The sequence below is a fragment of the Myotis daubentonii genome, chromosome 10 (genome assembly GCF_963259705.1).
Source record: "Myotis daubentonii chromosome 10, mMyoDau2.1, whole genome shotgun sequence".
NCBI lineage: Eukaryota > Metazoa > Chordata > Mammalia > Chiroptera > Vespertilionidae > Myotis > Myotis daubentonii.
The window spans coordinates 3,562,047-3,850,404 of NC_081849.1; the positions used below are offsets into that span (position 1 = coordinate 3,562,047).

General features: G+C 48.2%; 2 protein-coding genes and 1 pseudogene across 13 annotated transcripts; 1 reads left to right on the forward strand and 2 right to left on the reverse strand.

Annotated features, from left to right (window-relative positions):
* The first annotated feature begins 43,310 nt into the window (after positions 1–43,310).
* LMBR1 (limb development membrane protein 1) lies at positions 43,311–172,407 on the forward strand. Of its 12 annotated transcripts, XM_059711349.1 has the most exons (17): positions 43,327–43,585; positions 57,495–57,567; positions 60,270–60,309; positions 69,265–69,404; positions 92,503–92,606; positions 114,547–114,673; positions 115,080–115,148; positions 116,675–116,739; positions 121,576–121,648; positions 134,040–134,120; positions 139,048–139,124; positions 139,763–139,840; positions 145,369–145,442; positions 145,676–145,766; positions 147,386–147,452; positions 167,576–167,737; positions 169,846–172,407. In XM_059711349.1, the coding sequence occupies exons 1-17, from the start codon at positions 43,520–43,522 to the stop codon at positions 169,929–169,931; spliced, it is 1,473 nt and encodes a 490-aa protein (XP_059567332.1). In that variant the 5' UTR covers positions 43,327–43,519; the 3' UTR covers positions 169,932–172,407. The 12 variants fall into 12 exon arrangements, with proteins under 12 accessions (XP_059567339.1, XP_059567343.1, XP_059567334.1 ...); XM_059711351.1 differs by lacking the exon at positions 167,576–167,737 and having other exon boundaries at positions 43,325–43,585; XM_059711350.1 differs by lacking the exon at positions 139,763–139,840.
* A 7,164-nt stretch (positions 172,408–179,571) lies between these two features.
* Positions 179,572–204,726, reverse strand: RNF32 (ring finger protein 32). Its single transcript, XM_059656080.1, has 8 exons — positions 204,712–204,726; positions 203,851–204,115; positions 202,578–202,720; positions 200,092–200,124; positions 199,469–199,593; positions 199,211–199,319; positions 180,388–180,555; positions 179,572–179,787 (listed from the first exon to the last, which is right to left on the reverse strand). The coding sequence occupies exons 1-8, from the start codon at positions 204,724–204,726 to the stop codon at positions 179,572–179,574; spliced, it is 1,074 nt and encodes a 357-aa protein (XP_059512063.1).
* On the reverse strand, positions 183,958–186,103 carry LOC132211254 (protein disulfide-isomerase A3-like; annotated as a pseudogene).
* Positions 204,727–288,358: the final 83,632 nt, after the last annotated feature.

Sequence of the window (288,358 nt, forward strand, 5' to 3'; positions counted from 1 at the left end):
TATTTCCCCTTCAATTTTGAATGATAGCCTTGCTGGATAGAGTATTCTTGGATTCAGTCCTTTGCATCACTTTGTAAATTTCCGTCCATTCTTTTCTGGCCTGATGTGTTTCTGTTGAGAAATCATTTGATAATCTAATGGGAGATCCCTTGTATGTAACTTTCCGTCTCTCTCTTGCAGCCTGTAAGATTCTCTCTTTGTCCTGAACATTTGCCATGGTAATTATGATGTGTCTTGGTGTGGGTCTTTTCGGGTTCACCTTGTTTGGGACTCTCTGTGCTTGTGTGACTTTTTCCTTCCCCACCTCAGGGAAGTTTTCTGATAACATTTCTTCAAATAGGTTTTCTAACCCTTGTTCCTCTTTCTGTTGTTATGGCACCCCTATTATTCGTAAGTTGTTTCATTTCATGGCGTCCCATAGCTCCCTTAGGCTCTCCTCCTGTCTTTTAATTTTTTTCTCCAATTGCAGTTCAGTTTGGGTGTGTTTTGTTTCCCTGTCTTCTAATTCACTATTTTGGTCCTCTACTTCTCCTAGTCTATTGTTGAAACTTTCAATGGTGTTTCTTATTGCAGCTATATCACTCTTCATTTCTTCTTGGTTCGTACATAATTTATTGACTTTTTTCATCTGTTTCTTCTTGCTTCTTGCATAAGTTGTTGATTTTTTCCTCCATCCGGTTTATGCATTCTAGGACCCTTAATCTGAATTCTTCCTTCTGCTCACTGTGGGGTTTTCTTGTTGCTCTCTTTCTAAATCTTTGAGTTGTAGAGTTAGATGATTTACTACCATTTTTTCTTGTTTTTTGAGATAGGCCTGTAGAGCTATAAACTTCCCTCTCAGGACTGCTTTCATTGTGTCCCATAGGTTTTGGATTGTTGTGTTTTCATTGTCATTAGTTTCCAGGATGTTTTTAATTTCTTCTTTGATCTCATTGGTAACCCAGTCAATATTTAAGAGCATGCTATTCAGCTTCCAGGTGTTTGAGTATTTTGGGTTGTTTTTATTGTAGTTTATTTCTAGTATTATGCCATCATGGTCTGCGAAGATGCTTTTTATGATTTCAATCTTCTTGAATTTGGGGAGACTTTGCTTGTGACCCAATATGTGGTCTATTTTTGAAGATGTCCCATGAGCACCTGAGAAGAACGTATATTCCCTGGCTTTGGGGTGAAGTGTTCTGAAGATGTCTATTAAGTCCTAAATGATCTAGTGAGTCATTTAGGATTGCTGTATCTTTGCTGATTGTTTGTCTATAGGACTTATCCAGTGCTGTCAATGGTGTATTAAAGTCCCCTACTATGATTGTATTGTTGTCGATCTCTCCTTTGATATCTTCCAGGAGTTTTTTTATGAATTTGGGTGCTCCTGCATTGGGTGCATATATGTTTACCAGGGTTATATCTTCTTGTTGTATTGATCCCTTTAGTATTATGAAGTGGCCTTCCTTATCTCTTGTTAAGGCCTTCACTTTGAGGTCTATTTTGTCCGATATAAGTATTGCTACTCCAGCTTTCTTTTCCTTTCCATTTGCCTGAAAGATATTTTTCCATCCTTTCACTTTCAGTCTGTGTGAGTCCCTTCTAATGAGGTGGGTTTCTTGTAGACAGCAGATGTATGGGTCATGTTTTTTTATCCATTCAGCCACTTGATGTCTTTTGGTTGGAGCATTTAGTCCATTTACGTTTAAAGTTATTATTGAAAGGTACTTGTTTGTAGCCATTTCTTTTTGTGTGTGTGTGTGGCTGTTTTCTTTCTGAGCTTTTTATTTCTTCTTTTTATACCAGTCCCTTTAGCATTCCTTGCATTGCTGGCTTGGTGGTGATAAACTCCCTTAGCCTTTTTTTGTCTGTGAAGCTTCTTATTTCCCCTTCAAGTTTGAATGATAGCTTTGCTGGATAGAGTATTCTTGGATTCAGTCCTTTGCTTTGCATCACTTTGTAAATTTCCGTCCATTCTTTTCTGGCCTGATGTGTTTCTGTTGAGAAATCATTTGATAATCTAATGGGAGATCCCTTGTATGTGACTTTCCGTCTCTCTCTTGCGGCCTGTAAGATTTTCTCTTTGTCCTGAACATTTGCCATGGTAATTATGATGTGTCTTGGTGTGGGTCTTTTTGGGTTCACCTTTGTATGGGACTCTCTGGCCTTGCGTGACTTTTTTCTTCCCCACCTCAGGGAAGTTTTCTGATATTATTTCTTTGAATAGGTTTTCTAATCCTTTTTCATCTTTCTGTTGTTCTGGTACCCCTATTATTCGTATGTTTTTTCGTTTCATGTTGTCCCAAAGCTCCCTTAGGCTCTCCTCCTGTCTTTTAATTTTTTTCTCCAATTGCAGTACATTTTGGGTGTGTTTTGCTTCCTTGTCTTCTAATTCACTAATTCGGTCCTCCGCTTCTCCTAGCCTACTGTTGATACTTTCAATGGTGTTTTTTATTGCAGCTATATCACTCTTCATTTCTTCTTGGGTCTTACTTAAGTTGTTGATTTTTTCATCTGTTTCTTCTTGCTTCTTGCAGAGGTTGTCGATTTTTCCCTCCATCCGGTTTATGCACTCTAGGACCCTTATTCTGAATTCTTTTTCTGTCATGTTGCATGCCTCTGTATTACTTAGCTGCTTTTCTGGAGAGTCCTCCTTCTCTTTCCTTTGGGGGTTTCTTTGTCTACCCATGTTTGATCTCACTGACATATCTAGACGTTGAGTCGTTCAGTGGCTGCTCCCTGGGTGGCAGTGACTCCTTGGTCTGTGGTTGCTCTTCGGGCAGTTGCGGTAGCAGCTGCTCTTCAACTGGCAGCAGCTCCTCTGGTGGGTGCTGTTCACAGCTGTGGTGGCTCTTCTGGCTGGTGGGGGGCGGTTTCACGTACAGCTGCTGTTCCTTAGCAGAGGGTGTGGTGCTCAGTAGGCTGCTATTGCTCGGATCTGCTGCGTTGATTTAAGGGCACAAAATACAACACAACAAGGCACCACGTACCAGGCACTAAACACAAATATATTCACAATATTAATAACCCCAAATAAAGGTGACCACCTGAATTAAGAGAATTAGGGGATAAGGAAGAAGGAAGAGATAAAGATAAAAGAGAAAAAAGAAAAGAAAAGTAGGGATCAAAAAAGGGAGTGCAAAAATGAAATTGGGAAAAAGAAGGGGGGGAAATAAAAGCGAGAAAAGAAAAGAAAAAAAAGAGCGAAAAAAGAGAATGAAGTGGAAGAGGGGAAGAGACTTTTTATATGAGGAGAATACTCCTATAGAACCGCCACTAATCCCAGCAAATTCCAGCAACAGCTCCCTGTAGATGGATGCAAACTAGAAACAACCAATAATATAACGATGAAAATAGAATGGAGAACACTAATCCCAAAATAAAATAAAGAGAAAATAAAATGGCACTTTAAAAGATGGTAAAATGGTAACAGTAATAATGCTGGTTAAAAATAAGAAGGTAGTAATTAAAAGGGTAAAATCAGGAAAAAGAAGATGGAAAAAGAAGAAAAAAAAGGAGAAAAAAAAAGAAAAAAGAAAAAAAATTGGTTTCTTAGTTAAAAGGTGAAAAAAGAAAAAAAAATTGCAGTAGTGAAGGTCCTTCAGTTCTTCTATTCTTCAGTCTGGCTCGCCTTTAGTCCTGCCAGGTATTCAGGAGAGTGTTGAGTTTCCCTGTGAGACACTGTTCCTCTGTGTTGTAAACCACAGTCCTTATTTCAAAGCAGGCCTTATTTGTTTCTCAGACTGCCTTATTTTGTGTTTAGCAAAGAGTCAGTTTGTGGCTCAGCCTCTGGGTGGCAGTGTTCTGGGGTTGGCCTCTGAGGCTATACGGCATTGAAAATCCTTCTATAGGCCAGACCCTGTTAACTCCCAGGGACTAATCAGATTATTTTAATCCTTGATCTTGTTCAGGGTTGAATCTGGGTGTGGCTGTGCTCCTTGCCTGGGGGCTGGGGGGAGGAGTCTCACTCTCCGGAGAGTATGGCTGCCCCAGTCCTGGGCTAAGGGGTGTCTCAGCACTCAACACTCAATTCGCTGCCACCTCTCCTGGCCCCCCTTCTCTCCTCAGTCTCTCCCCAGATTCCACTCCTCCGCACCCTCTCCCTCTCTTCAGCACAGGTGAGTGTCTGTATCCGAAATGTCCCATGAACAGGATTCGGTGAGAACAAACAAACAAATGCCGGCCGCGGAAACGGGGAAGGCTTAGGTTCTGTAAGCTCCTCTCTTACTGGCACTGCATGGTCAGGTCAGCTCTTCAGGCTGCCCCCTTTAGGCTCAGTCCTCCGTGGTCACAGAACCCAGTTCTCAAATCCCCTGGCAGCGCCAGGAATCCCGCAGATCTCCTTTCCCCCGTCAGGGGCTGTGCCTGTCCCAGGGGACGTGGCTGTCTGCCATGTGGTCTCCCTCTGACCCTCTGGGCTCAGAGGTCTGGCAAACTTTCCTGCCCAAATCCCTGTTTTTTTTTTACCTTTCCAGGGGAGTTCTGCCCTTCCCGGCTGCAAACTGTCTCACCAGCTGAGCAATTTCGCTAATTCGGGGTGGGTGTTACTAGTTTCAGCTGCTCACTCCATTTGCTCCGGGACACAACCTGGGACGCGTCTGCCTATATCGCCGCCATCTTCTTTCTCCCCTTAATCTGAATTCTTTTTCTGTCATGCTGCATGCCTCTGTTTCTCTCAGCTGCTTTTCTGGCGAGTCTTCCTTTTCTTTCCTTTGGGGGTTTCTTTGTCTACCCATGTTTGATCTCACCGACATATCTAGATGTTGAGTCGTTCAGGGGCTGCTCCTTGGGTGGCAGTGGCTCCTCGGGCTGTGGTTGCTCCTCTGGCGGTTGTTGTAGCAGCTGCTCCTCAGTTGGCAGGAGCTCCTGTGGTGGGTGCTGTTCACCGCTGTGGTGGCTCCTCTGGCTGGTGCGGGGAGGCTTCACACACAGCTGCTATTCCTCAGACAGAGGATGTGCTGATCACAAGGCTGCTGTTCCTTGGATGGGGGTGGGCTACACACGCAGCTGCTACTCCTTGAACTGGGGCGGACTGCTCACGTGGCTGCTGTTCCTTGGATGGGGGCTGGCTGCACGCTGCTGTTGTTCCTCTGATGTGGTGGGCTGCTTGTGGGGCTACTGCTCCTAGGACCGGCTACTGCTCATTGGACAGGTCCAGGCTGTTGTGGTTCTGCTCCTCGGACCGGTGCATGCTGCGTAGAGCTGCCACTCCTCGGATGTGTGTGGTCTGCTCGTGTGGTTGCTGTTCCTCAGACTGGGGTGGGCTGCCGCTGCTCCTCGAATGGGGCTGGGCCGCTCGCAGAACTGCTGCTCCTCGGATGGGGGCAGGCTGCTCACACAGCTGCTGTTCCTCGGATTGGGCAGGCTGCTCGTGTGGCTGTTGCTGCTTGGGCAAGGGCAAGATGCTTGTGCAGCTGCTGCTCCTTGGACTAGTGCAGGGTGCGGGCTGTGCACAGCTGCTGCTTCTCGGATGGGGGCGGGCTGCCTCTCCTCGGAGGTAGGAAGACTGCTCATGCGGCTGCTGCTCCTCGGACAGGTCGGACTGCTTGTGTGGTTGCTGCTCTTCAGACATGGAAGCGGGCTGCTCACACAGCTGCTGCTCCTTGGACAGGGGCAGGCCACATGAGGCTGCTGCTCTTAGGCTCGAGGCAGGCTGCTCCTCTCATGCTCCTTTATTTGTATTTATAAAAGAGTCAATTTGTGGTTCAACCCCTGGGTGGCAGTGTTTCTGGATTGACCTCCGTGTCTATAGGTCCTCTCTATCTAGTGTTCAGATTTTTTTTTCCCTGTGGCACTTAATACTGGTTTGGGGGAATGAGCTGCCCCAGAGCTGGTTCTCTGATGATTATTCCCCGCTCTGATCCTCAGGTTCTACAAAAACAACTTTCCCCTGCAGTTTCTTAGAGTGTCCTCAATTGGGTGATCCTATGTATTGGGCTCAGTAATCAAAAGCAAGGACTTAAAGAGGAGAGAGAGAGAGAGAGAGAGAGAGAGAGAGAGAGAGAGAGAGAGAGAGAGAGGAGCCAGAGTAAGTGCGCGAACCCCGGCTCTGCAGGGCAAGTCTGTGCGGTCTTGTTTCCCCTTGGGTCTAAGCAGCCGGCACACTGTTAACATTTTTAGGCTGCCCTTTTGCACCCAGTTAGGTTGCTTTTTAGAGTTCCCTTCTGTTAGCAGCCCTGCAGATCCCCTTCCACATTCGCGGATCACGCCAGCCCCAGCAGCCAGGGATTTTTCTGGGCCCAGACTTCCCTGGATCCTCCAGCTCCCGCGTTTCTCTGTCCTGCCCGGACCACAGACCTCACCTTATCCCAGACGAAATCTGGCCTTTCCGTGCGGGGGTGCAGAGCTCCTCCGAATCCGCGTGCTGGGCCGCTTGGGGACCGGTGTTCCTGGGTTCGCAGCTGTTCGCTGGGCGTTGTTGTTGTAGATTCCTGGGATTTTCAGGCTTCCGACAACATTCACTCTCCCCTTCAAGATGGCCCAGTCTCAGCGACAGAGCCGGTTCCTCCAGGAGTGATCCCAGCAGCAGTGAGGCTGCCCCGTCAGGGGAGCCCTGGCCTGGTTCACAGGTCCGGCTCAGATGTGGGCTTGTCTCAATGTCAGCGCTCTCTTTAAAGTTTCTTAGTCTCATTTTCCCCCTTTTTCTGGCACCCTGCCCCTGTTTTACGAATGCAGTTTCCTTGGATCTCCAAGGATATTATTTAGAGTCTTGTTTGAAGTTCTGTTCTGTTTCCTGTAATATGTCAGATCACTTGATTGTTTCTATTTTGGAAAAAAAAAGTTTCTTATAAGTTCAGAAGCATTGTATGTGTTTATGTAATTGGAAAGTGGGTTCGGAAAATGAAAATGGAAAAAAATGCAGCAATGAAAAAATCACATCCTCCTCACCTGGAGATTAGCACTGTTACTATCTACATGCACATCTTTGCAGAATGCACATATATGCACACGTATGACATAGGTATGTCAGTGTGTTTGCAAACACTGTATATATATTTTTAAAATACATTTTATTGATTTTTTACAGAGGGGAAGGGAAAGGGATAGAGAGTTTGAAACATCGATGAGAGAGAAACATCGATCAGCTGCCTCCTGCACACCCCCTACTGGGGATGTGCCCACAACCAAGGTACATGCCCTTGACCGGAATTGAACCTGGGACCCTTCAGTCCACAGGCCGATGCTCTATCCACTGAGCCAAACCGGTTAGGGCCACACTGTATATTTTTAAACAATATAGGATTGTAAGTACCTACGGCTTCTTGGTCCCCTGTTTCTTGTTTCTCCTGCTCTTTCTCCTTCATATTTCTGGTTTCCCAGAAATGCCTGCTTGTTCTTTGTGGACCTTCAAGCTAAGAAGGAGGCAATGCCCTGGCTGGTGTTTCTCAGTGGTTGGAGCATTGGCCCTCGGACCGAAGGGTCATGGGTTAGATTCCCAGTCAAGGGCACGTACCTTGGTTGTGGGTTTGCTCCCCACCCCAGGAGGCAACCAATTGATCTCTCTCTCTCTCTCTCTCTCTCTCTCTCTCTCTCTCTCTCTCTCTCCTCTCCCTCTTCTCTCCCTTACACTCTGTCTGAAAAATAATGGAAAAATATCCTCGGGTGAGGATTAAAAATAAACTTAAAAAGAAGGAGGCAATGGCTCATTGAGCGTGGTCCTTGTATTTCCTGCCAAAGCTCATCCATGTTGGGTTGTACTTTATTTTTTATTTTTATTTTTAAAATATTTTATTGATTTTTCTAGAGAGAGAGGAAGGGAGAGGGGGAGAGAAAGAAAGAGGAACATCATTGTGAGAGCAGAACACGGATCGGGGGCCTCCTGCACGGCCCCACCTGGGGCTTGAGCCCCCAAACCGGGGCAGCTGCCCAGACTGGGAATCGAACCTGCAACCCCACATGCATGGGATGACGTCCAACCAACTGAGCTACATTTGCACTTTAGGATGAGCAGGAGGGGGGCCCATGGGCTTACATGAGACAAGCTTTGCACTAGGAATTATCTGGATCAGAGAAATGGCACCCACAGACACAGGCCTGCAGTCAGGCCCACTTCTCTGAGGGCCTGTGACCTGCTCTCATAGGCCCGCATGCACTGCCAGTAAGGAACCAGCTGTGTGCGGCCAGGGAGCCGTGGGTGGCTTACTCTCGGGGCATCAGCCAGCAGGCAGTCGCTCCTCTGAGAGCCCTGGATGCTAGGATGCAGAGCAGATAACCTTACTGTATGTTCACTTTTCATAAAACATTGATCACTCATTCCATTTTATAACATGTAGACACCCTCATTCTTTTCTTTTTAAACCAGTTATTTTATTTATTTGGTTAGTTTTATTAATCCACACCCGAGAATATTTTTTCCATTGATTTTTAGAGAGAGTGGAAGGGATGACTGGAGAGGGAGAGAGAGAGAAACATTGATGAGAGAGACACATCGATTGGTTGCCACACACACACACACACACACACACACATAGACCCATACACACACACTCACCGGGGCCAGGTATGCGCCCTCGACCGGGAATCAAACCAGTGACTCTTCAGTGCATAGGCTGACGCTCTACCCACCCCATTGGCCAAACCCTCTCTTCACCGTCCCCCCTTTTTTTCTGGAGCAAGTTGTTGATGATAAGGTTGTTCCAAGTGTTTTGCACAGTCCCCCCCCCCCCCCCCAAGGAGCATGGAGGTGGTTTCTGTGAGTCGCTTCCTGACTTCCTCCTGCTGGCAGCCGCCCGCCTCCTTCAGCTGATTATGAACACCAGGCCCATCCCTGAGGTCGGCGCCGCCCGCGGTTAATATCTCCACGCCCTACGATATAAACCTGTCAGGGGAAGTCATGCGCTGGTTTATGGCAAGGCCTTTTTGAGCCATAGGTTAATATATTAATGACGACTGTGGCTGCTACCCCACATTAAACAACGGCTGTGAATGATGGGGAGACAAACACCCGAGTCCCCGGCAGGGCGCGAGATTGATGGGGATGGATTACTCTGCCAAGAGAACGCAAAAATATTACAACCTTTTATTCCCCTGCAGCGTGGACGGGTGTGTATTCATTTCTACGTTATTACAAAAAACCCTGCTTGCAAAGATTCTGAGCTAAAAACACACTAAATCATCATGTTAATTACATCGAAACGGCACACTGAGACTCTGTGGCTAATCTAGTTTAAACTTGGTCTCTTCAGCTCATCCAATATTTTATTTCTATCCAGGTCATATTAGTCAACTGGGCACGAGCAGCTGCATTTATTTATCTTATTAGTTTATTTTGGCCAAGTAGTAAATTATGATAGAATTATAATAATTCCTCCCTTTGTATACATCTCACAATCCCATATGCACTTGACCTTTGAAGATGTGGTGGAAACACGATATAAATATAGCCATGCCCAGCGCCGGCCACTTTCCCAGGAGGTAAGCGGCTCAGAACATTCTGGCCTCTCTTTTCTCCGAACCACTCCCACGCAGTGTATTCTCCGTGGCATCACCTCTATGTGCATATAGATACGGAGAGTCGTCTATAGTAGGACGATGCACGTTAAAGCTAAAAAACAAAACAAAAACAGAAAACCCCAAGAGGGCGGGCGGATGGGCTCCCACTGTCCTGAATCACCGACTCCTGCCTCCCTCCCGCGCATCCCCCGCGGTCCGCACCGGGTGAGGCCCAGCTGCGGGATGTGAGCAGCTGGGTCAAGGGCGAGCCTCCCCCAAACCCCCCCCCACCCCCTCACCCCGCCGGTCAGAGTCATCAATTCGGACATTTGTCACCGTGCGGGCTCCGGCCCTGAGCTTCACGGGTCCAGGGACCCCACCTGAGCAGCAGACCTCGAGCAAACCCTCTGGCGCAGGTCGCAGTAGCCACGTGCAGGGCGCGGACCACACTGTGGGTGTGTCCATGCCCAGGTGGCCCCGTGGCGACGGCGACCGGGAGGAAGCTTCGATGCCATCAGGTCAGGGGCTGCCGAGAGTAAGGGCTTTCGGGAAGGGACACGATGCCAAGCAGGGTGGTGTGCCACGTAGGGCAGCGTAGCCTCCAGCCCCGGGTGCCCAGGCCCACTCCGCAGCCTCCCTGCCGGTCCCGCGAGGGGACAGTGCGGTGGGCGCAGGGGGCCTGCGGGCGGCCCGGCAGCTCACCCCAAGCTTCACTCTCATCACTTGGCCCCGCATTCAGTTAGTTTGGAGTTGCCTTTCTGGAAGATCCCCCCATCTCCCCCTCCCGGCCTCGGCGACCCAACCGGAGGATCCACACGCAGGTGCAGACACAGCGCAGCCGCACAACTCCCCCCCCCCCCCCCCCCCCCCCCCCCGCAGCGCGAACGGAAGCAGGGAGGCACCTGGCCTCCAGCCTTCCCCGAGGAGCCGCTGTCTGCTCCTCTCCTCCCGTCAGCTGTGCACAGATTGCACTGTTGACTAGTAGCTCTGAAATCCCATGGCCCTGGTTCCCCAGCCCACAAAGAAGCTCTCGCTCTAACAGCCGCCGTTACGAGGCGGGTAGACATGTCCTAATTCGCCATTATCGGTAAGACTTTTAACTAGCGCGACCTCAGAGCTGTGCCATCTCGGGCCGCGCAGTGAATCGCAGAGGAATCACAGAAGAAATGCCCTGTATTGAAAAACGACAGACAGATGCTCCTTTCATTCCCTAACGCTTTATCGTGGAAAACTTTACAATGTGCAAAAGTACAGACGACCGTATAATTAACCCCATGTGCCCACCGCTCAGCTCAGAAATAGAACCCACCTTCGCTCATCCCTCCCAAACCTTCATCGCTCCCACCAGATTAGTTTGAGCAAAAATCTCTGACATCCTATTTTTTTACCCTGGAAATAGTTCAGTCTCTTACACAGAGATATTTTGACAAAAATTTTTGTTGTGGTATAATACACATAATGTCAATTCACCATTTAAATAAAAGTTATTATTTATTTATTTTTGTTAATCCTCACCCAAGGATATTTTTTCTTTTTCTAAAAATATATTTTTATTGATTTCAGAGATTAAGGGAAAGGAAGAGAGAGATAGAAACATCAGTGATGAGAATCATTGATCTGCTGCCTCTTGCACATCCCCCATTGGGGATCCAGCCCTCAACCAGGGCATGTGCCCTGACTGGGAATTGAACTGTGACCTCTTGGTTCATAGGTCGACACTCAGCCACTGAGCCACGCTGGCCCGCTGGAGGATATTTTTTCCCATTGATTTTTAGAGAGGGTGGAAGGGAGGGAGAGAAAGGGGGAGAGAGAGAAACATCAAGGTGAGAGAGACACACTGATTGGTTGCCTGCCATACCTGACCCAACCAGGGCCAAGGATTGAACCTGCAACCCAGGTATGTGACCTTGACAGGGAATCAAACCCAAGACCCTTCTGTGAGTGGGCTGGTGCTCTAACCGCTGAGCACACTGGACAGGGCGCCATTTTAATAGTTTGTAAGTGTCCAGTTCGGTGGCATTAAGTACATTCACACTATTGGGCAACCATCACCACCATCATCTCCAGCACTTTCTCATCTTCCCAGACTGAAGCTCCATCCCATTGAACACCCGCCCCCATCCCGTGCAGGTCTCTGGAGCTTCCCATGATGGGCCCCCTGGCACTGGTCCTCTTGTGTCTGGCTCATTTCACTTACAATAGTGCCTCCAGGTTTACAGAGACATAAGGCTCAAGACTGGCTGAAATCGTGCAGCAGCTCTTCCAGAGTCATCTCTCCTTTCAGAAGGAGCAGGACAAAGAGCCAGAGGCCGGGGGAGTGTCCCTTTTGGTCGCCTGAGGCAGGAGGGACCTGCTCTCACTGGAGGTTCAGAGCAGCTCAGGATGAGAGCACTTGATGGAGAAGAGGGGAGGGTGCTGGGGACACCTGGAGGGTTCTCAGTTATGGCTGCTGGTCCCCGGCAGCGGAGGGCAAGGCCTGGTCCCCTCCCTGCCTGTGACAGCGGGACCTGACGTTCGAGAAGCCGGCACCCTCCTGCTCCTGGTTCCGCTCCCAAAGCTCGATGCTCCGGCTGCCGTGACCTCCTCCACGCGGCAGGGGCCCAGTCCCAGGCCCTGGGAGCAGGGGCCAGACAGACCGCCCAGGTGAGGGGTCAGGGGCACGGGACCTGCTGGAGTGAGACAGCGCCCCCTGTGAGGGCCCCTAACCTGTCACATCAGGGGACACAGGGAGCCCGGCCTGGGGTGGCCACTTGCAGGGGCGGAAACGCAGGACTTGAGACCGCTCAGCCTCGCAGGGTTCACAGGCTGCCTCCAGGGGAAGAGCGCCCCTGCACTGGCCGTAATTGGGGGTCACCCCAACACAAGACCCCGAGCTCCTACACGGGGCAGGGCTGTGGCTGTCACAGCCGGGCTCCCCTCGCAGGGCTTCGGCTCTGTGGGGTGGTCGGCTGGTCTTGTCTGTGTCCAGCCTGCCACTCACTGCAGGGGCCGCTTCGCGGTTGTCAGCTGAGCAGAGAACCCCTTCCAGACGGGCTGAGCCGCCCTGCTCCAGCCACTGGCGTTGTGGTCAGCCCCGTGTCCCCTGCGAGGCGCCAGCGGGGCTGGGCCTGCGGGCTCCGTGCTGGGCGCTGCTGGTGAGCTCCTCAGCTCCTGGGCGGCGCCGAGGGTGGGGAGGCATGGCTGGCGGACTACTGCGCGACACTAGAGAGAAAGACAGAGGCTGTAGAAGTCTCTTCACCCCCAAACAGGCCAGGGTCACCCTCCTCAGGATGCAAGGAAGGACAGCGGTGTGGTGTCCCCACGGTGTCCGAGGGCAAGCCCCGCCCTCTGCTGGCTTGCGGTCACTAACCGACGGGCGGATGTCGCTTTGATTCTGTAACTGCATCAGGGAAGAGCGGCACGGGGATGGCTGCGGTGGGCGCCCGCCGGGCTCATGGCCGTGTCCCTCCCCTGCCGTCCTCCTCTCGCGTGCGCCTTCGGGAGCAGAGCGCAGCTCTCCGCCAGGCCGCGGTGGCACCTCAGAGATCGGTTCCTGCCCCTGCCTCTTGGCCGGACCTGGTTAGCCAGGAATGCAACCTCCGTCGTTGCTAATCTGGCTTTTTCTTACCCTCGTTTTGGGAAGAGAGACCTAGTTGAACAAGCGCAGCTGGCCACGGTGGCCTGCGCCGTCCCCTGCCCTGCGCCCGGAGTCACCCTCCGTCCCGCTGCCGGCCTCGCACCTCGCACAGCCGCACCCACTGCTGCTTCCGAGACTGGGGGAGGTGGGAGGCCTCACCGTGTTAGCCGTGCGCTCATCTACTTGCGTACCGGCGCCGGCGCTCTTCCCATCCCCAGCCCGCCATGTGTATTGTCACAGCCTAAGAGGTTTAACCGAACTTGAATTTCATTAGAGGAGAACATCGGTGATTTCGGATAAAGCTTATCCCTCCTAATGTTGAAAATTAATTTGATTTGTTCCCACTTGGATTTCTAGTGCTTCTGAAGCAAATCTTCCAGAAAACAAACTGTGTGCTTTCTTTTCTTTCCTTTTTTGTTGTTAATCCTCGCGCGAGGATATTTTTCTATTGATTTTTAGGGACAGTGGAAGAGAGAGGAAAAGATAGAAACATCAGTGAGAGAGAAACACATGGATTGGTTGCTAAGCCAGGCAGACATCGCTGCAGGAAGAATCAGGTGTACACCCCAGTGCTCCCGGCTTCCAGCTGCCTGTGAAGAGAGGCTGACGACTCAGCTCAGGTGTTGGAGTTGATTACCAAGATGAACTGTGGAATCCAATTCCCTGAGCTCTTCAAGGTCACACACACTCACACACACATACTCACACCCCCCACACACACACTCACACTCTCACACACACACACTCACACACACCCACACGCACACACACACATTCACACACACTCTCACACACACTCACACACCCACACACACACTCTCACACATGCACACACATTCACACACACACACACTTACACCCTCAGACACACACACACACACTCTCACACATGCATGCACACACAGTCTCACACACACACACACACACTCAGTCTCACACACACTCTTACACACACACACTCTCACACACCCACACACACTTTCACACACGCACATACACACACACTCACACTCACACACACTCTCACAAACTCTCACACACACATACACACACTCTCACACACACTCTTACACTCACACACTCACCCACACACACACTCACACACGCACACACTCACACACACAGTCTAACACACTCTTACACTCACTCTCACACACCCACACTCACACAGTCTCACACGCACACACTCACACACACACTCACACACTTTCACACACGCACACACACTCACACATTCACACACATACACATGCTCACACACACTCTCTTACACACTCACACCCACACACCCACACTCACAGTCACACACATTCTCTTACACACACTCACACACACACCCTCACACACGCACACACACACACAGTCTAACACACACTCTCTTACACTCACACACTCACGCACACGCACACACACTCACACATTCACACACATTCTCACACACACTCTCTTACACACACTCACACATTCACGCACACTATCACACTCTCACACACACTCTTACACACACACATTCTCACACTCTTACACACACTCACACAGACTCACACATTTTCTCACACACACACACTCACATGCATACACTCTCTCCCACTCTTACATACACACACACACACACACACACACACACACACACCTGAAGGCAGAAGGCTGGGTAAGGTTTCAGCCTTTAATTTTTATTTTTTAAAATGTTTTTATTGACTTTAGAGAGAGAGGAAGGGAGAGGGAGGGAGAGAGAGCAACATCAATGTGAGAGAAACATCAGTTGGCTGCCTCCTGCACGCCCCGCCCTCATCATGGATCCAGCCCGAAACTGGTGGGAATCAAACTGGTGGATGGCCTTTTGGTGCACAGGACAACACAATGCTCAGCCAACTGAGCCACACCAGCCATGGACCAGCCTTTCACTTTGAAAACAGCCCAGTGAAGAAATCAAAATGCATATTTTAGTGATAAAGTTATAGGACAGTGTGGGGAAGCATGGGACTTGGTTGGAAGGTCTGTGAGGAGGAGTCTCTGAAAGGCCGGGGCCTCTGGGGGACCTTGCCAAAGGCGGCAGCCCCTGCCTTGACTTTTCCAAGCAAGTTCAATCCCCTAGTGTTTTACTGGAATCTCTATGTTTAGTCTTAAAGACCTGACCTTGAAGAAGCATATACTTTCTCAAGGATGCTCACCCTGCTGATTGTGTCCATAGGCTAATTTTAGTTCAAGCTGTTGTGACAATAAAAGCCTAAGGAGGCAGGCAAATGGGGCTGTTTGGTTCCTATAGCCAAGCAGTCCCTTGGCCCTCTCTTTCACAGAAACGTGTGTCAGAGTCATCCATTCATCCATCGTTCAGAGTCTGCCGGTAAGTCCCGGCAGGACAGGTATTGAAGAGAAGAGCAACTATCCTGTCACTGTAGACAGTGTAGACCAGCCGTGGGCAAACTACGGCCCGCGGGCAGGATCCGGCCCGTTTGAAATGAATAAAACTAAAAAAAAAAAAGACCGTACTCTTTTATGTAATGATGTTTACTTTGAATTTATATTAGTTCACACAAACACTCCATCCATGCTTTTGTTCCGGCCCTCCAGTCCAGTTTAAGAACCCACTGTGGCCCTTGAGTCAAAAAGTTTGCCCAACCTGGTGTAGACAGTGGGTATCATTAGCCATACACTCCATTCTCAATTCAGGCAGGATTGTTATTTGCCTATATTGCAACTACAGCTCTATAGTTTCAGACTATACTGTAATAAAATATAGTATAATCCAATCCAATTAATACAATATAATGTAATGTAATGTCGTATAGCATGTACTACACTGCAATGTAATACAGATGGGCAACACAGTGCAACACAACTCTAGACACCCTAACTGCCTAAGATTCTGGAAGCCACACAATGTTACATCATCTCCTGTCACACCACCTGCTCTCTGCCCCTCCCAGCTCCTTTCTTTCCTTTTTAAAATAGATATATTTTAAATTTATCATCTTTATTGTTGAAAGTAGTACAATGTCCCTCTCTCCCCTGCTGACCCCCCAGGTGAACCCCGCACAGTGGGCAGGTCTAGGGCAGGGGCTCCCAGAACAGCCACGGCGGTCAGACTCTGGGGTCATGGTTGATGCCACCGGCACAGTCTTTACACTGGAAAAATGGAAACAGCCACAAAACCAGCCTTAGGCTGGGCCATGGAACTGCACAGTCTGGACAATGAAAAAAATAGTGTTAGGGCTTCCTCAGAAAAACGACCACAAACATGTTTTTCAAATAGGCAGTTTTCACTGTGGCACGACGAGCAGTGATCAAAACAGCCCGCAAGCATAGAAACACCGACACTCCAGAGCACAGACGGTGCTGTGGGAGCGTGAGCATTCACAGGCTGTGGGACTGTTGTCCCCACACTCCCTGACGTCACCCCCACACACTGCCTCTGCCTGTGGCGCCTGCACTGTGCGCGCAGGGCCGCCAGGGGGCCTCATGCGGAAGAGGCCAGGCCGGGCATGCTGGGGGTTGGGGGAGAGCCCTGGCCGCTGGAAACCGGAAGAACACCTGAAACCCCCTCTTCACTGAAGGGCCATAAATCAAGACACAATCCTGAATCCACACGCAGTCCTTTTGTGCAATGAGTTGATATCAAATATATTACTGAAGAGACACTTAATTATCTTAAAATCTACCACAGTTAGTAATATATCGGAGCTCTTAAATTATAATTTAATTTTACAACAGTAAAAAAATAGACACTTTTACTGTTTATGTCCCCCCCCCTTTGAGCTTCACCTTTTATCCTCACACATACAAAGAAAAAGTAGGACTGTTATACACTTACATCCCACGCAGCTCCAACATTTCCTAAACATATAAAAAGCGATTTTGATGAGCTAGAGAAAGGGAGTGTTCTCATTTTTTTTTTTTTTTTTTTTTTTTTAGTGAGACCAGCAGTCACAGGGCTAATTCCGGATTGGCAGGGACCGTTTCTGCAGGCCGTCTCCCTCTGATGAGGCGTTCTGTGGAGGGGGCGGGGAGCTGCTAGGCCTGGGGGTCTCCAGCTGCATATTGGAGTTTTTATTCAGTCTGCTCAGAGGGGCACGGTGCACATCCATGTTTGCCTCTGTCTCCGTCGCTATAACAATAGCTACAACTCTGTCTGCCTCCACTACACCGTAGCCACCGCTCTTTCTCCTGAGATGGCTCTGCAGAGCTCGGGACTTGGAGCAGAGACCTGAGCGTGGGACTGCCTCTACCAGCCAGGGTGCTCTGCCATGTACTGGCTGTGCGACCCTGGCGTGTCATGTAACCGCATTCTATTTCAGTTTGCTCACTTGTTAAAAAGGGTGATAACCCTAGTTTACCTGGCTGGGTATTGTGAACTTGAATGGGTAACCTGTGCTTTGTGGGCTATGAAATACCACGTAAAGGCCAAACATTATGAGTGATAAAAATTTTAGGTCCAGTAATAAATTAGGATCCAGTCCCATCTTGAGGGCCCTGCTCAGCGAATGGCTGTTAATTATGCTTTGCTTTTTGGGAGAGTCTGCGGGCGCGGGCGCGGGTGCGGGCGCGGGCCGGTGGTGGACACTGCTGATTACGCCCCCTCGCCCTCTCTAGCGCCCTCAGTGGTTCCATTAAGACATTGCCGTCCAATCCGGGCGCGGTCCGTGATGCAGGCAACATTAGGTGGAAAGGTAAGTAGGATCAATAGCATCCCCTGGTCCCAGTGAGTCAGCACCCCGACTCCCGGTGGACTCCTGGGTTCCAAACGGGGACTGAGGCAGAGGCTGCGCTCTGCCCGCTTCGCCGCCCAGGGAGTCACCGCGTTTCACGGGCCACTGCTGCCCCCTAGCGGCCCGGGCGCACCGCGCAGCCGCGCCTCCGCCGTTCCCGCGGAGGAAGCCGGCTTCTCGCAGAGCCAGCTGGCAGGGGAGCCGGCCCGCCTGGGTCCTGGAGGGAGGTCCCACCTCCGGCTGACGCTGTCCCGCTGCAGACCCGGCGCCCTGCGGACAAACCTTAAGCCAGTAGAGCGTTCTCTGCAGGCTGCGTTTCCCAGACGCGTGCCTGTGCGGCCCCTGTCCTGAGTGCATGCATGGCTGGGGGCGCTTGACTTGACGATCTCTTGCCCGGGGAACAAATACGGCATTTTCCTGCGTCCACAAGCCTTTCTGAAGCCCGGTGCTGTGCTGAGAAGTGTCGGGGCGCACCCCTGCCCCGGAGAACTGAGACTAGGACAGGAGTCACCACCCAGAGGTAAACAGTGACGGCAAGGATCCTACTGAGCCAGGCTGTTGTTCGAATTTCTATTTGTCTTGACATTTTACAGTCATAGGAACCTTCCAGAAGGCAGACTCTCTGGAGATGAGCTAGAATGCTAGATCCTGGAGGGTGGAGTCCCGGTTCTGTGCCCCCAGGTCACAGTCCCCACACCTGCTGTGCCTCAGTAGAGCCCGTGGGGTGAAGGTCTGTCACATTTCTGGGGTGGCTCTTCTGTCCCAGTGAGCTTTCCTAACAAATCCCCAGTGTGAAGTCACAGATCAAAATGGGCATCTCAACAGCACCTCACAGCTTGTCTTAAACGCCCTCCATCTCTATTGCTGAGAGTATTACAGATGCCCCTTTCTCCCAGGCCTTCACCATGCTGTTGTCTGTCCATGGGGTATGCATATCCTATATAATAAAAGGCTAATATGGAAATCAACCGAATGGCAGAGCCACGGGTCGCTATGATGTGCATTGACCACCAGGGGGCATATGCTCAACACAGGAGCTTTCCCCTGGTGGTCACTGCGCTCCCACAGGGGAGTGCCGCCCAGCCAGAAGCCGGGCTCACGGCTGGTGAGGGCAGCGGCGGTGGCGTGAGCCTCTCCCACCTCCGAGGCAGTGCTAAGGATGACCCATCAGTCAGACATTACCTGAGGGCTCCTTGACTGCAAGAGGGCACAAGCCAGGCTAAGGCCCCCCCACCCCAGTGCATGAATTTCATGCACTGAGCCTCTAGTGTGCATGTAAGATCTTTGGTTAATCTCTTCCTGCCCCACTCCCTCTGAGAACCGTCAGTCTGTTGTATGATTCCATGCCTCTGGATCTATTTTGTTCATCAGTTTATTTTGTTCACTAGATTCCACATGAGTGAGATCATGTGATACTTGTCTTTCTTTAACTGACTTACTTCACTTAGCATGATACTCTCCAGGTCCCTCTATGCTGTCTCACAGGGTAAGAGATTTTTCCTTTTTACAGCTACATAGTATTCCTTTGTGTAAATGTGCCACAGTTTTATCCACTTGTCTACTGTTGGGCACTTGGGCTGTTTCCAGATCTTAGCTATTGTAAATTGTGCTGCTATCAATATAGGGATGCATATATTCTTTCTGGTGTTTCGGGGTTTCTTAGGATATATTCCTAGAAGTGGGATCACTGGTTCAAATGGTAGTTCCATATTTAAATTTTTTGAGGAAAAGCCATACTATTCTCCATAATGGCTGCACCAGTCTGCATTCCCACCAGCATTGTACTAGGGTTCCCTTCTCGCCACATCCTCGCCAGCCCTTGTCATTTGTAGATTTGTTGATGGTAGCCATTCTGACAGGTGTGAGGTGATACCTCATTGTGGTTTTAATTTGCATCTCTCAGATAATCAATGACTTTGAGCATGTTGTCATGTCTCTCTTGGCCATCTGTGTGCCTGCTTTGGAGAACTGTCTATTCAGGTCCCTTGCATCTTGCTTTTAACGTTGATATGCTGATATTATTGAGCTGACTTCCGGGAGTGATTTTATGACACTCACTTGAAAAATGGCTTAAAACTGTTATAAAGGAGGCCATTAGAGGAGGACACCTCAGAGCGCCATGAGGAGGCCCAAAGGTGACGAGATATTTCAGTCACAGTTTCCAAGCTGCCAGCTCCACCTTCTAATTCCTTCCGGGACACTTGGCAGAGGCGCCTCTTCATGCCTGTGACACTGGGCTGAGCTTGCCGGGCAGTAGGGACCTGGGCTGCAGGGAAATCCAGGCCACCACTGTGTCCCAGACCTCCCCTTGGAGGGCAAGACTAGAGAGCAAGGAGCCCTATTCCCAGGAAAAACCCTTCAAGTACTTTGCCTGCTGGTGTGGCCTGCAACCCCAGCGCTGACGAGCGACGGCAGCTCATTAAACAGGTGCAGGGACCCCCCCCCCGCCCCCCCCCCCCAGCCCAGAGAGCAAGCCTCCAGCGTTGTGACAATGTCAGTTCTCCCTAACTCCATTCCAACCAAAGGCCAAGAGGGTTCTGGGGCCTGGGAGGTAAGGACAAACCATTCAACATTCATCTGGAAAAGTGAATATTTGGGGGTGACCATTGGGGGGACAAGGAGCATTCTTAGTGGACCCCATCCCCACCTCTGCCCCCCCCACCACCTCCTTCTTGCTGGGCCATTCTCAGGGTGTGGCCTGGGCCCTCAGGGATTAAATCTCAGCGGCCAGGGGAGAGTCCCAGTTGCCCCACCCCAGGAGTTGCTCACTTGGTTTCCCTCAGTGGGCAGGTTTCAGGGCTTGGATCTGCACCTGGCAGCCCAGGGGAGCGCGAGTCCTGGGTAAGGCTTGTGCTCCCCTGGGAGCATTCCCCGAGGCTCCTGCAGGCACCGTCTCCCCTAGCAGGCCACCCACTTCCTTCCCAGCCAGCTCTGGCTCCATCCCTGTAGGTCCCTCTTGGAACCCTGTGCTGTGAAGGGCTGGGCGTCTTCAGCTCCTCTGGAGCAAAGGAGAGGGAGCTCCCACATGGTGAAGCCTCCAGGACGTGTGCAAGCAGAGAAACACGTGCAGGGAGGTGCACAGTGTTGTTTAACAGGAATGCAAGACAGCATGGAAGCAAGCTGAGTGTCTGTCCACGCAGCACTGGTGAAATAATGTCATACAGTCAATGGGTTACTAATCAAACTGTGGAAAGCATGTACAGGATCTGGTAAGACAGCCAAGGTCTATTAAGTAAAAATATCAAGTGGCAAAACACATCTCAATTGGTTAGTAAAAATGCTTCTATGTGTGTAGAAAATTCTGGAGAGGTGGCTAGCAGCCCTTCCCCCATCGGTGCTCACAGAGAACAGATCTGAGGGTGAGGGGAGAAAGACTAATTTACATCTTCCCGCCATTCTCATCTTTTTCCTCCTTAGAAAGTATAATTAAAAAGTGAGTGTAAAGAGGGCAACTTCAGCATCCATTGTCCAAAGCTGTTAACTCTCTTCCCAGGAGCAGTTTACAAATGGCTTCTCCAGTTGGAGTATTTTCTTAGTCAGACAGCTTTGGCTTTGGACCCTGATTCCCATGGCCCAAACAAGGCTCGTGTGGACACACCCAGGAGCACTTGCCCCATCTCCTGGCTTCCTTCAGAGACCATGTTTTCCAAGTTCATTGGCATCATAGCATGGGCCAGCACTTCACTCCTTTTCATGGCTGAGTACTATTCCACTGTATGGCCAGACCACCTATTGTCTATCCAGTCATCATTTCATAGACATCTGGCTGCTTTACTCTTTCTGGCTATCTAATCTAATAAAAGAGAAACATGCAAAGTGACTGCACCTCTGCTATGCCCCAAGCCATGCCCACCAGCCAATCAGAGTGACTATATGCAAATTAACCCAACCAAGATGGCGGCTGGTAGCCCCTGAGCTGGAGCAAGCAGGAGGCTTGGTTGCCCCGGCGATAGAGGAAGCCAAGCTTCCTGCCTGCCCTGGCCAGCTGTGGCCTCCGCTCAAGGCAACAAAGTTTCAATTATAGAAGACAAATAAATCCCAGAGACCTGCTTCCAGCCAGCCTCCACTGGGAGCTTGGGTGGCTGGGGGCCATGGCCAGCCTGTAAACAGCCATCAGCCCCTCACCCAGGATGGCCACACCCTCATTGGTGAGGGTCCCCGCTGGGGGGCTTGGCCAGCCTGCAAACAGCCATCAGCCCCTCACCCAGACTGGCCAGGCACCCCAGCAGGAACCCCCACTCTGAAGGGGGTGTGGCCAGCTGAAAACAGCCCTCAGCCCCTCACCCAGACTGGCCAGGCACCCCAGTGGGGACCCCCACCCTGATCCGGGACACCCTTCAGGGCAAACCAGCCAGCCCCCACCCATGCAGCAGGCCTCTATCCTATATAATAAAAGGGTAATATGCAAATTGACCGTAACAGATGAACAACTGGGAATGACTGGTCACTATGACACACACTGACCACCAGGGGGCAGACGCTCAATGCAGGAGCTGCCCCCTGGTGGTCAGTGCACTCCCACAGGGGGAGCTCTCCTCTGCCACAAGCCAGGCTGACGGCTGCCAGTACAGTGGTGGTGGTGGGAGCCTCTCCCGCCTCCTCAGCAGCGCTAAGGATGTCCGACTGCAGCTTAGGCCTGCTCCCCTCTGTCAAGTGGACATCCCCCGAGGGCTCCCAGGCTGCCAGAAGGATGTCTGACTGCCAGCAGGTGGTCATCCCCTGAGGGATCCCAGACTGCGAGAGGGCACAGGCCGGGCTGAGGGACCCCCCGCTGAGTGCACAAATTTTTGTGCACCGGGCCTCTAGTTATGAATAATGCTGTTATGAACATATTTGTTTCCTAGGGGACATATGTTTTCATTCTCTTGGGCATACACATCGGAGCGGAATTGCTGGATCATCTGGAGACTCTGTTTAACTAGAGCTGGCAAACTTTTCCACAGTGGCTGTGCCATGTTACATGTTCACCAGTGATATCTAATTCCCCCAAATCCTTGTTTTATTTTTTAAAAATTCTTGCCATCTTAGGGATGTGAAGTGGAATGTCATTGTGTTTCTGACTTGCATTTTCCTAATATCTAATGATGGTCACCATTTTTACGTATTCACTGGCTATATCTATTATTTCCTCTGGGGAACTATCTATTCCAGTCCTTTGCCCATTTTTAAGTTGGGTTTATCTATTTTTTGTTGAGCTGTAGGAGTTCTTTATATATTCTGGACACTAGATGCTACTGAGATGTGATTTGCAAATGCCTTTCCCCATTTTGTGGGTTATCTTTTCACTTTCTTGACAGTGTCCTCTGATGAACAAAAGTTTTAATTTTGATGAAGTCTGGCTTACCTTTGGTTGTTGTTGATTGTGCTTTTGGTGTGACATTTAAGAAACCATTGCCTAACCCAAGGTGATGAAGACGTAGACTCCTTTTTCCTCTTTCTTTCACCCAACTGGCCAGGGTGATAAAATTCTATTAATAAAGCTCTTTTCTGCTTAAATTTGACAGTTTATTTTTATTACTTGAAACTGAAAACTCTGATTGAGAAAGCCTCCTACAGAATTGCTTTTGCTAATTTGTGTTTTGGGGTTATCCCCTTGACTTTTTTTTTTTAATCAAGGGACACTATAATGAACAGTATCATGAGACTATTCTATTGCTTCATCTGCTGGAGAAATAATTTTGAGACTATTTTGTACTCCCTGAAGGCCTATATGAGATCTGTCCTCCAGAGAAGAGTGCCGGGAGGAGCTGTTTCTCCCAAGGAGGGGCAGGCTTTGTTCTTCTAGCTGCTAGGTGATATCACCAATCACAGTTTCTTTTTCATTTTTAATGCCAGGAATCTCAACAAAGTCTAATTCACATCTAGCAGCTGGGTGCTTTATGATCTGCTGGACTAAGTTTAATTTCTTCTACCACTTAATATTCTAATATATATGTTCCTTGGGTCTCATTTGTTTGAAAAATTATACTTTAGTCCTGGGCAATGTTGCTCAGTGGTTAGAGTATGTGCCCACTTACTGAAAGGTCGAGCGTTAGATTCCTGGTTAAAGGCAGATACCTGGGTTGTGGGTTTGCTCCCTGCCCCCAGTCAGGCATATTTAGGAGGCAACCAGTCGATGTGGCTCTCTCACATCAATGTTTCTTTCTTTCTCTCTGAAAAAGCAGTGAAAAAATATCCTCAGATGAGTATTGACAAAAATAAATAAATAATACTTTATATTTCTATCATCTTTTTTTATTGCTTAAAGTATTACAAAGGGTATTACATATGTCTCCTTCCCCCCCGCCCCCGCCCTTGACAATCCCCTGGCCTCCCCTACCCCCCAGTGTCTTATGTCCATTGGTTATACTTATATGCATGCATATAGGTCTTTCAGTTGATCTCTTACCCACCCCCCCTTCCTCCCCGCCCCCACCCTCCCCAGCCTTCCCGCTGCAGTTTGACAGTCTGTTTGAGGCAGCTCTGACTCTGTATCTATTTTTGTTCATAAGTTTATAATGGTCTTTATTATCCACGAATGAGTGAGATCATGTGGTATTTTTCCTTCATTGACTGGCTTATTTCACTTAGCATAATGCTCTCCAGTTCCATCCATGCTATTGCAAATGGTAAGAGTTCCTTCTTTTTTACAGCAGCATAGTATTCCATCATGCAGATGTACCACAGTTTTCTAATCTGATGGGCACTTAAGCTGTTTCCAGATCTTAGCTATGGTGAATTGTGCTGCTATGAACATAGGGGTGCATATATCCTTTCTGATTGGTGTTTCTGGTTTCTTGGGATATATTCCTAGAAGTGGGATCACAGGGTCAAATGGGAGTTCCATTTTCAGTTTTTGGAGGAAACTCCATACTGTCTTTCAGAGTGGCTGCACCAGTCTGCATTCCCACCAGCAGTGCACGAGTGTTCCTTTTTCTCCACATCCTCTCCAGCACTTGTCGTTTGTTGATTTGTTGATGATAGCCAGTCTGACAGGTGTGAGATGGTACCTCATTGTTGTTTTGATTTGCATCTCTCGGATGATTAGTGACTTTGAGCATGTTTTCATATGTCTCTTGGCTTTCTGAATGCCCTCTTTTGAAAAGTATCTATTTAGATCCTTTGCCCATTTTTTGATTGGATTGTTTATCTTCCTTTTGTTAAGTTGTATGAGTTACCTATAAATGTTGGAGATTAAACCCTTATCCGTGATAACATTGGCAAATATGTTTTCCCACGCAGTGGGCTTTCTTGTTGTTTTGTTGATGGTTTCTTTTGCTGTGCAGAAGCGTTTTATTTTGTTGAAGTCCCATTTGTTCATTTTCTCTTTAGTTTCAAGTGCCCTAGGAGCTGTATCAGTGAAGAAATTGCTTTGGCATATGTCTGAGATTTTGTTGCCTTTGGCTTCTTCTAGAATTTTTATTGTTTCCTGTCGTACATTTAAGTCCTTCATCCATTTTGAGTTTATTTTTGTGTATGGTGTAAGTTGGTGATCCAGTTTCATTTTCTTGCATGTATCTGTCCAATTTTCCCAACACCATTTATTGAAGAGACTGTCTTGACTCCATTGTATGTTCTTGCCTCCTTTGTCAAATATTAATTGAGCATATTGGTTGGGGCCGATTTCTGGGCTCTATATTCTATTCCATTGATTTATATGCCTATTTTTGTGCCAGTACTAGGCAGTTTTGAGAACAGTGGCTTTGTAATACAACTTGATATCTGGTATTGAGATCCCACCTACTTTGTTCTTTCTCAGGATCACTGCAGCTATTCAGGGTCTTTATTTATTCCAGATGAATTTTTGGAGAGTTCGTTCTAGATCTGTGAAATATGCCGTTGGTATTTTAATGGGAAGTGTGTTGAATTTATAGATTGCTTTGGGTAGTATGGACATTTTGATGATGTTGATTCTACCAATCCATGAACACGGTATGTTCTTCCATCTGTTTATGTCTTCCTCTATCTCTTTTTTCAACATCCTGTAGTTTTCTGAGTAGAGGTCTTTTACCTCTTTAGTTAAGTTTATTCCTAGGTAGCTTAATTTTTTTTGGTGCGATGGTAAATGGGATTGTTTTTTTGGTCTCTCTTTCTGAAAGTTCACTATTGGTGTATAGAAATGCCTTAGATTTCTTGGGGTTAATTTTGTATCCTGCTACATTTCCAAAATCATGTATTAAGTCTAGTAGTTTATTGATGGAGACGTTAGGGCTTTGTATGTATAATATCATGTCGTCTGCAAATAAGGATAGTTTTACTTCTTCTTTTCCAATTTGGATGCCTTTTATTTCTTCTTCTTGTCTAATTGCCATGGCTAATACTTCCAGTACTATGTCGAACAGGAGTGGTGAGAGTGGGCATCCCTGTCTTGTTCCTGTTCTTAGGGGAAATGGTGTTAGTTTTTGTCCATTGAGTATGATGTTGGCTGTGGGCCTGTCATATATGGCTTTTATTATGTTGAGGTATGATCCTTCTACTCCCACCTTGCTGAGAGTTTTTATCAAAAATGGGTGTTGAATTTTGTCAAATGCTTTTTCTGCATCAATTGATATGACCATGTGGTTTTTTTCTTTCAATTTGTTTATGTGATGTATCACGTTTATTGATTTGCGGATATTGTACCATCCTTGCATCCCTGGGATAAATCCTACTTGGTCGTGGTGTATGATCTTTCTGATGTACTGCTGGATCCGATTTGCTAAGATTTTGTTGAGGATTTTGGCATCTATGTTCATGAGGGATATTGTCCTGTAATTCTCTTTCATTGTGTTGTCTTTACCTGGTTTTGGTATTAGGGTGATGCTGGCTTCATAGAATGAGCTTGGAAGTGTTCCTTCCTCTTGAATTTTTGTAGTAGTCTGAGGAGGATAGGTTTTAGTTCTTCCTTGAATGTTTGGTTAAACTCCCCTGTGAAGCCGTCTGGTCCTGGGCTTTTGTTTGCTGGAAGCTTTTTGATGACTGCTTCAATTTCTTCCATAGTTATTGGCCTGTTGAGATTTTTAGATTCATCCTGATTGAGTTTTGGAATGTTGTATTTTTCTAGGAATTTGTCCATTTACTCCAGGTTGTCTAGTTTGTTGGAGTAGAGTTGTCCATAGTATTTTTTTTCATAGTATTTTTTAACAGTCATTTGTATTTCTGTGGGGTCTGTTGTTATTTTGCCTCTATCATTTCTGATTTTGTTTATTTGGGTCCTCTCTCTTTGCTTCTTGGTGAGGCTGGCTAGAGGTTTGTTAATCTTGTTTATCCTTTCAAAGAACCAGCTCTTGGTTTCATTAATTTTCTGTATTGTTTTTTTGGTCTCTGTGTCATTTATTTCTGCTCTAATCTTTATTATCTCCTTCCTCTGCTCACTCTGGGGTTTTCTTGTTGCTGTCTTTCTAATTCTTTGAGATATAGAGTTAGATGATTTACTACCATTTTTTCTTGTTTTTTGAGATAGGCCTGTAGAGCTATAAACTTCCCTCTCAGGACTGCTTTCATTGTGTCCCATAGGTTTTGGATTGTTGTGTTTTCATTGTCATTAGTTTCCAGGATGTTTTTAATTTCTTCTTTGATCTCATTGCTAACCCAATCAATATTTAATAACATGCTATTCAGCTTCCAAGTGTTTGAGTATTTTGGGTTGTTTTTATTGTAGTTTATTTCTAATATTATGCCATCGTGGTCTGAGAAGATGCTTGGTATGATTTCAATCTTCTTGAATTTGGGGAGACTTTGCTTGTGACCCAATATGTGGTCTATTTTTGAATCTGTCCCATGAGTACTTGAGTAGAATGTATATTCCTTGGCTTTGGGGTGAAGTGTTCTGAAGATGTCAATTAAGTCCATCTGATCTAGTGAGTCATTTAGGATTGCTGTTTCTTTGCTGATTGTTTGTCTAGAAGATTTATCCAATGATGTCAGTGGTGCATTAAAGTCCCCTACTATGATTGTATTGTTGTCGATCTCTCCCTTGATATCTTCCTGGAGTTTTTTTTATGTATTTGGGTGCTCCTGCATTGGGTGCATATATGTTTATCAGGGTTATATCCTCTTGTTGTATTGATCCCTTTAGGCCACTTCATAATGGCCTCCCTTATCTCTTGTTATGGTCTTCACTTTGAGGTCTCGTTTGTCCGATATAAGTATTGCTACCCCAGCTTTCTTTTCATTTCCATTTGCCTGAAAGATATTTTTCCATCCCTTCATTTTCAGTCTGTGTGCGTCCCTTCTTCTGAGGTGGGTCTCTTTTAGACAGCAAATGTATGGGTCATGTTTTTTTTATCCATTCAGCCACTCGATGTCTTTTGGTTGGAGCATTTAGTCCGTTTATGTTTAATGTTATTATTGAAAGGTACTTGTTGGTAGCCATTTCTTTTTTTGCGTGGCTATTTTCTTTCTGAGCTTTTTATTTCGTCTTTTTACACCAGTCCCTTTAGCATTTCTTGCATTGCTGTCTTGGTGGTGATAAACTCCCTTAGCCTTTTTTTTGTCTGTGAAGCTTCTTATTTCCCCTTCAATTTTGAATGATAGCTTTGCTGGATAGAGTATTCTTGGATTCAGTCCTTTGCATCACTTTGTAAATTTCCGTCCATTCTTTTCTGGCCTGATGTGTTTCTGTTGAGAAATCATTTGATAATCTAATGGGAGGTCCCTTGTATGTAACTTTCCGTCTCTCTCTTGCAGCCTGTAAGATTCTCTCTTTGTCCTGAACATTTGCCATGGTAATTATGATGTGTCTTGGTGTGGGTCTTTTCGGGTTCACCTTGTTTGGGACTCTCTGTGCTTGTGTGACTTATATTTCTATCATCTTTTCTTTTCTTTATAAGCCATCCCAAATCCCTGGTAAAATTATGAGGTAGTTATGCTTTTATCTACCAATAATATTAACCATTGAGTTAGCTCATGATCTCCCTGTTACTTTAAACAGATCTTTGCTCTGGGAACATTAGCCTTTAAGAGGCAATATATCAAGTAGTTAGAAGTAGTGGACTAGCCAGCCCGAGTTTCAGTTCTGGCTCTGCCATTACTGTGTGACCTTGAGCAGATTCCTAAGCTCTCTGTGCTTTATTTTTCCAAACTGCAAAGTGGGGCCCTAGCTGGTTTGGCTCAGTGGATAGAGTGTCGGCCTGCGGACTGAAGGGTCCCAGGTTCAATTCCCGTCAAGGGCACATACTCAGATTGCAGGCTCAATCCCCAGTAGGGGATGTGCAGGAGGCAGCCGATGGATGATTAACTCTCATCACTGATGTTTCTATTGCTCTCTCCCTCTCCCTTCCTCTCTGAAATCAATAAAAAAAAAATATATATATCTTCTTAAAATACACTTTATTGATTTTTTTACAGAGAGGAAGGGAGAGAGATAGAGAGTTAGAAACATCGATGAGAGAGAAACATCAATCAGCTGCCTCCTGCACACCTCCCACTGGGGATGTGCCTGCAACCAGGGTACATGCCCTTGGCCGGAATAGAACCTGGGACCCTTCAGTCCGCAGGCCGATGCTCTATCCACTGAGCCAAACCGGCTAGGGCAATAAAAATATTTTTAAAAAAATATATAAAAATCAAACTGCAAAGTGGGCACAATGAGAACCTACACAGAATGCTGTGAACACTACATTAGATAATACACATACATGGCTATGAGAACAGTGCCTGGCAAACAGTAAGTGACCAGAAATGGTTCCTATTTTAACTAAAAGGGAAGTTCAACAAGCAAGGAGGTATCAGAGATGGTGCAAAGTTGTGTGTGAGATGTTCAAGAAATGAAAGCAGACCTGACTCTAGGCCTCATACTGCATAGAAGCTGTAGCTCCAGCCTCTCGCAGGCCCAGGTGGGGCTGCCACCTCTGTGGGGAGGTGAGCATGGGAGTGCCTCCAGTGCAGGTGTCGCCAGGACAGCAAAGGCTCCAGCTGAAGGAGTGGCCAGGAGCTGGGAGGTGGTGGACTCTCCTGCTGCGGGGCTGGGACGCAGTGGGGGACATGGCTGGGAGTCAGCAAGCCTGGGTTTCCGGTCACTAACTGCGTCTCTTCTTAAAAAATATATCTTTATTGATTTTAGAGAGGGAAAGGGAGAGGGAGAGGGAGAGAGAGAAACATCAATGATGAGAGAGAATCATTGACTGCTGCCTCCCGCACGCCCCACATTGGGGAACGAGCCCACAGTCTGGGCATGTGCCCTGACCAGGAATCAAACCATGACCTCCTGGTTCATAGGTCAATGCTCAACCACTGAGCCATGCCAGCTGGGCTATGTCTCTTTGCAAAAGTCCCGAAGTTACTCTTAGGGACTTGGTTGCAATTAGAGTAGGAGGTTTCTAACTCCTGATGCCCCACACCTGCGGTCCCAAGACAGACTTGCTCTCTCTGCAGCAGGGCAAGGGTCACTTGACTGACTGCTTCTCTTCCCACTTTGACTCATTTCCCTCCTAAATTTTATGAAGTTGGAAGAAACAAAGAGTTAAGATGAATAAAGCCAAGAACGATACTACATGATGGAATTCATTATAAGCCAATAAAAATGATTGGAATCAACAAGCAGTAAGTTAATGTGTATTTATGATATTGCCTTTAGAAATTGTGCTAAATTGTCTCTTAGCTCACTGAACCCAAGCAGTACCTTGCATAATTGTTTGGAAAATGTGATATACAGCCTATGAGGATGAAGCATGGTGGTTAAAAGAGAAGAGACCCACTTCCCCCTGGGCCTAGTGACCCATTTTTCCTGGGCCTAGTGACCCATTTCCCCCTGGGCATAGTGACCCACTTCCCCCTGGGCCTAGTGACCCATTTCTCCCTGGGCCTAGTGACCCTCTTCTCCCTGGGCCTAGTGACCCATTTCCCCCTGGGCATAGTGACCCATTTCCCCCTGGGCATAGTGACCCATTTCCCCCTGGGCATAGTGACCCATTTCCCCCTGGGCATAGTGACCCATTTCCCCCTGGGCATAGTGACCCACTTCCCCCTGGGCCTAGTGACCCACTTCCCCCTGGGCCTAGTGACCCATTTCCCCCTGGGCATAGTGACCCATTTCCCCCTGGGCATAGTGACCCATTTCCCCCTGGGCATAGTGACCCACTTCCCCCTGGGCCTAGTGACAACTGGAGGAGAGGCATTAGGCCCTGCTCGTGAGGGTTAATTCTGTGTCAACGTGGCTGGGTGACTGGGCCGCAGGCACCCAGATGATTGGTCTTAAGTTATATGGTGTGTGTCTGGGAGGGTGTTTTTCTGGGTTAGATTAGCAATTGTATCTGTAGACTGAGCAAAACAGATGGCCCTCCGCAGGGGTGCAGATCTCATCCTCACCAAATCGTCTTTCTGAGGTCTGAGAGAACAAAAGGGGTGACTGTTTTGGTGCTGGGATATGGGTCTTCTCCTGAATGTGAGATGGAACTATGTCATCAGTTCTCCTGGGTCTCTGGACTTCAGATCGTGGGTCTTGTCAGTCTCCATGTTCATGTGAGCCAACTCCCTATGTATGTATGTATGTATGTATGTATGTATGTATGAATGATCTATCTATATCAGCTGTGGGCAAACTACAGCCCGCGGGCCGGATCCGGCCCGTTTGAAATGAATAAAACTAAAAAAAAAAAAAGACCGTACCCTTTTATGTAATGATGTTTACTTTGAATTTATATTAGTTCACACAAACACTCCATCCATGCTTTTGTTCCAGCCCTCCGGTCCAGTTTAAGAACCCATTGTGGCCCTCGAGTCAAAAAGTTTGCCCACCCCTGGTCTATATCCTCATCTGTCTGTGCACCTCTGTCTGTCTATCTCCTATTGGCTCTGTTTCTCTGGAGAGCGCCAACACACCTGGACCTCAGGGTAGAGAGAGGTTAATACTTACTGGAATGTTTGAATGCATACTCAGGAATTAGTGAGCCAGACAGACCTGGGCTCCAGGGTGGGCTATGTAAACTGGGTTGCCGGGGTCCAACCCCAGCAGGTCCAGGGGTCCCCAAAGGTGTGGACGGAGTCGGTGAAGAAGGAAAGACACGGAGACAGCGTTCAGTTGATCAGCAGCCTAGCCAGGATCTCCAGGCAAGCTCTGGTCTCGATCTCCAGAGAGGTTCTGCTTAGGATCTCCAGCCAGGTTCTGTACAGGTTCTCCTGCCAGGTTCAGTCACCAGGTTCTAGTCAAGTTCTCTTGCCAATTTCTGTAGTCAGGTTCAGTCCAGGATCTTTTGCCATGTTCTCTCCAGCGAAGTCCTTCTGTCTCTAGAGAACGTTCTGTGTAGGTTCTGTGCCTAGGTTCGGTCTCTCTTGGTCCTGTCTTCTAAGTCCTGTCTCCTAAGTTCTGTGTTCTAAGTTCTGTCTCTTTCTGTCTTGTTACATCTGTATTTATACCAGTTGATTCAATCCTATCAATCTCTATTACAAAGGTTAGGGCGTTTCTTATCTCCATTCCAGGGAGTAAAGATTATGTAGCTTAAGCATGATTATTCGTAGTTAAAGTGATTAATTACCCGCCTTGCACTTAGTTGAGGGGTTTTATTACCTCCCTAACTTCAGGGGAAAATCCTTACCTGGGGAAACAACCTTTCTCGGAGAGGTGACCTTGGTTAAAACACATAGCACCAAGAAGGTGAGCAAACATATTAAGAACCGTATGCCATATATGCCAGGTCCCTTGAAACAGCAAGCATGGACCGGCTCCCGGCACTGGGTCAGGTACTTACCTGTCCAAGCCTCAGGGTCTTTGATGGTAACATGGAGCTGATGACCTACTTCATAGCGTTACTGAGATGGGTCCATTATGTGACGTATGAAGACCCCTGGGATATGGTGGTCGTTCTACAAAAGCTAGCTCCCCAAGGCCCTGTCTCTCTCTCACTCATATGTACAGGAAGTGCTGACTTAAAATGCAAGGACACAGGTGCTAAGTGTCAAGTGAACGGCTTGGGACTGTAACTGCTGTCAGTCTGGGGCTGCTTCTGGCTCCACGAGAGCACAGAAGTATCTCCTCCCATGTGTGTCCACAGCTGTGAGTGCCTGAGCGAGGGAGGAGACTGGCACTGTCAGGGGAGACTGTGGAGGACAGTGGCCTGAATCTGAACAGGAAGGGAAGGCTGTGGGCTGGGTGGGGTGCTGGGAAGGCAGCAGGGTTGGAGAGAGGGGAAGCCAGGCTGCAGGAAAGGGCTCTTAGGGAAAGACTTGCGGACAAGGGCTGGAAGGAGTTCCCATAAAGCTGACACCTGATTTCTCATCAGAAACTCTACACCCAGAAGGGAATAACATGAAGTACTCAAGGTAATGGAAAGCAAGGATCTGAAACCAAGATTATTATATCCAGCAAGGCTATCATTCAAAATAGATGGCCAAATAAAGAGCTTCCTGGACAAAAAAGGTTAAAGGAGTATATCACCACCAAGCCAGTATTACAAGAAATGACAAAGGGATTGCTGTAATGAGAAGAAGAAACAGAGAGAGAAACATAGCCATACAGAAATATAATGGCAATATATAAGTACCTATCAATAATAACCCTAACTGTAAGTGCATTAAATGCTCTAATCAAAAGGCATAGGGTAGCTGAATGGATAGGAAAACCTGACTCAACTATATGTGGCTACAAGAGACCCAGCTCAGAACAAAAGACTCACACAGGATGAGAGTGAAGGGATGGGAAAAAAATTTCCATGCAAATGGAAAAGAAAAAAAAAAAGCTAGAGCAGCAATACTCATATCTGACAAAATAGACTTCAAAATGAAGGGCATCACAAGAGAAAACAAAGGTCACTACACAATACTAAAGGGATTGATCCAACAAGAGAACATAACCCTGGTAAACATATATGCACCCAATAATGGATCATCCAAATATATAAAAAAACTTCTAGAAGACTTTAAGGGAGAGATAGACAACAATATAGTCATAGTAGGGAAACTTTAACAACCTGCTGACTCCACTGGATAGATCTTCCAGACAAAAACTTAACAAGGAAACAGTGACTCTAAAGGACACACTGGATCAGATGGATATAATTGACATTTATAGAGCATTTCACTGCAAAGGTACAGAATATACATTCTTTTCAAGTGCACATGGATCATTCACAAAAATAGACCACATATTATGACACAAAACATATCTTTACAAGTTCAAGAAGATTGAAATCAAATCAAGCATTTTCTCAGATCAAAGTGGAATGAAATTAGAAATCAACTACAGTAGAAACTGTAGAGAGCGCCTGGGAAAGGCCTCTGAGCTGATTGTCATCTGAATCCAGCGGTGCCCAGCAGAGCCATGCCCTGGAAACATACCTTGCCAGAGGCAGGTGTGTTGTCAGCCTGGCCTTCAGCTCAGGCGCCAGGGGGTGGGTTTCATTATCTAAATCCAGCCAAGCACAAGCAATGAATATGACTCAGGCCCACCCAAGAATGCACATAATCTCCTTTGTCTTGGGCTTTAGTAAAACTTCCTGGTATTTTGCTGTATAAAATAAATGCGCTATATTGGCTTGGGTCACTGTCTCTTCATCAGCGGACAGCTGTCCCACCCGGCCCCAGCTTTTTCCTTCTATCTCTGTGTCTGTCTCTTCCTTTCATTTTCTCAATCCCCTGCTGCCCCTACTCAGGAACCGGACCGCTCTCTAGCAACGCTGGATGTGGGAAAGAGAGAAATATTTATAAAAAACACCTCAAAACATTCAAACACATGGAGGCTAAATAGCATGTTATTAAACAACTAGTAGCCCGGTGCACGAAATTCATGCACATTGAAAAGGGAATTAATTAGAGGAACGTAATTTGGACTCACTAGCTAATATCAATAATATGTGAGCGTGAGGCAATCCGCGTTTCTGAAATTCAATGACATGAATTTTAGCTATTACTTTGCCAAATAAATGGGATTTACAGATATCATTTAAAGAGCATTCAGCTTAATATTAAAAACTCTGGCTACCAAGTCAGGTCTGTTTTCAACTTTTTGCCGTCGTTGTATGTTGTTTGCAATATCTGCCCATTTGGGGTTGTATGTCATGGTTACGAATACATTGGGCTTGCCATACTTTGTTACAATTGTCATAGCATCCTGATATCGCTGCTGCATATTTCTGGGACTATCCTCAGAAGATGATGGAAGTATTATCATTTTACCAATTGGCACATTGTCATTTTCAGATCTAGATTTGAGATAATCCATCAAACCACTATATTTTTCAACTCTCAACTTAGATAGGTTTAATTTGATGAAATTTATCTGATTGGCCTCCATTTTTGAATATGAACCCACGATAAACTGTTGAGTTAATTTTCCTGCATCTAAAATAGGATTGAACGTGTCCTACACAGAGAGATGAAATTCATAATACTGCATTTGTGTGACTCGCGTCCTTACATTTTGTCTAGTATTATTGTTGATTAGACTATTACCTCTGGGTCTTAATGCAATATCTGTTCCCCAGCCTTTTTCACCATGTGGAAAAAGAATAGGATATGTCATTGCATCTAATGTAGGAAACAGGACATTGATTTATTTCATTTTAGTGGCATTTGGATTATTGGGATCTGGTTTACAATGAATGAGCAAGTCCCTTTCAAAAGGAGGTTCTCAATCTTTGTTTCTGAATATGACAGCAACCTCGGTTACACTGGGAGAATTATATCTACCCGGATCACTGTTACGCTTATACTTAATCGCCATTGTTACCTCTGTGGGAGCAATACCCTTTGCTGCTGCTTCAGATTGGGCTTCCTTTTCTACCTCATGTAGCATCTTGTACGATTTTGTTAATTCACTTATTTCATGCATGAGGTTGTTGACATTGATCATGAGTCTTTCTGAGCAGCCCTGGTTTTCTGGCACTGCTAATCTTTTACTTGTAGCTTCGGCTGTATCCAAAATATAGAGTTGAGCAAACTTCCGAGAAACACCATCCGAAGGGTGTAAAGTTCCAGTAGGGTGATAAACTTGTCCGTGTATTCTAAAACAGTATGGCCCATATCCTGATGGCGATGCAATATTAGCACCCATGGAAGCAAAAGCAAAAGAACTATTTATGGAATGAATATTTTCCATGAAATTTTTACTGTCAGAATCTTCGTTTGTCATTAATCTTTTAAAATATGCCGGGTAATCTGAAAAATGTATATCATTTGGACAGACTTTCCCTCTGCTACAACATAGAGTAAATTTCCCATCGGATGATTTTTCACTAGAGAAATTTAGTGATAGGCAAAATTCACATCATTTCACCTATGTTCGAGGATTGTATCGTCATGTACTCCATTTTTGCTGAGAAGGCAGTTCCTACCAGTATTGGTAGTACTTGTTGATTACTGTTCTCTAAACATATTCTGTCGTTGCCACCACCTTCTTTCAACTTCAAAGGCACATTGGTCTTTAGACATTTTCTGTCGATAACACCAGTGTTTTTTGGCATCAGAGCGACGTTTTTCCAGTAGCTGGTGTTCAGATACATCCTGTCACAGGCGCTGCCTTCTTTCAAGATCAGACACACACTGCTCTGCAGACACTTTCTGTCGATAATGCCGGCATCTTTTGGCTGCAGAGCTACATTGTATTAATGGTTGTTCTTTAGATATCATCCCACCTCTCTACTGTCACAGTCTGAGATGCAGGTGAATGAGAGTCCTGGCTGTCAGGCCGCTGAGAGCTGTATGACCAATGGCTGATTCAGGCTGATTCTGTGGGGGTGGGACATCCTCCTCCCTGCTGTCAGTGTCCACAGCTGTGATGAAGAAGCTGGGGTGACAGAGGGAGCCGTGCCCTCCAAGCTGCCCTCTCTCTCCCTCTGCTCTATGCCCGGCGGTCTCCTGCTCTGCCAAGCCCTCCAAACCTCCTGATCTCCACCGCCAAGGTCCCAGGAGCCCACGGGTGTGGCAAGGCGTGGGTGGCCTTGGCTCCCTGACCGGCGAAAGTCCCAGGAGCCTGCGGGCACAGTTACGGCTCGCCTCCCGTGGCCGGCGAAGGTCCTGGGAGCCCGCGGGCATGGCTTGGTGAGGCAGGCCTTGCCTCCCGTGCTGGCAATGGTCCTGGGAGCCCGGGGCCGCCGTCGCCTCCTGGGGCGCCTGATACCTGTGTATGCAAATTAACAGCCATCTTTGTTGGGTTAATTTGCATAGTCACTCTGATTGGCCTGTGGGTGTGGCCTGTGGGCGTGGCTTGAGCATAGTGGAGGGACAGCTAATTTGCATGTTTCTCTTTTATTATATAGGCCTAGGGGCCTAGTGCATGAATTCGTGCACCTTGAAAGGAACTGTGGACTGTAAGGCTGCGGTGGGCACAGGGGTGAGTCTCAGCCCATCCTCTGCATCCTCGCCTGGCCCCTCCCACCGTGGCCCCCTGGTCTCCTCTCTCCCAGTAGTCCTGCTCCTGCTGCCACTGCTCCCATGTGCTGGCGCCGCTGGCACCACTCGCACCCGCTGATGGCGCAGAGTGACTGGGGCCAGCACCAGCAGCAGGTTCAAATTGGGCCAGCGCCATCAGCAGGTGCAAGTGGTGGTTGCTGCCCCGATTGCCTCTCAAGAGCAGGGGGAGGTGGAGAAGCCCTCAGGGGTGATTGGGGCTGGCAGCCACTGCTTGCACCCGCTGATGGCGCTGAGCAATCAGGATCAGTGCCAGGCACTGGCAGCAGGTGTGAGTGGCGGCTCTGGCGCCAGCTGTGGGTGCAAGCAGGGCCGGCACTGACAGTGGGTGCAAGTGGCAGCTCAGGTGCTGGCAGTGGGTATGAACGGGATCGTCGGCAGCAGCAGTGTAAGAGGCGGCTGCCAGCCCCAATTGCCCCTCAGGAGCAGGGCGAGATGGAGAAGCCCGGAGGGGCGATCAGGGCTGGAAGCCACCTCTCGCACCTACTGATGGTGCTGAGCGATCAGGGCTGGTGCCGACAGCAGGTGCAAGTGCCGGGTGGGACCGTGGTGCACAGGAGCAAAGAATTTTCAGTAACCACCAGAGGCTTGTCCCGATGATAGCTACTGGTGCCCTGCTTTGGTCTGGGGCCCCATTCACCAGCTCCACCATCCCACTGTGGCCAAAGCCCAACATGTTCCACACTCTGCTGCCTGCTGCCGATGCCCGCCATGTTCCGCCTGTGCCCCCTGGTGGTCAGTGCACGTCACAGAGACCAGTTGTTCGGTTGTTCCTCTGTTTAGTCTATTTGCATATTAGGGTTTTATATATATAGACCAGCGGTTCTCAACCTGTGGGTCGCGACCCCTTTGGGGATCGAACGACCCTTTCATAGGGGTTGCCTAAGACCATCAGAAAACATATATAATTACATATTTTTTTGTGATTAATCACTATGCTTTAATTATGTTCAATTTGTGAGGCGAACGTGATAACCACTACACTACGGAAACGCAGCAAATTATGTTCAATTTGTAACAATGAAAATACATCATGCATATCAGATATTTACATTACGATTCATAACAGTAGCAAAATTACAGTTATGAAATAGCAACGAAAATAATTTTATGGTTGGGGGTCACCACAACATGAGGAACTGTATTAAAGGGTCACGGCATTAGGAAGGGTGAGAACCACTGATGAATGGGTTACCAATGAGATCAACAAAGAAATCAAAAACTTCATGGAAACCAATGAAAATGAACACACAACAACCCCAAATCTCTGGGACACAGCAAAAGCAGTCCTGAGAGGGAAGTTCATAGCACCAGAGACCTACCTCATCAACAATAAACTACTTAACCCTACAGCTTAAAGAACTGGAAAGGGAACAACAAGAAAACCCAGAATAAGTGGGAAGGAAATAATATAGATTAGAGCAGAGCCCTGGCTGGTTTGGCTCAGTGGATAGAGCGTCAGCCTTCGGATTGAAGGGTCCCAGGTTTGATTCCAGTTAAGAGCACATGCCTAAGTTGTGGACTCAATACCCAGTGGGGGTCGTTCAGGAGGTGGCCAATTGATGATTCTATCTCATCACTGATATTTCTATCTCTCTCTCCCTTCTCCCTTCCTCTCTGAAATCAACAAAAAATATTTTAAAAAGATTAGAGCAGAAATATATGATATAGAGACTAAAAAAAAATACAAAAAAATCAATGAAACCAAGAACTGGCTGTTTGACAGGATAGACAAAATTAATGAACTGTTAGCTAGATTCATGAAGAAACAAAGAGTGAGGACCCAAAGGATTGTAAGGAAATACTATGAACAACTATATGCCAACAAATTGGACAAGGCGGATAAAACGAACAAATTCCTAGAAAATACAATCTCCCAAAACTGAATCAGGAGGAATCAGAAAACCTGATTAGGCCAATAACAAGTGATGAAATAAAAGCAGTAATAATAATAAAAAAAAACCACCCAAAAGCCCAGCAAACAAAAGCCCAGGTCCAGACAGCTTCACAGGAGAGTTTTAGCAAACATTCAAAGAAGAAGTAACACTATACTCCTCAAACTATTCCAAAAAAAATCCAAGAGGAAGGAACGCTTCCAACCTCTCTTTATGAGGCCAGCATTACCCTAATTCCAAAACCAGATTAAGACACTACAAAGAGGGAGAATTACAGGCCAATATCCCTATGAACATAGATGCTAAAATCCTCAACAAAATATTAGCAAATCGGATCCAGTAATATATTAAAAAGATCATACACCATCACCAAGTGGGATTTATTCCAGGGATGCAAGGCTGGCACAATATTCACAAATCAACAAATGTGACACATCACATAAACAAATTGAAAGACAGAAAGAACATGATCATATCAATAGATGCAGAAAAAGCATTTGAGAAAATGCAAAACCCATTTTTGATAAAAAACTCTCAGCAAAATGGGAAGAGAGGGAGCATATCTCAACATGATAAAGGCCATATATGACAAACCTACAGTGGACATCATACTCAATGGGCAAAAGCTAAAACCATTTCCCTTAAGAACAGTAACAAGACAGGATGTCTGCTTTCACCACTCTGATTCAACAGAGTACCGGAAGTCCTAGCCACAGTGATCAGACAACAAGAAGAAATAAAAGGCATCCAATTTGGAAAGGAGAAAGTAAAATTCTCTTTACTTGCAGATGACATGATATTGTATATAGAAAACCCTAAAGACCCCACCAAAAAACTTCTAGATTTAATAAATGAATTTCGCAATGTAGCAGGATACAAAATCAACACCCAAAATTCGATGGATTTTTTATATGCCAATAATGAATTCTCAGAAAGAGAAACGAAACAAGCAATCCCATTTACCATTGCAACAAAAAAATAAAAAATGTAGGAATAAACTTAACCAAGGAGGCAAAAGACCTGTATTGGGAAAACTACAGGAAGTTGAAAAAAGAAAGAAAAGCAGATATAAACAAGTGGAAGAATATACCATGTTCATGGGTTGGTAGAATCAACATCATTAAAATGTCCATACCCAAGGCACTCTACAGATTCAATTCAATCCCTATTAAAATACAATGGCATATTTCACAGATCTAGAACAAATACTCCAGAAATTTATATGGAACCCCCAAAGACCCTGAATAGCTGCAGCAATCTTGAGAAAGAAGAAAGTTGGAGGAATCACAATACCAGATCTCAAGTTATACTACAAAGCCACCGTAATCAAAACAGCCTGGTACTGGCACAAGAACAGGCATATAGAGCAATGGAGCAGATCAGAGATTCCAGAAATCAACCCAAGCCATTATGCTCAATATTTGACAAAGGAGGCAAGAGCATATAATGGAGTCAAGACAGTCTCTTCAATAAATGGTGTTGAGAAAATTGGACAGATATACGTAAAAAAATGAAACTAGATCACCAATTTACACCATACACAAGAATAAAATAAAAATGGATAAAAGACTTAAATGTAAGTTGTGAAACCATAAAAATCCTAGGAGAAACCATAGGCAGCAAAATCTCAGACATCTCTCATAGCAGTATGTTTATGGATACATCTCCTAGGGCAAAGGAAACTAAGGAGAAAATAAAGAAATGGGACTATGTCAAAATAGAAAGCTTCTGCACAGCAAAAGAAACCATCAACAAAATGGAAAGGGAGCCCACTGTATGGGAAAACATATTTGGTAATGATACATCTGATAAAGGGTTAATATAAAAATATATAATAAAGTTATACAACTTAACAGAAGACGATAAACAATCCAATTAAAAAATGGGCAAAGGACCTAAATAAACACTTCTCCAAAGAGGACATAGAGATGTCCAAGAGACATGACAAAATGCTCAGTCACTGATCATCCGAGAGATGCAAATTAAAACCACAATGAGGTATCACCTCACACCTGTCAGAATGGCTACCATCAACGAATCAACAAGGGACAAGTGCTGGTGAGGATGTGGAGAAAAGGGAACCCTCATGCACTGCTGGTGACAATGCAGACTGGTGCAGCCATTATGGAAAGCAGTATAGAGTTACCTCAAAAAATTAAATATGGAACTCCCATTTGACCCAATGATCTCACTACTAGGAATATAACCTAAGAAACCCGAAGCACTAATCAGAAAGAATGTATGACCCCTATGTTCATAGCAGCACAATTTACAATAGCTAAGATCTGAAAACAGCCCCAGTGCTCATCAGTAGACGAGTGAATAAAAAGTTGTGGAACATTTATACCGTGGAACACTATGCAGCAGTAAAAAAGCAGAATCTCTTATCCTTTGAGATAGCATGGAGGGATCTGGAGAGTATCATGCTAAGTGAAATAAGCCAGTCAGAGAAAGACAAGTATCACGTGATCTCACTCATATGTGGAATATAAGTAACAAAATAAACTGATGAACAGAGTGGACCCAGAGACTCAAAGCTTGGAACAGAGTGTGGAATCTTGGAGGGAAGGTGGGGGAGGGTGGGTGGGAGGGAGGTAACCAACCAAGGACCTTATATGCATATATGCATGGCCCTTGGACACAGACAATGGGGCGGTGAGGCCCTGGGGGTGGGGGCAGGGCAGGGTGCCGGTGTCAATGGGGAAAAACAGGAGATATATGTAATACTTTGAACAATAAAGATTTATAAAAAAATCATTTTAAAGCAATTTGTAGATTTTCTTGCTTCTTAAATAATTCTCAATGAGATGCCAACCCCTCTCCCCCAAAGCAAACAATAAAAACCAATCACAGCCACAAGAATTTAAATGATTTCCTTATCCTATAGAATAAAGAGGTAATATGCAAATTGACCATCATTCCAACACACAAGATGGCCACCCCCATGTGGTCAAAGATGGCTGCCCCATGTGGACACAAGAATGCTGCCACAAGATGGCCGGCAGTGGAGGGCAGCTGGGGGAGACCAGGCTGGCAGGGGAGGGCAATTGTGGGTGATCAGGCCTGCAGGGAGGGCAGTTAGGGGTGACCCAGGCCTGCAGGAGAGGGCAGTTAGGGGCAACCAGGCTGGCAAGGGAGGGCAGTTAGGGGTGACTGGGCCAGCAGGGGAGGGCAGTTGGGGGTGACCAGACTGGTGGGAGAGGGCAGTTAGGGGCAACCAGGCTGACAAGGGAGGGCAGTTAGGGGTGACTGGACCACCAGGGGAATGCAGTTGGGGGTGACCAGTCCTGCAGGGGAGGACAGTTAGGGGCAATCGGGCAGGCAGAGGAGCAGTTAGACATCAATCAGGCTGGCAGGGGAGTGGTTAGGAATCAGCAGTCTTGGATTGTGAGAGGGATCCCAGATTGGAGAAGGTGCAGGCTGGGCGGAGGGAAACACGCCCCCCCCCCATGCATGAATTTCGTGCACCGGGCCTCTAGTGTATAATAATAAAAGCATAATATGCTAATTAGACCAGACAGCTGAACAACTTTCCAGACGACCTTCTGGATGACTTTCTGGATGAAGCCGGGGCAGTGAGGGACAAGCCCCTTGCATGAATTTCATGCATCAGGCTTCTAGTAGTCAAATAAATCCAAACGTAAAATGATAAATATTCCTTTAAATGCAATTTTATAGCAAAAACACAATAAAAAACCTTGCATGCAGAATGGGGTGATTTACTGTGTTTGCATGTTTGGCGGTCCCCCTAATAAACATGCTGTCGTGGGTTTGTAGGGGGTCATAACCGCACTTGGCGGGGCCGCACATTCAGGCTATCTACGTTTTCCAGGTGGGCAACCCAGGTTCCTTATCAGACCCAGAGAAGCCAGGTTTCCGCCCAAACCGGGTCCTCAAACAAACAACTGCCGGCCGACCTTTACTTGCAGACGGGAAGTTTCCGTAGGAGAGCTCCTGCCCGACTGCCCACAGCTCTGCAGACTGCGCCGGGTGCTGGGTTCTGGGCACTAACAGGCATTGCGTTACATGACTAACTCCCGTGGGGCACAGCGCCAATATCGCGGTCCGCGTCTGCACCTTCACCCTCATGGCACGAGAACAGCCTCCACCAGCTTCCCCAGTCGCATCCTCACTGGTTCCCGTCTGCCTCCGCCCGAGGGCGCATGGATGCAAGCCCCGCCCCCGCCCCAGGCCCCGCCCCTGCCCACAGGCCCCCGCCCACCACCGCCCCCCCGCAACAGGCCTCTCCACTGCTTCAGGCCCCGCTCATCCTCGCCCCTGCCACAGGCCCCGCCCCTCCCACTATCTCAGGCCCCGCCCCGCCCCTTCTGCCTTAGGTCCGCAGACGCCCGGCGCGCTCCCCCGTCGCACGGCGCCTTTCTCTGACGTAGCCTCGGCCCCGCCCCGCCCCGGGTCGCGCTGTGCCCGCCCTCCAGCCGAGCGGCGGCTCCTGAGGCGGCGGCGGTGGTGGTCGCGGTCCCTGCCCAGCCGCTGCCGCCCGCTGTGGTCCCTGGTCAGCGCGGCGGCCACCCAGCCCCTCGGGCCGGCGGGCGATGGTGCGGCGGGGCGCGCGGACGCGGGCATGACGGAGGATGGAAGCACAGGACGAGGTGTCGGCGCGGGAGCAGCACTTCCACAGCCAAGTGCGGGAGTCCACGGTGAGCGGCGGCCGGGCGCCGGCCCGTCCCTGCGGCCCCCACCCTGTGCCCCTTCCCTGCGCCCCCGCGGCCGCCTCCCCTAGGCCACCTGCGCCGCCGCCCGCCCTGCCCCGCCCCTTCTGCGCGCCCACCCGCCCTCTCCTGCGCGCAGTCGCCTCGAGTCACCTGCCTTCGCGGGCAGCGCTGCGGGACCACCTGCGCCCGCACCGCCTCGCACCTGCGCCCGCACCGCCGCGGCTCTAAGTGGGCCGGTGGCCGGGCCGGCGGGCAGACAGGTGTGCGCGCAGCCCCGCTCCGCCCCTCGGCGGCGGCCTCGGCCCCACTTGCTTTCAGGCCGAAACCTGCTGTGGGTGGGAAGACGGCGGATTGGAGGGGCGGCAGCTCCTCGGGAGGCCACCCTTTCTCGTCCCGGTTCGGTCCGCGCTGCTGCCCGCGGTCCGGAACCGGCGTGGCCTCGGGAGCCTGCTCTGATGCTCTGCCTTTTCATGGTGCACGGAACACAGTGTCGTGCTATTTGTGTTTGCAGGACGGCAAAGACACATCAGCTTCACGCAGTGGCACTGGCCCTTCTTTCTAACTTCTCTCGGATTGTCACACTTGGTTTGAGGTGAAACATTGTGGTTTACAGTGGCCTCATGCGTGTAGTTATTGATCTTGAAAATTAAGAATCACTTTGCCAAGCCATGTTCTGGAATAAAGAGGAGATGCAAAGTCTGAGCTGGTGGAATTTGACAGTACATTTAGTTTAATGTTTAAATTGAAGCTAAAATGGCACAGAGGAGTGCACAATCATACATGAACGGCTTGAAGCATTTCACATGTGATTGAGAAAGGCTGTGACGGGCGTCTGGAGGCCCATCCCTACCCCTTTCCCGTCACTAGTCTAGCTCCTGGACAGTAACCCCTCTCCTGGCTTTAATAGGTTAGCGTTGCTGAGTTGTGAACTTGGGTATAAACGGAACCTCTTCGTATGCACTTTGTGTCTAGTTTCTTTCATTGAACAATGTCTGTGCAATTTCTCCGTATTGTATGTGGTTGTAATCCATTCAGCTGTAGCTGTGAGATAGTAGCACAGTTCATGTTTGTTTTGCTGTTGGTGCACACTCCCAGATTTGGGCTCCGAATATTCTTGGACATATCTTTTGGTGAACATGGCTGTGCATTTCTGTCGGGTAGATACCTAGGAATGAGACCACTAGGTTACATAGGCTTGCACTTACTAGGTGCTTTTAAACGGTTGGCCAATTGACACCCCCAGCAGCACTGTGTGAGAGGTGTGCTTGCTTCCCATCTTTACAACACAGTATTTTATGCCCTTTTTATTTATTTACTAGGGGCCCGGTGCACGAAATTCGTGCACTGGGTGTGTGTGTGTGTGGGGTGTCCCTCAGCCCAGCCTGCCCCTCTCACATACTGGGAGCCCTCAGGCGTTGACCCCCATCACCCTCCAATCGCAGGATCGGCCCCTTGCCCAGGCCTGACGCCTCTGACAGAGGTGTCAGGCCTGGTCAGGGGACCCTCATTTCCCCCCATCACTGGTTCTGCCCCCAGACCCCTCTGATTGCTGGCTCTGCCCCTTGCCCAGGCCTGATGCCTCCGCCAGAGGAGTTGACCCTCATCACGCTCCGATCACCAATCACCGGATCGGCCCCTAGACCAGGCCTGAGGCCTCCGGCAGAGGTGTCAGACCTGGGCAGGGGACCCCCAGGTCCCCATGGTTGCAGGCTCCGCCCCTGCCCAGGTCTAACACCTCTGGCTGAGGCGTCCAGCTTGGGCAGCGGGGACCCGCAGCTGCAGTGGCCCCGCGATCGTGGGCTCCGCTTTAGGCCCAGGGGCCCCTAGCTCCCGGGACTGCCAGCTTCGACCGTGCCCAGCTCCCATCGCTGGCTCCACCCCTACTTCCTGCTATCACTGGCCAGGGCGGCAAAGGCGCCTGATTCTCTGATCATGGCTGGGGGGCAGGGCAAAGGCGGCCGCCTTTGCCCTGCCCCCCAGCTCTTAGCTCCTCCCTGGGTTTCCGATCACTGTCAGTGGCAGGGGGCTTCTTCCTGCTTTCCCTTTCGCCTCCCTGCATTGTGCCTACATATGCAAATTAACCGCCATCTTGTTGGCAGTTACCTGCCAATCATAGTTGGCAGTTAATTTGCATATAGCCCTGATTAGCCAATGAAAAGGGTATCGTCGTACGCCAATTACCATTTTTCTCTTTTATTAGTGTAGATTTATTTATTATATTTTATTTTTATTGATTTTAGAGTGAGAGGAAGGGAGAGGGAGAGAGAGAAGCATCAATTGGCTGCCTCCTGCAGGCCCCCTAATGCTAATTGAGCCAGCAACCCGGGCATGTGCCCTGACTGATTCTTGGAGACCTCTTGGTTCACGGGCAGTAATCTGCCAACTAAGCCACACTGGCTAGGGCTTCTGCCCTTTTAAATATTAGCTACTCTAATGTGTCATAGTATTTATTGCACGAAAGGTTTTACTTGCATTTCCCTGATGATCAATGCATTTGAGAACCTTTTCAAAAATTTATTGGTCATTTGGAAATCTTTTGTGTCTTCAAGTCTTTTTCCCATTAGTTTATCTTTTTAATATTGATTTACAAGAGTTTTTTATTCGAGATATGATACTTTGGTCAGAGAAATATGTATAGCGACCCCCCCCATTGTGTTGATATTTTCTGATGAGCAGAAATTCTTAATTTTAATATAGTTTACTTTATTAATTTTTTTCTTTTATTGTCAGTGCTTTTATTTTTAAAAAATATATTCCATTGACTTTTCTACAGAGAGGAAGGGAGAGGGATAGAGAGTTAGAAACATCGATGAGAGAGAAACATCGATCAGCCGCCTCCTGCACACTCCCTACTGGGGATGTGCCCGCAACCAAGGTACATGCCCTTCACCAGAATCGAACCTGGGACCCTTGAGTCTGCAGTCCGACACTCTATCCACTGAGCCAAACCGGTTAGGGCAGTGCTTTTTTGTTTTATGTTCCATTTAAGAAATCTTTGCTTAATCCAAGGTTATGAGGATATCTCTTGTGCTTTTTCCCTAAGTGCTTAATCGATTTGCTCTTCCCATTGAGATCTGAGTTCACCTTATGTGTGCTGTGGAGTAGGAGTCACACATGTTTCTTCACATGGATGTTCAATTGTTTAAGCACCATTATGAGCTTTGTCACAATTTAGGTAACTGTATATTTGTGGGGCTTAAGTTTGGACTCGATGCTGCTCCATTGGTCTATTTGGTTTTTTTTGCTTTATTTTTAATTAGGTATTATGTCATTTGGATTGAGATCTCATGTTATAGTAGCCAGGAGCTTTATTACTTTGTCTACGCCACCCCTTAACTATCACATCAGTCAGGTTTCTGTATGATAACAAGGGGTTAGAGTCAGACTCTATTTAAGAAGGAGTCTCTAGAGAAAATCAAAGGCAACGGGGGAAACAGAAACAAGAACACTAGAGGAAATTCTAGCCTCTGATGCCCACAGTGACATCTGACAGTAAACACAGCCTGACTCACAACTAGATACATAAAGCCTCACAGTGTAGGTGTACTTACTTCAGTTCTTTTTACCTTCTACGTAATGCCTGACTTTCAACAAAAACAGTACAAGGTATATTAAAAAGCAAAACACAGTCTCAAGAGACAAAGCAAGCATCATAACCAGATTCAGGTATGACAGAGATTTGGGAATTATAAAGCCAGAATTTAAAATAACTGATTAATATGCTTAGGGCTCTAATGGAAAAAAATGCATGAAAGATTTTACTTGCATTTCCCTGATGATTAATGCATTTGAAATGGAAACTCAAAAAGAATGGTAGAAGTCAAGTAAACTGTAATAGAAATGAAGAATGCCTTTAATGGGCTTATCAGTTGACTGCACAGGACCAAAGAAAGAATGAGTGAGCTAGGAGATATGTCAGTACACACTGTTCAAACTGAAAAGCAAAGAGCAAAAAGAGAGGTTAAAAAAGGGAACAGAACAGCCAAGAACTGTAGGATAATTACAAAAGGTATAATCTACATGTATTGGAAATGCCAGAAAGAGAAGCACACAGAAAGGAACAGGAGAGATATTTGAAGCAACAATGCCAGATAATTTTCCTAAAATTAATACAGATACCAAACCACAGATCTAGCAAGCTCAGAGACCACCAATGAGGACAAATACCAAAAAATCTACATCTAGGCATATCATCAGACTGCAGAAAATTAGAGACAAAGAGAACAGAGGAAAGAAGGCAGGGCAACAAAAGCACCTTACAGAATAGAGGATCAAGAATAAGAATTATATCAGATTTCTCTTCAGAAATCATGCAAGCAAGAAAGAGAGGAGTGAAATATTTAAAATGTTAATAGGGAACCCCCCCCCCCCACATAAATCAACCAACCTAGAATTCTGTATCTAGCAAAATTAATCATCTATAATAATAAAAGTGTAATATGCTAATTAGGCTGGACGTCCTTCCGGACGAAGCCGGGGCTGCAAGGGAAGCCTGTGTCCCGGGTGCCTGCTGATGGCCTGAGGGAAGCCTAGGTCCCAGGTGCCAGAGGGAAGCCAGTGCTGGCAGCAGGGGGAAGGAAGACATACTCTTGCATGAATTTTGTGCATCGGGCCTCTAGTGTAAATGAAAGGAGAAATAAACACTTTCTCAGACAAACAAACATTAAGGGAAGTTGTTGCTAGTAAAGCTGATATTAAAACCAGATAAAGACATTGAACAAAGGAAAACTACAGACTGCTATCTCTCATAAAGATATTGAGTATAGATGCATAATTCTGCAAGAAAATATTAGTAAGCTGAATTCAACAGTATACAAAAGGAATTGCACACCATGACCCAGGGGATGTGTCCCAGGTATGCAAGGCTGGCTCAACATTAGAAAATCACTTAATGTAATCCATTACATTAACAGGACCTTTTTATTTATACACTAGAGGCCCAGTGCACAAAAATTTGTGCACTCAGGGATGTCCCTCAGCCCGGCCTGTGCCCTCTTGCAGTGTGGGACCCCTTGGGGGATGACCACCGGCTGGCTTAGGCCTGCTCCCTGGAGGATCGGGCCTAAGCTGGCAGTCAGACATCCCTCTGGCAGCCCGGGAGTCTTTGGGGGATGTCCACTTGCCAGTGGGGAGCAGGCCTAAACTGCGGTCGGACATCCTTAGCGCTGCTGAGGAGGCGGGAGAGGCTCCCACCACCACCGCTGTACTGGCAGCCATCAGCCTGGCTTGTGGCAGAGCAGAGCTCCCCCTGTGGGAGCGCACTGACCACCAGGGGGCAGCTCCTGCATTGAGCGTCTGCCCCCTGGTGGTCAGTGTGTGTCATAGTGACCAGTCATTCCCAGTCGTTCATCTGTTACGGTCAATTAGCATATTACCCTTTTATTATATAGGCGAGCCTGGCCAGCCTGGGTGAGGTGCTGATGGCTGTTTGCAGGCTTGCCACAGCCCCTTCAGGGTGGAGGTCCCCACTGGGGTGCCTGGCCAGCCTGGGTGAGGGGCTGAGGGCCATTTTCAGGCTGGCCACAGCCCCTTCAGGGTGGGGGGGGGTCCTGCTGGGGTGCCTGACCAGTCTGGGTGAGTGGCTGATGGCAGTTTGCAGGCTGGCCAAGCCCCCCAGTAGGGACCCTCATCCCATGAGGGTGTGGCCATCCTGGGTGAGTGGCTGATGGCTGTTTGCAGGCTGGCCACAACCCTAGCCACCCAAGCTCCCAGTGGAGGCTGGCTGGAAGCAGGTATCTGGGATTTGTTTATCTTCTATAATTGAAACTTTGTTGCCTTGAGCGGAGGCCACAGCTGGCTCAGGGCTGGTGGGAAGCTTGGCTTCCTCCATCGCCGGGGCAACCAAGCCTCCTGCTTGCTCTAGCTCCGTGGCTGCTGGCCGCCATCTTGGTTGGGTTAATTTGCATATAGTCACTCTGATTGGCTGGTGGGCATGGCTTAGGGCATAGCGAAGGTATGGTCAATTAGCATCTTTGTCTTTTATTAGTGTAGATACTTGTGGAGATAGGCAAAAATGTCTGAAAGGAAAGCTTTCAGCCACCAGCAACTCAATATTCATGTGTTTTAAATCAAACATGGGTTTTTTTTCTTGTAAAGCTCTGCAGCAGTGAAATACTGATATATGCTACAACATGGATGCTAAATGAAAGAAGCTAGACACAAAAAGCCACATACGGTACGATTCATTTATATGAAATATTTAGAAGATATTAATTCAAATCCATAGAAACAGAAAGCAAATTAGTGGTTGCAAAGGGCTAGGGCAGTGGGGTGGCAGTGTATGGGATACATAGGGGCATGGAGCATTGAGTATGAGAAACACTTATTTACTAGAATCTTATGACTTTTAAAAATGCATATTTTTTATTATGTATTTGGTTTGGGTTTACTTTTTCTTTTATGGCGAATTAGTCTCCTAACTAAAGTAGTGTTTTATTTTTTCCTTGCATATTCAATTTTTAAAAATGTGTATTGGTACTATGTGTTTTTTGGTGCATGCAGATTTTTTCCTCATCATGGCTTACGCCATTGTTCATAAAGTGTCTGACTGTCTTATTTCACATCTTTTGCCTTAAATTCAGCCTTGTCTGAGAGGAGAAAAAAATTGACAGCTTAACTTTCTCCTTTGTTAGCATCTGCCTTTTAATAGTTTGTCTCTTTTACAATTATGATTTTAATATGTTCCATGTCTAATTACTGTTATTTTTGTGTTTTCCTGCCTTTTACAACATACTGTAGATTTTTTCCTTTTATATTTATTTTCCTGGTCCTTAGGGTAATTTAAGCAATTTTTTAAAATTTAGTTTTAAAATTACAGGTGACATACAATATTATATTAGTTCAGGTGTACAACATAGTGGTTAGACATTTCTATATCTTACGAAGTGCTCACCCCAAGATAAGTCTAGTACCCACCAGGCACCATCCATAGAGGCCCATGCACGAATTCGTGTACAGATGGGATGCCTCGGGGTGACCTGCGGGGATCGTGCCCCAGCTCGCACCCCCAGGCTTGCAGCCCTAGCTCGCACTCCCAGCCTTGCAGCCCCGCAGCCTCGCTGTGGCCTGGTGCTGCCCCCTCACCTGCTCCACCATCCCGCCTGCTGGGCTATCGATCGGGGCTGGGCCCCTCCACCGGCTCCCCCAGCTCCTGGGAGCCAGGTGGTGGCCCTGCATCCTGCTGTTGCCATTGGTTGCCGTCTACGGCAGTGGTTCTCAACCTTTATAATGCTGTGACCCTTTAATACAGTTCCTCATGTTGTGGTGACCCCCAACCATAAAATTATTTTCATTGCTACTTCATAACTGTAATTTTGCTACTGTTATGAATCGTAATGTAAATATCTGATATGCAGGATGTATTTTCATTGTTGGCGACCCACAGGTTGAGAACTGCTGGTCTACGGGGTGATTGGCAGGGCGAATGGGCCCCTGCACACACCCGCCTTGGCCTGGTGCTGCCCACTCACCTGCTCCACCATCCCTCTGCTGTCCCGCTCTTGTCGGGGCCCATCAGGGCCAACAGCGCCTCCATTGCTGCCTGCTTCCAGTGCCACGTTGCCGATGCCCACCATGTCCGCGCCACCCCCTGGTGGTCAGTGCACATCATAGCGAGCAATTTGCATATGAGGCTTTTGTTATATAGGATTATTAACTATATTTTCATTCCTGTGACTATTTTGTAACTGCCAATTTGTACTTCTTAATCCCTTCATCTGTTTCACCCAGACTGTCTCCCCTCGGGCAACTCTTAGTTTGTTGAAAGAATTATAATTTTGATTTTAGTTATTGTAGTGGCTAGCTTGTAACTTTAAAGGATAGAACTGAAAGATGGCGGCATAGGTAAATGCCAGTACTTGCCACCTCCCACAACCACGTGAAAATTACAATTAAAATACAGAACAACCATCATTCGGAACCATCTGAAAGCTGGCTGAGTAGAGGTCTTACAACTAGAGAAGTAAAGTAAAGAAGAAAGCACATTGAGACTGGTGGGAGGGGTGGAGGTGCAGAATGGGCTGGTCTGACACCCACGTGTGGTGTGTTTTTAATCAGGAGGGATAGCTTGGCCTCAGAGGCCTCCAGTGAGGAGCAAGGGGTCCCAGCCCCACACCAGACCCCCAGCCGAGAGTTCCAGTGCTGTGAAGAGAAGCCCTGCAACTTCAGGCTCTAATATCCAGTCAGGATTGTGGCTGAGTGACATGGAGGCTACTGGAGGCTCAGACAGTTCCTCTTAAAGAGCCAGCACACAAACTTACGTGGTCCTGCTCCCTCTGAGCTCCAGAGCTGGATGGCAGCTTTGGGGGATCCAGGGACATACAGGTAGGAACTGGATTGTTTGGCATCAGGGCAGGAACTCAGCAGCGGCTTTCTCCCAGACGGGTGCTTGTAGGGATCATTGTTTCTATGCTGAGAACTCCCTTGTCGCAGAGCTGACTGGTAGCCATATCTACATTTCCATCAGCCTGGCCCACACTGTCCACTTTGCCCTGGTGATTCCCTGAGACCCTGCCCCATCCAATTTGCAGCCCCACCCAAGCTGTTTGTAGGGGCTTTCCCATATGAATGGCATCTCTTGGCTCAGGCTTCAGACTTTTCTAAAATCTCTTAAACGAGTAGCAGTTGGCTTCATCAAAGACCTAATACAAGCCTGCCTTGTTTCACAGGTTGGCCTTGCCTGGGCACTTACAAGCCTAACACAATTAGCTCCTGCTGGCTGGCCCCAGGCAGTGGCTGACTTTGCACCTCTGGGATACCCCAGAGCCAGTGCATCCGGTGGACAGCTTCAGACCATACCAGATTACAACTCTGCCATCCATAAGTGACACACTCAAGGGATAGACTCAGTGAGCACCAAAGCTGCACTGAAGCAAGTCCTGCTCCATAGGGGTGTCTCCTGCACAGTAGCTCTTCCACTATAGTCACAGCTAGTCCTCACAGCCAGTTGAACTGGAGGTCAATTCCTCCCAGTGACACCAACAGCAATCAGGGCTCAACTACAACAAGACTGTACACACAGCCCACACAGGGGTGCACCTGAAGTGCTCAGCTTAGGTGACTGGGGAGGCTGAGCCACTGGGCTCTATAGGACACTCACTACACAAGGCCACTCTACCAACTCCAGGAGACATAGCAGCTCTACCTAATACATGGAAACAAACACAGGGAAGCAGCCAAAATGTGGAGACAAAGAAATATGTCACAAATGAAAGAACAGGAGAAATCTCCAGAAAAAGAATGAAATGAAATGGAAGCAAGCAAACTACTAGATACAGAGTTCAAAGCAATGGTTTTAAGGATGCTCAAGGAACTTAATGAGAATTTCAAGGAATTTAGTGAGACTTTCAAGGATCTTAGTGAGAACATCAAAAACATGAAAAAGGACCAGTCAGAAATGAAGGATAATTTACAGGGAATCAACAGTAGAGTAGAGGACACCAAGAATCAAATCAGCAATTTGGAATATGAGAGAGCAATAAACACCCAAACAGAAGAGCAAATAAAAGAAAATAAAAGAATCCAAAAATATGAAGCTAGTGTAAGGAGCCTCTGGGACAACTTCAAGCGTACCAACATTCTCATCATGGGGGTACCAGAAGGAGAAGAGAGAGAGAAAGATATTGAAAACCTATTTGAAGAAATAATGACAGAAAACTTCCCCTACTTGTGAAAGAAATAGACTTATACTAGTAAGTCCAGGAAGCACAGAGGTTCTCACATAAGAGGAACCCAAAGAGGCCCACACCAAGACACATCATAATTAAAATGCCAAAGGTTAAAAACAAAGAGATAATGTTAAAAGCAGCAAGAGAAAAGCAGTTAGTTATCTATAAGGGAGCACTCATATGACTCAGCTGATTTCTCAACAGAAACTTTTCAGGCCAGAAAGGAGTGGCAAGAAATATTCAAAGTGATGAATAGCAAGAAGCTACAACCAAGATTACTCTACCAACAAAGCTATCATTTAGAACTGAAGGTCAGATAAAGAGCTTCACAGACAAGAAAAAGCCAAAGGAGTTCATCACCACCAACCCAGTATTACCTTAAATGTTGAAGGGTATTCTTTAAAAAGAGAAAGAAGGAGAAGAAGAAGAGGAAGAAGAAGGAGAAAAAGGTAAAAAATATGAACAATAAAATGGCAGTGAATACATATCTATTGAAAATTGAATCTAAAAATCAAAATAAAGGAACAAAGAATCTAATGAACAAATAGACTGATAAATAAAATAGAACCAGAGGCATGGAACCATGGAGCAGACTGATGTATCGCAGAGGGAAGGGGGGAGGGGGGCGGGAAGAGATTAACCAAGAATTTCTATGCATATAGTATGCATTCCTACGGACACAGACAATAGGGTGGTGAAGGCCTGGGGTGGGGCGGGGATCCAGGTGGAGGGAGGCAATGGGGGAGAAAAGGGGAACATCTGTAATATTCCCAACAAGAAAGATGTTTTAAAAAAGGATACTCAATGTCTCAAATTGTTTTGATTTAGCAACTTTAAAATGAAGCTGTATGCATTGGCTTTCACTTGTCTTCTCTTCCATGATTTTGTTAGAAATGTGTTGGTGGTTGCAGTCCTTGAGCCATTGGCACCCACCTAACTGAGCCAGCCGGCCCGGGCGACAGTGTATTTTAAATGTATTATTAGGTTACTTGTTAGCATCAGGACTAATGGGACTCCAGAGAGGGCTGAAGAGCCTGTCCTCTGGGTCAGCTCGTACAGGACAAGCTCCCTGTATGGTTTCTGCTGGCGAGCTCCCATCGCCTCGCTCTTCCTTCCCCGCGTCTCCTCCAGAACCATGAGGGCCTCCTCTCCTTGTCACAGTTTCTTCCTGTCCGTGGGTAGGTATTTCCTGTTGTCCCACCTGCTATTGGAGAACAGGAGGTGTCTTTGGTCTTGCTTGCATTTCACGCATCTTTTGGGTGTCTCTCTGCTGAAGACACTCATTTAGGGGAACTGGGGAAACAGTCCAGCCAGGCCTGTGACCTCTGTTCCAGTTGTATTTTTATTTCCGAGTGAGGAATACGTTTGCTTTTGTGATTGCTAATCTCGCTCTGCCCTTGAATGACTTGCTTTCTATTAGTCTTTTCGTTCCATGCCATGCACTTTAGTGCCTTGATTTCCTTTTGGTGGTTAACTTTCATGCCTTCTCATCTACCACTTCTGCACTAACTCCCCAGAATTCCTGAAACTAATAAAAAAAATCCCAAACATCCCTTAAGCACAACCATCTACTTCTCCAGCTCCGTTGCTCAAGTTCTTTTATTGCAGCTGCTTCTCCAGGAACCTCCGCTCCCATCCATCACCCATCCTGGTTTCTCTGGTCTCTGGTGTACTTAGGGTTCATGGGCAGTCATTTCACTCACTCTTGCTAATGCCTAAACCATTGTTGCTCAAACAGTGGCCCAGGGATTTCTGGGCATTGGTGGTTAAATCCCTGGGGCAGATGAGGTTACCTATGCAGCTTGTGGAATGAGAATCGATATCTGGTTCAGCCCAGGAATCACAGAGAAGGATGACTTTTAAAGGCTGGCAGGAGGGGGAGCCAGTGATGTTGCCTGGGAGCGCAGGAGAGGAGGGGGAAGCATGTGGCTTGCAAGTTGCTGCGTGGAGGTTGAGTGAATTTGTGAACTGGGCTATTGGATCGCTGCTGACCACTGCCAGGGCATGCCGAGTTGGGCAGTGGGTGTGAGGTGACACTGGTGGCTGGCAGAATGAGGGAGGTGGAGAGTGAAGTCTGAAGGTGTAGGCTGTAAAGGACATCAGATGTCTGCCTGCATTGGCCTCAACTCTGGGAACCAGGCCACTTGTCAGACAGCGCCCCCAGGCCTCCCATGCTGCTTGGAGTTCTGGACTAGTGGGCCTGGAACTTTAAAGGCTATTTCATCTCACCATGCTGCTCTTGTCTGGTATATTTCTCTACTCCATTTAATCTCCCACTCTCCATAAATTTGCTTCCATTTCGTTGATAACACAGAAGCCACCAGAAGAGAATATTTTGGTCTCCACCACTCATGTGCTTACCCACCCGCAGCGGCACTTGTATGTCTGTCTCCTGCTCTTCCTCCTCTTCCTGCTTCTCCTCTCCCTCCTCTTCCTTTCAGGTGGATTTTATACCTAGCCCCTCAACTTGGGCTCATTTCTTCAGCAAGTCTATGTTTTTTTTCTCACATCAGTGATTTCTCTTTCCTGGCTATTCCTAGAACCATTGTAACTTTTCCCAACGTAAACCGCTCATGACTTCCCACTTCCTTCATATCTCCTTTGCTTCCCGTTATCGTAAAACTCCTGGCAGAGCTGTCTGCTTCTATTTGCTTCCAGTTCTTTCATCATCAGCTTCGGTCAGGCTTTGCCTCCAGCCCTCCAGATCTCTATGCTTTGCCCTCTCCTCGCCTATGACTTTCCTCAGATGTCACCTTGTTAGTGAGGTGGCCCTCACCCTCCTGGTACTCCCTGTCCCCTCCTCTGACACTCTGTGGACTGACGCATTTATTATCTGTTTTCTTACTGGAGTGGAAACTCAGTGAGGCGGAACTCGGCTGTGTTCCTGCTGTTCTCTCAGTTCTTGGGAGAGCACCTGGTGTCTGGCGGCCCACAGTGCGTACTTGCTGAATGAAAGAGTTCTGGTCAGCCCCGTCAGATTCCCTTGTCATTTGATCTCTCTGGCTTTGACCTCTTATTTCACAGTGTTTCTGGCCAGTGCCTTCTCCCATTGCTCTTCCAGCCTCTGGGACTTCCTTTTCATTGTAGACAACGTCCTGACTTCTTCTGTTTACATTTCTGCACCAATAACTGCTGCTCCTTTCTGACCGTCTCCCACACTGGGGAGGCTTAGGGAGGCTTAGGGAGGAGGTGGTGACAGTGGTACCTTCTCTTACCGGCCAGGGCTCCTGTGGGCTCCCAGCAGCAGGCTGTCCTGGATGCTCCTGACTGCTCCTCTGAGTCACTGTCATTATTGTTTCCTGTCACTGTCCGCATGTAACGGGAGGACTTTGACAGGAGGCTCATAGTGGTCCTCTCCTCCTCAGTTTGCCATTCCCTAGGTTATTAAACTGAGGTTATTAAATAAGGCATGTGGCCCGCCGGCCGCGAGTTTGACATGCTTGATATACAGTGTATGTCCATCACGCAGGTCCAAGGTCGCTCTCAGTTACACACTACCAACTGTTGCTTAGAAATCCACCTATGGGGTGCTCCCAGACTTCATCATCACCTGAATGCTTTGATTTGAGAGTCTTGAGTCTTTTACTGTAGTCCCTGCACTGATGAGCCTTTCTTTCCAGCACACCTGGTCTTTGACTGTGACAAGATCTGTTTCTGGACCCATCCTTGTGGCCTGTCATGCCCCAGATCTGATAGAAATGAAATGGAATTTAATATTAAAGCCTTGTTTAACGGCTGTTTATTCTGATATGTGGTATGCTTATCTCATAATTATTGTCACATTAATTAGTGATGCCTCTGTGTGTATAACATGTTATACGATTTTCATACAATAGACTGTTGTATTGATCTCTCTGGTGCTGCCAGTACACCTTTTCTATGTGACCGGAGCTTCATGTTATGTTTAAACATGTGGAGGGGGCGGGGGGCTGGTAGCCTCTACCTGACTTTATTTTCAGAGTTGTCAGTGATGTCCTGGTTTTTATATATTCACATGATTTTGAAAACAATTTGGTCGAGTTATGAAAAGAAAAATCTCCACTGAAAATGGTATTAAAACTAGTTCATGTAAATTAATATTTCATCTAAACTTAATATTAGCAAAATATTTAAAATGTTCACTTTGTAATAAATCCTTTTTTTCTATAAATACCAAGGATGTATTGTCTATTATTTAAAAAAAGATATGCAAAAAATGTAAATGATGTGTTAAATTTGTTCTGTTTCAGATATGTTTCCTTCTCTTTGCCATTCTTTACATCGTTTCCTATTTCATCATCACAAGATACAAGAGGAAATCAGGCAAGTAAAACATGTAATGGAAACTTTGATTTTCATGCTTGGTGGTCTAGGCCTGATACAAGGGCGCTACACGCCCGTCCGTGTGGCACTGTATTCACCATGCCCGTGCTGAAGCAAGCAGTTGCCTGGGACTAAGAGCGCTAAAAATAACCATCAGGGAACCTGACTACTGTAGGGTGTCCTCCTAGGCCTTAGCCCTTGTTTGTCACATTCTTAGGGCCCAGCTAAGAATAGTGCGGGCCCTTTCGTTCACTGGAAATTCCTGTGACTGGCTCTGAATTTGAACACACTCAGCCCCATCCCATTGTTGCTCTAACTACCAGAATACTTGTCTTTCTCTAAAGCAGGGGTGGGGAACCTTTTTTCTGCCAAGGGCCTTTGGATTATAACATTTGCGGGCCGTACAGAATTATCAACTTAAAAATTAACCTGCTGTATTGGTCAGACATTGAATTAACTCACTCCGAATGCCTTGTCAGGGCCACACTGAATGATTTCGCGGGCCTTGTGTGGCCTGAGCGCCTGACGTGCCCCCTGCCCCCAAAGTGATACAGAAAGTATCCCTAACACCATATCCTTTTAGTGTTTCATATATAGGGTGTCCCAAAAAATGTATACACACTCTGAATGATTATAAAGTCAGTGTTTATTAACATAGAGTTCATTTTAAAATTTAAAAGAATCTATAGAAATGAATAATTTTTTTTTTTTTTTGTCAATACCTGTTTCCAAACTGATGACCGTTCTGGTCTAGGCTCTGCTGATAACGCGAAGCAATGGAATCGCAAACATCAAGAATCGTTCCATCGGGTGTTTGTGTTGCCGGTTTGTGCTGTGAACCTTATCTTTGACGTGTCCCCACACAAAGTCCAGTGGATACATTTTCTTTGTTCGAAGCTTCGTTGGCTTCACATATTTCAAATCAGTTAAGCCTGGAAAGGAGTGGAAATTGAGTTCTCAGCTGTTGAAGTGTGTATACCTAATACACACTTTGAATAATTATAAAGGCAGTGTTGTACTTCAACTGCATTTTTAAACTCCCAGGAGCATTTAGGATGAATTTTCTTTGTTCAAAGCTTAGTCTGGCTGAAAAGAAAGAAACATCAATTGAGCCAGCAGCTGTTACAGTGTGTGTACATGTTTGGGGACATGCTGTATACCCTGTCTCGCCAGAGGGACCACTATATCTTTATTCTTTTTTAAAAAAACTTTTTGCTGCTTAATAATTCACAGATTTTTGTGCCAGGGTTTTATAAGCACCTAAGCAGTTACCTTACTGCCTTCTGTTAAATCTCAGCTGTTTTCCAGAAATGATAGGATTTTCTGCCTGTGATGTTGTGCTAATACTAGTGCTGTATGAATACTTGGGGATTCCATATATTGAAGATTCCTTGCATTATGTTAGCCTATCACACTTGTCTGTCAGACATTTGAAAGCAGTCAGGGACTACTCTTTGCTCTGAGATGTTACTTTAGAACTTGGCTCTGTGACGGCACTGACAGACTCCTGGGATTCCATAATCTCTCAAAATTTTGCAGACCTGGGGTCCAAGACAGTATCTTCGCTAGTGTCAAAGGTGTTTTGACATCAGAGTTCATAGATTATGGACACAGAAGCAGAGCGGGGCAGGGAGAGAGAGAGGGTGGGGGAGGCAGGCGATATGAATGAATGAATATAGAGCAGTGTTTTAGAGGAAATTAGGGATGATGAGCAGGAAAAGTGGAGGTTTATTAGATGCTTTTTTTGAGTAATCAAGGGGAGGAGGTGATGAGGACTCGGGACCTAGTTGGCCGAGTGTTGAGATGTAATTGACAAAAAGCATTTTTTAAGGTTTGATGGTTGATTGGAGAGGGCACCACAGTATAAAAGTCAGTTGTGACTACATTATTTTGTGGTCCCTTTGGTTGTAAAGCTATTTAGAGCAGCCTGTAATTCGGAATGGAGATTGGCAGGGCCATTGGCAGGGAAGCAGGTGGGCACTCAGAATTGCAGAGGCCTGCAGAGAGCCTTTGAGGACAAGCCCCGTTAGGCATTGGGGGGGACAGGGCTGGGTGTTGTGCAGTGTCCTTGTAATTGTGTCAAAGTTTCTTGGTAAGTTTACGTGGGAGGACAGAGGAGATGGCTGGCAGCCGTGATGGGGGCTGAGTCAGCACCGGCAAAGCGGACATATTCTTGTATGTACCTTGGACAGTCAGGATGAAGTGTGGTGCAGTGGGACCCCAGGTGGGTGAGGGTGGCCTACTGCCAATGACAAACTCAAATTCTAGGAAAGTACATGAGTCCTGAGATTCTGAATTTTAATTTTATAGCAGACATTTTTTGTGTGTGGCTATTAGCCAGAAAATCTCATTCATTAGCAACTTCACTTACATTTTGTAACAGTAAGCGTGATAGTAGTCTTAAGGGCCTACTAAGCTTCATTTTCTTGAGCACTGAATGTTTGGGATATTTTAATTACATGTGGCTATTTTGTTAATAAGGATTTTGATTAATTAAAACACTATTCTTTTAATCATATTCTCTCCTATCTCATTTAATGAAATTTAAATTTGGATCTGTGCTGAAATAAACACAGTGCTGTTTAAAAATGTTTCCATTCAATAATTGCTGCTTTCAATTTATATGTTTGTTTGTTTTTCATAATGAATGAAACATCTTGTTGGAAGAGAAAATAATGTTAATACCTTAAACATTTTTGCAGATGAACAAGAAGATGAAGATGCCATAGTCAACAGGATTTCGTATGTATTTTAAAGTTTAATTGTTTTGTTTATAATTCTGGAGTCATAAATTCTCAAAATTTAATTCTACCTTTTGGGCAGAAATATGGAAGAAATTTACCTAAGGTATTACAACACTTTCATCAATATTAATCCGATCCTCAGAAAACACACATAGGCAAGTATGCATGAATAATGAAGGATTGATTATCTCCTGTTAAATTAGCTTATTTAAGGAGCTGATAGATTTTTTTTGTTAATCCTCACCCAAGGATATATATTTTTTTCCACTGATTTTTAGTTGAAGGGAGGGAGGGAGGGAGACAGAGACACATGGATTGGTTGCCTCCCTCACATGCCCCCAACTGGGATCGAACCTGGGGACCCTTCAGTTCTCAGGCCGACACTCCAACCACTGAGCAAGCCAGCTAGGTAGGGCAAGCCGACAGGTTTTAATTTCAGAAGATTTAGCCTGGAAATGGGCTTCAGGTTGGGAAAGTTGCTGGGCCATTAAGAAAGCAAGCTCCCGGCTTCTGAATGGTCTGCTGAGCAGCCTGGACGGGTTTAGAGGAGGGAGCGCCATCTGTCTGGTTACAGACCTCCTATGAGCAGGGAGACAGTCCTTTCAGGGCCCAGAGCTCTTCTGCTATGGACGCTGGTGATACAGGATAGAAATACCTTTTAATTTTCCTGAGGAATCAAACTACTCTAGGTGGAAAGCAGTGAATTCTTTTCTATCAGGTTTGCTCAATGAAACTGAAATTCCACAGCTTTGCCTACTACATAGGAGACATCTGTTTTTTGATTGTTTTCATTGATACTTTAAAAATGTTTTGAAGTAGTCACAAATTTGGAGGAAAGTTAGAAATACAGTACAAAGACTTTTGTTTCCTGAGCCCTTGGAGAAGTTGCTGACTGGATGCTCCATTTCTGCAGGATACTTTTGTACCTAATTCCTATAAACAGTGAATTCTCCTGCAAGTCCACCATCACGAAGTTGGCATTGACACAGTCCCAGCTGTGCTGCGTTCCAGTTTGCTGTTGTCCCCGTGATGTCCCTGGTTAAGAACCCCACACTGCAGGGAGCAGCTGTGGCCCTGTGGTTGCCCGCAGACGAAACTCGACTTCAGTATTTCCTTTGACTCCCTGACCTTGTCAACACATTTGTACATTTCAGGCCGGTCATGTGGTTTGTCTGTTGTCCCTTCATGGTTAGTGTCAGATTACCCAGCTTCTGCTGAGGTTCTGGGGAGGAGAGGAGAGGGGGGGGAGACAGACAGCATGTTCTCTCTCTCTCTCTCTCTCTCTCTCTCTCTCAGAGGAGAGGAGAGGGGAGGGAGACAGACAGCATGTTCTCTCTCTCTCTCTCTCTCTCTCTCTCTCTCTCACACACACACACACACACACACACACACACACATGCACACGCTTCCCCCTACACAGGAGCGTTACTTGGCCATGAAGAGGAATGCAGACACCTGCTACCACATGCACGAACCCCTAAGACATGATGCTGGGTGAGATGAGCCAGTCACCAAAGGTCACCAGTGTTGATTCCATTTATGAGAAACGTCCAGAATAGGTAAATTCAGCAAAAGCAGATTGGCGGTTACTAGTGGCTAAGAGGAGGAGAATGGAGAGCAACTGCTTAGTGGGTTTGGGGTTTTACTTTGGGGTGGCGAATGTTCTGGTTGCACAACACTGGTAATGTTCTACATCTACTGACTTGTTTGCATCAAAGTGGTTGATTTTACTCAATAAGGCAATGCTTTCAACTAACAAAGGATTTGATTTATCACTGAAAAATGAGTGTGGACGGACCCTGCTGCACTGGATTTGGATTTAAGTTATTTAAACACCCAGGGAAAGCAGCTGTGACTCCATCCTGGGCATTCTCTATATGGCTGTAATACTTAGGCCCAAAACGTGATGCTTTAAATGTGCAGGATTAGGGATCTTGGGTTTCAGTCCCAGCACATGACATTTGGGACATTCTCTGTTCCAGTTCCTGCTCCTGTAAAAACACAATAACACACTCACTTCAGAAAGCCACAGAGGGTCCCACACTGGCTGCCCGGTGGACAGGAACTGTGTCCAGCGAAACCCTCCAGGTTGAAGTACTGAGGTTGCGCCTCTCTCCTCTGCGTGGTCTCTGTTCCACTTTGGTGGTACAATTACTGAAATGCATTTGTAGATCAATAGTTTATGAATCGATTAGTGCCGGTCATGTTGGCCATTCCCCTTGCAGTATAATTTAGGAAAATATGCTGTTTCCTGGTGGCAAGGCTCTGGAGGGGCCCCGCCCCTCAACCTGATTTGGCCAGGCGGCGCGGTGTGTCCGAGTGTCATGTGATGACACGGACACCTTCCTGAGGGAGATGCTGTGCACCCACTGCAGAGTCAGGAGGCAGCCTGGAGGGGGAGGCACCCAGTCCATTCCCTGGACCCCTCACCCAGTGCTCTTTCTGTCACGCACTGCCTGTTCTTCCTTTTGTGATGGGATGAGTGAGAACTAGACCTGGGTTCAAATTCTGAACCCGGATTCATTTGAGTCCAGGCAAGATGGAGAAGCCGAGACTTGTGTTTGGCACGTGAGCTGGGCATGCGCCTGCTGTGTGGTGCTGCTGTGCGGATAAACAGCACAGGCACAAGCAGGGTTCGGGCTTCTGCACGGTGGCCGTGGTCTCAGGGTCGTCCCCTGCGCCCTGACCCTCTTCCTGGCCTTTCTTCCTCCCACTGAAGGGAGCTGTGGGGGCTCTGAAGAGGGTGAAACAGCAGAGGCTGAGCCTGAGCAGGAAACGTGGATGTGGTCAGCGTTCTGAGAGCTCTGCGGTGCGGTGCCTGCTAGCCGCCTGCACAGAGAGGGCTCCAGGGTGACTCCAGCGCTGCCAGCACGGAACCCCTCCTGTGCCTCCCACCTTGCTCCAGAGCCCACTTTCATGTTCTCGTTTGCTCCTCAGGGCCTTCATTCTGCCCTCCGTCTGTCTCCTTGTGCCCCCAGATTAACTCCCTCTGCCCTCCCCAACCAGAATTACACTTGCTCACAGCGACTCTCTGCTTGTCACTGGATTGGAATAGAAGTGGTTGATATAAAATGCATGCCTAACTGGCGAAACAGCCTGTGCGGAGCATGCCGAGCCCAGGCAGGTGAAGAGAGGGTCTCGCACATGTCCCACCCTGGAGGGTGGCCGGAGTGGGCTAAGGGTTTGAAAGCAGGGAGGAAAATTCCCTACAGAGGGCGATCCTGGCATGGGGTATCACCTGAGGGTGAGGAGGGACACCATGGGGGTGCTGTACCACAGGGAGCCAGAGCCAGTGCAGGGTAGGGAGGGTGTCTGTGCAGGATGGCAGAGTCCTCGAGGCATGGCCTGGCATGGGTGTGACAGCTCAGGTACGGGGGGGGGGGGGGGCATAGGGCAGGAAGGTCCAAAATGGGGGATCACCTGAGCAGCAGGCACCTCTGCATAGGATGGGTGTCATTGTGATGGGAGACTGATCGCAGATGTGGGACCGGTCCATTAGAGATGACGGAACCAGTCCCAGTCGGGGCGAGGGGGACAACGAAAGGGAACACTGAGTTGTCGCAGTGGAGTTGGGGGTATTACTGTGGCCTCATGGTTTTCAGTACAGAGAGTTACTGGGTCACTGCAGATGTGCGTGTGGGTGCGTGCATGTACACACAGCGCCAGTGCACCCTGGGTTGGCCTGCCACTGGGCCTGGGAGCGCAGCCCCCAAGAGCAGCGAGTGCCTCTGAGTACAGCTTTCAGGACAGGAGCAGGGCCCCGGGAAGCACTGGCTGCAGGGCTTCTGTGTACCTTGTCCTGTGGGGCCCAGGGACGTGCCAGAGGATGAGGGCGCAGGTCAGAAAGACTCCGGCCTTCAAGGGCTTTCTCGCCAAACCAGGGACAGTCTGATCATCACAGTAATGGGTGTAACGGATCCTGCACAGATGAATTAGTGCCTGAGTGCCCATGGCTGTCACCAAAGGGAAAAGTTTGACCAGGAACAGGACATGTTCTTGGTTTCCTTGCTTCCCACACAGTGCTTACGATGAAAGGGAGGAGTAGCTTTAGCTTGGAGGGTCCTGGCAGACACCACCTTGAGCAGTGATGAGAGGACGTGACCAGTATGGGGCAGGCAGAGAGTCAAGGCCATTGGAGGGCCTGCCATGAGAAGTCCAGAGATTGTTGTGACAGTCGTCTCATGGACATGGCGGCCTGCAAGTGTCTCAGCTGAACTCCTTGTTCCTCCGCTGCAGCCTCCTCCATCATGGCTGATTAGTGCGACTGTCCACATCCTCAGGCTAAAACCTAGGAATGGTTCTTGACCCCTCTTGTCACACACAGGTACTGCGGTTCTGTCCACAGAGCCCTCCGTGCGGAAGGGGCATTTCTTTTCTTTTCTTTTTTTAAATTAAATCTTTATTGTTCAGATTATTACATTAGTTACTCTTCTTTCCCACCATAACTCCCCTCCACCCAGTTCCCACCCCACCCTCTGCCCTCACTCCCCACCCACTGTCCTCATCCATAGGTGCACGATTATTGTCCAATCTCTTCCCTCACCCCCCACACCCCTTTCCCCCCAAGAATAGTCAGTCCATTCCCTTTCTATGTCCCTGATTCTATTACAATCACCAGTTCATCAGTTATTTATTCACTTGATTTTTAGATTCACTTGTTGATAGATGTGTATTTGTTGTTCATAGTTTGTATCTTTACCTTTTTCTTCTTCTTCCTCTTCTTAAAGGATACCTTTCAGCATTTCATATAATACTGGTTTGGTGGTGATGAACTCCTTTAGCTTTTTCTTATCTGTGAAGCTCTTTATCTGGCCTTCACTTCTGAATGATAGCTTTGCTGGATAAAGTAGTCTTGGTTGTAGGTTCTTGGCATTCATCACTTTGAATATTTCTTGCCACTCCTTTCTGGCCTGCAAAGTTTCTGTTGAGAAATCAGCTGACAGTCGTATGGGTACTCTCTTGTAGGTAACTGATTTTCTTTCTCTTGCTGCTCTTAAGATTCTCTCTTTGTCTTTTGCTCTTGGCATTTTAATTATGATGTGTCTTGGTGTGGTCCTCTTTGGATTCCTTTTGTTTGGGGTTCTCTGTGCTTCCTGGACTTGGAAGTCTATTTCTTTCGCCAGGTAGGGGAAGTTTTCTGTCATTATTTCTTCAAATAGGTTTTCAATATCTTGCTCTCTCTCATTTTCAGGCACCCCTATAATTCGGATGTTGGTATGCTTGAAGCTGTCCCAGAGGCTCCTTACACTATCTTTGTATTTTTGGATTCTTTTTTCATTTTGCTTTTCAAGTTGGGTGTTTTTTGCTTCTTCGTATTTCAAATCTTTGACTTGATTCTTGCGACCCTCTGGTCTGCTGTTGGGAGTCTGTATAATATTCTTTATTTCAGTCAGTGTATGCTTAATTTCTAGTTGGTTCTTTATCACAACATTGAGGGTCTCATTAGATTTCTTGAGGATCTCACTACATTTATCGGCGGTCTCACCAGTCTTCTTGAAGATCTCACTACATTTATCGGCGGTCTCACCAGTCTTTTTGAAGATCTCACTACATTTATCGGCGGTCTCACCAGTCTTTTTGAGGGCCTTATTAAGTTTATCGGCAGCTTCTAGACAGTTCTTTAAAGACCTTAAAAGTGTGGTTTTGAACTCTATATCCAGTAGTTTGCTTTCCTCCAATTCTGTTGTTTGTGTCCCGTTTCTCTGTCTCGGCATTTTTTATGCTTCGCTGTGTTGATTAAGTGGTTTTCTGTGCTAAGTGTCCTCTAGGGCCCAGCGGTTCAGCCTCTCCAATTACCTGAGGAGGACACTCTTGGTGCCCCCCCTTGTGGGCTTTGTGCACAGTCTTGTTGTAGTTAAGCCTTGATTGTTGTAGTTATCACTGTGAGGAATTGACCTCCAGGCCAATTGGCTGTGAGAATCAGCTGTGTCTGCAGTGGGAGAGCTTCTGTGCTGGAGACACCCCTCTGGGGCTAGACTTGCTTCGATGGGGCTTTGGTGCTCACTGAGTCTGCCCCCTGAGTGTGTCTGTTATGGTTCCACGGAGCTGCAAACTGGATGGTCCCACTCTGACCTCTGGGCTTCCTGGCTCCTGGATCTCTAGGGAGGTGCTAATCTAGCCTTTGCCTGAGGCTATCCAGCAAAAGTCTCCCTGCAGGGCTTGGGCAGAGCGGGTCCTATGGGATCAACTGGGCGGGGTTAGCAATTATGGCTGCTCTCAGTCTTGCCCTCAGAGGCTCTGCTTCTCAGTGTCCCAGTAATCGCTGCAAGCCCCACAGAGAGAAAGCTGCCCTAGGGTTCTGAGCGATGCCAGACAGTCCTGCTTCTCCCGTATGAGTCTGGGTCCCTAGAGACTCTCCCGGAACTGGAGCTCAGAGCCTGAGACTCCCTCCCGATTGAAAACGACAACCACGCCCTCAGCCGCCAGCCCGCTCCACATGCACTCCGCACCTTAGTATTTTACTTCCACACTGCGCCTCCTCTGAGTCTTGGTATGCTTTCTCTTTCCTCCTAGTTGTAGAACTTCCACTCAGCCAGCCTTCCTGTGGTTCTGGATGATGTCCGTTCCATCTTTTAGTTGTATTTTTCAAGTGGTTGTTCGAGGCAGCAAACTCCGGTGTTTACCTATGCCGCCATCTTGGTTTCCTCCCCCAGAAGGGGCGTTTCTGAAACCGTCCATCACTTCCGAGGGCACTTTCCTGCAGTTCCATAAGCAGCCACCACTCTGGCTACATGGTAGGGCCTCACCTTAGGGACCCCACGCCAGCACCTTTTAAAAGAAATATTTTTAAAAATTGAATTCAGAGGAAGGGAGAGGGAGAGAGAGAGAAAACATTAATGATGAGAGAGAATCATTGATCGTCTGACACTGGGGATCGAGCCTGCAACCTGGGCATGTGTCCTGACCGGGAATCGAACCATGACTTCCTGGCTCATAGGTTGATGCTCAACCACTGAGCCACACCGGCGGGTCCCCATCGGCTTCTCAGGGGCAGCCCTCCTCCTAGCTCCCCAGGGCAGTTAGGGAGTATGCTGTGGTCTTTTTTGTGTCTCCAGGGCCAACCCCAGCATTGGAAATGCGGTGGGCTACAGTCTTGGTAAGAGCTGCGGTCCAGTCACAGTGCCCATGTGATCAGAGTTTCCTGGGGCTCTGTGACTTCAAATATTCCATTTGTTTGCCCGCGGAAGCTTTGACAGGTCAGGGCTTTGATATGGAAATTGTGGCTGGCCTTCATTGCTGGGTCTGTGGTCCGAGTGTCATGGGAGCCAAGAGTGGGGGAAGGAAAATGCTGAGGGATGTATAAGGCGACCCTGGAGACAGAGCCGACGGTGGCCCTGGCCTGGAGCCCCAGAACCCACTCACGTGTGGGGCACAAGGAGGTTAGGTGACTGACTGTGGGACTGTGGTGGCGGAGAGGGGTGTGGAAAAGCCTCGGTGGCTGTGCAGCACCTGGTGTGACCGGCTGAGGGTTGATTTCATGTCTAGCTTTGGAAGGAGGTGATGGAAGCCAACAGGACACTTCCTCACTGGCTGGAGGACAAGACCGACGGCCCTCGCTCAAGGCCATTCGCCATCACTGCTGCAGTGGGCAGTGGCCCGGCGAGGCTTGTGCTCCTGCTCTGACCAGGAGACACGTCCCGTTAGCAGAGCCTTCAAGGTCGTCTCCTGGGTCTGGTTTGGATTGTGTTTTGGTGTGCGTCACGTGGTCTCATGTAAATCCATCAGTGACACTGAACAGGCTCCTGGTGGGTTGGCTCAAAGCAGGAAACACTTCTGTGGGCCACCACAAGGTGGCATTGCTGCAAAGTTCCTCCATCAGATGTGGATTTAGAGCAGGGGTCCTCAAACTGCAGCCCGCGGGCCACATGCAAATACAAATATTGTATTTGTTCCCGTTTTGTTTTTTTACTTCAAAATAAGATATGTGCAGTGTGCATAGGAATTTGTTCATAGGTTTTTTTTTTAAACTATAGTCCGGCCCTCCAACGGTCTGAGGGACAGTGAACTGGCCCCCTGTTTAAAAAGTTTGAGGACCCCTGATTTAGAGCGTTTGTGTGATGGTTTTCCTTAAATTTTCACATTCTTCCTATATTTTCTTTAATGGGATGACTATTAAATTAAGTTTCCCTCTCTAATGTTGGTGAGACTCCTGTTTTCTTTGCTATTTAAAAAAGATCTTAAAAAATAGCTATAAAAATTTAAACGTTGCAGACGTGGGACTGAGAGCGAGCCCCTTGAAACCCGCTCTCCCCTGGGCTTCGTTCTGTGCTGTGCTGGGGTCTCCACCTCGACTTTCCTGTGTGTATCTGTGAGCTTTTTGCGGGGAGGGGCATGCTTTCTATTTATCATCTGTCTTTCCTTCAATTTGTGTTCCTGACTTGTTTCAGACACCTTTCTGAGATATTTTTTAAAATGACAGAATAGTGTTTTAAATACTGTCTAATGATCCCTACTGTTGATTAGTACAATTTATTTACACTTCACCCATTTTAAGGGGTAGCAGACCAGTGGCTTTGTAAGTTTGCTCCTGAAATACGAGTTTTTCATACTGCGTTCACAGGTATTTTTTCACCTAAAATAGTTGTTGCCTTGCTTTTAGCATAGATTGCCAAAGCTATTAATCAAATGCAATGTGAAATGAACATCATATTTAAAGGAGGAGAGAGCCTACAGCTCATTCTCTGCGAGTGTGTGAGGCCTCTGCCTTCGGTACATGTGTCCTCTGGGGCCTCCTCGTTAGATCCACCAATCTCTGCAGAGTGCGGTGCTCTAGAGTTGATGTAGCTTAACTCTTAGGATCACGCATGTGTCATTTGTCTTCCAGTTGCATAGATTTCATGAAATTCTCCCATAATTTTTTTTAGATAAAAATTTCAGAATTTTTATTCATTTTGAATGATGGTCGCATCCCCTGCTTCCCGGTCGCTGGTGACACGCCTCTCTTCTCTTCCAGGTTGTTTCTGTGCACGTTCACACTCGCAGTGTCCGCTGGGGCTGTGCTGCTCTTACCCTTCTCCATCATCAGCAACGAAATCCTACTTTCCTTTCCTCACAACTACTATATTCAGTGGCTCAATGGCTCCCTGATCCATGGTTAGTATGTGTGGCTTCATCACCATTAATGTTTTAATTTTGTACTGCACTGTATTTTTAGGTTTTCCTTTTCATAGTTTCTTCATAATTTGCATCTTTCTTTGATAAATCACTTGAGTCCTTAATAAAATCAGAAAACCAGATTTTATTCACCTCCCTTTTCCTGTTAGTTGTGAAAGGCTTCTTGTTTTACTTACTCAAGGAGTAGTTTTAATACTGACCAGGATTCTGATAAGTACATTTTAATTTAAATATTTAGCAAGAGAACTTCGGTTTTATCTGAACATGCCAGAAGAACCCAACCTCCATTGAAAACCTGAAAAAGGAGCCAAGTTTCCATTGTATTTATTTGCTGTTTCTCTAGACATTTCAAAATGTGTGGTAGACGGGGAAACGCTTTTATCAAGTACAAACTTTAAAGTTGATGTGGTTTTTAATAAAATAATGAGTTATCATAGGCAACATGGTATATTACTTTAAAGCCAAAGAGATCTGCATTCTAATCTTAGCTCTGCCATTTTCTAGAAATTTTTAGTGAGGCAGGGCATTTTAATTTGTAATATACTGTCTATCTAAAAAAGTCTAATGTGTATATTTGTATGTCGCATAGTCCCTGCTCCTCCTTTTTTTTCTATATTGAACTATGTGATCTCTTTATGTGTCAAACACAGCTTTTTATCCGATTTTTATAGATATGTTTTTCTAGTTGTTATTTTGCTTTTGAATTTTACTTGTTTTTTTGATTTATATAAGTTTTATATTTTTATGTTGTACAGTCTTTTTCTTCCTTTGGTTTCTCTAATGGTTTTTGTGTTTAGAAGATCCCTTCGCTTCCTAAGATGTGACAGATACTTCCTTTTTCTCTGTTGGAATGTTGTCCTGTACAGCTAAAGGGTTGTGGGTTTGATTCCCGATTGGGTTGTGTACAGGAGGCAATTGATTGATATTTCTCTCTCACATTGATGTTTCTCTCCCCCCTCCCCCCTCAAATCAATAAATATATCCTCGGTGAGGATTAAAAAAATTTTAAAAAATGGTTTTGTTTGCATTTAACTGTTTAATTCACATGGAGTTTATACATATACCTTTTCTCTTACTCCTTTGTATGTGTTTAAAGAAATACATGTTTGCTGTAGAAAATTTGGAAAACAACATTTACAGGGAAGAAAATCACTCTTCACAATCCTATATGGTGGAAAGTACTGTGGACACTGGCCTGCAGCTTACCACTGACGGAGGGCACCTGCTGTGCTCACTGCTGCCTTGTGTCCTTCCCCATCCATGGCTGCAGTGTCACTTAGAACCATTATGATCATGGTTCTTCCAGGTTTTTAATTAGAGAGCTACAATTGTCACCTTATAAATAAATATTTGCCCTTAAATTTATGCAATTCACTTTCCAGGTAAGCATACTTTACAAGTTTTTAAAAAGAGATTTCCCCTTTATTCTTCAGAAAAAACTGTACGAATTTTTCAGGTGGCTTCATCTTGGCCAGTATGCAAGCGTCTGTGTTCCCAGAGTGTGTCTTTACCAAGTTTGGTTGTTAGTGAAAACAAACCTACCAATTGAATAGAGGAAACATTTCCCCTTAAATTTCTATTTCCTTAGTTACTAGTGCAGGTGGACATTTACAAGGCACACTTATAGGTCATTCATATTTTTTAATAAATTGCCTACCTGTGTTCTCTTTGCTTATTTTTGCAGTGTTTTTATTTTAAGTAATTAGTTGTCTATCAGGTTAATTGGCAAACATTTTCCTCCCAATTGTCCTTTAATATTGCTTAAGCTGTTTTTTGACGTAAGAATTTTAAAATTCATTCTAATTGCATATTTTAATCTGGCCTTGTGGTCACTGTCATGCTTGAAACTGGAAACAATGGAGTCGTTGACACTCTGAGGACCAGATGAATTCAGTAAGGTTAGGACTAATTATTAAGTGAATAAAAAAATTACTCTATTTTTCAATTGGTTAGCAATTGAAAAACTCAAATAAGGAAAATAAGGTGTTTACTGAAATGGACACAGAAAGTAAGTCTGAAAAGTCACCTGTTACTCTGAAAGGCAGGAAGCAGCCTGGAAGGTCATGGCTATGGTTCCTGGAGTTGTCTTTAGATGACAGAGCTATTTGTGATGAACAAACACCTTGGTAGCCACATATAATCCACAGGTGGTTCTTGTATGTGTTGTCCAACGTGTTTGGGGAAGACTGGCATGCTTCCCTCTGGGCCGCTTTTCTGTGAGACGGTGGGTGCCATGTGCTTGCCTTCCTGAGTGCTGGGCTCTGGGTTTTCACCCACAGTGAGGTGGCTAAGGCTGGGCTGACCGGTGTGACGAGTGCATTTACCTTTGTTTTCAGTTTTATTCGTAGAAATGGCATGCTGTACTAATGGCCTTCATTTACTCTAAATCAGGGCTATTTCCTTGTTCTGTTTATGGACAAGGTAAGAGCTATCAACACATGACGTGCCCTATATTTGGTACAAGAGGCCTTCACCTTGGAAGTGATATTTGTTTGTATGGGTTGTCTTTCTCATTATGATGTAAGGGTGTAAGCTCAGGCATGTAATTTTGTTTTTAAACCAGGGCTTAGGACAGTGCTTTCCACAGAGTGGTTACCCAGTAAACATACACTGAAGGCTTACACTACATAAGACAAAAGGACGTTAATGTATAGTAAACACATGAGCTGAAAGTTGGGGAGCAAGAGGAAGAAGCATCTCAATGATGGTATTGCTTCTAAATCGTTCTGGGGACAGGCCAGGCGGCCTGGCTGCCAGCCCCGGGGCTCGCTCTGGAGGCTTTTATGACGCTGGTCTTCCTTCTGCTTTGATTCTTTGCCGATCTGTGTCCTCTGTTGCGTGTGGTGAATCTCCTGAAGCTTCCCACTCGTCTTTGTCTTCGGAACGCAGCGCTTTCTGTAAGCTGTGTCCGACGCCGGAGGAATGCTCGCTGGTCCCTCAGCTTGTCTTGAGGCTGAAGAGCTGTCAGGCTGAGATGCTTGCTGCTTGGCTTCTCGGAAATGATACCCATTAACAAGGCCACACTGTTGTGAAGCAGATGCAGGAGAGCTGATGGTGTCGTTCCAGTCCGGTTGGAAGGCCTGAGAACCAGGGAAGCTGGTGGAGTCAGTTTTAGTCTGAGTCTGAAGGCCAGAGAAGACCAGTATCTGAGCGGGAAGACAGGCAGAAAGAAAGAGTTCTTGTTCCTCGGCCTCTTGTTCTGTTCAGGCCTTCCACGGATTGGGCGGGCTACCACGTGGGGAGGGCAGCCTGCTGTCCTCAGGCTACCAGTGCAAACGTGGATCTTTTATTTTTATTTTAAAAAAATATATATATTTTATTGATTTTTTATAGAGAGGAAGGGAGAAGGATAGAGAGTTAGAAACATGGATGAGAGAGGAACATCGATCAGCTGCCTCCTGCACACCCCGCACCTGGGATGTGCTCGCAACCAAGGCACATGCCCTTGACTGGAATCGAACCCGGGACCCTTCAGTCCGCAGGCCGATGCTCTGTCCACTGAGCCAAACTGGTCAGGGCACAAACGTGGATCTTTTAGAAACACCCTCGCAGGCAGACTCAGAAATTGATCAAATATCTGGGTACCCTGCAGCCCATCACATTGACACATAAAATTAACCATCACAAGTCTGCCCTTTGTTACCAATTTTCCAGTCACGTTCTTTCCAAGATCCTGACCATCCAGCCAACCTATTGGTTGCAGCCATGAATCAGCATATAGTCACACGTCTGGCCATGTCTCCTTCCAAGCAAAGGAATGACCAGGTGCACTGCTCGAGGTCCCGCCCCTGGCAGATTTCCTCATCGCTGCCCCCTCAGAGGTGTCCTTAGAAGCAATGCCTTCCTGTGCTGCCTGCAAGGAACCCAGGCCCAAGTCTTCTCCGCTGGCAGCTCACTTTGGGGCCCTCCCCACGAGGGCAGGGTGCATGCGGGAGAGAAGGATGGAGACCATGGGCATTTGGGCCAGTTCCTCCCATAGCTCACTTGTGCCTTCAGGCCTGTTCAGGCCTCATGACACATGTGCCACTTCCGTTTGTGTGCAAAGGGCTGCCATGCATGCCCAGCTATGTGCCTGGTGGATCAGATGACATCCTGTTCACGTTGAGCAGCTAGGTCGCCTGGGAAGCCCATGGGCAAGTGTTCAGTCTCTGCAGAGGCCCAGGGGCTGCAAGAGCTGTTTCTCAAATGGAGGGTAGTTATCCACACAGCACAGAGGGCTTTCCTCCAGAATCCTACGGGCTTCACCCATTGGTGCTGTCCAAGGCTCCACACGGCACCCAGGTCTGCCGTGACACTCCAAGCATGGGGGGTCTGCTGGCTCATGTGGCCCAAGGGCAGAGCACAGCCTGGCCCGTCGCAGAGCTTCCTCTCGTGTTGGCCCCACTCGCAGCAACTCGCAGCCTTGCTGGCCACATGGTAAAGGCCCCGAGGAACACACCCAAGTGAGGAATGTTACCTCCAGGATCCAAAGAGGCCACTCGGCATGTGGGTTAGTTTTGGTGGTAGGAGGGTCAGGTGCAACAACATATCCTTCTCCCGGGAGGGCTCTCTCAGGGTGCCCAGACCCTGACCCCTAGACATCACTGAGGTAGATGGCCCTGGAGCTGGTTGGATTTCTGTCCCCACCTCTGACACACAGATGGATTGCCCACACATCTAGAGCGGTTGCTACTTCTTGCTCACCAGGCCCAGTCAGCACAGTGCCGTCTGTATAATGGGCCTGGATGATGGGTGTGGAAGGAAAGGCGATCAGATCCCTGCAAACTGCATTGTGACTCAGGCCTGCAGAGCTGTGGGCCCGAGGTGGGGCAATGGAGGTGATTGCTGGCCTTGCCAGCTGAGCAAACTGTCTGGAGGCCCTAGGGACAGCGCTGGAGAAGAGGCAGCCACAGTAGTACAAACGAGGGGCTGTGTTAGTTTTCTTAGGCAATGACGCCACATCTGGTATAGCAGCTGCAGCAGGAGGCCGTGGCCTGACTAAGCTTACGATGACCCACTGTCCCTCCCCAAGGGCCATCTGTCTCGGGGTCTTTCCCATCCCAGGGCGCAGATTGATGTGTGCTTTCCTTCCTGGTTGGAGGCAGTGCTGCCCTTTGTATGGAAGTAGCCTCACTCCCCAGCCAGGGACAGTGTGGGGTTCTGCCCACTGCTAGTGTGGCCAGTTATGCATCTGGAACTGGAATATGACCACAGAACGGGTTCAGAGACCCACTGTGAGGCATGTGAGACCTGAGATAAACTCCCTGATTCACCTGACTTCCCTAAGTCCCCTCTCTGACTGGGGACCACAGGGATGTGGGTGTCCTGGAATTAGTGGCAGCTCAGAGCCGGTGTTTAGTAGCCCCGAAAAGTGTGACTTTTTCCTTCACCCAGTGCAGTTATGTCATCCATGTTCATTTGCCAATCATTTACCATGATTGACAGGTGTGGGATTTTCTTGACTTGTTATTTGTCTTTCCTTTGTTAAACCTTTCATGAACTTATGCAAAATTCTTTTGAGGGCTCAGAGTATGTGTTAAAATGCCAATCTCCCGTGGAGCACCAATTTCAGTGCTTTTACACTGAAAATGTTCAATAATGATTCATTGATCGAATGAGTAAAAGTTATTAATTGTATCATTAGGAATACTTAGTAAGAGTGAACTTACTTTGAAAAGAAATTTAATAGCTTACCTTATAAAATTGTCAATATATATGTTTTTGGTTGATTGTGCCTTTAGTGTATAAATCACAAATGCTTCAGTTTGTATAAGTAAACTTCCCTTGGTTAAACACACTGTTTGGATTTCGGACATATGGGGTTGAGGTGTTACATGTGAACCAGATTACCTTGGGATGCCACTTCCCTTCTCTGGGCCAGCACTTAGCATCATAAAGAAATAAAATGTTAATCTGAATTCTAAATCTCTGCATTGTGAAGCAAGATCTATCTCTTTCCATAAGGAGAAAGTCATTAGAACAGCCTGAAGCATGCGATACACAGAAGTGGCGCTGAGGCTGGAGGGAGGCAGGATGGTGGGCCTCCGGCAGCCACTGCTCTCTCTGGCCGGGGGTCTTTGCGCTTGCCAGCATGATGCTGTGAGGTGAGTCCCAGTGTTGTCTCAGTTCGGGCCATGACATGCCAGCAACTGCAGTTTATTGTGGGATGGGACAGGGGAGTAGAGATGACAAATTAAAATGGTAGCTAAACCTTACGTAGTTACTTTTGTTGGTATGTATCAATATTAAACGGTAAAATTGGGCAGAAGAAAGGAAGTATGCATTTGTAATCACTTTCTGTATTTTGTATATTAAAAATTAAGAAAAATAAGAAACTTCAGTTCCATAAATTGAAAAATGATGATACAACTGCTTATGGGTTTTCCTTTAGGTGATGAAAACGTTTGGAACTAGATAGAGGGGTTGGTTGCACAACATTGTCAATGCACTAAATGCCACTGAATTGTTCACTTTAACCCTTTTCGGTCCAACCTCAAGGCTGACTCGACAGACCAGGCGCTAAGAGCATGTCCAACATCGAGCAATAAGAACATTAAAAAGTTCAACATTCAATCCCATCAGTTAATTTGGACCAGACTGTTTGAAATCCAAAAATAACATTGGACCGCAAAGGGTTAAAGTGCTAATTCTATATAATAAAAGCCTAATATGCTAAGTGTCTGGTCATCCATTCAACCAATCAAAGCGTAATATGCTAATGATATGCTAAGGCCACTCAACCGCTCACTATGACGTGCACTGACCACCAGAGGGCAGACAGTTGACCGGTCAACCAGTCACTATGACGTGCACTGACCACCAGGGGGTAGACACTCCAACCGGTAGGTTAGTTTGCTGGTGGGGTCTGGCCGATCGGGACTGAGCAAGATGGGCCGGAAATGTCCTGCAGTCCTTCCCCGGCTGGCCAACCTGTGCCTCTCCGCAGCCTCAGTCGTGCACTGGTGGGGTCCCTCGGCCTGGCCTGCACCCTCTCACAATCCAGGAACCCTTAGGGGGTGTCGGAGAGCTGGTTTCTCCCTGATCCTGCAAGCCAGGCCGAGGGACCCCACTGGTGCACAAATTTGTGCACTGGTCCTCTAGTTTTATATAATGTGAGTTTAAATTAAAATACAGCCCAAACAACGACACATCCTGGAAGGTAGGAGAATGGTGGTATTAAAATTGCAGCTTTAAAGTCAGGAAATAATTCTTTAGGTATTGAGGCATTTTCCCCTGAGGGGTTCAGTTTTTACTAAGCTATCCATTCTTAATTGTGACCAGGGAGAAACAGACTTTTATAATGTGATTGCCCAGTTTGAGGTTTGCTCTGTTAAAAGATAACCACAGTGACTCTGACTAGTCTCTGTGAGGTACGTGTTTTGATTTGTCAACAGGAATAGACAACAGCTGTTTGGGGCATCCTGAAGGACAGTATAAAATCCACTTTTGTTTTATCCATTTTCACATTCCACAGATTTTTAAAAATCCATACTTTTATTTATTTATTTATTTAAATATATTTTTATTGATTTCAGAGAGGAAGGGAGAGGGGGAGAGAGAGATAGAAACATCAATGATGAGAGAGAATCATTGATCAGTTGCCTTCTGCATGGCCCCACTGGGGATTGAACTCATAACCTGGGCATGTGCCCTTGATCGGAATCAAACCTGGGACCCTTCAGTCCACGGGCTGACACTCTATCCATTGAGCCAAACTGGCTAGGGCAAAAAAATCTATACTTTTAGATACTATTTATCTTATGTATAAATATTAAAAGTCAGCCATTAATAAATTTAATGTACCTTTGTTAGTTAAATGTTACCAATAATTTCTATTTACTAATTAAATTTTGGTAGATCCAAACAGTGGAGTGCTTTCTTGGCTGGGATAGATGATGGTGTAGATGAGTATTTATTGATACAGAAAGATGTTGAAAAAGTGTTTTTCTCTGGGTGGTAGGATAATATGATATAAAGTTTTAATTTGGTATTTACATTGAGTAATGTTTCTACAGTGGGCATGTGTTGCTTCTTTGCTATAAGAAAAAGTTATCTATATATATAAAATCCTAATATGCAAATAGACCGAATGGAGGAACAACCAAACAACTGGTCGCTATAACATGCGCTGACCACCAGGTGGCGCGCGCTGAACATGACGGGCATCGGCAGCAGGAGGCAGAGCAAGGAATGTGGTGGGCTTCGGCCACGGCGGGATGGTGGAGTAGGTGAGCTGGTTGTTGTCATCGAGATGAGCCTCTGGTGGTTACTGAAAATTCTTTGCTCCCGTGCGCCGCAGTCCCGCCCAGCGCTTGCACCTGCTGCTGGCACCGGCCCTGCTTGCACCTGCTGCTGGCGCTGGAGCCGCCGCTCGTACCCATTGATGGCGCATGGCACCAGCCCCAAACGCTCAGCACCGTCAGTGGGTATAAGCGGCTGCTGCCAGCCCTGATTGCCCCTCAGGGCTTCTCCACCTCCCACTGCTCCTGAGGGGCAATCAGGGCAGCAGCTGCCACTCGCACCCACTACCGGCACCGGCCCCACTCACACCCACTGCTGGCGCTGGCCCCAGTCGCTCCATGTAGTCAGCAGGTGCAAGCGGGGCCAGCGCCATCAGTGCGTGGGAGCGGCAGCAGTGGGAGCGGGGCTGCCAGCAGACAGAAGACTGGGGGCCAGGTGTGGGCACAGAGGATGGGCCAAGACCTGCCCCTGTGCCCACTGCAGCCTGCAGCCCACAGTCCCTTTCAAGGTGCATGAATTCGTGCACTGGGTCCCCAGTATTAATATAAAAAATTTCACAGATCATTGCTAAAATTGTTCCTTATTTGTTGTTTTCTACGCAAATAAATAGAAGCTATTCTAGTTTTGAAGTTCTCACAATACTGACTCTTCAAACATGAACTTGTCTTTTAAATCTATGCTTGGTAGAATTTTAAAAATTATCTGAGTCCCTTTTTGACAATCAATTCCACTGAAATATTGGTTTTAACTTAGTTTTGTCATTTTGGAAATTATTGACAGCGGTTGAACTCGGATTCATTTTCTTGTTTAAATTCGTTGAGGTTTCCATGTGATGAAGGTGGGAGCTTACATGCCTCACAGTGTTGTACTATCCTGTTACTCCAGCAGATGGCGCTAGAAGTTAACGCGTCCTGTGGTGATCTGGCATTCTGTCAGGTGTGGCTTAGTTTGGCTTTAAACTCAGTATTTGGGGATTATTAAATAATCTTTGTTTAAATTCAGACACTTCTTTCAGGGATAGGCATTGGCTGTATTTCAAAAAGGTTGTCATTGATACTGACTTAGACAAACTAAAGGATTCTGAATTTTTAAGATTCTACTACTGTATTGGAGCATGTAATTTTAACTTTGTGAAGTGGTGAAATTTGACTTATATTTCTTTTTATCTTATAAGCTGACATGTAATAAAATAAAGGCAGTGGTAGCATGTTATGTTTATTAGCCCTAATTTTTAATTTAGGAATGCTTTATCAAATTATAGGCTATTCTTAGGAACATTATGTGTGTATGTCTGATGTATGTTTGTAAGATGCTGGGAACTTACTAAGTTTTAGATAGTTGTTAAGAATATAATTACTACTTGGGAATGTTTGATAGACCTATTATTTTTCTGTATATTAGATGTTCTCACAGTAACTCTAGCTTTCTATATTTTGCGAAATTAATAATTAAGTTAGCATAAGTTAAGTCTAAAACATTCACATTTATTTACTCTTGTTAATAAACTTGATTTGTTGCATTTAATTATTTGGACTTTGAAAAAAGCTTTTTATGTGGATGATTAAGTAGGATAAAACCATCAACTCTCAAATTCATAATGTTAAGTGAATATTTCTTACAAAAATAAATGCAGTCATGCACAGCTTAACGGCTGGGATATGTTCTGAAAAATGCGTCATTAGGCGTTTTTGTTGTTGTGTGAACATCATCGCGGGCCTCTGCACAAACCTAGACGGTACAGCCCACTGCACATGGCACAGCACAGTGCTCCTGGCTGTCAGCCTGTGCAGCCCATCGCTGTGCAAACAATGTGAGATTGGAGCAGGCCTCAGAGAAATGATGCCATCCGGAGACACGATCGGGTAAACATGAGATGTATGAGGCTGCCGCAGGCTTAACACAGCTACTGTTTTACAGTAGACTTTTTATTTAAATGTCGAAAGAGTGCATGCTAAAATAACATTAAAAGTACAGAAAATACATGAAGTAGTACCGTAGTCCTTTATTATTACCAAGTACTATGCACTGTAGGTGATTGTATTGCTGCACTGGGATACAACTGGCGGAGGGTAATATGACGCGTTGCGACGTTATGATGGCTACGAGGTCAGTGGGTGGTAGGAGTTTCTCCGTAACCATGCATGGACTACTGTGTATGTATGATCACTGACCAGTGCGTTCAGATGTGGGCTGGATGGCACAGGGAGGGTCTAGATCAGTAATGGCGAACCTATGACACGCGTGTCAGAGGTGACACGCGAACTCATTTTTTTGGTTGATTTTTCTTTGTTAAATGGCGTTTAAATATATGAAATAAATATCAAAAATATAAATCTTTGTTTTAATGTGGTTGCAAATATCAAAAAAGTTCTGTATGTGACACGGCACCAGAGTTAAGTTAGGGTTTTTCAAAATGCTGACACGCCGAGCTCAAAAGGTTCGCCATCACTGGTCTAGATCAAGCATGTCAAACTCGCAAGCTGGTGGGCCGAATGCCTAGGCTGCGAGTTTGACATCCTTGATCTAGATTATATCCCTTCCGAGAGCCAGCAGTCATGTTGAGTCTCTGGAGAAAGAACGGGGGGAGGGGGGGGGAGGTGAATAACATTTAAATTCTATAGAATGTATATTTAAAGTTCCACAGGTAAAAGAAGGCACCCAATTTCCTGACAGGCTAAACCAGTTGGTGTTCAGGCTGTACTCATCGATGGTCTTTCTCCCTGGTCCAGCGGACACTCTGCTTGTTAACATCCACAGGAGCAGATGTCTTTGTGTCGCTGTTCATAACTGCCTTGTTTTCCGTGTGCTGGCTGCTCAGAGGAGGTGCTTTTACTGCTGTGTGAGCTTTTGCCCCAGGCCGAGTTTTATATCTTAACTTTTGACTTCCAGAGAAGAACTTGAATTTGTAGTTTTCATGGCATGAAAGCGGCATGTATGATCAGAAAGATAAATTCTGGATGCCTGTATATTTATAGATCACTAACAATAAGAAACCTCCTTTTGTGCTATGCATGACAGTTGATTATTTCAAATTGCAAAAACTAAATGAAATCTCCCTCGCCCCCCCCGCCCCCCCCCCCCCCCCCCCAATTATAGAGTAGCGTGGACTCTAAGCAGTCAAGGGTTTGCATTCTTGGTTGCACCTTGTTGGGAGCAGTCGTTGGAGCTCCCTGCCATGTGCTAACATGTGACCTCACTCAGGCCGGATTCGAGCTGTGCATCGGGAGACCGGGGAATTGGTGGGCGGTGTGCCGCGGGCCCCCGGCATGCCCAGCTCCAGTCAGCTCTGCTGCCCTCTGCCCTGTGACATAGGGACATGGAGAATTTTGAGTTTCACAACTGGGTTTAAATATATGTGTCATGGTTTTTAAGGGTCTTTATGTGCCTTAAAGAAAACAGAATATGTAGAAGAGCAGGAAGAAAAAAAATCATTGATAATTTTACTATGTTCACATTGTTAATAGTTCGGTGTCTTTCTTTGCATTTTATTTTCTATGCCAGTTTTTGTCATTGTTTTTATATTTGTTGATGTCATGTGCACAGGTTTTTATTGTATACTTTTTTTGGTGTAATTAATGATAACACTTCTTTAGGGAAAGGGGTGGGAGCTAATTTTAGATGTAACTGGAATCACTTTCTTGCCTTGATCTAAATGCTGGTAGGCATTAGAGTTTTTCAGTGTTTTGGCCACTCGCTGTGTTGAGACAGGGTGGGCTGAGACGCTGAAAGTGTTTAACTTGGTGGTGCGTTATTTCTCTGTGTTCTTCACGAGAGCCCAGTGAGTTAGGGTACAGCGTGTTTTATACAGGAGGAGGCAGGGCCTGGACAGCTGCAAACCAGCTGGTTAGACAGACAGACAGACAGACAATGCCGTCAGGATGGGGAAGGTTGTTCTGTTGTAGGACATATAGTACACAGTACAGACCCACATTAAATGTTTTATGGACGTGGGATGTGTTTTAAAAAGGTTTTGGTGTGTTAAGGTGTGGGTGTACTTGTGCACACAAATTTGAACAAATACAGAAATATAACCATAGGAAACTGGGAAAGAGAAACACCCAGACGAAAACTGACAGGAGAACTGACCAGGGCTCCAGTGACATAATGCTCCTGAAGGAAGGAGCGTTCAGAAACAGTTTTGAAAAATTAGCAGCAGGAAATTGTCAAGATAGGTGAAACCTATAAGCACACTGGTCCAAGAAGCTCAGCCAGCCCTCTATGCCAGAAAGCCTGTGTGCAAGAACCTAAACTATGCCAGGCCATGAAATTGGCCAGCACCAGTGACAGAGAATCTGGAAGCAGAGAAAAGGACATGTAAGTGCAGAGGAGTAAGGATAAGAATTGGCATTTTTCTTGTGGGAAAAAAAGCCAGTCCATCCTAAACCTGCCAACCTAAATCCAGTGAGAATGTTTTTCCAAGACAGAGGCAAAATAAAGGCAGTGTCAGAAATACAGAAGCTAGAGATTCATCACCAGCAAACTGTACTCCAAGAAGCAGTGCTGCCAGTAGCACAGAGGGAGGGAGGAGAGAGGAGTCGCTGCCCTGCACCAGCATGCCGTTTGTTGGTGAACATAGAAGTTTTCCTTTGTCATTTGTCTTATTAAAAGAAGATTGGCCCTGACCGGTTTGGCTCAGTGGATAGAGCGTTGGCCTGCGGACTGAAGGGTCCCGGGTTCGATTCCGGTCAAGGGCATGTGCCTTGGTTGCGGGCACATCCCCAGTGGGGAGTGTGGAGGAGGCAGCTGATAGATGTTTCTAACTCCCTATCCCTCTCCCTCTCTGTATAAAATCAATAAAATATATTTCTTTTAAAAAAGAAGATTGACTGTTGAAATAAAAAATAGTAACAGTGTATTGTGAGTTGTATAACATGTACAAGTACCACAGCAGTACAGAGGCGGGGAGAAGGAAGTGGAAGCACACTGGTATAGGTTCTGTGCTGCCCACGAAGTGATACTACGGGAGGCGCAGTGTGTGGAGTTAGAGGTGTGCACGATAACCCCCAGCCCCTGAAACAGCTCAACAAGGAGGTACAGTCAGTAAGCAAGTAAAGGAAACAAAGTGGAGTCATAGCAAAGAGCTAATACAAAGGAGCACAGAAAAGGAAGGAGAAGGGAAGACAGAACAGTGGATGAGTAGAAAACAGAGCAAGCTGATAGCCTTGAACCTGACCACAGCAGTAGTCTGAACACCCCAGTTAGAAGGCAGAGATGGTCAGATTGAATAAATAAGGAAGACACAAGTAGATGCTGCTTACGAGAAACCACTTGAACTAGAAAGACAAATAGGTTAACAACAAAGGAGGAGAAGGTTTACCATCCTAGTGCTAGCAAAGAGAAAGCCAGGGTAGGTATATTATTAGCAGAAAAGAGTAAGGAATAAAGAAGGTAATTTCATAATGGTGAAGGGGTTCATTCACCAAAAGAACATAATAAACATTTATCTACCTAATATTAAATATGTGAAGCAAAACTTATAGAAATGAAAGAGTTAACAGTCAACATCACACCTATATTCAGATATATCTATATCTCCCTTTCAATAATAGACAGAACAAGTAGAAAGGAAAACTTAAGGAAATAGAAAACTTGAATAACATTCTTAACCAGCTTGACCTAATTTACATTTATTAGTACTTTCTGCCCAACAGTAGTAGAACACATTCTTTTCAAGTACACTGGGAACATTTATTAAGACAGCCACACCCAATGGCATAAATAAGTCTCCATACTTTAGAAGGATTTAAGTCATACAAGATATGTTCTCTGACAATGCTGAGATCAAATGGATATCAGTGACAGAACGTATCTGGAAAGTGCCTCAAGTCTTTGGTAACTAATTATCATACTTCCCAATAGGGCATAGGTCAAAGAAGAAGTAAAAAAGGAAATTTCAAAAGTACTTTAACTGAATAAAAATGGAAAGAAATCATTTCAAAATGTTTACAGCACTGAAATGCATGTTTTAGAAAAGAAAAAGGCCCAAATTCCTACAGTTTCCACCTTAAGAAACTAGAAAAAGGAGAGCAAGTGGATCCCAAAGGAAGAAGATGGGATATTAAAAAAGATGAGAGAAATCAGTGAAATAGAAAACAGAAAATGTAGAACATAGAAGATCAATATCATTGAAAAGCAAAAATAATAAAAGAGAAAACGCCAGTGATCAATATCAGGAACAAGAGAGGATGACATCACTACACATCGTACAGCTATTGCAAGGATAATTAGTGCATATTATTAACATTGTAATTCCAGTAAATCCAACAATTTAGAGAAATGAAAAAATTTCTTGAATGGCAGAATAACTGAATCCCTTTCAGACATTGTAGAAATGCTACAAACATTCTCATAAATAAAACTCTAGGACAAGAGGGCTTCACTGACAGCCCTACCAAATATTTAAGGAAGAAATAATACCAGTTCCACACAGACATTTTCAGGAAATTGAAATTAACCAAAGATTTTATATGCATAACCCCTGGATATAGTCAATAGTGTGGTGAAGGCCTGGAGTGGGGGGAGAGGTCGGGCTAGAAGGGGTCAATGGGGAAAATAAGGGTACACCTGTATTACTTTCAATAATAAAGATAAACTTAAAAAAAGAGAAAAAGAAAATGAGGGGACACTTCCTAACTCATTGAGGCCAGTATTACCCTGATGCCCAAACCAGACAGACATTATATGAAAACTATAGACCATATCCCTTAGGAACATAGATTCCTAAATTCTAAACAAAATAATAGCAAGTCAAATATAACAATATTTAAAAAGGAGACTAGATCATAACTTCTGAAAAAAACCACTGAGTGTAATTTATCATATTCACATACTAAAGAAGACATATGCTCATCACTGTTTATGTAGAAAAATCATCTGACAAAATTCAGCGTTCATTCCTGATAAAATCTCTCAGGCAACTGGGCATGAAAGGGGATTTCCTCATTCTAATAAAGAGCATCTAGGAAAACCTTACAGATAACATCATACTTAATAGTGAAAGACTGAATGCTTTTCCCCTGAGATCAGAGCGAGGATGTCCCTCTCACCACTACTACCCAACATCATTTTGGTGAGTTTTAAAAAGTAAAGAACATTCAGGCTAGAAAGGAAAAAGGAAAACTATTAACAATTGATATGATTGTCTATATAGAAATTCTGATGGGATTTATTTTTAAAAAGCTATTAGAACCAATAATTGAATTTTGCAAGGTTGCAGGATACAAGATTAGTATACAAAACTCAATTGCATTTATGTATGCTAGCAGTGAAAAAGTGGAAGTTGACTTAAAAACCAATGCCAGTTACGTACAATGGCATAAAAAATACGAAATAGCTTAGGGTGTGTGGACTGCATGCTATACACTGTGAACACCACTGAGAAATATTAAAGAGCGCCACACTAAATGGAGAGGTAAACTGTGTTCATGGGTTAGAGGAGAGTACACTTCCAACGCCTGTCCTCCCCAGATTGATCTGTGCATTCAACGCAGTCCTACTCAGAATCTCAGCAGACCCTTTTTGTAGAAATGGACAAGCTGATCTAAGATTCATAAGGGGTTTCAGAGAACTTAGAATTGACAGAAGAACTGGAGGTCTTAGTACTCGACTCAAAGACTTTGAAAGCCGCAGTAATTGAGACCGTGTGGCATCAGCTTAAAGACAGACAAATAGCTGAGCGCAGTCGAATGTAGAGTCCAGGAAAGTATCCACACATACATTGTCAATTCACTTTCAACAAAGGTGCAAGCTCATTTGGTGGAAAAGGGGTATTTGCCACAAACGGTGTCAGAACAACTGGATAATCATGCACAAAAGTGATGAACTTCAATCCATACCGGATCATCTACAAAATGCAGCTCAAGAGGATTATAGACCTGAATGTAAATCCTAAAGCTGGAGTCCATGTAGGGAACCTTAGGGGGAAGCCTGTGGCACTGCACCAGGCCATAGTTTTTTTTGGGTGGAAATTACTGTATTTTTCCATGTATAAGACACTATTTTTTTCTGAAATCGTTAGACTAAAAATCAAGGGGCACCTTATACACGGAAGTCAGCTGAGGAGGGAGCCGTGAGGGTGCACAGCTGCCCATACCTTGTCAAACAGGCCTCCTCCAATCATGAGCCTTATTGTTAACTGACATCAGCTGATGCTGTAATTGGAGGTGGAGAGTGCAACAGGGACCTGAGCGTTCTGAGCCCATAAAGATGTCAGAAATAAAACAGTAAATACCGGTAAGCGACTGTCTTACTCTGCAGAATTCAAACTGAATGTAATCAGCTGTGCAAAGAGCATGGCCATAGAGCTGCGGAGAGACAGTTTGGTCCTCCCATGAGTGTATGATCAGACCGAGGAGAAAACAGGAAGAACAGCCCCTTAAGAGGCCAGAAAGGAAGAAGGCCTTAAGAGGAAAGCCAGCCAAACGTTTAAAATATTGATTTCTTATTTCGGGTTGGAAAAGTGGGGGGCGTCTTATACACGGAAAAATACGGTACCTTTTAAAGCAAAAAAGAGAATTGATAAACTGGACTTTATAAAGATGAAGAGATTTTGTTCTTTGAAAGATACTGTTAAGAGGATAGAAAGACAATGCACAGTCTGGCAGAAAATGCCTGTGGCTCACTTCCCTGACCCAGGACTTGTGTTCAGAGCAGATAAAGAAATTGCCACACTCGTGACAGGTGAACAGACAACCCAGGGAACAGTGGGCAGCAGATTCGAAGAGACGTCACCAAAGACCATAAGCATGTGGCAAGCAAGTTTATGGAGAGATGCCCACAGCCTTATTAGGGAGATGCCAGTCGACACAATAATGAGCTGCCACTGTACCCTCACTGGAATGGGCAGAGACCAAGGAGACTGCTCACACCATGTTTTGGCAAAATGCAAGTGAAATTTGAACTCTGCTGCTGGGAATGTAAAATTATATAACCACTTTGGAAAACTTTTCAGCAGTTTCTTAAAATGTTAAACACCCACCTGCTATACAATCCAGCCACTTTCTGCTCACATATTTACCCCAAAGAAATGAAAGCATATGTCCATATATAGAGGCCTGGACAAAGAGTCTGCAGCGGCTTTCGTGGTGAGCGCCACACATTGGCAACGACCAGGGAGAGTTTGCAGGTGAATGGTGCAGTGTGAGAGCTGGATTCCACGGATTCGGATGGAGGGGCCAACGACTGATCCATGTCACAGTGTTGGAAAAGCTCCGGAAGCTGTGTGAGGCGACAGAAGCCAGACAAGACTATATTACACACACTGTGAATGTAAAATTCTAAATGTGCTGTCTTTCTGAACTTCGTGTGGATGTGGTGGCTGCCGGGAGGAGGGCTGGGAGTGTCGGGCGCTGTGATTATAAAGTGGGTGGAGGAAACGGGTGTGTGCTCATTATCTTGATTACGGTGGTGCTGTCACTGGTGAGTCCTTAGGTCAGAATTGATGAAATTTTACACCTTCAGTATGCAGTTTATGTCAGTTGTCACTCGGTGAATCGGTTAAAATGAATATTTTTAATTTTTTTTTTAAAATATATTTTATTGATTTTTTACAGAGAGGAAGGGAGAGAGATAGAGAGTTAGAAACATCGATGAGAGAGAAACATCGATCAGCTGCCTTCTGCACATCTCCTACTGGGGATGTGCCCGCAACCGAGGTACATGCCCTTGACCGGAATCGAACCTGGGACCCTTCAGTCCGCAGGCCGACGCTCTATCCACTGAGCCAAACCAGTTTGGGCAATATTTTTAATTTTTATCTGTGTTGTGATTCCCTTCATTGTGCATTGACAATGGAGAATTATTCTCAATATACTTCCTTAGTTGGCCTGTGAGCTTTTACTGAGGGTGTTTCCTGGTTAACATTGGTGCTACAGAATGTCATGTGTGTTCTGCCACGCAGGATGGGATCCTGGCCCTGGAGCCAGCGCCAGGGTGGGGGGGCACGGTGCCGCCCCGCTGGGAGCCTGGCTCTGGGGAGCTGCGCTGTAGCGTGCAGGCACCTGTGAAGAAGATGAGGGTGTGGGAATGGGTGCTGATATTGCTAAAATGGGGCAACACTTGGGAAGAGTGGCTGCCGTTTCCCGCTGTGGGCAAAGGCGTGTTTCTGAGCTGGAAGGCCATGTGTACGCTAGAGGGCTTACCTTATCAGGAAGAGTTTGGTGTGGTGCCCAAAGCATCCAGAACATGCCTGAGATGCTAGGGACTTAACAGGAGATAGAATACACAAACTTTTATCTCTTCAGCACAAATGATTGAAAACCGCAGTTTCTCTGTTTTCCACCAGACCTAACCAAAGCAACATACAGCAGTCACGGTTCTCCACCAAAAGAATATAATGTGCTATGAATCGTCTAGATCAGTGGTCGGCAAACTGCGGCTCGCGAGCCACATGCAGCTCTTTGGCCCCTTGAGTGTGGCCACGAAGTTTCAATCGCACTGGAAGTAACTTACTTGGAAACCCTATGGAGGGAGGTCAAGTGCTGTTGAGCAAAGTAGAGGCCAAAGACCACTGAAGTTTGTGAACTTGACCTGGAGGGCACAGCTCTGATTGAGGCCCATCAGCTCTTAGGTACATGTGTGTAGATGGTGCCCATCCCCATCTCTCTTGGGGGAGGGGAGAGATTATTGTCGGACATGTGCAAACTGCTGGTGACAAAAAGCAAGAGCTGATACTCCTGGCAGGAAGGGAGTAGGGAAGTCATCCCGCCTGTTAGCACCTCTGGGGCTGTGGCTGTTACAGAAGCAGAAAGTCACGCAGTGCTTTTGTGTGTGCCAGGTGTGCTGATTGTCCTACGTGCGTTGTTTCACTTAGTTCTCCACACCACCTGTAGGCTTTATAGGGAAGAATCTGCGCCTCAGTAGGCTTGGCACATGGACATGCTGATGGGGCTGGAACCCAGGTGTCTGACACTCCAGGTGGGGCATTGGGCCACTGTCCTGTGAGCCCTCCCAGTTATTAATGCAATAAAACAATCGACTCTGATGATAACCCCTTTGGGTGATCATGTGTTGAAAGTGAAGGTGTTGAAAGTCTGGAAAGTAGAAAAGTACTTTAGAACAATTTTTATTTTAAAAAGTTTTTCCACTGAAAGATGTTTCCCCCCAAAATCTGTGAAACATTTTAGCTCCTGCTAAGCTAAGTAAGTTGTCAATTTCATTAAATTTTTTTTTAATTAAATCTTTATTGTTCAGATTATTACATTTGTTCCTTTTTTTTCCCCCCCATAACTCCCCTCCTCCCAGTTCCCGCCCCACCCTCCGCCCTCACTCCCCACCCACTGTCCTCATCCATAGGTGCACGATTTTTGTCCAGTCTCTTCCCACATCTCCCACACCCCTTTCCCCCCCAGGAATAGTCAGTCCATTCCCTTTCTATGTCCCTGATTCTATTATAATCAACAGTTCATTCTGATCATCAGATTATTTATTCACTTGATTCTTAGATTCACTTGTTGATAGATGCATATTTGTTGTTCATAATTTGTATCTTTACGTTTTTCTTCCTCTTCCTCTTCTTAAAGGATACCTTTCAGCATTTCATATAATCCTGGTTTGGTGGTGATGAACTCCTTTAGCTTTTCCTTATCTGTGAAGCTCTTTATCTGACCTTCCGTTCTGAATGATAGCTTTGCTGGATAAAGTAATCTTGGTTGTAGGTTCTTGGTATTCATCACTTTGAATATTTCTTGCCACTCTCTTCTGGCCTGCAAAGTTTCTGTTGAGAAATCAGCTGACAGTCGTATGGGTATTCCCTTGTAGGTAACTGAGTTTCTTTCTCTTGCTGTTTTTAAGATTCTCTCTTTATCTTTTGCTCTTGGCATTTTAATTATGATGTGTCTTGGTGTGGTCCTCTTTGGATTCCTTTTGTTTGGGGTTCTCCGCGCTTCTTGGACCTGTAAGTCCATTTCTTTCACCAGGTGGGGGAAGTTTTCTGTCATTATTTCTTCAAATAGGTTTTCAATATCTTGCTCTCTCTCATCTTCTGGCACCCCTATAATTCTGATGTTGGTACGCTTGAAGCTGTCCCAGAGGCTCCTTACACTATCCTCGCGTTTTTGGATTATTTTTTCATTTTGCTTTTCCGGTTGGATGTTTTTTGCTTCCTCGCATTTCAAATCATTGACTTGATTCTTGCGCTCCTCTGGTCTGCTGTCGGGCGTCTGTATAGTATTCGTTATTTCAGTCCGTGTGTGCTTAATTTCTAGTTGGTTCCCCAATATAAGATCGAGGGTCTTATTAGTTTTCGTGTAGATCTCATTAAGTTTATCGGCAGCTTCTAAACAGTTCTTGAGAGACCTTAAATGTGTGGTTCTGAACTCTATTTCTTCCATTGACAATTTTGTCCTGTTTCTGTGTCTCTGCATTTTGTTATGCTTCCTTGGTGCACCCCCTAGTGGTCTTTGTTCGCAGTCTTATAGATAAATCTTGATTGTTGTAGCTAATTCCAGGGAGGGTTTGACCTCCAGGCCAAGTGGCTATGAGAGTCAGCTATGAGTGTCAGCAGTGAGAGAACTTCTGTTCTCTAGGGAGGTGCTAATCTAGCCTTTGCCTGAGGCTATCCGGCAAATGCCTCTGTGCAGGGCTTGGGCGGGGCGGGTCGCACAGGATCAACAGGGTGGGCCGGAGAGAGCAGTTATGGCGGCTCTCAGTCCTGTCCCCAGGGGCTCTGCCTCTCTGAGTCCCAGCACCCGCTGCAAAGCTCGGAGAGAAAGCTGCACTCGCTCTGACCGAAGCCAGACAGTCCTGCTTCTCCCGTTTGAGTCTGGGTCCCTAAAGACTCGCCCGGATCTGGTGCTCAGAGTCTGCGACTCCCTCCCGATTGAAAACAACAACCGCGCCCTCCGCCACCAGCCCGCTCCGCGCACTCCGCACCTCAGAATTTGACTTCAGCACTGCGCCTCCTCTGAGTGTCCATATGCGTTTCTCTTTCCTCCTAGTTGTAGGACTTCCACTCAGCCAGTGTTCCTGTGGTTCTGGGTGATGTCCCTTCCGTTTTTTGGTTTCACTTTTGAAGTAGTTGTTCAAAGCAGCAAACTCCGGCATTAACCTATGCCGCCATCTTGGTTCTCTCTCAAGAGTTCGGTTCTTAGATCTTGAATGAGCAATTTCATTAAATTTGCCTACATTTTTGAGTAAGAAACTGTAAGTTGAATTTTTAAATTCTGCCCCCTTCCCTACTGAAGGTCAGTCTCTCTATCTAGATCAGCGCTCGCCAGCCTTTCGGACCTCGCGGGCCACCTGCTGGCGACAGCTGCTCTAGAAGCTCCACAGGACACACTGCTCTTTCTGTTTGTATCCCATGCCGTTCCGATGGGGCTGGGCGGTGAGGGCTCACGGGTGTTCATTTGTAACCACCATCTTGGTCCCCTGAGAGCGCACGTGCAGTGTCCGGTGCCTGGAGTGAGAGCTGCAACCACATAGGCGTGTGTTCTGCTCTCTAGTGGCTGTGTCCCCAGAGCCCGGCATCACGCCTTGGAAATCCAGGGGGGAAGAAAGCAGGTGCCCGCTTCAAACGCACGGAATTCTAATCATAGCATAATTTTTATCTTTGACTCTGGATTTTGTAAATTTTATAAAGATTATAGCCATCATTTTGAAAATCAGTTTTAAATTTCAGTGTTTTACCTTTTTTAAAATTTTATTTTATTACCAGAGACCCGATGCAGGAAATTGAATTCATACAAGGGGCTTGGCCCTTGTAGCCCAGGCTTGGTCCAGAAGGTCGTCCAGAAGGACATCCAGAAGGACGTCCAGTCTAATTAGCATGTTACGCTTTTATTATTATAGATTTATTTCAGAGGGACGGGAGAGGGAGACTGTGGGGTGGGGGGAGAGAGAGAGAGAGAGAGAGAGAGAGAAACATCAATGATGAGAGAGAATCATTGATCAGCTGCCTCCTGAATGCCTCCTACTAGGGATCGAGCCTGCAACCTGGGCATGTGCGCTTGACCAGAATTGAACCCAGGACCCTTCAGTCTGCAGGCCGATGCTCTATCCACTGAGCCACACCAGCTGGGGCTCAGTTTTTTACTTTTAAAAAGTAGGAGGTGTTGGGCCAAGTTCTGTCCCAAGGACACACCTAAAGTTCTTTTTTTCCAAATTTGTTCTTAGTTGCTTTTTACAGGGGTTTTCTAAAAGAGTGTGGTATATTTGAGAACGGGAAAAGGGTATATAAGCTTTCCTTCTCTTTCCCACTTGGAATTGCTTACTAAAACATCTGTGGTGTGGTGTTTTTTAAAAATCCCAGGAGCTGGCGCAGCCACAGGCTGGCTGTGCACCTCGGCCAGTCTGGTGACCTGCCTCCACCGCTGTCGTGTTGGGCGGCTGCTGGGACGAGTAAATGAGTTCGCATCATATCTGTAAATCACTTAGAATAGTGCTTGGCACATAAGGGCTCCATAAATGCTAATTATTACTTCTAGGGTTTTTATGAGGCTTAAATTAAATGAGATTATGCATGTAAAATGTTTAGTAGAGTATCTGGAATTTATTAAGTGCTCAATAAATGCTAGTGGCTCTAATGTAAATATTCAGGTGCCAATATGTCTAAAGAAGCTATGTCTGTGGGTCTCTGCACATGTCATATCCGTAGTGACTTTATTTCAGGGTGTGAGGAAAAATTCATTCCTATCTTGGCTTTTACCAGTAGGTACATGTGACAAAGTTGCACATAATTTAAATAGGTAATTATTTTCTGATTTCTAAGCTTAGGCCATTTGTTAGGCCACTCTCTTCAAGTTTATGTTTATTGTACTGTTAGAAAGCACAGCGCTCTAATGCCACAGTTGAGCGTGGTCATCTCTCCGCCGAGCGGGTCGTGTCCGTCCCTGACCTGGCTGTCCTCTGTGTTGCCCTCTAGGTCTGTGGAACCTCGCTTCTCTCTTCTCCAACCTCTGTTTGTTTGTCCTGATGCCCTTTGCCTTCTTCTTCCTGGAATCGGAAGGTTTTGCCGGCCTGAAAAAGGTGAGTGGCCCGTGTTTTGGAATTAAATTAGCTACATGGAGAAGTAAGTACCATTCATGTTGAACTATAAAAAGTTGGCTTAAACAGCCATTTGACGGGAATGTAATAAGTTTAATTAATAACAACATCTTGTTACTATTACTATTAAGAGTATCTTAGTGACATTGCTTATGAACTGACTGTGAGTCCACAGGGACCAGGGCGTCTCTGACCTTTGAGTGCTCCTGGGGGGGTGCTGCCTGGCGGAGTGTGCCATGTGGAATGGGACACCAGCACAGTAGCTGTTACTCTCTCTTAGGCTCTCTCCTCTCCTTTGGCTTAAAGCATGGAAAAAAATTCTAGAAGCTTAGAATGTATCTTGATGGAAGTTATTTCATGTCCAGTGTTTTCAGGATTGTAGCCTGTTAGAGCATTAGACATGCTCCATTAGACAATCAGATTCCCAAGGTGCTGCAAGCTACTCCTGTGAGTGGGTAGGAGGCAGAAGTGGACCAATGGGAGACTTCGCAAGAGCATCTCAGTCAGACTTTCTAAGTGGTAAGGACTTCATCCATCCTTGAATATGGCATTTTAAAATGAAAGGAATATTTTTTACTTATAGTCTGTGGAGCTCTTTGCTATAATTTTTGGAATATAATGCAAAGGTTTGAGTAGCTAGTACTTTTTGGGTGACTTTTAAACTTGACAAAATGAGCTTGTGTTACAGTTATTTATAGCACAGTATGCTTTTCATTTTTCGTCTCTTCATGCAACATATGGGGGAAAGTGTGCTGTGGGCCTTGTGGAACAGCACTGCAATGTCATGGAAATAAAGTTGGCTTGGGAGATTGTAAACTGTGTCCTTTTTGTTTCACGTCACCTTTTGTGGGTTCTTAGGAATGAGATGGTTTAGCCAGTGTTTGACGACTCTGTTGTACACCTGAAGTTCAGCACGTGTTGGGCCTGCTCACCAGAGGGCCCGGGAGAGCCCCTGAGGGTGAGGTGAAAGTGTGTCGGTGGGCCCGCCTCTCTGGTTTCCAGACCTGGTTCGTAGGTCAGCGCTTAGTCGCTGAGCCACACTGGCCGGACATCACTGGCTTTTACTTATTGGAGTTGTTTTTTATTGTGATGCGTTTAAATTACCTAAGTCATCTATATAATGTGAAAAATTACATAGTTTAAAAAGCTCTTTGTTGTAATTTCTTGAAGAAATTATAGGAAGTGTTGCTGAAAGGGATTGCGTTCAAACCCTCCTTTTATAAGGAGACATCTGAGGCCCAGCGATATTAAATGTTACTAAATTGTCTACAAAGCTCCTATGTGCAGGTGCAGAATTAGTACTAAACCCAGGGGCTGCTGCTGAGCTTCTGAAGTGTTTGTGTTGTTTGCAGCCAGCACTGCAGGGAGCACAGTGAGGGCCATCAGGTGGGAGCCGGCCAGGGACAGTGGGATGGGGAGGAGAGGCCAGTGGGTTGGGGAAGGAGAGGCCAGATGAATGGCGGAGGTCGGTAGGGGGTCGCCTCGGGGCAGGTGCTGTGGGTGCAAGGAGTGGAGCAGAGCGTGCTCCTGGACCATCCCTGGTAGTCGAGAGCGGCCTGTAAACTACAGCATTCAGGAGGGCCGGAAGAATGAGCATCGAGAAGAAATGAGGTACTTGAGAAACCAATTCCGTAGAATTTGGGAGCCTTTGATGAATATTTATTCATCTGACAGTTTTACTAAGCATGTACCAGGTAGTAATTATCCTGCTATTATAGGAGCTTGCCAGGGACAGAAATGGAAAGACAGGCTCCTGACTGGAAGGGTGTCGAGGGAAGTCAGGCAGGTGAGTAGCCTGCGGGGTGGTGGACTGTAGACTGCAGCCCCTGCAGAGGTGCAGAGGAGCACAGGTCCTGGTTCCGCGAGGCCTGAGAGCCCCGGGAGGTACAGAGGCCGCCTGCTCTGGAGCTGGGACCCGCCCACAAAGCAGGAGGAGTAGGCGGAGCAGGAGGAGTAGGCGGGTGTTGGCCTAGTGCAGTGGTTCTCAACCTTCCTAATGCTGTGACCCTTTAATACAGTTCCTCATGTTGTGGTGACCCCCAACCAAAAATTATTTTCGTTGCTACTTCATAACTGTAATTTTGCTACTGTTATGAATCGTAATGTAAATATCTGATATGCAAGATGTATTGTCATTGTTAAGAATTGAACATGCCCTAGCCAGTTTGGCTCACTGGATAGAGCGTCGGCCTGTGGACTGAAAGGTCCCAGGTTCGATTCCGGTCAAGGGCATGTACCTTGGTTGCGGGCACATCCCCAGTGGAGAGTGTGCAGGAGGCAGCTGATCGATGTTTCTCTCTTATCGATGTTTCTAACTCTCTATCCCTCTCCCTTCCTCTCTGTAAAAAATCAATCAAAAAAAAATATTTTTTTATATATTTTATTTATTGATTTTTTACAGAGAGGAAGGGAAAGGGATAGAGAGTTAGAAACATCGATCAGCTGCCTCCTGCACACCCCCTACTGGGGATGTGCCCGCAACCACGGTACATGCCCTTGACCGGAATCGAACCTGGGACCTTTCAGTCCACAGGCCGACGCTCTATCCAATGAGCCAAACCGGTTAGGGCAATAAAATATATATTTAAAAAAATTGAACATAATTAAAGCATAGTGATTAATCACAAAAACAGTATGTAATTGTATATGTGTTTTCCGATGGTCTTAGACGACCCGTATGAAAGGGTCGTTCGACCCCCAAAGGGGTCGCGACCCACAGGTTGAGAACCGCTGGCCTAGTGCATCCCAGGCATGAGCAGTACGTGAGCTTCTCTGAGAAGGGGAATGCCTGGTGCGGAGACTGGTTGAGCAGCCCGAGTCCTCTGCCGGGTTGTTGGGATTTTATGGGTAGGTGGCAGGGAGTGGGCACAGGACTTCTGTAAAGGATTTTTGCATCTACTGTTTTATCTAAGTCACTAAAGGAAGGTGAGACGCCGTGTGGTGGTGGCACCGGCATATGAAGATGGCTCACCGCCTGGCCCATCACATAGCACCGGGGCACATGTCCCTATAGTCACTGTTGGTGTTTGCCTTACACATGCAGAACTCTCTTTTCTGTCTCTGCTGTGTGTGAATCTGCACACTGCAGACAACAGCCTGGAAAGCTCAGTGTTAAATATAGTTTCACATTTGGTCTCATAGGTGTACCTACTTTTATGCTTTTTATAAAAGTCTAGTTATTAGTTAAATAATTTTTAAAAACTGCAAATAATTGCCTCCCAATTATTTCCCCCTTCTTGTGAACTAACCAACTAGAAAGGGACTTGGCTTGAATTATTGGAGCTGAATTAGCAACTATCTCTAGAATTAAAAAAAAACTGGACACAAAAGCCGTGACATGTCACTCTTCTCTTGGGCAAAGGAAAACCACTGAGCCCCCGAAGTGTTGTGTTTGCATGTGGTGTGGAGGAGGTCCGGGAGGCGAGGCAGCACCTCACCCCTCCATTGTGCAGCTTTCTTTTTTAAACTTTATCTTTGTTGAAAGTATTACAGATGTTCCCCCTTTACCCCCGACTGACCCCTCCGTCTCCGCCCCGCAGGCCTTCACCACACTGTTGTCTGTGTCCATGGGTTTTGCATATATGCATAATAGTTCTTTGGTTGATCTCTTCCCAGCCCCCCGCCACCCATACAGCATTCTTTCCTCTAAGTTATGTGCTTCCAGTTTCTCTCTACGTGAGGGAAGGAACATTCACTCTGTTACTGTCATCAGATCCCTCTGGCTCACCAGCTCCTCTGTGGGATCACAAAGGGCGCTGACGTGGTGAATGAAGGATTGTGGGGCACAGCTGCCCAACTAATTCCCAAACAGCCAAGAATTTTAAAAGGCGGCGAGGAGGCAGCACTCAAGATATTGCTGTTGATCTGACTAGATGGTGGTGGAATGAAGGAGGCTGTAGAAACCAACTCAAAGAGCGGGTCCTTGGTGCCTCTGAGGGAGGAGGGTGACAGTGAAGGTGAGGGAGGAGTGGCCTGGAGGCTGTGGGAGCCTGAGTGCTGGGGAAGGCCGGAGTGCAGAGGTGAGACACCCAAGCTTAGGGTTCCTCTGAGGTGAGTGGCCTTGTGTATGGGGGCCCAACGGGAGGAGGTCGCATGTAAAGCAAAGCCCGCAGCCCGGGACCAGCCCCTGGACGTCAGCTGTCCTTGCCGTCCTCCCAGAGCTGCCTGCGTTGACTAGTACCTGTCCTAGAAAATGCAGTGGTGTCGGGGGTCGTCCGAGGCCACTGAGCAGAGGCGGCTCCTCATTGTTCCCACAGCTTGGAGATTGAAGGTCCCATTTTGCTTCCCATTTTAGAATGACCTAGACTGAAGCAGGGTCACCCCACTCACTGCCAAACTAGGCTGCCAGGCTGTCCTAGGGATGTTTGGGAAGCTTTCCAGGGAAGGTGATCATGACATGTTATTTAAAAATATTCATACTCCTTCGGTTTTAAACCAATTACAGGGAAGTTGTAAGGGCTATTAGCATTGTCCAGTTGAGTGTGAATGTGCACAGCACATGGGAGCTTCAGGCTGTGCCTTTCTGTGAAGGGAGGCAGCAGTATGGCCGCAGGCCCGCCTCCTGGTAAGCTGCGATGTTCTGGGCCCAGCGCTGTAGGGGTACCGGTCACTGGCTGTGGCCTCAGCGTTCTGGGCCCAGCGCTGTAGGGGTACCGGTCACTGGCTGCGGCCTCAGCGTTCTGGGCCCAGCGCCGTAGGGGTACCGGTCACTGGCTGCGGCCTCAGCGTTCTGGGCCCAGCGCTGTAGGGGTTCTGGTCACTGGCTGCGGCCTCAGCGTTCTGGGCCCAGCGCTGTAGGGGTTCCGGTCACTGGCTGCGGCCTCAGCGTTCTGGGCCCAGCGCTGTAGGGGTTCCGGTCACTGGCTGCGGCCTCAGCGTTCTGGGCCCAGCGCTGTAGGGGTACCGGTCACTGGCTGCGGCCTCAGCGTTCTGGGCCCAGCGCTGTAGGGGTACCGGTCACTGGCTGTGGCCTCAGCGTTCTGGGCCCAGCGCTGTAGGGGTACCGGTCACTGGCTGCGGCCTCAGCGTTCTGGGCCCAGCGCTGTAGGGGTACCGGTCACTGGCTGCGGCCTCAGCGTTCTGGGCCCAGCGCTGTAGGGGTTCCGGTCACTGGCTGTGGCCTCAGCGTTCTGGGCCCAGCGCTGTAGGGGTTCCGGTCACTGGCTGTGGCCTCAGCGTTCTGGGCCCAGCGCTGTAGGGGTACCGGTCACTGGCTGCGGCCTCAGCGTTCTGGGCCCAGCGCTGTAGGGGTACCGGTCACTGGCTGCGGCCTCAGCGTTCTGGGCCCAGCGCTGTAGGGGTTCCGGTCACTGGCTGCGGCCTCCTCGAGTCGCTGACATGCTCCCTCGGCTGGCAAGTACATGTATTTCTGTTGATGCCTTTGAAGCTCTTTGCTCGCTGGTGACGTTGGACACATCAGTTCCCAGCGACATTGAAGAGAGCTTGGAAAACACCTCTAATTGGTAGCCCAGCACAGTAACCTGAGTAATGACAAACTTGTAATATGGCTGAGTTCAAGTCGCTTTATATTCCTCGGCCACCCTCCTGGTGCGTTTTACTGTGTCTCAGTCTGTGGCGTCCCTGACGGCCTGTGGCCCCTCCTCCATCGATTCCCCTGGGCATCGATTTTAAAGCAGCCCCTTGCATATTGTGCCGAGATGCGGAAATTGGCCACTCGCCACGGGCGGATGCAGAGCTTGAATTGAAAATCAAATTAAGCAGAATTCTCTACATAGTTTTTAATTAAACCACCATGTTAATTCAGACAGGACATTTCAGGCCTGGGGGGCTGGCCGTGTCCCTAAAAGCCTTTCTCCTCCTTCCCCTGCGGGTTCCTGTGCTGTGGGCCATCTCTTAGCTGTCCCCACTCCATGTCAGCACGGTCGGCGCATGGAAATGGCTCTGAAGAAGCAGCTGTTTCAGTGACTTTTCTCTTGGAACTCTAACTTATTGTTACAGTGAAATGTGTCTCACGTTTAGATGATTTCCCTGTCGTCTACACATATTCTATGTTCATGTGTGTTTGAGCCTGACCCCATGCAGACATCTTAATGTTTCTGATGAAAAGGTCGCCTCTGTTGGTTTTTGTTTGTTTTGTGGGAGACTCTTTCTCTGCAGTTTTTATCTCAATCACTCAGGGGTACACTGAGGGTCTTGGGGCCGGCAGTGCGTTTTCCTGTCGCCTTGCAGGTAGCTGTGCGGGTTTCTCTGCCCGCCTCGCCTCGGGGAGGCCTCTGGACCGTCTGGGCCATGTCCTACGGTGTTTTCCCTTTGTATAAGGACCCTGACGGATTTGGGTGGGTTAGGAATGTGTTCCTTTCATATTGTATTTTAACATCTTACTTTGGATTATAATGTTAGGAGGAAAAAATTCAACAACTTAATGAAAGTGAAAAAAACCCTCATCAGTGATGGATTAATTCAAAACCAAAGATGTTTCTGGGAGTAACTTTACAGTGTGCCTCACCTTACTGCCCACCTTTTATTTGAAGTCATAGCATAAAATTTAACATGAGTGACAGCAACATCCTGACCAATTACCAGGCCTGGCAGACATCCCCCAGTGTCCAGAGCAGAGCGCGCGGTCTGCGGGATTAAGAGGTTAACTCCTGTAACTTCAAACGGAGTGCTTGATAATAAAAGCAAAAAGTACAGAATTTGGGGTAACTTCCTTCCTAATTAATTAGACTGACCAGGTGGAGCGAGGGGCTGGGTGCTGGTGCGGGAAGTCTATAAAGCGAGCGCCATGACAGCCGCGCACGAGGCCGAGCGTTTAATATGTCTCTATCCTGTGTCACAGTTTGAGATTGTCCTGGTTTATGTCCCTTTTGGCAAACTTACATAAAAGTGACCCTGTACTGTATTTTATGGCCAGACGGCTTTCCCGCGGCTAATTTGGATCAGGCCTCTGTCTTCAAGGGCCGCAGACGCGAGTAGGAAGTCCAGTGCGGTCCGGGGAGCTTTCATTGCGTTCTTTCATTATTTTTGCTCGTTTTTTGCCACTGATCATCCATAAATTGTTGGAAATGAGTGATTAAGGAAGTGCTGCTTAGTGTTAGTGGCACAGCGCATATTTGGCTGGGCTTCGGGTGGGAGGAAGTCCCGTCCGTACAGAAAGGAAAACGCCTGCTGGGAGCCTTGCACGGAAACTCACCCAGGGTCGCGTTTTGATCTTGGTGTTTATTACGGAAAATGGAGTCATATCTCACTCACCGTTGTTATGTGTTAATTTGATTTCCCCAACACCTTTGAGAAAAAAATCATTCAGTAATTTATTAATAGAATTCCTCTGCCCTCCCCCTGTGGGAGGACTGGTATTTTTCCAGAGCACCAACGTGGACGAGAATGATAATGTAGAGGTGCCCGGTTCTGGCCATGTTATATGCTGGGTCCCTTTGCACCCTTACTCAGCTGTAAAAGGTGCGACTGTAGTGATACACTGAGCGATTCCCACCTGGAAGCATGGCATGGAGCATCTCCGAGGATGGACAGGTATTATTTTGAGGGAAAGGGCACACGTGTTTCATTTAAAAATTATTTGAGTTTATAAAGATTTTAAACTAACCATCCTTCAGTTCCTGGAAGAAAATAATTTCGTCACTGTGTCAGTGCAGTTGTCTGTTGGACGGAGGGTGGCAGCCTCATGGCATCACTGCTGGTTGCCTGGCAGAGGAGTTTCCACCACCCACTCACTCCCCTGCACTTGGCGATAGTCGCATCCTTGGAACTGGAGTTCCACAGGCTTCCAACCTCTCTGCTGCCAGAGCGGGAGCGTCCCACCTCAGCCCGACGCCTCTCCACTGCCTGACAGTGCCGTGCAGGGGCTTGCACCCTGGCGTTCTCCTTGCTGAAGGGACCTCAGGCGCGTTTTCTCCATGTCTGCACCTGTGGAATGGGCTGGCTGTTCTCACTGAGGGGCACCGTCACCTCACCTCTCTGCTTGCAAAGTACCGTGGCCCAAAGCGGCGTGATTGTTAGGGGCCAGCCAGGCGTGTCAGCGAGGAGAGTTCTTACAGAAGCACCAGGAAGATTTGTGTGGGATCACTTTCTGTGCTAGCAAAGCAATGTGAGAACTTAGGTGTCACAGACAGAGCCCACTCCATTCATTTACCTTTTGTCTTCTCCTAGTACAGGCAGTAAACAAAGGTATTATGTTTAATAGGTATCTAAACTCCAAACTTTATTTTATATGATGATTAAATTACTAACAAAGGTTTCATAATCCAGGGCTCTCTGTTAAATGAGGGGAAGTTTGGGGAGGGAGGAAATAAAAATCACCAGGTTAGATATTAAAGTAATTGTACTTTTAACTAAACTGGCCCTAATACTTCCAGTATTCATGAAACAATTGAATGAAATAGTCATTGTTAATTAGAGTCTCTTTTCTAAAACATTTTTTGGGGGAATTGAAAACTATCCACACTTGGTTAGAAAGAACTTTATTTGAAAGTAAAGTTAAATGTCAGATTTAATGCTGACTAGAGAGCTTTTTACATAATTATGATCCACCCCACAGACCTGTTGGACCAGGGCTCACCCTAGATGCTGGTGTTTGGATTGTTAAAATCTTATATTTATTTGGCATTTAGACTCATATTTATTTGTCAGTAAATTGATTTATTCAGCATGTCACAGTGATAATCTTCTGATCTCTATGAAGTATTGGCCAAGTGTAGCTTCAACTTGGGGTGTCACTTTATACAGCCCATATTTGGCCCATTTCTACCAGCGTCCCAATGGCTCTTTCTCTCCTCTGTTAGTTTACTGGTCCTTTATCTGGAACATAGTAGTAACTCAGTTACTTGTTAATTTGGGGCCTTTTTTGACCTTTTTCCAAATCTGGAAGGCTTTGTGATCCCTACTTGAATCAGTTCTGAATTTGTCAATGGGTGGGACCCAGTCTTTTCTTTGGGCCTCTGCTCCCGGGCACACAGCCTGGGCACCTGGGCTCTGGAATGGAGCCCGAGCACTTGGGCTGCTTTTCTGCTGACTTGGCTGTCTTAGGCTCCTTAGGTGTCAGCCTGTGGGAAACCCAGAGCTGTGCAGATGCATTCTGTCGGCTGGAGAGGCAATTGATTTCCTCCAGGTACACAGGCTAGCCCCCACATTTCCTTTTGTTGTCCTATTGGATATTATCCAGTCTTGCATCTATTAGCAAATTGATATTAGCATTTCCAATTGTCTAAGTATATCTGGATTCTTCCAATTCTCCTCTGAGGTGGTTTTAATAAAAACTGAGACCATGTGGCTGTGAGGAACAGAGAGAGCCAGGTGCTGGGGGCCCACATCAGCACACAGCACAGCACTTACTCTGCCGAAGTAGAGAATGTGGGTCCTGCTGTCTGAGAGCTAGGCCAGCACTCACACGTGTAGGTGGCGCTACCGCGACATCTCACCCCAAACCAGACCCATCGTCCCAAGAGGCAGGAGGTGACAGGACATGCAGGACAAGGGGTCGACATGTAAAGATGAGAGGGACTCTGATGATGACCAGACGTCTGGAACAGCCAGCACTGCGAGGAGTAGCAGATGCAGTGGACCCACGGAGTTAGTGGACAAGCAGGTTCCAGGGGATTTACAGCATTCCAGCTAGCATTCCAGCTGATTTTTGGCAGAAGGAATTAATGCCCTCTCATCCTCAATATTGCCAGAAAGGAACGTTCTACAGACTCATTTTGATAGAAAGAAAATGAGGAACAGACAATTTCCAGGACATTTCTACCAGACTTGAAAGAATAGTTAACTCTAACAATTTCATACAAATTTGTCTAGAGACTTGGAGATGGAGCACTCACAGTTTTATGTTATGTGACCAATGTGATCTTGTTACCGAAAGCAGACAGAGATAGTATGAGAAAGGAGCATGGTGCACCATTCTTTATGAATACTTGTAAGTCCCAAAATACTAAGCTGAATCCAGCCATGTATACAAAAGATCATCACAGAAAGTGTATTTCATGTGTGCAAGTTGGTTCACCATAGGAAACCTATGACTGGAATTCATATGAGGAGAGTAAATGCGAATGCAGTCAAGGGATCATGTCCGAAGGGCAGTCACCAGTGAGATTGGACAGCAAGCTGAGAACTCGAGAGTCTCCTAACCTGATGAAGACACCCACCCTGAGCCTACAAATGGCATTGGACAAATGGTATGGTAAAACGTTAAAGTACTTATTTTAAAATTTGGAAGCCAATGTAAATATTTTTATTTCCAATAATAAATGCCACTGTAGTTGAGTTCTTTGCTAGTGCAGTTAGAGAAGAAAAGGAGCCCAGCCGGTGTGGCTCAGTGATTGAGTGTTGACCATGAACCAAGAGATTGTGGTTCAATTCTGGGTCATGGCATGTGCCTAGGTTGCGGGCTCAATCCCCAGTGGGGGTGTGTAGGAGGCAGCTGATCGATTGATTGATGTTTCTCTCTCATTAGTGTTTCTAGCTCTCTATCCCTCTCCCTTCATCTCTCCTAAAATCAGTAAAAACATATTAAAAAATAAGTGAAACAACAAATTGATATTTAAAACAAACAAAAAAGAAGAGGAAAAATGGAAAGAAACAAACAAAATAGTCATTATTAACAGATGATTTGTCTGTTAAAAAATCCTATAGAATCTAAAGATAAATTGTTAATTCAAATAGGAAAATTTACTATGGAAGGTGGATATAGAATTAATATAGAAAATCAATAAATAACAGCAACAAATAAAATATAATTAAAAATACATTTTTAATAGCAAGACAGTCTAAGGTATCCTAATATATAAAAGCCCAGGGTTGTAACCACCGAAGGCTGACCAAACCGGAAGTCCTTCAGTCAGCATTGGGATGCCCTGGCGGCGACCCAGCACTGATGGCCCAGGGGGCTGAGACCCAGAGAGAGAGGCAGGGTTTGGTCTGCAGCCTCAGTGGCAGCTGTTGATCAGTACTTGCCTCTCTCTTTCTCTCTCTTTCTGGGCTTCTCCAGCAGCGGGGCCTTTCTTTCTCTCCCTGCCTCCATGGGGGCGGCTGTTTAGCCCCGCCTCTCTGATCAGGCCCGGAGATAGGCCCGAAGATGCTGACTGGTATAGGAACCAACCAATCAGAACCAAATGTGGGTGCTGTGAAGAACCAATGGCTGTCTAGGTGGTGGAGCTTTTGACGCTGATTGGCATAGGAACTGACCAATCAGAACCAAATGTGGGTGCTGTGAAGAACCAATGGCTGCCTAAAAGGCAGAGCTTCTCACACTGACTGGCATAGACACCGACCAATCAGAACCAAATGTGGGTGCTGTGGGGAGGCAATGGCTGCCTAGGAGGCGGAGCTTCTGACACTGACTGGCATAGAAACTGACCAATCAGAACCAAATTGGCCAGCAGGGGAGGGCAGTTGGGGGCAAGCTTGCAGGGAGGGGAGGGCAGTTGCAGGTGAGATCAGGCCGGCAGAGGAGGGCCATTGGGAGTGAAATCAGTTTGGCAGGGGAAGGCAGTTAGGGGTGATCAGGCCGGCAGGCAGAGGCAGTTTAGGGGCAATCAGGCAGTCAGGCAAGTGAGTAGTTTAATAGACAGCAGTTCCAGATTGCGAGAGGGATGTCTGACTGCCAGTTTAGGCCCCATCCCACAGGCAGTTGGACAATTGGAGAGGGTGCAGGCTGGGCTGAGGGACCCCACCCCCTCTGTGCATGAATTTTGTGCACCAGGCCTCTAGTCTATCCTATCTAATAATAGAGAAACATGGTAATTAACTGTAACTTCGCTACCCTTCCCATTGGCTAATCAGCGAGATATGCAAATTAACTGCCAACCAAGATGGCGGCCGGCAGCCAGGCAGCTGAAGCGAACAGGAGGCTTGCTTGCTCCAGTGATAGAGGAAGCTAAGGTTCCCCGCCTGCCGCTGCTGGACTCTGAGCTTGCACTCTAAGCAACTATGTTGCAATTATAGAACCTAAACAAACCCCAGAAACCTGCTTTCAGCTGTCAGAGCTGGAGCGAGCAGGACCGCAACAGTGTTACAATTATAGAACCCAAACAAACCAGATACCTGCTTTCAGCAGCCGAGGTCTCAGAGCTGGAGCTGAGCCTCAGAGCTAAAGCCGGCTCTCAGCTCCAGTGACAGCCATAGAAGGTAAATAAATCCCAGAATAAAATAAAAAAGAAAAAAAGGAGAGGTTGGGAGCTTCAGTCACCTGCCAGCCTGAAAACAGCCCTCAGCCCCTCACCCAGACTGGCCAGGCACCCCAGTGGGGACCCCCACCCTGAAGGATGTGTGACCAGCTGCAAACAGCCGTCATCCCCTCATCCAGGCTGGCCAGGCACCCAAGTGGGACCCCACCCTGATCCAGGACACCCTTCAGGGCAAACCAACCGGCCCCCACTCGTGCACCAGGCCTCTATCCTATATAGTAAAAGGGTAATATGCCTCTTAGCAGCGGGATCAGCGGAGCCTCCCAGCACCGGGATCAGCGGAGCAGCGGAGCCTCCCAGCACTGGGATCAGTGGAGCAGCGAGGCCTCCCAGCACTGGGATCAGCTGAGCAGTGAGGCCTCACTGCCCCAGTGTCAAGTGGAGCCACGAGGCCTCCCAGCACTGGGATCAGCAGAGCCGCAAGGCCTCCTGGCCCCTGGAGCAGCGTGACAGGGGGCAGCGCCCAAACCTCCTGATTGCCCTGCGGCTCTGTGTGTGATGGGGCAGGGCCACAACCTCCCTATCCGCCCTGCTCTGTTCGTGACAGGGGAAGGCACCCCAACCCCCTGATCGACCCTGCTCTGTGCCTGATAGGGGGGAGCTCCCCAACTCCCTGATCGGCCCTGCTCTGTGTGTGACAGGGTGCGGCGCCCCAACCCCCCCATGGGCCCTGCTCTGTGTGTGACGGGGTGGAGCCGCAACCTCCCCATCGGCCTTGCCCTGAGTGTGACAGGGGGGCGTGCCCCAACCCCCTGATCGGCCCTGCTCTGTGTGTGACAGGGTACGGAGCCCCAACCCCTCTGATGGGCCCTGCTCTGTGCGTGACGGGGCAGCGCCCCAACCCCCTGATCGGCCCTGCTCTGTGTGTGACGGGGTGGCGCCCCAACCTCCCCATCGACCCTGCCTTGAGTGTGACAGGGGGCGGCGCCCCAACCCCCAATCAGCCTTACCCTGAGCATGTCTGGGGGTGGCATTGCAACCTCCCGATCCGCCCTGCTCTGTGCATGACAGGGGGCGGCGCCCCAACTCCCCAATCGGCCCTGCTCTGAGCCCGACCAGGGGCTGCACCTAGGGATTGGGCTTGCCCTCTGCCACCCGGGAGCGGGCCTAAGCCAGCAGGTCGTTATCTCCCGAGGGGTCCCAGACTGTGAGAGGGCACAAGTGGGGCTGAGGGACTTCCCCTACCCCCTGCCAGTGCACAAATTTTTGTGCACCGGGCTTCTAGTTTATATATAAAAGCCTAAGTGACTGTTATGACCGGTCAACTGGTCGCTATGATGTGCACTGACCACCAGTGGGCAGACGCTCAATGCAGGAGCTGCCCCTTGGTGGTCAGTGTGCTCCTACAGCCAACCTCCCACAGCCGGCTAACCTCCCGTGGCTGGCCAACCTCTTGTGGTCCGTCCCATCCCCTCTCCTCCACCTTTGCCAGCGAGCCCGATCGGCCCCGTTGTAGACTGGGTGAGATGGCCTCGATTGGCCCTGATTAACGGCCAGGCAAAGGGACCCCACCCATGCCCAAATTCATGCACCAGGCCTCTAGTGTTGAAATAAATCCAATAAATGATATGTAAAACCTTTATGGAAATAATATATGAAACCAAAAATCTTATTGAAAGATGTTAAGAAAGACCTAAGTAATTGGATAGATATTTCTATCTTTATGAATTTCTTTATATGATGAACATATCAGTTGTCAAATTATTTTTTAGAATCAGTGCAATTCTAATAAAAATTCCAAGAGGTTACCTTATGGAATGGACCAGCAGGGAGTCAGGTTCTCAGGGAAGAGCAGAGAGCCAAGGCAGCCAGAGCAGCTGTCAGGAACATGACAGTGATGGGACTTATCAACATTAAAAAAGGAGCAAAGGATTTACATAAACACTTCTCAAAGAAGGTATGCACATGGCCAGTAAGCACATGAAAAGGCCTCGACACCACCAGTCAGGAAAACAAACAAAACAACCAGAAACAACAAATATTGGTGAGGATGTAGAGAAATCAGAACTCCTAAACAACTTTTTTATTGATTTGAGAAAGAGAGAAAGGTCGATTGGTTGTTGCACTTATTTCTGCCTTCATTAGTTGCTCTGTGCATGTGCCCTGACTGGAGGATTGAACCCATAACCTTGATGTATCTGGATGACACTCTAACTAACTGAGCTACCCAGCCAGGGCCAAGAAATACACTGTTGGTAAGAATGTAAAATGGAGGTTGCTCAAAAATTAAGAATAGAATTACCATATGATTCAGCAATTCCACTTCTGGTTATGTGCCCAGAAGAATTGAAAGCAAGGACTTCACAGATATTTACATACCCATTTTCATGGCAGCATAATTAACAATAGCCCAAAGATGGAAACAACCAAGTATTCATCAATGCATTATAAATAAAAAAAATGTGGTTTGCACATACCATAGAATCTTACTAAGCCTAAAAAAGGAAGGACATTCTAGCACATGCTACAACATGGATGAATCTTAAGAACATTATGGTAAGTGAAATGTCAGATACAATAAGACAAACAAAGTGATTCCACTTATGTGAGGTCCCTCGAGGATTCAAATTCATAGAGACAGAGAGTAGCCTGTGGGGGCCAAGGCTGGGGGGAGAGGGAAGAGAGTGAGTGTTTAAGGGGTGCAGAGTTTCAATTTGGGAAGTTGAGAAAGTTCTGGAGATGATGGTGGTGATGGTTGCACAACAATATGAATGTGTTTAATGCCACTGATCTATACACTTAAACATGGTTAACATGGTAAATTTTATATATATTTTGCCACAAAAATGTATATCAATAATGAACATAACAGTTTGAATTGGCGGTTACCTTTGGGCAGGATGGTGTGAAGGTTTCAGTTGGGAGGCCACCTGGGTATCACAGTGGTTGTGGTGATGCTCCTTTAAGTTGGGCGGTATGTCCTCAGGTATTTTACAGCCATACAAGCTACACAATGTACTTTCATTATTTAAAAATAGAAAGAAAAAAAAGGTGATTTATATCTTGGTGATAGGCTCATATTACTCAAACCGGCTGATAGGTAAAGCCAAAATGCCAGTCGACTGGTTCTCATTAGAAAACTATGAAATGCTCACACATGTGTGCACCCCAAATAGCTGTTATTGAGCATGGGAGGGGTTGGGTCGTGTGTGTGTGTGTGCGCGCGCGCACACACGCAAAGGCACATACTCTTCTGTGGTATTTTACAATTCCTAGTGCTTTTTGTGTAAATGCCCTCTTTGCCACATAAGCAGTCTGACACTGTTATCTAAATTGCCGTGTGGCATTGCTTTAGATTCTGTCCTGCACCTTCATGTCCTGAACACTGGGCTGTCGCAGTGTGTGGGGCCACCCTGTGATCCTCCTGCTGCAAGTTATCGGGGCTGGCGCCTGGCTGTGCCACTTCTGTACGGGAAGTGCCTTGTAGGACTGAGCCTCTGACCCCAGGACGATCTTGCTGTTATGGAAAAGAATGTTCCAGTAGAAGAAGCCTTTGTTTATGTTGTTTGATTTCTTTACTAAAACGGTAGGTTTGTCTTAAGTATGTCTGAAGCATTTCCCTCCTCCCTGTTTCCAGGCCATTTTGTCTTTTGTGTCTATTTCTGTCGGGGTTGGATGCTCGGGCCAACCTGCCCAATTGTAACCACCAATTCAAACTGTTATGTTCATTACTGATACACTTTTTTATTGTGGCAAAATATATATGATACACAATTTTATACCTTTCAGGGGATGGTGAAGATTCAGTGACATAAAAAGCAGCTGGCAGCTCTTCACACGGTGGTCCCAGGTCCTCTTGTCCATGAAGCTTATAACTAGAGACTTGTTGGAACAGAACTAGAGGAAAGACCCTCTGGCTGACCGTTACCTCGTCTCAGTGTGAGGCCCTATACGGAGAGGTTTTCTTCCAAATTTAGAATTACGTTTCAGATTTTTGATGTAAAAAAGTCCCAGCAGTCTTTTCACAATTCAGTTCTTTCATTTACATGTTGGAAACTTACCACATTAATTATTTACCTGCAGTCTGGTGGGTTTTTGTTTTGCTTATATCATGAGAAACTTCTGCCCATGAATTTGAGTACAATGCACATCTTAGTTCAGTGAACTAGTGATGTTAGAGTTTTTATTTTAACTTCGCCTAAAGTACTTTCTTTCTGTCAAGTTTTAAGAACTTCAGCGCTTCCTAGTTTAAATTTTCCCTATCTTGTATAGACTACATTAAGTGAGTATGTACATAATAGCTGCAGGAAATATTGATATTAAAAAACATTTCCCTATAGAATTTCACAAAGCTTTCTATAAAGCTGTTTCTTTTTGCTTGTGACCAAAACTCTGGGTGTCCTGCTCTTACAGTGACTTTGAGAGCAAAGAGGGCCATGCTGGACCCTCATGGCTGTGTGTGTGAACTTCCTTCGCAGTAAAGAGGATTCTCATCTGCCTTTATTTCCTGTCCTTCATAGAGCTTCTATCCATCTTCCCGCCGGCAGCATGCGTGTTTGGTGCGGTCTGCGTGTCATGCTGAGCAAACCCGATCCTCATGTTACTAAGAGACCCTTTTTGTTAGCTGAAAACAATGGCTCGATATCTATTTTAAATGTCCTGTGAGTGCAGAAATGTTCCCAGGCTTTCCTGATGGGTGGAGACATAGTATATAAAGTGGTGTTTACATGCTGTCCCAGGGGTCAGGATGTCCAGGCCACGTTTTGTTTACATGTTCATCACCATAGAAACATATCAGCGTATTGTTAGTGCTTTTGTAAGTACATTGTGCTTTTTACTTTATTGATGTTCGGTACAGAGCAATTAAATGTATGGTTGACCAGCACAAAGATTTCAAGAAGCAATTATAACCATTTTAGTGTTTTAACCTTGCACATTCAGCACTTTTTAAATCTAAAAAGAGATTTACGAGTCTATGTGTATTTAGTTACTAGCTTTTTAAATCTAATTTGAGCTGTTAGTGTTGAGGTATTGTAATTTCCAAAATAATACTGGTATGAGACTATTGTACTTAATTATATAGCTCACTTTTCTTAAACGCTCTATGGTATTTCATTGGCAGAAAGTACTTTGTTTCGATGGTGCTCTTTACTAATATACTGAGTGCTTGTAACCCTACGATCTTAATTAAAGGGATGGAGTTTAATTACAATAAGTTAGATTTATGGTTTTGGGGAGGGATTAGAGTAGGTGTTCATACTGAGGATAAAAATGTCACGAAGTTCATGGCATCCTGGCGCGAGGTGGTGGTCGAAGCCTTCACAGTGGTGTGTCGCGGGGCACTGGTGGCGGTAAGTCCCCGTGCTGAGGCTCTGAGCTGTCCAGCAGACGCCTTGCTTTTCAGATGAACAGTGGAAGCCTCCTCCTTCTCACAGTGTTTTGGCACTTGGCGTTGGCAGGATGTCTCAGGAAGGTCCTCTGACATCTGGCCCTCTGAGCTCAGCGTATGTCAGAGGGAGTTTATGGGAACCTTCCCCTTGGGGCCTCCTTGCTCCCGATTCGGGCTCCTAATGGAAAGATGAGCAGTGGGCATATTTTTTGCTTATATGCTGTCTTGCTGGTGATTAATGGTGGTGATAAAAGCTCCTACAATGCTTTTCATTACTTTGCAGACAGACTCACACACAAAAATTTAAAAACCTCAACACCACACATTGCAAAGCCCATGTAGGCTTTGTGATATTTTTATGATCTCAAAAAAAGTATAGGTAACAGTTGATGTGTTTTGGGTACCTGGATGAGCCAGGCTGAATTAACAAATGGAGCTTCTGGTTATTTGTGGCCCCATCACCCTTTTTCTATGTCCTGAAGTGGTTAAAGGTAAAAATCTGCACATTGCATGTAATGAACAAGTTTATGTTTTCTACTAGTTTAGCTATAGCTCATACTTGTGACACTGGTTGATTTCAAGTTGAGCTGATTTTGTCTCATTTAATCACAAAGGGAATAAAACTAACAAGAGAGAAACATAATTGTCCTAGCCGTCTAGTGGATTCAGTCAGAATGACAGTTATTTCTTACTACATCGATTATCTTCAATATTTCATGAACGGCACTCACATTCAGTAATGTGGACACCTGCTCTGGCAGCCTTTCCTATGAATGTGTTTGCTCATTTACTCTTTTAAAATGGAGGTTGATAGCTGAAATGGACAGGTTTCCTTCTGTGAGTTATTCACTATCTTTCAAAAGGAATACTAATAAATTTGAAGTAAATTTTTGAAGAGTTTATGATATGCCTGCAGAGGGTTTTTTGTTTGTTAAATATTTCTTATTTGACCACTTAAGCATGTGAATATATATTTTAGACATTTCTTCTTGGTATTACTAATACATCTATAACTGAGACACATCCTCCTGGAGTTATATAGCTTGTATCTTTTTAGAAAGACTGTTGTTCACATATAATTTTTAAAACACACACAAGTTTTCTTTTGGTGGAGGACTTTATAAGTATATGTGAACAAATATGTGCCTATTTAATCCTAGTATCACTTCCAGGTAGGGTTATATTTAGGTTGCATCTTAAATACTATCTATTTTTCTAAAGGAGAGAATATACTCTTTTTTAAAAATAGAAGTGGGAAGTTTCTGAATTTAATAGATTTCCTTTTTTTGACATAAATTCTACTTAAAACTCTATATAGAGCTATAACTTGTTGAATGAGGAGGTAACTGTAACTAAACTGCTTTTCAAAGGATTTAAAATCGAGGTTAAATGTAGGAAAATGACCAGAAAGTGCCCGAGAACACAGAGCGCTTGCATCAGATTTTGTTAGGAGCAGGCTTTTTACAGTCTGCTCTGACCAGCATGGTAGCCATCACCCAGGTGGGACTGTATGAACTTAAAATGCTTAAAATGAAATGAAGTTAAAATTCAGCTCTTCCGCCACAGGGGCCACGGTCTGAGCGCTCAGGCAGCAGCCGCGGCCTGGGGTCTCCCTCGGCCCGGGGAAGCCGCTGCGCAGCGGGCTCTCTGCTGTGGAATTGCAACCCCCCCCCCTCCCCCCTCCACCAGTGGCAGGAAGGAGCGAGGTGACTGTAAATGGTAAAAAAAAATGTCAGAGGAAGTGCGCAAGCCTACTGGCGAGTCATTTCCTACATGGATCATCATCATCTTAACCCTTATGCTGTACTTGTGGTTACATCATTATAATTGTTTAATATAATAACTAATTGAGGCCTGTTGCACCGATTTGTGCACCGGTGGGGTCCCTTGGCCTGGCCTGCACCCTCTCACAATCCGGGAGCCCTCAGGGGATGTCAGAGAGCCGGTTTTGGCCTGATCCCTGCAGGCCAGGCCAATGGACCCCACTGGTGCACTAATCTGTACACCAGGCTTCAAAGATCTTTGGTTAATCTTTTCCTGTCCTCCCCCCTTCCCTCTGAGATTTATCAGTCTGTTCCATGTTTCCATGCCTGTACATCGAGCGTCTGCCTCCTGGTGGTCAGTGCGCATGAGCTGCAGAAGAAACACCTTTTCTGACCACTCATTGGCTAAGCTCCCGGTACACCACTCACAGTATTCTTAGTAACTTGGGTAATAAGAATCCAAGAAGGTGATTTAGGGTTTTTCCACCTCACTCCTCCCCTCCCCTCCGCTCCCCTCCCCTCCCCTCCCCTCTCCTGGCCTGCACTTGGCCGCAGTGGCTTGGGCAGGCCCCCCTGTGTTCGTCTCCGCTCCGGGCCTCACCTGTGCAGGTAGCCTCCTCCTGACTGGTCGTGACTGTTACGGCATCACAGCTAATTTGCATATTACCTCTTTTTACACACACACACACACACACACACATAATATGTTATTAAAACAGATTTGTTTGGGCAGCGGATCTCAGTTAGTTCCCGGAGTACTGTTGCTCCGTTTCTATCTGTCAACACTGCTGTGTGACTTTGCTCATATGTCACAGTGCTTGTGACACACTGTATCATGTTGTGGGAGCCCTGGCACTTCTGGCTCATTGCGGGCGGCTAGCGAGGGGCACACACAGAGCGCCCACTCTTTTTATCTGTCTCACTCAGAGGTTTTCCATACAATATTTAATGGGTAACAGAAAATTCTTGCTTAGAAAAACACATTATTGCCTAGAAAGAGGAAGAAGGAGAAAGAAATCACTATTTTAAAAAATATATATATTTTATTGATTTTTTCACAGAGAGGAAGGGAGAGGGATAGAGAGTTAGAAACATCGATGAGAGAGAAACATTAATCAGCTGCCTCCTGCACACTCCCTACTGGGAATGTGCCTGCAACCAAGGTACATGCCCTTGACCGGAATCGAACCTGGGACCCCTTGGTCCGCAGGCCGACGCTCTATCCACTGAGCCAAACTGGTTAGGGCAAGAAATCACTATTAAAAAGTGGTGTGCTTTGGTTCAGAGCTGTGAGGCTCTTCTGTGAACTGGGAGTGTGTTCTGTGACCATTCCTACCTCCTCTCCCTGTGGAAACAGCCACTGTCCCAGGCCCAGCACTGCTGGGCAGAACCTACGCTTACACCAGAACAGGCGCCTGTCCTGCCCGGGCACTGCATGGGCCTGGGCCAGGGGAAAGGCCATGCCACTCCGAGTCTTCATCGAGGCCGAGGAATGCCACTCTCCCGGTCTCAGGACACGCCCTGTCCCCTGTCACACACGAGGAACAGGTGCCACAGTCTAAGGGCAACCTGTTCCTTTAAACCAGAAAGTGGAAAATAACGTTTAGGGCAGAATCGGGCTAAGTGGGCGTGTAGGTTCTTTATTTGTAACTCATCTTTAAGTTCTTTTCGATGTGGAAGGGAAGGTTACATGGTTTATTAAGAAACATGGATGTACTTATCATGTTGTTTGTCATGGTAGGTGTAGATTAGTGCATTACAGTGTCAATATGCATCTTTAAGTTCAGCTTCAGACCAGTCATTTGGTGACTTTTCAGGAACACAAGGAAGTTTTTGTTCTGCCTTGTCTAGTGGGTTTCAGTTTAAAAATAGGGTCTCTAGTTTGGCCTTGAGGCCAGTATTGTTTATATTGAAAACAAATGGTGCATAATGACTGTTAGGTCCCAGCCTCATGGAGTAGGGAGAAGGCTCTAATCCAGCCGTGGGCAAACTACGGCCCGCGGGCCAGATTCCGCCCATTTGAAATGAATAAAACTAAAAAAAAACAAAAGACCGTACCCTTTTATGTCATGATGTTTACTTTGAATTTATATTAGTTCACACAAACACTCCATCCATGCTTTTGTTCCGGCCCTCCGGTCCAGTTTAAGAACCCATTGTGGCCCTCGAGTCAGAAAGTTTGCCCACCCCTGCTCTAATGGGAAGGGGAGGCTTTATCTGTATCCCTGGTATAAACAGACCATCTCTGGTCTCTCCTGCCGGGCTAGTCCTCCGCTGCTCACTAGAGGGCGCTGGAGGCCGGGAGCTGCGAGAGGTCCGCTGGCCCAGCGCCTGGACGGGCCTGTTCCCTTGATTAGGATCACAGGTAAAGACTGGGTAATCTGCTTCCTTGATGTGTTAGAAAAGTAATTAATTGTTTAGGATGATTCTGCAAAATGTTTTGGATCAATAATATTTTTTTGTACTTTCCTCAAAGCTAATGCTAGTTTACATAATTTTGGAAAAATCAGTCTCAACATTACAAACTGTAAGCACTTCATGTTTTTTCCTGCTGATAAATATAAATTTCCGCCCCTTCCCAAGGAATTTTATGCTTTCTATCTATAGCTAGAAACATACTTGTTCGTGAGATGTAATACAATATTAAAATCATGCCTCTGCTTGCTTTTCAGGGACTCCGAGCCCGAATCTTGGAGACGCTGGTCATGCTCCTGCTCCTGGCGCTGCTGGTCCTGGGGATGGTGTGGGTGGCCTCCGCGCTCCTGGACAAGGATGCGGCGAGCAGGGAGTCTCTGTACGGTGCGCTCACGGCTTGAACCGGTTTCTCCCATGGAGCCCTGCTCACCACTCACTTTTAAAGCATTGAAATAGTTTTTCGTGTAGTGAGCCCTTGTTAGTTTACAGAAGTAAGAAACCTTTAGAGACATTTAGGAAAGCAAAGACTGCTCAGGTGTTACCTGTGTGCAGAGTATCTTTTTGTTGTTAATTGGTTTCTGTTCTTAAAATCCCACGGAGGCTTTTTTTCTCCTTCTGGACAAGTGTGGCAAAGGGGTTATTTTAGGTCTTTTTGTTGTGCTGTTTAGAAATTATATGGTTTAGGCCCAAATAGGCAATTATGATGTTTACTGTACATTAATTCATAGTCAGCCTCTATCTCAATGTACAGTGTTTTGGATTTACTAAAAAACATTGACTTTTTTCACAGATCTCTGGGAGTTCTACCTGCCCTATTTGTACTCTTGTGTATCACTCATGGGATGTTTGCTGCTTCTCTGTAAGTATTTTTCTGACTTAATATTGATCGGAAAAGAGAGTTCTGTGTTCTAGAGAATTATGGGAAATTTTCCAATGACATTCCTTACAGCTTGGAGAGTTTGAAAAAGTTGGCCCTTAACTTTATTTTTTATATTTTTATTGATTTTAGAGAGGGAGAGAGAGATAGAAACATCAATGATGAGAGAGAACCATTGATCGGCTGCCTCCTGCATGCCCCACACCGGGGATTGAGCCCACAACCCAGGCATGTGCTCTGACCTGGAATCGAACTGTGACCTCCTGGTTCATAGGTTGATGTGCAATCAGTGAGCTACGCCGGCCGGGTGGCCCTTAACTTTTTTTATGTTCAAGGTAAATTTTGATAAACTGAAACCTTGAAATAATAAGACACTTGTGTTGTTCTCTAAGAAAAACTTCTTTCACAGGGTTGGGGTAAAGGGTGGGTGGAGGGGGAGATACACACATGGTTGCACACATGCTCACATGCAGAGACCCTCCCCCCCCAAACACAGACATAGATACACATGTGCACAGGCACAGACACACATTCAGGGACATACACACACACACAGATATGCACACAGACACGTCCACATGCTGGCATTCGCATACACAGGCACATGCACACATAGACACACCACACACGCACAGACATGCACATATACATGCACATAGACATAGACATATGTGTGCACATGCACAAACCCTGCACACACAGACACATCCACAGATATGCACACAGACACACATATGCACACAGACATGCACATATTCACGTGCATGCACATGGCCCCCATACCCTTAACTATTCTGACACTAGACTCTACTTTTGAATGGTAATGATAGAATTGTGTGTGATCAATTATGGTCTTTATTTTAAAGCTTGCTTACTTTTACTTAAGACGTCACCACATGTCTCAGGGATATTATAAATAAGTGTTGTTATAAGGATTTAAGATGATAGTTGTCACTTTTAGACATTCTTGTCTGCTTCTCAGTTTCATTAGTGCTTGAAATCAGTCTGTTCTTTAGTTGGTTTTCTTTAGCTTCTTGTAAGTGAAAATGCTTATCATTCAGCTGCTAGAGCAGCGGTTCTCAACCTGTGGGTCGCGACCCCTTTGGGGGTCGAACGACCTTTTCACAGGGGTCGCCTAAATACATCCTGCATGTCAGATATTTACATTACGATTCATAACAGTAACAACTTACAGTTATGAAGTAGCAACGAAAATAATTTTATGGTTGGGTCACAACATGAGGAACTGTATTAAAGGGTCACGGCATTAGGAAGGTTGAGAACCACTGTGCTAGAGGCTCGCGTGTCCTCAGTCTTTAGCCATCACCTGTCCCTCGTCACGTATAGGAAGTGACTCACCAGCCCTCTTGACCCTGCTGAGTAGCCTCCGACAGACACCGCGAGTCTGACGCGGAGACAGAACTTTCTGAGAGCCAGTCTGACTTCGCGCGGTGTGCAGGCTGGCGGTCTGTGTGCTCGCGGTAAGCGTTGTCTGCCTCTCCCCACAGTGTGCACCCCGGTTGGCCTGTCTCGCATGTTCGCCGTCATGGGCCAGCTGCTGGTGAAGCCAGCGGTGAGTAGTGGGTACCGTGTTGCATCCCCAGCCTTTGGTTGTGAACGCGCACTCAGACACAGCAGAAGACTATTTCTGTGGGTTTATGATCCAAATTGTGGTTGTTTTAATCCTTTTCATTTTTGGAAAGCACATTTGTTTTTGCTTTTAAAATACTAACTATAGGCACTCAGGTAAAAAGTCTGTAGAAGTTTTAAGACAAGGTTTACGAATACTTACAGATATTGTAGGTGTTCGTTACCTTAGATCAAATAATAACTGTTATGTTTCAAAATCTACTACATGGGCTATTTGATTTACAAAGCAGTTATGTTTCTGAAAATTTGCTGCGTATTAGATCTTGTCCCTTTAATCTCAGAAGTACTGTATATTCATTTTCAATTAGTACTAATTCTAACAATCTGTCCCTAAGTTTCTTTGGCTTCTAGGTATTTTGTCAAATATTTCATAATATGAAAGCAGTTCTTAGCTGTATCTAGGACATTTGTCACTCAAATCACTGTCATGGATCCTCACTGCCTACAAATTGTAAACTATCAACATGCTACAACACCTTCCACAGTCTCCGCACTGAGTGTACCTGTAGCCGCCACCCTCCTGCACTCCCCGCCCCAAGTGACTTTAACTGTAGACTCGGTGGCCCTGCTGTGTTCCAGGCGCTGTGCCCAGGGCCTCTCCCTCGGCGCTTCCGCCCCCCCAAGCCCTGCTGGCCTCCTCCAGCGGCTCTGCGGTCCGCTGCCCACTGCCATCTCCGAGCCCGCCCCACTGCTTTTAGCCAAAGTAGCTGAGCTCCTACAGCTCTCACTCCCCTGTCTGTGTCTTACTAGTAGTGCTTACTACATTTTTATGGTCATAGGTTCGCTTTTCTTAGGGAGAAAATAAGGAAATGTAATAGATATTCTTTTAGTAAATGTTTGCTTAATTTTGAAAGTGTTTTTTGTTTTTTTTAATCCTCACCGGAGGATATTTTTTCCATTGGTTTTTAGAGAGAATGGGAGGGAGAGTAAGAAGAAGGGAGAGGGAGTGGAGGGAAGAGAGAGAGAGAAACATTGATGCGAGAGAGACACATCAATTGGTTGTCTCTTGAATGCACCCTGACTGGGGCAAGGATCTGACCTGCAACCCAGGTGCATGTCGTTGACCAGGAATCGAACCCGAGACCCTTTGGTGCACAGGCCATGCTCTAACCACTGAGCATGCTAGCCAGGGCTTGGGCTTTTTTTTAAATATATATATATTTAAATATATATATATATATATATTTTATATTTCTTTATTGATTTCAGAGAGGAAGGGAGAAGGAGAGAGAGATGGAAACATCAATGATGATAGAGAACCATTGATCAGCTGCCTCCTGCACGCCCCCTACTGGGGATTGAGCTCGCAACCCAGGCATGTGCCATTGGCCGGAATTGAACCTGGGACCCTTCAGTCCGCAGGCTGACGCTCTATCCACTGAGCCAAGTCGGCTAGGGCTTGGGCTTTTTTAATAAATGTCAATCTCTTCCTATCTTCTTTAAACTAAAATTGGACTTCTTACTTGCTTCCTAAATGTGCACACAGCAGTTACCATGTACACCAAGCATGTCAAACTTAAAGGCTAACACGGGCCAAATAAACAAGCTTTAAGTTTATGTGGGCTGCAAAAAAAAAAAAAGCTTCAATTTTCATAGAAACGTAGGTTTATTTCGATAGAGACATGAGTAATCGTTAACAAAATAATAGAACATTTTAATGAAAATTAATATTTTTTCTTGAACATTAACTTACCAGACACTGAATAACTGCACAAATTAATAAGCGTAACACAAATAAACCTATTTTTCTTGTTTTCTGAAAGCGAAATATTTCCTGTTGCGCACACCAAACAAGTCAGTCCAAGACTAATGACGTGGCCATAGCCTGCTAAAGTATTCGCCGCTAGTATTAGTGGAGAGAAATGGTGCGCATGCGCGTAAGGTGCGTAAGGAAAATGAATGCAACATGATTATAGTAATTAGTCATTAGTGAATGTTGTAGTTCATTATTAATGATTATGTATAACATATTATAAGAATTAAGTTACAAAATTTTTATTAAAACGTTTCTTATATATCTTTATATTGGCTGGGCCACAAAAATATTCGTTGTGGGCCGCGAATTTGACATGCTTGATGTACACACACTACACCCAAGAACCACTGCCCTTGGAGACAGATGCGGTGGCCCCGCGTGCATTCACTTTCTTCCTTTCTCTGGTTTGTTTACGCATCTTGGCCTCTTTCTCCACTAGCACCTCCTGCCATAAATTTTGGCAGAGGTGTGACGTCCTGAGTGTGGTCTCAGGCTGCGTTCTGCTCTCGGAATGGCCACTTCTCCCTCTGTGCCTGACCCTGGTGAGGAAAGGCAGTGAGAACAAGCTCACGCACAAAACCAACACCTTCTTCATAGCCCCTCCCATGCTGATTTTCCCCAGATTTGTCTATTATTAAGAGGATCCTGAAAACACTCATTATCTTTGCTGTGTCCTTGCACACGTAATTCACTCCCTCCCCTCGGTAGCAGCCGCGCAGGCTCGGGGGTGGCTTCTCATTGGCTGGCTGAGTCACCTGCAGCTCTGGGAGTGGGACGCTTACTCCAGGTCACAGGCTGAGGGGACAGCAGGGCTGGGTGAGAGCCTGGCCCCGGGCGCCGCGGCCTGCAGAGCTCCAGCATCCTCACCCGCTGCCGCGAGCACTGTGGGCGTGGTGTCACCTCTGGCTGGTGCCTCACCTCCTTTTGGTGCATTCAGCCACCAGGGAAGGCACTGCCACCACCAGCAGCACTGGCCAAGACCTTTCTCCGCAGCGGAGGTTGGGGATCTTTCTTTCCCTGTCCTTCTGTAACTGTATTTTCACTGCACTTGTGACGTTTAAGTCGTGTTTTGAGCTTATCACATCTTTCCTGGGTGCTGGAACACATGCCACAGAGGTCCAGGCCTGTGTCTGACCCGAGTGTTTAAGGCGCAGGCTCCAAAGGCAGGTGATTCTTCTTCACCAAACCCTTACTCCTTGGCGATTCCAAGACGGGGTGTGGCAGTATGTTTTTAGGGTATTGTAGACTCAAGGGCACAGTGCATGCAAACTCTTTCCTCAAATACAGGGGTGGGCAGAAGTGGGCCTGCAGCTGTGCGCGTGGAGAAAGGCAGGCACTCTCTGATGCTCTCAGGAGCTTTAGCAACTGTCACCCCACTTCTGCTCCCCCCCGCCGCCCCCGGGTGCTCCCGCCGTCATTCTCACCAGCAGACCTGTGGGGTCAGTCAGTATCTGACTGTTGCCAGTGTGAGGACGTCCTTTGTGTGTGTCAGGCCTTAGGAAGGTATCAACTGTCACCTCTGGTCCAGACAGGAGGCCCCAGGTGGGAAGGTCAGTCCCTGCACTCCACACACTCAGGGCCCGCCGGGTCCCCCAGCCCCACCTCCCCTGGGGCTTTTAGGGGAGCCCTCCTTTCCCAACTGGAAGGGACCCGAGTATTGTCCTCAGGGAGCCCTGTCTTCCCATCCCGCCTGGTCCAGGATGCTCCTCTTCTGTAGTTATTGGTACTCATTGCTATGCATGCTTCTTTTGTTATTAGTTCAGGCCAGAGGAGAGAGGCTGTCAGTACTTGTTCAGATCCTGGGAACTGTTGGGTTGCCAGCAGTCTGATGTGAATTCTGCAGACTTGGCACCTGGTGGGATCGTCAGCAGGAGCGGAGAGGCTAGGCGGCTCCATCCTGTTCTGTCCCTGCTCCTCACAGTCACTGCACAGCTGGGAGCGTGGCCGGCAGTTCATCGCACAGAACATGGTGCCACTCTGGCGTCCTCCCTGATAGCACAGCTGTGACGGGGCGTTCAGGGGACCCTTTTGGAGACAGTGCGGTCACCCCCACATGACTGGCTATTGACGGTGGTCTTGTTGTTCCTTATTTGTGTCGGATGGCGTGACAGTGAGGGTGCGTTCGTCAGCCTAGCTTCTCCGGGCTCTTGTCTAAAGGGTGGTCTCAGCAACACCGCGAGGAACATTTGCGGGAAATTTCTCGTGTAGAGATGTCGATAGAAAGCATTGCCTGGTAGTGGGTCAGTTTATGGATTTCTGGTTCTGAACATGATGTGAGAAGTAGAGATGAGGAGCCAGTGTTGGGTGGGCAGCCTGCCTTCAGTTCTACACACTGGCCGGCATGCGGAGCCCCCTGCAGTGAGCCTGCGACGTTTACAGTCTGCACTTTGTCTGCCAGTGAGAACTGCAGAGTGGTTTCATCCTTTAAACTTAAAAAATACCCAATTAAATATATGTAGATTTTGTGGTTATCAGCTTTTGATGTATGTAGTTATACACTGAAATATTTTTACTTAATTTGTAAATCAAGTAGTTTGAGCATTTTTATTTTAGACTAGAGGCCCAGTGCATGGAATTCGTGCATGGGGCGGGTGGTCCCTCAGCCCGGCCTGCACCCTCTTCAATCCAGGACCCCTTGGGGCATGTCTGACTGCTGGTGTAGTCCCGATCCCGCAATCCGGACATCCCTCTCGCAATCCGGGACCACTGGCTCCTAACCGCTCACCTGTCTGCCTACCTAACCCCTCTGCCTGCCTGCCTGATCACCCTTAACCTCTCTCCCCTGCCAGCCTGATCGCCCCTAACTGCTCTGCCTCTGCCCCCGCCACTGTAGCTTTGTCTGGAAGACATCTGGTCTATCCAGTCTAATTAGCATATTACCCTTCTGTTAGTATAGATTCCTAGTCATTGAATGGTAATCTGAATCCCAGGCCCAACAGCCGCTATTCTCATCAACGTGATTTTGTGACATTGCCGCATTCAACAGCCTGGTCTTCCCTTTAGATTCTGGAGGACCTGGACGAGCAGATGTACATTGTTGCCCTCGAGGAGGAGGCGCTGCAGAGACGGCTCGCCGGTATGTACGCAGAGCGCTAAGACGGGGAACCTGGCATGTAGCTCAGAGGAGACAGGGTCTGGTGCAGCGTCTCAGGCCTCTGCTCTGCACGTGGCAGGACTCAGAGTGAAAGGGCCTTTGGGAGGAAGGGCTGCGAGACTGGCGGCTTTTGGTCACACTCCCATGATTCCCCGGCTGATCCCCTAAAATTGAGCAGGGCTGGTTCAGTTCCGAGACCCTGGCCAACACGCTGTGCCCACTTCCCTGTCCTTGTGTGGCAGCACCGCGACCCTGGCTGCTGAGGTGGCAAAGCTGCATATTGTCCGGTGACTCACACCGCGTCTCATTCCCTCCTGCGGACTCGGGGGTAGACGCATGTGTCCCTGTGGCACTGAGGCTGTGACCTGCTCTGGGTGGCACCTGGGACTCTGCTGGCATGTGGGAAGGCATTCATCGTCAGCTGATGACTAAGTGAGCACAGCACAAATTTTAAAGTTTAATTTCTAATTACTGGTTATTTTTGGCTTTAAATGAAGAACCAACAAAGAAAAGAGTAATGAGATGATGAAAAATGACAGTTTGTGTAAGTTTTATTTTTATTTTACTTGGGTGATTTTCACCCTGCACACTTTTCTCTTACAAAGTAATTTTAATGTTGAAAATCTGCCACCAAGTTCAGGTTATGGATAGCTAACTGTATTTCAGAATCCTAATTCAAGGGTAGGTATAAAGTGAAAGGTTACTTTAAGTATAAAATATTGAGAAATAGGAAGACATATACCTACTTTCTTTAATTACAAATAATGAATTTAAATCTTCAACCCAAGAGTGTTCATAACATTTAGAGCGTGTTCTTAGAGGAAAGAATTTCAGGTTGTATCTATTCTAGAGAATTCTTGTCAGTAATATTTGTGCATTTTGATACCAGTAACTTTTAGAGTGGAACTACATGTATCTTTTATCCTTCTAACTTTATTGAAGTTACTTTAAGATTTAAACCTATTTAATTCAAGAATTGTAACTTCAGTCAGTGCTGTTGACTTTATAACATATTAAAGTGGCAAATATAATGATAAATTTGTCTTATTTAGAGAATCATGTGGGTGTGTAATAAACACGCCAGAATTGTAGGAACCAGCGGTCGCCAACCTTTCGGACCTCACGGACCACCAGTGGCCCCCGGACCACTGGTTGGCACCTGCTGGTAGCAACCATGTTGAGCAGACGCCCCAGTATGGGGACTGTTTGCACCGAGCCATGCGCTATTTCAACCTCCAGGCCAGGGGCTGCGACCCAGGGAACTAAAATATAGTGCTCCATGAATTACAGAATTTGAGTCAAATCTAATCCAAACCAAATCAAATCAAAACCATAGCCTTTACTCACTTTGCCCTTCACAGCAGGAAAATGATGCTGCAGAATCCTTCTAGATGCTTTGGTTGCTCCAATCCAAAGGGGTTCACTACACCCAGAGACATTGAAAGGGAAATGTCTGCCAGAGGCTGATGTGTTACAAGAGGCAGCTAAGCCAGAATGGCAGACCCCCAACCAGCTCAGAAATGTCTGCGGCAGCAGGGGCGGTGATGGGAGCACCAATGCTGGGTGGAATCTACCTGCCTCGGGGAGATGGGAGCCAGCACTGAGATCTGTGTCTGCCCTCGGAGAGATGGGGGCCAGTGCTGAGATCTGTGTCTGCCCTCGGGGAGATGGGGGGAGATGGGGAGAGATGGGGGAAATGGGGAGAGATGGGGGGAGATGGGGGCCAGTGCTGAGATCTGTGTCTGCCCTCGGGAAGATGGGGGGAGATGGGGAGAGATGGGGGAAATGGGGAGAGATGGGGGGAGATGGGGGCCAGCGCTGAGATCTGTGTCTGCCCTCGGGAAGATGGGGGGAGATGGGGAGAGATGGGGGAAATGGGGAGAGATGGGGGGAGATGGGGGCCAGTGCTGAGATCTGTGTCTGCCCTCGGGGAGATGGGGGGAGATGGGGGCCAGCGCTGAGATCTGTGTCTGCCCTCGGGGAGATGGGGGGAGATGGGGGCCAGCGCTGAGATCTGTGTCTGCCCTTGGGGAGATGGGGGGAGATGGGGGGAGATGGGGGCCAGCGCTGAGATTTGTGTCTGCTGGCGGGTGGGTCACAGTCTCCCCGCCAGACTCCACCTGCTGGTGAGCCAGTGGCTGTAGTTTTGCTGTTTGCCGCTGGCGGACTGTTTCAGGTGGAAACAGGCTCGGAACAAAAATAGCTCCGGGACAGAATGGACATTTGGACTAATTACATGACGGACTGTGAGCTTCAGTGTGTCTATCAGTGTTGTGCAGAGGGAAAAACAAGAGGCAACGGAACAGCATTTTATGATTTGCTGTTTTAAAGAAAATGGAGATCCTAGAGGTTAGTAATAGAAATCATCCCCATGGGTTTATTACTCTAGTATTATGTGAAATGTCTTGTGTTTAAGTTATATTTTAATCATTTTTTAAAATTGAAGTTTAACTTTTATTCTGGGCTACTAAAAAAAGTTGCAGTATGATCAAAGTAAAAAACACTTAAAACAATAATACAGATGACACGGTGACGAACCAAGAACGCATGGCGGTGTTCTGCTGATGGCACACAAGCATGCGACACGCATCCCATGAGACTCGGACATCCGTGTGGTTTGCTCTGAGCCCCGCTTCCCGGGACCTGGAAAAGCCCGAGCCCCTGCCGGAAGCGCGTCCCTCAGGAGCAGCTCTGCCCGCTTCTGGGAGGCCCTCGGCTGCTTTGGGGGTTATGACGTCACTAGAGCTGAATTTTTGCGCTGGCTTTTCCAGGCAGCCTGGCTCTGAAGGCTGCCGGCCTGACTTCACGTTCCCGTCTGACACATGAGGGCCAGAGGCTGTGTCCTTGGTGACAGTGTCGCCGCTTCCTGAAGGCTGTGAGGCTGTGAGGAAGAGGCGCTGCCTGTGTGCCACGGTCAGGCAGCTCCTCCCCTCCCGTCGGCTGCGCGCCTTCTTCCCAGCAGCACTTTTGGGCAGGCGAGTTCCAGCTGCGTCTCAAGTTCATGGACTAGCTGCCTGAAGACAGAGGAAAAGGGCGAGAATCTGCGAGACTATCCGGGACTGAGACACTGGGAAAAGGCATCCTGGGGAGCAGGGAGGAAGCCCAGCTCTGCTGGTTCAGACAGCCCTCCGGGCCCGTCCTCACGGCAGCATAGAGACCGTCTCCAGAGCCCCCGCGATCCTGGCAGGGCTCCCGCCACTTCGCCCAGCACCCGGTCTCCCCGCCGGTCAGCCTCCAGCTCCCCTCCCCTCGGACCCTCCTGCATCAGTCAGTCTGGGCGTCGCGTGCTCTCAGCCCTATAGTGCTCCTGCTTCAGTCGGAGACAGGCCCACCCACCCTCTCCTGCCTCTCCCCACAGCTGCCCTCACTGTCCCCTCCCGCAGGCATCCAATGGTTGCCTCCCTGCTGCCCCACCCGCCCTGTCTGTGCCCCTTGAGCTTTTGGACTTGCGTCCCTGTTGTGAAGCTGATGCTGCCGCCATACCTCCCTCCCCCTCATGTCCTGGTCCTCCCACTCTGTCCTCAGCGCTTTCCACCAACTGACTTCCTGTCTTCCTTTTCCCGTTGTGTCTCTGCAGTGGAGCAGGGACACCACAGGGCAGGGGTTTCTGTTAGTCCCTTCCATGCCCCTGGCCCTGGGACATTGCCAGATGGCGTGGTGTGGTGGAGGGTGGCACTTCCCCGGGAGGTGAGGAAGATGCAGGGTGTGCTGGGGGCATGAAGGCAGCGTCCCAGGGACAGAGCCCAGGTCCCACAGCAGGGCCCCTGAGGACAGGCCGGGTCCAGGGGTGTTCCCTAGGAAGCAGAAGTAAGGGGACATTTCCCAGTTGGTCACGTGCAGTATGAGCAGTGAAGATGCCTTCTGCAGACCCTACAGAGGAGCCCTTTGTACCTCCTGCCCAGGGCCACGCACATCCTCAGCACACGCACAGTGGACGTGAGGCCGAAGCATTAGTGGAAATAGCAAGCCTTTGTGTGCGTAGCCGGTGGGTGTGCAGGTAACTTAGAAGCCCCGCGATGGGCAGGGGTTAGTTTTTGTTAAGTTCAGAACCTTCACGGTTCTTTTAATGTAATTTATTTAGATTTAATGTAATTTATTTTAAAATGTTGTAGGCTTTGAACTTAATGATTCAGTGCAGTTTTGTTAGGTACGGTTTTCACCTTCATGATAAAAACTTAGTGTATCATTTTTGGTAGCGATTACTTTCCGGCTTGATTCTAGCCTTGTTCAAAGCCTGGTCCTCCAAAGCTTCATTACTCCTTCTTCTCAGAGGCGTTTTCCCTGAGTGTCAGGTTGTACGCCTTTGTATCTGAAGAACAGACTTTCAGGAATAACACATGGCCCTTCCGTGGCACGGGCGGCCGGCAGCATTGTGTCCTCAGTCCTGGAGTCTTGCTGTTCACAGCTGGGTGAGTTGCCTGGCGCTTTTAGGCGATGCCCAAGTTTAGGGAGGCGTTTGTGCTGCTCTAGAGTAATGGGTCCTGTCAGAGCACCTCCCAGCTTCCTGGGCAGACAGCTGGCTGACCGGTCATTACTTGCCTGACGTCTTCTAACACCCTTAACAGTGTGCGGAAGCTGAGGTCAGATTTCATCTGATGGCCTCCACCTCACTTTCATCTCGACGCTACGGTTCTTCTACGCCAGCAGTGGGTATTTTAAGAATCCTGTGTACCGTGGGGTCTATCACGGAGTGACAGTAACTCAGATTTGCCGCCTCTGGGCCCTGGTGGTTTGGGCGTGGACACAGACAGCAGGCATTGCTGTGGGGAACGGCCCTTCTTTGGTAAGACTGTGATAGAGGAAAGTGTTTAGTAATATCCTGACGTCCTGAGTGCACAGAAACGAATATCGATCCTACTGGTAAAACTAGTTAAATGGCTTCTTTCTAGTAAGATATCAACGTTTGGGTTTAAGGGTCTGAAACAGGAATTCCTTGTTACAGTTCATTTAGTTTTTAGGGTCATATCATCACTTTCTAGGTAATAAAATGTGGCCCAAACAGATTGTTACCAGTGAGACGATGTGGCTGAAGAGATGTCAGCTAATGGGGAATGCTTTGGAGTAACCAGCTATAGAATATATTTGAGTCAGGTGTCATGTAGTCTCTGAAACTCAGAGAGCGATCGCTCTATGTAATTGGTCCAAATTTGTTAGCAGAAGATGCATTTCATACACATGGGCTACTTGTTCAGCCACAGCCTGCTTGGATAACAGTATTCTCGATAGTAACATGTATAAATAAATAAGTTTGAAAAATAATCCAGGATAAGGTCTATCCGTAACTTATCTAAAGTAGAAAAAAGCCAAACTGTTACTTTAATTGTACATTTGTTTCAAATTTTCTATCTTGCATGTCATCATTGAAAGTATATTTACATTTTCAAAATTGTGCTGGATGTTGAAAGTTTTATGTTCCTTACTTAGCCATATATTTGTGGCTATGTCAGAAGTAAATAGAAACTCAAATTGTAACAAATATTAGCATTCTCATGGAGTAGAACTAGGGCTTCTGAGTGTGTGGTTGTCTGTCTCTGAATAGTAACAGTGTCTGTCTGTCCTGTGGAGGTGCTGTGGAGAGCTGAGGGTCCCGGCTTCAGCTTTCACAAGCGAGGCAGCACCTGGCGCTCGCTGGCGCTGGCGGAGGGGATGGAGCCTGTTCACTCTGAGTTATCCGGAGCCTTGGGATTTAACAACAGAATTGTTTGCCTAAATGATTTGAAGTAATTAGAAGTACTTGAGTGACTCCTCATTCTTGGTTGTAGAGACCACCTTGGTCAGTTTAAAGTACAAAGTATAATCAACACTGTAAAGAGTTATTACTTAGATTTTCTAATCAACTTTTTTTGGTTATATGCTAAATTAAAAAGTTAACTATGAAAATAATCAGTTTATTCTGGAGGTATCTACTTCCAAATATGTGACTAAGTTTAGGGTGCTGCTCGGCTTAGGGCTACCTGCCTATTGCTTCATGGTTTTGGACTGTTTACATACCAGGCTGGAGACTTACATTTGTTTTAAGAAATGCAACATTGTATATTTTAAATTAAATTGTTAGTGTCTGCTCTTGAACACATGAATGGCAGTTAGGACTGTCTTGTGTATTAAGAAAACGTATAAGGTCAGATTAGTTATTGAAGAAATGCTGGGCTTTGGGAAACTCTGTTATCTTGGAAGTAAAATATGAAAATATTTTCAATAGCACACTAGTTTTTCAGCTGGGAAAAGTTGCCTTCAGCTATTAGTTTTCCTGCATCCAAAGAGACGGGTGGAGCAGGATCAAAAATACTTATTTGATCAAAGTTATTGGCTCTGAAGTCATTCTTACCAGCGTGAGGAAGATGAAAGGCATTGTTTTTACTGCACGCTAGTAACAGCGTAATTTTGTACTAATTGGTGTTGAACTGCCAATCACCTGGGGGAATGCAAATAGATACTCTTACAGGTTCCTTTGAGGTAGGGGAGTCTTGTGTCGAGGCTGGAAGGAAAACAGAATAATACCGTTAAATGGACCTTAAATGAGCTGCCTTGTGGTTGTCTTGGAGAATCCCTTTTTATTTTTCCTGACTAGCCCAAACAGGCTTTGTCTACCAGTTTGACTTATGGACTAGACAGTGCTGACGGTGAACGTTCAGAAGTGTTTTGAAATAAAGTGGTGATGATATAATTCTGCAGATATCGTGGTGATTTCGTTGGTGCAACTTACGTATGTGTGTGACATTCCAGGGTTTGTTTGCAGTTGTCATGGTTCCTCCCAGCAGCCATCATGTCCTCTGGTCACTGACAGTGGAGCATTCTGCCCAGACAAAAGGTGGCTGTTCTCACGGGGATGGCGATGTGTACAGTAAAGGGCGGGGTGGCTTTGAAATCTGTTATTCCAGACGAAGCTAGTCATTTCATGAAAGCACCATTTTTCATGAAAGCACCATTTTTCTGAGGACGGTCAGAATGTCTTCTTGATTTTTGTGTGCAAATCAGTATTTATTAACTGCCTACTGTGTACCTCGTATGTGTTACCCTAAAAAACTACAGCATTTCAGAATACCACTTTCATTATTTTACTTGGAAAAATAGCACACGGGTTGGTCTAGGTATTTGTATTGAGGTTTGTAGACACCATGCCCGCCAAATAGTGTCTCGCTTCTTAATTTTAAAGTGGCAGCAGCAGCCCAGTCTGTTCTGACAGCTGCCTCCTTTCAGAATTCGGAATGCTCGTCGGATGATTTTTGTAGTCCTGGGCTGGTTGCTGGAATAGCACTTCGGTACAGGCAGAGGGAATGGGATGTATTTGGAATTGTATTGATAATTAATCACATATAGAAGTTAAATGAGCATCACCCTATAAAAAGTAAAATATACTTATCTCTAAGACTATTCAAAGACACTTGAAAATGGTACACTGCTCTGCCCCCTTCCTGTAGATCCCTGTTAAATGGAAATATCCATTAACTTTGTAACTTAATTCCTTCCCTTTTTGCTTTGGCTACCAGAAACTCTGTATTTTCGTTGTTAAAATTGAGTAGTTTTGGGATATACTACTTGAATATCTCTGTACTGTCTTCATCCCCATTCTCTTATAATTATACTAGGGGCCCGGTGCACGAAATTCGTGCACTGGGTGTGTGTGGGGAGGGGAGTGTCCCTCAGCCCAGCCTGCCCTCTCTCACATACTGGGAGCCCTCAGGCGTTGACCCCCATCACCCTCCAATTGCCTGATCGGCCCCTTGCCCAGGCCTGATGCCTCCGCCAGAGGTGTCAGGCTTGGACAGGGGACCCCCATCTCCCCCTGATCACTGGCTCTGGCCCCCGCTCAGGCCTGAGGCCTCTGGCCCAGGAATCATGCCTGGGCAGGGGACCCCCATCTCCCTCTGATCGCTTGCTCCACCCCCCGCCCAAGCCTGACACCTCTGACCCAGGCTTCAGGCCTGGGCAAGGGGACCATCATATCCCCCCAATCCCCGGCTCCGCCCCCCACCCAGGCCTGATGCCTCGGCCAGAGGAGTTGACCCTCATCACCCTCCGATCACCAATCACCGGATCGGCCCCTTGACCAGGCCTGAGGCCTCCGGCAGAGGTGTCAGGCCTGGGCAGGGGACCCCCAGCTCCCCGCGGTTGCAGGCTCCACCCCTGCCCCTGCAGGACGCCTCTGGCCTAGGCGTCCAGCCCGGGCAGCGGGGACCCACAGCTGCAGCGGCCCCGAGATCGTGGGCTTCGCTTTAGGCCCAGGCAAGGGACCCCTAGCTCCCGGGACTGCCAGCTTCGACCGTGTCCAGCTCCCATTGCTGGCTCCACCCCTACTTCCTGCTATCACTGGCCAGGGCGGCAAAGGCACCTGATTCTCCGATCATGGCTGGGGGGCAGGGCAAAGGCGGCCCCAGGGCCGCCTTTGCCCTGCCCCCCAGCTCTTAGCTCCCCCCTGGGTTTCCGATCACTGTCAGTGGCAGGGGGCTTCTTCCTGCTTTCCCTTTCGCCTCCCTGCATTGTGCCTACATATGCAAATTAACCGCCATCTTGTTGGCAGTTAACTGCCAATCTTAGTTGGCAGTTAACTGCCAATCATAGTTGGCAGTTAATTTGCATATAGCCCTGATTAGCCAATGAAAAGGGTATCGTCGTACGCCAATTACCATTTTTCTCTTAGATAGGATACTGAGAGTAAAATGATTAAACTCATGAGTTCTGGGGACACTGTGTTGGGTCTGTCTCCAGTGAGGGATGGAGGGACAGTTCTCATCTCCTAGAAACCGAGGCAGGACTGAGGGCTCAGGAAAGAGGCCCCCGAGCCTCCTAGTGCACGCCCACCTCATGCCTGTGTGGGGAGCAGGGGAGGAAGGAGTGCTGCTTGCACCCCAGAGACCACATAGCACTCTGGGCTCCTTCCTCCTGAGTCCTGCTTGTCTGTCCATCCCGTCCCCAAGGACAGACATTGTGGGGCCTCCCGGCAGTCTCCTTGAGGCCTGTCTGACCTGACGAGGTGTGCAGGGTGCAGGCAGCGGGAAAGACAAACGACCTCTCCCCAGGCTGGTCTGTCTCCATGGGCCCCTTTTCTGTCCTAAGCAGTCAGTCCATTGCAGTGGCTTATGACAGTGACTGCTAACAGATAGAAGCTCACCCTCCAAGTATGTATCTTTACTCTCTCTCTTTCCTTCTTGTTTCTTATATGTAAGTAAGGCAGGTAAAAGCAAGCAAGAAAGGGGAACTTAAAGTCCACAAAACAGAATTTAAGTTGCAAAGCATTAAATCAAAGAGGGTCATTATGTGCTAATAAAAGGAGTGATCCATAAGGAAGCTGTAACAATCCTATAGGAACCAAAAACACACACGCAGAAAACCTTAGGCAAATACAAACACATAATAAAAATCCAAAACTGGGAGGGAGCCTCTCCCAAGGACAGCTGTCGTAGGGACTTCAGTTGTTCTGTGCCAGAACTCAGCAGATACGAGAGAAAGAATATGGAGCTAGATAGACCTTCAGAGAGACCAGCAGGAAACACGACCAAGGAGAGCCCAGGTGTTGGATAAACACGAAAAGGTGACTGACCACCTTTAGGGAAATGCAAGTTAAAGTAACAATAAGGAAGCGTGGTGACAAGTCAGATGGGCAAAACTTCAAGAGTTATGACATCCAGGCCAGGGAAGAGTATGGAAAAGGTACTTTCAAAAGCTGTTGGTAGAAATGTAAATTATTGTGACAATATAGGCTATTATAATAAACTAGAGGCCCGGTACACGAAATTCGTGCATGGGTGGGGTCCCTCTGCCTGGCCAGCGGTTGGGGGTTGGGGCCGATCAGTACCGTCTCACCCAGTCCCGATTGGGGCTGATCGGGCCGGTGGTTGGGGAGGGACCATAGAGGGACCGCAGGAGGGCTCCAGGCCGTGTCTGGCCCCATCTCGCCCAGTCCCGATCGGCTGGACCCCAGCAGCAAGCTAACCTACCGGTTGGAGCATCTGCCCCCTGGTGGTCAGTGCACATTATAGCAACCAGTCGGTGAACCACTGGGTCGGACACTTAGCATATTAGGCTTTTATATATATAGGTTGTAACTCACAGCGCAGAATGCTCAGCATGCACTTTCCTTCCAGTCCCTGGTCTTAGAAACCTCATGTCCTCCCAAGGCTCTGCTCAGCCCCTTCAGCTGCCACATGAAGTAAGTTGCATCGTGTGTGTGGAAACCCTTTGCAGGCACCATGGGTGTGTCTTCTCTTCAGTTCCAATTACCCAACATAAGGAGACGCCCTCATTATCAGATAACACTATCGTGGTAAGACCCCCTGCTCAGCCTACTGCAGTGGTTTTAAATAGGTCATGGGTCGCCCTAGATGGTTTGCCTCAGTGGATAGAGCCACGGCCTACAGACTGAAGGGTCCTGGGTTCGATTCTGGTCAAGGGCACATTCCTGGGTTGTGGGCTCAATCCCTAGTAGGGGGTGTGCGGGAGGCAGCAGATCAATTCTCTCTCATGAATCAAACGTTGCTGCTCTCCTTCCAGTCCCCTCACCCCTCTTTTGTCTTTGCTGTCCCCCCCCCCCCCTACACGTTCTGCTGGGGTCTGTAAAAGGGTCAAGATTTCAGCTTCAACCAAGGATGACATTTCCACACGGCCCTCCTTCCCCGCCCATCTCTGTCCCCAGTCCTGTGGGGTCTCTCCTTCCCTCCCCTCCATCTAATTTGGTGGGCCCTGCTCTGCCCCCTCCTCCTGCAGCCTCCTGTCTCCAGCTTCCCCCTTTCTCCTCTGGGGGCAGAGCTCCCCAAAGGCAGTGCGGAGCAGGGCTGTGTGCAGAATTGTGTGGGGCTAGCCCAGGCGGGGCCTTGGAGGAGAGCTGGGATGACGGGTCACAGGGAGGAGGAGGGAGGGATGTGGAACCTGTCCTGTGGGAGAGGCACCAGGCTCCTCGGCTGCCCCCACCCAGCAGCTTTTTTAGGCTCCTTTGCAGCTGTCACCCTCCCCCCTCACTGCCTCCCACTTCCTTTCAAGTTTTGGACTCGGGTTTCTCCGACTCAGTCCCGCCGCCCCCCCCCCCCCCCCCCCGAGTCCCCAGGAGCCCGAGGCTGCCCCTTGGCCTCGGGCAGGTGCACCTGGCCTGTCACCCGCTCCCCCCCCCCCCCCCATGGTGCTATCCACTCTCTTGCAGTAGTTAGTGAAACTTAATAAAAAGAAGCAGCTCTGAAGATTATAAATTGCATACTGAGAATGCCACAGGCTGCGAAGGGCTGTGCAGTCCACAGCTCTCGGATCAGGCCTCTCAGATCATGTGTAGCAGCTTCCCGTGCCAACCAGCCCCTCCTGGCTCCTGCCTGCCTCTGCCCAGGGCTCGGGCCAAACCCTGGGAGCTTCCTGATGGCTCTCACCTCACACCTCACTTTCCAATCCAGCGCCTGCAGCAAGCTAGCCTATTGGTTGGAGCATCTGCCCACTGGTGGTCAGTGCGCATCATAGCAACTGGTCGAGGGGTCGAACTCCCAGTGAAATTCTGGTCGAGGGGACAATTTGCATATTAGGCTTTTATTATATAGGATTATAATATTTGGGGGGAAGTAAACCTTTAACACGTTAAATGCCCAGTCAGTCACCAGTGACTGACACTATACTTTTTGTCCGGAAGACAAAACAGGCTGGGCGCTTAACGTGTTAAATATCTCCTATATGTCAGTGCTCACACCCTTTGACTCAGCAGAGTGTGTTTTGGGAATCTGCGCTACAGAAATAACAGACCAGAATGACCTGGGTGTGCCTGTAGATGTGTGTACTGCAGCATTGTTTGTAGGCATCCCATCGGAGGAACTTGACTATTCATAAGTGGAATAATCTTGAATAAAGCTGAAGGATGTCCACACTCTGGAATATTACGTATTCAGCTGTTAAGGACTTGTCACTGTCAATGTGGACACATCATTGACTAGGAAAGCAAGTGGAAAAATAATGCATCTGATTCAACCCATCCTTATAAACCCCATGCAAGATAGATGTGAATGTGTGAATACGCACCTGAATATGAAGAAAGGCGTGGACGCATCAACCACATGGGCAATTGTTGTCACTGTAGGAAGGTGGGATGGAGAAGAGATCTTGATTTTCTTTGACTTTATAATAAGCACATAATACTTTTATAATTAACAAAAATTAATAATAGATCCATTAAGAATTTTACCAAAGTAATACATTTTCTAGGAAATGTAGTGTTTCATCATGGACATTTTAAGTGGTTAAAAAATGTATGTACTTTTCTGTGAATCACAGCAGCATTTGTTTTCATTCTCTATAATCAGCATTTGCAATGTGTTATTTTTATATTTTAATGGAATGTGACGGCCACCTGTTCTATACTCCTAGGTGCTCTGTTGTTTTACTTCTAAACTATGTTTGCTTTCCACAGGACTGTCTTCACCAGTGGACTACAGTGTAGTGGAGCTGGAACAAGAACTTGAAAATGTAAAGATTTTTAAGAAAAAATTAGGTACATTTTCCCCCTTGACTTGATTTCTTATTAAAGTCTTTCCTGTAGTCTGAAATATTAAAAAACGCATTAAATCTTTAGTTTATGTTACAAACTTCAGTCTGTCCAAGCCATTTGGGGAGAGGATAAGCATGCATCAACTCACTTTTTGTTTTGTTTTTTCATGTTTACAAAATGAATTTTTAAAACAAACTGATTTTTAAAGGTGTCGTTCTATTGTCTTTTCACTTGCATTATTCCTGACAAGTAATCATCTGTCATCTTTATCTTTTATTGTGCCTTTATCTTCTTTTCAGATCTCCTCTTTATCATTGATTTAGAACAATTTTATTGTGATGTGCCTTTGAGTAATTTTATTTATGTTTCTTATCCTTTGGGTTCATTGATTTTTTTTTGACCTGGGAAATTATAATTGTCATCTCATGTGGAAACTTTTTGCCATTACTTTTCCAAGTATTTTTTCTTCTTCTGTCTGTGCCTCCCTTTCCAAGGACTCCAATTTCATGTACAATAGCTCTTATAAAGTTGCCCCATAACTCAAGGATGTTCCCTTACTTTTCATGTGGTTTGTTTTCCTCTGTGTGTTTCATTTCAGATAGTTTGTATTGCTATGTCTTCATGTTTACTAATTTTTTTCCTCTCAGTGTTAGTCTGCCTTTAATCCCACCTATTGTATTTATTTCTCAGACACTGCAATTTTTATCTCTTGAAGTTCTGTTGAGGCCTGTTTTATATCTTCCATATGTCTAATTAGCATCTTTAATTTGATACCCACCTTTTTGAAAATATGGAATACAGTTTTAATAACACTTGTAATGTTTTTATCTGCTAATTCTAACATCTATGTTTATTCTAGAAGAGTTTCAATTGATTGACTTACTGTATTTTTGTGCCTATTTGCATGCATGGCAACTTTGGGTACTAGCTACTGTGAATCTTACATTGTTCAGTGCTAATGTTTTTGTATTCCTGTAAGTGAGGAACTTTGTTTTGGGATGCAGTGACGTTATTTATAAACAGTTTGATATTATCAGGTCTTGCCTTGAAGACTTGTTAGGCTGGGCCAGAATGACATTTCGTCTAGGGCAGCGGTTCTCAACTTGTGGGTCGCGACCCTTTTGGTGATCGAACAACCCTTTCACAGGGGTCGCCTAAAGACCATCCTGCATATCAGATATTTACATTACGATTCATAACAGTAGCAACATTACAGTTATGAAGTAGCAACGAAAATAATTTTATGGTTGGGGGGGTCACAACATGAGGAACTGTTTTAAAGGGCCAGAAGGTTGAGAACTACTGGTCTAGGGCTACTAGTAGTAGTTCCCTGCTACATCCTACCCAATGTCTTGAGGGAGCAGCATGGTTCTTGACCCTTTGTGATTGTTGTATGCTGTTCCTTTCACTCATTTTGGGGTGGTGCTTTCTTCACATACCAGAACTGATCATTACCCTCCTCCAGTCCTCGGGGTTTCTCTGCGCAATAGTCTCCTCTCTGGCACTTGCTCTGCAAAATCCTGCTGACTTGGTCTCTCCAGACCCATTGTATGTCCTCAACTCAGGGATGGAACTGGGCTCTGCTTGGGTTCCTCCTCCCTGCACCGGCGCCCGCGTGGGAGCTCTCCCTAGATAGTGAGCTGGGGCAGACACAGGGCTTGAGGGTTTGTTCCCCATCTTTCAGAAGCCATTGCCCTTCAGTGATCAGATGTCCCAGGCTTGAAAACTGTTGTTTCATATACATGTATTTTTTGGTCTTTAAATTGCTTCAGGCTGTACAGTAACTCTGGTCCCCAAGACAGTTGTTACTCTGTCTTCAGAAGGGCAAGTTGAATATTATGTTGTTGAAAATCATATATGCAGTTCAATCATTTTCATTTCGTAAACATCATTACATTGCTGCAGGTTACTTTCTTCATCCTGCTGTTGATGGATGTTGAAATGTTTCCAGTCTTGTGCTAATGTGAATACTATTGGTATAGACATTCTTCTACATAATCTCTTGGTACAAGTGAAATTATAGGATCACTGGATGTTTCTGTACAACGTTTGCAGATCACCCCAAACCTTCCCAGGTAGTTGTGTTACTTTGTATTCCTGTGAGGTACCAGGAAGGCTCCCTGCTGCCCCCCATCCTTGCCAACAATCCACGGTGCTGCACTTCTCCATTTGTTCCAGTTCAGGGCATCCGATTTGGTGTTCAGTTTGCATGACCCTGATTTGTGTTTCCAGTGTTCATTTAGCTTCTGCTGAAAAACATTTGTGAGTATTTCATTTAGTGCTGGTTTGCTGGCAACAAATTCTCTCAGTTTTTATCTGAAAACACTAGGGGCCCGGTGCACGAAATTCGTGCACTGGGTGTGTGTGGGGGAGTGTCCCTCAGCCCAGCCTGCCCCCTCTCACATACTGGGAGCCCTCAGGCGTTGACCCCCATCACCTTCCAATCGCAGGATCAGCCCCTTGCCCAGCCTGACGCCTGGGCCAGAGGCGTCAGGCCTGGGCAGGGGACCCTCATTTCCCCCCATCACTGGTTCTGCCCCCAGCCCAGGCCTGATGCCTCTGGCCCAGGCGTCAGGCCTGGGCAGGGGACCCCCAGACCCCTCCGATTGCTGGCTCTGCCCCTTGCCCAGGCCTGACGCCTCCACCAGAGGTGTCAGGCTTGGACAGGGGACCCCCATCTCCCCCCGATCACTGGCTCTGGCCCCCGCCCAGGTCTGATGCCTCAGCCAGAGGAGTTGACCCTCATCACCCTCCGATCACCAATCACCGGATCGGCCCCTTGACCAGGCCTGAGGCCTCCGGCAGAGGTGTCAGGCCTGGGCAGGGGACCCCCAGCTCCCCGTGGTTGCAGGCTCCACCCCTGCCCAGGCCTAACGCCTCTGGCCTAGGCGTCCAGCCCGGGCAGCGGGGACCCGCAGCTGCAGCGGCCCCGCGATCGTGGGCTTCGCTTTAGGCCCAGGAAAGGGACCCCTAGCTCCTGGGACTGCCAGCTTCGACCGTGCCCAGCTCCCATCGTTGGCTCCACCCCTACTTCCTGCTATCACTGGCCAGGGCGGCAAAGGCACCTGATTCTCCGATCATGGCTGGGGGGCAGGGCAAAGGTGGCCCCAGGGCCGCCTTTGCCATGCCCCTCAGCTCTTAGCTACCCCCTGGGTTTCCGATCACTGTCAGTGGCAGGGGGCTTCTTCCTGCTTTCCTTTCGCCTCCCTGCATTGTGCCTACATATGCAAATTAGCTGCCATCTTGTTGGCAGTTAACTGCCAATCTTAGTTGGCAGTTAACTGCCAATCTTAGTTGGCAGTTAATTTGCATATAGCCCTGATTAGCCAATGAAAAGGGTATCCTCGTACGCCAATTACCATTTTTCTCTTTTATTAGTGTAGATTTTTACTTTGCTTTCTTGTTTGTGGGGCATTTACATGGAATTTGAACTCTTATCGGGTAATTTTCATCATTGTAAAGATGCCATCCAGAGTCGTCTCAGTGCCCTTGGGTAGGGCTGCTAGATTTCCTTTTGTCTTTGTCTTTCTACTGATCTTCCTTCACTTCTTTTCAGCTGTTGTAACTGTCGTCAAAATGATCACACTCTTATCTTTAATGACAATATTTTTCAGTTCTAGAAATTCCATTTGATGATTTTTCTAGATTCAATTTGTGACATTTGCCATCTCATTATTTGTCTTAGTGAGCATGTTACTCAGTTACTTTAAGGCCACTTCCTGATAAGCCCACTATCTGGATCAGCTGAAAGTGTTTCTGTTCTTTTTTCCTTTGTTCTGCCTCCTGGTAATATTTGAATAAACGCTAGACACTTTTTATGTGTCACTGTAGAAACATGGTGATAGTCTCTTCTTTTTGAAAGGACTTCCTTTAGCTTCTGGCAGGCAGTTAGAGTAGGGACAGATCCCTTTAATCTGAGATAGTTGGAGACGGGGTTTTGGCCTTTACTAGGGGGTCTATTTCTAGTTTGGTATTGCTCCTAGAGTATAGCTTCTCCTTGGTCCTGAAAGCCTGGTTGTTTCGTTATTGACTGTTACACTGTCTTCTTCATGAACCTTGAACTCTAGTTTTACCTTTCAAGAAACATAAGCCCGACGGAGCTCAGCTTGGCTTCTCTGTCCCTCTCCTCATGCTGAGCTTTGCAGGGCCAGTGGCTGCCTCGCGCTCTCCTTCCTCTCCTCTTCTCTGTCAAGTGCCGACAGCCTCAGTCGCCCCAAACTTCAATTTTTGTCTCCTTGGCTCTGCTGAGTTTGCTGAAAGCTTTGCTTTAGGAAAGTGGGTTTTCTTTCACCCACTGATTTCTGCTTATTTCTCAGCCTTGTGGGTCCATGCAGTTACATCTGGAAAATGTCGGGGAAGGAGTGTGCCTTCATTTCACAGACACTGGCCCCTCAGTGTTGATTGTCATGGTGATTCTGACACCTTCATACAGATTTTCAATAAAGTGAATTTGATCCGCCTTCTCCAGGTGTTTATGGCCTGGGACAGTGTGACGTGAGGGAGCCCCTTGCAGCCCAGAGTGGAAGTTTGCTCTCAGCCTCTAGCAATGGGAGTGATGTGAGAGTAGAGGGGATTTTTACTCCTGTTACTTTAGTCATTCCAATCTGTATCAATATATAAACCCATGTCAAATAAAAATATCTCTATATCTTCAGAGTAAGCTATAAATTAACATTTTATTTCATTAGCAATTGAAATGTCTTTAAAGAGCTAAAATTTAAGCATCACAGGACTAAGTTGTGTAATGTAGCAGACTAACTCTAAATCTCTGATTTGTATGGCTTGTGGAGGAAAATGTAAAATAATTTGTGTTTTTTAAAAATTATATAAAAATAATGCATTCTGATTATAGTAGTAAGGAATAAATGGGAATGTGGAGAGGATTTTGGGCCATTTCTGAAATCTTCTGTTGTGTTGTTTCTCCTACTAGAGAGGCGGAAGAAGGCGTCGGCTTGGGAAAGAAATTTGGTGTATCCTGCGGTCATGGTTCTCCTTCTCATTGAGACGGTAGGAATTGATTTGCCTGGTTGCATAAAGCAAATTATTTGATATTTACTTTACTGTTTGAATATGGCAATTCCCTCAGCGAAGTGCAGGTAAACTGGTTTTCTATTAGTAAGATTAAAATGCATCCATGCTTCTATGTGCAAAAACTTGATAGAACCAAAATAGAAATGAATGGTAATTTTTAAAAAGTCCTCAAGCTTATCTATTTCTTCGTGAAAGCAGGAAATTCATTCTTTGTTTCATTGAAAATGCAGAGCAGAGGAGGTGCTGGAAACACTGTCAGACTCACGGGAGGCTGTGAGCAGGCGTCAGGGAGCCAGTTCTGATGGATTATAACTATTTGTAACTTGGGGTGGGGGGAGGTTGGATTTTCAGTTGGTGAGATCTGTGAATAAGTGGATCTGTGTTATTAGCATTTGTCACAAGTTTTGAAATTATAATAATTTATAGAATGTTTTAGAATTTGTTCTGGGGTTTTGTAGACAGTCTAATGACTTTAGGGTTTTATGTAGAATTTTTGTTTGGACTACTTTTCTCTCCTGAAGCATACAGTTGGTTGGCCACTTAGATTTTAATATATATGTATTGGCAAAATGTCTTTGAAATGTAGAACTGACAACTGACTTTTTGTGTCGTAGTCCATCTCGGTCCTCCTGGTGGCTTGTAATATCCTTTGCCTGTTGGTTGATGAAACAGCAATGCCAAAGGGAACGAGGGTAAAGTAGAATGTTTAACATGTCTTTCTTTTGCAAGTGTATCTGCATGTACACCCTGAGTGCTTCAGATAAGCCAGTTAAAGTCACCTTTCTGTATGCGTATACTTTACGTTGTGTGAATTTCTTTATGCAAGGGGCCTTCATAAATAGCCTTTATAAACTACTATAGGCCCGATGCACGAAATTCTTGCAAGGGGCTCAGCCCTCGCAGCCACGGCGGCTGCCTCGGCCCTTGCAGCCCTGGTTTTGTCTGGAAGGTCGTCTGGTCTAATTAGCATATTATGCTTTTACTAGAGGCCCAGTGCACGGATTTGTGCACCGGTTGGGTCCCTCAGCTTGGCCTGTGGGAATCAGGCCGAAACCAACTCTCTGACATCCCCCGAGGGGTCCCGGATTGCGAGAGGGTGGTTCTTGGGTGACACACCCCAGAATCGGGCTCATCACCCGAGAACCGCAGTTGCTAAGTCATGGTAGCTTGGCAGCTCCTGTGTTGAGCGTCTGCCCCCTGGTGGTCAGTGCACGTCATAGCTACCAGTTGGCCAGTCGGACAGTCGCTTAGGCTTTTATATATATAGACTAGAGGCCCGGTGCACAAAAATTTGTGCACTCGGGGGGGGAGGGGGGTACCTCAGCCCGGCCTGTGCCCTCTCGCAGTCTGGGACCCCTCGGGAGATAACAACCTGCTGGCTTAGGCCTGCTCCCGGGTGGCAGAGGGCAGGCCCAATCCCTAGGTGCAGCCCCTGGTTGGGCTCAGAGCAGGGCCAATTGGGGAGTTGGGGCGCCGCCCCCTGTCATGCACAGAGCAGGGCGGATCGGGAGGTTGCGATGCCACCCTCAGTCACGCTCAGGGTAGGGCTGATTGGGGGGTTGGGGCGCTGCCCCCTGTCACGCACAGAGCAGGGCCGATCAGGGGGTTGGGGAGCTCCCCCCTGTCACGCACAGAGCAGGGTCAATCAGGGGGTTGGGGAGCCCCCCCCGTCACACACAGAGCAGGGCCAATCAGGGGGTTGGGGTGCCGCCACTCTCACACTCGGGGCAGGGCCGATGGGGAGGTTATGGCTCTACCCTGTCACACACAGAGCAGGGCCCGTGGGGTGGGGGGGTTGGGGTGCTGCACCCTGTCACACACAGAGCCGCAGCGTGATCAGGGGGTTGGGGAGCTCCCCCCTATCAGGCACAGAGCAGGGCCGATCAGGGGGTTGGGGTGCCTTCCCCTGTCAGGAACAGAGCAGGGCCAATAGGGAGGTTGTGGCCCCGCCCCTGTCACACCCAGAGCCGCAGGGCGATCAGGGGGTTTGGGCGCTGCCCCCTGTCACGCTGATCCCGGTGCCGGGAGGCCTCTCAGCTCCGCTGATCCCGGTGCTGGGAGGCATATTACCCTTTTACTATATAGAATAGAGGCCTGGTGCATGGGTGGGGGCCAGCTGGTTTGCCCTGAAGGGTGTCCTGGATCAGGGTGGGGGTCCCCACTGGGGTGCCTAGCCAGCCTGGGTGAGGGGATGATGGCTGTTTGCAGCTGGTCACACCCCCTTCAGGGTGGGGGTCCCCACTGGGGTGCCTGGCCAGTCTGGCTGAGGGGCTGAGGGCTGTTTTCAGGCTGGGACTGAAGCTCCCAACTGCTCCTTTTTTTCTTTTTTTTTTTTTTTTTTTATTCTGGGCCAGCTTTAGCTGTGAGGCTTGGCTCCAGCTCTGAGGCCTCAGCTGCTGAAAACAGGTATCTGGTTTGTTTCAGTTCTATAATCGAAACTCTGTATCAACTCCAGCTCTGAGATCCCAGCTCTCTGAAAGCTGGTTTCTGGGGTTTTGTTTAGCTTCTATATTTGTTACAATGTTTTTTAAACTGCAAGCTCAGAGGCCGGCAAGGCAGGCGGGGAACGTTGCAGTCCTCTGTCACTGAAGCAAGCAAGCCTCATGTTTAGTTTAAGCTGCCTGGCTGCCGGCCGCCATCTTGGCTGGCAGTTAATTTGCATATCACCCTGATTAGCCAATGGGAAGGGTAGCGGTCGTACGCCAATTACCATGTTTCTCTTTTATTAGATAGGATTATAGATGGTTTTGTTTCTGGTATCTGGATTGGCCGGGCCTTTTATCAAAAATCAGATACACTTCATATCAGAGTTTATCTTTGTTTTACTGAAATTGATTACTTGTGATTTTTTTAAAAAAATGTACACTCTGAAATAGTGACATGTGAAGAGTTTATTAAATGGGTTCATTGGGTTTGTGAGAGACGCAACTGTGTGGTTGATGGGAGTCCCACTTCAGGAGAGTCTACACTTTATGACACTGTGTCAAAATGTTCAGTTACTGGCGAGAGTAAGAAGTATATCTTTTTATGAGTTAACTTAGTTTTCTCTCGTTAAAAGATTGATGATTTTATTAAAATCTGTCAATTAGCTGATTTGAATATATATTTTCATCAAGAAGATAGTTACCACTAAATATTCATAGTTGACATAGTTTTTTCTAGATGTCTCTAAACTTTTACATACTTAAAGTAACATTTAAGTTTTGGCATTCATTATATTTTTCCAAGTCAGCCACTTTCCCATTCCCCATAGAAATGACTTAAAAACTTTTAGACTTTTGATGCCCTTCTCTCTCTAATACACCAGTTCTCTCATAGAGAAAAGCCATTGTCTTCTTAATGCCTTCCCTTCGGTCTATGATGAAGATACCCTGTTCTTCCCAAAGCTAATTCATTCAGACCTAGTTCTTGATTTGGATCCCCCCTCACACCATTGTCCCTCGTGCCATCTGTCCCTGCCACTCTCTCCACAGTGTGAGCTACCAGCAGGCTCCAGGTGCCTCATTCCACTAACAAGCAGCAGCAACAGCCAGCCTCCTCCTACAGCCCGGTCTTCGTCTTTTGTTTACTCCCAATCCCATTGATAAGAGCAAGAAGTCACCTACTGCGTTGACTTCTAGCTACTTTTTAACCCATTCTTATATACTATATACTAAGTAAACCTTACGTCATAGTAGAGAGGGACTTATACCTGGTAGGCTCCTTGCATGATTGTGTAAATAAATCAGGTCACCTTAATCCTACCTGTGTAGGCCTCTGAAGACAGGGAATAGTTCCAAAATGTTTTTTATCACAGTTGTTGGGGAGGAAAATTTTTTTCTTCTACCCTTCTAGGTTCATTTGTCTGGTCTAAGAATTAAATTGACAAAGAGACAGAAAAACAGGAGAAAATAAAATTTAATTACCTAAGTACATAAGGAGACCCCATAGAATGAGATCTCAAGAAATGATCAAAGCAGGGAATATGTATACCATTCTTAGACAAAGAAACAGTTACTTATGAAGATCGCACAAAACAGAGAGTTTGCGTTTGGGTTAGGGACCTAATTGAAGAAGTAACAAAGTCTGTTTGTATAGCGACCTCGGCCCTGAACTCCCCCTCTCTGGCACAGGGACCTTTGTTCCTTGTGTTAGGGGAACAGGAGGCCAGAGTGTGCTTCTTGTACTGGCGGGCTCTCCAGCAACTAATTTGAAATGACCAACATGCCGCCGTGGCCTATTTTGGGGCGGCCTGCCCGAGTCCCATTGCAGTCAGGATGCTTATTATGCCTAAGTTAGAATGTATAGAGAATATTTATTATTTCTTGTTTATGTTTTCTTAGTGTGACTATACATTTTTTTATCCTGGTATTTCTCTTAGATGTAATAGAAGCTGATTGTAAGTAAGCCATTCATATTCATATAGTTGCTTTAATTAATAAGCTATGGAAATATTGTTCCTACTTCATTAAGAAATAATTTTTCTCCTGTTTGGTCTCATTGACAAAACTACTTCTCTGTTTGTTTTTTGAGTCCTAGATAAAGATAGTTTTTGAGAATAGGTACAATGTTTAGGAAAAAATTTATAGCATTACATTTTTTAAAATCTGGGTTTATTAAGTTATATCTTTTAAAACTCCCAAGTTTCCAAGGAAGATTTGGGGAAAGGACATTTCTAAGGGTTAGAAACAGGGTATGCACATTCACCTTCTTTCTGTGCTTAGCTTACTTTTGACATTTTTTTAATTGTGTAATTTTTATATGTCGCCTCAGGGTTCGGATAATTATATATTTTATCCCTATTGTACTGTTATTGAAAGGTTAGCATGGAAGGTTAGCATGGTGGTCTGTCCGGGAAGGCTAAATAGCGACCTCTGAGGGTGATTAAAGAAAATTGAATTTATTTAAGAAAAGGGCTGCACAGCACTGAGCCAAGGGGACATTGGGGTGATGATGGCAGCTCCAGGAGCTGAGTGTCATCCTTATACATAGTCACTGGCAGGACACTTGTCATTAGTGGTTTTGGGGGCTGAGTCGTGGGCTTGGAATGCGGGTGGAATGCATGTGAGCGATCAGGTGCCTTCAGGACAATTTCAGTTCCTTGTATGGCCTGACGCCTGGTGTCCAGCATCATGTTCCTGGTCTTTGTCTCCTGCCGGGGGAAGTGGCTGTTAAGGATTGTATTGCCCTTGTTAGCGTAAGAAACATTCAAACCTCTAAAGAGTTTCTGTGAGTTTATTTGAGCCAAACTGCTGACAGTTGCTGGGAAGCAGAATCTCCACATATTGGGATGATGCTCCTGAGAATGGCGGTTTTTCACCTAGTTTTGCAGGTTACCTCAAGGAGGAGATATAAGTGGGTTACCTGAAATCCACAGGTGATCAGGGAGGTGAGAGAAAGCAAAGTGGGGAACCTCTGGGATTGGGGAAAAGTAAAATGATAGACACTTACCTACCATGATCAGGAAGCTGGTTTTCCCAGGGTGATGCTTATCCATTGCATTCTGGATGTGCTGACCCCTGCGATTTCCCAAAAAACATAAAGTGAGATGATAGACACATGCTTCTTTCGCATAGGTGGGTACAGGATAGTTAACAGTCAGCAATTAACCTGATAACAGTAACAATGAGGGAAGTTTTGGTCTCCATCCTGGTGCATTGGTTGTGCCCTAAGGGGTCCCCAAAAAGGGAAGTTACAAGTTACCCTGACATTCCACAGGTATGTTATCATAGTTGCAGAAAGACAATAGGCTTGGTAAAGATGAAAGTTGATCTTTGTGAGGGAAGATACTGGCCTAGGACATGACTACCCACTATAAATTTTTTAATTTAAAAAAGTTTTAATTTCAGGCCATCCTTTCTGGTTACTTTAAGTCCCTGAGTTAGCAAGGCCTCCACGCAGGCCTTCCCTGAGCTAGTCAGGTTAGCATGTGGCCCCTTTTCGTCCACACCCTGTAGTCCTAACAGATATATTTTTAAAGGATTTCTTCCAAGCATATTGAAGAATTCACAAAATGCTCATATTATTTTGATAAGTAACTTAAATTTGAAATAAATCAGAAATATTTTGAGCCTGTTAAAATTGTTAACATGTGGTTGAGTTAGTTGATGAACTCTGTCTAATGTCAAGTTTTATTAGACCAAGTTCCTAATTTCAGCTGTCCTATATTTGTGAAACAACAATTTTAGGGAAACCAAATATAATAGTGTCATTGAATTCTGAAAAGTGTTTTTCCCCCCAGGGGCCTGGGATAGGAAATGCCTCGCTCTCAGCTTTTGGTTTTGTGGGAGCGGCACTTGAAATCATTTTGATTTTGTATCCTTTCTTTCACTGAAGCTCTGTCTGTTAACAAGTTTTCTGTGCAGTTTTCTGGGACAGTGGTAATTTACTAAGACACTTGCCCCGAGAAAAAACAAGGCATTCTTCCCCAGGCACTCCAAGTGGCTTTTGGTTTTGTTTTGAGTTTCCTTTGGGCCTTCAGACTTGGAGACTACTGAGAACTGAAGGCAGCTCACATTCTTTGGAGGTGTTTTCCTTGATTCTCACAGCTATCTGATGGTGTCCTCTGTCGTCGGTTTCTATAGCCTCCGCTTTTTTGGAGACTTTATTCCCAAAAAGGATGACACGACCATGACAAAGGTAAGGTAAAGTCTCGGGCGGGCGACGGTGCCTCCCCTTTGCCTTCCAAGCCAACCGTGTGCTTTATTTAGTAATCGCCCTGCAGCTTCCGCCGCAGCAGAGGCATTTGTAAATTGCGCAAACACAAACTGGAAGGTTTTCGGGTGGGAGCTGCCAGGGTGCCCTGTGTGGCTTGGACGACGTCCATTCACTTGTAAATGCGGAGGAGCCTAGCTTGTTAGCTGGCACAGAGGCTCTGAAAAGACGCTTTTCCTCCAAAGAAAATGCTCCGCTAATGAGTCACTTGGGCTGTGCTGACTGCACTTCAGGGAGCTCTTTTGAGATCTGAAGAACCTCTGTTGCTACAAGTAGTGGAGACAAAGTGTTTCAAATTTGAATAATTAAAGCAAGACGGAAGAGGCCTATTCAGAAACATTTTGCAATCTGAGGCTGATTTGACTTCCTCCAATATGTCCTTGGCTACGGGAATAGCGCAGGCTGTGGCACAATGGCTGCTGCTCTGTAAAATGTTCCCACTGGCTGAAATGAGCGGCAACTACAGGAGCTGTGGGCGTCTTTTATGTTATTAAATATTCCATATTGTTATCCCATTTTAAGAGGGAACTTATTTCCTGTTCATCTCTCGATGTACTTAACACACTGTGAGTTTTTGAAACTCTGAGCGTAGCTTAAGTGATCACAGGTCTGATCAGCATTTCCAGCTCTTATTTATGATGAAGGCACTAGAGGCCCGATGCACGAAATCCTTGCAAGAGCAGGCCTTCCTTCCCCTAGCTGCTGGCACCAGCTTCCCTCTGGCACCCGGGACCTGGGCTTCCCTCGCAGCCCTGGCTTCGTCTGGAAGGTTGTCTGGAAGGACGTCTGGTCTAATTAGCATATTATGCTTTTATTATTATAGATAAGCATAGGGTACATTGAAAATGAATGACTGGAATATATGTGTTTTGGATTTTGAGCTTTTTGATATTAAAATCTTATAACGTCAACATGTTAGAAGTAGATCTTATATAAATTATGAGTATAGTAGTTGGCTTTAAAAACAGAGTCAGATATTAAATGCATTAATTATTTAAAGAAATATATTTTTCTTGATTTCAGAGAGGAAGGGAGAGGGAGAGAGAGATAGAAACATCAATGGTGAGACAGAATCATTGATCCCTGGCCCCTGCACACCCCATACTGGGAATCGAGCCTGCAATCAGAGTATGTGCCCTGACCAGGAATCGAACCATGACCTCCTGGTTCATAGGTTGATGCTCAACCACTGAGCCTGGCTGGCTGGGCTAGGCATTAATTCTTTTTCACTTGACAAGCAAGCTGTTTTGAAATTGGCAACATCAGTCAATGATGTAAAATGCATTGTCTGAGGTGTAAAGTAACTTAAGTGTTCTGTAGCTTTATATTTGTGCCAGGCACTACCAATATTTTCTAGAACATACAGGTAGCACATTAAATGTCTATAGGCAGTTTCTTCTTATTTTTCAATTCTATTGTGAAGAGTATGATTAAGAAGTTAGCAAGGTGCAGTAGGCACCTGGAGTGAACAGCTTCCCAGAGGGGATGGGTTCCGTTTATCATCCCGGTGCGTGACCGCCTGCTGCTCTGGTGTCTCCTGGCAGATCATTGGGAACTGCGTGTCGCTGCTGGTCCTGAGCTCCGCTCTGCCTGTGATGTCCAGAACCCTGGGTGAGTCCAAGCGGGGTGTTCCACTCCACTCCACTCCTTCCCGCCAGTTTCTAAAGGTCATCCTTCGAGATACACCACTACCTACTTCACGCCTTTACTCCTGCACTTCGTGATTTAGGGCTACACCAGAAAACGCTTTTATCAAACGAAGGCCACTTATTTTTTTAAATCCTAATAATATGTCTTCTCAAACAGTGGACTTTTTTGTTCACTGACTAGTTAAGCTTTTGAGTCTCTAGTGAGGAAACTGATTTTTACTTTTAAAAATGTTTAATGTTTAGAAAATATTAAACTAATTTTTCTTAATATGAAATGTTTTAAAACATAATTGTATTTTAAAAAATTGAAAATCTGTCAGACTAATTTTAAGCTGCTCTATGTCACGAAGTGGGCGTAAAGGCAGCGAGGTCTCGGAGAACCACGGGGACTTAAAGGGCAGCCTTTCGTTTAAGGATCTCACGTGCCTGTCATCCACGAAGTTTTGCTGTTTACAGAATTTTGATTCTCTGAAAGGAAAGCGTCCCACATTCTAGTGGCTGGGAGCTTCCTGGGGCCTCCCCGCCTGTAAACCCCTGTGGGCTCCGGATGCTCCGGGCCGGGCTTAACTGTCTCTCCGCGTGCTCCGTAGGAGCTCCGTTTTCCAGACTTAGGGTTTGACCTGGGAGTGTTCACCAACGTTTAGGAAAAATCCCACCATTCAACCCCAGCAACTTGCTCACAACAAAAATGGCAAGTCCGAGCTGCTTTTGTGTCAACTGGTGTATCGCATCATCATTTATTCAAGACCCGCCCATCAGGGATGCGGGCGGTGCCAAAAAGCAGGCGTTGTCCTCGTCTCTAATTCTCACAGGAATTTCATCTTTTAATAAAGAGTGAAATCTCCAATGAGTAGAGAGGGACCGCTCTCCACAAACTGACAGAGCTCGCTCACGCCTCACTCTTTTGTGTTTGCTTACAGGGCTTGTTATTGTTTTGACATCTGCTTATGGTGTGCTAATCTTGAAAATGCCAAAAATCTGCACTTTCGTTACTTGATTTGTAGCTAAATGTCATATGTATCATGACAGTCCAACAAATAATTTCCGTGTTATTACAGCTACCCTACCATTTGGTCACTTATGAAACCTACTGTGCTCTGTTGTTTAAAATTGTTCATAGCAGTACCAGTATATACTTGTTTACGGAAGAAAATTACATGCTGAGTATAGTTGTAATACAAAGAAAACGAATGGCAAAATTTGCTTTTTTAAAGATCAACACATTAAATTCCTGAGTAGTTTGCCATAGAGATAAATAAAAAGGAGAAAAGGAAAGATGGAACAATTAAAAGGCAGCTAACAAATGCCCGGACCCAGCTGTCCAAACAGGATTAATGGCGTGCATTAGGGCGCAGTGGTCACGTGCTCCGCCCGGCACAGCACGCACGCACTACCTGTTATGCCAGTGGCACTGAATAGATGAAAAGGAGTAAGTGCACTGAACAGAGTCACAGAGGCTTTTCACAGCGTTAAAAAAGCAAATTTCTAGACAAAAAGAATAAGCTTTATTTAGTATTATGGGAAATGCAAACTTGGGAGTTACTTTGTAATTCCTCGGTTAACTCTTTAGAAGTGAGTCTTTGATTTTAAGAAGATAAAATATAGGGAATTGTCATGACTATTATCCTACAGTATAACGGGACTTTGATTTACTGGCTGAAAAGCTTATCAGACCAGAATAGAGGGTGTGCTTAAGCACGGATTCCAGGCTGTGGCGTCTCCTCTCTGTCTCATGCCTCCCACAGGGAGAGCCTGACCCCAGGAACTCAGCCCGCAGCAGCCCGCCACTCACAGTTAAATGAGACGCGAAGCAACGAGGAGCCTCATCACCTCCATTACTTGCAGCTATTCTCTTAGTTTAATAGTTTTAAGTGATGATTATAAATTCAATTATAAATTGAAAATATATTGAATCCTGTATAAAAAATTAATTTGATGTTCTGGGAGGTTTTTTCTTTTAAATTTGCCAACTGCTACTGTTACTGTGTGGTAGGCATAAACTGTAGCTTTAGACTTACATGTCTGGTGTGACATGACACTTTTATTAAGAAATTCCTTTGGAATAGCTTCTTATATTTGAATATGGAAAACTGCACTAATTGAAAAATTAGTGCCAATTATGCTAATTTAAAAGTGACCACTAAGTAGATTTTATAAGCATATCACTTGCCACAAGTTCTGTGAAAAAAATTTTGACCTTTTATTTTCAGTCAGATATAATTAATATAGATGATCATTTTGTCACTTATAGGAAACACAAGACATCTGTGCTTAACATTGTTTATTCGAACTCTTTAAACCCTTTGCGAGCGAGTAATGACACTCCTGGAGTTGGTGATCAGATTGGCTGGCTGCATGGTCAGACTTCAGTTTTGAAGAATGCAACATCTGGGGGATTTGGTGGCCAGATATTCAGTAAACAGAGGGGTCTCAAGGTGATTAGAGGAGATGGTTGACAGGTGAAATTAGAACATGATCAGGCCTAGTAAATGAACTATGGATGCTGGGAGTTTTCTATAATAAAATATTTTAAAGGTAGCAGAGAATTTTGTAAGAACAGATTTTGTCTGGTTGCTGGTATGTTCTTTTTTTAAAAAATATTTTTTTTATTGATTTCAGAGAGGAAGGGAAAGAGAGAGAGAGAGAGAGAAATATCAATGATGAGTGAGAATCCTTGATCCGCTGCCTCCTACTGGGGATCGAGCCCGCAACCCCGCCATGTGCCCTGACTGGGAATCTAACCATGACCTTCTAATTCATGGGTTGATGCTCAACCACTGAGCTGCACCAGCCGGGCTGACATGTTTTTTATTATGCTCAATCAAGAAACAACAGAAGGATTGACATTTTTTGCATTCTTTATTTGAAATCTCCTTGAACCAGAAAATTTTTCTCAACTGTAACCAAAAGACTTTGTAGTACTTCTCCTAATTTCTATTTTAAAATTTATTTTCTTCATTCTGAGGTTCTTTCTGTGACTTGTTAGTGATGCAGGTTCCAAATGCAGATTTAAAAAATGTGCTTGTGGTATGAACACAAAAACTCGTACCCTTTTGAACCAGCCTGTTATTTGTGTCCTGTGCCCATATTTCTCATCGGGGTCTCATACAGGAGAGCAAGTGCATTATTTGCTTTTGTTCTTTGATGAAAGAGTCCTGTTTCATTTCTGTCCTTTTGGAGAGGTTTTCTTTTGGGGTTTTGTAAATATAGTCCTAATTTTTACACTGGGCCTTCTTTCCTTCTCCAGTTCTCAGTGTGAAATAGAAGTATAAATTATCATATAATTATGACTTTGATATAGAAATACTTTCAAACCTCATATTGAAAATTTCTCAACAAAACAATGTGTATATGACTTAGTCATGGTCAGTTATTTTGTAGAAAATAATAAATGAGTGGTACTGATGAACTTTTAAAAAAAATTTATTGACTTCAGAGATGAAGGGAGAGGGAGAGAGAGATAGAAACATCAATGATGAGAGAGAATCAATGATTGGTTGCCTCCTGCCTGCTCCCTCCTGGGGATCGAGCCCGCAACCCAGGCATGAATCTAACCTGGGACCAGAATCTAACCTGGGACCCCTCAGCCCGCAGGCCGATGCGCTATCCACGAAGCCATAACAGCAAGGGTACTGATGAACTTCTGATTGATTACTAATGTCTTCATGTCTGAACAGTCAGTTTGTATATCTAGTTAGGATTTTTAATAAAGAGGCAGTATTCTGAGTCAAATGTCTAAGAGTCTGGAAAGTAACCATGGCTCACGCTACATGCCCTCATTCCCAGTACCTTGTCATGTTCTGACACTGTCCTAGTTTTAGGGTTCACAGCCGCTCCCAAGAAAACATCAGGGCCACACATTATCCAAATAACTTAACCATCTGTTGACACACAACCAAATACCTTAACTTTTAGTTTGTTATAAAATAATTTTCATATGGAAATAATTCCAGTTAGGATTATTTTGCTTGAAGAAGCCTTAAGATACAGTTTTAGAATGTTAACAATTAAAACTAGACTGTGAACTATAGTGAGGGACTAATTTGTACCAAGAATCAAGAGTGCTAACCTGGCTGAGAATATACATAGTATTGGCTGCCTCTTGCATGTCCCTCTGGGAGATGGAACCCACAACCTCGTGGTGCATGGGGTCAAGGGTCAACCACTGAGCCACAGGCTGGGCGTTATGATTATTTTTTAAGTGACCATATTGCTATTTATTTTCTATTTGACCTGTCTCTTCTTTGTTCCCCTTTTTTACCCTTTATCTGCATTCTTAACTATTTAGTTGGCCTACTTGCTATAACTCCATTGTATTACTTGGATAGTTGTCTTATGGTTTATAGTATACATGTTATTATTATTATTTATATTTTTTTTATTGGTTTCAGAGAGGAAGGGAGAGGGAGAGAGAGAGAGAAACATAAATGATGAGAGAGAATTATTGATCAGCTGCCTCCTGCACACCCCCTACTGGGGATTGAGCCCATAACCCAGGCATGTGCCCCTGACTGGAATCGAACCAGGGACCCTTCAGTCTGCAGGCCGATGCTCTATCCACTGAGCCAAACCAGCTAGGGCCATTTTATTATTATTATTTTTAATAATTCTTTATTGTTGAAATTTTTATATATGTCCCCTTTTTCCTCTCATTGACGCCCCCTTCAGCCCGCCCCCACCAACCCCCCATCCCCGCCCCAGGCTTTCAGCACCCTATTGTCTGTTTCCATGGGCCATGCATATATGCATACAAGGTCTTTGGTTGATTATCTCCCACCCACCCATGCTCCACTGCCTTCCCTCTGAGATTCCGCACTCTGTTCCATGCTTCCATGTCTCTGAATCCACTCTGTTCATCAGTTTTTTTTGTTATTTGGATTCCACATATGAGTGTGATCATGTGACACTTGTCTTTCTCTCACTGGCTTATTTCACTTAGCATGATACTCTCCAGGTCCCTCCATGCTGTCTCAAAGGGTAAGAGATTCTTCTTTTTACAGCTGCATAGTATTCCATGGTATAAATGTTCCACAACTTTTTTATCCACTCATCTACTGATGGGCACTTGGGCTGTTTTCAGATCTTAGCTATTGTGAATTGTGAATTGTGCTGCTATGAACATAGGGGTGTGTACATTCTTTCTGATTGGTGCTTCGGGTTTCTTAGGATATACATTCCTAGAAGTCAGATCACTGGGTCAAATGGGAGTTCCATATTTAATTTTCTGAGGAAACACCATACAGTGTTCCATAATGGCTGCATCAGTCTACATTCCCACCAGCAGTGTACGAGGGTTCCCTTTTCTCCACATCCTTACCAGCACTTGTCCTTTGTTAATTTGTTGATGGTAGCCATTCTGACAGGTGTGAGGTGATACCTCATTGTCATTTTAATTTGAATCTCTCTGATGATCAGTGACTTTGAGCATTTTGTCATGTCTCTCGGCCATCTGTACGCCCTCTTTGGAGAAGTGTTTATTTAGGTCCTTTGCCATTTTTTTTTTTTTTTTTTACTGGATTGTTTGTCTTCCTTTTGTTGAGTTGTATGAGTTCCTTATATATTTTGGATATTAACCCTTTATCAGATGTGTCATCATCAAATATGTTCTCCCATAGCATGGATTCTCTTTTCATTTTGTTGATGGTTTCTTTTGCCGTGCAGAAGCTTTTTATTTTGATGTCTTCCCATTTGTTTTCTCCTTAGTTTCCTTTGTCTCAGGAGATCTATAATAATAAAAGCCTAAGCGACAATTGCAACCGAATGGACGACTGAACAGGCTGCGTGGGGCGACCAGGCCGGCAGGGGGGTTAGTGAGGGGCAACCAAACAATTGAACAGCAGGCTACATGGGGTGACCTGGCCAACAGGGGGGGCAGTTGTGGGTGACCATGCAGGCAGGGGAGGGCAGTGAGGGGCGACCAAACGACTGAGCAGCAGGCTGTGTGGGGCGACCAGGCCGGCAGGGGAGGGGCAGTGAGGGGCGACCAAACAACCCAACAGCAGGCTGTGTGGGGTGACCAAGTTGGCAGGGGGGTTAGTGAGGGGTGACCAAACGACTGAGCAGCAGGCTGCGTGACCAGGCCTGCAGGGGGGCAGTTGGGGGCAACCAGGCAGGCAGGGGGTAGGGGCAATAAGGGGCAACCAGGCCGGTGGGGGGGAGAAGTTGGGGGAGACCAGGCCAGCAGGGGGGGGGCAGTTGGGGGCGATTAGGCTGGTAGCGGGGGCTGTTGGGGGTGACCAGCCAACATGGGGGATAATTAGGGGCAATCAGGCAGGCAGTCAGGTGAGCAGTTAGGAGCCAGTGGTCCCAGATTTGAGAGGGATGTCCGAGGATGTCCCGGATCAGAGAAGGTGCAGGCTGGGCTGAAGGAACCCTCCCCCCCACCCCCGTGCACAATTTTTGTGCACCGGGCCACTAGTATATCTGTTAACATATTGCTATGAGAGATGTCTGAGATTTTGCTGCCTGTGGTTTCTTCTAGGATTTTTATAGTTTGACAACTTACATTTAAGTCCTTTATCCATTTTAAGTTTATTCTTGTGTATGGTATAAGTTGATGGTCTAGTTTCATTTTTTTGCATGTATCTGTACAATTTTCCCAGCACCATTTATTGAAGAGACTCTCTTGACTCCATTGTATGTTCTTGCCTCCTTTGTTAAATGTTAATTAAGTGAAATGGCTTGGGTCAATTTTGGGGTTCTCTGTTCTTTTCCATTGATTGATACCTGTTCTTGTGCCAGTACCAGGCTGTTTTGATTATGGTGGCTTTGTAGTATAACTTGAGATCTGGTATTGTGATTCCTCCAATTTTGTTTTTCTTTCTCAAAATTGCTGCAGCTATTCGGGGTCTTTTTGATTCCATATAAATTTTTGGAGTATTTGTTCTAGATCTGTGAAATATGCCATTGGTATTTTAATAGGGATTGCATTGAATCTGTAGAGTGCCTTGGGTAGTATGGACATTTTAATAATGTTGATTCTACCAATCCATGCACACGGAATATTATTCCACTGTTTATTTCCTCTTCTATCTCTTTTTTCAATGTCCTGTAGTTTTCCGAATACAGATCTTTTGCCTCCTTTGTTAAGTTTATTCCTAAGTATCTTAATTTCTTTTGTTGCAATGGGATTGTTCATTTAGTTTCTCTTTGTGAGAATTTATTATTGGTGTATTAAAAAACCATTGATTTGGGGGTGTTGATTTTGTATCCTGCTACATTGCCAAGTTTATTTATTAAATCTAGTAGATTTTGTTGGAGTCTTTAGGGTTTTCTATATACAATATCATGCCATCTGCGAATAATGAGAGTTTTACTTCCTCCTTTCCAATTTGGATGCCTTTTGTTTCTTCTTCTTGTCTGATGACTGTGGTTAGAACTTCCTGTACTCTGTTGAATAGAGTGGTGAAAACGGACATGCCTGTCTTATTCCTGTTCTTAGGGGAAATGCTGTTAGTTTTTGTCTATAGGCTTGTCATATATGGCCTTTATCATGTTGAGAGTTTTTATCAAAATGGATGTTGGATTTTGGCGAATGCTTTTTCTGCATCTTTCGATGTGATCATATGATTTTTGTCTTTCAATTTGTTTATGTGACGTATCACGTTTATTGATTTGCAAATATTATACCAGCCTTGCATCCCTGGAATAAATCCCACTTGGTCATGGTATATGATCTTTTTAATATATTGCTGGATGTGATTCGCTAATAGGTTATTGAGGATTTTAGTATCTATGTTCATCAGGGATATTGTCTTATAATGGTCTTTCTTTGGTTTTGGAATTAGGATAATGCTGGCCTCATATAAAGAGTTTGAAAGTGTTCCTTCCTCTTGGATTTTATGAAATAGTTTGAGGAGTATAGGTGTTAGTTCTTCTTTGAATGTTGGATAAAACTCCCCTGTGAAGCCGTCTGGACCTGGGCTTTTGTTTGCTGGGAGTTTTTTGATTACTGCTTCTATTTCATCCGTTCTTATTGGCCTAATCAGGTTTTCTGATTCCTCCTGATTCAGTTTTGGGAGATTGTATTTTTCTAGGAATTTTTCCATTTCATCCACATTGTCCAGGTTGTTGGCATATAGTTCTTCATAGTATTTTCTTACAATCCTTTGTATTTCTGTGGTGTCAGTGGTTATTTCTCCATTTTTGTTTGTGATTTTATTTACTTGGGTCCTCTCTCCTTGTATCTTGATGAGTCTGGCTAATGGTTTATCAGTTTTGTTTATCCTTTCAAAGAACCAGTTGTTGGTTTCATTGATTTTTTTGTATTGTTTTTTTTAGCCCCTATGTCATTTATTTCTGCGCGAATCTTTATTATTTCCTTTCTTCTACTTACTCTGGGCTTTTCTTGTTTTCTCTTTCTAATTCTTTAAGTGAAATAGTTTATTGTTTAAGTTAAATAGTTAGGGTTAAATAGTTGTTTTTTCTTGTGTTTTGAGGTAGGTCTGTAGTGCTATGATAAGTTTGTATATGAACTTCCCTCTCAAGACTGCTTTTGCTGTGTCCCAGAAATTTTGGGTTGTATTGTGTTCATTTTCATTTGTTTCCGTGAAGTTTTTGATTTCTTTCTTGATCTCGTTGGTAACCCATTCGTTGTTTAATAACATTCCATTTCGCCTCCATGTGTTTGAATGTTTTTGGGTGGTTTTTTTTTTCTGTAGTTAATTTCTAATTTTATTCCACTGTGATCTGAGAAAATGCTTGATAGAATTTCAGTCTTCTTGAACAAGTAGAGACTTGTTTTGTGTCCTAACATGTGGTCTATTTTTGTGAATGATCCATGTGCACTTGAGAAGAATGTATATCCTGCAGCTTTGGGGTGAAATATTCTATAAATGTCTGTTACATCGATCTGATCCAGTGTGTCCTTTAGAGTCACTGTTTCCTTGTTAGGTTTTTGTTTGGAAGATCTATCCAGTGAAGTCAGTGGGGTGTTAAAGTCCCCTACTATGACTGTATTGTTGTCGATCTCACCCATAAAGTTCTCTAGAAGTTTTTTAAAATATATTTAGGTGCTTCTATATTGGGTGCAGGATTACCAAGGTTATATCCTCTTATTGGATCATCCTTTTAGTATTATGTAGTGACTTTTGTTGTCTCTTGTGATTGCCTTCATTTTGAAGTCTATTTTGTTGGATATGAGTATTGCCACTCCAGCTTTTTCTTCTTTTCCATTTGCATGGAAAAAATTTTCATCCCTTTTACTCTCATCCCGTGTGTGTCTTTTGTTCTGAGGTGGGTCTCTTGTAGACAGCATATAGTTGGGTCATGTTTTTATATTCATTTAGCTACCCTATGCCTTTTGATTGGAGCATTTAATCCAGTAACATTGAGAGTTTTACTGATAGGTACTTATTCATTGCCATTTTAATTCTGTATGGCTAGGTTTCTCTCTCTGTTTCTTTTTCTCATTACAGCAGTCCCTTTAGCATTTCTTGTAACACCAGTATAAGCCCCCCCCCCCTTTTTTTTTGTCTTGGAAGCTCTTTATTTGACCTTCTATTTTGAATGATAGCCTTGCTGGATATAGTAATCTTGGTCTCAGATCCTTGCTTTCCATTACCTTGAGTACTTATGCCATTCCCTTCTGGCCTGTAGAGTTTCTGATGAGAAATCAGGTGTCAGCCTTATGGGAGCTCCTTTGTAGGTAACAGTTTTCTTTTCTCTTGCTGCCTTTAAGATTTCTCTTTGTCTTTAATTTTTGGCATTTTAATTATGAAGTGTCTGGGCATAGGCCTGTTTGGGTTCTTCTTGCTTGGGGTTCTCTGTGCCTCCTGAATTAGTGTGACTTTTTCCTTTACCAGGTTAGGGAAATTTTCTGCCATTATTTCTTCACACACATTCTGTATCCCTTTCTTCTTTTCTGCCTCTTCTGGCACACCTGCTATTCTAATGTTATGTTTTCCACAGCTCCCTTAAGCTGTCTTCCTGTTTTTTAATTGTTTTTTTCTCTTTGGTTCTCTAATTGAGTGATATTTTTCTACCCTGTTTTCTAATTTTCTGATTCAATCCTCAGCGTCCCCTAATCTGCTGTGCATTCCTTTCCTTGTGTTCTTTGTGCTATGTCATTCTTTATCTCAGATTATTCTTTTTTCATGATTACTATATCTTTTTTCATGCTGGTGGGCATCTTTACCATCATTACTCTGAACTCTGTTTCAGATAAATTTCTTATCTCTGCTTCATTTATCTCTTCTTCTAGAGAATTCTCTTATTCTGTCATTTAGGGGTTGTTTTTTTATCTCCTTATTTTGGCTGTCTGGGTTTGTGACTATGTATTAGGTAGATCGTCTATGCCAAGCATGTCAAACTCAAAGGCTAACGGGCCAAATAAGCAAGGTTTAAGTTTATGTGGGCTGCAAAAAAACCCAAAAGCTTCAATTTTCATGGATATGTAGGTTTATTTAGATAGAGACATGCTGAATACAAAGGGCTTAAATAAATGAGTCACCCTTAACATAAAATAACACTTTAATAAAAATTGATATTTTTTCTTGAACATTAACTTACCAGAAACTGAATAACTGCACAAATTAATAAGCATAACGCAAATAAACCTATTTTTCTTGTTCTCCGAAAGCGAAATATTTCCTGTTGCGCACACCAGACAAGTCAGTACAAGACTAATGACGTGGCAATCAGCTGCTAAAGTATTCGCTGCTAGATTTAGGGGAGAGGAATGGTGCACCTGCCATAAGGCGCGTAAGGGAAATGAATGCAACACGATTATAGTAATCAGTCATTAGCGAATGTAGTAGTTCAATATTAATAACTAGAGGCCTGGAGTACAAAATGAATTCATGCATGGGTGGTGTCTGGCTCCCCACCCCCGATTGAAGTGCGGGGGGCGGCGACGAACGGGGGCTGGGTTGGTGGGTGGAGTTATTTCTGTCAAAGATCTTTGCAGGATGCATACATGTTTGCTGTTGGCTTTTGGATGAGTTGAAGCTTCAAAGGCGCTTCAATGTCAGGGACACTTACAGCTTCTGTTTCTAAGCCTCCCCCTAGACAGGTCATGCGGGTTAGTTCCCTGCTGACAAGCCCTGTAAAGAGAGGCCATGGTGTGATGTGGCTGCCCTCTTTGGTAGGAAGCAGTGGAGAGAGAATGCAGGAAGATGGTGGTTGTGCTGGGCACCTCTCCTGGACACCTGACTGACGGTGCTGACCGTGAGCAGTTTTCCTCCTGATCACTTGTCATTCAGGTTCCTGGTCTATGAAGGCTGGAGAGTTTTTACTTACTTAGAATCACTGAAGGTCACACTTCAGTGATCGGGAGTGGGGCAGGAGAGATGGTCGTGGGCGGGGCCGGCAGGATGGAGGGGCCGCAGGCAGTTGGCTGGCCGGGCCCAGCCCCGATCAGGATGGTTGGTCACTGCAATGTGTGTCATAGCCACCGGTCATTCTGGTCGTTCCGCTGTTTGGATGCTTGGCTTTCATATATATATATATATTATGTATAACAGGATATTGTAAAAATTAAGTTACGAAATTTTTATTAAAATGTTTCTTACATACCGTTACATTGGCTGGGCTGCAAAAATATTCATTGTGGGCCACATGCAAACCATGGGCCTTGAGTTTGACATACTTGCTTTACGCCCCTCAATCTCTTTTTAGGGCAGTGTTAAATGCTGTTTCTGACTGATTAGATCAGGCAAAGACTCAAAGCTTCCAGAGATTGCTTCTGCCTACAGACTGATAGGATTCAGATATGAATTGCCCCAGGCAATCATCCTCAGGTGTGGAGACTTTTTTCCAACAGGGTGGGGCAGTTGCTCCTGCCTGGAGGCTAGTTGTTATTTATAGTCTCTGAAGTGCCTCAGGGAAAATTGTTTTCCAATAGGGTATGTCATTGTCTTCCCCCAGGCAAGGCAAATGTCTATTTGGCAAAGATGTCCTCTGCTGCATGAGGGAATGATTCAGCACAGGAAACCGGGGGTGTCTGCCTTCTGAGTTCTATACCCCCAGTTCCTAGTCCTGGGTTCTGCTCATATAGCTCTAGTCCACTTCACCCTCCCTCTGCCAGAGCACAAGGTGGGTGGCTCCACAGGGAATTTTGTGCATTGGCCCTTTAAGAGGGTGCCTGAATTCCCAGCTCTATCCCTGGCAGAAAGCACCCCACTGCTTTTCATAGCCAGATATTATGGGTACCCTCTTCAGTTCTGGTGCTCTCTGCTGGGGGGCCCAGCTTGGGGATTAGGTCCCAGATTTCTCAGTGGCTCCCCCCCCCCCCCACAGCTGAGCTATCTCTCCGGGACTCAGCTGCTGTCTGTGGGTACCTGGCCAGCCCTTTTGCACCTTTGCTCCTCCCACCAGTCTCTATACCATCTCCACTTTCAGTCCTCAGGCATCAGGGTTCTCTCCTGTGAGTCTTCTGTTGATTATTTAGGAAGTTTTACCTTTTCAACAGCATGGATGGAACTGTAGGTTATCAGCAGTGATAATTTAAAAGAAGGCTAGGATAGGAGGGTAGGCAAAGCTTCTTCTATCACCTAGCTGCTGTCCCAAGTCCTTAATCTATAGTATACATTTTAAACTTATCACAGTCTACCTTCAGGTTATAGTTGGTATAAGAACCTTATAACAATAGTCGATTGACCCTTGAAGAACATAGGGGCTACGGGTGCCAAACCACTGCACAGTCAAAAATCCACATATAACTTTTGACTCCCCCAGAATTTATTTGTTCTTGTGGGATTGGTTCCAGCATCCCCCCAGGTACCAAAATCAGCAGATGCTTAAGTCCCATATATAAAAAGGTATAGATCAATGCATACAGCCAGCCCTCAGATTTCCAACTGGGATCAAAAACAGTACAGGTGTTTATTAAAAAAATCTGTCTATAAGTGGGCCTACACAGTTCAAACCTGTGTTGTTCCATTTTTTCCCTGTCAGCTTTTGTGCTACTGTTGTCATACATTTTACTTGTACACGTTATAAACCCCACTAGAGGCCCAGTGCACAAAATTCATGCACTGGGTGGGAGGAGGGGAGTCCCTCAACCTGGCCTGTTCCCTCCCCTGGGGGAGTGGGCCTAATCTGGCAGGCGGACATCTCTCTCACAGTCCGGGACCACTTGCTCTTTACAACCCACCTGCTCGCTGCTCCTTACTACTCAGCTCACTGCTCCTTAGTGTGAGGTTGGCCTCTGGCTGAGCAGGGGGAGCACACTGACCTCCAGGGGGCAGCTCCTGTGTTGAGCATCTGCCCCTGGTGGTCAGTGTGCATCATAGCGACCCGTCGTTCTGGTCGTTCCGCTGTGATGGTCACTTAGGCTTTTATTATATAGACTAGAGGCCTGGTGCACAAAAATTTGTGCACTTTGGGGGGGGGGGCGTCCCTCAGCCCGGCTTGTGCCCTCTCGCACTCTGGGACCCCTCGAGGGATGACCACCTGCTGGCTTAGGCCTGCTCCCCAGGGGGATTGGGCCTAAGCTGGCAATCATACATCCCTCTGGCAGCCCGGCAGCCCTCAGGGGATGTCCACTTGCCAGCGGGGAGCAGACCGAAGCTGCAGTCGGACATCCTTAGCGCTGCTGAGGAGGCAGGAGAGGCTCCCACCACCACCACTGTACTGGCAGCCATCAGCCTGGCTTGTGGCTGAGCAGAGCTCCCCCAGGTGGGAGCGCACTGACACCAGAGGGCAGCTTCTGCATTGAGCGTCTGCCCCCTGGTGGTCAGTGTATGTCATAGTGACCAGTCATTCCCAGTCTTTCTGCTGTTAGGGTCAGTTTGCATATTACCCTTTTACTATATAGGTTAGAGGCCTGGTGCACAGGTGGGGGCCAGCTGGTTTGCCCTGAGGGTGTCCCGGATCAGAGTGAGGGTCCCGCTTGGGTGCCTGGCCAGCCTGGATGAGGGGCTGATGGCTGTTTTCCGGCTGGCCACCCCCCCTTTAGGTTGGGGTTCTCCACTGGGGTGCCTGGCCAGTCTGGGTGAGGGGCTGAGGGCTATTTTCAGACTGGCTGGAGACTAAAGCTCCCAGCCTCTCCTTTTTTTCTTTTTTTTTAATTCTGGGATTTATTTACCTTCTATAATTAAAACTTTGTTGCCGTCACTGGAACTGAGAGCTGGCTCTTGCTCGCACCAGCTCTGAGGCCACGGTCTGCTGAAAGCAGGTATCTGGGGTTTGTTTAGCTTCTATAATTGAAACTTTGTTGCCGTCACTGGAGCTAAGAGCCAGCTCCAGCTCCGTGGCCACAGCTGGCTGAAAGCAGGTAGGCATCTGGGGTTTGTTTAGCTTCTATAATTGAAACTTTGTTGCTTTTGGAACTTAGATCCGGGCCATGGCAGGTGGGGAACCTTGGCTTCCTCCATCACTGGAGCAAGCAAGCCTCCTGCTCGCTTCAGCTGCATGGCTGCCGGCCGCCATCTTGGTTGGTGGTTAATTTGCATATCGCCCTGATTAGCCAATGGGAAGCGTAGTGAAGGTATGGTCAGTTACCCTTTTTGTCTTTTATTAGATAGGACTAGAGGCCAGTTGCAGAAAGAGATTCGTGCAATAGGCCTTTCCTTCCCCTGGCTGCTGGCACTGGTTTTCCTCCGGCACCCGGGACCCAGGACTTCACTGCTCCACCCGGAGCCTTCAGTCTTCGCGGCTCCAGCCAGAGCCGTCAGTCTTCCTTCCGCCGCTTTGTGCCTACGTATGTAAATTAACCGCCATCTTTGTTGGGTTAATTTGCATACTTTCCTGATTGGCTGGTGAGCATAGCGGAGGGCTGGTCAATTTACATGTTTGTCTATTATTAGGTAAGATGGTACATTGTTTTATTTTTGCTTCAAACAATGATCTTTTACAGAGATTTCAAACTAAAAATTTTTTTCTGTGTAGCCACATAGTAATCATTTCTGTTGCTCTTCAGTTCTTTATGTAGAACCAGACTTCCTTCTGGTAGCATTTTCTTTCTGCCAGGAAGACTGTCTTTAACATTCCTTGTAATGCACGTTTGCTAGTGATGGATTCTTTCAACTTGTTGTATGTGTGAAATGTTTTTATTTTGCCTTATTTTTTTAAAAGATATTTTTGCTGGTATAGAATTTAAGATTGACTTATTTTTTTCTTCAGTATTTTAAAGGTGTTACTTAACTGTTTTCTCATTTGCATAGTTTTTGACAAGAAAGCTTGTGATCATTATCTTTTTTAATGTGACCTTTTAAAAAATTTGACTGCTTATAAAATTTTTCTTATCACTTAAACAGTTTGATTATGATGTGCCTTGGTTTAGTTTTCTTCTGTATCTTGTACATAGAGTTTATTGAGCTTCGTTGATCTATCGGTATAGTTTTCATCAAATTTGGAAGATGTTCAGCCATTATTTCTTCAAATGTATTTTCCATTCTCACTTCCCTCTCCTTTAAGAATTGTCACCACAAGCACATTAGCAATTTGAAATTAATTCACAGGTCACTGATGCTTTGTTAATTTTTCATCTTGCTTTGCTTTCTGTGTTTCATTTTGAATAGTTTCCATTGATGTGTCTTCAAGTCTACTAATTTCTTCCTTTGCAGTGTCTAATCTGTCATTAATCCCTTCTGTTGTGTGTTTTATATCTTATACTTTAGTTTTCTTCTGTAGAAGGCCAACTTGGGTCTGTTTTATATGTTCCATACCTCTAACTTAACTTTAATTTTTCTTTCAGTTTTTGAAATATAGTTGACTCTTGAACAACAAGGGGGTTAGGGTTGTGGGCCCCTGCACAGTTGAAAATCTGTGTATGACTTTGACTCCTCTAAAACTTCAGGTGGGAGGAAAAATCTGGTGTCTTTTACTCCATCTTGGCTGGAATGCGAAGTTAATTAACATTTCTAATTGATGTAATTTAATGAGAATCTACTTGCACAATAAAACTGGTCAAAAGTTAAAGTCTTTACTTAAATAGTATCTTTCATTTTACCCCCAAAATGGCACCTCTCATTAATTTTAGAACAAGTTTGTTTTTGAATAAAAATGATTGGCAATGAGCCTATTTACATTAATCCTGAAATTAATGATGTTTAAAGTGGTTGTAGATTTTACTCTTCCATTTTTGTCACATTTATTATTTGACACTCTTAAGCAAATTTATTTCAAACGTCTGGTTTAGAGGAAGGATTTTGGAAATCTAGTCAACATAATTTAAACTAACCACTGGGAGAGTCTGGGTGGGTATGTGTTAATTCCAATGTTTCATCAAAGAATAGTTTAATTCTAAACTTGTTATTTATAATAAGATGCATATGTTCTTTCTGGCAGCCCTACAGGGAAGCCAAGGCATCCATGTCGGCCGTGTGGTTTGCCAGCACACATCATTTCCGATCAGCTTGGTGAATGATCCTTGAGTGTGTGAGGCTCTGTGACGTCTCTCATTGTCTTGCTAGTGGAAAACATGAATATTCTTGCTGAACACCGAAGCTGACTCTGGTGGGCTAACGCACATGAATTCTGTTGACTCACATTGCAGGTGGATAACCAGCTTCTTGGAGTGAGGTTAAGTTTGTACCTTCGTTCTATAATATGAATAGAAAGAGATCTTAATTCAAGGCAGTAGCAGCAGACATTTCCACTTGAATCCTAGTGGGCAGACTGCTGTGCACTTTGTTGTGAAGAGTATTTTATTGTCAGATAATCCAGATAATAGGGCCTATGCTTATCCACAGCCTAACTTTAAGGTTCTTACCTCATATATGTCTTACTTATTTTTAAAAAATGCACTCGTAAGTGGGAATAAGCATTTCAATAGTTAATGAGGAGGGTTAACATTTGATAATTGATTTTTTTTTTACAGTTAGTAGTATTTTAAATTTTGCTGCCTTAAAAATTAAGACTCTCTTATACCCTTCTCCAGAAGTAGAGATTTTGAAGTACCACACATTTGTATAGTAAGTGTTTTTAAGTTAAAACTTAAGTATTGTTACTTTTTCTTAAGTGTTGGTACTTTTAATAAAAAGGTACATTTTTTAGTTTAACGATTGCCATGACGTTTAGAGAAGTGATTGCCGAGGTCTCTTGCTGGCCAGTCTCACAGAAGATTTTCAGAGTTGAAGAGCTCTGTGTGATCCTAGTCAGCATTAGTTAGATTTTTAAAATACGAAACTAAATTGGGACAACGGTGTCTCGGCCGAGTATTTGCAAAGTGCTTGGTGCACTGTGGCAGCAGGCCCCTGGAGTTCTGTCTGTGGGCAGCCCGAGCTGTCCTGGGACTGAAGTGTCCAGTGAGGGTGTTGCTCTTTGCCTGGTATTGCATCTCAGGTCTTGACCCTGACTCTCAAGATACCAAGTTGAGTCCACTGAGAAGTTCTAGTGAGAGCACTTCTCAGAACATTGTTCCCAGATGTATGCTCCATTCTCACTCCGGGGGCATCTTGCCAACTCCATTCACACGTAGCAGTGAGGTCCCAAGGTGGTACCTGCGTCACATTCGGGGAGTGGCTGATCACTGTTAGCTCACATCAGTGGTTTCAAACGTGGAGTCTGGGCCCCAGGAATTCACAAAGGAAGACTTGGCTGTGTGAACAAATCAGTAGAACTTGCGTTTACCTTTATTGTTGGGACTTTTTAGCTGAGCCTTTGTTTTGTCTATGTGTAATGTGTATGCCAGTGAATAGCATCATTTATAAATAATTGCACACACATCTGTTGGGTATATGTGCTCTCATTTTGTTTTGCTAACGGTGCTGTCTGATCAAGAAGGTTCAGACTAGATAAGGCTCTGAGGAGTGTCCGGCAAGGATTCTGTCCTGTGACCTTCCGGCTCCTCCATCAGTGAGTGTCATGATATGGAAGATTTGTGCATTTATGTGCTTTCTTATGAAAAGAGCCATGGTTTCCACTAGATTCTCAAAGGCATCGTTGGCCCTGAAGGTCAAATATCTCTGGGCTGAAACCAATGAAGCTTGTTTGGAAGGACTCAGTCTTGTTTACAGATACCTTCTTAGGCTAAATTAAAGGGTATTCTATTTGAAAAATAAAATATATAATTAGACATGTATTCCTTTTAACAAGTAAAGTTTCACCAAGACTTCCGAGGAGCTGCAGCCATGGCCATTGCCATGGTCTTGTGGTGTGGGGCCGTGCAGCATCCCTGGCTGGACTCTGGGTCCCTGTTGCCTTTAGAAAGATTTTGTTGTTTATATGTTTTCATTAATCTTCTGGCTCCTTAAAACATTATAGTAGATTATTGTCTCTCAAAGTCAAAGTCAAAGTCATTGGCGCTGGGTAGATGTGACTACAAAAGAGTTACTTTTGGAAACATCCTGTTTTCCTGCCTGTTTGGTATGAAGAGTTTTCTGCTGTCTCTATGGGTTGCTTTTGTAGAGTCTGCCCTGGGCAGGTGATGGGATTGCATTGGGGTGGGGATCAGAGTTAAGTCTGAAAGCTGGCTGACAAGGTGAAATGGAGGTTAGTCGAAGTCATTCTTGAAACCCTTAGAGCACTCATAAAATAAAGGGTTGTGTTTTTTAAAAAATATATTTTATTAATTTTTTTACAGAAAGGAAGGGAGGGGGATAGAGAGTTAGAAGCAAAGATGAGAAACATCGATCAGCTGCCTCCTGCACACCTCCTACTGGGGATGTGCCTGCAACCAAGGTACATGTCCTTGACTGGAACCAAACCTGGGACCTTTCAGTTCGCAGGCCGATGCTCTATCCACTGAGCCAAACCGATCAGGGCTAAAATAAAGGTTTTGATTTATAGTCCTTTGTGGTTAAATTTTTATATGACCCTCTGTAGCTCTTTAAGTTCTTCCTTGAGAGATGGCAACAGTATACCAATGGTCAGAAAATCTTACCATTCACACATCCTTTTCAGTAAGTATGGGCCAAGGCACATGCTCATTGAAGAGAAGGACTATTTAAATTATTATTATTATTATTTTATTATTATTATTATTAGTTAAGGTATTACAAATGTGTCCTCATCCCCCCCCCCATTAACCCCCAACCTCCCCCCACACACACAAACTCATGCTCCCATCCCCCTGTTGTCCATGTCCATTGGTTTGGCTAAATTATTGTTTTTATAAGCGTGTACAGGTGAGTTAAAGGGACTTCCTTGCAATATGACACAACCACGCTACATTTTCAGTTGTGCCATTTTATTCGTCAAACCTGTAGCATCTGATTCCCATGAATGATTTTTTCCTGAAAAGGACTCACCTGTGTGTTTATTAATTTACTGGAGGCCCGGTGCATAAGATTCATGCACTCAGGAGGGTCCCTCAGCCCAGCCTGTGCCCTCTCACAGTCCGGGAGCCCTCAAGTGATGTCTGACTGATGGCTTAGGCCGCTCTCCCCCCCACCCCTTCCGGGGAGCAGTCAGACAGACATCCTTAGCACTGCCTCGGAGCTGGGAAAGGCTCCTGCCACCGCTGCTGCGCTTGCCAGCCATGAGCCTAGCTTCTGGCTCAGCGGTGCTCCCCCTGTGGGAGCGCACTGACCACCAGGGGGCAGCTCCTGCGTTGAGCATCTGCCCCCTGGTAGTCAGTGTGCGCCATAGCTACTGGTGGTTCCACTGTTCAATCAATTTGCCTATTACCCTTTTATTATATATAGGATTATTATATAGGCTGTAGTAAGTATTGAGTGTATGCAAGGCTTTGCTCTGGCATTGGGACCACAGGAGTCAGAAAGATGAAGCCCCTGCTCTCAGGACTCTTCCTGTGGGGAAAGGAGGCAGTAAAACAGCCAGAGGAGGCAAAACTGTTCCAGGTCACGTGTGCGATGGAGAAACAGAATTTGATTCCAGGGCATGGAGAGGCAGGCGCCCTCTCCAAGGACGTGGACAGGCGGGGATGGGGAAGGAGTGGGTTGTCAGGTGTCTTTTTCTATCAGACCCGTTTCCTGGGTCAGTGTTCACTCGCCCCCACATCCTTACCCCCCTCGCCCCCTCCCCCCAGCAGCAGGGCAGTTCTGGTCAGTGTGAGCATGACCTCTATGTGACCTCTGTGTGAGTAGCACGTGGGGGAGCAGGCAGGGCGGACGGGTCTGGTTCCACAAGGCATAGTCACTGACAGAAATGGGAAAGGCCAAGGAATTGATCTGATTTGCACTTTATTTTGTGATGTCTGTGAACACATACCTGATTTTAAGGGCTGTTTGTTTTTAACAGGAATCACTAGATTCGATCTTCTGGGAGACTTCGGAAGGTTTAACTGGCTGGGAAATTTCTATATTGTGTTATCCTACAATTTGCTTTTCGCTGTGGTGACAACACTGTGTCTGGTCAGAAAATTCACCTCTGCGGTCCGGGAAGAGCTCCTCAAGGCCCTAGGTAATCCGCCGCTGCGTGGTTTCTCTCCGCCTACTAATTCGTAACTTCACATGAGAGCTAATTCTCAGTTTTCACTCACTCATTTCTCCGAATGTGTGAGCCCTTAGAGGTCACAGTCCTAACCCTGGTGTGAGTCCTCCCAGCTAAGCGCGCCTTCCTCACCTGTCAGGCTCCTCCTGAGGACTGCGGGGCGACAGACACACTTCTCAGGAGGCTGAGCCCGCCCTGCGCGTCGGAGCAGGAAGCCGCAGCTCTTTGTCTGTGATGGGTGCTGGGAGGGAGTGGGGAGGGCGGAAGGATATTTTTTGGGAAGGACACCTCCTTCTGTTTCAGTGAAGGATTTTCATGAGCTTTGGGTTTTGCAAGTGTCAGGCCGACCCCCAGTTCTCTTCAGTGAGCTCCACACAGCTCAGGATAAAGCATGGTGTTCTCGCATTCCTAGGAGCGAAGCGTCCTGACCCCGTCTCCATGGCCACAGGACAGTGGGTGCGACTCCTCAGTGGGTGTAAATGTGCCCTCGGAGTGTGTGGGTCCGGCTGACGTCAGCAGTAACCCAAGCACGTTCCAGCCTTTAGGTGTTGGGAGCCCCAGGCCAATAGAAAGGACCACACATCAGCCTTCTGGGGTGTGGGCATGAGCCTTTATAGCAAAAAGGGAAAGGCAGCAGTTGATGCTTGACAGTCCTGACGTGAGCTCACCCCCTGCACTGGCCGCGCTGGGCGCTTACACCCCACGCTCCACTGTGTTTCCAGCTCCTGGACAAGGCAGCCTGATGCTGGGCTCACTGAGGCCCCGCGCTCAGGTAACTGCGCCATGTGAGCGACCGCAGAGCTTGGCTCACCAGGGCCTCCCAGCCCAGGGATTGAAAGGGTGACCTTTGGGCCTGGCTGGCGTGCTCAGTGGTGGAATGTGAACCTAGGAACCAGGAGTCAGGGTTTGATTCCCGTCAGGGCACAGGCCTGGGTTGTGGGCTCAGTCCCCAGTGTGGGGTGTGCAGGAGGCAGCTGATCAATGATTCTCTCATCATTGATGTTTCCATCTCTCTCTGTCCTTCTCTGAAATCAATTATATATATATATATACACACACACACACATTTCTTAAATAAAGAAAGGGTGACCTTGGGGAAGGAGAAAAGATTTCGGATTGTTTGTGTTTTACTTTATACTAACCCTGTAAGGAGGTGGCTGATGAAATATTGGCCCGAAAGGGAAAAGTTACGCCTCACTTCAGCCGGAGCACCAGAAAGTGGGTGGGTCCCTGCCCAGGTGTGGGATTCTGGCTTTGGGGTCTGCATAGTGGCTGGGATCAGGTAGTTCTGGCAGGCAGTGTCCAGAGTTAAACTGCAAGGACGCCGAGCTGTAAGCTCACTCAGCTCCCGCGGGCACCTCTGCGATAGGGCGGCTGTACCCGCAGTGGGGCCGCTGCATGCAGGGTCCTGGATGCCCCGTCAGGGCATCTGCACACAGTGGACGCTCAGTTTAGCTACAGATGATGGTGCCCATGGCGGCTTCTGCACAAGACAGACACTGGTTCCTCCAAACCCCAGCCCGGGCAGCACCCATGTTTCAGAAGGAACCCCCCACCCAGGAGGGCTGTGTCCTGTCCCCTCTCCCGTGGGTGCAGTGCTCTGTGTTGGGTTCCGTGGAAGTGGTGGCTCAGAGGCACAGGTTGCTGTGACTCACATAAATACTTTTTATTCTCTGAAATATTATCTGTTCAACTTGTTGCTTTGCCATTTCTTTCTTTTTCTTTTGGGAAATGTTTTCCATTGCCTTTCTTTTTAAATACGTGCTTCATATTTTGCTGTGTCTGTCAATGCATTTTCCTGTGTTCTTCATATGTGTGTATTTTGAAACACAAATGGATGATGCTTGTTTGGGTTTGGGCTCCCTGGGAAGCGCCCTTGGGGTAGGAACAGGCTTGCAGGAGGATCAGTGCTGAGGGTGGGTGAGTGGGGCGGGACCTCCATGGGGCGCTATGTGTGCCACAGGGCTGGCCCGGGCCCGGGTGGAAGAGCGACCCCTTGGAGGTGTCCCCAGCACCGCCACCCCCACCCCCACCCGCCTGGGGCAGAGCCTCCTCTCACCATTTCCTCCTCCCTGCAGGACTCCATAAGCTGCACTTATCCAGGGCGCCCCGGGAGTCGGACACCGCCAAGCCGTCTGCCAATGGGCACCAGAAAGCCCTGTGAGGCCGCTCCGCTCTCAGCGCAGATGCGGGAGGACTCGGACATTGCTGGTCCCAGGCGTGGTGGCCCACTCACTTTCTGATTGTCCTCTGGGAACCTGCGGGGCGTGGGTTCCAGCCCCACACCCACGTCTGCTCTGTCGGGACGGCCACCAGAAGGCAGCCGGGAAGCTAGGGCTTCTGAGGACTCGCTCCAGCCCAGGACCTGCACACGTGGAGGCTGCTGGCGGCACCTGTTGCTGGGACAGGAGGTGACCAAGGGCGTGGGGCGAGGCCAAGGGCGTGCACAAGCTGCGGGAATGTCTGTGCCTGGACGTGGGAGCTGGCGTGGCGCCTGATATTTTCCACGTCCTTGATGCAGGAACAAAGCACAGTTCAGATTTAGTTACAGATGTGAGTCCAGGGGACACAGGGAACTCTTACCCCCATGCTTGGGCAGCCCTGCGTCACCAAGGTGGGAGGGAGGGGCCAGCCGGTTCCAAGTTCATGGCCGGTCAGTGTCACCTCTGCTGGCACAGCTGCCAGTGTGAGACCCTGGGACCAGCGCCCGCCTTACAGGCTGTATGACACCATTTTTTAAGCCCTTTTTTCTAAACTCCCGTAACTCCTCATGCTCCTCCGTCCATCCTAAACTAAGCCCTCTGGGTAGAAGCCCCTTTCTTTTGCCGCTGCTTCAGGCTTCGCTACTTTTGCCATTTAAACCTCAGACCCGGAAAAGCAACCAGTTTAGCACCAAACGCATAGCATTTGGTTCTGGCATAAGAAGAGTTTGGCCGACTATCGTGATCTGCTAGCCACTCAGTTGTTAAGCTGTAAATAATTCTCGGGGTCGTGTCGTGGCCCCACGTCCACTGAATAAAGTTGTCCCCCAGGAGACCGAGTTCTGTCGGTCGAGCGTGCAGGATCCGAGGGCCCCCGCATAGCCCCACACCCGGTCTCTACATACACACGTATGTTCACATGTCTGTAAATACGTACATATATTCATGTGCACTGTGTGTGTGCAATGAACCATCTATGCAGGCAACAGTAAAATAACTTTTTTCTCAAATTGTTGCATTTAAAGCTTTTTTGGGGGCGGGGAGCAATTATGAAAACCAGGCTGTGTATATTGGACATCAAAACATTTCCACTTAGAGTCAGAATATTAAGAAAAATGAATGGTTATGTTTGTAAGCTCCACTGACTGCCTGTCCTCCGTGTACACCCACACTTCCTTCGGAGCCACGTGGAAATGCAGGCCGCTTAAAAGATAGCTGAGGATTGCGAACAGCACTCGGTAAGCCTCGTGCTCGCGCTGGTGACGGCCAGCATGGGATGCGCCCGAGGAGGCGCACGCAGGCGTGCTTTCTTGTTCCTGCACCTGCCCGTGTGGGCATCAGCTGCCAGCTGTGGCTTTCTCGGGAACTCTGGGAGTCGCCCTGGGACAGACGGCCACGGGAGCAGACACGCTTCTTTCAGTAGAGTGGCGCTGCCCAGTCAGCCCAGTTCAGGCACGTCCCGGGAAGAGTTCTGGGCACGAGCGCGACGTCCGGCAGCGTCTGGGGCACACAGTCACCTTTTCTGTGTTTGTGGCAGGTCTGTTCACTGACCGCTTCTCTGAGGACTGAGCCACCTGGCCGGGCCTCCCGGGGAGGCCTGCTCACAGGGCCAGGCCTGCAGGCACCTGTCAGTGAGGGCTGGTGAAGGCCAGCAGCCCCCCCTAAAGTGGCGCTGCCCCTTGGACCACAGGCCTCCCCCTCCCCCTCCCCCTCCCGCGTCTTTTCTGATGGCGTTAGGCCTGGGGGTACAGGTTTCTTGAGGAGACTCAGCTAACTCCTGTCATTAATTGGCTCTGCATATTTAAATAAAATATTTTAAAATTATAAAATTTACAGATGATAACTTTTGTAATGATTTTCCAACCTATTTCTTAGATTTAATGTTTTCTTAGCTTTATGAACATTCTCTCTAAGCTAGATCTGTTCTAAGTAAACACAAACACATTCACATTCATGCTCAGTGCACAGTGGGTGGTGGGTGGGAGGGAACTTTCCCGTGGTCCTGACTCCCAGGTGCTTTAAAGGTGTGCGCACACCTGGTCTTTGGGGCACCCGCACCTGCCTGACTTTGCTGGACCACAGTGGTCCCCCATGGCCTCGGTCACCCTGAATCTGTCCACAGCACAGGTTGGAAGCCTTGTTGCTTTCTGGTCGTTTGCATAGTATTTAATGAATAAAGACAATTCTTACAGTAATTTAAAGAAATATATGGGCGTATATACAGTACTGACTTTTTAAACTTTAAAAAATCTTTTTAAACTTTAAAAAATCTGGTCTGATGTTACTTTAAAAATAATGTTTGGAGGCACTGGTAAATTTGTTTACAGGGCATTGTTTTTTTGTTTTGTTTGTTTTTTACAAATTGTTACTCCTGTTTCTATGAGATATTGTCAGTGTGACCATTTAAATGTCTTAGAAATTAAAGTTTTACAAAAATGAGTGCTTATAAGCACTGAAATGTGTTTTTCTAAAAAATCGGAAATGCCATCGTGTCTAAAACTTCAAGGTATGTATAGGTACTTCCATTTCCTTGTATAAAGAGCAGTAATTCTGGTGAGACACTGAATGGAGGCAGAAGCCACTATTTTCTCTCTTTGTGGTGGAGATACTGGTAGACCAGTTTCTTGCACTCTGAGATGGAGCCTTGATCGTGGAAATGATGTGTTATCCTAACCGAGTACCTAGATTTGTGTGCTTCCCCTGGTCTCTCCCACAGAAGGCTCGGCCGCACGGAGTGTGGTCCAGGCAGCGCAGCGAGCGCTCGGGACCGGACGGACGTTAGCTGCTGGTGCAGGCACCGACAGGCAGTGCTTTACGCTATCTGACCACAGAAGAGACACACTGTACATGTGAGTCAGCACGCGCAGCCACACGCACACACTTCTGTCCGTATAAACAAACATTTAACCAGGAGGGCCTCCTTTCACGTGTGTGATGTATGCTGGCATTTTCTATTCCATTTTGTTATTTTTTTAACATAAACCACTAAGTCATTTCCTGACCTGTATTAATGGATGGTAAACTTTAGTTTGAAAGACACCACGTTGAGGGCTGTGAAAATTGTTCATCAGGTGAAATGTGTTATTCCAGATACCTGAGGCAGAAGTCCTAGGCATGCAGAGTCCTTGTTGCCCGCAAAAGTGTAATTAAAATCAGTCGAAATCGCTGAACCGCTAACAAATGGATTATAACATTTCAAAACTAGGTGATTGATCCCTATGTCTGGAAGGGGAGAGCTGGGAGCTAGGTTTTGAGAGAAGTGATTTAACCTCCAGTTGTGTGTAACTCAATTAGGAAGGTGTCTTTCAAGTTCAAATGTAACCAAATAGGAAATCCAGACGGAGACAGCTCCTCCTGGTGTCTCTCTGCTCAGCCCTCCCAAGCAGAGGCCCCGCCGCGGGCCAGCAGGACGCCTGGCCGGGAGCAGGGCCGCCAGTGTCCACCATGGGGCAGGGCCCTGGGCTGGGAGTGAGGCCGAGGCGGTGGTCACTGCGCCTTGTATATCTTCCTTTGAGACGCTGTTACTGAAGACGAGGCCGCTGCAGGGATGAGGGGCAGCCCTGGAAATTGCACGGTTTTTTGTATCAGCAGACGGTGGATTTGGACAGTCAAGTGCCAGCTCCTCATGCGATGCCAATGTGGTCGCTTCCCATGTGGCCCTCGGTCCTCTGGGCGCGTCTCCGCCTCCAGCATCCACAACGGCCACCTCCTCTCGCTGTGTCCTCACTGTGGCCTTGGAGGTGAAGCGGCGGGCGGGGGTGAGCCTGCCGTATGCAGGGAGACCTTGGCCCCGGTCTCCCCGGTCTCCCCGAGCCCAGGCCCAGGCCCTGCTGGCGTCAGTCCTGGGGTGCCGAGGGGTGGGGAAGTGGCAGCAGCCGGCCTCCGTGTGCTCGGCTCACTCAGCCAAAGGCACTGGGTTCCAGAGCGAGCGCTGCCAGACGCTCCGCAGCGCTGCCCACGCCAGGGGCCGGGAAGCTGGATTCTAAGGTGAGACCGATGTTATGTATGTCGCTTGCAAAAGGGACCTCCTGCTTTAAAATAGTGATGACAAGAACACTCCCAACAGCAGCCACTTGGTGCTTCCGGCGCCAGGCTTTGCTTTAGCGTTTAATTTGTGTGAATGTGCATTTACATATGTCATTTATTCAGTCCCCATGGTGACCCTGTGAGGTGTGTACTGTTAGTAACAGTATTATTCCCACTTTGTAGGTGAGGAAGCTGAAGCACAGAGAGGTTAAGTAACCTGTCCAGGGGCCCACAGGATTCAGAAATCAAATCCCTGGCCAGCTCCTAAGTCCTGCCCTTAACCACTATATACACCGCCTCTCAGAGACGTTTTACTCCCACTGATGGCCGAGGAGCCTCCCCCCCACCCCATTCCCAGGACCGGATGACAGAGCCCTCTACCTCAAAACAGCTTCCGCTCCTCTAAACCAAAAAGGCGTGGCTCAGAGCTGTCACCTCAGTCTTGATGGGGACAGTAAACCAGTTAGAGAATACGTGTGAGACATTTGGGCCTTAAGAACGCTACTTGATTGCCTTGAAAGGAATTGTGAGAAATCCTCACCTGTCCGAATTCAAGTAATGGACTCAGAGACAGAAGTATGGAAAAAATCAGACTTTTAATAAGTTCTCAAGAGCGGGTGTCTGTCCAGTTGTACAGGTACATCTGGGGCAGCAAACACAGCCTGTTTATTCAGTCCCTCCTCCGGGTCCTCATTGGCTGAGTACTATGGGGTCACCTGTTTCCTCATATGTCGCCTAGGTCTTGCTGTCTCCCATTGGGCCATTTAAAAAAATTGGGCTAAAGCCTGTTAACGTAAAAAACCATTGAAACCTGTAAAGAATTTTTGTGAGTTTATTTGAGCCAAACTGTCCCATATGCCGGGAAGCAGAACCTCAACGAATTGAGATAGTGCTCCGGAGAATGGCAGGGTTACATCTGTATTTATACATTGCAATCAAAGGAGGGACATAGGTGAGTTACATGAAATTCATTGGTGATAGATTAAGGAGGAGGGATAAAGCAAAGCAGGGAAACCCCTGGGATTGGATAAAAAGTAAAATGATGGACACATACTTAGGTGGGTGCAGGATCAATGAACATGATGATGAAGGAATTTGTGGTATCTGTCCTGGTGCCCAGAACATTTGGTTGTGCCCCAGGGGCTCCAGAAAAAGGGAAGTTACAAGTCACCCAGACATTTCAAGGGAATGTTATCTTAGAGGCAAAAAGGCAAATGGGCTCAGTAAGGATCAAAGTTGATCTTGTCAGTGAAGATACTGGCCTAGGACATAACTGCCCACCATAACTGCTTTTAGTTAAAGTTTAATTTCAGACCATCCTTTGTGGTTACTTTAGGTCTCTGAGTCTGCTAGGCTGCCACGCAGGCCTCTCCTGAGCTTGTCAGGTCCGCGTGTGGCCCCTTTCGTCCACAAGCCTTTTCTAGTTGCCTCCACCTCCCCCAGTCTAGTTGAGGCAGGCACCTCGGGGGTTTCCACCATGATGCTGGCCACAGTGCTTTGTTCTTATATCCTCTTCCCTCCTCCCTACGGTCTGTTTGCCCTGGGGAAATTCAGCAACCATTTCCATCAAAAGCCAACCATGCTGGAGATGGGTCAGGGAGGCCCATTTCCTACAGAAGGCGGTGGTTTGGGGAAGTTCTCTTTGGCTCCCGCTTGAACGCACAGGCCCAGATCTGGGGACCTGCAGCCCCAGGACGGGTGGCGGAGGCCTGGGTTTCCCGTTTCCTGGTTCTCTCCTCCTGTGCCAAGCGGCAGTGCAGAACCTGGGCTGTGAGGAGGACCAGGAAGAGTGGCCACAGCCACCGCACTCAACTCCAAGGGCAGAAGTGGGACGCGGGAGACTTGCATGTTGACAGCATTTTACACGGACGCCCGCCCTGTGTGGCTGACGCGTCTGAGTGCAGGTGCTCGATAAGTATCAGCTGTTATTTGAAAATATTTAAATATTTTAATTGCTCGGCCTTTCTGAGACAATGTCATAATTAGCTGTAGCAGCTCCTATAAAGGACTGTAGCCTTTTTAACTTTTAGCAGTGGGCTGCATAGAAATAGCCGACATCATTTAAAAGTCCTTAAAAGTCGTGCAGCGCTGGACTTGGGTGCTTCAGAACATTGCTTTATACAACCCTGTGATGTGGATATGAAATATTTGCTGGGTGTGTCGTTAATACTTTTCCTGGTTATTTTTTAACTTTATTTTTGATTATTTTTAAAGTTATTTTTATTGTTGACACTGTTACAGGAGTTCCCATTCCTGCCCTTTGTTTTTGGCTGTTAGGAAATTTAAAAATTTGAAGTCGTCAAAATCTGAAATTTCCCATGAGCACTGAAAGAGCCCTCCCTCCCCTACGGTGTGAAAGAATCCTGTTGGTTTTCTTCCTCACTAGTTCATTGAGACGTAATACACATCCATAAGGTCGCTCTCCAGCGCAAGTCAGTGCTCAGGGCCCTGCTCTGCCCCACGGGTCGGTCTGTCTGTCTGCCCGCACCAGCCGGCTGTCAAAAGGCTCACACCCTGAGTCCCACGTTTCGGGATCACAGCCCTGACCATCACCTCCCTCACCGTCGGTCACCTGGTGGCCACCGCTGCAGCAGAGCCAGCACCAGAACCCCGAGGACGTGGGCAGGGGGTCCTGGAGCTGGGGCTCCCCTCAGAGCTGGCGGCCCATCCCCGGGACTCTGCGGAGGAGGCTACTGGCCCCACCGCAGGGCGCACCCCGTGCACGCGGGCTTCTCGCGGGAGAAGCAACCCTGTTGCCTCCGGGGGCGGCGCCCGCACTGCGAGCTGCTCCATCAGAGAAGCGGGGACAGGCCGCGCCCCTGAGACGCACGCGGCTGACGGCACAGGGGCCCCGTGGAAGCGGCAGCCACCCGCCCCGTGAGGGACACGGCAGCCTCTCCCTGATTTGCACCTTCGTGTGGCACCAACAGGAACCCCGTTTTGCTTACGTCCCCCAGTGGCCGTTTTGTGGGCAGCCATGTCTGAGCTGAGTATGAAGCTGTCCGGGAGGCGGCGCACCTTCGGGCCGGAGCACCTTTGGGCGAACCTACGGTGGGGCCTCGGCCTGGGTGCCCAGCAGCGGCGGGAGCAGGTGCCGGGACGGGAGCCTCGGGCGGGTTGAGGGGTGGCTCTGCCCACACGCTGTCCTCTGGGACCCCCAAAACCACTCGTCACTGAGGGAGTGACACTTGCCTTGCTGTCACTCGGGTCGCAGGTGCCAGAAACCCAAGTCCAGACGCTCAGGGTCCTCAAGTCGGGAGCTGAGTCATGTGCAGTGCGCCCAGGGGACCCCCCAGACCAGCCAGCCCCACCCAATGGTGGGGAACACGTGCTTGTTGTGACAACACCCTGACAGCAAAATTGATTCCCTCAGCACATGAAACAAAACTGGAATTACTATTAAAAGGTAACACGATAGGCAACCACCTGAACTGCAAACAGGCTACCTCAGTGATGGTGAACCTATGACACGCGTGTTAGAGGTGACACACGAACTCATTTTGGTTGATTTTTCTTTGTTAAATGGCATTTAAATATATAAAATAAATATCAAAAATATAAATCTTTGTTTTACTCTGGTTGCAAATATCAAAAAATTTCTATATGTGACACGGCACCAGAGTTAAGTTAGGGTTTTTCAAAATGCTGACACGCCGAGTGCAAAAGGTTCGCCATCACTGTGCTACTTTTAAATCGCTCGGGAGACCGGTGGCTGGTGATGGGTTTAAACCAGCGGTTCTCAACCTGTGGGTCGTAAACAATGGAAATACATCCTGCATATCAGATATTTACATTATGATTCATAACAGTAGCAAAATTACAGTTACGAAGTAGCAACGAAAATAATTTTATGGTTGGGGGTCACCACAACATGAGGAGCTGTATTAAAGGGCCGCGGCGTTAGGAAGGTTGAAACCGTGTCACAGAACCACGCTCCTGGTCTCCCCCCACCCCCACCCCCACCCCTGCCACCGCAGCTCGCTCTCCTTGGGGCCCAGCTCCCTCCTGGTCACTGACCTGCTTTCGCACCTGGAAGTTTGCAGGAGCCGGACCAGGAGCGCGTGGTCTTCGAGCCGTCAGAGGGGCAGCGACTCCACGTGCCCACCTCACAGCTTTGTGGTCAACTCGGAGTGGCTGCACGAGACCACCTGAGCACTCAGGGATCGCTGCCTCCCTCCCCATGGCCAGCCCCAGGCCATCCGCCGGATTCCTGCAGCTGGTGCCTGTTGGTCAAGCCCCGGTTGGAAGAACAGAGGATGTGGGCAGCTCACAGACTTGGGGAAGCTGGAGATCGGGCTTGGGGAGCCCAGGAACAGAGCCCCGGCGCCTCACGGCGTGATGCAGGCATCGCTGGCCTCCCTCTAGATCCCAGGTTTGGGGCAGTGGACTTGCCTGCTCTGGCCACGGCGACCTGGCTCTGCCCACCGGTCAGGGCCTTCGAAGGGGACGGCGGGGCCAGTGCCCACTCCCCCTGGCTCTCTGTTGGTCACACCGTGCGGTCCGTCTCCCACTGGGTGGCGCTCCGTTGGAACGGCCCTCGAACTCTGATTCCCGAGTGGTAGGAATCAGTCCAGAGAAGTGAAGCGCACGCTAGCGTTTGAAGAGGATGAGACGGGTAATGAGGAGGCCGTGCATCCCAGCATTCGGTCCCATTTGGCGCCCTTGACAGGCGCACCCTTGTCACCCTGTGTGCCCACCGCGGGCTCGCGGGCTCCCTGCCTGCCCTGGGCTGTGGCTGCAGTGATGTGGTCCCAATGTCCACGCACGGTCCATGGGCATCGCTGCCTGCTCTTCCCAGCGGTAGAACCCTTGTGGGGACTCGGGGGACGGGGGAGAGCCACGAGCCGGACGGAGCCATGAGCGGAGCGGCCGAGGGCTGAGACGGGCTGGTCTGCTGCAGAGTCGCTCCCGGCAGGGGTCCCAGGGGCAGGACGCTGCGGTAGAGCAGCTCCTGGGGTTCCTCAGGGCTGAGCTGAAACGGGATGTGTGGCCCTAAGTCGTGAACATGGGATTGACCATCTTCCGATGCCGACCTCCACCGAGTATTTTATCTTTTACACATTCAAGGGCTGAAGCACAAGGGGGATTTCTTACAGAACAGGGAAGCACCCAGGGAGCCAGCAGGAGGATGATGGCGGGGCCTCCAGACCCTTGTTGGTCAGACACCAGCCACGGCAGCACCACGCTGCGTGGGTGCCCAGCAGAGCCCCGTGGAGATGGGCCAGGTAGACAGACCTCCGGAGAGGAAGGGGCACTTTCTGTTCTGAGCAACCCCGGCCAGGCCACTCGGCACAAGTCAGCAGTTACAGAACCTCAGGAACTCAAGTTAGATCCATCCCTCTCCTGTTTCAACGGATTAAACTCATGAATCTGGAATGTTCTTTTTACAGAGTGAAGACGGACACTGGATGAGTTGTCAGCTTTTTAAGTATAGTTATGTTTCCTATGCACAACTGTGAGGGTCCTTCCCTGGAGAACAAACTGCACTGCAGCACTTAACCCCAAATCCCCACGGTTTGTCAGAAGTTAAGGTAGACTTTGCCCCAGAGTGGCGCAACTTTTCCCTGACCATGACATTCAACTTGGAAGAATTTTCTTCTGGTAGCAGGTGCGGCAGAGGGGGCAGGCGTGGAAGGGCGAGCTGTCGCCCCAGGAGAATTGCTCCAGGGCGAGCAGGCACACGTGGTGAAACACGTGGGAGCAGGACAGCAGCACGGCCTCCCGCGGGCGCCGGCCGCTCCCCGCCAGCGGCGCCAGGCAGATGGAGCACTCGGAGGCCTCCCGCTGCAGGGCCTGCAACACAGAGGGAGAGCCTCTCAGGGTCTCTGTTCATCCGATTAGGAGAGAGAGACCGGGATCTGCTCAAATGAATGAGTCTCGTCCTGTGTTAAAATAACACTAAACACATGTTAATTCTATACACATCCTGTTACTCCTGTGAAAAGGAAAGGGGGTTGGACCCGTCTGTGGTAAGACATTTAGAAACAAAATCCTTTACAAAATACTGAGCATCGACAATACAGAATTACTTTTAATTAAGCAATAGAATGGTCTTTTTCAGAAAACAGCTCTAGGTAGCTGTTAAACATCATTATAAATGTTCTTATTTTTATAACATTCAAGTAAGTTTTTCCTCTGTTGGATACACAGTGGCCCTTCCTCCCATGGTCCCTGCAGACCCGGGGGGGGGGGGGGGGGCGCATGGAGCGGTGAGGTCGGCGGCGCCCGGGCAGTCTGTTCCCTTTGGTGTTTCCACTGTTCACAAGTTGGCATCATCAGAGCAGAACTTCAGAGGAAGGGCCTCGCACTCACCCAGAGCCGGTGTGTGTGTGTGTGTGTGTGAAGGTCCCTACGCCTCCCTCCAAGGTCGCCACTTCCCTGTGGAGGGCCTACCTGTGCCTGGATCTCCTGCCAGTCGTCGTCCGTGAGCCTGCGGCCACACTGCCCGTCCAGCTGCTGCAGGACGCTGCGGTTGATGGCCAGGCAGTGGTCGATTTCAGCGAAGAGCTCGTCTATGTCGGTGTGGTAGGAGCAGAGCATGCGCCGGCTGATCTCTGTGAACTGGAAATGGAGCACCAGTGGCTGAGCGTGACTCGGTGCGGTGGCAGGGGGTCGGCCACCCTTGCCACCAGCTCCCCTCAGGCCTCTGCCTTTGGGGAAACGGACGTCTGGCTGTCCGTCTGTTTAATAACTCCTTGTCCAGGTAATTCAGGCCTAGAGGTTACCGTAAAGATCCCCTGGCTGTTAGCCTTGATGGTTGTCAGCAAGGAATACACAGAAATCAAAGTTGACAGGAGAAAGCAGCTGGGCTTTTATGAAATTAGTCACCTATCACCTGTGGCACCACTTATTGTGCCTTAGGGAGGACGGTCACAGCACAGGCCATGATTTCTTGCTGCGACCATAGGCAGCGGAACCAGTGCTGGTTCTTGGTGTCTGCTGGCCATCTTCCGTCTGTGGTCGCTGATTATGAATGATCATTTTCATGTGGCCATAGAAAAGGAAATCAAGCCCTAGCGGGTTTGGCTCAGTGGATAGAGCATCGGCCTGCGGACTGAAGGGTCCCAGGTTCGATTCCAGTCAAGGGCACATGCCCAGGTTGCGGGCTTGATCCCCAGTGGGGAGTGTGCAGGAGGCAGCCGATCAATGATTCTCTCTCATCATTGATGTTTCTGTCTCTCTCTCCCTCTCCCTCTCCCTTCCTCTTTGAAATCAATAAAAATATATTTTAAAGAAAGAAAAGGAAATAAAAAGACAGATGATCACCTTCTGTTAAACTAACCATTCCGTTTGCTTTCTCACCAAACTCTGAAAGCACAGTCTGAAACCCTGTGTAAGGACCTACAGGGTTCTTACCAGCCGGTGCAATCCGTTCACGGATGGCTCTGTCCCTTTGCCACAGAGCACAGCGTGGGCAGCATTTTACATTTCATCGCAAACACTGAAGCAGTGTGTTTGACGGTAGTGTGCAGAAGTGCAGTCTCTATTGCTCCCCACGCCCAGTTCTTTCTTTAAGGTACTACCGTTTCCACACAAAAAGATTTAGAGAAGCTCGGCCACCTTGTGACCAAGTATTTAACTGGACATTATTGGCTGGTTGTGGCACAGCATGCTATCTCCTCCTGCTGGCAGAAACCGGAATTGCAAGCATGAAGCAAACCGATTGCAGGCCTGGCTACAATGTGCATTTGCTGCTGTGTGATTAGTAAAGTGCAATGTTTCTGGATAGTGTGGGTAACGGACTCAGGGGTGACTGCCCTTGGTAGGCTCCGTTGTGTGCCATACCAGGGTAACAGTTGCCAATGCAAGGTAGCATAACCTGGCATCCTTCAGTGTCCTTGGGACTCTGTTTGGCCATGCACCCCAATCACTATGTGATTCTCCCTGATCTCTGTGATTTTAAATATATATATTTTTATTGATTTCAGAGAGGAAGGGAGAGGGAAAGAGAGATAGAAACATCAATGATGAAAGAGAGTCATTTGCCTCCTGCACACCCTTCCAGCCCCACTGGGGATTGAGCTCGAAACCCGGGAATGTGCCCTGACCAGTGACCTCCTGGTTCATAGTTCGACACCCAACCACTGAGCCATGCTAGCTGGGCTCTGTGAATTTTTGTTGTTGTTGTTAATCCTCACCTGAGGATATTTTTTCCATTGATTTTTAGAGAGAGTGGAAGGGAGAAAGGGAGAGGGAGAGAGAGAGAAACATTGACTTGAGAGAGACACACTGACTGGTTGCCTCCTGCACAAGTCCTGATGGGGGTGGGGTGGGGGGAAGAAAGAGAGCAAACCTGCAACCCAGGTACATGCCCTTGACTGGGAGTCAAACCCAGGTCCCTCTGGTCCTTGGGCGGATGCTTCAAACACTGAGCAACACCACCCAGGGCTCTGAATTCTTAAAAATTGATTCTTTTTTTGGGGGGGAGAGAGAGAGAGAGAGAGAGAGAGAGAGGTGAGAAACATCGACTTGTTCTTACACTTATTTATCCATCCATTGGTTCATTCTTGTCTGTGCCCTGACTGGGGATCGAACCTGCAATCTTGAATTTTGGGATGATGCTCTAACTAGCTGTGCTACCGGGCCTGGGCATCTCTGAATTTTAATATCCAGGATTAGGAACCATCCATCCTTTTGTAGATACCATCAACTCCTTCCATCAAGATGCCATCAACTCCTTTTCCAAAAGGTGAAGTCCTATAGTTATTGGTTTATTAGGAATTTAATGTCTTCAACTTTAATAGGGCTTTCAATAAGCACAGTGATTGCTTTTGTTAGTGTTTTGGTTACAGGTGTACATGTTGCAGGTGGTTTGCCCATTTTCCCATGAGTCCTGCAGGGTTTTTCAGGAGGCGATGATGAGCTGATGAAGGCCAGTCTCAGGTGGCTGCGGAGGAGGAGCAGGGTCATGGCTTCAGTTCAGCTGTGCGGGCCTGGAGTCTCAGGGGCAGAGGATGGCCTCGCTGCTGAGCGTGTCTTATGAAGAAAGATTGGGAAGAGCAGGGGCAAAAGGGGGAGGGGGGGGGGGAGGCGCAGGGTGCCATTGGAAGACCAATGGACTTTGATATTCAGCAGGGCTGAAAATCAGCATAATATTGCCCTGCTGTGGGCTCAATGGCTGAAGGCAATTCCCTAACCTGATAACCCTTTTACTGTTTACCAAACTTTATCTTTGATATGCCTGTATGCATTCCTAAAGGGCAAATGTATATTCAAGTGAATAAAAGCAGACAGGACTGAGTTTTCAGCGAGCTTCTGCACCAGAGGGAAGTTTCCGCCTGGCCCCCATGCCTTGTAAATTCATATTTCTTGTCTAGTGTTTTCATTTGTGCACGGCCCCTTCTTCAGATCCTGAACCCTAGCCGTAAATGGATATGGCACAGGGTTTGGGGGTGGGGGGGGTGGGGGGGTAGGACCGTATTTGATTTATTTTTTTATTTTTTATTTTATTTTATTTTATTTTTTTAAATATATTTTATTGATTTTTCACAGAGAATGGAGAGAGATAGAGAGTTAGAAACATCGATGAGAGAGAAACATCGATTAGCTGCCTCCTGCACACCTCCCACTGGGGATGTGCCCACAACCCAGGTACATGCCCTTGACCGGAATCGAACCTGGGACCTTTCAGTCCACAGGCCGACGCTCTATCCACTGAGCCAAACCGGTTTCGGCCGTATTTGATTCCTTTATTTTCCTCTCCCAGTCATCTCAAAGTGGTGTATGATATACTAGGGAAAAAACTTCTTAGTGTAATTGTTTTAAGAACTTTCTAAAATTTAAGACTTGGGAACTACTCTAGGTTGGCACTGCCCAACAGAAATGTACCCTGAGCCACATCTGAAATCTTAAAACTTCTAGGAGCTGGATTTTAAAAAGTTGAAATTATTTTTTTTTGACAGTTTAAAGGGGGCTCATTATCACTATTCCAAATGTACAAAAAAAATTAGAAAATAACCCCAACTCAATTCCCTCCACGCCCAGCAGCACAAATAATTGTTCCCAAAAGCACACACATAAACTGGTCCTGGTATTTCCACGAATAGTGCAGCTAAGAAACAGTTTAGAGAAAATTTAACAGGGTTTAGATAATACCCATCTACCCTCTCAGCCCTGAGAGGTAATTATCCCATATGGGCACCAGTCCTTCCCTAACGGTTCCCAGCTCTGGTGGAGGCGTTCTTCACAAAGTGGTATGTTTGGCTGCTGCTTTAGAGATCCTCCTGTGCCGCCGCCTTCTTGGTTTTTCTTCTTGAATTATAGGGGGTTTGTAGCCTCTCGTTGCTGTAGATAGCTAATAAAATTACTTAATTCATGGCCACCTTCATATTTCTTTGGATCTAGCTTCTTGTTGGCTGGAGAGAAGTAGATGGTAGGAAAACCTCTGACTTCATATGGAGAAGGCACATCATTGGCTGTGGCATCCAGCTTGGCTATAATAACTTTTGGGTCTTTTCTGAGCTTCTCTCCCAGTTCTTTATACTTAGGTTCCGGATTCTTACAGTGGCCACACCAAGGAGCATAGAATTCAATCAGCACATCTTTATTTACATCATTCACGATTTCATCAAAATTCTCTGCTAACACTACCATTACGGGCCCATCATTGCTCTCTGTGATTGGCTCAGATTTTAGGTATCTCTTCAGGTTGCCATCAAAGTAATCGTGCAGGACTCTCTCAAGAGCCTTGCCATCACGCAAGAATTCCTCCTGCATGACAAACTTCTCTCCTTTTGCAGTTCTGATAGCAACAACAGGAGTCTCTCTGGCAGTGCTTTCCAAACCCAAATCGGAAAGATTATGGCTAAAGGTTTTGCAGCTAGCTACAAAGTTAAGTTAGTGTCCAGCATCCGGGAATTTCTTTGCTACCATCATCACTCTGTTTCTCCAGTCGCTGGAACCATTAGCATTCTTTTCGTAGTCCACGTCATAGTACGCCACAAGTAAGTCCTTGCCCTGTATTAAGTCTTTATTTATCTTCTGTCATGTGAGGGCAGATACCAAAAATGTTTTCCTGGATAATTTTTTTAAATCTTGCCACTGGTCATTTTCTGTACTTTATATGATGAAATTTTGTCTTCAAACTTGTTCATCAGATGTGAAGGATGAAACAAGGTGATACCTTCTCCATCATCATCATCATACTTGTTCACCAGAGACTCAGTATTGGTGTGTGCAAATCGGTAGTTATCCCTCACGTGGCTGGCTGCTTTTAGAAATTCAGAGTGAGCTTCACTGAATAAATCCTTGAAAAAACCCACCACAGAAGCATCTTTATCACCAGTGACCTTGTCACATTCTTCCTCAGGCCTGAGGGGAACTGCGGCTGGTCGGCTTGCCTCTTCAGGGGGCTGCCATCCCGCCGGCAGGCCTGGGCCACCATAAGCACCCGAAGAATCACCATCTCTGAGTACCTTCAGGGTTGGCTAGCCACTGACTCCATACTTGTCACAGGTGTTTGTGTTGGCAGCACAATCAAACTTTGCTAATGGGACTTTTCCTTTTAATCGAGTAGCTGCAGCTTCATGCTCGGGGCAAGCCTCTTGCGGTGTCCACACCAGCAGGAGGCCCGCAGAGCCGGGTCGGAGACGCGCCTCTCGAAGCTGTCCGTGAGTTCCAGCGCCAGCAAAGCGGCCGCGGAGCAGCAGCGCCACGCCCGAAACAGTGCACGCGGCGGGGCGCCTGGCGGCGGGGGCGCGGCGAGGTGGGGCCTGCGGGAGCCGGACCTGCGATCACGCACCCTCGGCCGGTGCTCACCGTCTTGAAATTCATTTTAATGATATATTTTATTTAACCCAACATATCCCAAATAGTGTCATTTCAACATGTGTCAATTGAATAATCTATTAAAGACATATTTTACATTCTCTTTCCCGGCCTGGCTCTGAAATCCCACGTGGACTGCATTTTCAGTTCATCTGAACTCGGAGGGGCCTCCCTGCACCGCAGCCACGGCTCGTGGCCACGTGTTCCGGGGCTGAGCTCGGCCGCAGAGGACGTGTCTGTGGTGTGGAGGGCGGTGCCAGGCGGCCCACACCTTGGTCTCTTCCTTGTCCTCCCTCAGCACTGAGCGGCCCACAGAAGTTGGCGTCTCACCCAGGGGCCACATGTCCGGCTCCCCGTGCCAGGCGGGGCCACATGGCTCTTCCAAGTGGGAGTGGGGTGTCGGGAGAACACACCGGGCTCCGAGGCCCAGGGGATGGTCACGCAGGAGGAGGGAGGGCTAGTGCGCCCCGCTGCGCTCCGGCCGGAAGCCTCCATCTTCAGTCACTGCGTTAGGGGTTGCTCCTTCCAGCCACGGGGTCCCTGGTTCCTGGTTCACCTGTGTCTCCGGGAACTGGGCTGATGAACTAAGCCCTCCAGAACCACGCAGACGCTCAGACGTGTGATGCGGGGACATACGTTCTATGCGGTGGGACTTCGCACCTTGCAGTGCAGTCACGTGCCGCTGAGCGACGGGATGGTTGGGAAGGTGCTGTTCGATTCTGTCCTTGTGTGAAGGGCCCTGCAGACACACACAACCTACACGGGCCGCCCAGTGCACAGCGGGCTACACACCGCAGGAGGTTACATCAGGGCGCAGTGACGCCGCCAGGAGGTCACGGCCACTGCTCACAGCAAACCTGATTGGGGAGCGCGCACTCTGCAGTGTGGGGGCCGCAGGCACAGGCCGCAGAGGGTCATGGAAGGCGCTGCACGGGACTGCATCGCGGTCCTTTACACTCGGGGGGCACATGGCTGCTTCCTGTGCGCGCCCTGCCGGGACAGGACCGCACGCTGGGCTCGGACCGTGCTGCCCATGGAGCCGCCAGGCCCCCACCTCCGGGCACGCAGCCCCGCCCACTCTGGCCCCGCCCCACGCTGGCCCCGCCCCACGCAGCCCCGCCCCACGCTGGCCCCGCCCCACGCTGGCCCCGCCCCTTCCTGCCCTGCCCCACGCTGGCCCTTCTGCGGCAGCCACTGCAATCACGTGGGAGGACGTCAGGTCAGAGGTCAGGCACCTCAGGCTGCGTGGGGCCAGGGCGGTGAGGGCGGCCCAGGCGAGGTGGGTGCGAGTGGTCACGTTCCCGCCTCCGCTCTGTCCGCGGTCCCCATCCCAGCATGCACCGCACCGGTTCCCCTGAGGAGGTCCCTGGACACGGAGGTGCCGGGACGCGTGGCGCCCGGGTCCCTCAGGTGGGCTCTCCCGAAGGCACCTGGGCACCTGTGCACCTGCGCCCAGGGGCGCTCCTTCCTGCGCAGCCGCAGTCGGCCTGGGCGCGGTGCCGACTTCACGGCCCCCAAGGGGCGCTGCACCACGCGAGTGATGGAGGCACCCGCGTCCTCCCGCACCGGTGGTTTCTGCCCGGAGGCCCCGCAGTGGACACGGCTCCTGACACCTGCGGGCCTTCTGAGCGGCGAGCCGCATCACGGCGACTCGGTGGCCTGACACGGCCCTGACTGTCAGGGTTTTCCCGTCACTGCATCACTCGCTCCGGCCGTGGTGGGCGGACGGACGTCGGTCCTTGTTGGAAGTCAGTTTTCTGTGAGCGTGAGAGCGGGGCCTGAGTGCTAATTGGTGAAGCAGCAGAAAGGCAGGCCGATCGGCGAGGGCTGCCGTGTCAGAACCTCAGCGCTGGACTCGGGACGACACCTTGTGCGGAAGAAGCAGCCATTGCTGTCGTCTCAGGCCACACAAATCCTCCTATGTGTTTTGCTTTTCCTTCAGAGTATTTTCTAGCTTTTCAACCCAAACCGCCCTTTTCCAGGAATTTACCAAAATGACTACCACAGAGGGAGAACAGAGAGGCCCCGCCATGTCCTCTGGCCTGTGAGGGAACAGGGAGTCGCTCCCGTGGCCACATAATGTGAACCCACAAGAACGGCGCTGTGTGGACATCGAGGGAATGGGCGCTGCTCAAAGGAGTGCCCCGCAGGGTTCCCTGGCAAAACTGGAGGAGCCCAGTGTCCCCCAGCCGGCGGCGGGCATCGTGGTGGACACACAAGGGAAGGGTGAGGTTCTTCAAGAGAATGTAGGTATTGAGCATGTGAAGCACGAAGAGCGAGACAGCTTCCTGAGCGTGTGGAGGAACGTGACCTGGAAGAGAAGGAAGCCGGGGAGGGGACCTGGGTGCACTGGGCCCAGCTGCTCCTCCAACATGGGAAGGACCATGACCAGGAAGAGAAGGAAACCAGAGAAGGGACCTGGGTGCACTGAGCCCAGCTGGTCCTCCAACATGGGAAGGACCATGACCAGGAAGAGAAGGAAGCAGGGGAGGGGACCTGGGTGCACTGAGCCCAGCTGGTCCTCCAACATGGGAAGGACCATGACCTGGAAGAGAAGGAAACCAGAGAAGGGACCTGGGTGCACTGAGCCCAGCTGGTCCTCCAACATGGGAAGGACCATGACCAGGAAGAGAAGGAAGCAGGAGAGGGGACCTGGGTGCACTGAGCCCAGCTGCTCCACCCAGAGAGGCTCCTGTGGGGACCAGTGAAAGGAGCTGGGACTGTGGAACCCACTCCCTGTGAACTCGTGGCATGGTAAGTGCAGGAGAAAGACCTCTGCACTGATAAAAAAGACAAAATCAAAATATTTTCTAATTCCCATTGCAATATCTTTTTTGACTAGGTTATTCCTAATTTGCAAACATCTGAAATATTTTTCTTAAAAAATTATTTCTAAAGCACACTGCGTCAGACAGAGAGCATGCTTTGTGCATTTTAAATGGCTTAAACTATGATGAAGAATTTTATGGTCGGTTTTTTGAAGTGCTGTTTGCCCTGAAAGAATGTGTGTTCCAGCTGCAGGGGGCAGTGTTCCACGCTGTGAGCTCTAATGCTCGGCTCTAATATCTGTCTGGGACCAGAACTGCAGCTCTTCCTATTGCGTTCTCTTGGTAAGTACATATAGTCACACTTTATTTCTATTTTTTCGCACTGTATTTCTTTTATAGCTGCATTTATTTTTTATGGGCACATTCAGTCCAACCTGTAATTACCATCGACTGAGTCCGTCCTGTCCCGTCCTCTAGTTGTCCCACCGTTGCTTGGTCTTTATCTCTGCTCTTCTTCCCAGTGGACATTTGCTATCTCAGTTTTGTCTCTACTGCTTTGCAGGTTAGAACTGTGTTTGTGTTCTTTCAGCTGTTACCCTAGAGATCCATTCAGGATTTTTGTCCTCATACAATGATCTTCTCCTGAGTTAGGTCACTGTCATTCTTGCATTGACTCAGTGATGGTTGGGTTTACCCACACTTTGCCATGTCCTTTCACTGTACTCTGCATCTGGGAGTCTGATGCCATTCTCTTCCTCACGAAAGGCACCCTAGTTCCCTTTGATGAAGGCATTTTGGTGGCACTCTCCCAGCTTTTGTCTGAAACTGCCTTTCTGGTGCCTCCGCCTGACTGGATTTCCATTGCACGTGTGCAGTTCTAGACTGCTGTCCCATCTCTGTCATGACCTGTGATGTCCTGCTAGGTGTTCTGGCTTCTGCTGTTGCGGTTGCTCCTGGGAGCATCGCCTGCCCTTTGCTGTCCTGCTTCGAGAGTTCTGCCTTCAGTGTTGTGCAGCTTCTGGGCAATCTGCCGCTGTTGCCTTCATCATCATTGTCCCCTCCTCCCCTCCCCCTCCCCTTCCCCTCCCCTCCCTTACCCCTCCCCTACCTCTCCCCCTCCCCCCCCTCCCCCTCCTCCTCCCTCCTCCTTTTCCTCTAAACTGTACTGGAGTTCCTTGGGCTACTTAATCTGTGTTTGTATTGCCTTCTGATCTGGCAAATTCTTAGCCCTTCTGCTTCCAGCTACAGCTACTGTCCCCATGTCCTATTTTCCTTCTGAATTTCTGGTTATGGATGGAACCCTCTCATGTCCTTGCTTGGGTACATCCCTTCCCTGTAGCCACTCAAACTGAAAATGATGGCGATGGAGAAGAGGGACACACGGTAGATGCTGCAAATAAAAACCATGTGACAACATGACATAGTGAGGCTGCCACAGAAGGAAGTTCCACATTTAGTGCCCTTAGTGGCATTTTCCTCCAGACTTTGAACAGGGTGGCTTTCACTGAGTATGGTGTCCCCTGCGTTCTCTCAGCCAGACCCTAAGGGACCAGGTAGAGACCTGCTGCTCTCCCCCGGCGCCCTGCCCCTCCACGCAGACACCCACTGGCACCACCTGCCCGGGATGTGAGGGCTCTGTCACCTCTCACAGTGCAGGGGAACCTGCCGCAGTGCTGGCAGTCCAGCCCCCAGGTTCACGCAGTTCAGCTTCTCACAGCTTCTGTCACAACTAGTCACTTCCCCTCTCTGGACACAAGCTGTGTCCTCCACTCTCCTCTGGTCTCAGCAGCCACTCCCAGGGCCAGGACTGGATCTTGCCAGGCCCGCCTTGCCTCATCCCTCTAGTCTGTCCTTCCCTGGCCTGGCCATGCTGGCCTCTGTCCCTCACACATCTGATGTCCCCCTCTACCTGGAAAACTCCTCACCTCCATGCCTGTTCCTCACTCAGGACCAAAGTCTGCGAAATGCAGGCCCAGCAGGTGTCCTCGCTGGAGGCTGTCTACTAGTTAGCTTTAATTTACATGTTCATGTCCACTCAGCTTTTATAACAAACACTATCACACCCTTGCTAACAAAGCATTAAAAACTTTCATTTAGCCCTAGCTGGTTTGGCTCAGTGGATGGAATGTCAGCCTGTGGACTGAAGGGTCCTGGGTTCGATTCCGGTTGAGGGCACATGCCCGGGGTTGCGGGCTTGATCCGCAGTAGGGGGTGTGCAGGAGGCAGCCAATCAGTGATTCCCTCTTACCATTGATGTTTCTATCTCTCTCTCCCTCTCCCTCTCCCTTCCTCTCTGAAATCAATACAAAAATTGTCATTTAATTCTCAATTATATGCTTTTCATTGAGAAAAATAATAATTTCCTTTATATGTAATGGTGGCTAAAGACTATTAGCCTAGCCGGCAAGGTTCAGTGGTTGAATGTTGACCTATGAACTAGGAGGTCACGGCTTGATTCCTGGTTAGGGCACGGTTGTGGGCTCAATCCCCAGTGTGGGGCCTGTAGGAAGCAGCAGATCAATGATTCTCTTTCATCATTGATGTTTCTCTCTCCCTCTCCCTTTCTCTCTGAAATTAAAAAAAAATACATTAAAAAAATAAAATAATTTTAGCTTTATCATGTAGTGCTTGCACAGTGAGTGATTGGAAGGCCTGGAACGGTTCCTAAAGTTGTTGAGTCAGCAGTTTGGGAACCGCAGAGCTACTTTGGGTGGGCTCCGTGCTAGCCCGGGCCCATGTGACCAGGACCTTTTTCTTTAGCGACAGGGCTCCCACAGAGCAGGAAGGCGGGTGGGAGCACCAAGAATCAGGAGGCGGGAGGGGCAAGGAGGTGTGTGCCCAGGGAAGGGTGGCTGTGCGGCAGGATGTGCACCTGATGCCCATATTACCACTGGCATCACCCTCCCCACATTTCACTTACCCAACTTCTCCTTTGCATACCCTCTAGAGCAGTGGTTGCCAACCTTCCTAATGCCGCGACCCTTTAATACAGTTCCTCATGTTGTGGTGACCCCCAACCATAACATTATTTTCGTTGCTACTTCATAACTGTAATTTTGCTACTGTAAACAATATGTAATTATATATGTGTTTTCCGATGGTCTCAGGTGACCCCTGTGAAAGGGTCGTTCGACCCCCAAAGGGGTCGTGACCCACAGGTTGAGAACCGCTGCTCTAGAGGCTGAGGGTCTATGGGCCTCGCGCCAACACCCCTCCCCGCCTCACTGCTTTCCTGCGTGAATCTTCAGGACTGGCCAGCCTCCTTCCCTCACTCGTTTCCATGACTCCATGCCTGTGCGTCCCTGCTCTCAACTCTCTGAGTATCTCTGGCCCCTTCCTTTGCCACCCATCAGGGCTGGATGCTGTTATCTTGTTCCTGTGTGTACTCACTGCTCCAGTGAGTTCCGTAGATTCGGGGAATCACCTCATTCATCTTTGCGAGGCCCTTAGCATTCAGTAAAAGTTTGACTTTAAATTTGCAGTAGTTAGAAACGAGGACACACATGCCCCGTGCACATATTCTGATGGGCTGACTGACAGTTTTCTTTCCGGGGTTAAAAAACAACAGTGTTTGTGTGCAATGATTTTAAAGTTACTGTCAGTTTCAAGATTCCATAAAAGATCAGTGTTTAGCTAATAACCATAACATTGACATTAGCTTGTTAATAAATGTACTGAAATCCTTTAGTGTATATTTAAGGCAAATTTCTGAATGTGAACTGGTGTGACTGTCTTTATTCTTATAGTTTCAAGTATTTGGAAGTTCCTAAGGGAAATATTTTAAGATGTTAAATCAACATATATTTATTGACTACCTACTGTAACCCATTCAAAGCCATGTCCAAAGTGTAGCTTTTATGAAATATTTCTTAAATGTCAAATTCTCACATGCTCAGTGTCCACCTTCCTTTACTAACTCCCTCTAGGTTACATGGGTCAGATGCCTTAGTAAGTGAAGAGCAAGAACTAGCAAAGAAAAAAAAAGACACGAGTGCTAGTTTTTAAATGAATGGCTATTATTAATTATTCAGAAATGGAAAAATGCATAAAATTTTCAATTTTAATAAGAATGACTGTCTTCATATATTTTTCCTTCTAAGTCTCATATTTCAGATATTTGATAAGTAATTAAGAGTTCAGGTTATGGATATGTAAAGCAATTTCTGGTTATTTACAAGTAATGTACCGACGAACCATTAAAAAAAAAGTATGCTCACAACAGTACCCAGGTGAACTCTGACTGCCCAGGAGGCCTCTCGGAGTGATCCATCTTGATGTCAGCAAATTGCTTACTAATGTGTTGACTTAGGGCCACCCTCCAAAGCAAAATGAAAAGCCTGGAATTTACAGCATATCAATGAATCAGTTGATAAGCTTTTACTGGTTTAATATCCTCACAGTCTTGCTGCTTGGAGCCACTTCAAGTTAGCAACAGAATGTTTGCCATCTCTATGTGATAAAGGAACTCAAAGGACTAAACAAACTTTCAGACCATTACACTGTTTGGTGAGATGTAAATGAAAAAAGTAGGATAAATCTCACGCAGGAGGGTGCGGGAGCAAGCAGCCCCTAAAGTCAACCAGTGTCTGACAAATCACTAACTTTTTACACAATGGTCAGGACTTTTAGCTGGGGTGGAGATGATATAGTGCATTTGAAAAGTTTTAATTGCAGTCATAAAAGGCCATGCCTCAATTATATGACATATGCTAGCAGAACTTCCAGATAAGGATCAAAGGCTTTCATCAGCAGCCGCTGCATTCTGGGCAGCACTTGGCCTCCCTGTGGGCCGGAGGCAGTCATGGGCTCGGGACCTATGCAGGTGGCTTTGATCTGAGCTCAGGATGCACCAGGACAGCCATGTTGTCCTCACAGCTCTGCGTCCTCCCCGACAAAGCACTGCTGACTCAAGGTCAGTTCTGGACACTTGCTCACGGCGCAGAGCTCAGCATCTGATCTGCTGGTTCTTACTCAGGACACTGTCTGGAAGAACCTACAGGCAGCATGGCATCACTTTGCTCGGGTGTAGTCTTGTTAGGAATGTGCCAGGGTCATCTTAAAGCAAGGCAACTCTGTGCAGAGGAATTCTCAGTGTGTATTTATAGAAAGACGGCCTCTGTATTTTACCCAGTAACACCCAATAGATGCATGAAAACTAAGTAGGAAGAGACTTCCTGAATCCCCCTGTAGTACAGGGATGGAAATGCACGGCCACAGCTCTCCCAAGGAAGACAGACTGACTCATAAAAATAGAAGGGCCAAGCTCAGCTGGAGTGTTAAACACATACCTGTCTTCTCCCACTCCTGGAACCTGAAAGGAAATAAGCACTTCCTAATTTACCGTGCCTAAGAACATCCCATTGTTGCCTCTCTTTTCTGTTGATTAGACTTTTTTCCCTGACGGTAACTTACTGGTCTCAACCAGTGGTTCCCAAGTGCAGCAAAGAAGTTTTCACCCACTTCCAGGATGAAAGAAAAAAATAACTTCAGTGGAGTGTTTTTATACAGCTAAATGTCTTCAGTGTAAAGAAATCTCCTTCAGTGTGTGGCCAAATATTCCTACTCTTCTGGTGTTAAAATAGTCTTTCTTAAATGAGATGATTCTGATGGTGTGTCATGTGTTAATCCCAGCAGTCTGGAGACAGCGGGTACGGCACCTCATGGGCTGCTGGTAGGGGAAAGAGGACTGCGTCCCGTCTGGTTCATTGGCTGGTGAGGCCGTGGAGCCGATATTTACCACCGTTGACTATGGGATGTAGCACATGATTTATTTTTCCTAGTAATGTGCAGTTTCAGTTTGCATGAATTTAACATTCACCAGTGGTCAGAATGGAGCTAGAGCTTAGGAATGTGGCTGCTGGGTGCACATGTCACCCCAGATCAAAGACGGGCTGCTCCGCAGGTGACTGAGAATCACCATATCCGATACTGTGGTTACTGCACAGTGTGCTTTGCAAACTCTCCAGTTTCTAAAATTGGACATTAGATCTCTAGTGGCTCTGTGCACATGTACGTTGTGGGAGGGTGACGGGTGAGGCCTGTGTCAGAGCCGAGCTGAAAGGCAGGCCTCTGCAGGAATGTCACCGCCTGGGTCACAGAGCAAGTCTCTCACCCCAGGAGCCTCGACAAAGCCATTGTTAGTTTTAGCTGTGGAATTTCTTTATTTTTAAATGGGTGTATTCCCAGGAAACCTGCAGACACTGGTTCTTCTGAAGTTGGAGTTTAGTACACGTGTCAGTTCTGGAAAATGGGGGTGAATATTGAGAAACCCAGACCAAGAGTTATAGTTATATTTTAAATATCTCAGTCTATGACTTTTAGATTTTAATTGACACATAACATTGGATAAGTTTGAGGCATACAATGTGATGGTTTGATATACTTATATGTTGTGAAATTATTACCACAGTAGGGTTAGCTAATACTGCCAACACCTCACATAATTTTCTGTGGTAGATAAGATTTACTGTCTGAGCAACTTCCAAGCATATAATACAGCTTTGTTAACAGTAGTCACCATGCTGTACATCAGATCTGTAGAACTTGTTCATCTTATAATTGGGAGTGTGTATACTCTGACCAGTATCTCCCAATTCTCTGGCAGCTACCATTCTACTCTCTGGTTCTGAGTTTGACTGTTTTAGATTTCACAGATAAGTGGCACTGTATAATATTTGTCTGATTTACGTCACTTAGCATAATATCCTCAAGGTCCATTCCTCGTGTTTTTGCAAATGGTAGGATTTCTTTCTTTCTCATGGCTGAGTAATACTCTATCATCTGTCTGTCTGCCTGCCTGCTTGCCTGCCTGCTTGCCTGCCTGCCTACCTGCCTGCCTGCCTACCTACCTACCTACCTACCTACCTACCTCATCTTCTTTATCATTCATCTGTGGATGGACCCTTAAGTTGTTTCCATGTGCTAGCTATTGTGAATAATGCTTCACTGAAGGGGTGCAGATATCTCATTGTTGTCCTGATTTCATATCCTTTGGATAAGTACTCAGAAGTGGGATTGCTGGGTCACATGGTAGTTGTATTTTTAATTTTTAAGGAACATCCATGCTGTTTCCATAGAGATTGCACCAATTACATTCCCACCACCAGGCCACCGGGTTCCCTTTCCCGTGTCTTTGGCAGCACTTGTTATCTCTTGCCTTTTGATGACAGCCATCCTAGCGGGTGGGAGGTGGTTTCTCATTGTGGTTTTGGTTTGCGTTTCCCTGATGACTAGTGATGTTGAGCACCTTTTCATGTACTTGTTGGCCATCTGGATGTCCTCTTTGGAAAAATGTCTGTTCAGATCCTCTGCCCATTTTTTACCGGTAATCAGATGTGGATTTTTAAAAACTATTAAGTTATATGAGTTTCTTATATATTTTAGATGTTAATCTCTTATCAGATACATGATTTGCAAATATTTTCTGCCCTTCTGTAGGTTGTTTCCTTGCTGTACGGAAGCTTTTTAGTTTGATGTAGTCCCATTTATTTATTTTTGCTTTTGCTTTTCATGTTACATTCAAAAAATCGTTGCCAAGACCAATGTTAAGGAGACTTTTCTCAATATTTTCTTCTAGGAGCTTTATGGTTTCAGGTCTTAAGTCTTTAATCCATTTTGAGTTGATTTTTGTTATATCCTCTTGATGAGTTGACCCCTTTATCATTATATAATGATCTTTGTCTCTTGTTACAGCTTTTGAGTTAAAGTCTATTTTGTCTGCTAGAATATGCAAGACTGCTGTCTTTTGTACGGAATATTTTTTTTCCACAGTTTCACTTTGAGCCTATGTGTGTCCTTGAAGCTGAAGTGAGCCTCTGGTTGGATCCTGTATTTTTACCCATTGAGTCATTCTGTGCCCTTTGATTGGAGAAATTAACCTATTTACATTAAGAGTAACCATTGATAGGTAAGGACTTACTAATGCCGTCTTATTGTTTTGTAACTGTTTTGTAGTTCCATTTTATTCTAGAATATTCCACAGTGTTTTTTTTTATTTGTCTTTATGGCACTGATGTTTTATAGTCACAGCCAGCTGTTTTGCAGAACAGTCCTCATTTTGGATTTACCTGATTGCATGTTTTCTCATGATTGGGTTGGGTTAGCATTTTTGGCATGAAAGTGCACAGGTGATGTTTTGTCCCCACGCACCTGCCACATTAGGGGCACTGGTGTCAGTTCACCCAGTTATTGGTAATCATGTTTGTTGAGTTTAGGAGATGTCCACCAGACCTTTCCAATTTAAAGACTTCTCATTCTGTTTGTAAATTATAAGTGATCTGTGGTTGATACTTTTGAGACTGTGGGAGTATCCTATTCCTCAACAGTCCTTCACCCTGTAATTTACAGTAATTTAATTTATTGACATAAGTTCTCAAACTATCATTTGTGTAATAATCATATAGTTTGGATGCATCTGTAGCATCCTGGGTAATGTGACAGTGAATAACATAGTTCAATAATCTTGGAGATTCCATTAAAACATACTGGCATTTTAAAATTGTAGGTTAAAATGATAGATTTTTATTTCCTAGCCCATGCCTATAGCTCACAAAGTGAATTCCATCAAGTTGGAAAACGTAGGAAAAAATCATGAAATTGCGAGAATCACTCAGAAATGACTAAGAAGCCTCTGGGCTCTGCTGGCACAGGTGTTTAAGTACGCGAGGCAGCTAGGAAGGAGGCAGGAGTGCACACCTGCCGCTAACGCAGCGTCTGGCATTTGATCACTTCATCCATTTAAGGTGAGGGTTTGGTTTGCAGGTTCACACGTTAAAGGCCACAGGGGATGAGGGAGCTGGGGAGGTGTGAAGGGATTGCAGGGAAGACGGGAAACGAGCACACGTGGCGGGGATTCTATAACTCATGAAACACAGGAAGCACAAAATATACAGAATGCAGAGGCCTCGTAAAAGCTCTGTGTGCAACAAACTGACATCACTAAATCATACTTTTGGTGAAGAGAGATCTCAGTTGTGTGTGTATGTGCGTGTGCAGATGTACAATCAGTTGAGTCTCATGACACTGCTTTATGTGAAAGCAAAGTGTAGCCTATATTTTTAAAAGTTCAAGTGTGTGCAGATGAAACAGTATTTATACTCATAAGGTAAAATGACTATCAAATCTGTAAAATTCTGTAACAGAAAACAAGTAAATTCTGATTGGAGAGCCAGCACTATCATACTCTGGAATTACGAAGTAACTCAGAGAAAACGGGCTGGAGCAAAGCCTGGAGAGGAGTCGGAAGGATGAAAACAGGTGTGACCTAAGAATGAATGACACCATGAGATGACCAGTCCCTGATGAAGGAGGAAAGACATTGCTGAGAAGATGATAGCTGGCCAGAAACCAGGTTTCCTGCAGGGAGTGAGCATGAAAACTGTAGGTTGGGCTGAAACGTCATTGTGGTCAAGGACAAGGACTTTTAAAAAGTAGATAAACTCTGAGGAACTGTGATCCAGAGAGGAGGTGGCGCACTGTTTATCCAGAGGCTCACCAGGACCGTGCTGGCTGTGCCCTCCTGCCAAGCAGGGATGCCTGAGGGAGTTAGACGGCCTTTCCCGGGACCCTGTCCCCTTTCCCTAAGTAAGGGGCATGGCTGAGTTGGACATATAACTTCCTCACAGACATGTTGAAAAATGTGTGCCTGCAGCCCCTCTGTCCATGGCCTCTGGGTTCCCTCTGCGGCTCCCCCCACAGGGCCAGCCCCACCTGTGGAGGGGACACCTCCAGTGTCGGGACAGGGATGGCACTGCGGCCTCTCAGCCAGCGCTCTGACGCTCTTGCTAGGGAAACTCCTCTCTCCACTCCTGGCAGCAGCTTTGTCATCAAGATAAGCAGTATTTTAGGTCATTTGCTCACATAGTACATTTTGTGTTATTCTGCTGCTGAGGGCAAATCAAGTATATTTCTTGATTAAATCTGAGGTATAATGATGTCACAGCAAGCTAAGAGTCTGACTTTCTTGTGCATATTCTGGTACCTCATTGCTGGGACAGCGACCTGAGTGACAGGAAGGGCACTGGGAGGACTCTGTTGTCCACTGCGGTAGAGTGAAGGCCACGGCCACTGCCTGCAGGATGCCTGTGCAGCCCTGGGACTAAGTAAAGGGACGGCGTGAGCCAGAGACCAGCTCTTTGGGCTGACTGGGCATCTGAGGAACCAGGGCTGCATGTGAACATCACCTTTTCTCCCCAAGCTCAGGACGGGGCCACTTGGTTTTGCGCTCAGCGCAGGACAGTGAGGGACAGAGGGTCCCTCTACAGATGGAGCAATTATGTCACTCTTTACCCCATTGGGAGGGCAGGGAGGTGCAGACGGATCTAAACCCCATACCCAGTGATCCTGGACATGACCGCGAGGGTCTGGCTCCGCCTGAGGGTCTGGGCCAGTGTCCTGTCTGAGCGGCCAGCTCCCCTGAGCTGCTATGATAGAGACGTGCCTGAGCACATAGGAACATAGAGTAAATACACACTTCTAAGCGCCTACTGTGTGCTAGGCCTTTGTAGACACTATAGAATAGCTCTGTTAAGGTAGAAGTCACTCCTTCATGTGACAGATGAGGAAACTGCAGCCACAAAGCTGGTGGAACACCATTAAACAAGCCAAAAAAAGGTAAAAATAAAAAATGGCTAAAAGAAAAGGTAGAAACGGAAGTTTCTGGAGTATTAAGGGTCTGTACTTACCTTTTCTTCAAAGAATTTTCTCCTCAACTTGGTATCTGTGGGTGGCATCGTCCTCCTCAGATCCTGGTACCACTTCCTAACCACGTGTCCCCTCCAGCAAGCTTGGATCCTAGAACATGGGTTGGAGAGGGCTGATCAGGTGGCTGTCCTGTGCGGGGTGGGAGGAAGGAAACACCCACCCCCACTGTGACACCAGCCATTGGCGTGACCTCTGAGCACCTCCTGCCACTGCGGGTGCCCTGGACGGGGCCTTCTCACCGGATTGCACACTTGGCTTTGAAGAGCCGGGCCGCGTCATGGATCACTCGGGTTTGATACTGGCTTTTCCTGCAGAGGGGACAGGTCTTCTTACTTGTGAACTTCTCGAAGGCCTGAAGGCACGCCTGCGGGGAAACATTTCCCTTAAACGACAAGTAATTACTCAGGCACCACGTTTTCACTCCTCATGTAATTACAGTGTTCTGTTCTCGTAATTATGAGGCTCTGTCCAATTTAGATCATGAAGAAGTTTCAACAGATGTGAACACCTTCCTCACGTAACTTGTTCCAAATGATCTTTTACAAGAATACACACGCACATACATCAAAACCTTCTGAGAACAAGTCCCGTGCAGAGAGGAGACTGTGGGCGGTGACCGCAGTGAGCCCAGGACCTGCTGCCCACGCTCGTACTGCCATGCAAACGTCTGGGGTTCTGTCCATAAAATTCACCACTTTCTAAACAGGATGAAGTGCACTGTGGCCCAAAGTCACATTTCTAGCTGTGAAAGATGATTACAGATAAAAAACAACGGGCCTGTGAGGAGACTCAGCAGGATGGCCCCGTCTCCCGAAGCCACAGGCAACGCTTCGCACACGTGAGCACAAGCGCAGCTACTCACCCTGTGAAACACGTGGGAACATGAAAGCAGCACCTGCCACGGGAGACAAAAAATGTTTGAAGTTTCAATTAGTGTAACAGAGAAGCAGCATAAATGCATTAATTAAAAAATTCTGAGTGCTTGAAAGGTAAGCTTGTTTCTTTGAAAAATTAAAAAAGCAAATTAATAACCTCCATATTCATAATATTTAGTGTTTTTAGTATGGCACAGGTATATAATCTCAACAAGAAAAGCTAAGCTAAACATCAAACACACACATGAAATTTGCCATTAAGCCATTAAAAAGGGTGTATATTTCAAAATGAAACAGTTATGAAGTGGATGCATTTCCTGGGCAGATCCTGGGCAGGGCAGCGGGGGAGAGAAGCAGAGAAAAATACCTTTTTCAGGCTTTGTACAATTACATTGCACTCTTTAATTTTTAAAAATCACAGCTTTATTGAGATATAATTCTGACACTCTAAATCAGTGGTTCTCAACCTTCCTAATGCCACGACCCTTTAATACAGTTCCTCATGTTGTGGTGACCCCCAATTTCATTGTTACAACTTGAACATAATTAAAGCATAGTGATTAATCACAAAAACAATATGTAATTGTATATGTGTTTTCTGATGGTCTTAGGTGACCCCTGTGAAAGGGTCATTCGACCCCCAAAGGGGTCGCCACCCACAGGTTGAGAACCGCTGCTCTAAATAGTAATAAGTGCTGGATACATATGAATCAGGTTTTTTTTTTTGTTTTTTTTTTTAATGTAGGGAAAGTGTGGTCAGGAGAAAATGTTCCCTTTCTGTGACCCAGATTCCCACAAATGGTGATATTCTGGGTTGTGACAAAAGACAGAAGCTTAGACCCAATAAAGAAAAAGGTAGCTGGTCTTCCGGAAGGGGAGCTGGGCAGGGCAGGGCTGGGAGAGGAAGGAGGGATGGGGAAATGCAGGCTGGTTGTGGCAGAACAGTCCTGGGTGGAAGGTGCAGCAGGGAGTGCCATCGATAGTATCCTGATAACTAGGTCTTTGTTGGGTGGTGTGAGCTTTACCGAGATGACCACTTAGTGACTTGTGATGTCTAATCTTTGGGGTGTACACCTGAAACTAATATAATACTGTATGTCAACTGTAATTAAAAGTAAAAAATTTTAAAAGCTAAAAAAAATTAAAGAAAGAAAGGTTGCCAGGCCAGCAAGACAACCATGGCTTCATTAACTCTCTTCTACACTAAAATGCTGCCCTATCCCAGATGGTAATCTTGTAGCTTAAGGGCTAAAATCTTTTGAAATACCCAAGTTTCACAGACATAAGGTTAGGTCCTAATGGAGAACTGGAATATAACCAGTAGTGAATTCAAATTAGTAAAGACCAACAATTTTATTGTGAACTAACTCATTAACAGTAAACCTTTGAAAACAAATGAAATTTGAGATGTTATGTGCCAGGGAGCAAGTGAAGCAGGCTCTTGACTCTGCTGCATATCCCAGCAAACGCTGAGGGCCTACCCATGGGAGGCACAGCCTTGAATGGAGATGACTGGGACGGAAACTCTAGGGCAGGTTACAGTTAACCAGGCACACGGAATTGGCATAAAGAAACCTTGTGACAGAGGTTGAGTATATATACTCTATAGTGTGACAAATTCTCATGAATAAAGTTAGAAAGATATTACTTAGAGCATCTTCCACAAATTATTTCAAGACACTCAAGCCTAATTTTTCTTTTATATTTCAACTAGAGGCCCGGTGCATGAAATTCATGCACTCGGGAAGGGGCCGTCCCCCAGCCCGGCCTGGGCCCTCTTGCAGTCCAGGAGTCCCTGGGGGATGTCTGATTGACAGCTTAAACCATCAGTCGGACATTCTCAGCACTGCCGTGGAGGTGGGAGAGGCTCCTGCCACCACCGCTGCACTCACCAGCAGTGAGCCTGGCTCAGGGCTTCTGGCTGAACGGTGCTCCCCCTGTGGGAGTGCACTGACCACCAGGGGGCAGCTACTGCGTTGAGCGTCTGTCCCCTGGTGGTCAGTGCACTTCATAGCAACTGGTTGCTCTGCTGTTCGGTTGATTTAAATATTAGCTTTTTAAATATTAGGATTCACATAATAGCTTAAAAATGCCTTCTAGCTTTCATGCTTTCCACTTGGGGACAGACGCTCCTGTCGGCATCCTGACTGCTCAGGTCTTGTGGCTGGTGGCACAGGGCTTTCTGTCCAGTCTTTGTGCTTGAGAATTACTGTCCAGTCAGTGAACAGCACTGCTAACTATGGTGTTTAGCTCTTCCTCACACATGTAACTTTAGTAAACGGACAAGAAAATGTAAGTTATCTGAGGGTCACAGGAAGAAAAAACCTGTGTGTGTGTGTGTGTGTGTATGTGTGTGTTTGTACCTAATGTCTCCTATTAAAGTGCACAGGGAAGAACAGGGGAGTCTTAAGCCTCAGCTCAGCACCTCCCGGCGAGGGGCCCAGGCTGCTCACCTGGCCCTCCTGCTACCCACCTGGGGCTGGAGCTGGAACTCCTCCCTGCAGATCGGGCAGGGCTGCGAGGAGTCCCCCTGCGAGGTGGACCTCCGCTTCACCTGCTCCCACTCATCTGAGGAGAGAGGCAACGGGGGAGGCTCAAACAGGCCCAGCTTCTGCGCTAAAGTGAAAACAATGCGGTGTGAGTCAACAGCTTACGATGTGGGGCTCGCTCACACCTTAATGACACCGAGCCTCGTCTGGAACACAGCCAGTGCTGTTCGCGGTTTAGAGCGAGACAGGAAGGTGCTCGGGGTATCCCTGTGGCAGCGGGTCCCCTCCACGTGGTGCCCCTCCATCTGTCACACGTGCGCGGGGACACAGTGCCCCAGACACACCTATTTTCTACTCCCAGCATAATTTTTAAATATTTTCTATTTCTCACTTTCAGTTTAAAATAATTTCAGACTTGCAAAAGGTAAAACAGTTAAAGAGTCCTTGTGTCTCTCACCAGCTTCCCTACAGTTAACGTTTTCATAGCCCGCATGCAAGGGTCAAACCAGGAAAAGGGTGTTGACCTAACTCTGCCCGTCTGTTCCTGTCTCACTCGGCCCTCTTTTCTGACCCGACTCCACTCAGTGGCCATGTCTCTAACAACAGAATGGCCTCCATCTTTAGCTGCTTTTCTTAAGACTTGGGAGGAGGGCTGTCCAGGGACCATGTCGAGTGTCCTTCAATTTGGGTTTGTCTGATGTTTCCTCAGGTTAAATTCGGATGTGCACTTCGGTGAGGCTACCACAGCAGGGATGCCGCACCCTCCCGGCGCCACCAGCGGCACCAGTGGGGGCGTCTATCGGGGTCAAGTGCAGTTTGCCCCATGTTACCCTTGTAAAGCTATGGTTGTGCCCTTGCAATGAGCGTGTGCGTGTGGGACCGTGTCACAGTGTGACTTTCCCACCCATGGTGTCATCACTGTACTGCTTGCCAAATGGTGCCGTTCCAGTTCTAGCCCTGCTCCTGGGCTGGGTGTCATTCTACAGCAGGAAGAGTGTTCACTTCCCATTGGCCACATCATTCCTTGTTTCTGTCGGCGTGGATGAGTGATGTGTCATTTCACGGCTTTGCTTATTCTACTGTCATAACTGTCGCTATTTATTTAGTTGTCCCCATCATTGCTTTCAAACTTTAGCACATACACATTTTTCTATAAGGTCACACATTTATAGACCTCAGCAGAGAAAATTTTACTTTTAACCTCAACCAAATTCTTTAGCTTGAATAAGCCAAACGTGAATGGCGAGGCCAGCTTACCTAAAGTTAATGGAGGCGGCTTTGGATCAAGAACATACTCTTTTTCTGCATCTTCCTCTTCGGGGCCTTGTATAGTCTTCTGAAGTCCTGTATCTTTAACAGCTTTCATATTTCTTTTTAGAGACTTTGATGTGTTCTCTCTCTTCGGTACCTTTGTCTTGGAATGATTGGCCACTGAAAGATTCCGCAGTTGAAGATCATGTAAAATGTGATCTTGTAAAGCAACTGCAGTGACTGCTAAGTTATCTCGTTTAGATGAATGACCCTGAAAAGTAGGAACAAGGCCATATAGACAGAACATTCTGTAACATATCGTTTAGAAGCCGAGGCTTTCCTACTCCACCTGGAAAGCCGCCTAGACCCAGTGTCCCAGGAAAGGCTGCTCCACCCCTTGTCGCTGGATGGGAGCAGAGCCGTCTCCTCATTATGGTGATGACATAGTCACAGCTGTTCATTTGGCCTCTGCGGATTAATTACAATGCAGATAAATTCGTTATGACCTAGTAAGCAGCAGTCACCAACCGGTGGTCTGCGGACCTCTGGTGGTCCGTGAGGTCCAACAGGTTGGCGCCCGCTGCTATAAAGGGTGTGCGTGCCTAAACACATTCTGTCTCACTCTAATTAAGTTAGACTGCAGGCCAATCTTGCTCTGCTATACCAGAGCATCTTGCATTTAGTAGATGCTTTTTTGGTAAAAACTCAATGGAATAAAATTGCCATGCAGCTAAGAGGTGCTGTGAATACAGTGGGCAGTTCCTCAGTGAAGTGAGGCTTGCCAGCTGTTTTTATACTCTCACATAGCTGAAGTAAAACATATCCATGACCACAATCAGGTGTATGTTTCAGAAAAGAATTGTATACCTTATTTTTTAACATGCTAAGTCAGAAAACGTTGCCACTTGCTTGGCTTTATCAAACTCTTTCAGCATGGTATTGCATTCCTTTCATTCTTCTACTTAGAAACATAGTCCACAGCAAGTCAGGGTGAGACTGCACAGGAGAGCGAGACAACAGAACGGTGTTACACATGAGTGCAAAAACCTCTGGTCAAAGACCGATTGAAGACTCCTCCAGAGAGAGCACTAGCTGCGGCCTGGAGGACGCCGGGAAGTGAACACACTACAGCACGTACACGAAGAGACTCAGCACGTGTTTCTCGCCCCGGGGAGAAAGGGGACAGTGAATGCAGGGGGCAGAGAGGAACGCTGGCTCACCTCAATGTGGCCACAACACACACATACACACACACACACACACACACACACACACACACACACCGTGCGGGGGCACCCTGGGGGTCCAGCCTTGCTCCACCTGTTTGCCGGGCAGTTTACTTTGCATATGAGTCAGCTTCCTCACCTTTAAACAGGTACAATAATACACACACACACTTTGCAGGGTTAGTGTTGTGATTACAGGAGGCAGTTTTTGCAAAGTGTCTTCTGCAGGCCTTTCACACCGAAGATACTCTGTAAATGGTCATTATTGCCCACGTCCCTCCAGGCTGCTGCAAGAGTCTGGGCTTGGCTCTTAGAAACTTAACCCTTGCCCCATATTAAGAGCTGAAGTTAATAGGAATATTCTTTCTTTGTAAACTCCAGTATTACCAAGAGGTAGGTTGGTAACGAAAAATACCATTGTGGTGCCAAAGTAATTAGTTACCAATTTGTTTAAGTGACCTTAAGCTAATTAATAAACATGCCAATTAAAAACACGCACATAAGAGATATACCATTTTAAGTACAATTGGTCATATTGTCTTATTTTTCGTAACTTGTGAATTCCTTGTTTGCACGTTTTTGGTGAGATCACAGCTGGTACGGCCAGAAGCATACAGACAAATGTAAAATTAAATTGTTAAATTCTCTGCAAAAACATGGCCAGGCCTTTGGATTCGGTTCCCTCTTATTCCCTCTTAAGTATCGGGTAGCGATAGGTTTCAAAAATCACCGATTTCAGACTGTTGATATTTTTAGGCCTCACCAAGGCAGGTCACCCTGGGCTGCCCTGGACGGAGGGGCTCCCTGCCAGGCGGGCGTGGCCCAGGAGCCAGCCCCGCCTCCTCACCTGCTGCCGACAGCGCCCTGAGGCTCACCTCTAGCTCTGGGTGGTACCCGCCCAGGTAACCGACCCCAGTCCTCCTCCGCGCCCCCACCACGGCCTGCTTCCCCACCTTTGTGACCGCTCGCCGTTGCCTAGCAACTGCCGCCTCCGCAGTCACCCTTCCCCCCCAGTGCGCATGCTCAAAGGCCAGTCTTGCCAGTGACAAGTTCTGGACACGGCCTGGGGGTCCGGCGCAGCCCCTCTCTGCACATGGCTACTCTGCGCATGCTTGCCGGCCCCCGCGGCACGGGGCCGCACTGCGCATGCTCCACTGGCCCGAGGGCCCCCACCACGCTCCCTGAAATATGGTGCTTCTAGGGGCCCTGCGGGTTTTCTTTTGAGCTTTGTGCTGGGAGGTCACTGGCTTCTTGGATCTGCAGTTTTCAGGACATTTGACAAAACTTGAGCCATTTATTTTTATTTTTTAAATATGTTTTTATTGACGAGAGAGAGAGAGAGAGAGAGAGAGAGAGAGAGAGAGAGAGAGAAAGAGAGAGAGAACATTGATGAGAGAGAAACATCGATGGGCTGCATCCTGCACCCCCACCAAGCCTGCTACCCAGGCATGTGCCATGACCAGGAATGGAACCGGCGACCTCTTGGTGCCGGGTGGATGCCCACCCGAGTGAGGTACACTGGTCAGGGCAACCATTTATTGGCTCCACTACCTTTTCTGCCTCCACCCCACCCTTCTCTGCTCTGGATTCCGGTTACATTTATATCAGACTTCTCTGTATGTATATGTGCACACGTCGGCAACATGATTTTTCAGCTGGACAGTGGTGCGAAAGCGTATGCATTTGGTGGAAACCATACGCTAGCTTTGAATTTGCACTTTCCCAGGCTGGGGATAGGCAGTAAGATGCTGTGTGGTGCTGGGCAGCGTCGGTAAGCCGCAGCCCCGGTCAGCCAGGCCACCAGGAGGCACACAGCCAGTACTCTACAGCGTAGTGTTAAAATCCGTTTTCCACTTACGGCATTTTCAACTTACGATGGCTTCATTAGGTTGTAACCGCATCATAAGTCAGAGAGCCCTGGGGATTCTGGGATGAAACGCATGACCAGCCTAAGCTGGTCAGGAGATGACAGTACCCTGGCAGCGCTACTTAACTGGGGTGGATATCTGACTGAGGCAGGCTGACTAGGTGGACTCAGTGTGTTAGTGGAAGCTACTGGAAAATTCCTTTAATTCTTCCTACTGAGGATGAACAAGAAGAGCCTGGAGATGACAGTGGTGCTGGCTCTCTCATCCAGTGAGAGCCCGGAGCTGCTGAGGACCCGCCAGGGCCTTGGGGGGCGCCTGGGCAGGGAGTGGAGGCTGGGACGAGGCCAGCCCTGACGCTGTCGTTTCAGTCTGCTGCTAACACGCCTCTCAGTCTTCTCACTCACCTGAGTGACTGAAGTCCCTTCACACTTCAGCCAGTTTTGGTCTGTTTTTCTGTTACTTGTAACAGGGAGTATTCAGTTGGTAAACAGATGTACTATCACCACCGTAGGGCTGTGGTGTGATGAAAACCACCCATGTGTGTGAACTCTTTATATCCATGTATTCCTTTCCTCTATCCACATATTTAAAATTTCACGACAGTTTTACTACCTGCATGCTCTATCCCAAAAAAATGGGTGTTTCTTTTTTTTGTTAATCCTCACTGGAGGACATTTTTTTTCTATTGATTTTTTTTCTTTTTTTTTAAAGAGAGCGTGGAAGGGAGGGAGGGAGGGGAATAAGAGAGAGAAACACTGCTGCCTCCCACACTCACCCTGACCAGGCTGGGAATCGAACCTGCAACCCAGGCACATGTCCTTGACCAGGAATGGAGCCCAAGACCCTCTGGTGCATGGGCTGGCACTCTAACCCACTGAGCACACTGGCCTGGGCAGACATGGGTGTTTCTTGTTAGCTACACGGAATACTTTTCTGCAGGCTTTTGTTTGAAAATTTAACCTTGCAGCTATACCGTTGTAATTCTTGACAGAAGCCTGGCTGACAAGATGGGCATTGAAGGCAGGGTTGTGAGGAACACCCTCCTTAGTCCTCCTCAAGATGCAGTCCCACCCTTGGCCTAAGACACATGGCCAGGAGCGGCGTTCTTGGATGGGGATCATTAGCACGTCGCACTCCCCGCGGCTCTCAGTGGTTGGTGTTTTATGTTGGGTTAGCGTTTTTGCTTGTTTGTTTAAAGAGGGGCCTAGGAAATGGCCCGGATGCAGAGCATGTGCGACTTCCAAGCACCCTCACTGTGCACACCTCGTCCCGCCCAGACCCGTGTGCAAGCCCTCGCACGGCGCATTTATTGTAGAATTCCGGTCACAGCGGAATACTTTGATACTGGTCTGAGGAGGAAGTTAGAGAACCAGTGGGCAGCAAGACGTGTCGGCTGCTCTGTTGAGTTGCTTGGAGAAGGACACGGATGTGCTTAGAGCAGCGGTTCTCAACCTGTGGGTCGCGACCCCTTTGGTTGTCGAACGACCCTTTCACAGGGGTCGCGTAAATACATCCTGCATATCAGATATTTACATTACGATTCATAACAGTAGCAAAATTACAGTTATGAAGTAGCAACGAAAATAATTTTATGGTTGGGAGTCACAACATGAGGAACTGTATTAAAGGGTCACGGCATTAGGAAGGTTGAGAACCACTGGCTTAGAGTGAACAGGCTGCGCCCACGCCCCCACTGTGCTGAAGAAATCAGCTGTTCTGTGGACTGTATTTAAGGGCTCTGTGTGTACACACGTGACAAGAAAGGTCATTGTGCCGCACATCTCATAGGACGGGCAGCCATGATGGAAGGGCTATGTGTGTGGGTAAGTGTTGGATGAAGGGGAATCTTACTCTGTGTCTTGTCTGTGCAGAAGCAATGCAGGAATGTGGCCAGATACTGGCAGCCGTGGAGCCTGTCTTCTGGTTTAGGAGGAGGTGGTCCCACACTTACACTAGAGACAAGTTTGTCTTTTGATTTTTCTGTGAAGTGATAGATATTTGTCATAAAATTCCTCACACTATGCAGTTGTACAAAGAAGAAAGTAAACATGTTTGCACCTAAATCTCACAACCCAGAGTAATTCTCAAGAGCAGATTCCCAAGGCCTGTGCATAGCTGGGTGGCTATTTTAAAATAAAAAGTATCAAGTTTAGATAAAAATCTTGTACTACAAATTTTTGTTTCTAAATGATCTTTCTAAAATGTGGGGGAGATTAAGAAAACATGAAGGTATTGATATCCCCGTTGCATTATCCCATTGCTCTGCTCACCCATTTATAAAACGAGCTCTGTGCAAACACCCTCCCACGCCTCGCTGTCACTGTGCCATCGGCCTCTTTGTGAGTCTCACAGACAGAGGACACCATAAACTGTTAAGAATACAAGGCAAATAGGTTGCAAAGCTGAATGACAAGCCTTGTGAAAGACTCGGGATTTAATGTAGCTGATGAAAGTGCCGGTGGACTCCAGCTAAAGCCGCCGCTGACTGGAGATCTGGGAGAATTAGGCCAGGTGATGATTTGACAAGGGCGCTGGCCGGGAAGGAGCTTCAAAAGACCAGGTTTGCCAGTGGAGGGATTAAGAGGAGCCCTTGGGAACACACTGAAGAATTTAAAATCATATGCAAAGAAAAGCCTGCTTTAAAAGTCCAAGTTGAAGTGAGCGAAGGTCACACTGGTTTTCGGTCTGGTCCTGTTTATTCACACAGCCATGGTCGGGCCCGGGGCCCCTCCTATGGTTTCTGGCCGTGGCTCTGTTGTCGCCTGTAGTCATGTCCCCTTCTCTACTCCTGCCTGTTCTGGAGACAAGGGACTCGCAAGTGAGAGCACCCAGGCCCTTCATTCAGAGCTCGCTGGGCCAGGGGGTCGGCCAGGGCGGGGGGAGGGCACCGCAGGGGGAACGGGGCGTGGGGTGCCTGATGCAGGCAGTGGACATGGGGGGCTGAATAGAAGAGGGACACTTCTCCGACTGGGCTGGGTGTGTCTGGCTTTCTCGGCTGGTCCTGAGTCCAGACATACAGAGGCTGCAGTCACCACCGGGTCCACCGTTTGGGGCTGGTTGCTGCTGAGGTTGTGGCTTCAGTTCTGTTGTCATGTCCGACTGGCCATCGTCCATTTGTATACTCTCCCCCTCAGTGTTTGTGCTGTGTCACTGTCTGTTGTGACAATAACACTGCAATGCAAGCCCCTCTCCCCTAAACTCAGCGGTTTCCAGCCATCGGCTTTGCTTTCCTTACGAGGACGCCTCAGGCGGGCACTAGGGGCTGGGCTGAGTGGGCGCCGACATCACTTCCCATCTGCACAGGCCATTGCAGAGGAAGCATCCAAGAAGAGAGGCCATGTGCCGGCTCTGGAGGCCGCTGACTGCCCAGGCCGCCGAAGCGTGCCCTCCTCCAGCCGCGGCCTGTGCCAGGCGGGGCGCCTGTCGGCATGCCTGTTAGATGCCTAGGCCAAGCAAGTCACGTGTGGAGCCCAAACTCAGGACGCGGGGCTTGCAGGGCTGCCCAGTGGGCGCGTGGGTGCAGAGAGCAGGGCGATGGCCAGCTCTGCCCTGGACACGGGCCCGCCGCCCTCACCCTTGCGCGACCACAGTTTGCTCTGTGCAGGCAAGCGAGACGTTGGGTGTAAGAAAGCAAGGAGTGGGCCTTGGTTGGCAGTTGTTCTCAAGTATGACAGCATCAGTGACTTTCCAATGGGGTCTTCGCCCCTGAGCCCAGGACTTGTTAATTTGCAGGTCAGATGTTCGCAGTGCGATCACGAACCTGCTTTTCTGTAGTTCACATACGTGTTTTGTTCAAAGCATAAGTAATTGGAGGTAAACGTTTTTGTGAAACTCTGATGCCGTATGTGACATGGGGGCAGGATTTTCACCATTACTTGCCTCCTCTCGCTGGTGGTGAAGGCTCCATTCATTTCTTCTGCATTTGCTTTCTTTCTTAGTCGTGAGCCTTTCGGTAGCAACTGTCTCGCATGTTATACTTTCCATTCCTGTGAAGTCCTGTTATAACTGTCACTGTCTCTTTATTACCTTCAAAATGAATCCTAAAGCCAGGGAGCGGGGGCCTGAAGGGCGGCAGGTGTGTGCATCTGGGCAGGTGGCATCACATCTGTGTACACAGCAGTGCATGGGGCGGGACTGAAAGGGTCCAGCTGCCTGGGCCCCAACAGCGCCCCATTGTGACCGCCTGGAAACGCTTTATGGCCCTTAGCAGACTCCCGCAGACCGGGGCAGACTCTCTCAGAGCCAAGGCCGTGTAAGAGCGTTTACCAAGTCTCACCTCTTTAACAGAAAGAGGGTTAGTGGCACGCAAGTGCCAAAAGAAACTGAGAATAAGGGAGCGATACAGGCACAGTTAGTCCTCTTTTTCTGAAATGGCTCTATTTTGTTATAATCCTGTCAGTGGTTTGGTGTGGGAGTATTTTCATGTATATTTAAAACAAAAACAAAATTTTCCTTTTTTTTTTTTTTTTTTACTTTTCAATTGCAGTTTACATTCAATATTATTTTGTATTAGTTTCAGGTGTACAGCATAGTTTTCATGTGTATTTTAACTGATGTCCATTTCTGTGTTATTCTCAGCATAACAATATGCTCAGTGTGGCTCAGTGGTTGAGCGTCAACCTATGAACCAGGAGGTGATGGTTCAATTCCAGTTAGGGCACATGCCCGGGTTGCGAGCTTGATCCCCAGTAGGGGGCGTGGAGGAGGCAGCCGATCAATGATTCTCTTTCATCGCTGATGTTTCTCTCTCTCTCTCTCTTTCTCTCTTCCTTCTTCTCTGAATCAATAATATATATATACACACATATATATTATATATATAATATATATATATTTTTTTACAGAGAGGAAGGGAGAGGGATAGAGAGTTATAAACATCGATGAGAGAGAAACATCGATCAGCTGCCTCCTGCACACCTCCTACTGGGGATGTGCCCGCAACCAAGGTACATGCCCTTGACCGGAACCGAACCTGGGACCCTTCAGTCCACAGACTGATGCTCTATCCACTGAGCCAAACCGGTTACAGATATATATGTATATATATAATTTTTAAAAGCATAACCAAGTTAGGAGAACAGGTTGCTCTGTCTTTACTTCCAGGTTTGACCCATTTGTTCCCCTAATACTTATTAAATGCCTGTTTTGTGAAAGGACCACACCGGGACCTACGGAGACCACCAAGTGAAATCGGTTAAGAGCCAGCTCTCAGGGTCACAGACTAGAAGGAGAAGAAGAATGACATGAAGACCTGGTGCTGTTCGGTGACAACGGGGGACGCGGGGCCAGTGCGGGGAGACACGGCCATCACTGCACTGTGGTGAGACTGACCGCTGGCAGGCGCAGAGTCCCTGGAAGGAGGGGCGTGGAGCTGGGCAGAGCGCTCTGCAGGCTGAAGGTGACGGAGCCAGTTGTGGGGGAGCGGGGCCCAGGCGCTCTCCGTGGCCGGGCAGTAGGGCAGGTTCCTGGGAAGGAGGCAAAGGGGCTTCGAGGGTCGGGTCCTTGGAGGGTCAGAGCCCAGGTGTGTGGAGGAGTGAGGACATTCCTACATCGATTCAGGTGACCAAAGCTCATTAAAAATAGTTCAATGTGAAAAGAAAAGAGCTTTAGATTCCTAGTTGAAAGTTTTCTTATCCTTTTTTTCCTGGAGGGATTTCTAGAATAACCTTTAAAAAAGATGTTGACAGCTGTACAATGTAAATATCACTGGGGCAGTCCAGTGGGGGGCGCTGAGCTTGGGCCGGTGCTGAGGATGCCTTTGCTGTCCCCGCCAGCATCTGGTCGGCGGGCGTTGAGACGCTGGTCACCTGCCTGCGCACAGTGCCGATGGGGGGGGGGGGGGGGCGGGCAGCAGCTGTCGCTCAGCAGTGTGCTGTTTCTGCGTTCGGTTGGCTGATTACCAGTTGCTGTCCTAATCACACAGATTGTGTTCGCTAATTATTCAGGGTCATTGTAGGGGCCAGAAGCATTAGTGAAAGCTTGAAATGTTGACTGGTTAGTTAAATTTTAGATCTACCAATTTGTAGTTTCTAGCGGGACATCTGAATCCAAAAATACATTTTTCAGATAAACCCAGAACATACTTCTCTGTACAAAATAAAAAAGAACGCCGAAACCGGTTTGGCTCAGCGGATAGAGCGTCGGCCTGCGGACTGAGGGGTCCCAGGTTCGATTCCGGTCAAGGGCATGTACCTGGGTTGCGGGCACATCCCCAGTGGGAAGTGTGCAGGAGGCAGCTGTTCGATGTTTCTCTCTCATCGATGTTTCTAACTCTCTATCTCTCTCCCTTCCTCTCTGTAAAAAATCAATAAAATATATATTTAAAAAAAAAAAAAAAAAAAAAAGAACTCGCGTTCTCAGTTACGGTACCCCCAGCATCCTGTCAGTACCCCGTCCGTACCCAGTGAGTTTTGTTGCATTCATAATTTTCCACGTTGGGAGGCCCATGCCATTTAAACCACTCTGGAAGGGGTAAAGTAGGGGAGCTTTTAGGTTCAGGAAGGCGTTTGAAAGAAAAGATCAGTGCATCACTTCTTAAGCCATTATAGTCACTCCTGTGTATTAGAGTGAAATGTTCTCACCCTGGTGCCACAAAGCTTGGATTTGGGAAGTAAAGGGGCGTAGTTCAAACCCAGGCTGTCACTCACTAGACGTGTGTGATCCGGGGCAAACTATTTAACTTCTTTGTGACTTCGTTTCCTCATCTGGAAAATGGGAATAATGATATCTACCTCGCAGGACTTCTTAGAGATTATATGAGGTGACATGTGTAAAGCACTGAGCCAGTCCCTAGCAGACAGCAAGCGCTCAGGAAACAGTCATGGTCCTTGCTGTTCGTAGTGGTCACAGCCCAGGTTCGGCAAACCCGGCTAACTTTGTCTCTGTCCCAGTTACTTAATTACCAGTCCTTGCTCAAGGGCCCCTCATGGTAAACGTTCACACAGGAAATAAACAGGTAGTTGCAGTGCTGCTGAATCATATAGCTTCTTTTGATACAGTTTGTGGGGCACAGATATACCACAAATTACTTTTCAACCAAGAACAGAGACACTTTAACATGTTTTATCTGAACGTGTCCTACTTGGTTTAAATTTTGCAGTGCGTTTCAGACAAGAGCGAAGTGAAACCACAGGCCTTTGAACAGCGAGACTCAGCGCTTGCAGAATGTGATTCTTCTTACGTCTTCTCCTCATTTAAAGCTCTCTGCTCTTTGAGAATGTGGCGGAGCTCTGTCATTTCAGACTTCAGAATTAGCACTGAAAACAGGGGATTCTTTACCTGGATGGATGAAAGTGATTTATTGTTTGCTGGGTCAAACACAGCATGCTATTTGTCACACTGTGGTTTGTGTACTTTCTAGAAGCTTTCAACTTTGATCTGAGTCAAAGTACACTCAGTAGCACAGATGACAGAGTTAAAAAACCCCCGTGATGTGCATTGTCACTCATAGAAACTCTAAGTCAACAAGTACAGAGACGCAGAGTCAAAACCTATTCCTTTAAAGAGGCTTGTACGTTCTTGTGAGGAGCAGACCTCTGCCTTTCTTGGGCGAGACAAAGGTGTGGGACAATTTATTAGTTAAAGATTGAGTTCACGATGTGCAATCAAAAGGCGCCTCTTCAAGGCCAGCTCCCAGCCCTGGCCTGTAGTTTTAGGTAAACACCCGCATTTGAAAGGCCTTGCCGAGCAGGGCTCCGGGCACATAAAAGCGGCTTTCTTAAACTGTCATCAGAGTGGATTTCAGGACGTGCTTTTAATACTTACAAGGTTGATGTTTGCCTTTTAAAAAATGCTATTCGAGATAGCTTTTTATTTAACTTTCCCCCCGGCATGCCTTTCACCTGATCGAGGCAGCATTAAGAAACTCACCTTGTTGTGAGACCAGACAAAGATTTAGGGAAATGTCGCACATGTGACCTTTTGAAAGTCAAGGCTTAAAAAAAAGAATCCTTGTTTAAACACCATAAAGACGAGGCGGGAAACAAAGGCACATACTCTTCAGCTGGACATTTGGTGTCAGATTCTTTTTCTTGTGCTTGGGTGGATGACGCTGTGAGATTGTTTTCCAGGATGGCTCTGTGCTTCCATTTCCTCTGGTTTTAACAAGCCATGACTCAGATCAATGAAAAGGTAAAAACACAGAGGTTTGGGGTATCTGCACTTAAGTCTTGCTCTTCTACATTATGGTTCTCTTAAAAGAAGTTTATTGCTGCTGTTCAACCTGCATTTGTAGTTAGTGATTAGTAGGAACTTTAAGCTTGATTATTAATATTAATAGCTGCAATAGAATACACCATATGAATGTAGCATTATTTATTTAGGGTGACTGTATTTATTGGTATTCCCTTTGCTTTCTGTTTTGAAACAACTTTCCTATAAATTTATATTTCTATTCTAGTACATTGTTAAATCAAGTATGTTGAGGTAAAAATTACATACACCTTTTAATTGTACAGTTTCATGCATTTGATCAAAGCAAATAGTCACCGAACTACCATCAAAATTAAGATTTTAAAAATACCCATCACCACAAAGAGTTTACCTGCCTCCATTTATAATCCATACCAGCCTCCCCCCTCCGCCCCTGACAGCCACTCGTCCGTTTTCTGTCCGCATAATTTTGCCTGTTCCAGAGGGTCTCATACACGAAATCGTACAGTATAGGACCCTTTGAATATGCCTTTCCACTTTAGCATGATGCACGTGAGAGTCAATCACGCCGTGACACGCATGCGCGCTTCCTTTTCATTGCTGAACCTATTCCACCCGTGAGTGTACCTCGCTCTGGTTGTGCACCCCCAGGTGGATGGACAAGGGGCTTGTCTCCAGTTCTTGGCAATTATGAATAGAACCACTGCAAACATTCGGGTCCCGGTGTCTGTGGGAGTATATGTTTTCATTTCCTTGGGTGAACGTTTGGGCGTGGGATTGTAGGGTCTTATGGTCAGTGCTTACCTTTGCAACACACGGTCAGCCGCTCTGTCAGAGTGCATCGTGGGAATGGCGGGCGCTCGGGCTGCCCATCACCTGGCGGTGCCAGGCTTCCGCTCAGGGCCAGCCCCGCAATGCCTGTGGCGTGGCTTCGGTTTCTGACGACGCCGTTGAGGTCCAGAATCATCTCGGCTGCTCCTTTTCCATCTGTAGATGCTCTTTGGTGAAGTATTAGTTCAGGTCTTTCTTTGCTTGTTTTTTAAAAATTGGGTTGTTATAAATTTTGTATTTTCTGTACACAGTCTTTTATTGGATCACTGATTTGCAAATATTTTCCCCCAAGTCTACAGCAGATCATTTTGTTTTCTTAACAATGCTTTTGCAGAGCAAATATTTCTTGTTTTGATGACGTTCAAGTCGTCAATTTTTGTTTTTCATGGATTGTGCTGTTGGTGCCATATCTAAATTATCTATCTAAGTCCAGGTCACAGATACTGCTTCTTGATTTCTTCTAAAAGTTTTACAGATTAACATTTTCTGTTAGATCTCTGATGCCCTGGGTTAATCTATATATATAAAAGCCTATGTGACCGAACGACCAAATGACTGAACCACCGGTTGCTATGACGCGCACTGACCACCAGGGAGCAGATGATCAGCACAGGAGCTGCCCCGTGGCGGTCAGTGTGCTCCCAAAGTGGGAGTGTCGCTCAGCTGACTCCTCCGTCCTGGTGACCCACCAGCCCAGTGGCAGCCACTCACTCCCTCAGTAGTCCTACAGGTTCAATCTCTGGAGAATGGGCCAGGCACCGACGCTGGCATGATCCTGACAGCACCCCTGGCCTCCTGGAAGTCAGCCTCGGGCACTGCAGCTGCTTCCCCTCCCTAGATGCTCTGCAAGGAAGAAATGATATACTAAAAGTGTCTGCCAGGTGGCTCCCAACAACCAGCGTGAACATCAGTGAGACGGATCCTAATCCTGGGCCTGCAAGGGCATCTCACCGCCCCCTGGAGGGCCGATTGCTTCCTGCCACCCCCACCTCCCCACCCTTGGGACAGGCGCCAGACGCAGGGCTCATGGCTGGCGAGTGCCGCTGTGGCGGCGTGAGCCTCTCCTGATCAGGAATGACTGGGCATGAACCCGCTGCAGGCAAAGTGGGGCTGGGATGAGTGGGAGTGGCAGGCAGGAGTGGCAGGCGGCATTGGACTGCTGGTTTTGGCCCAATCCCCACAGGCCACACCCATGCATGAATTCGTGCACAGGATCTCTAGTTTTTATATATGGAGTGAGGTTTAGATCACAGTTATTTTTTTTTGCATAGGGATGGTCAATTATTCCAAGTAGCATTTGTTGAAAAGACAATCGTTTTTTCCCTCTAATTGTCTTTGTCCTTTTGTCAAAGATTGAATGGTCGTCTTTGGTGGGTCTATTTCTGAACTCTATTCTGTTGCACTGACACCTGTTTCTATTTCTGTGCCAATACCACACTGTCTTGATTGCTGTATCTTTATAAATTGGACTAGAGGCCCGGGATTCATGCACTGGTGGGGTCCCTCAGTGTGGCCTGTGGGGATTGGGCAGAAACTGGTGGTCCAACACTGCCTGCTGCTCCTGCCTGCTGCTCCTGCTCATCCTGGCCCCGCTGCGCCTGCTGCCACAGCTCGGTAGGCTCGCTGCCACTCCGCTGTGGTCTCCAGGCTGTGGCGGCCAGCCATGAGCCCTGCATCTGGTGCCTGTTGGTCAACTGAGCAGCACTCCCACTGTGGGAGTGCACTGACCACCAGGGGGCAGCTCCTGCATTGAGCGTCTTCCCCCTGGTGGTCAGTGCACGTCATAGCGACTGGTTGACCAGGGTCATTTGGTTGTTCAGTTGTTTAGACTTTTATATATATAGATAGCGGGAGTCCTCCAACTTTGCTCTTCTTTTTTATAGTTGTTTGGCTATTTTGGATGCTTTGCAATTCCATAGCAATTTTGGGATCAGCTTGGGTGTGCACACAACAGTCCTGCTAGGATTTTGATTGGAATTGCATTCAATTTGTAGGCTGGTTGGGGTCAGTCTTCCAATCCAAGAAATTTGTATGTCTCTCCATCTAAGTAGGTCTTCCTTCCTTTCATTCATCAGGATTTTTTTTAAAAATATATTTTATTGATTTTTTACAGAGAGGAAGGGAGAGGGGTAGTCAGAAACATCGATGAGAGAGAAACATCCATCAGCTGCCTCCTGCACACCCCCTACTGGGGCTGTGGCCCACAACCAAGGTACATGCCCTTGACCGGAATCGAATCCGGGACCCTTGAGTCCGCAGGCCGACGCTCTATCCACCGAGCCACACCGGTCAGGGCCATGCATCAGGATTTTATAATTTTCAGAGTATGTTTGTACTTATGCCTAAACATATAATTTCTGGAGCTATTGTATATGGTATTATTATTATTTTTGTTTGTTGTTGTTAAACCTCACTGGAGGATGTTTATCCCATTGTTTTTAAGAGAGTGGGAGGGAGGAAGGGAGGGGCAGAGAGAGAGAGAAACATTGATGTGAGAGACAAATTGACTGGTGGCCTCCCGCACCCATCCTGACCAGAAGCAGAGAGTGAACCTGCAACCCAGGTTCGTGCCCTGGACCAGGAATTGAACTCGAGACCCTCTGGTGCACGGCCAATGCTCTAACCAGTGAGCAGCACTGGCCATAGCAGTATTGTTTTTAAATGTTTTCTTCCTCATGATTTATTGCTTATATAGAGGGTGTCCCGAAAATGTGTGCACACTTTAACAACCGGTAGCTGTAGATTCGACGGCGTTTTGAAAATAAAATGTGTTTTAATAGACACTGCCTTCATAATGTGTAAACATTTTGGGACACGTGATTTTTGTGGGTTGACCCTCTTGCTCAACTCACTTATTAATTTTAGAAGGTGGTTTGGGACATTCTTTGGGAACTTATACAATCATGTCTCATGAGAATAGGCAAATTTTCTGTATGCCTGTTCTTTTCTTCCTTTTTTTTCATATTGAACTGGCTGAGACCTCCAGTGTGATGGTGAATAGGAGTGGTGGGTGGCTTCCTTGTTTTAAGCAAAAGCATTCAATCTTTCATTATTACATAAAATGTTAGCTCTAGGTTTTTGTAGGCGCCCCTTATCAGATTAAGGATTTTCCCTTTACTCCCAGTTTACTGAGTATTTTATCATGAGCTGCTGTTGAGTTTTGTTAAGTGCTTTTCGGCATCCATTCATGTGACCGCGTGGTTTCTTTTGTTGGCTTGTATGATGGATCACTGTGATTGATAAGCCATCTGATAGTGGAGTATTATCCTTTTCCATGTACTGCTAGATTCAATCTGCTAGTATTTTGTTGAGAATTTCTGCATCTATATTCATGAGGGATATTGGTATGTGGTTTTCGTTTCTTATACTGGGCTTGCCTGGTTTGGTATAAGGTAAGGTAGGGTAAGGTAGGGTTCAGTTCCTTTTTCTTATCTATTATGTATAAATATGCATGTGAAAGTTTAATAACATAACATGTGAACCCACGATGGCAACGTTGGGCTGGAAGATTACCAGTCCTCCTCCGTGCATCCTGTCCATGAGTTTCTCTTCATCGAGGATCACGTACCTTTTCCTTGGGTACTGATGTATAGTGCTTTATGTCTTTTGAGTGGGGGTCGTCCTTTGCCAGTTAGATGTGAGGCTGATGTCCAAGTGTGTGAGTTATTTTTAATTTTCTTTATATTAATTTTTGATGAAGAGAAGTTCTTTTTTTCCCGTTATTGAATAAGATATTACAAATGTGTCCTTATCCCCCCCATGTCCTCTCATCCCCCCAATCCTGCCCTCACCCTCACCCCCTGTTGTCCACATCCATCACTTATGCTTATATGCATGCATACAAGTCCTTTGGTTGATCTTTCCCCCTGATGAAGAGAAGTTCTTAATTTTATTTATTTTATTTATTTTTTTACAATGCAAGCATTCCAATCACCTGCAAATTGTCATTTTTTAATTTTTTAAAATATATTTTTATTGATTTCAGAAAGGAAAGGAGAAGGAGAGAGAGATACAAACATCAATGATGAGAGAATCATTGATCGGCTGCCTCATGCATGTCCCCTACTGGGGATCGAGCCCACAACCCAGGCATGTGCCCTTGACCAGAATTGAACCTGGGACCCTTCAGTCCCCAGGCCAACGCTCTATCCACTGAGCCAAACCAGCTAGGGCAGGTTCTTAATTTTAATGTAGTCTAATTTATCGAACGTTCTCTTTCTAGACCTACTTTTTCTGTTTTGTTTAAGAGTATTTCTCTACCCTGAGATCATGAAGATATTCACCTAAGTGTCTTTGATTGACTTGGAATAGAGTTTTATTTATGAGATACTGTAGGGATCCAAGCTGATTTTTTTCCTGTATGGATACCTAACTTTCCCAGGACCGTCTAATAAATAGCTATTCTTTCTTCAGTAGTTTACAAAACTGTCTCTGTTTTCTATCAGCTCTCCATGCACGTTTGGGTCTAATTGTGGGCCTTCTATTCCTTTCTGGCTGTGTCATCACCTTGCATAGTCTACACTTACAGCATTTCTTGTGACCTGGTGGGCACCTCCCCACTGTCACTGTCCTGGAGGGAATCGCGGCTACTCTTGGCCTTTGATTGCCTTGTATGAATTTTAAAGTCAGTCCATCACGTTCCATAAAAACCCTCATCAAACTGAGATTGTGACTCCACGGCGCCTGCATTAGCTGCAGGGAGCTCACCTGGGCCGCTCTTCCTGTGCGTAAACAGTGTGCCTCTTGCCACTTGTTTTGTGGTTATTTTTAAAGCCTTTCTTAAAAAAAAATAGTTTTATTGATTTCAGAGAGGAAGGGAGAGGGAGGGAGATAGAAACGTCAGTGATGAGAGAGAATCATTGATCGGCTGCCTCCTGCATGCCCCCTCCTGGGGATCGAGCCCACAACCCAGGCATGTGCCCTCACTGGGAATCAAACCGTGAGCTCCTGGTTCATAGGTCAACACTCAAGAGCCACGCTGGCCGGGCTTTAGTGACTTTCAATCAAACTTGAAAAAAATGTTTCCATGCAGGTTTTGCCTATCTTATGTCAGCCTCATCCCTCATTATCTCTAGAGGTTTTCCCCTGCTATTTGAATATTACATTTTTTCCCTTTCTGTCACTGGTCAGGAAATAATGTTGGTTGTTGTATGTGGATCATATAATAAGCTATTTTGATCAACTGACTATTTTGATAAACTCTATCAGCTTATCTGAATATTCTTTTGGGGTTTCTGGACAGCTGGGTAATCTGTAAATAATAAAATCCCTTTCTTTTAATTCTCACGTCTTTAATTTCTTCCTTCCTAACTATGCGAGCTGCGCCAGTGTCCCCTGGAAGAGGGCAGCATGGCTTCTGGTGGGGACGTTTCACACCAGCGCCTGTGGGGCAGGGCTGCAGGGGCTGCTGTCGCTGAGCTCAGCTGGTGCTGGGCTCAGGTATGACCTGCTCCTGGAGAGTGTGATGAAGTCACTTGAAACCACCTGAGTGTGACGTTTTCTTAGGGAAAGAACTATTGATTCCATTTCATGGTTTTGGGACCCTCTCAGGCTTTATTTGATTTCTTGAGTCAGTTTGCTTAGTTATATTTTTTCCAATATTAGTTACATGTTAGGAATTTTTCAGTTTGCTCTGAATTCTCACATCTGTAGGTACAATATTATAACTCCTGAAATGTCCGTAGTGATGTCGTATTGTCATTCCTGGTGTTGGTGGTATGTTCCTTGTCTTTATTATCACTTTTTCTTTCTTTACTTTTCCACCCCCATTGAGATACCCTCTCTGCCCTCTTCCACCTCCCTCGCCTGTCCCGCAGTCACCATACTGCTGCCCACGTCCACGAGACTCTCTTGGTTTTCTCTTTGCGCAGCCCTGAGCCGGCTGCTGCTTTGAGTCTTTATTTATTTTTTTTTGTTTTTTTCCTTTATTGATTAAGATATTACGAATGTGTCCTTATCCCCCCAATGTCCTCTCATCCCCCCAATCTGCCCTCACCCTCACCCCCTGTTGTCCACATCCATCGCTTATGCTTATATGCATGTATACAAGTCCTTTGGTTGATCTCTCCCCCTCCCCCCCACCCTCCCCTACCTTCCCTCTGAGGTTTGAGCATCTGATCGATGCTTCTGTCTCTAAATCTGTTTTTGTTCACCGGTTTATGTTGTTCATTATAATCCACAAATGAGTGAGAGCATGTGGTATTTTTTGTGTGTGTGTGTGAATTTTTATTTTTTATTATTATTTTTTTTAATTAAATCTTTATTGTTCAGATTATTACATTTGTTCCTTTCCCCCCCCCCCCCATAACTCCCCTCCTCCCAGTTCCCGCCCCACCCTCCGCCCTCACTCCCCACCCACTGTCCTCATCCATAGGTGCACGATTTTTGTCCAGTCTCTTCCCACATCTCCCACACCCCTTTCCCCCCCAAGAATAGTCAGTCCATTCCCTTTCTATGTCCCTGATTCTATTATAATCAACAGTTCATTCTGTTCATCAGATTATTTATTCACTTGATTTTTAGATTCACTTGTTGATAGATGCATATTTGTTGTTCATAATTTGTATCTTTACCTTTTTCTTCCTCTTCCTCTTCTTAAAGGATACCTTTCAGCATTTCATATAATCCTGGTTTGGTGGTGATGAACTCCTTTAGCTTGTCCTTATCTGTGAAGCTCTTTATCTGACCTTCTATTCTGAATGATAGCTTTGCTGGATAAAGTAATCTTGGTTGTAGGTTCTTGGTATTCATCACTTTGAATATTTCTTGCCACTCCCTTCTGGCCTGCAAAGTTTCTGTTGAGAAATCAGCTGACAGTCGTATGGGTATTCCCTTGTAGGTAACTGAGTTTCTTTCTCTTGCTGTTTTTAAGATTCTCTCTTTATCTTTTGCTCTTGGCATTTTAATTATGATGTGTCTTGGTGTGGTCCTCTTTGGATTCCTTTTGTTTGGGGTTCTCCGCGCTTCTTGGACCTGTAAGTCCATTTCTTTCACCAGGTGGGGGAAGTTTTCTGTCATTATTTCTTCAAATAGGTTTTCAATATCTTGCTCTCTCTCATCTTCTGGCACCCCTATAATTCTGATGTTGGTACGCTTGAAGCTGTCCCAGAGGCTCCTTACACTATCCTCGCATTTTTGGATTCTTTTTTCATTTTGCTTTTCCGGTTGGATGTTTTTTGCTTCCTCGCATTTCAAATCATTGACTTGATTCTTGCGCTCCTCTGGTCTGCTGTCGGGCGTCTGTATAATATTCGTTATTTCAGTCCGTGTGTGCTTAATTTCTAGTTGGTTTCCCAATATAAGATCGAGGGTCTTATTAGTTTTCGTGTAGATCTCATTAAGTATATCGGCAGCTTCTAAACAGTTCTTGAGAGACCTTAAAAGTGTGGTTCTGAACTCTATTTCTTCCATTGACAATTTTGTCCTGTTTCTTTGTCTCCGCATTTTGTTATGCTTCTTTGGTGCACCCCCTAGTGGTCTTTGTTCGCAGTCTTATAGATAAATCTTGATTGTTGTAGCTAATCCCAGGGAGGGTTTGACCTCCAGGCCAAGTGGCTATGAGAATCAGCTGTGTCAGCAGTGAGAGAACTTCTGTCCTCTAGGGAGGTGCTAATCTAGCCTTTGCCTGAGGCTATCCGGCAAATGCCTCTGTGCAGGGCTTGGGTAGGGCAGGTCGCACAGGATCAACAGGGTGGGCCGGAGAGAGCAGTTATGGCGGCTCTCAGTCCTGTCCCCAGGGGCTCTGCCTCTCAGAGTCCCAGCACCCGCTGCAAAGCTCGGAGAGAAAGCTGCACTCGCTCTGACCGAAGCCCGACAGTCCGCTTCTCCCGTTTGAGCCTGGGTCCCTAAAGACTCGCCTGTATCTGGAGCTCAGAGTCTGCGACTCCCTCCGGATTGAAAACAACAACCGGGCCCTCCGCCGCCAGCCCACTCCGCGCGCGCACTCCGCACCTCAGAATTTGACTTCAGTACTGCGCCTCCTCTGAGTGTCCGTGTGCGTTTCTCTTTCCTCCTAGTTGTAGGACTTCCACTCAGCCAGCGTTCCTGTGGTTCTGGGTGATGTCCGTTCCGTGTTTTAGTTTCACTTTTGAAGTAGTTGTTCAAAGCAGCAAACTCCGGCGTTAACCTATGCCGCCATCTTGGTTCTCCGAGCATGTGGTATTTATCTTTCTCTGACTGACTTATTGCACTTAGCACAATGCTCACAAAACTGGGCACATCTACACAACGGAACACGCTGCTGCTGTAAAAGGAAAGGAGCTCCTGCCATTTGCAGCGGCACGGGGGGAGCTGGAGCCTTTAGATTCTTGTTCAGGGCCAGGAGGTTGTGAACTTCACTAATCACGTCGGAGAACACACTTTTGGCCTTTGCTTCTCCTTATCGAACATTTGCTTCTATTAGATAATTTCAGCTCTTTATTATTTCTTTCTCTTATTTTCTTTGGTTTATTTTACATTTTCTTCTTACTTTTTTGAGATGGATGCTTTGCTCATTTATATGTGGCTTTCTTCTTTTCTAACATACATTTACTAGTAGGACTACAGGTTTTCCATTTTGATGGCTCTAGCTGAAGTCTATAAATTTAATATGTAATATTTTCTTTATGATTCTTTTACTACTACCTTTACCTCGAATCTGCTGAAACCTCTTCAAGTGAATATTTTCTATCTTATGTATTATCAGCATGGGGCTCGGGGGAAAGGGCAGGCCCTTAGTTCGTATGCACATGAGCACTTTGATGGGAGTAGGTGGTGCAGATGCAGTAGGTCAGGGCGAAAGCTAGTTAACTATCCCGATTTTGATTGACTGAGTAGCAAGGGGAGGTATCGAACAACGTGACTGCTACAGAACTGCCTGTAAGTCTGTCAAAGCATAAACATCACAGAGCTCGTACAGTCAGTGTGACAATGCTCACCAGCTGTTGCACACATGCAGGACACGCTGACTTCTTGGAGTTGGAAGCTGAATGGACACATTTGCTGCCTGTGAGCACCTGGGATTTCAGGTGGACCTGGTCCCAGTCTGTTTTTTCCCTCTTGGAGGTGGCAGGATTGGGGTGGGGACATATCAGGGTTACATTTCACGGTAAATAATGAAGCTGTGATTACAGTCACTTAAACACAAGGAATCTGGCAGACGGGGGCCAGAGTGGCAGCTCCCCCAAATAATCTGACCCTCAAGATCCTCCTTTTCTGCTGCTGGAGTGATTGCATTCTCGAGGTCACTGCATCCGCTCAAGTAGCTTCTGAAGCTGCTGCTGTCTTGACAGAGGAAGGAAAGGAAGAAAGAAAGAGACCTTTCTTAGCTGGTTGGCTCCCTCACTGCCCCCCCACACCCTGGCCGGAATGCAGGCACAAGCCCACCCCTAGTTTCCAGGAAGGATGGGGGGCATGGTCTTTCATTCCTGGGAGCGAGGCGCCCAGCCAAAACCAGGCTGTTACGAGGAGGAGGGGATGGGCGTTGGGTGGGCCGCCAGCAGCCCTGGCCACAGCGAACAGGTCACAGTGGGCGGCGCCGGTGGGGAGGCAGAGACAGAGCCCTGAAGCAGCCGGGCTGTTTTTAGGAGAGGCATCTCCACGTCCAGCCCGGTTACTAGGTTATACAGTCGGGTGGGGGTAGGTAGACTTGGTGTTCTTGGCCCAGTCATGGTTTTCCATGTAACCTCCTCTAGGTTCGTGGTGACTGACGTGGTGCTGAGGGACTGGGCTTGGGGAGCCCTGGGTCCCGTGGCCAGAAGTCATCACAGAGGCCCTCTTTGTCTCTTTATTTCCAGCAATTAAGAAAAACCAGCCCGGCCGGCCTGGCTCAGGGGTTGAGTGTCAACCTATGAACCAGGAGATTGCAGTTTGATTCCTGATCAGGGCACATGCCTGGGTTGTGGGCTCAATCCCCAGTGGGAGGCATGCAGGAGGCAGCTGATCCATGATGCTCTCTCATTATTGATGTTTCTATCTCTCTCCCTCTCTGAAATCAATAAAAATATATTTTTTAAAAAAGAAAAACCATATGCTTGATGTGTCAACTGAGTAGTTTGCTGGGGTCCAACCCCAGCGGGTCCAGGGGTTCCCCAAAGGTGTAGACGGAGTCGGCGAAGAAGGAATGACACGGAGACAGCGTTCAGTTGATCAGCAGCCTAGCCAGGATCTCCAGCCAAGTTCTGGTCTGGATCTCCAGAGAGGTTCTGTGTCCATGTTCTCTTGCTAGGTTCTCCAGCCAGGTTCTGTCCAGGTTCTGTCTGAGATCTCCAGCCAGGTTCAGTCACCAGGTTCTAGTCAGGTTCTTTTGCCAATTTCTGTAGTCAGATTCAGTCCAGGATCTTTTGCCATGTTCTCTCGCTAGGTTCTGTCTCTAGGTTCTGAGGCCAGTTTCTGTCCAGGATCTTTTGCCATGTTCTCTCCAGCGAAGTTCTTCTGTCTCTAGGCTCCGTGTAGGTTCTGTCTTCTTGATTCTGTTCTAAGTTCTGTCTTCTGTCTCTAGATTCTGAGTTCTGTCTCTTGCTGTCTTGTTACATCTATATTTATACCAGTTGATTCCAATCCTATCAATCTCTATTCCAAAGGTTAGGGCGTTTCTTATCTCCATTCCAGGGAGTAAAGATTATGTAGCTTAAGCATGATTGTTCGTAGTTAAAGTGATTAATTACCCGGCTGGCACTTAGTTGAGGGGTTTTATTCCCTCCCTAACTTCAGGGGAAAATCCCTACCTGGGGATTCAACCTTTCTCAGAGAAGTGACCTTGGTTAAAACACAGCGCCAAGAAGGTGAGCAAACATATTAAGACCCGTATGCCATATATGCCAGGTCCCTTGAAACAGCAAGGATGGACCGGCTCCCGGCAGTAGTTCAGAGGCCAGCCGCTGCCATCGATGGTAATTGAGCTACTAAACTTGCTTTTTGTAAGTCATTGTGCTCAGCAATCAGGTGGATGAAAAGACTGGAAAGCTGAACAGGTGAGTTCACTTTCAAGTAGGGCACTGTTCACGTGCTCAGTGGCGACTTGTGTATTTTCTGTGGAGAAATGTCCATTCAACTCCTCATCATTTGGGAATCGGGGTGTTGAGTTGGGATTCTTTATAAATGCTGGGTATCTACACTCCCTGTGAGGTCTGTGGTTTGCAAACACGGCCCCCCATCCCACGGGCTGCCTTTACCTCTGCTGATATTCTCTGTTTCCCTCATTTTTTTTCTTTTTTCTTTTTTGCTGATAGTCTCCTTTCATGCACAGAAGTAACGCTACCTTGAAGATTTAAAGGTGTAGAAGCCTTTCTTAGAAATAAATGCATTTGCAAAGTACAGTTTCCACACTGGCTTGCTTCATGGGGCATTACAAATGTAATCATACTTATAAGTCCCCTCATCCACAAATTAGCAATGACAGTGTACAATACCGGGAAACTGCTACTCCTGGGGGCAGTGAAAACACACACGAAACATCAGCTCCGTTTCCAGGTGAACAAGTACCACGCTGCGCGGGTTTTTTAGTGTCCCGGCTCAGTGTCGCCATTTTGACCTGGGATCCAGTCAACACGAATCTCTGTGTTGAAACCGAGGAAATGTGGCCTCACTCTGTGGCGTCTTCACTGCGAGTGGGGTTCCGCCAAGCGAGGGCGCGGTTTGAGTTCGTGTCAGATCCCCGCTCTTAATCACAGCGGCGTTAAAGGGATCGGCGCGCAGGTGGCCGACGGGCTTTGCAGCTGCTGTTTTATGGAGCTATTAACACAGAGACACCATTACTTAAATGTAATTTTTATTATCACAATTAAAGACTGATTTGATTTTATGAGATCATGCATTCTTATGAAAGCCTTATAGTAAATTCAATTTAAGAGATGGCTCTGTGTTTAAAGTAACATATAAACAGGTGTAGTATTAAAGTTGTACTTCTTTTGTAAATTTGGTGTTAAGTTTTCATGCAGAGGGTGACTTCGGTAGGAACAAGTGTTTCCTGTTCTAACTGCGTAAAAGCTGAAGAAAAACGATCTTGGCTTATTTTATTTGTGAAATTACAAGCAATTGTTTGCCTATGAAATACATCATTAGGCATATTGTCGGTTTCTGTAAACGCCGCTTTCCTGCCCCGATGGATCGGAGTGCGCGCTCACCGCCGTCTCCCTGCGGGCAGAGTGGCCTCAGTGGCTGCTGGCCCTGGTCCCGACACCTCACAAAGCGCGGCGTTTAAGGAGCTGAGACCTGCACAGGGATCACGTGGCCGGGCCAGCTTAGGGGTTTGGAAGTTTGCATGCTGTATTTGCAGGCTTTTTTGTTTTGTTTTGATGGCAGCAAAGAATGTAAAAGAGTGTTTGCACTAAATAGAATAAGCTGTTAGTAAACACGTCCCCTTTAAATTACTGACGTGTGGACAAAGGAAGTGCTTTGTTGTTGTCAGCTGGGCTTGTCTTAAGTCACAGGGACCAACAAGTGGGGCCGGGCCCTCTCTACACCTCCTGGGAGGAGGTCAGAGGTTAATCAGAAAGGGTCTGTGAAGCGAGAAAATGGGTCGGATTCTCCCTCCCACTCACGGGGGCTAAAAGCTTGCTCTCCTCTCTCTCCAGCCTTTCTTAGGGGAAACCTGGGTTTCCAATATCAAGTCAGCATCGGAGCAAACTGCTCTGCAGTGTGAGTGCCTTTCAAGGTCTCAGCACCTCGTCCTGCGTGTCAGGTCTGATGGCACGTCCCTCCCTGTGGCCGTCCCAGGCCTGACGGTGATCATTAACCTCACCATCAGCCGCCACACAGGCCGCGTGTTCCTGCTGATGGGGGGCTGATGGGGGGCTGGTGGGGGCTGATGAGGGGCTAAAGGCTGGGCCGGGCCCTAGGCGGCTGGCCTTGTGTGCTCACCCTTTGCGAGCACACTGCGCAGTCACTGGACCTGTCACTTGTTTGGGAGAGAAAGGGAAAGAGAGGACCCGGGCTCAAGGCCTTTGTGGGGAAGGTCCTGGAAGGGGACGTGGGGCCCGAAGGAGGAGAAATGGCCCTAAGACCTGGGCATGAAGGGGCAGCGTCTCCTCAGGCCCCAGGGTCTGGGAGGAACATGGCGAGTGTCCACCACGCAAGAGCCAGCGCTGAGATCGAAGACGTGGGCGCTGAGTTTCTCCTCCATTCCATCGCGTCTGCTTAAGGAGTAACTAGTCCAGTGACCAAGTGAAGTTCGGGTTGTCCATAGTCGGGTTCACGAGGAAAAGTGGAAACGCATGAAAGGAGGCATCCTGGGTCTTTCAAGCAGAACGTCAGCTTCCTGCAGGAGGTCTCAGAAGCTGTCCGGGCGAAGGGAGAGGCCCCCCTCCCCACCCCAGGCCCTGCAGGGACGCCCTGGAGGGCACGTCTGTAGACAGGCAAGGGCCTGGGATGCAGGTGTATCCCCTGGTCTAGAGGCCTCAGCACCCTGGGGTCGGACCTGTGTGCGCATTTCCCATGTGTCAGCGGGAACCCGAGCTGAGTGTAGCGCCTGGGGGACAGGGACTGGATCTTTTTGTGCTTTTGAGGCCTCCCAGGAACTTGTCATCTCAGAGTCTTGAGCTCACAGGGTGGTCATGTTCACTGATAACAACAAGCGGACTTGGCTGTGACAGGGCTTAGTGCACGTTGGCCCCCCTCCCCCCTGCCATTCCAGAGTCCAGCCAGTGTAGATACTGCACCCCCCCGTCCCCCCCTCCCCAATCCCAGAGTCCAGCCAGTGTAGATACTGCACCCCCCCGTCGCCCGCTCCCCAATCCCGGAGTCCAGCCAGTGTAGATACTGCGCCCCCCCCCCCGCTCCCCCCTCCCCCAATCCTGGAGTCCAGCCAGTGTAGATACTGCGCCCACCCCCTCCCCCGCTCCCCAACCCGGGAGTCCAGCCAGTGTAGATACTGCGCCCCCCCCCCGCGCCCCCCTCCCCAATCCCGGAGTCCAGCCAGTGTAGATACTGCTCCCCCCCCCGCTCCCCCCTCCCCAATCCCGGAGTCCAGCCAGGGTAGATGCTGCGCCCCCCCCCCCGCTCCCCCCTCCCCAATCCCGGAGTCCAGCCAGTATAGATGCTGCGCCCCCCCCTCCCCCGCTCCCCAATCCCGGAGTCCAGCCAGTGTAGATGCAGCGCCCCCCCTCCCCCGCTCCCCAATCCAGGAGTCCAGCCAGTGTAGATACTGCGCCCCCCCCGCTCCCCCCTCCCCAATCCCGGAGTCCAGCCAGTATAGATGCTGCGCCCCCCCCCCGCTCCCCCGCTCCCCAATCCAGGAGTCCAGCCAGTGTAGATACTGCGCCCCCCCCCGCTCCCCCCTCCCCAATCCCGGAGTCCAGCCAGTATAGATACTGCGCCCCCCCCCCCGCGCCCCCCTCCCCAATCCCGGAGTCCAGCCAGTGTAGATACTGCTCCCCCCCCCCGCTCCCCCCTCCCCAATCCCGGAGTCCAGCCAGGGTAGATGCTGCGCCCCCCCCCCCCCGCTCCCCCGCTCCCCAATCCTGGAGTCCAGCCAGTGTAGATGCAGCGCCCCCCCTCCCCCGCTCCCCAATCCCGGAGTCCAGCCAGTATAGATGCTGCGCCCCCCCCTCCCCCGCTCCCCAATCCCGGAGTCCAGCCAGTATAGATGCTGCGCCCCCCCCTCCCCCGCTCCCCAATCCCGGAGTCCAGCCAGTGTAGATACTGCTCCCCCCCCCCGCTCCCCCGCTCCCCAATCCCGGAGTCCAGCCAGTGTAGATACTGCTCCCCCCCCCCGCTCCCCCCTCCCCAATCCCGGAGTCCAGCCAGTGTAGATACTGCGCCCCCCCCCCCCGCTCCCCCGCTCCCCAATCCTGGAGTCCAGCCAGTGTAGATACTGCTCCCCCCCCCGGTCCCCCCTCCCCAATCCCGGAGTCCCGCCAGTGTAGATACTGCTCCCCCCCCCCGCTCCCCCCTCCCCAATCCGAGAGTCCAGCCAGTGTAGATGCTGCTCCCCCCCCCCGCTCCTCCCTCCCCAATCCCGGAGTCCAGCCAGTGTAGATACTGCTCCCCCCCCCGCTCCCCCCTCCCCAATCCCTGAGTCCCGCCAGTGTAGATACTGCTCCCCCCCCCGCTCCCCCCTCCCCAATCCCGGAGTCCAGCCAGTGTAGATACTGCTCCCCCCCCTGCTCCCCCCTCCCCAATCCCGGAGTCCAGCCAGTGTAGATACTGCTCCCCCCCCCGCTCCCCCCTCCCCAATCCCGGAGTCCAGCCAGTGTAGATACTGTGCCCCCCCCCGCTCCCCCGCTCCCCAATCCCGGAGTCCAGCCAGTGTAGATACTGCACCCCCCCCCCCGCTCCCCCCTCCCCAATCCCGGAGTCCAGCCAGTGTAGATACTGCGCCCCCCCCCCGCTCCCCCCTCCCCAATCCCGGAGTCCAGCCAGTGTAGATACTGCACCCCCCCCCCCGCTCCCCTCTCCCCAATCCCGGAGTCCAGCCAGTGTAGATACTGCGCCCCCCCCCCCGCTCCCCCCTCCCCAATCCCGGAGTCCAGCCAGTGTAGATACAGCACCCCCCCCCCCCCCGCTCCCCTCTCCCCAATCCCGGAGTCCCGCCAGTGTAGATACTGCGCCCCCCCCCCCGCTCCCCCCTCCCCAATCCCGGAGTCCAGCCAGTGTAGATACTGCGCCCCCCCCCCCCGCTCCCCCCTCCCCAATCCCGGAGTCCAGCCAGTGTAGATACTGCACCCCCCCCCCCCGCTCCCCTCTCCCCAATCCCGGAGTCCCGCCAGTGTAGATACTGCACCCCCCCCCGCTCCCCCCTCCCCAATCCCGGAGTCCCGCCAGTGTAGATACTGCACCCCCCCCCCCGCTCCCCTCTCCCCAATCCCGGAGTCCAGCCAGTGGAGATACTGCGCCCCCCCCCCCGCTCCCCCCTCCCCAATCCCGGAGTCCCGCCAGTGTAGATACTGCACCCCCCCCCCCGCTCCCCCCTCCCCAATCCCGGAGTCCAGCCAGTGTAGATGCTGCTCCCGCCCCCCCCCCCGCTCCCCCCCTCCCCAATCCCGGAGTCCAGCCAGTGTAGATGCTGCTCCCCCCCCCCGCTCCCCCCTCCCCAATCCCGGAGTCCAGCCAGTGTAGATACTGCACCCCCCCCCCGCTCCCCCCTCCCCAATCCCGGAGTCCAGCCAGTGTAGATACTGCTCCCCCCCCCCCGCTCCCCCCTCCCCAATCCCTGAGTCCCGCCAGTGTAGATACTGCTCCCCCCCCCGCTCCCCCCTCCCCAATCCCGGAGTCCAGCCAGTGTAGATACTGCTCCCCACCCCCGCTCCCCCCTCCCCAATCCCTGAGTCCCGCCAGTGTAGATACTGCTCCCCCCCCCCGCTCCCCCGCTCCCCAATCCCGGAGTCCAGCCAGTGTAGATACTGCACCCCCCCCCGCTCCCCCCTCCCCAATCCCGGAGTCCAGCCAGTGTAGATACTGTGCCCCCCCCCGCTCCCCCGCTCCCCAATCCCGGAGTCCAGCCAGTGTAGATACTGCACCCCCCCCCCGCTCCCCCCTCCCCAATCCCGGAGTCCAGCCAGTGTAGATACTGCGCCCCCCCCCGCTCCCCCGCTCCCCAATCCCGGAGTCCAGCCAGTGTAGATACTGCACCCCCCCCCCCGCTCCCCCCTCCCCAATCCCGGAGTCCAGCCAGTGTAGATACTGCGCCCCCCCCCCCGCTCCCCCCTCCCCAATCCCGGAGTCCAGCCAGTGTAGATACTGCACCCCCCCCCCCGCTCCCCTCTCCCCAATCCCGGAGTCCAGCCAGTGTAGATACTGCGCCCCCCCCCCCCGCTCCCCTTCCCCAATCCCGGAGTCCAGCCAGTGTAGATACTGCTCCCCCCCCCCCCGCTCCCCTCTCCCCAATCCCTGAGTCCCGCCAGTGTAGATACTGCTCCCCCCCCCGCTCCCCCGCTCCCCAATCCCGGAGTCCCGCCAGTGTAGATACTGTGCCCCCCCCCCCGCTCCCCCGCTCCCCAATCCCGGAGTCCAGCCAGTGTAGATACTGCACCCCCCCCCGCTCCCCCCTCCCAAATCCCGGAGTCCAGCCAGTGTAGATACTGCGCCCCCCCCCGCTCCCCCCTCCCCAATCCCGGAGTCCAGCCAGTGTAGATACTGCGCCCCCCCCCGCTCCCCCCTCCCCAATCCCGGAGTCCAGCCAGTGTAGATACTGCACCCCCCCCCCCCGCTCCCCTCTCCCCAATCCCGGAGTCCCGCCAGTGTAGATACTGCACCACCCCCCCCCGCTCCCCCCTCCCCAATCCCGGAGTCCAGCCAGTGTAGATACTGCTCCCCCCCCCGCTCCCCCGCTCCCCAATCCCGGAGTCCAGCCAGTGTAGATACTGCGCCCCCCCCCCCGCTCTCCCCTCCCCAATCCCGGAGTCCAGCCAGTGTAGATACTGCGCCCCCCCCCCCCCGCTCCCCCGCTCCCCAATCCCGGAGTCCAGCCAGTGTAGATACTGCACCCCCCCCGCTCCCCCCTCCCCAATCCCGGAGTCCAGCCAGTGTAGATACTGCGCCCCCCCCCCGCTCCCCCCTCCCCAATCCCGGAGTCCAGCCAGTGTAGATACTGCACCCCCCCCCCCGCTCCCCTCTCCCCAATCCCGGAGTCCAGCCAGTGTAGATACTGCGCCCCCCCCCCCCCGCTCCCCTTCCCCAATCCCGGAGTCCAGCCAGTGTAGATACTGCTCCCCCCCCCCGCTCCCCTCTCCCCAATCCCGGAGTCCCGCCAGTGTAGATACTGCTCCCCCCCCCGCTCCCCCGCTCCCCAATCCCGGAGTCCAGCCAGTGTAGATACTGTTCCCCCCCCCGCTCCCCCCTCCCCAATCCCGGAGTCCAGCCAGTGTAGATACTGCTCCCCCCCCCGCTCCCCCCTCCCCAATCCCGGAGTCCAGCCAGTGTAGATACTGCGCCCCCCCCCCCGCTCCCACCTCCCCCAATCCTGGAGTCCAGCCAGTGTAGATACTGCGCCCCCCCCCGCTCCCCCCTCCCCAATCCCGGAGTCCAGCCAGTGTAGACGCTGCGCCCCCCCCCCGCTCCCTCCTCCCCCAATCCCGGAGTCCAGCCAGTGTAGATACTGCTCCCCCCCCCGCTCCCCCCTCCCCAATCCCGGAGTCCAGCCAGTGTAGATACTGCGCCCCCCCCCCCCGCTCCCCCCTCCCCCAATCCTGGAGTCCAGCCAGTGTAGATACTGCGCCCCCCCCCCCGCTCCCCCCTCCCCAATCCCGGAGTCCAGCCAGTGTAGACGCTGCGCCCCCCCCCCCCGCTCCCTCCTCCCCCAATCCCGGAGTCCAGCCAGTGTAGATACTGCGCCCACCCCCTCCCCCCTCCCTATCCCGGAGTCCAGCCAGTGTAGATACTGCACCCCCCCCCGCTCCCCCCTCCCCAATCCCGGAGTCCAGCCAGTGTAGATACTGCTCCCCCCCCCCCCGCTCCTCCCTCCCCAATCCCGGAGTCCAGCCAGTGTAGATACTGCACGCCCCCCCCACTCCCCCCTCCCCAATCCCAGAGTCCTGCCAGTGTAGATACTGCACGCCCCCCCACCCGCTCCCCCCTCCCTAATCCCGGAGTCCAGCCAGTGTAGATACTGCGCCCCCCCCCCAATCCCGGAGTCCAGCCAGTGCAGACGCAGCCCCGCACGTCCTCTCGCCCTAGCTCCTGTCTCACACTGAGTTTTGTTGGCTGTTTCTGAATTTGCAGCATCTTTACTTCTTAGCCCTCATGACTCAGATTAAGACCAGCCCGGCTAGTGTGGCTCAGTGGTTGAGCATCGACCTATGAACCAGGAGATCACGGTTCGATTCCTGGTCACAGGCTCGATCCCATTGTGGGATGTGCAAGAGGCAGCTGATCAATGATTCTCTCTCATCATTGATGTTTTTCTCTCTCCCTCTTCCTTCCTCTCTGAAATCAGTAAAAATATGTTAAAAAATAAAAAGAGCATTAGACGAGTCACCGCTCACCTGTGACTCTGTGATCTTGTCACGACACATGATCACCAGGTCACCGCCCGGAGCAGGGCCCTGTCTGCAGCCTCGCCGGCCAGTGACGGGCAGAGCCTGCCGCACAAGGTGCCATCGCCACGCCCTGTCACTCAGGTGTGGTCACCGGAGCGTAGCCATGGACCGTGAGCAGAAGGCTGGTCCTGCGCCTGGTCTGGTCCTAGACACTTCCCAGGATGGAACCTCTGAACTGTCCCCATCTGCATGGACGTGGGCACCTGACCAGCCTCAGCAGCCACAGAGCAGATGGGGAGGCCCAGCGGCACTGACCCTGGAAGGACACTTTCTTTCCACAACTGGAGGCTGGTCCCTCAATCCCTGTGCCAGAAGACAGCAGCAGCGTTAAGATTTTCTTTATTCTCATTTTTAGGCTAACTCCAAAGCTTGTGTTGTTTTATTCTAACTTTTTAAGTGATTTGAGGCTTCAGAGAGAGCTGCAGACTGCTCGTGGTGGCTAAGTGTCTATCACCAGCTTCCTTTTGTGCCAGCTCACAGCCATCACTCAATAACCCAACCAGGAATTCACGTGGGCACAACTCTACAACGGAACCGCCGATGCCACCAACTTCACCCGCTCAGGGACCTGGTAAGACATGGTAGGAACAGAACAGGAGGGTGCTCTGTAGCTTGGATCATAGACGCCAAGTATGGTTTGCACGTAGTGGGACGACAGCCAGCCACCCTCGGGGTGATCAACAAAGAGACTCCGTAGGCAGCAGACACGTGTCCTAAGAAAACTGATGAGCCCGCGTGATCATATGTGCCCTGTGGGGCTTGGCGAGGTGAGAGAACATGATTTGAATGAAGCTAGCCATTGATGACATGCAGGGTCTGCAGGCACACCCAGGTGCAAGTGAGGCCTGTGCACACCTGCTGTGTGGTGCTGGTCGTGCCTCTCCAGTGCCTGGTGGAGGGAGCAGTGTCCAGGTGGCACCATGTGTCCCGCCTGTGCTGCTGCCACCCCTGCACTGAGCTGGGAGCTGGGTGGGGTGGCCTCTCGTCAGAGCAGCTGGGCATCCCATGGCGTGGATGCTGCCTTTCCCCTCCCCGTTGTCTGGAAGGTGAGGGGCACCTGCCCGGGCCAATGGGCTGTGGATATGACAGCAGAGTCTGTCTGAGGATGCTGAGCTTCCTCGTGGGCTCCAGCTGCCCTTCACGGGAGCAGCACCCCTCCCCCTCCATGCCCTTGGCTCCTCCTCTCTCCACACATGAGGCTGTACACACAGGACTGGTAGGTTTGGGGTTGAGGGTGGGAAAAGGCTCTATGTAGGAGCTGCTAGAGGGGTGAAGTGGGAGTGGGAGGAGCCATACTTGGGGTTCCCTGGTGCTGGGAGGGAGGGAAGGTCCAGGAAGAAGGGGAGAGAGGCAGGGTCTGTGTCCCGTGGTGTGGACTGCACCCGTGTGTTAGTGCCCTTGGGCTGTCACACAAAACACCACCGACTGTGTGGTCCAAGCGACAGGGCTTTGATTCTCAGTCTGGGGCCATAAGCCCAAGCTCAAGGTGCGGCAGGCGGGCCTCTCCTGAGGCCTCTCTTTCTGACTTGTAGGCGGCAGCCTTCGCACCGTGTCCTCCATGGTCGTCTTTGTGAGCCCCCCAGTCTCTCCCTCTTCTCATGAGGACACCAGTTGTAGGGACCAGACCCCACCCCATGACCTCACTTGACCTTCATTCCTTCTCTAAAGGCCCCGTCTCCAAATAGGCTCACATTTGGGGTTAGGGCTTTGGCAATGGAAGTTTTTCTTTTTTGGGGTGTGGGGGGTACACGCTTCAGTTGACAACAGCCACATTGACTGTTTGGTCAGTAGATTTGAGCCATGAGCTAGGTTATAATCAGTTTTACATGAGAACAGGGGACACGCTTGCCTACAGAATAACCTGTCTGGTAAATACTCAAATGGCCCTTTCACTTCTGAAGCCTCGGATGCTAGAAACAAATCAGCCAACGTGCCAACAGGCGCGTTCCACACACAGCCGACCTGGAGTCACTCCCGAATTTCCCGTTTTGTATGGAAACAGCACCCAGAGGGAGAGTGGGAGTGGGAGTCCCACCCCCAGCTCTGCCCCAACAGTTCAACTCGGTCAGCCTCCCCGCCTCGCAGGTCTTCCTGCGACGGGACCAGAGTGTAGAAGATCCTACAGTGAAGCCCGTGGCTGTCCGGGGCCTGAAATAACAGCCTGGCTTTTGGATTCCATAGCTGCTATTTATTGAGAGTTTACTATCTTCCAGGAGGTATTGGGGATACAACATGTAAAGACATTTTTTTTCTTGTTTTCAAGCCAAAGGAAGCCCAGGGGGCGATGACCTCATACACAGGTCGTTTCAGGAGGGCAGAGGCGGGCACAATATGCTGTTTGGATGGACAGCTGGCTCAGCCTGGGCTGGAGGTGGGTGGTCAGAGAGAATTCTAATGTTAATCTGCTTACCTAGTTGAGGTAAACTGGAAACATAATTTCTGCGTATTTCTGTAAAAATAGAGTCATCATTGCTACTGAGGAAATCACTCAGCAAATAGAAAATAGTTCAGAGGTTGGATTCTGATACTGCACAAATAGTGTACATTGGAAACCCAAAGGAACCTGCAGGCAAACTTAGAATTAATAGAGAGCTTTTAAGGTTGCAGGACATAAGTTAATAGTAATGGCATTTCTGCACACTGTTTTTAGACAATTAGAAATAAAGTTTTACTAAAGTACCTGTAACATCACAAACATGAAACACCTAACCGCAGCCACAGGAAGATGGACCAGCGCCCTGTGTGTGTGCTATGAGATGCTGCTGAAGCAAATGAAAGTAGACCCCTGCCTATGGAGACACTTGCTGTGTCATCCACGAATTGGAAGCCACATTTCTGTAAAAATGTCATTATTCCCAAATGCATCCGGTAGATTCAATGCAATGCCAGTAAAAAGCCTGCAACGTTTTATGGAAATGAATTGATTCTGAGTCTGTGAGAAAGTGAAAAGGGCCAAGGATAGCAAAGGCAATTTTGAAGAAGAAAAATGGAGAATCACATATCTGGTAAATACTCAAAGTTATAGATTAAAATGGCCCAAGAAATTCCTGGAGGCCACGCGCTGTAAAGCAGGGAAGCCTCAGGAGGCCTCTGTGCTTGCGCTCCTGCCCAGGCCTTGCGGTGTGTCCAGGAGCTGGTGGCTGGCAGCCTGGTCTCCAGCCCCAGGGCCAGGGTCCCAAAGTGTCTGTGGGCACACTCCCCTCTGGCTTCTCTTTTTACTCTCAGCCTCTGGGTTTGTTTTTTTCTTTCTGTGAGCTCAGCTGTGTTCAAGCATAGTTTTTAACAGATACATATGTTTTTATTGATTTCAGAGAAGGAGAGGGAGAGAGAGAAGCATCAGTGCTGAGAGAATCATTGATCGGCTGCCTCCTGCACACCCCCCACTGGGGATGGAGCCCACAACCCGGGCATGTGCCCTGACCTGGAATTGAACTCTGACCTCCTCGTTCATAGGTCGATGCTCAACCACTGAACCGCCCCAGCTGGGCTTTCCCCCGCTTTTTCTTAAGTAAAGGACCCACCTTCAACTGGCTGGGAGTGAGCTGAATGATAGAGTCTATAGTAAAGAAAAAGCAGTTCGTACGATTCAACCTATACTTTCCCAATGAAAACCCGAATTCTGATTAAATTGTTGGCATTAGCATGTCCCCTGCTCGGTTACGTGTGGCTGAGGCGCAGGGACCTGCCACTTCCTGCAGCCTGCTGAGGGGGTGAGGCTGGGTGTCGCCCGGAAGAGCTGCCTATTCCCCGGCCCCGGCTCTGTCCGCACACATCGCCTGTCTGCTCACCTAGGACTTCCACGCGCAGCTGGGCCTCTCTCCTCCGTGCTTCCTTTCCGTGTTGATTGAAGTGAAAATCCATTGAGGACCAACTATATTTGTAGAAAATGAAATCCTGAAGACGTCTCAGGACCCTCTGGGAAGAAATGGGTCGCCCTATAGAAGTGATCCCCGGAGCATATTAAACAGTCTCAGGGAAGTGCCTTTGGGAAACCTAATTATTCACACCCTCTTCCTTTCCTGTTTTGTCGACTTACATAAAAAGCTCAAATGATAAAAGTGAAGCAACTATCTTCACGTTGGCTGCCTGCCTGGAGTTGTGTTAAATCGGATCTTATAAATATTCCATAAGCCCTAGCTAGGCAATGGCTGCTTTTTACTGGCAGAACGCCTGTGGGGATGGCATCAAACTTTTATGCCATTTTTGCAAAACTTGACAAAAACATTTCAGGCATTAATAGTTGTGTTAATAAATTACTCAGCACCAAAAACTATATATTATTTAAGAAAATCCTTGGGACCCACAGCTCTGCTGTTTTATTTTTGACTCTTGGTAAGACATCACAAGCCTACAAAGCATCTAGTCCTGTACCTCGGAGGGAGCCCCCGGAGGCGCTGCTGTGAACCCCGAGGAGGAGAGCAGCGGTCAGAGGGGGTTGCTGGTGGCCTCCGAGTTCACCCCTGGCCCCCGCACGTGGGCCAGACAGCTCTCAAGCCGTCAGGACGTCCACCGCCAGGCAGCGAGCACACGGGCCATTGACGCCAACGCACATTTTCAGACAGAATTTAAACTGCCTCAGGAAATGGAGGCGAAAATAACATCCTCAAATTGCATTATGTTCCATGTTTAACACATTGGAAAATATCGAACCATTAAGACATTGGTTCATGTTTCTAGATTGATCTCCTTTGGGACACTAAGATGAAGACACCCATCCTCTGGGAGCGCACATTGAACCCCTTAAAGCTTACTCATCTAAAGAGGTACAGTCCCCAGTGATCACTTTGCAAAAAACCCCGAACAAATTCAGGCTTGTGGCTCCTACTAACATCAAATTCTATAAAAGATCATGCAACCCCAGCGTGTGTGTGTGGTGTGTGGTGTGTGTGTGCATTTGTGTGTGTGCCATATGTGGCTCTGTGGTGTGTGGTATGTATGTGGTATGTCTCTGTGTGTGTGCCATGTGCTGCTTCGTAGTGTGTCCATGTCTGTCTGTGTGTGCCACGTGCCACTCCGTGGTGTATCTGAGTCTGTGTGTGTGCCATGAATGGCTCTGTGGTGTGTGTGGTATGTCTGTCTATGTGTGTGTCTGTGTGTGTGTGTGTGTGCCATGAACGGCTCTGTGGTGTGTGGTGTATGTGTGTGTCTGTGTGTCTTTCTGTGTGTGTGTGTGTGTGTGTGTGTCTGTGTATGTGCTGTGAACGGCTCTGTGGTGTGTGTGGTATGTGTGTGTGTGTGTGTGTGTGTGTGTGCCATGAACGGCTCTATGGTGTGTGGTGTGTGTGGTATGTGTGTGTGTGTGTGTGTGTGTGTGTCGTGAATGGCTCTATGGTGTGTGGTGTGTGTGTGTGTGCCATGAATGGCTCTATGGTGTGTGGTGTGTGTGGTATGTCTGTGTGTGTGTGTGTGTGTGTGTGTGTGTGTGCCGTGAACGGCTCCGTGGTGTGTGGTGTGTGTGGTATGTCTGTGTGTGTGTGTGTGTGTGCTGTGAACAGCTCTGTGGTGTGTGGTGTGTGTGGTATGTCTGTGTGTGTGAGTGTGTGTGTGCTGTGAACAGCTCTGTGGTGTGTGGTGTGTGTGGTATGTCTCTGTGTGTGTGTGTGCTGTGAACAGCTCTGTGGTGTGTGGTGTGTGTGGTATGTCTGTGTGTGTGTGTGTGTGTGCTGTGAACAGCTCTATGGTGTGTGGTGTGTGTGGTATGTCTGTGTGTGAGTGTGTGTGTGTGTGTGTGTGTGCCGTGAATGGCTCTGTTGTGTGTGGTGTGTGTGGTATGTCTGTGTGTGTGAGTGTGTGCCGTGAACGGCTCTGTGGTGTGTGGTATGTGGTGTGTGTGTGTGTGTGTGTGTGTGTGTGTGTGCCGTGAATGGCTCTGTGGTGTGTGGTGTGTGGTGTGTGTGTGTGTGTGTGTGTGTGCCGTGAACAGCTCTGTGGTGTGTGGTGTGTGGTGTGTGTGTGTGTGTGTGTGTGTGCCGTGAACAGCTCTGTGGTGTGCGTGGTATGTCTGGTATGTCTGTGTGTGTGAGTGAGTGTGTGTGTGTGTGTGTGTGTGTGCCGTGAACGGCTCTGTGGTGTGTGGTGTGTGTGGTATGTCTGTGTCTGTGTGTGTGTGTGAGTATGTGTGTGCCGTGAACGGCTCTGCGGTGTGTGGTGTGTGTGGTATGTCTGTGTCTGTGTGTGTGTGTGTGTGCTGTGTGCTGCTCCTTGGAGTGGGAAGCAGCTGGAGGGTTTACTTGGACGTGCCCAGCGCTGGCCTGTCATCAGTGGTGCCGTTGCAAGCGGACCCCAGCTGGGGCCCTGCCTGGTGCTCCAGGGAAGTGACGCCGGCATTATCGTCTCTACTAGAAAGTAGGGTGACGCAGCATGAAGGAGCGTGTCCAGAGCTCCTAGGAGCCCAGCGCTGAGGTGAGGGCTTGGCCCCCTGAGGCAGTCCTGGCCCCCCCTCATGCCGATTCCTCACACTGTCCCGGGCCCCCTCACACCATCCCTCACACCATCCCTCACACTCACGCCGTCCCTCACACTCACGCCATCCCTCACGCCGTCCCTCACACTCACACCGTCCCTCACACTGTCCCTCACACCGTCCCTCACACTCACGCCATCCCTCACGCCGTCCCTCACACCATCACGCCGTCCCTCACGCTGTCCCTCACACCATCACGCCATCCCTCACACTCACGCCGTCCCTCACGCCGTCCCTCACGCCGTCCCTCACACTCACACCGTCCCTCACACTCACACCGTCCCTCACACTCACGCCATCCCTCACACCGTCCCTCACACTGTCCCTCACACCATCACACTGTCCCTCATGCCGTCCCACACACCATCACACTGTCCCTCATGCCGTCCCACACACCATCACACTGTCCCTCATGCCGTCCCACACACCATCACACTGTCCCTCATGCCGTCCCACACACCATCACACTGTCCCTCACACTGTCCCTCACACCATCACACTGTCCCTCACACCGTCCCTCACACCATCACACTGTCCCTTACACTGTCCCTCACGCCGTCCCTCACATCATCACGCCGTCCCTCACGCCGTCCCTCACACTCAACGCCGTCCCTCACACTGTCCCTCACACCGTCCCTCACACCATCACACTGTCCCTCACGCCGTCCCTCACACACCGTCCCTCACACTGTCCCTCACACCGTCCCTCACACCATCACACTGTCCCTCACGCCGTCCCTCACACTCACACCGTCCCTCACACTGTCCCTCACACCGTCCCTCACACTCACGCCGTCCCTCACACCATCACGCCGTCCCTCACGCCGTCCCTCACACTCACGCCGTCCCTCACACTCACGCCGTCCCTCACGCCGTCCCTCACACTCACACCGTCCCTCACACTGTCCCTCACACCGTCCCTCACACTCACGCCATCCCTTACACCGTCCCTCACACCATCACACTGTCCCTCACACCGTCCCTCACACCATCACACTGTCCCTCACACCGTCCCTCACACCATCACACTGTCCCTTACACTGTCCCTCACGCCGTCCCTCACACCATCACGCCGTCCCTCACGCCGTCCCTCACACTCAACGCCGTCCCTCACACTGTCCCTCACACCGTCCCTCACACCATCACACCGTCCCTCACACTCACGCCGTCCCTCACACTGTCCCTCACACCGTCCCTCACACCATCATGCCGTCCCTCACGCCGTCCCTCACACCATCACGCCGTCCCTCACGCCGTCCCTCACACTCACGCCGTCCCTCACACTCACGCTGTCCCTCACACTGTCCCTCACACTGTCCCTCACACCATCACACTGTCCCTCACGCCGTCCCTCACACTCACGCCGTCCCTCACACCGTCCCTCACACTCACACCGTCCCTCACACTCACGCCGTCCCTCACACCGTCCCTCACACTGTCCCTCACACCATCACACTGTCCCTCACGCCGTCCCTCACACTCACGCCGTCCCTCACACCGTCCCTCACACTGTCCCTCACACCATCACGCTGTCCTTCACGCCGTCCCTCACACTCACACCTTCCCTCACACCGTCCCTCACACTGTCCCTCACACCATCACAGTGTCCCTCACGCCGTCCCTCACACCGTCCCTCACACCATCACACTGTCCCTCACGCCGTCCCTCACACTCACGCCGTCCCTCACACCGTCCTTCACACTGTCCCTCACACCATCACACTGTCCCTCACACCGTCCCTCACACTCACGCCGTCCCTCACACCGTCCCTCACACTGTCCCTCACACCATCACGCTGTCCCTCACGCCGTCCCTCACACTCACACCTTCCCTCACACCGTCCCTCACACTGTCCCTCACACCATCACACTGTCCCTCACGCCGTCCCTCACACTCACACCGTCCCTCACACTGTCCCTCACACCATCACACTGTCCCTCACGCCGTCCCTCACACTCACGCCGTCCCTCACACCGTCCCTCACACTCACGCCGTCCCTCACACTCACGCCGTCCCTCACACCGTCCCTCACACCATTATGCTGTCCCTCACGCCGTCCCTCACACTCACGCCGTCCCTCACACTCACGCCGTCCCTCACACTGTCCCTCACACCGTCCCTCACACCATCATGCCGTCCCTCACGCCGTCCCTCACACCATCACGCCGTCCCTCACGCCGTCCCTCACACTCACGCCGTCCCTCACACTCACGCTGTCCCTCACACTGTCCCTCACACTGTCCCTCACACCATCACACTGTCCCTCACGCCGTCCCTCACACTCACGCCGTCCCTCACACCGTCCCTCACACTCACACCGTCCCTCACACTCACGCCGTCCCTCACACCGTCCCTCACACTGTCCCTCACACCATCACACTGTCCCTCACGCCGTCCCTCACACTCACGCCGTCCCTCACACCGTCCCTCACACTGTCCCTCACACCATCACGCTGTCCCTCACGCCGTCCCTCACACTCACACCTTCCCTCACACCGTCCCTCACACTGTCCCTCACACCATCACAGTGTCCCTCACGCCGTCCCTCACACCGTCCCTCACACCATCACACTGTCCCTCACGCCGTCCCTCGCACTCACACCGTCCCTCACACCGTCCCTCACACTGTCCCTCACACCATCACACTGTCCCTCACGCCGTCCCTCACACTCACGCCGTCCCTCACACCGTCCCTCACACTGTCCCTCACACCATCACGCTGTCCCTCACGCCGTCCCTCACACTCACACCGTCCCTCACACCGTCCCTCACACTGTCCCTCACACCATCACACTGTCCCTCACGCCGTCCCTCACACTCACGCCGTCCCTCACACTGTCCCTCAGACTGTCCCTCACACCGTCCCTCACACCATCACACTGTCCCTCACGCTGTCCCTCACACTGTCCCTCACTACTCACGCCATCCCTCACACTGTTGGTCACACCGTCCTGCCTCCCTCCTGTGTCCAGGGCCCCCTCAGCCTCCGGGGGCCCAGGGCAGGAGGCGCCCAGCGGGTGGAAGAGACCGCACTGCAGTGCCTCCTTGTGAGGCGTGGGCCTCCTGCTCTCACCCCGCCCTGGGGAGCGTGCTTCCCTCACCCAGAAGCCCCCGCGGCCTTCCCACCACCGCAGCCCCATGCTGAGAGAGAATCATGGATTGGCTCCTCCTGCATGCTGCCCCCGCCCCCCGCCCATCCCCCTGGGGATCGAACCCGCAACCCCAGGCATGTGCCCTGACTGGGAACTGAACCGTGACCTCCTGGTTCCTAGGTCAGTGCTCAACCACTGAGCCACGCCCGCCGGGCCCCCTTGACGCTTTTAATTAATAGCCTGTCAAGGGGCAAAGTTCAGAAACGTGACCCAAGGCCAGGGCTATGGCTGGTGGATCATCACGTCCTCAGTAGCCTGTCTTCTTGGGACCTGCTCACCCAGCCGCTCGACTGAGAGGAAGGCCTACTGATCGGAAAAGGTATTTTACAGAAGTTTCGAAAAACTTCCAAGAAAAGTTGATCCTCGGGTGACAAAGAGTGGGCGCTCTGCTTTTCGTAGTCATTCCCCTGGCTACTGGGAAGTGACACGAGGGGCTCCTGTTTTTATTCTTTTTTTTAAATATATATATATAATTTATTTATTGATTTCAGAGAGGAAGGGAAAGGGAGAGAGAGAAACATCAATGATGAGAGGGAATCATTGATCGGCTGCCTCCTGCACGCCCCCTACTGGGGATTGAACCCGCAACCTGGGCATGTGCCCTTGGTCACAATCGAACCTGGGACCCTTCAGCCGTAGGCCCACGCTCTACCCGCTGAGCAAGACCAGCCAGGGCTCCTGTTTTTATTTGTAAAGAAGGAGCAGGGCTGCCGCAGTCCCGGGAGGTGTGCTCTCCGCCCGCCCTCCGGCTCATCTGCGAAGTGCAGCGTTACCTCGCCCCCGGCTCCGCGTCCGCGGCCCACGTGATAACCGCTCCGCGCACCGAGGCGGGCAGTGCTTATCAGCGCTTGAGGCTTTACTGACGCTCATCTTGATTAATCTTCTCGTGGCCCCGCAGTATTAATTCTGGGGAAGAGACCATGCTCTGCCCACGTGGGGTTCACTCATGGCTTCCACCCCAATTCCAGGGCTCTGGGTGCCCTCGGCCACGAGTCCCATTCTGGCTTTTCTAGGACAGATTGTTTTGGGTCTCTATAAACAATGAGCATTTTAAAATTAATTTTCAAGAAATGCCAGTAAGATGAAAAGTATGGCCAAAAAGTGTTTTATAATTAAGGGTGAAAAGGAATTTTTAATTTGTGCTTTAAAATAAAGTTTACTTTTTTTGATTATATAAATTTAAAAACATGTATCGTTTTTTTGGTGAGTGGGTTATTTTGATGGTGACTTTTTTTTGGTAATGTGGAAATTCTTTAAACATTTTTATTTTATTTTTAAATTTTCAATGACAGTTGATATACAGTATCATGTTAGTGGAGGTGTATAACAGTGTTAGACATTTATATACTTTACAGAGAGATCCCCCATAGGTCTGGCACCATACTTGTGACTGCAATGTTACCGAAGGCATTTCTATGCTGTACTGAGCATCCGCAGGGCTATGTCTATGGCTGGCGATTTGTACTTCTCATCCCTTCCCTGTTCCCCCATCCTGACGCCAGGAGGTCACTGCTGGACGCTGTGGGCACTAGACCTGCAGCCAGTGTGTGTGTGTGTGTGTGTGTGTGTGTGTGTGTGTGGTGGGGGAGGGGGGTTGCCTGGCGGGTGAGGAAGCCCCTCACAGGGAGCAGGGGGGCTGGGGGAGGTACAGAGGGTGTGGGAGGAAGGGGCAGGGACAGCCCCTGGCTTCAAGACGCTACATTTGCAAAGTACTTGATTTAAAACTTGTGGAAGTAGGGCCCGCTGGTCCCCCCCGCCCCTCCCCCCCCCATTTCTGCTTCACCACTGTCCTAGGACCGATGGCTGATCCACCCGGGTTGGGGGGTGCTGGCTCGAGGCAAAGTGCTTCCAAGTTTCCTCATGAAGAACAGTGTCTTCTGGGTGGGGCCACACTGTCAGCTCCTGTCCCTGAGCTGAGACTGGTCTGCACTTCCCAGCATCAGCGCCCGATTCACCTGAACCAGCCTCAGTCAGGTCATTAGTCAACACCTGCGGCGGGGGCACCTTCGGGGGGAGGCCCCCGCAGAAGGAGCGGAGGGACGGGAGGGGTGGGAGGCAGGGCCCCACTTCTGGCCCTGGAATCTGGGCCAGGTCACTGGGCAGCTCTCGTCACAGTCTGGGTTACGATGTAAAACGTGATCTGATTTAATGGCAACAAAGGTACATGCAGCGGACACTGACGTGTCAGAATTCTATTTGTGACTCTTGTTTCCAGCTTCCATTAAATCACCTTTCCTCAAGAAGGGCCATTTTTAAGGGAAGTTTTAGGTAATGTTTGCCAACGAATGTGCAAATGTCATGAATCTGAAATGCCTTCTATCTCTGTCGTCATTTTGCAGGTGATGAAACTATGGCGAGATGCAAAAATCTGCCCCTGACCGCAAGGCCCAGCCAGTGGCCCAGCACTGATCTCAGTTGGAAAGGCAGTGGTGCCGTGTTGGCACGCGGGTTCGGAGCTGTGGCTTCTGCTTTCAGCTCAGTTCCTCTCTGGTCTGTGCACTCCGGGACTGGGATTCATGTGTAAAGGAATGTTCTGATTAATTGAGAGGTAAGCAGTAAAGCTCATTAGTTTTTAACTGATATCTAAATTCAGAGAAATATCTGATTTGAACACCATTTCCATTGTTGATCGGCTTTTTAAACTCCGGCAAATTACTTACTCTCTCATCTGTGCCTCAGAGGGTTCTTGCGAGGATTAAATTGGGAGAAATGGGCCCAACACTCAGGTGATGCTCAAAATGTTGTAGCTCTTATTTACTGACGTGAGTTCTCCTGAAAGCGCCGGCAGAAGTAATCGAATCCTTCCATAATGGCTGGTGTCGGACTAGCTCCGTGGTCAGCAAACTGCGACTCGCGAGCCACATGCGGCTCTTTGGCCCCTTGAGTGTGGCTCTTCCTAAGGCTTAGGAGTATCCTAATTAAGTTAATAACAATGTACCTACCTATATAGTTTAAGTTTAAAAAATTTGGCTCTCAAAAGAAATTTGAATCAACAAATCAACAAATGACAAGTGCTGGAGAGGATGTGGAGAAAAAGGAACACTTGTGCACTGCTGGTGGGAATGCAGACTGGTGCAGCCACTATGGAAGACAGTATGGAGTTTCCTCAAAAAACTGAAAATGGAACTCCCATTTGACCCTGTGATCCCACTTCTAGGAATATATCCCAAGAACCAGAAACACCAATCAGAAAGGATATAGGCACCCCTATGTTCATAGCAGCACAATTCACCATAGCTAAGATCTGGAAACAGCCTAAGTGCCCATCAGTAGATGAATGGATTAGAAAACTGTGGTACATCTACACAATGGAATACTATGCTGCTGTAAAAAGAAGGAACTCTTACCATTTGCAACGGCATGGATGGAACTGGAGAGCATTATGCTAAGTGAAATAAGCCAGTCAATGAAGGAAAAATACCACATGATCTTACTCATTCATGGATAATAAAGACCATTATAAACTTATGAACAAAAATAGATAAAGAGGCAGAGCTGCCTCAAACAGACTGTCAAACTGCAGTGGGAAGGCCGGGGAGTGTTGGGGGGCAGGAGGGAGGGGGGTGGGAGATCAACCGAAGGACTTGTGTGCATGCATATAAGCATAACCCATGGACATAAGACACTGGGGGGTAGAGGAGGCCAGGGGATTGTCAAGGGCGGGGAAAAAAAAAGGACACATATGTAATACCCTTTGTAATACTTTAAGCAATAAAAAAATAAATAATAATAATAAAAGAAATTTGAATCATTGTACTGTTGATATTTGGCTCTGTTGACTAATGAGTTTGTGACCACTGGACTAGCCGATAGCTTGTGCCAGGAATCGGGACCATAAAGACAGGAAGTCCCCACACCCTGCGGCCACAGTCCTGGTGAGCCTTTCCTGGAGCAGTAAGTTCCCGGGAGCCCCTTCTCTGGGGCTGACAGCGCGGACAGGGAAGCCGAGGGCTGGCTCCCGTGGCTGGGGAGAAGGCTAAGGCTTGAAATTCTTGTCTTCAATTCAATGTCCAGTTTCTTCCTGACACAGGTGATGCCGATGAGAAAGGTGGAGGCTGGGGCTTTGCGGGCTTAAACAGGTGAGATGTTAAGATTTGGGAAGAGAGGAAGCGGCAACAGGAAAGCCCAGAGGTATGACATTTCCGGATGTGTTTCTGGGACGATGAGCAGGTTTGAACATTAAGAAGGAAATTAAGTCAGCAAGGAAATGGCTCTGATGGTTAAAGGGGAAAGTGGGCCTGGAGAGAACTGTGTCAATCTTGAGTTTCGTCCCAGCTCAGTAGAGAGCACCTCAAAGGCAGTCACGTGGCTTTGCTGGAACCATGTGTAACACGACAGCTGTCCTGCCGTCTGGGCCGAGAGGATCAGTCCATCTGGAGCAGTGGTTCTCAACCGTGGCTGCACATGAGAATCACCTGGGAATCTTTTTTAAATCCTGATTTCTGGGCCTCATCCTCCGGAAATTCTGTTTCTTTGTTATGGGGTGGGGCCACAACATTAGTAACAGAGAAACAGAATTTCCGGAGGATGAAGCCCAGAAATCAGGATTTTAAAAAGATTCCCAGGTGATTCTAATGTGTAGCCACGGTTGAGAACCACTGGTCTGGAGGCTCTGGGAGATTAAATTGGGAGAAATGGGCCCTAACACTCAGGTGATGCTCAAAATGTTGTAGCTATTATTTACTGACGTGAGCTCCTGCCCCCCCCCCCCCCCCCGCTTCCTTTCTTCCATGGAGGACAAAACTTTTTTCCTGGACCCTCCTAGGGTCCATGCTGGGTCTGACAAAGACACATTAGTAGGGGAAAAGCACAAATTTATTTACAATAACCAGAAACCCAAATTCGCATCTTTAAAAGTTAAATCTTTCCTAGCTTCTCTTAGCGGCTATTTGTGGTTTGGATATTATCATTTTATCCCAACCATTCTGAAATCCACATCCATTTTCTGCTTCCATTACCCCCTGAGGTAATGAATTTAATCAGTGGGGTGTCTGTGGAGTTTACAGGACTGGTGGTGAGCCTGCTGGGGTGAAGATAATGGGGGAGAAGGAGAAAAGAATCATAGATAGAGAATGAAGCATAATTTTGGGGGGACGTGCATACCCACTCTCCACAGCCCCGAGGAGTGGGTAATGCAATTTTCTAGGGCAGACGCATCTGTTTTGATCAAGCTCACCAATTCCTTCTTTCTGGTTTGGATCAATCATCTTGAAAGCCTCTTGGAATTACTAAATTCACAACGAATCTCCTGTGATTGTTACGAATGTGAATGAAGAAGAAGAAATCATTGCAATTTAATTATTTAGTTTAATTAAACCAAAGGGCTGGGCCTGGCAGTCCCTCCCTACCCGCACTGAGCAGAAAGAGTGGCACACACATATGACTCACGACTACAGTGAAGTAAGGTAAATAAGTCTCTCATCTTATGACAGATGTTAGCATAGATCACTAGCTCTAATGCATTTTCTTCCTGAATACTGTAGGGGCACATGGGGAAACTACAGAATAGGCACATTTAGGGGGCATTTGCTTGACCACTGAGCCAGTCTCCTGTCTTTGAGTCCCTGACACATGCAGGTGCATTAAGTAAAAGACACATTTGGTGTGGCCTGACCACTGTGGCCCAATGGATTGGACCAGTGCAGACACTGACTTAGGCTCAGCCAATCAGAGTCTCCAAAAGGTTTGAACTTGGAGTCTGCTTCCACCTGGACTGTAGGAGCAGCTCCTGAGCCGAGAAAGGTCAAGGCAGCCGAGAGAGGGACCGAGTGGGAGGCCTATCGAGGGCTGGGTCTCCAGCAGTTCCTCCGGTCTGCGTGGGTCTGACTGTGTGTTAGGAAAGTGGACCACCAGGCTTCTCCAGTCTCAACCCCGAGAGAAACATGCCATTGGATGGAAAGTGCTCTTCCCACAGCAAGAGCCTGGGTGAGGGTGGGTGGCGTTGCCAGGGGTGCACTGCACCGGTTCCCACCCGGTAGGCCAGCTCAGTCTCCCCACGAGCTTGCTTGGTTTTAATGTTTTCCTGTCTTCGAATGGACAGTAGTTGAAACGGATTTATTCTCTAAATTATCCCTCAGTTCAGGATTCACTTAGAAAAATGGGGCTATAAAATGAAGTGTCCACGGCCCAGTGCATTCTGGGGGATAGGCTAGTAAAGGCCAGTGCCCACCACCCAAATATGCCCTGTGGAACATGAAGGAGTTCTTCACATTTGGAAAGCTCATAATATTATAAATTGGGTGTAACATCATCTTTTACCTCATTTAGAAAGATTGTCAGAAGGTCCAGGCCGTTGCAGATGTGGTACTTTCAAAAATGACTGGGGCCCCGGGAACACTGGCCTGGATGATACCTGATAATTTTCTCTTCCTTCCGGTGGCTGCACTCGTCATCTCTCTTCCTTCCCTGGAGTTAGTCCTTCTAAGCTCTCCTTTCCCCTTCTCCCCTCACATACCTGCCTCCTGAGAGTGTCTAGGGGTCACCAGGCAGATTCGCCCCTTCCCATTCTGCTCACCCCCAGGTACAAAGTTCCCTGGACCTCACCTCACTTTCTTTCCCATGAGACTCCTAGTGCTGAGAGAAATCCCAGGAGATCCGCTACATTGATGTTTCCTCTGAAAAAGGTAAATCTTCCTCTAGCTCTTTCATCCAATATTTGATAAATGCCTATAGGAGGGCACTTAGTAGGTCATAAATCCCGAGGATCCAAAAATTAAATTAGGGAGTCGCTTATTCCTGGGAGCCTACTGTGCATGGGAAGGCAGACTAGCCAAAGATCCTAATAAAATAATTGTTGCAGAGGAGATAGATTCTGAGGAGGGCTTCCCAGTGGCCTGGGGGAGTAGAGTGGCTACTACAGAGAGGAAGCAAGTCACAAAACCTGCAAGCTGAGTGAGCACATGTACACACACACACACACACACACACACACACACACACACAGTGGTGGTGCAAGTAGCTGAGAATCACTGAAAATTATAGTGTAAGAAAGGTCATGAGGCTGGGAGCTGGGCAGGGCCAGATGATAAGACCTTCCCTGCACAAAAAGGAGTGTAGATTCATCCCAGAGAGCTATAGACACTCAGCATGTTCACACCACAGTCAGGGGAGCAATAGACACGCAGCATGTTCACACGACAGGCAGGGGAGCTATAGGCACTTAGCATGTTCACACCACAGGCAGGGGAGCTATAGACACTCAGCATGTTCACACCACAGGCAGGGGAGCTATAGACACTCAGCATGTTCACACCACAGGCAGGGGAGCTATAGACACTCAGCATGTTCACACTATGGGCAGGAGAGCTATAGGCATGCAGTAGGCTCATGCCATGGGCAGGGGAGCTATAGACAATCAGCATGTTCACACCACAGTCAGGGGAGCAAGACACGCAGCATGTTTACACCATGGGCAGGAGAGCTATAGACAATCAGCATGTTCACACCACAGTTAGGGGAGCTATAGACATGCAGCATGTTTACACCATGGGCAGGGAAGCTATAGACAATCAGCATGTTCACACCATGGGCAGGAGAGCTATAGGCATGCAGTAGGCTCATGCCATGGGCAGGGGAGCTATAGACAATTGGCATGTTCACACCACAGGCAGGGGAGCAATAGACACTCGGCATATTCACACCACAGGCAGGGGAGCTGTAGACACTCAACATGTTCACAGGGCAGGAGAGCTATGGACACTCAACCTGGCAGTGTTGAGGGGATGGCCAGGCAAAGTTCATGTGGCTGTCTCCCAAGACATCTTGTGGGATGGCATCATGGTTTCTTAGGATTCAGGATCTGACCTTAGAATTTTGAAAGTCTCAGGAACAAATTTACCCTAAATAAATGTGTGATACGAATGCATAAAACCAGAGTGCTGCTTATCTATCTATCTATCTATCTATCTATCTATCTATCTATCTATCTAAAGGTAGTGACCCTGACGACTGAAATGACTGTTTGACTGGTCACCATGCGGTGCTAGCATAGATGCATAGACACAGGTAAAGTCTATGAGTGAACTAAGAATGAACAAGACAAATGCTTGCCTTCACAGAGCTTTCACTGTAAGAAGGTTAGGTCAGGGATGAGAATTCAAAATTGCCACCAGCACAGACCTGAGGTGCAGCTTCTCAGAGTGGCCAGAGATACACCCGGTAGTGGACTGGGGGCATGACTGAAGGGCTGGCACCGACATGAAGGCCTGGCCGTTCTGGATTTCCCAGAGGAGCCAATGGCTGCCTAGGAAGTGGAGCTTTTGATGCTGACTGGCATCAAAACCAATCAATCAGAACCTAATCTGGGTGAACTGCGAAGGCAGAACCTAAGGTGGGGGCTGAAGAGGGGTTTTAAGGGCAACAGCTGTCTGGTGTAAGGTGTAAGAAAGCTTATTCAATTTTTATTTTTTTTTGAATGATTTCTTTTTTTTTAATTTTTTTTTATTTTTTATTTATTGCTTGAAGTATTACAAAGGGTATTACATATGTATCCATTTTATCCCCCCCGCCCTAGACAGTCCCCTAGCCTCCCCTATCCCCCAGTGTCTTATGTCCATTGGTTATGCTTATATGCATGCATACAAGTCCTTTAGTTGATCTCTTACCCCCCTACCTCCTGCCCCCCAACCCTCCCCGGCCTTCCCGCTGCAGTTTGACAATCTGTTTGAGGCAACTCTGCCTCTGTATCTATTATTGTTCAAAAGTTTATAATGGTCTCTATTGTCCATGAATGAGTGAGATCATGTGGTATTTTTCCTTTATTGACTGGCTTATTTCACTTAGCATAATGCTCTCCAGTTCCATCCATGACGTTGCAAATGGTAAGAGTTCCTTCCTTTTTACAGCAGCATAGTATTCCATCATGTAGATGTACCACAGTTTTCTAATCCATTCATCTACTGATGGGCACTTAGGCTGTTTCCAGATCTTAGCTATGGTGAATTGTGCTGCTATGAACATAGGGGTGCATATATCCTTTCTGATTGGTGTTTCTGGTTTCTTGGGATATATTCCTAGAAGTGGGATCACAGGGTCAAATGGGAGTTCCATTTTCAGTTTTTTAAGGAAACTCCATACTGTCTTCCATAGTGGCTGCACCAGTCTGCATTCCCACCAGCAGTGCACAAGTGTTCCTTTTTCTCCACATCCTCTCCAGCACTTGTCGTTTGTTGATTTGTTGATGATAGCCAGTCTGACCGGTGTGAGATGGTACCTCATTGCTGTTTTGATTTGCATCTCTCGGATGATTAGTGACTTTGAGCATGTTTTCATATGTCTCTTGGCTTTCTGGATGTCCTCTTTTGAAAGGTGTCTATTTAGGTCCTTTGCCCATTTTTTGATTGGATTGTTTATCTTCCTTTTGTTAAGTTGTATGAGTTCCCTATAAATTTTGGAGATTAGGCCCTTATCAGATATGTCATTGGCAAATATGTTTTCCCACACAGTGGGTTTTCTCATTGTTTTGTTGATGGTTTCTTTTGCTGTGCAGAAGCTTTTTATTTTGATGTAGTCCCATTTGTTCATTTTTTCTTTAGTTTCAAGTGCCCTAGGAGCTGTATCAGTGAAGAAATTGCTTCGGCATATGTCTGAGATTTTGTTGCCTTTGGATTCTTCTAGAATTTTTATGGTTTCCCGTCGTACATTTAAGTCCTTTATCCATTTTGAGTTTATTTTTGTGTATGGTGTAAGTTGGTGGTCTAGTTTCATTTTCTTGCATATATCTGTCCAATTTTCCCAGCACCATTTATTGAAGAGACTATCTTGGCTCCATTGTATGTTCTTGCCTCCTTTGTCAAATATTAATTGAGCATATTGGTTCGGGCCGATTTCTGGGCTCTCTATTCTATTCCATTGATCTATATGCCTATTCTTGTGCCAGTACCAGGCAGTTTTGAGAACAGTGGCTTTGTAATACAACTTGATATCTGGTATTGAGATCCCACCTACTTTGTTCTTTTTCAGGATTGCTGCAGCTATTCGGGGTCTTTTTTCATTCCAGATGAATTTTTGGAGAGTTCGTTCTAGATCTCTGAAGTATGCCGTTGGTATTTTAATGGGAAGTGCGTTGAATTTATAGATTGCTTTGGGTAGTATGGACATTTTAATGATGTTGATTCTACCAATCCATGAACACGGTATGTTCTTCCATCTGTTTATGTCTTCCTCTATATCTTTTTTCAACGTCCTGTAGTTTTCTGAGTAGAGGTCTTTTACCTCTTTAGTTAAGTTTATTCCTAGGTAGCTTAATTTTTTTGGTGCAATGGTAAACGGGATTGTTTTTATAATCTCTCTTTCTGAAAGTTCACTATTGGTGTATAGAAATGCCTCAGATTTCTTGGGGTTAATTTTGTATCCTGCTACATTGCCAAATTCATGTATTAAGTCTAGTAGCTTTTTGATGGAATCTCTAGGGTTTTGTATGTATAATATCATGTCATCTGCAAATAAGGACAGTTTTACTTCCTCTTTTCCAATTTGGATGCCTTTTATTTCTTCTTCTTGCCGAATTGCAATGGCTAACACTTCCAGTACTATGTTGAACAGGAGTGGTGAGAGGGGGCATCCCTGTCTTGTTCCTGTTCTTAGGGGAAATGGTGTTAGTTTTTGTCCATTGAGTATGATGTTGGCTGTGGGCCTGTCATATATGGCTTTTATTATGTTGAGGTATGATCCTTCTACTCCCACCTTGCTGAGAGTTTTTATCAAAAATGGGTGTTGAATTTTGTCAAATGCTTTTTCTGCATCAATTGATATGACCATGTGGTTTTTTTCTTTCAATTTGTTTATGTGATGTATCACGTTTATTGATTTGCGGATATTGTACCATCCTTGCATCCCTGGGATAAATCCTACTTGGTCATGGTGTATGATCTTTCTGATGTACTGCTGGATCCGATTTGCTAAGATTTTGTTGAGGATTTTGGCATCTATGTTCATGAGGGATATTGGCCTGTAATTCTCTTTCATTGTGTTGTCTTTACCTGGTTTTGGTATTAGGGTGATGCTGGCTTCATAGAATGAGCTTGGAAGTGTTCCTTCCTCTTGAGTTTTTTGTAGTAGTCTGAGGAGGATAGGTTTTAGTTCTTCCTTGAATGTTTGGTAAAACTCCCCTGTGAAGCCGTCTGGTCCTGGGCTTTTGTTTGCTGGAAGCTTTTTGATGACTGCTTCAATTTCTTCCATAGTTATTGGCCTGTTGAGATTTTTAGATTCTTCCTGATTGAGTTTTGGAATGTTGTATTTTTCTAGGAATTTGTCCATTACCTCCATGTTGTCTAGTTTGTTGGAGTAGAGCTGTCCATAGTATTTTTTAACAATCATTTGTATTTCTGTGGGGTCTGTTGTTATTTCGCCTCTATCGTTTCTGATTTTATTTATTTGGGTCCTCTCTCTCTGCTTCTTGGTGAGTCTGGCTAGAGGTTTGTCAATCTTGTTTATCCTTTCAAAGAACCAGCTCTTGGTTTCATTGATTTTCTGTATTGTTTTTTTGGTCTCTATGTCATTTATTTCTGCTCTAATCTTTATTATCTCCTTCCTTCTGCTCACTCTGGGGTTTTCTTGTTGCTCTCTTTCTAATTCTTTGAGTTGTAGAGTTAGATGATTTACTACCGTTTTTTTCTTGTTTTTTGAGATAGGCCTGTAGAGCTATAAACTTCCCTCTCAGGACTGCTTTCATTGTGTCCCATAGGTTTTGGATTGTTGTGTTTTCATTGTCATTAGTTTCCAGGATGTTTTTAATTTCTTCTTTGATCTCATTGGTAACCCAATCAATATTTAATAGCATGCTATTCAGCTTCCAGGTGTTTGAGTATTTTGGGTTGTTTTTATTGTAGTTTATTTCTAGTATTATGCCATCGTGGTCTGCGAAGATGCTTTTTATGATTTCAATCTTCTTGAATTTGGGGATACTTTGCTTGTGACCCAATATGTGGTCTATTTTTGAAGATGTACCATGAGCACCTGAGAAGAACGTATATTCCCTGGCTTTGGGGTGAAGTGTTCTGAAGATGTCTATTAAGTCCATCTGATCTAGTGAGTCATTTAGGATTGCTGTATCTTTGCTGATTGTTTGTCTATAGGACTTATCCAGTGCTGTCAATGGTGTATTAAAGTCCCCTACTATGATTGTATTGTTGTCGATCTCTCCTTTGATATCTTCCAGGAGTTTTTTTTATGAATTTGGGTGCTCCTACATTGGGTGCATATATGTTTATCAGGGTTATATCTTCTTGTTGTATTGATCCCTTTAGTATTATGAAGTGGCCTTCCTTATCTCTTGTTAAGGCCTTCACTTTGAGGTCTATTTTGTCCAATATAAGTATTGCTACCCCAGCTTTCTTTTCCTTTCCATTTGCCTGAAAGATATTTTTCCATCCTTTCACTTTCAGTCTGTGTGAGTCCCTTCTAATGAGGTGGGTTTCTTGTAGACAGCAGATGTATGGGTCATGTTTTTTTATCCATTCAGCCACTCGATGTCTTTTGGTTGGAGCATTTAGTCCGTTTACGTTTAAAGTTATTATTGAAAGGTACTTGTTTGTAGCCATTTCTTTTTGTGTGTGTGTGTGGCTGTTTTCTTTCTGAGCTTTTTATTTCTTCTTTTTATACCAGTCCCTTTAGCATTCCTTGCATTGCTGGCTTGGTGGTGACAAACTCCCTTAGCCTTTTTTTTGTCTGTGAAGCTTCTTATTTCCCCTTCAAGTTTGAATGATAGCCTTGCTGGATAGAGTATTCTTGGATTCAGTCCTTTGCTTTGCATCACTTTGTAAATTTCAGTCCATTCTTTTCTGGCCTGATGTGTTTCTGTTGAGAAATCATTTGACAGTCTAATGGGAGATCCCTTGTATGTAACTTTCCGTCTCTCTCTTGCAGCCTGTAAGATTCTCTCTTTGTCCTGAACATTTGCCATGGTGATTATGATGTGTCTTGGTGTGGGTCTTTTCGGGTTCACCTTGTTTGGGACTCTCTGGGCTTGTGTGACTTTTTTCTTCCCCACCTCAGGAAAGTTTTCTGATATTATTTCTTCAAGTAGGTTTTCTAATCCTTGTTCATCCTTCTGTTGTTCTGGTACTCCTATTATTCGTATGTTGTTTCGTTTCATGTTGTCCCAAAGCTCCCTTAGGCTCTCCTCCTGTCTTTTAATTTTTTTCTCCAATTGCAGTACATTTTGGGTGTGTTTTGCTTCCTTGTCTTCTAATTCACTAATTCGGTCCTCCGCTTCTCCTAGTCTACTGTTGATACTTTCAATGGAGTTTTTCATTGCAGCTATATCACTCTTCATTTCTTCTTGGGTCTTACTTAAGTTGTTGATTTTTTCATCTGTTTCTTCTAGCTTCTTCCATATGTTATCGATTTTTTCATCTGTTTCTTCTAGCTTCTTCCATATGTTATCGATTTTTTCATCTGTTTCTTCTTGCTTCTTGAAGAGGTTGTCGATTTTTTCCTCCATCCAGTTTATGCACTCTAGGATCCTTATTCTGAATTCTTTATCTGTCATGTTGCATGCCTCTGTATTACTTAGCTGCTTTTCTGGAGAGTCCTCCTTCTCTTTCCTTTGGGGGTTTCTTTGTCTACCCATGTTTGATCTCACTGACATATCTAGATGTTGAGTCGTTCAGTGGTTGCTCCCTGGGTGGCAGTGACTCCTTGGTCTGTGGTTGCTCTTCGGGCGGTTGTGGTAGCTGCTGCTCTTCAGTTGGCAGCAGCTCCTCTGGTGGGTGCTGTTCACAGCTGTGGTGGCTCTTCTGGCTGGTGGGGCGAGGTTTCACGTACAGCTGCTGTTCCTCAGCAGAGGATGTGGTGCTCAGGAGGTTGCTGTTGCTTGGATCTGCTGCATTGATTTAAAGGCACAAAATACAACACAACAAGGCACCACGTACCAGGCACTATACACAAATATATTCACGATATTAATAACTCCAAATAAAGGTGACCACCTGAATTAAGAGAATTAGGGGATAAGGAAGAAGGAAGAGAAAAAGATAAAAGAAAAAAAAAGAAAAGAAAAGTAGGGACCAAAAAAAGGAGTGCAAAAATGAAATCGGGAAAAAGGAGGGGGGAAAATAAAAGCGAGAAAAGAAAAGAAAAAAAAAAAAGAGCGAAAAGAGAGAATGAAGTGGAAGAGGGAAAGAGACTTTTTATATGAGGAAAATACTCCTATAGAACAGCCATTAATCCCAAAAAATTCCAGCAACAGCTCCCTGGATATGAATGCAAACTAGAAACAACCAATAATATAACAATGAAAATAGAGTGGAGAACACTAATCCCAAAATAAAATAAAGAGAAAATAAAATGGCACTTTAAAAAATGGTAAAATGGTAGCAGTAATAACACTGATTAAAAAATAAGAAGGTAGTAATTAAAAGGGTAAAATCAGGTGATGGAAAAAGAAAAAAAAAAAGAACAGAAAAAAAAAGAAAAAAAAATTGATTTCTTAGTTAAAAAGTGAAAAAAGAAAAAAAAATGCAGTAGTGAAGGTCCTTCGGTTCTTCTATTCTTCAGTGTGGCTCGCCTTAGACCTTCCAGGTATTCAGGAGAGTGTTGAGTTTCCCTGCGATATACTGTTCCTCTGTGTTGTGAACCACAGTCCTTATTTTAAAGCAGGTCGCATTTATTTCCCAGACTGCCTTATTTTGTGTTTAGCAAAGAGTCAGTTTGTGGGTCAGCCTCTGGGTGGCAGTGTTCTGGGGTTGGCCTCTGAGGCTATAGGGCCTCTCTTTCCAGTGGAAGTTCACTGCCCAGAGCTGACTGCGTAATAGTTAGTTACCGGCGCTATGTTGTTGCTGGGATTGAAAATCCCCCTATAGGCCAGACCCTGTTAACTCCCAGGGACTGATAAGGTTATCTTAATCCTTGATCTCGTACAGGGTGGAATCTGGGTGTGGCTGTGCTCCTTGCCTGGGGGCCGGGGGGGAGGAGTCTCACTCTCTGGAGAGAATGGCTGCCCCAGTCTTGGGCTCAGGGGTGTCTCAGCACTCAATTCGCTGCCACCTCTCCCGGCTCCCCCTCTCTCCCCAGTCTCTCCCCAGATTCCACTCCTCCGCACACTCTCCCTCTCTTCAGCACAGGTGAGTGTCTGTATCCGAAATGTCCCATGAACAGGATTCAGTGAAAACAGACAAACAAACGCCGGCCACGGAAACGGGGAAGGCTTGGTTTCTGTAAGCTTCTTCTCTTACTGGGACTGTATGGTCAGGTCAGCTCTTCAGGCTGCCCCCTTTAGGCTCAGTCCTCCGCGGTCACAGAACCCAGCTCTCAATTTCCCTGGCGGTGCCAGGAATCCCGCGGTTCTCCTCCCCCCCCCCCCCCCCCCGTCAGGGGCTGTGCCTTTCCCAGGGGACGCGGCTGTCTGGCACGCGGTCTCCCTCCGACTCTCTGGGCTCAGAGGTCTGGCAAACTTTCCTGCCCAAATCCCTGTTTTTTTTTACCTTTCCAGGGGAGTTCTGCTCTTCCCGGCTGCAAACCCTCTCACCAGCTGAGCAATTTCGCCAATTCGGTGTGGGTGTTACTAGTTTCAGCTGCTCATTCCATTTGCTCCGGGACACGACCTGGGACGCGTCTGCCTATATCGCCGCCATCTTGGTTCTTCCAATATGTGAATGATTTCAATGCTAGGGGAATCCTTTTCCAGGTGTTCCCAAAGGTGTAGACGGAGTCGGCGAAGAAGGAATGACACGGAGACAGCGTTCAGTTATCAGCAGCCTAGCCAGGATCTCTAGCCCGGATCTCCAGCCAAGTTCTGGTCTGGATCTCCAGAGAAGTTCTGCTTCAGATCTCCAGCCAGGTTCAGTCACCAGGTTCTAGTCAGGTTCTCTTCCCAATTTCTGTAGTCAGGTTCAGTCTAGGATCTTTTGCCATGTTCTCTCCAGCGAAGTTCTTCTGTCTGTAGGTTCTGTGTAGGTTCTGTCTGTAGGTTCTCTCTTCTTGTTCTGTGTTCTAACTTATGTGTGCTTCTGTCTTCTGAATTCTGTTCTAAGCTCTGTCTCCTGAGTTCTGTGTTCTAAGTTCTGAGTCCTTATTCAATTTTTAAATAACCGGTTTGGCAGTATAGTGCATATGGCTGGCTATCAGTCCAGATATAGGGATTGTGTGTTTTTGTCTGCCAAGAGCATCTCCTCCTGCTGAAAAAGGCTTCCTTCCTCTCCCCTCTCCCCATTTAAGCAATCCTATCCCATATAATCTATCTATACTGATAAAAGGGTAATATGCCAATAGGATCAAGTAGACCGGCCATCTTCCGATGTTCGACTTCCTTTTCGACAAAGCCATGGTGGTGGGGGATGAGGCAGAGGCAGTTAGGGGCAAGATCAGGTTGGCAGGGGAGGGCAGTTGGGGGCAAGATCAGGCCGGCAGGGGAGGGCAGTTGGGGGCATTAGGCAGGCAGGCAGGTGAGTGGTTAGGAGCCAGTGGTCCTAGTCGGATATCCCCCGAAGGGTCCTGGATTGGAGAGGATTCAGGCTGGGCTGAGGGACACCCTCCACCATGCACGAATTTCGTGCAGTGGACCTCTAGTCCTATATAATAAAGAGCTAATATGCAAATGGTCATCATGCCCTCACACTGTCACGCGGTAATGGCTCAGACACTCAACACTGGGAAGAGAGGAATGGGACCAGCCAGGCACAAATGAGCTTGCAAGAGAGGAATGCGGACCAGCCAGACACAAATGAGCTTTCAAGAGAGGAATGCGGACCAGCCAGGCTGCGGCCCGGTAGAGGGACAAGCTGCCCACCCATAGTCCCCTGCAGTTGGCCTGGGCGAAGCTGGCCCGGATCCTTGGTGCCTGCGGCTGGCCAGAGGGAGGGAAGCCCGGGTCCCAGGTGCCTGTGACCAGCCAGAGGAGGGAATACTGGGTCCTGGGTGCAGGGCAAGGCAGAAGTGGTTAGGGGCGATCAGGCCAGCAGCGGAGCAATTAGGGGAAATCAGGCAGGCAGGCAGAGGTGGTTAGGGGCGATCAGGCAGGCAGGCAGGGGTGGTTAGGGGTGATCAGGCTGGCAGGCAGGTGAGCGGTTAGGAGCCAGTGGTCCCGGATTGCGAGAGGCAGTCAGACATCCCCCAAGGGGTCCTGGATTGGAGAAGGTGCAGGCTGGGCTAAGGAACCCCCTCCTGTGCATGAATTTTGTGTACTGGGCCTCTAGTTAATTTATAATGCAGAATAGCAGTGGAGGTCTGAGAGTTCTAGAAACATCCACATGGAGAGTACACTTTCTCCCTGTAGGCCAACTTACTGAACTGTGGTCAGAGGGCTGGTGAGCACACCCTGAGGCAATGTGGGGGACTCACATGCCCCCCACAGAGATGACTGTGTCACCCAAGGGGAAGCTTTACCCAGGGGTCTGGGTTCTCAAACTTTCTCTGCCCAGGACATGCTGGTTTGGGCTGAGCCAGAACTTATGTCTGAGCTTGTATGTGGATTGCATGGTCAACCAAGTATGTAGACCCCCGGGTGTTGCCTATAGACTAGCATGTCCTATAAGGCCAGAGAGAAGTGCGGTGAGCTTGGGAGGCACGCTCCTTCAGGTGGCGTAGGCGCCTAGGAAGGCAGTATCTGGACCAAACAGAAAGGACAGTGGCACGAATTCCCTTTATTTGTTGTTAATCCTCACCCACCTGACTGGAGGATATTGTTTCCATTGATTTTTAGAGAATGGAAGGGAGGGGCTGAGGGCAGGAGGGGGATAGAGAAGGAGGGAGGGAGAGAGGGAGGGAGAGAGGAAGAGAGAAAGAGAGAGAGAGGGAGGGGGAAGCATTGGTGTGAGAGACACATCAATTAGTTGCCTCCGGCATGTGCCCTAACCAGGGCGGGTGTGGGGCTGGGGCAGGGGCGTCAAACCTACAACCCAGGTACGTGCCCTTGTTGGACTGATGCTCTAACCACTTTGCCAGCAACACTGGCCAGGGCTAATTCCCGTTATTTTAAAGGAAAACTTCTGAGATGTATAGATGTGGGACTGATTCAACTTAAGCCTGTGCTAGGTCTTCATTTTCTGCTGGTGCAGTTCTTAATGGGAAAGCAAGTTGGGTCCCAAGCCAGTCATTTGTGCACTGGAGTGTGCAGGCCCTGGCCAGGGTCTTTCTCCCCACAGGACCTGCCCTCCCCAGCCACGCCCTCCACTCCACCCCCTGCCCTCGACCCATCCATCTGCCCAAGGCTTGTTCCACCAGCAGCTCTTTTGCCCCCAAGATCCAATCAGAGAATCTAATTATTTTAACAACTACTTATCTCATTCAAGGATCCAAGTTTAAAAATGATACAATTCAACACATTTCTCTGACTATGTCATGCCGACTCTACAAATGCCTATTTACTTTTTAACACAAAATTCCTGGATGGATTCTAAACATAAACCATATCACTTTTAGGTGGTTCTCTTTTTCAGGGAGGAAAAACTTGCATTTTATAGGAATCACAATAAATATCCTGTCTGGCACCTACTTCACTTTATTTCCAAATTTAGATCATAAACAACATTAACAACCAACGAAACACCTGTCATAACACGCACCGGGAAATCCTGGGACGCTTTTATGAAAAATCGTTACGCCTACACTTTCTCCTTTCTTCTGTGCTCTTCGCATTGACTTCCAAGGCGCCCAACGGCCCTGACTGCTTAAGTATGCGTCCCCACCAGCTATGACATCACAGCTCATTAATCAGGCGACCAGCCAGCTGAGTGAGATCAGAATGTGGGGCGGCCAGTGTTCCCGAGTGATCGCCAGGTGTTTGATCAGCGTGGTCACGGGCTGGGTGCTTCTGCCAACGCAACACCTTCACACCACAGTGTCCACAGGAGTTGCTCTGAAGGCGAGGGGTCAAACACACTCATACACGCCTTTAAATCGGTAACTGAAGTGGTGGGTTAGCAATTAGTGAATGATCGTTATGAAAAGCTCAGCGAGCAGAGGCAGCTTTAGAGGATAAAGGAAAATCACTCAGCTCGTACTATGTATTAATACCCATTTAAAAATCCTTCCAGATTTTTTTTGTTATGAATACACACAAAGACACTCTCAAAGGACATGAAACATTTATGCCAGGTTTATTATTTCATAACCTGTTTCTCATGTTATGTTATATTTTGAATACATTTCCAATTCAGCACATACAGACTCATATCATCATAATTGATGTCCGCTGACCCTTCCATTGTCTGATGTAATCTAATTTTTTATTTTCATTTTAGCACTTCTAATTTTTGCTTTAAAATTTTTAAAAATTATAGTTGACATACAACATTATATTAGTTTCAGGTGGGCAACATAGCAACCTAATTTATGTAGTGGTATTGTTTTAATATCAATTTCTGTTGTTTGTTCTGATTCTCTCCAGTCTGTGTGACGGAGCAGCGCTGTGGGCGGGCATTCCGGATGCTCGCACGTGCCTAGGTCAAGGTCAATGTGCTAAGCAGCCTGCAGAGTGTCCACGCCAGTCAGATCCATGAGACGTGTGGTCTCTTCTCTGCCGAAGGTCAGGTGAGTTGTAAAAATTAACCTTCATTGTTACATTTTTCTCCAGAAAGTTTGTGTCAACTTGCACTTCTTATTTTAAAGGTTTTTATTTATTGAGTTTAGAAAGAAAAGGAGGGAGAAACATCAATTTGTTGTTCCACTTATTGATGCATTCATTGGTTGATTCTTTTTAAAAAATATATTTTTATTGATCTCAGAGAGGAAGGGAGAGGGAGAGAGAGATAGAAACATCAATGATGAGAGAGAATTACTGATCGGCTGCTTCCTGCATGCCCCACATTGGGGATCGAGCCTGCAACCCAGGGAATGTGCCCGTGACTGGAATCGAACCTTCAATCTGCAGGCCGATGCTCTATCCACTGAGCAAACCAGCCAGGGCCATTGTTTGATTCTTGCATGTGCCCTGAGCAGGGATCAAACTCACAACATTGGTGCATAGGAAGGATGCTGTCCCCGCTGAGCCCTGGCCAGGGCGTTTGCACTTCTCACAGCATCCAGTTCTTCCAGCTCCTCCCGCATTAGCGGCATTTTAGAAAACAGAGTCTTACAGTAAGTTTCAAATTACTAACGCAATTTCCTTTAATTTTTTTGCACCTCTCTGCATTTTTAAATTTCTTTTTCAGTTGATTGCGTATTTCACAAAATTCATAAGTTTTGCGTAAATTGTTAAAACATTGTCATAAAGTAGTTCATAATATTTCCCTGTTATCTTTATGATATCTGTAAGATTTATTGTGATTTCTCTTTTATTCCTAATCCTGGAAATGTGCATTTTTTTCTCTTTCTTTCTACCTAAAATTTATTATTTTATTAATTGTTCAGAAAACCATTGTTTTGTTTCTATTGTTAGTTTATTTTTAAATTTTATTTTAGCTCTTTATTATTTTTCTTCTGTCTACTAACTTTGGGTTCAATTTGATTCATATCCCTTGATCAACCAAAATAATTTATTTTTTTATTTTATCACAATATAACCTTATAAAACATCTTCATTGTAAAACATTTGAAGGGAATACAGGGGAAAGTAACTTCCCTGCAGTGCTGCGCAGTAACGGCAAACCCCAACATCCCACAGACATTCCAATGCACCCAGTGGGTGCAGGTGGAGCCTTTGCGCGCACGCACCCCTTTCCCCCCGCCCCTCGTCCACTCCCTGTGCAGTCCTTCTGAGGGTTCCTACTGCTCCACGTGCCTGTGCAATAACCAGCACATATTCTGGCATATATATTTTTCGAATCATTATTTTATAGAAATACATTTACAGGGGGGCCTTGACTTACGAGTGTCCCGACTAACGAGTTTTTTGAGATACCAGCTGTATCTCGGCCGATTTTTTGCATTGAGTTGATAGAGTAATTTGAGTTAACGAGCTCGGTCTCGGAACGAATTAAACTCGTAAGTCAAGACCCCACTGTATATTCATTTCCATATATCTTACTTTTTCTTATATATTCCTTATAATCAATACATAATCAATAAGTAATAGACACATGGGAAAATTGGACAGATATATGCAAGAAAATGAAACTAGACCACCAACTTACACCATACACAAAAATAAACTCAAAATGGATAAAGGACTTAAATGTACTACAGGAAACCATAAAAATTCTAGAAGAATCCAAAGGCAACAAAATCTCAGACATATGCCGAAGCAATTTCTTCACTGATACAGCTCCTAGGGCACTTGAAACTAAAGAAAAAATGAACAAATGGGACTACATCAAAATAAAAAGCTTCTGCACAGCAAAAGAAACCATCAACAAAACAATGAGAAAACCCACTGTGTGGGAAAACATATTTGCCAATGACATATCTGATAAGGGCCTAATCTCCAAAATTTATAGGGAACTCATACAACTTAACAAAAGGAAGATAAACAATCCAATCAAAAAATGGGCAAAGGACCTAAATAGACACCTTTCAAAAGAGGACATCCAGAAAGCCAAGAGACATATGAAAACATGCTCAAAGTCACTAATCATCCGAGAGATGCAAATCAAAACAGCAATGAGGTACCATCTCACACCGGTCAGACTGGCTATCATCAACAAATCAACAAACGACAAGTGCTGGAGAGGATGTGGAGAAAAAGGAACACTCGTGCACTGCTGGTGGGAATGCAGACTGGTGCAGCCACTATGGAAGACAGTATGGAGTTTCCTTAAAAAACTGAAAATGGAACTCCCATTTGACCCTGTGATCCCACTTCTAGGAATATATCCCAAGAAACCAGAAACACCAATCAGAAAGGATATATGCACCCTATGTTCATAGCAGCACAATTCACCATAGCTAAGATCTGGAAACAGCCTAAGTGCCCATCAGTAGATGAATGGATTAGAAAACTGTGGTACATCTACACGATGGAATATTATGCTGCTCTAAAAAGGAAGGAACTCTTACCATTTGCAACGGCATGGATGGAACTGGAGAGCATTATGCTAAGTGAAATAAGCCAGTCAATAAAGGAAAAATACCACATGATCTCACTCATTCATGGACAATAGAGACCATTATAAACTTTTGAACAATAATAGATACAGAGGCAGAGCTGCCTCAAACAGATTGTCAAACTGCAGCGGGAAGGCCGGGGAGGGTTGGGGGGCAGGAGGTAGGGGGGTAAGAGATCAACTAAAGGACTTGTATGCATGCATATAAGCATAACCAATGGACATAAGACACTGGGGGATAGGGGAGGCTAGGGGACTGTCTAGGGCGGGGGGATAAAATGGATACATATGTAATATCCTTTGTAATACTTTAAGCAAAAAAAATAAATAAAGAAAGAAAGAAAGAAAGAAAGAAAGAAAAAGAAAAGAAAAGAAAAGAAAAAAGTAATAGACACAGCAATCCTTCCAAGTTCATTGGTCAAGTTCTGTCTCATCCTTTTTAATGGACTCCACGCGTTGTGCTGTGTGTACACCCAGACCCAGTGTTAGTTTCCCCTCCTTGTGGCAGGGAAGCCAGGCGTCTGCAGATCTGTGTGTCTGCCTCTGCTCCCATCGCCACGCGCAGGTCCTGGGAGAGGGCTCCAGCGGGAGGCCGATGGGTAGGTTTGGTTGTAGAAATGTGTAACAACACATGTTTCTATACGCAGCCAACGAGAGTTCCCTTTACCCAGATCTCACTTTCATAATTTACCGCAATTCTTCGATTAACATTTTGGACAGGGTCTTCTTTATTTCATTGTATGACTGAAGATTTAATTTCAATATGGTGATATTTCTATTTTCATTTTAATCAGTAAATAGTGCTTTTGGCACGCAGATATTTTACACCTCACTCCTCCAGCCTCTATGGTTCTGCTTTGATGTCAGTCTTCGCTGCCGTCACCTGGAGATTATAGGCAGTCATCTAATTACTTCTACTATCTCTCCGGTCTTGTTCTCTCCCCTTTCATCTCCAGTCTACCTATAATTTATCTGAATATAAGGCGTGAGAGATGGATCAGACATAATTTTTTTCCAAATGCAGTTGTTCTAAGAAGCATTTCTTGGGTAGGCCGTCTCTCTCGCAGTGAGTGAGCGCCTCCGCTATTGCAGGGTTAGTTCTGCATGTTCTGGGGTCTATGTTTGGAGCCCGTTTTTGTTCCACTGATGCAAATAACCATTTCTTCCACGTGTTCTACACTGGTATGGTCATTGTTTGTCTTTTTAATTACCTGGTAGTGCAAGTCCCCTTAATTTTTCTCCTTTTTGTATATATGAAAGGTTCCTGGTGAATTGCACAACTTTTCAAATTTCTAAAATAATCTCATTAAGAGTCATATGGAAATTATATTACTTATTTAGGGAGAAATGACATTCTTTTTGTTAATCCTCACCCAAGTATATTTTTCCCATTGATTTTTAGAGAGACTGGAAGGAAGGGGGGAGAGAGAGAGAGAGAAACATCGATGTGAGAGAGACACATTGATTGATTGCCTCCTGCACGTACCCCAACATGCAACTCAGGTAGGCACCCATGACCAGGAATCGAACCCATGATCCTCTGGTGCTCAGGCTGAGGCCTGGCCACCGAGAAAATTGTATTTGTTCTATTTATTCTATAAACTGGCATCTCAGTTATTCTCCTACTGTGGCGAAGTGAGCTCTCAGGAGGGCCTTAGTGTGCCCGGTCAGGTCAGCTCCCCTGGGAGTGCAGAGTGGGAGCTTCTGGAGGGCACCCCACCTTGACCTTCCCCCTGGCGGGTCCTGCGGGAAAGGTGAGGAACGTGGTTGGTTGTGCATCTGTGAAGGACGCACGCCGAGGCCTGGTCAGCCCAGCCAGGTTCAGGCAGACCCACTGCCTCGCGGCGGGTGATCTGTGGGGTCCAAGCGCTGGTTCTTGGGGTTCTGAGTTGGCTCCCTCACCCCCACCGTCCTACTAGTTTCTGGAGAATCGGAAAGCGGCCGCTGTATTTCCAGGCGCTCCTGCACCTGGGCGTGTGGCCTGCACCTGAGCTGGGAGGGGAGACAGCGCAGCCTCCGGCCTAGCACGGCAGAGCCGACTGCCAGCCCGGGCCCTCAAGGGGCAGCAGCCACAGCGGCCAGCACGACTGTATGTCACACAGGAGAGAAACACGCCGTCTCTGCAGCCCGCTGTGTGGGGCACTTCCTGGTCAGCCGCCTCCTCCGCAGCAGGAGGCCCCCAGGAGGCAGACACCGTGCCAGTGCTGGGCGACTTGTGGGCCCTGGGAGCCGTCTGCAATTAGTGCCAGTGACCACCCAGAGCCGGGGCTGAGCACGGCCTCAGGAGCCACGACTCTGGGGAAGCGTCTCGGGAAAATGAAAGGTTTCAGTGCGTGTGGGTCCTTCCTTCCCACTCACAGCCGCGCACTGGGAGAGAGCTCGGCCGGCGAGGACTGGCTGCGCAAGTAGAAATGGAGGGGCCCTCCTGTGAGGCCTCCCGGACCTGTGACATAAACCATGTGCTGGTTTTCAAAACGGATTTGTTGCCCTGGCTGGGGTGGCTCAGTGGGTGGAGTGTCGTCGCGTGCACTGAAGGGTCATGGGTTCGATTCCAGGACAGGGCACATACCCAAGTTTCGGGTTTGATCCTCAACAGTATGGGAGGCAACAGACTGATCTCTCTCTCTCTCTCTCTCTCTCTCTCTCTCTCTCCCTCTCTCCCCTTTAGTTTGGACACTACCTGTTGACCTGTCTTCTGTTCATGAGCCTTCTCTTTTATTGCATGTCATCTCCTGTCAAGCCCATCTTTGGCGTTCTCAATTTCCATTACTATATTTTTCAGTTCTAAAATTTCTAGTTGATTCTTTTTAATAGGTTTCAGTTTTCTGATGAGATTATCCCCTTTTTTCATTGTTTTCTCCACCATGTCCTTGAACATATTCATAACTATTTTAAGTTCCTTATCTGATAATTTCAGTATTTCCATCAAATGTGGGTCTGTTTCTATTAGATTGATGGTTTCCTTGACATTTGGTTAAATGGTTCTGTCTCTCTCTTTTGAAAATCCTCACCTAAGGATATATTTATTGATTTTTAGGGAGAGAGAAAGGGAGAGGGAGAGAGGGAGGAAGGGAAGGAGGGAGGGAGAGAGAGAGAGAGAGAGAGAGAGAGAGAGAGAGAGAGAGAGAGAGAGAGAGAAACATTGGCTATCTCAAGTAGGGATCAAACCTGCACCCTAGGTGTGTGCCCTTATGGAAAATCGAACCTACAACCTTTGGATGCACAGGACGATGCTCCAACCAGCTGGGCCGCTGGCCAGGGCTGAATGGTTCTGTCTCTTTATACACAAGACACTTCATCTCCCTGAGGCTGACGCTGTATATGAGCAGCTGTAAGTCTCCTGCTGTCTTCGCTCCAGAGGCTCATGCGTTCTTTGCTGGGAAGCCAGGTGGGGTGTGATGGCCTCTGTGCAGCCCTGTGCTGAGCTGACTTGATTCTGGGCTGTAACTCTCTTGTCAGCCCTTCTACCAGGTATTTTAACTGCAGCGATCACCTGGGCGCTCCCCCCCCCCCCCCCCCCGTCATCCTCACCTCTAGTCCTTGACAGGAACCACGGGCTGCACATCTCAGCATGGCCTCTTCCTTTTGGCGCAGTGCTTCCTGCCTCAGCACTGTCACCCAGCACGTGCCTGGAGGAGAGCTCTGGGCAGCAGGGCCCTGCTCATCCCTCCCTCCCTCCCTTCTCACTGGGGCCTGGCCTCCCAGCTCTGCTCTTCCTCTCTGTGTGTGGGAGGCGCCAAACCTGGTGGGTGTCTGACTGTGATCGTGGCTGTCAGATGGCCCCTTGTTTAGGTCCACAATCTCGCTCGGTACCAGAGTCAGCAATTGCATTGATTGAGGAGCCGCAGATGCTGCTCACCTCCCCTCCCCCCTCCTTCCCCTCCCCTCCCCTCCCCTCCCCTCCCCCCTCCCCTCCCCTCCCCTCCCCTCCCCTCCCCTCCCCTCCCCTCCCCCTCCCCTCCCCTCCCCCTCCCCTCCCCTCTCCTCTCCCCCTCCCCTCCCCTCCCCCCTCCCCTCCCCTCCCCCCTCCCCTCACCTCCCCTCCTCTCCCCTCCCCCTCACCTCTCCCCTCTCCCCTCCTCCTCACCTCTCCCCTCAAAACCCCCTCACCTCTCCCCTCCCCTCCCCCTCCCCTCTCCCCTCCCCTCCCCCTCCCCTCTCCCCTCCCCTCCCCTCCCCTCCCCTCCCCCTCCCCTCCCCCTCCCCTCTCCCCTCACCTTTTCCTTGCTACCCCCCTCACCTCTCCCCTCACCTCCCCTCTCCTCTCCCCCTCACCTCTCCCCTCTCCCCTCCCCCTCACCTCTCCCCTCTCCCCTCCCCCTCACCTCTCCCCTCTCCCCTCCCCTCACCTCCCCCCTCACCTCCCAGGAGAAGCCACAGATGCCCCTCTCCTCCCCACTCACCTCCCACTCACCTCCCCTCTCCCCTCCCCCTCACCTCTCCCCTCTCCCCTCCCCCTCACCTCTCCCCTCTCCCCTCCCCCTCACTCTCCCCTCTCCCCTCCCCCTCACCTCCCCCCTCACCTCCCAGGAGAAGCCACAGATGCCCCTCTCCTCCCCACTCACCTCCCCACTCACCTCCCCTCTCCCTTCCCCCTCACCTCTCCCCTCTCCCCTCCCCCTCACCTCTCCCCTCCCCCTCACCTCCCCCCTCACCTCCCCGGAGAAGCTGCGATGTCCCTCACCTCCCTGTGTGATTTCCTGACCTGCTTCCCCAAGTCCTCGTTGCCACAGTGGCTCTCCAATGCTTTCAACAACTTTTTGGGTATTTCCCTCCCAAATTTTCCATTTATTCTTGGAGGGACCAGGGTTTGCCACCAGCTTCTTCACCATCGCTGGGAGGGAAGCCCACTGTAGGTTCTCTGTGATCTTTCTTGGGGGTAGAAAAATTTAAGTTAGGGAAGTACCTTTCTAGTGTCTATATTGTTTCAACACATGAATGATGGTTAATTTTATAAAATGGTAGCTCTAAATCCGTTCAGGCAACCATATGGCTTTTCTTTTTAAATCCAACAGGCTAATTTGGTAGATCACCTGATTAAATGTTCTGATGCTGAACCACTTACATTATTTTTTAAAAAATATATTTTTATTAATTTCAGAGAGGAAAGGAGAGGGAGAGCAGCAGAATCATCAATGATGAGAGAGCATCATGGATCAGATGCCTCCTGCACGCTCCCTACTGGGGATCCAGCCCACAACCCGGGCATGTGCCCTTGACCGGAAGCGAAGCATGACCTCCTGGTTCCTAGCTGGATGCTCAACCCGGCACCAGGCCGGCCGGGCACCTTGTGTTCTTAAGCGAGGCCTGCTTTGTCACGATGTGTCTGTCAGTCTGACGGGCGGGCTTTATTTGGAGGCTCTGTGCTGGGTGAGGAGGAGGAGGGTGCCTGCCTGCTCCTGTCCTCACTGGGGCTCTGCTGCATTTTAAACGAGCCAGATGCCCACCCTGGGCTCTGCCGCTGTCAGCCCCGGGCGCTGGCGCGTTGGCAGGTGCTGCCCGCCAGCCCGGCCGCCTCCTCTCGGTTTCACCTTGGAGTCACCGTGGCTCACAGAGCTTGGTCACCTCATTTTGTTGTTTCGTGGCGGAAACATTGGAAAGTAAATCTCAGGTTCTCCATCACCTCGCTCGGTCCCTCACGTGCGTCCCCGGAGCGTCCTGGGCCTGGAAGTAAGCTGGCCCCGGTGGCTCCAGGACAGGCGGCCCTGCCGCCCTCATCTGGCTGCCCTGCCACCCTCGTCTGGCTGCCCCTCGCTGCTCCAGGGCACAGCGCAGCCAGGGCGCCCTCCAGCAGGCCAGCGGCCCCTGCTCCTGCCCAGGCGGTGGCGGGTCGGTGCCACGGCCTCGTTCCCGCCGAGGCCTCGTGTGTCTGCCTTCGCTCCCGGCCAGCACGTCAGTGAACAGCGAGCGGCGCAGGTCTTCACGGTGCGTGTGCTCAGGCCTGGCCGCTGCTGCGAGCGCGGGGCCTGGGCGCTGGGCTGGTGCCTGGTGCTCGGACAGGCGGCTGGAGTCCCGACCCGTCACCTGCTTCCGTGCGACCGGCAGACACAGCCTCAGGTGTTCCACACTTGGGTGTTATCCTAACAGCTGTTAAAAACGGGAAGTTTGTTTCCAGGGTCCGAGATGCGGGAGCGCCCCACACGCCGCCACCTCGCCTGGGCGCCGAGCTCCAGGGTGGAAGCAGGTTGCTGACGGCTCCGTCCAAACGAACACATCAGCTCCCAGCGACCGGCGGGTCCGAGGCTGCACTGCTGGAGGCTCCGGCTCCTCGCCTGCCTCAGGTGGTGTGTCTTGGGACTGCGCAGCTCCCCTATTGAAGGCTGACACACTGCCCTGCGGGTAGCTCGGTGGTTGCAGCATGTCTGTACACCGAAAAGGGTGCAGGCTCGATCCCCCGTCGGGGCTCATGCCTGGGCTGGGGTTCAATCCCCAGTCAGGGTTCATACTGGAGGCAACAGAGCGATGTTTCTCCCTCCCTCCTCCTTCCTCTCTTTCTAAAATCAGTAAAAACATATGCTCATGTGAGGATAAAGAAAAGAAAAAGGGGCCCTAGCTGGTTTGGCTCATGGATAGAGGGTCGGACTGTGGACTGAAGGGTCCCGGGTTCGATTCTGGTCAAGGGCACATGCCTGGGTTTCAGGCTCGATCCCCAGTGTGGGGAGTGCAGGAGGCAGCCAATCAATGATTCTCTCTCATCACTGATGTTTCTATCTCTCTCTCCCTCTCCCTTCTGGTCTGAAATCAACAAAAATAAATAAATAAAATCAATAAAAACATTCTTAGGAAGGCTGACTTACCTCCTGCCCGTTGTTTTTGGGTTCAGACGTGGGCAGCTGTGATGTGTGAGGTGCACGCCAGCTGCCAGGGCCTGCGAGCTGTGCCCCCTTGCCTGCACCCCTCGCCCACACCCTGCACCTGCACCCCTCACCTGCACCCCTCGCCTGCACCTCCACTTGCTCTGGGGGCGCCCCGCACGGCCACCATTCCCAGGGAAAGGCCCGAGGAGTGAAGCTGAGCCGCTCCGGCTGGACCCGGCACATGGCAGCTGACCGCCAGCGGCCGGCAGACAGGGAGACCATCACGCTTCCCGTGGGCTCCTGGACTGTGTGGCACTGACAGGCAGCGTCACTGCACCTGCAGGGACCCTCCTGACGTCAGCGGTCGGGCAAGCCTTGCATCTTTGTCTGAACTGAACGTGGTACAAAAATATGGTACTTACCCATGATGTACGTGTTTCCTTTTTGACAGTGTTTGTAATAAAAACAATCAACAACTATAAACGCGCGCGTTTCCTCCTGCTGACTCTGGGTGTGTGTCCGTTGTCAACGAGGAGGAAGCAGCACGATGAGTTAGGGCTGCGCCCGGCTTCTGGGCCTCAGTCCAACGCTCTTCACTCCACATCTAGACATTCTTACGTAGCGAAAACAGCGGCAGGACCCACACTGGTGTGCTGTGCACGCGAAGCGAGCAGTTAAAAGCCACCGCCCCTGCATGGAGGCCTGCGCCTGCGGAAGCAGGTCTAGCACCGAAACCGTATGGAATTGGCTCAGCGCGGAGGCCTCAGGCCCCAGATTCCAGCTGAGAAATGGCGGTTGCTGGGGACTCCTGTGCTCATAGGCACACGATGTCACTCTCGTGCTTGCTGTGCAGGTAACACTCTTGTTGAAATGTTAATGCCTTTAATGATTTGCCTTTTTAGCCCAGAGTGAACTAATCAGACAGCCTGTGCCGAGACATAAATCACGGCATCTTCCTGGGGAACCTCAGGTGACATAAATCAAGATTCTTTTTTCCATCAGCTCTTCATTCTTCTTAGTCACGCAGAAAATATGGCCCGCACTGTATTTACAAGCTGATGGTAAGGAGATGTTTAACATCAATGCGGGAGATTAAAAATGACAAGTTATATGGTGAAGAGTGTGAAAAGGTGTTTACACTGACACGTAATATCTGGGTTGATCTACAACTCAGTAATAGGTCCCATCCATCTGGCAGGCACGCGAGTGTGGGCGTGGGTAAGCGAATGCGGAGGTCAGCGTGTGCACGAGGCACATACCCGCGTGGAGGAGACGAGAGCACTGGTCAGGGCTGACCAGCGCCTGTGGGACGTGCACCTGAGCGGCGAGCGGTGTCCTTCTCGGGGAGTGGCTGCGGGCACCACCTCTCACCCCCCGACACCCACTGTTCCTGATTCCTGCAGATGTCGTGCCTGAGACCCACACACCCATTTCCTCTTCCTGTTCAAAGAATTAAAATATGTTTTCCAGCCCTGCCGGTGTGGCTCCCTGGTTGAGTGTCCACCCAGGAACCAGGAGGTCACCACTTCGATTCTCGTAGGGCACATGCCCGGGCGTCCTGCTCCATTCCCAATGGGGAATGCGCAGGAGGCAGCTGATTGATGTTTTTCTCTCATTGATGTTTCTCTCTCTCTCCCTCTCTCATCCTCTCTCTCTAAAAAGCAATACAAAAAAATCTGAAACTAAAAACACTAACAACAAAAACCATGTTTTTCTGATTTATGTGAGTGAAGAACAAACCCAAGAAAACAATGTTTTTATTCCACTTCTGCTCCCAAACAACTTCTAATTCCTGCAAGACAATTGGGGATTACAGATGTTTTGGGATTTTTATCTAAAAATGAGTCTTATGTAAAACATTCAGTGTAAAAACTTGACAGACACTAAGATTATTAAAGTTATATGTAAAGTAAGAAGTGAGTTTGCTCTGAGAGCCGAAAGGCCTCTCACCACCTTGTGCTCCCAGCTTGTGGGGCTGGCCGCCTCCCTAGTTCCGTCTCTCTGTCCAAATCGACATTTATCTGAACTTACTCACACACATCACACACACACACCACACACACCATACACACACCACACACCATACACACACCACACACACAACACACACACACACCACACACACCATACACACACCACACACACCACACCACACACACCACACCACACACACACCACACACACCACACACACACCACACACACCACACACACACCACACACACACCATACACATACCACACACACCACACCACACACACCACACACATACCACACACACACCACACCCACACACACCATACACACAACACACACACATACCATACACACCATACACACACCACACACACACACCACACACACCACACACATACCACACACACTCCACACACACACACACACACCATGCACATGCCACACACACCACACCACACACACCACACACCACACACACCACACACCATACACACACCACACACACAACACACACACACCACACACACACACCATACACACAAATTCCACACACACACCATCCCCCCCACACACCTCACAAATACCATACACACAACACATATACCACACACAACACACACTCCACACACATACACACCCACCATACACACACACCACACACCACACACCACACACACACACACCACACAGCATACACCACATACACCACACCACACACACACACACACACAACAGGTTCCCTGCTTCTCAGCTATGTGACAGGCTAATGGTTTTGAACATGGGATGGATAATGGGTTTGTACCAGTCTATTCACACTCATTTGAATGTGATTGCATCTGATACCAATAGGAGGTATGTACTAGATAATGACCCCAGTTGTGGGATCCCTGCGTAGCAATAGCTTCTTATGAATTTTGCTTATATTTAGTAAGTACTTGTTGAAAGCCCATCACATTATAGCAAAACGCGGCTGCTGAGGACTTAAAGGGACCCAGGCCATGGCTCTTCCCAGGGCAGCTCACTCCATCTGGAAAGATAACAGATGCACATTCTGCTAATTAAATCATGTTAGAATCAACGGAACTGGCTCAGCCCCATCTAGAAAACAAAAATATTTGACCAGAGAAAAACAATGACTTTAAAAAAGAAATAATTTTAGCCAATGTTCCGTTGTAATTTTTTAAACCCCATTTCATAATAGTATAGAATGTAAGGATTTCTGTGGCAGGATAATTCTTTTCACAGCATATCATTTTCATTTTTCCAGACTCTCTTCCACCCATGCATGTTATTTAAGACTAGAGGCCCGGTGCACGAATTCGTGCACCATGAAAGGAACTGTGGGCCACAAGGCTGTGGTGGGCACAGGGGCAGGTCTCGGCCCCTCCTCCACACCCCTGCTCAGCCCCCCTCGCTGCACCCATGGTCCCCAGTCTGCTGGCAGCCCTGCTCCCACTGCTGCCGCTCCCATGCGCTGATGGCACCAGTCCTACTTGCACCTGCTGAAGACGTGGAGCAATTGGGGCCGGTGCCAACAGCGGTGCAAGCTGGGCCAGTGCTGTCAGCAGGTGCAAGTGGTGGCTGCTGCCCCAATCGCCCCTCAGGAGTAGGGGGAGGTGGAGAAGCCCTCAGGGGTGATTGGGGCTGGCGGCCGCCACTCGCACTTGCTGACAGCGCCGAGCAGTAGCTCAGGCTCCTGCTGCAGTGTGAGTGGAGACAGTGCAGGCAGTGGGTGCCAGTGGCGGCTCTGACACTGGCAGCAGGTGCGAGCAGTGGTTGCCGGTCCCGATCGCCCCTCAGAAGCAGGGGGAGATGGAGAAGTCCTGAGGGGCGATTGGGGCCAGCAGCCGCCACTTGCACCTGCTGACGGCACCAACTAATTGAGGCAGGTGCTGGGCGCCGGCAGTGGGTGTGAATGGGGTCAGTGCTGGCAGCAGGTGCGAGTGCCGGGTGGGACTGCAGCATGCGGGAGCAAAGAATTTCCAGTAACTACCAGAGGCTCGCCCAGATGACAGCGACTGGTGCCCTGCCTTGTTCTGGCACCCCCGTTCACTTGCTCCACCATCCCGCCATGGCCAATGCCCACCATGTTCCATGCTCTGTTGCCTGCTGCTGACACCCGCCATGTTCCATGCACGTCCCCTGTTGGTCAGCGCCCATCATAGCAACCAGTTGTTCAGTTGTTCAGTTGTTCCACTGTTCAGTCTATTTGCATATTAGCTTTTTATTATATAGGATGACTGGAGTTGGTGAAGCCACTGTAGTGCCAGGGCTGGCTTCCTGCATCTGCCTCTCTAGCTTACCTTTCTAGGAGGGCCTCTGCCTACCACATCTCCTGGCCATTGCACACCCTCCTCTCACCTCTTCTTCATCCTCCTTCTCATGATGTCTTCTCAGGTCTGGGAGTTGCAACCTGGCCTCACTGTCTTACCTTGTCCCAGGCAGGCTGTATTCACATCATTCATCTGCATTTCTGAAAAATTTGTGATATCATTTCCTATATTCCTGCCTGGTACTTAATAGTAAAACCTCAGAGGAAATCCTGCTAAAAACATGTAAAACTGTGAGTGCTTAGTAACCCGATCATTATTTAATGCTATTCTGAAAATCCTAGCAATTACAAAAATTATCTATTTCTCTATATAAAAGCCTAAGAAACGGTCGACCAGGCACTATAATGTGCACTGACCACTAGGGGGCAGATACTCAATGCAGGAGCTGCCCCCTGGTGGTCAGTGCGCTCCCGCAGCCAACCTCAGTCCCTCCCACAGTCCCATAGTCCCTCCCCCAGCCGTCTGGCCCCCATCTGCCCCTGGTGCTAAACGATTCATAGACGACCTGCTTCTGGGTTGGAGTCTTGTATGTAGCAGAGCAGCTTCCTTGCTGCGATCTATTGAGAGTCAGCCCTCGACATAAGGGTTTGTCTTGCTCCCTTCCTCTCCCTTTCCCGGGGGCTGTCGCCCACCTCAGTGGCGGCGTGGTGGCAAGGGAAGGAGGGGGGGAGGCAGGGAACCGTGTGGTGGCAGAGTGCGGACAGCGGCATTGCCGTCCAGTGACCATTCCTTCTGCACCCGGCCCAGTGACCATTGTCTCCTCTCCTGACCCCACTAGGGTCTTTGGGCCTTGGGCTGGGATGGGGAACCAAGGGTGGGTGGCAGTAGACGTGGTCCCTTTCCTGGGGGGCCGAGGGTCAGCTCCCTCCTTGGGGCCAGCAGCCAACCTCCCGCTGTCCCTTCCCCCGGCTGGCCAACCTCCTGCAATGCCTACCCCATCCCTCTTCCTGGCTGGCAGGCTCCCATTGGCCTGGCCCCATTGGCTCTGATCACCAGCCAGGCCTAGAGACCCCACCCATGCACGAATTCATGCACCGGGCTTCTATTTTATCTATCTATCTAAAAAGCCAGTGACTGGAATGCTGTAACTACTGAAACGACCGGTCACTATGTCGCCCACTGAAGCCAGTGAACCGGCCCAATTAGGGGGTGGCTCTGGCTGGCCAACCTCCTGCGGCCTCTCCCCCGAGCTGACCCCACCCCTGATTGGACTCTCCCACCACGATGGAGGGTGGGGCAGCTGGCCACCGCCCCCCGATGCCCCTACTCCCTGGCCGGCCCTGCCCCCAATGGGCCCTCCACCCCATTCTGGGGCAGGGCTGGTCAGCCCACTGCCCACAGCCCCTCCCCACGGTCAACCCCACCCACGATCAGCCCCCACCACCCCAATTGGCCCACGGCTCCTCCCCCAAGCCAGCTGCGCCCCCCGATCGGTCCCCCACCCCAAATCAGGGGTGGGACTGGCCAGCCAACCTCCCAAGGCCCCTCTCCCAGCTGCTGACCCCTGATTGGCCCATTTGGGGGTGGGGCCAGCCGGCCCACCACTCATAGCCCCTCCATAGCCCCATGCTGGCCCTGCCCCCAATCGGCCCCCCCACCCCAATTGGGGGCGGGGTCCACCAGCCAATGCCCACAGCCCCTCCCCCTAGCAGGTATGGCCCTGATTGGGCCCCAATCTAGGTGGGCTGGCCAACCTCCCGCCGTCTCCTCCTCCCAACAGGCCCAGCCTGATCTGCCTCGATTGGGGCCAGGCCGGCTGGAACCCACCTGTGCAAGAATTTGTGCACTGGACCTCTAGTATATATATAAAAGCCTAAGTGACCATTATGACTGAACGACTGAACTACTGAACAACGGGTCCACTGGTTGCTATGATGCACACTGTCCATCGGGGGCAGACACTCAGTGCAGGAGCTGCCCCCTGGTGGTCAGTGTGCTCCCACAGCCAACTTTCCACGGCTGGTCAACCTCCCACGGCCCCTCCCCGTGGCTGGCCAACCTCCTGTGACCCCTCCCTCCTGGTCAGCCAACCTTCCACGGCCCCCCATCCTTGTCCGGCCAACTTCCCGTGGCCCCAATCGGCCCTGATTGGCCCCGACCACTGGCCAGGCCCAGGGACCCCACCTGTGCATGAATTTGTGGACCAGGCCTTTAGTATGACAATAAGAATACATTTTTAAAATTGGGGGGAATCAATTGTTAAGTGTAAGAACTGAAAACTCTAAAAGGAATCAAGTTAAAACAATTGGATTTGGTGAGTAGAGTAGCTCCTGGATACATAATAAATACACAAATGCCAAGATTATCACTATGTACAGGGTGAAGGTGTGGGGATAATGAAAGCAAGTCCTGCTGATGACAAAGGTGTGTGTCCTGTCTGGGAACCCTGCCAGGTAGGCCTGACCTGCTGACTGCACTTCCAGGGATCTTGCCCGCTGCGCCCACCCCTCCCCAGAGCAGTCTCCCACTCGGCCTGTGCTGCTCGTGCCTCTCACCACACACCCTCCCCTCCCAGATGGGACGGGCTGGCCCAGGGTGAAATGTTCCTCCAAGCCAGCCATGACCAGCCAACAGCAAGCACACTGGGTTTCTCTCCTGCGAATAAGAACCACAGAGAGGACACTTCACTGGTGGGACAGCGCAGGGCAAAATTCTCCTGGGGTGGATGTGGGCCGTGACGAACCAAAGCCCTGTGCCAACTAAAACCACTAGCGCTACGGAGGAGCAGGGACCATGAGTCAGCAGAGAAGTTGGTCCGGGCCCAGCCACTTGTCAGTCATGATGCTCCACCTTTACCCCGGAGCTCCCACTGGGCTGCAGAGCCGCGTGGAAGCCCAAGGCCTCCCCCAGCTCCCATCCTCTCCCTTTGCCTTCTACAGGTGTCAGGCCGAAGACTGGCCTGGAGCTGTGCCTGCCTCCTCCGCTCGCTCTGCCCGTCCCTCCACGGTGCTGCCCGCAGTAGTCACCTGCTTGGCTAACTCTGCTCTGACATCTGCCCAGGGCCCTGAGCGGACCCAGCAGGCGCCCCGGGGGCTGAAACTGAGGGGATGGTTTTGGGTGTCTGTGGTGTCCTGAAGTGGGGGGATAAATTGCTTTGAGTAACACAGACATATTCGGTGCACAACCAGTGTGAGGCCACATTCTTGGAAGATTATGAATACTCCACTAAGGAAGGCAAAGTCTGCCCTCGCTGGTGTGGCTCTGTGGATAGAGCGTCATCCTGCGGACTGAAGGGTCCTGGGTTTGATTCTGGTCAAGGGCACATGCCCGGGTTGTGGGCTCGATCCCCAATAGTGGGTATACTGGAGGCAGCCGGTCAATGATTCTACCTCATCATTGATGTCTCTCTCCCTCTCCCTTTCGCTCTTAAATCAATAAAAATATATTTTAAAAAAGAAAGGCAACTTTTATTCAAAAAGACAGCGGGAACCGAGACCCTGTCCAACCAGAAACAGGCTAAGCCCTGGGAGTGTCGGTGGGAGCTGGACGCGGTGCACACAGGCGGCCACTGACGGCTGGTGGAGGTGCCCCAATGGGGCTGAGTAAATCGTGTCGCACGGCCACGTGTCTTATCCAGAGACCTAACGATTTTAGAGCCAGGACACTTGAGCATCTCCACCTGACAGTGCACATGCCTGTGTCCCCAACACGCATGTACTGAGGCCCTAACCCCCATGGCCCCTTTAGTCCACCTTGCCCTGTTTGATTTTTTTAAATGCATTTTTCCCCATTTTTGATGCAATCACAACTGGCTTTCTACCATCAATAAGCTTTTGTGGGGAAAGGTTTTCTGATGGGGCCGGTTGTGCCAGTCGTCGTGAGCGGTGGGCTGTGGGTGGTAGGCGGTGGGTGGTGGGCGCTGAGCTCCAGGGGGCTCGCTGAGAGAAAGGCGCGGGGTCTATCTGGCTGCTGTTTTACCTGCCGTCCCTACAGGCACGTGGGGCCTCTGGGGTGGGACGCAGGCAGGTGGGCTGGCGCTGCCATCACCAGGGGCCTCGGTGTCTGGGACGGAACCAGTGCAACTTGAAGGACGTCCTGTGCAAGGTCCTTGGTGGATGCAGAGCCTGCGCCCTGCGCCCAGAGTGTTGGCCGCAGCCCTGATGGTCATTCTCTTCCTCGAGGGGAAAGGCCAGGCGCCTGTTGCCCGTTCGTTTCATGCTGGAGGGAAGCAACAAGGACACGGAGTGCTGCCTGGCGCTCTCTGTTGGGTTAAGTCTCTCCCTCATGCCCCCACTGCCGTCCTGTCAGTCTCCTGGTGGGGGGAGCGGATGGAGATGCGGGGGCTGTAATGAAGGGGCCGCTCAGGGCGAGTTTAAAGAACCACCGGGCAGCAGCAGCGGCACCCGGAGCCTAGGGGCTGTGAGCTGGCGGGAGGGGCTGGGCAGGGGGTGCACTTGCCGTCAGTCTGTCCGTCCACTGTGCAGTGGGGGCGGCCTCCTTCAGTGTTTCTGCTGCGGGGCCTCCAGGCTCTGAGGCCCTGGCTGCCCCTCGCTGTCAGCCAGGGAGAGGGTGACATCCAGGCGGTGAAGCTGCTGTCCGGCCATGTGGCTGCGGGAGGAGGGGCCGAGGACGGGCGTCTGGGGGACGGAAGCCACAGAGGCTCCGGGCAGCACACGGGGCCACGTGGGGCTGCCTGGCTCTGTCTGGAAGCCAGGAGCTGGGGTCAGTGGGAGCGCAGTACCGCCTGGCCTGCTGCGCGGGGTGGGGACTCCACTTCCCCTCCCGCAACCACGTTGGCAGTAGGGCCCTCGTCACCCTCTCTCTGGTCAGTCCTGCTGTGGAGCTGGTGGGAACCCAGTGCCCGTGTCTCTAGGGAGTCGCCCTGCCCACACCCATGGACAGCCTCCCTCCACCACCCGCCCCGCCTGCCCGCTGGTGCTCCTCTGGGTCCCACCTCATCCCCCTCGCAGCTCAGCTCTGGGTCAGCTCCGGGCCAGCACTTGGGCCCGACCTCAGGCACCTGGGGCGGCCCTGCGAGTTGGCCTCCCACATGAAGGGAAGAGGGGACCTGGTTCGCTGGTGTCTACCTGCCCCACTGTCTGCTGGCCCGGACCCAGTGCGTCCCCCATGAGGCCATGAAGCCGGGGCCTTAGTGCCATAGGTGCGGGGGCTTTAGTGCCATAGGTGCGGGGGCCTTAGTGCCATAGGTGCGGGGACCTTAGTGCCATAGGTGCGGGGGCTTAGTGCCATAGGTGCGGGGGCTTAGTGCCATAGGTGCGGGGGCTTTAGTGCCATAGGTGCGGGGGCTTAGTGCCATAGGTGCGGGGACCTTAGTGCCATAGGTGCGGGGGCTTTAGTGCCATAGGTGCGGGGGCTTAGTGCCATAGGTGCGGGGGCCTTAGTGCCATAGGTGCGGGGGCTTTAGTGCCATAGGTGCGGGGACCTTAGTGCCATAGGTGCGGGGGCTTAGTGCCATAGGTGCGGGGACCTTAGTGCCATAGGTGCGGGGGCTTTAGTGCCATAGGTGCGGGGGCTTAGTGCCATAGGTGCGGGGACCTTAGTGCCATAGGTGCGGGGGCTTAGTGCCATAGGTGCGGGGGCTTAGTGCCATAGGTGCGGGGGCTTAGTGCCATAGGTGCGGGGGCTTTAGTGCCATAGGTGCGGGGGCTTAGTGCCATAGGTGCGGGGGCTTTAGTGCCATAGGTGCGGGGGCCTTAGTGCCATAGGTGCGGGGGCCTTAGTGCCATAGGTGCGGGGGCCTTAGTGCCATAGGTGCGGGGGCTTAGTGCCATAGGTGCGGGGGCCTTAGTGCCATAGGTGCGGGGGCCTTAGTGCCATAGGTGCGGGGGCTTAGTGCCATAGGTGCGGGGGCCTTAGTGCCATAGGTGCGGGGGCTTAGTGCCATAGGTGCGGGGGCCTTAGTGCCATAGGTGCGGGGGCCTTAGTGCCATAGGTGCGGGGGCCTTAGTGCCATAGGTGCGGGGGCCTTAGTGCCATAGGTGCGGGGGCTTTAGTGCCATAGGTGCGGGGGCCTTAGTGCCATAGGTGCGGGGGCCTTAGTGCCATAGGTGCGGGGGCCTTAGTGCCATAGGTGCGGGGGCCTTAGTGCCATAGGTGCGGGGGCTTTAGTGCCATAGGTGCGGGGGCCTTAGTGCCATAGGTGCGGGGGCTTTAGTGCCATAGGTGCGGGGGCCTTAGTGCCATAGGTGCGGGGGCTTTAGTGCCATAGGTGCGGGGGCCTTAGTGCCATAGGTGCGGGGGCCTTATTAGACGAGGGAGGGACACAGGGGTGTGCACACGGGGCAGCACGCGGAGAGGCACCAGGAGGGTGGCGTCTGCAAGTCCAGGAGCGAGGCCTCAGGCAGCGGGCCCACCCTGGGCTGGGAGGAGGCAGGACTGTTCTTGCAGCCGTCCGAGTGCCAGCGGAGCGGACTAACCACTCACAGGCGGGCGCCAAGCCCTCGGCCCTGGCTGGCCATTCTAGGAGGTGCCCAGGCTGCTCATTTAGCCATCCATTCAACAAATGTCCACGTTCCCAGCACCAGAGTGCGGGCGAGCCATGTAGGTGCTGGTGCGCCGGACTCAGGAAGGGACAGCCTTAAAGCTGGTGATTTTAGGGACTAAGTCCCCTCAGACAGCACGTAACGTAAACTTGTAACTAACTATGTTTTATGAAAAAGTGATTGACCTTATCAGCCACTGTTACCATTTTAAAGGACTATTTAGAAAATAAAACTGTACAGGGTTACACATGCATCCTTTACCCCAATCAGAAAAGGGCAAGGCCTCCTGTGGGTCAGGACATCACAGCAATGATAATACTTCTAGCCCTAACCTTCAGCCACTTCTCCTGACAGGCCTGTCTCCTCCAGGTGGGGAAGGAGAGCACCTCTTGTCATGAGAAGACAATGTGGCCCTGTGAATGCACACATATCATGCCAAACATCACACCTCAGCCATGGCACAACAGGCACACACACAGGCACACATGTAGACACACATAGGCACACATGGGCACACACAGAGACACACAGACACATACAGGCACAACAGGTACACACACAGGCACACACACAGGCACACACAGCCACACACGCAGTCACACACAGAGGGACACACACAGGCACACACACAGACACACAGGCACACAGACACACAGGCACACACAGACACACAGGCACAACAGATACACACAGGCGCACATACAGGGACACACACAGGCGCACACACAGGCACACATGCAGGCACAAAAAGATACACACAGGCACACACAAGTGTACACACAGCCACACACAGTCATACACAGAGGGGTACACACAGGCTTACAGAGGCGCACACACATCCACACATGCGGTCACACACAGGTGCACACAGGCAAACACACAGTCACACACAGGCGCACATAGGCACACACTGGCACACACAGAGACACACGCAGGCACAACAGGTACACTCAGGCACACACAGGCACACATGCGTGCACACAGTCACACACAGGGGCACACACAGGCACACGCAGCCACATGCACACATGCACACACATTTCACGAGGACAGACACCCCTGCAGGCACCCTCCCCTTTGTTGTGTCACTAGCATCACATCAAAGCAAAGCTGCTGCTTGTCTGAAGGGACAAAACGTGTTGTGAACGCATCTGGGTACACAGACACGCAGCCATTCCCAGCATTGACCTCCTGGCGTGGGTCTGGTTCCCTCAGCCTGTGCTGTGTGCAATGTTCTCGTGGGTCCATGCCCGGCAGGCAGAGCCAGAGGGACCTGGCCAGCTTGAAACACCCAGGTCAGGAGGTGGCAGTGTTTTTGGTGAGCACAGAGGGGCCTGGATCTGAGCAGGAGTGAGTGGGGCCATGGGCAGGGCTCTGGTTAAAAATAAAAGTACGAACAAGAGGAGGACGCAGGGGCTGCAGCTGGAGGACAAGGCCGGCTCATGGCCATCATCCTGGACGGCACTGTTTGCCTTGGCGTGTCTTCTGAGGGCTTTCTGACATGTCCGAGCCAAGGACAGGTCTCTGCGGCCCGAGGCAGTGGCTCCCCAAGGTGGCGGTGACCCGGCACACATAGGCACACATACAGGTGCGCACAGCACACACAGGCACACACACAGGTGCACACACAGCACACACAGGTGCACACAGGCACACACAGAGCACACACAGGCACACATAGTTGTACACACAGGCACACACAGCACACACAGGCACACACAGGTGCACACAGACACACAGGCATACACAGGCACACACAGACACACAGGCACACACAAAGCACACATAGGTGCACACACAGGCACACACAGGCACATACACAGCCATACCTCCGTCAGGCTCTACAGGGCTGGGACTCCGTGCCTCAGGTTGCACGTTAATGACAGGGGCACACACATGTGCATTCCTCCTGACCCTCTGATGTGCAGCACAGATGGGACGTTATGCGGGGTGGCCTTATTTGATTTTGTCTTCAACTTATGAAAAGTTTCAACCATAAAGAAGCCAGTAGGATAATGGCCGTATATCCTATCTAATAATAGACAAACATGGTAATTAACTGTACCTTTGCTACCATCGCCATTGGCTGATCAGCATGATATGCAAATTAACTGCCAGATGGCGGCTAATTTACATACTGCAGGCAGGGCAGAACACTGGGAGCTGCCATCCAGGCCCCTGTGTGCAACCCCAGGAGCCGCCGGAAAGCCAGGCCACAGGCAAGGCGACCTCCTGAGACCCAGGAGCCCATTGGCGAGGTCTGCAGGCGAAGCAGTGATCAAGCTATGAGGGGGAGGGTGGGGGGCGGAAGGAGCTACAGGAGCAGCTTTGGCTGGAGACTGAAGACTCTGACCGGAGCGAGGAGCAAAGACTGAAGGCTCTAGCTGCAGCAAAGACTGTGTCCAGAGCGAAGATGAAAGGCGGTGGCCAGAGTGAGGTCTGGGTCCTGGGTGCCAGAGGAAAACTGGTGCTGGCAGCCAGGGAAAGAAGGCCTATTGCAGGAATCTTCATGCAGCGGGCCTCTTGTCTTTCAATAATTGTTAACATGTTGCCCTAATGTTTTTGCTGAAACGTCATAAATTAAAGGTGTTATAGATATCAGGGCACTTTATCCTCCAAAACATGGGCACCTGCCGTTTCAAAACAAGGAGATTTGTTATGTAAACACAATGCCATCATCACCGTTACATCCGCCTCATGCCGGGTCCTGGTCACACTTCACAAATCGCTCTCAGTTCCCAGCAGCGGCCTCATCCCCCCACTGCCTGCAGTGGTCACTACCGAGCATGAGCCTCTGACATGGAGTCACTTGTAAAACTGAAAGACTATATTAACTTGGGGGATTATTTTTAGGAGAAAATGAAATTTCTCAGAGATAAATAAGGTAGGATTTTCCATGTGGATCATCACTGCGGCAGACAGAAGTACCAGAAGTACATGAGAGACGGGGTTGTTCTTGGGGACAGTGGAGCTGGGAAGGCCACACCCCTTACATCCTGTGGGGGCAGGGCACAGAGATGGGAGCCAGGGGCAAAAGCCACACCTTCGGAGGCGGCTTGTGGGGTGGCCTGATGGGGTGTCAGCCCCTCAGTGTTCCTCCAGCTCTGCGCCCTCAGCACTCCACCATGATGTCTCTCCAGGGGAACCTCATTTCCGTGGTGTGGTCAGAAATGTGACCATTGCTGTGAAATGTCGCCTCATGAAGTCTGGCACTTCTTGAATTCTGTTCTGGGTTAGAGACATGGAAGCATGGAACAGAGTGGAATCCCGGAGGGAAGGTGGGAGGTAATCACTGAGGACCTTGTATGTGTGTACATATATGCATGGCCCCTGGACACAGACTGGGATGGTGAGGGCCTGGGGGCGGGCAGGAGGGGTCAATAGGGGAAAAGGGGACACCTCAGACTTTCAACAATAGAGACTTATTTTAAAAATGCTCTGGGGTCTGGTCTCTGCAATAAATTGTTAGTCCCCCCCCGCCCCCCCCCCCCCGGGCTGGGGCAGTAGCTCAGGGCTTCTGGGCACAGACAGGCGGCTGAGCGTGCACATGGCGCCCAGATCATCGCCATGGCTCAGCAGTGGAGACGCCTTCTTCAGTCCTGAACAGTAAGTGAAGAACAAGGATGGTGCCAATTCTATAATTTTGATTAATTTAGCACTTAAAAGGGAAACAGAGGCTTTTTAATAATTGAATTTATGGTGTGAGGTACCTGGTGTCTCTTGTTGCCACTCTTCTGGGAAATGCTTTACATCCTTGAAAGATTTGACCTCGCATTCCAGTTGGGCATCACAGAAGGGAGCAGCGGTCTGTGCGGCGCCTCCCACGGGGGGTGGGGACTGTGGGGCGCCTCCCACGGGGGTGGGGACTGTGGGGCGCCTCCCACGGGGGTGGGGACTGTGGGGCGCCTCCCACGGGGGGTGGGGACTGTGGGGCGCCTCCCACGGGGGTGGGGACTGTGGGGCGCCTCCCACGGGGGTGGGGACTGTGGGGCGCCTCCCACGGGGGGTGGGGACTGTGCGGCGCCTCCCATGGGGGGTGGGGACTGTGGGGCGCCTCCCACGGGGGGTGGGGACTGTGGGGCGCCTCCCACGGGGGTGGGGACTGTGGGGCGCCTCCCGTGGCACCGTTGCAGAGGACGAGGAGTCTGGCCAGATGGACACACAAGACCCAGGACACACCCGCGGTCTCTCAGCGACTAGCTCAGCGTTGCAGTTCACTTGACAGAAGGAACACCCCCCGCAAACGGCGGGGCCTCTTCTCCTGATGGAGCACCTCTGTGATGTTCCAACCTCGTGTCTCCTCTCCTGTTACTCACAGCCCTGAGCGCTGAGCCCGAGAGTCTCAGTGCGTGTGGCGCTGAAGGGCTGGGGGTGTGGGGGGAGCTCCGGCCCTGGCGCTGACTGCGG

What these genes read in the sequence shown, in the direction of transcription:
- RNF32 (XM_059656080.1), bottom strand. An exon ending in GCCGCCTCCATTAACTTTAG is followed by an intron (nt 202,721 to 203,850) that starts GTAAGCTGGCCT and finishes TTTTCACTTTAG; the next exon opens with CGCAGAAGCTGGGCCTGTTT. An exon ending in GTTCCCACGTGTTTCACAGG is followed by an intron (nt 199,594 to 200,091) that starts GTGAGTAGCTGC and finishes GTTTCCCCGCAG; the next exon opens with GCGTGCCTTCAGGCCTTCGA.
- LMBR1 (XM_059711349.1), top strand. Translation starts at nt 43,520, where the DNA reads ATGGAAGCACAGGACGAGGTGTCGGCGCGGGAGCAGCACTTCCACAGC. An exon ending in GCCAAGTGCGGGAGTCCACG is followed by an intron (nt 43,586 to 57,494) that starts GTGAGCGGCGGC and finishes GTTCTGTTTCAG; the next exon opens with ATATGTTTCCTTCTCTTTGC. An exon ending in TTCTCCTTCTCATTGAGACG is followed by an intron (nt 139,125 to 139,762) that starts GTAGGAATTGAT and finishes TTTGTGTCGTAG; the next exon opens with TCCATCTCGGTCCTCCTGGT.